Consider the following 288,358-nt stretch of genomic DNA (forward strand, 5'->3'; position numbering starts at 1 on the left):
TTTTGGATTGTGTGGCCCACCTCAGACCAAGTGGTAACACCTACCTTTTTTGACCAGTCCTACCAGACCGGGCCTACAGGAGTACCTTAAAGAGACAGGAGCTGATGTGGAGCATTTGCTATGGATGATGGCAAGAGGCACATCTGTGTGGTGATGAGGAAAATCCTCTATTTTAGAAAATTGAAGCATATGAAATAAAACTATGAGCGAATTGGGCTCTAATTATTTGTCTGTTTTGTGAAGTACTTTTTTTATCATAGCTTTCACAATGTGAAGCTGGCATACTTAGACTGAACCCAACTATTATTAACTTTACTGATTTTATTTGCTCTTTTCTCACTGGCACATATTCAAACATCTGCATCACCTGCAAGCATACGCCTCTGCCAGGGCGACAGTTAGGGCAGCCACATGTACATGTGCTCCTCATTGCTACTTTACTTTGTGCACAAAGGAAATTTTCAAAATCAAACCCTGATGGTTATTTGCTTGTAGCTGATTTCTACAAGAAAGTTCTGGGAGTGACAGCTTCACCCGACAGCTCACACGAAGAGGACAGTTCGCTGCCATTTTTTGACAGCTGTGTTTGTACGATGACTGAAGGGAACCGCACTGTGATGGAATTTCATTCCACAGGCCAGAGCCTCCAACCACACCACTGACAACAGGAGTGTTTCATCAATGAGGTGGAGGACAGAGGGAGGGAGGTCCAGTGCATCAACATCGTATTTCTTATCTTTAGAGCAAAGAAGTGTTCTGAAAAAGCCGTCTTATGTTTCACGGTTGTGTTTACTATAGCATTGTGCTCCGGTATAAGTTGGATGGGTGTGTTTCCTGTTCCATCCTGATTCTGAAACAGGTTTTCTAAAGCGCTGTGGCGCTTTGTGACATGTCGTGTTTTCGGGTTCAGAAAGAATCAGTCCAGCTTTGAGATCTGGTGTCTACGGCTTGATTTCTGGATTTTCATCACGTTTGTTCTTCTCATGAAACGCCGTTCAGCCGATCACCACCACAGACACAGAGGCTGAGCAACTTAAGAAAGAGACGTGCACTCACACACGCAGGGACTTCTAAAAGCTATTACAGACCACACATACTGTATACTGTACATGCGTGCACAGTGGGAGAGAGTGAGCGACAGAGACAGTTCATTAACTCTCCCTGTTTGAACAGGTGCCTGTCTGACATGCATGGATGTAAGTGGGTGTGTATGCAGAGGCTGGGGTGGGGAGCTGTCACTCCTCACTGTAATCTGCAAGAGCATTAAGCCAGCTTCTCTTAAACTCACAAATCCACTTAATGTATTCTGGCTAGAGGATCTTGGTTTGTTTTAACATTTCTCCCCAAAAAGGGCAATGATGCGAGCACGTCAAAAGGATTGTCGGACTTTATTTGAACCTACGGGGAAACCACAGACCAACTTCTGGTTAAAATTCTCACTTCCATTAACAACTGTATCAGTTCATGTTAAACCACTTCTGAGTTATTCAGATGATCATTACAAGAGTCGATGTCATTTTAGCAGAAATGTTTTCAGCGGTGTTTGTTTACATTTGCACAAAATCTGACTGTATTTTATGCAAAGAGGTGGAAGATGATTAAAAGCAGAATCCACCGTGTTTTGCTGCCAATCCAGATCAATTTCATTAAGACTTTCAAAACTAGACGATTAACTTTTGTGGAGTTTATACTGTCCAAGTATCTACTTTTTTATTTATTTTCTCCCCATTTCAGATAAAAATATTAAATCAGTCCAGTTTCTGCGTGGTTCTACATGAAGATAGAAATACAGTATTTTTCTGTTGTCTGCTCCCAAAGTTGCACATTGGCGTCGCCTTCTACTTTGTGTAAATCTTTTTTTTGTATTTGTGTTAGGTTACGTAATGGCATATCTCCTTCTTCTCAGAAACTAATATTAGGTTTAAACATACTTGTCCTTGTTCATCGCCGTCTCTTCTCTTATCTGAGTTTACCCTGTCGTGCATCAGCCGCTGAATTCTAAAGCTTCACTCTTTCAGTTGTTTGTATGCAGGCTGCACACCCACAAGTTCACGTTGCGTTTGCAGCCTCGAGGGTCAAAGTTGAAATCTGCACCTGTGCCCAAGACAAAACAACTGTACTCGGAAAATAAATACCTGCAGACGCACACCAACCTGGTGCGCGTTACTGGCAGTGCAGATGTGCCGAACTGCTGTCATTTAAGCCTATTCTTCGGTTTCAACCCTCAAAAAAAAAAAAAAAACAGCTTTCAATCTAATCAACTCAGCCATTTTACTGTTTTGAAAGGTGAATTTGTAAAAAACGTTCCACTGACGCATCAAAAAAGGCATAAAAGGGCCATTCCCTTCTTTTTTACGAGCAGTGAGCAGAGCCCCGCTGCAGAGTCTTTATTCAACAAGTGCAATTCAGTGTCAGAAACAATCAGACATCTATCAGTAAGAACGACAGCTTCCATTTACGTGCACTCGATGTCGGTTCAGATATACGTCGAGAGATATCGAACCCCGCCGAGTCAAATTCTTTTGGTCACAGTATGGCGACAAACATTGAAACTCACTGAGTCACAAGCTGGAAACACACAGATGATGCCATCTTAAAGCCGTCCTCGTTTACTCTGTCAAATAGGTACATCGTGGGTGGTCACAGCAGAGGGAAAAAAAAAAAAACAAAACCAACATATTTAATGAAAAAAAAAAAAGAAAAAAAAGAAAAAAAAAAAGAAAAAAAAAAGAATTGCATTCATGGTATAACTTTGAAATATAAATTAAAAGATAAACAAGCTTGAATTTTACCGTCGGATTAAATAATGGGTAACGATCTTCAATAGTGCCAAGAGGGGGAAAATAAATTAATGAAATCAATTTCTTTTTGCGGCCAAAAGCTATTCAAAAGGACCCCTACATGCGTCAGAGGTTTGGCCCGTGGAAACACATCCCACCGGATGACGTTTCAAATTATGTTCATCAATTAGTCAACATTAGAAAATGTGACGACTTTATGCCTGCTGGGTTTGACTAAACTTTCTCTGAGGGTATATGGACACCGACATATGTCAGGAAATGCACGTGTGTGAGAAAATTTGATTTTCTTTGGATGCCAAAAGGCTAAAACGCTTTTCGGCTGAAAAGAAATCAGGACCGAATGGTTCTGCGTGTTACGTGGGATAGTGAGTCCATCGTCATTTTCACTTAAAAAGTCTGAGTTGGTGAAATCAAAAATCTGGTCCTAAGACAGCTAAGCTCATAAAGCTGCAAGAGTTGACAGAGTAACACGACTGCCCCCTGCTGGCAAGCTTTCCTCTTCCTCGCACGTGCACCCAGCTTCGACAAACGCAGTGATCACTGAAAAGGCTTTCAAACATCATCTATATTGCCAAACTCTAGAATATTGTGAGAACGTTTTCTCCTGCAAGAAAGAAACGACAGAGCTCAAATCCTACCGACTCGTGAAGTAGGGCAGCAGAGACAGAACTGCTCAAACTGCCTTTGAAGGTGTCTTTCTTATCTGCTGTGTCTGAGAGGGTTGGGGCAACTGAGGCATATTTTAGTCGGATTCTATGTGCGTATTAATTCGCCCCCACGGAGAGGGGCAGAGCAATATTAGCAAAGATTAAACCAACAAGCTATCTACGACTCGGCCTCCGAGTGCTGCATTTTCCTCTTGTCGTGCTGGCGCTTGGTTAGTCCATACTTGAAGAACTCGTAGACCGACCAGCTGATCGCTGTGGAGGGCACCTGGTAGATGATCCTCGCTTGAACTCCCCTGAAGAAGCCCTGCAGGCCGCCCAGCCTATAAACTGTTCGGAAGGCGTGGGACAAGCCTGAGATGTGTCTGTGGGCTCCTTGGCTTTGCCCGGAGGAGCTGAGGGCAGGAGACTCCTGGGTGTTGAGCAGCGTCTTGCAGACATCCAGAGGTGTGGTGGCCGCTGCTGCTACTGCTCCAGCCAAAGCTCCGGACAACATGTGGGAGGAGGGATTGTACTGTCTGTGAGGGTTGAGCAGCTCCTGAAGGTACTCATAGGTCATGAAGTGGAGCGCCTGGAAGGGCACGTTCATGGTGAGCTGCGTGGTGTAGCTGCGGTAGAAAGCCGCAGCGCCCTCTTTCTGGCACACGGCGCGTACACAGTCCAATACGCCGCGGTAGGGGGAGTTATACATCTGCATGCGCTGCTTCACAACTGTGGAGATGAATCGACAGCAGGGAGGGCCAGATGTGTCCAGGGTAGACGGCAGCAAGGTGAGAAACATGGAAAAAGGAAAAATAATTATTGATATGATATCTGAAGCAAACCTTTCCTTTAATGAACATGCAAGCATACAGAGACATCCAGTAAATCATTTTGGTAGCATTTGCTCAGACAGCTGCACTCTGTCAAACAGCTGCACGAGAGGAATCAGTCCAGTGTCCTTCTGCCGACATGTTTGGACAGGTGGACCGCAGACAGCTGGGAAAGTGTGTGCCTGAGACTGCCGGTTTAAAGCCAACATGTGAAGATAGTTCAGCCGAGCCTGCCACCTGCAAGCTACTTCTCTGAAACTCAAAACGCTTGTTTTGAGACATAAAATATCTTTATACCCCCAACTCGTGTGGTGGAAATGTTGTGGAAATGTGTTGCCCTTACCTTCAGCTGGGTTCATGGCTGCATCGTGAAGCAATGTGGCCACGCAACCAGCTGCCCCTGAAACAAACACGTCTCGGCAATTACCACACATGAAGAGGAAAAATAAGGACACGAGAGCAGGCAGTCATGAGGAGGCTTTTCACCGCGCTCACGCCCTAACTCTCAAAAGCTGCATATTTCATCCTCAAAGCATTAGAATAGCAGAGCAGAGCTTATGGATGGTCTACAGGTAACAAAATATCTCTTCTGAGCACTTCCAGAAGGGCCAAAGCTAAGCAAAGAGAGACACCTAGTGGACAAGGCTCCTTTGAGATTCTTAAACCAAACCTCCGACACTCCAGGCAATGAGGCAATGAGCAGATAAGATGGGAGAAAGAGGACTTACCCAGCCTCCCACTACACTGGAACAGAGAGAGGAGAAAGAGCAGGGATAACAAGAAAATAACAGCAAGTTGCACATTTGGAGCAAGGCTTCCCAAACTGCATCTCTGCTGGAATCTCTTTCGATTTCGAAGCTGAGCTCGAGACCCACGAGACACATTTTCTCGCTTACAAGCAAGAGAGAGATGGCGCTTTGCAGTGCACGGCTAAGAAAAGGCTCGATCCCATTTGACGACTTGGCAGGTTTTGGTTCTTTTCTTAACAAATTGGGCTGAGTCAGCAGCTTCACTGAGCTCACACAGAAGGATTTTTGGCATTAGGCTTGAAATTTAACCAAAACTGTGATTTCAGATTATGAAAATAGGCCACATATAATGTGCACATTTATGGTTGATACTATATATATATATATATATATATATATACATACATATATATATATATATATATATATGTATATATGCATGCTTTATGGTACCATTAGCCAAATGACTGTTTGCCCCTGGATGAATGACATCACTCAGAGTCTTTTTGAGTTTCTCATAGCTGGCAAAGTACAACGCATGAGCAGGTCCTGCCCCAATTGCCGTAGCATTCAGGCCTCTCAACGGACGCAAGACTCCCTCTGTGGCAATGATTCGGCGAAGAGCATCCATCACATTCCTGTAGCGGGCCGCAGGGTCGGGCTGGAGACTCTGCATTCGTGTCTGGAAAAGAGAGAACACTGGAATGTAGAGACCAACCATCTTAGCCAGCATCACGATGAAACTACACTTCAAAATATTTGGAATTTATTTGACCCCAGACCAATTAGAATGGGATGCACAATTTTTACCCCCTACGTATGTTTTCCTATGGCAGTGTGGCAATACAAGATGTATACGAGCAGACTGCAGAGTGAATCGGGGTCAAAAGCAGGAAATGAGGTGTTGGACACTGGGTGTGGTTTATGTTGTTGTACATGAATGCTTCAATAGAAGGAAGTATGCAGTTACAAGCTCCAGGGTCACAAGGGGACATAAGCTGACTTCCTTTAATCCTCTTTTCCCCGTGACCCTGAACCTCTCTCTTCCTTTTAAACAGACATACACACACACACACACACACACACACACACACACACACACACACACACACACACACACACACACACACACACACACACACAGGGGTAAATAATAATTGTGTAAACACTATCTGAAAGAAAAGTGAAAAGGACCAGTGTTTCAGTCACCTGTGATTTAATATTAAGAAAGGGTTGTACTGGGATGGAGTGGGTCGGTGAGTCTGTCTGAGGAACTGGCAGCGACATAATCCCTGAATACCAAACTTCCAGTTGGATGGACAAACTCACACCCCACTGTATGAGCATGCACCCCACAGAGACAGCACAAACACAGCCTCGTGTCACGTTTTTATTGCAGCTGCACAACTCGGTGTCTGCACTCCGATGCTCGCTCTTTCACGGTTGCTCGATCCGAGCACATGAAAAAAGGCCATACTAGCTATAGCTCGGCAGTGCTCATCAATAAACCCGCGTCAGCATAACGAGAAAGCAGTGACCTTTGTACTCAATATAAACAGTGCTCTCTGCTTAGTAAAAGCAAACACAGGTTCGTTTTTTTTTCTTTTTCTTACAAGTGACGCACGCTTCTTTACATCCGCAGCCAAAGAACGGGATTACCTAAGGATGTATAACTTAATAAGTGACAGCCTTCTTCAATACTAAGACTACATCGTTTCTTAAGAAAATCTAAACCTTAGGCCCCCTGATAAAAAAGAAAAGCTAGCCACTTTACACAAAGCAAAGCCTACTGTCATGATTACTTTCCACATTACCCATTTCTCTCTATAGGTTGATTCCTCCACTTGTTTAGGCTTGCGTTTATGAACGCTATGAGTCAGTCTGCAGGTTCTTGCTGCACTTGATTTTTATTCATTTCACATTCTTCCTAGAGTTTGCATGTCAGGTTAATTGATGACTCTAAATTGAACCTAAGAGTGAGTACGAGCGTGGATGGTTGTTTGTCTCGTTTTTCTCTCTGTGTCCCTGCGGCGGACCGGCGAACTATCCAGGGTGTACCCAGCCTCTCTCCCAATGACAGCTGGGATGGGCTCCAGCGCCCCCGCGACCCTGAGTTGGATTAAGCGGGTACAGAAAACGGATGGGTGGACATTCTTCCTGTTGCCTACTTTGAAAGATGCTGAGCTGCATCAGCAATGTACCAAACACTGTACAAGAGAGGGCTCTGTCGACATCAGAACTGTTCAGGATTCAGGGCTGCGGTAGAGGCAGATTACAAACAGGAGAGCATTATGAGCAGACAAACAGCTATTGGCCTTACATGAACAGCGGACTATATTTAACTCATTACTGCTTGGCCTCTCTCCATGGTCTCTGCCTATCCAACCACATCTAATGTGTTGCTCCAACAACTTCTGGCCTCTTAGGGCAATGAGACAAGCCTCTTTCCAGAATTAGAGCACCCAAAGAACTCATGACAAGAACGGGTCTTGTGAAGTTGCATGACCCGTGATCAAATGACCTTTGCAAAAAAATTAGGCATAATGTGCGTGTAGCAGATTCTAGTATCATACTGGGAGTTGGGAATGTGGCAACAGGTGGTCCTATGTGGATTTGCAGGAGACCATTTGTCTCAAGATGGAGGTGCTCCTGTGTTTCTGTGGGGTAAAGGTGCAAGTTGTCAGAAACAATTGTAACCCCGTTAACCTTGTCAGTACAGCTATGGTCTCTGAAAACGGCTGTCGAAGTTGAAATCAGGATGTTTCTCTTGTAAATTAATACGAAGGGATTTGGCAAAGTTGCTCCTGGGTTGCTCACTGTTATGACAGGTGCTTTTGTTATTCTTTTTGAAAGTTTGGTTTAATTACATTTTTTTTGTAAATTTCTACGCCTTACGAGAAGTACAGTTGCATACTTTGTTTTGTGAAATGTCTAGCTGTTGTGTCTTCTTTTTAACTGTTTCAATTAGCAAAATGTGTTTACCTGAACATGTTTCTACTTTTGTTTTTACTTTTTGTTTGGAGTTTGGTACCTCAGGGCCACCGTAGCTAACTCACTGGATGCATTTCGTTACACAACATCATATCCGCTGAAGTTTCGACAACAGTTAGAGCAGATTTGATTGTGTCCAAGTTAATGGTTACACACAAAGTGACTCAGTTAGCTCATCTAGCTAGATAACATGTACTAAAACTACCCTGTAGCAACAGTTATACACACACAAGTCCGAACAACATGCTAATTTGTTAGCTAAGGTAGTAAAACGTAACTGAGCCGACTGACCTTGTCCTTACAGCCGTCAGCTCTGCAGCGTGTTTAGGTTAGCCAAAAAGCTAATGAGCTATGCTAACGTGCATGACGGCTACAATAATAACATCCACAGAACACAGCACAGATCAGCTCGTGAAAGCATTCAACATATTTAACAAGTTGTGGTTAAGATGGTTAGCCCGTGAGCTATGCTACCTTAACACAGTCGATCGGGAACATGAGGCAGTGCTCCATGATCCCAGCCACGGCTCCAGCCAACATGTGGGTGCTGGTGGAAGCTCCCTGTGGCAAACCCTCATAGTCTGGTTCAGAGTCCTCTGTTTGTGCATCTTGGGCACCACAGACAAAGTTAACATTCTGCAGTTCTGTTTCCCCTCCGATCCGAGGCGTCAGGCTCCCCACGATACTTTCAGAAACTCCCCAGAATCTGCCCCCCAGCCATCGAACTTCTGCCCCAGCAGAGGCTCCTGCAACCCCGGGATCATTGCCTGTGGTCTCCGCTGTCATCCGACGCCTCCTCACAAATCCATCTGCTTCCATGAGAAACAAGGGAATACGTGAAGTCTTTTGGCTCGCGTTCACGCCTTCTTGTTGGTAATTTCAGGCCTTAAGTTTCACATTCCCCTGGGGTTGCTTCACATCTCTCTCCCTGCAAGACCACTCCGTCCCCGCCTCTTCTCTTCTCATCCGGAGCCCAGCAGGGGAGGCCGTAACGTACAAATACACACCGAGAACCACCCTAGACTGCAATGAGGAAGTAATCTCTCATTGGTTGCATCGTCCAAGTTCTACTCACGGTATTGGATCATAGACATGCCACTCATGACTGTATTCCTTGTCGACTTCAAACCCTGTCACGTGGCACTTGACATGGCGCTAAACATACATGTGAAAGCTATCAAAGGGCCCAAAAGTCACTCTGGGACAGGTCATTTTAAAACAGATTTAAAGCTTACATTCAAGAGCATTAAATAATAAGGAGGAGTTCAATTAAAGCATTTACCAGCAGTGTTAATGCCGAACTGGAATAGATTTGATCAAAGTGTTTGGAACTTACAAAATACCAGCAATTTTAGCCTTAATTTCTACATTAATATACAGTATGCACATTACATCACGTGTACGCCTGCATGTGGATGCATATATGTGCTTTGTGTGCTCACTCTTCCGCCCTTAAGAATATATTTTTTCTACTAGTTCTATGAAATTAGAAAATCCAGAGCGTAACTTGTTGAAACTTGTTGTTGGAAAGTCTCTGTCTCATTCTAACCTCTGGAACAGTGATCACCTCATTTTGACATCATGACTTTTTATGTTTTTTCTTTTTCAACCACCATATTTTGTTTGCTCAGCCCTTGCTTGGATCCGTCCTCGCATTTTTTCTCTGAAAGATACTCCGCCAGATGAGTCAGTCCAAAACATGTTCCAAAAACATTTTTTCTTCGCATCGCGTGATAAGGAAGGAGACGTGAAACTCTGATTGCCGTTTGGATGGCAGTTTCGTTTTCAAACTTTTTGTGTGTCTGTGCATAAGCATAAGGCAGCTTCATTTTATCTGGTAAAATGGGCCAAAAAGAGACTTAACTCACAGAAAATTGTTTTTTTTTATTTTTTTTTACAGAAAAAGTCTCTCAGACAGATGCAATACTCAGGAAACAGCTCAGTTGTTGAGGTGCGTTACAGAAAGAAGTCCACGTCATTCAAAACGGTTATGATATCTATGCAGGAAAGTACTCCATCGCGTGCATTCATGCTCCTCACTGCTCGGCTCGACCTAAAATATAACCAAGTAATTACAAAGTGAAGACGGTACAGATTTTAATTGTACAGTCATTTTGTTTTACTTTTTTGTTGCACCAACTCTAAAAATGAAGAATGAGTAAGTGAGTGTCCAATAACTGAACAGTGCTGTGCTGAAGTCTGGAGCCCCTACTTATTCCTAAAATATTTCTAATACATAGGGCAAACAAAACTTTGTTTTTACAAAAAGAGTCAGTATAATTCTATAAGAGCACCTTTATGTTTCAACACAGCCTTAACCCTCTCAGACAAGCTTTCTTGTCATTTCTTTAAGTAGACTTCAGCAATAGTTCTCCAGGCTTCTTCAGGAACATTTCAAAGCTCTTCTTTGGATGTTGGCTGCCTTTCTGTTCTGTGCTCTGTCAAGATGATCCAACACTGCTTCAATAGGGGCAGTTCTGGGGAGAATTCAACCCTCCATAACACCTGTTGCCACTGATTTCCAGTCAAGTTCTTATGTCATCACCTGTTGTCCTAACTTAAGAATGGCTTCTTGTTTTCTGATTGAGGCCTTAGTCCAATCCAATCCAACTTTATATGTATAGTGCTTTGAAACAACCAGTGGCAGATCTAGGATATTTCTGAGTAAAGGGGCCATTAAGGGGCCACAGTGTTCATAGAGGGGCCAAGTATTTGTCCAACACCCTTGCACACAATTCCCTGTTTTGGTAAGGTACTATACATTTCACCAGTCACACCATGTTCAAACACTTAATTAAACACGTAATTAAGAAAAAAAAACTCCTAACCAATTTTACATGTATTTTTACTGTACATAGACAAAATGCTCTCAAACACACACAGCATGTGAGAAAATCCAGTATTTTATTAAATTTTTTAAAACCTTTTTACTTTTTGACAAATACTGTCAGTTCAAAACATCTCTCTCACAAACATACACAAAGTTGCATGTGGGTTAGTGTTGTGACGTTCGCGAACGAACCGGTTCTTTTGAACGGCTCTTTGATATGAACGAAGGGAGCCGAGTCGCGGCAGCGCGGGAGCCGTTCTATTTCTCGTTCTTTTTTTGCTTTTTTTTTTTTTTTTTTTTTTTTTTTTTTTACTCATGCGTGTTTCACACAGCTCCCAGGGGACATCTAGTTGCGGATTCCCCCCTCATAGGACAACTATGAGTAGGGGGGGGGCGCAGGCAGCTTGCACGTGCCCTTCACATGAGCAGTGAGTGTCTGAGTGAGCACTGACACTTCTGTCGGCGTGGTGTGCTGTACACATATATAAAAAGTAAAAAAGTTAAACATAAAAACCATAAAAATAAAAAGCAAGTAAAAAAACAATAAGTGAGTCAGCCTGCCTGATGTGCAAAGGTTTTTCATTCAACAGTTTTGGGGCAGTGACTGAGAAGGCATGGCCCGTCTAAGTTCTCTCTTTGTTTTAGGGAGGACTAACAATAACTGATCTGCTGACCTGAGACAACATGAAGGAACGTACGGCTGAAGCAAACCAGACAGATACTGCCGGGCAAGGCCATGAAGACATTTAAAAACAAAAAGAAGAATTTTAAAATTAACTTTAAAACTAACTGGAAGCCAGTGAAGTGTTGCCAGAACTGGAGTAATGTGCTCACGTTTTTTTGTACCAGTTAGGAGCCGAGCATTATGAATCATTATGAACAAGCAAGTGATGCTTGACTTAGCCCAGAATAAAGTGCATTGCAATAGTCTAAACGCGTCGTGATAAAAGCATGGATTAAAATCTCAAAGTGATGCAAAGAAAGAAATGATTTAGCTTTAGTAAGTAAGTTGTCTCAGATGAAAAAAGCTGGACTTGACCACTGAGCTAACCTGTGCATCAAATTTGAGATTGCTGTCCAGCCTTACACCGAGGTTTGTTGCAACTGGTGTCAGATGTTGGCCCAAGTCAACAGGTACTTTGGAGCTATCTGCAGACCCAAACAACATAACCTCAGTCCTATTATCATTAAAGTGCAGACAACACATTGACCTCCTTGCCTTAATTTCTGAAATGCACTGGAGTAGTGAATTTGCAGAATATCCATTTTCTTGCTTCAGTGGCATATAAATCTGACTGTCGTCAGCATAAAAATGGAGCCCAGTACCACATTTCTAAAGAATTGATCCAAGGGGAAGTAAGTAGAGGGAGAAGAGAAGAGGCCCAAGAATAGAAGCTTGAGGCACTCCACACGTGAGAGGCGCTGGAGAGGACTCAGCGGTTCCAACACGAAAACTTCTACCTGATTAGTAGGATCTAAACCACTCTAAAGCGAATAACAGTTGGATCAACTGAAGGTCCAAATGACTCTCTCAGGTCCTGTTTAAGGTCTTTGATGTTTTGTTTTTGTCCTATATTCTAAGGGCATTGCTTTCAGTTACAGTCGCACTGCCATATATGGTTTTTCAAGCCCACCACTTCTTCTTTTTGTCTTCAGCTTCTCCAGTTTCCTCATTTTTTGGGGGACAAACTGCCCAACATGTTGAGACATGTCAGGTTTTCAGCTAATAACTTTTTTGAGAATCATCTTGTTTGCTCAAAAATACTATTTCATGCCTTAAAACTGTGTTGCCTTTTGCACTTTTTTATAGGCGCGACTTAATAGATGGGGACACATTATGTATCTTTGGTACAGACTGGTATCAAAGTGCCTGAAGATAAAATTTGAAACTATTTCTCCGCTAAGTTGTCTGTTATGTGTAGACACAGCACTGGTTCATCCCTTGACTTTTGACTTTTTATGCTTGTGTGATTCATGCGTCAGTGTTAAGTGGCTTAACAAACAAACAAAAAAACACATTCCTGTCAGGCAAGAGGACTGAGCTGAAAATTTGTGAAAAAGCATCAAAGAAAAACTTTCATGGACCTTCAGAAAGTCTGGGGAACTATTGCTTAAGACAACTTTAAAATAATACAACTACTGTACTGTATTTCTGCATTTCATTGTGGAAGACAACAGTAACTTCCTCTTTGTTAACTTTCAGGTGTGTAGCTCAACGACAAGTTTTGTTTTTTGCCCAAAATAAAAAAAGAATATTCTCAGGAATGCAGTTTGTCCAGTAAATGTGTATGCAGTGCACATGTATGCGTATTATTAAACAGCGTGAACTTCATGTTTGACCTTGAGAATGTCAGTGTCACAATCAAAGAGCCTAATCTGGATTGGTCAGTGATGGACTGCAGACAACCTAGAATAGGAAAATACATTCCTAAAAATGCTTATTAGATCAGGGATTTTCAGAAAATGTTTTGGTGAAATTGCTGGTTTGACCAAAAGTCAAACATGTATTGATATATTGACATATTGTATATCTTAAACAAAGAATGAATAATTTGATTACTTGTTAGATCAACATGGATTAGAAAGCCTCTTGTTTTCCACATCATGCTCAGCAATATCTCAGTTTCAAGACATTTGGTGTTTTAATTTCTTCATTCTTTTGTCAAAAAAAGCTTCACATGGAAACATCTACTCAACCGTATTACTAATGTTTCAGTTACAACTGCTGTATCCTAACCAGGAAGTGGGGACTATCCATGAGAGATGTCAAAGTAACTTGAGTAAAATTGAAAAATAACTTTTAAACTCACATACATGTATGGAAACTGGGGAGTCAACACCTTGAGATTACCCATACAGGCATAGGGGGAACATACAAATTCAAAACAAAGGCTTCAGGTGACCTGCAAGTCCAAACCCTGAGCCCTCTTCTTGTGATCTGAAGTGTCAGACCTCTTTAGCAGCATGTCACCCCACTACCGTATCACCAGACATGAAATCAGTTGTTGTAATTGTCCCATGGTTAAAAAATGAATGAAAAGTCAATTACTTATTCCTTATTATCCACATGTGCCTGCCTCTTGACTAACATGGCTCTTCGTCATTGTAAAATACTTCATTATATGTTTAAATGATCATTTCACACAACGATGCCTGTTTTAGACTGCTATGAGAAAGCACTTCATGATTCAATAAATATCACCAGTGAACCTCTTTGCCTGGAGGCACTTTTTTTTTGTTGTGAAAATGGGGTAATTGTGTTTCATACAGAGCTGCTACAATATAATTGAATTTTCTTCTTGATTGCCTAGGAGAGCCTTGAAGGGCTGCAGTGTTGAATTTCTGCCGACAAAGGGGAATGAAGTGTTAATTTCTGCTTACAAGAAGAAAATCTCCTGCCCAGATCTCCTGATCTAGTTACAGTTGATTGGCTGTTGCCCGCAGACACTCCTTTAAGGAAAATCAAGCAGACGGGATATCAGGATAATTTCTCTTTCCTGAAACTAATGCTGCCCTAATCTGCCAGGGGAGAGGCATTTTAAGTCTCTCAGGAAATTCTAGATCACCATAACATCCCATTTCATTCCTCCAACCTCGAGCATGTGCAATCCATACAAACCTCAAGAATTATTTTACACTGTCTAAGCAAAACATAGTCAAAAATTTACATTATGTAGACAGGATGAGAAGATAACTAGCTTATGTTTCGCTGTGTTTGGTTGTTTTTGGACCAATTAACATCCTCAATTCCTGAGATCCCAGCAGACAATCTCCTTCTCCAGCTCTCTCTATTCCCCAGACTCCTGCTTATCGGTCCATAGCCTGATCTATGGCCTCTTATCTTATTAATGCACAATAGATGAACCATAAGGCCAACTTGACATCTTCAACAGCAGCACTAGGAGACCATTCTGTGTTAAGAGCCCATCTTAAAGCTCTTAAGGTGAGCCCTCATACCTTGAGATGTCTCGAGCCCTGAACTCAGACAAGCTGAGAAAGGATTGCTTCAAAGTGCTCTTTTTGATTATATCATATTGATTATAACCCTAAAATTTTATTCGTGAGAGGTAAAAATGTTTTAAGAAGTCACATGAAGGTTGTGACCTGCATGTGTAAGGCAACAATTGCATGTGTTGTATAGTTGTGCGAAGGCTGTTACCAATTTCTGAATATTCACCTACACACAGTACATTGAAACAACATAGAATCAATTATTTTTGACTGACTTTATTGGGACACCACTCATGCAAGTTTAAAGTTATTAAGGCATCTGTTGAAAACAAAGAAACAAGCAAACAAAAAAACTGTTGCTCAGGAGCTTGTGACCCACGTCTTAATGGAGCAACTGCACCCCCTTGTGGACAACTGCCAAATGACAGTATCGTTAATCGCTTTTCAGTCATATTTTCTGATGTGAAACGGACTGTGTGAGAGGTATAGTCTAAGTCTATACCTCTATACCGTATAGATAAAACGTCAATCAAACACTGCATTTGTTTTTGTGCGTGTTTATATTTGGGGGGAATAATCTTTATGTAACTATACAGAAATCTGTTGATAATATTTCATGTTTTGTAAAACTTTTGCTGCTGTGCTTCAAAGTGAATAGGTGAATAGGGGAAAAAATTATGTGTTCGTAAAAGGTGTCACATGAATATAAACCCATCCACTAAACTGTTTGACTGTGTGCATGACCATTACAAACATAACTGCCCTCATAATCTAAGAATCTCAGAATTAGTGGATTCATTTAAGGGGTGCAGTTGTTCTCCGAAACCCGGATCTACTTTGCGCGACTTCATGGGGAGAAAGGAGGCGGGGACGATGTGCAGTATTTCCAACTCTAGACATGGCTGCAGCGGTGTGGACTGACCGAGGACGCAGGGCTGTGACTCTTGCGGGGACGGTGACTAGATCCAGATCGAATCACACCGCTTTGAAATCACGTTATGACGCGCTGGTAATCGGTGGAGGTGAGCTCTGCAGACTGTGTTCAAACACATTTACATAAGTGCAAAAAAGAAGAACAAGAAAAAAAGACACAAAGGAGCTGTACTGTACCAGCTCGCGCCACATTTTGCATAAATGGTATAACGTTCCAGCCAAGTTAAAAAAAAAAAAAAAAAAAAATCCGCAGTCTACTTGGTAAAGTGAGCTGACTCTTTCTTAGGCTGTGCGTCTTTAGAATATCCCAGTTCAATCTTAACTTTGCAACTTTGGACTCACTGAACTTGGCTATTTGAAAAAACAGTTTGAAAAACAGCAAAGTTTTTGATCGTATTATTGAAAGTGAACGTGGAATATGAGAAAGTTGTTGATGATTTTTTGGGATTATTCCCAGAATCATTCTCTGGAAACTGATGTTTTTATGTTTTATTGCAGGTCACAATGGGTTGGTGGCAGTGAGTTCATGCATTTGTTTCCCAACACCTACTGTACAATATGTGCACCTATTTAGTTCTACAACAGGGTAAAGGTAATATATATATGTGTGTGTGTGTGTGTGTGTGTGTGTGTGTGTGTGTGTGTGTGTGTGTGTGTGCGTGCGTGCGTGTGCGTGCGCGTGTGTGTGTGTGTGTGTGTTTAGGCTGCCTATCTTCAAAAAGGAGGGGTGAAGACAGCTGTGTTGGAGCGCAGACATGTATTGGGAGGAGCAGCAGTTTCAGAGGAGCTCTTCCCTGGTAGGATTAACTCTGACAACATCTTTTGGAGCAAGGAAGACTTCTCTGTAGATTATAGAGATTTATGTAGTTGTAAGTGCATGGCTGGAAACCATTTAAAGACATAGGTGACAGGTTGTGCCTTGCTTGGGACTGGTGGACTAAGTTTTATTCAGAACTGTAAGCAGTTGTATTCGAGGGGATTGAATGAACGCGTGATCATACGTTGTTTGACATCGGGTTGGGCACATTATATGAGGGGCCTTTGGGTCCTTTCTCAGAAAAAATTGTGAGTATCAGTGACTTTATTGGTAGATTTTTGTGCTCTTTGGTGCAATTTTCTCACCTTTTCACACAGAAATCAGGTATCAGTTTACATATTAGATTGTGATGTATATATCATATTAGAAGGGTATATAATGCACCATGGTGTGTTCTGCTTTGTTATTATTATTTGTTACATTTCTCTCACTTCATACACTGCTAAATAAGTCTGTTGTATGTAGGTTATCATTTCTCCAGGTGCTCTTACTTGCTGAGTTTGTTGCGACCCCACATATACAAAGAACTGGAGCTAAAGGTATGCACAACCATTTCACTCAAAATCATTTCATAAATCTGTTTGCTGACTTTAGTATAGCCTAAAGTGACAGGCCTTGTTTTCAGTTTTTGATTTTTTTTTTCCCAGAAACATGGGCTGAAGGTGTACATGAGAGACCCCCATGCTTTCACCCCCATGCTGGAGGAGGGGGTGGGAGGCGCTCCGCCAAGGTCCCTCACCCTGGGCTCAGATCTGGTCAAGAACCAGAACGAGATCGGTAAATTCTCACAGAAGGATGCTAAGGTGATTTAAGTATTAGGACATGAACCGGAATTTCACGTGTATCCAAGCTTTCATCACATAAGAACCGATGAAGTCATTCACTGTCTCTCCCAAACATAACATCTCTGTCATTCTCTGCCACTAACCGTCCCACATGCCTAAACGCACCCACATCTTCATCCATTCTTTAACATACTCTCAGGCTTATCCAGAATTTATTGCACACCTGGAGAAGCTAGCAGGTGCTATCCACCCTCTACTGGACAATCCGCCTGTAGACATTCCCGGCGTCACAGCTGGATCACTGAGGAAGAGGCTGGCTGCTGCTAAAACACTGATGCCGGTGGTCAAATGCGGTACAGATATGGATGCGCACTTTGAGAATGAACTGTCTGTATGATACTTGAACTGAGCCGTGGTAAATTTTGTTTTGTTGTGAATTTAAAGGTCTGAAACTTGGCAGAAACTTTCCAGACTTTTATGAGATTATAACTTCGCCAATAATGAAGGTTTGTTATAGCAAACATGAAGTTAAACATCTTCTTTTTTTTCCTATTGGTATAGGATGACTAACTTGTGTTCTGTGTCAAAGATTCTTACAAGGTGGTTCGAGTCGGAGCCACTGAAAGCAACAATGGCGACTGATGGTGTGATAGGAGCCATGACCAGCCCTAGTAATCCTGGTAGTGGGTGAGACCCATTTTACACCACCTTTGTGGCAGGCGACACTCACGATAACAAGTGTAATTCTGTAGAATTAAACACAGATCCCTCAGAAACACTGATTCTATTGTCTTGCCTTGAAGGTATGTGTTGCTGCATCATGTGATGGGAGAGCTGGAGAAGGAGAAGGGAGCGTGGGGTTATGTAGAAGGAGGCATGGGAGGTGTGTCTCAGGCCATTGCTAGAGCTGCTCGATCCTACGGTGTAGACATTTTCACCGAGAAGGTAATGAAATTTCACAGATCATTTTGATTTACAAATGATAATTACCTGGAATCATATAAACTATATTACGGCATCTCTACTCTGTCTCGTGTCCTTGGCAGGATGTAGGACAGATCCTTGTTGGTTCAGATGGCGCTGCTCAGGGAGTGGTGCTAAAGGATGGCACAGAGATCCATAGCAACGTTGTTTTATCAAATGCTACCCCCTATGTTACCTTCAAGAACCTCACACCACAGGTAATCCTGAGACTCAGCATCACATTGAAAGCATTGAACCAGACAGTGTATTTTATTTGGGCCTCTGTTGTCGCTGTAGGCTGCTCTACCTCCAGAGTTCATCCGAGCTGTAGATCAGATAGACTACACTTCACCCGTTACCAAGATCAATGGTGAGTCTGTTTAGTTTCTATGATGCAGCCGTCCAGCAAAAGGTCACATGTTTGAGTGCAACCCTTCATTATTTATTTAGGTGTTTGTGCCTTGCACATCCACAGGCACACAAGAAACCAAAAGGAGCCGGCTGATATAAATGTTTCCACCAGGTGTTTGTAAGACTCTTTGCATGAGGCTGCTCACCCTCCAATTTGCTGCAATGCCTCATTTCCACCATGTTTCCTCACACATGTGTGCTCTTATATGAGTCAACCAGAAATCCACTAATTCCTATAGGAATCCCTGTGATCTTCAGTAGATGTGTCAACTCTGCCTTCTGTTTTTTTGCCATCTTGTATTTGCCTCAGGTTCCAATTTCTTTTTGCTTTCTCATTTTCTTTGAATACACAGAAAAGTTTGAACTTTTAATGTGAAATATTCACAGCTCTGTTTCACTCTTCGCTCTTCACAGCCAGCTGAAGGTGTAAAAACAAGTATTAATGTATGTTTTTATAGAAACAATCCTTTTTACTGCAGAACAGAATCGTAAGAGACAAACTGGATTAACATCATTAACAGCAGTCGACAGAATGAAATGAACAACTAAATAAGTATGACAGGAATTGAAGTGTTTGTGGTGAACATTAATTAACAGAGCATATATTTATTCATATACGTTCTTGCGGGGCAGTGAAATAAGAGAGGAAAAACTCGATATAAAAGAACATATGACTTCCCCTGCCTTGACTTCACCTCTCTTCTGTTTGTGTTGGTCGTTTTCTACACCGAGCGGCTTTTGTCTCTTCATTTTGAACACCTGTTTCGATAAACTTGGCTCTCCTCAGTAGATGGTGCCCTCAGCAAACTATGTCGCACACGGGAAAGAGGAGCAATGAAGTCAGTTAAAGTACAACAAAGTGGTGTGTACATAGACGTAGGGACAGAGATTTGCTGACTCATAATCGCATTGTATTATAATGTCTGCTGTTATCTGTGTACAAGTACCTTTAGTCTAACTTGAGGGAACTGGTTGGTGAATTTAAAGACTACCAGCACACTTTAAAAACTCTGAGGATGGGGAGGTTTAAAATGATTGTAGTGAACCAGGAGCTGCAGTGCAGCTGATTTTTAAAGTTTGGGTTGTAAAATTATATAAATCTCTCTATATTACAAAGATGTTGGGAGTTCTTTATTTGCATTTCCTCCTTTCTAATACAGCAGTGTCTGAGTTCTGTGAGGTTTCCTTAGTCATGAAGTTTAGAGTCAAGAAAAGGGATCTGAGCAGTGTTAGTTAAACAAAGCAAGTCTGCTGAGAGTTGCTCTAACTGCAATTCAAGTGTTCAGTATATTGAATGTGTAGCACAATCCAATCCAATACAATCCAGCTCTATTTATAAAGCACTTTACATTACCGCAAGGACCAAAGGGCTGTATACAATACATAAAAACATTATAAATGCCATGAAGCAGACACAAAAACAAAAACATAGAATACTAAAATCCAAAATACTTTAAAACGCATAAAACCAGCCATGCAATAACAAACTAAAATAAAACAAACACAAACTAAAATCAACATATCACGTGGTGTCAAAATCCAAGGCAAAGAGATGAGTTTTAAGAAGTGATTTATAAACAGACAGTGATGAAGCCTATCTGATGTGCAGTGGTAAGTCATTGCGGGAGGGTGTTTAATGGTGCAGCAGCTCAGAGAGGTAGGAAGGGGCAAGGCCACGGAGAGCTTTAAAAACAAATAAAATAACTTTAAAATGAATCCTGGATAGCCAGTGGAGTGAAGCTAAAATGGGGGAAATGTGCTCATAGCACATATTTTCTTCTGACTAAAGGCATTTGTGTCAATGAAAGTGAAAAACAAAGCTGATCCGTGTTGTTTTCTTTGTTGGGACCTTGTTTCCACAGTGGCAGTAGACAAGCTACCAAACTTTCTAGCAGCCCCCACTCCAGATGATAAACCCGGACCCCACCATCAGTGCTCAATCCATCTCAACTGTGAAAGTGTGGACGTACTTGAGACTGCATATAATGAGGCGAGGAATGGGCGTCCCTCAACAAGGTCAAATAAAAATTCCTTTTTTTAACGCATAAAAATTCTTCTAAGTCACCAAAATGACCCTGGTTCCCAACTGACCTGGCGTGCAAGAAGCACAGCTATAGAGGAAAACATTTGTTCTGCAGAAATCTGTTTCAACTATTGTTATGACACAGAATTTCCAGCAGGTTGTTGATAAGATCACCACACATGCTGAACAAGTTGTACTTATGACAGTGAATAGAGCATTTAAGGAGATCACTTATAGTTCATAGTAATATAAAGCATCTTAAAAAGCTTATCCTTATCATTGATATGGTTTAAAACTATGACATTATTTCCCCTCCACCACATATGTTCTAAGAACATTTATGTGAGTCAGCTCTGTCGCCTGATCAGGTGGTCTTGTCCTTTTTGTTTGATATTGTTTTATTACATTTTCCACCGTTCAATCGACGCAACATTTTCTAATCATAATCCTCTAATTTCGTAGACCCATGCTGGAGATGACCATCCCCTCTGTGTTAGATCCCACTCTGGCTCCCCCTGGCTGCCACGTGGTGTCACTGTTTACCCAGTTCACCCCCTACCACATAGAGGGCAGAGAGTGGACCAACCAGGACCGAGAAACCTTTGCAGACACAGGTTAGAGACACAAAAGATGCCATGTATGCTTACAGAGTGAATTACTACTAAATACTACACCAAAGATGGATATTAAACTGATAAATATATGATAGCAGACTTGAATGATACAGTTCTTATTCCAAGAAGTGAATTAGCTATTTGAAAGGAGGCCATCTTTGAATATATATATATATATATATATATATATATATATATATATAGTGATTAACCTGTTTAAGTGAGAAAAGCATGTGTTTGTCTGTCTCTGTAGTATTTGACTGGGTGGAGCAGTATGCCCCGGGATTTAAAAAGTCGGTGGTGGGTAGAGACATCCTGTCACCACCAGACCTGGAGAGGATCTTTGGACTCACTGGCGGGGTACAAACTGTACACTGAACACTGTAGACACTGTAGAGGTGAAAAGCTATTTGAATGTTGACAGACAGCTTATTTGCTTGACACAACCATCTGCTCACAGGATGAGGAAGTAATATGTGTCCTCTGCAGTGTTGAGTCATTCACTTGTGCTCGGAGACTGGCCTGTTATAGAAGCTGTTAATGGTTACATTTTTACCACAACTTATCAGTCAAAGTTCACATCAGCTCTGTGGCATTTAACTGACCTATGCTTTCTATCTCTTAATGAAGCAACCTTAAGCAATTGGCTTAAGCTTTTTCATTAACAAAAGAAAAAAAGAAACATTTTGTTCTTGGTTTTTACAGAATATCTTTCATGGATCAATGTCTCTGGATCAGCTCTACTTAGCACGACCTTTGCCCTGTCTCTCAGACTACCGCTCACCAATTAAAGGCCTCTATTTGTGTGGCAGTGGCTGTCATCCAGGTTTGCATTTCATGCTCAGTTGTGGATTAATCTGCCAATCTTTCAGCTTGTTATATATAGTGTAGGAATAAATATGATGACTTGTGCTGTGATGGTTGGTTTGAAGAGCGCAATTTATGAACCTTGAAATCTTATCTTCACTACTGCTGATAACAAGTGTCTCTTTATCATGACCTGTGAGTTGGGTGAGCGAGTAAACAGTGTGTGATTTTCATGTATCTTTTTAGGTGGTGGTGTGATGGGTTCTCCTGGCTGGAATGCAGCTCTCATCGTCATAGCTGACCTGAAACATCGCTAAGAAATGTGACAGTGTAAACGGTTCATTCAACGAAGCTTCACAATACCTCTCCTGTGTGGATTCAACAGACCTGAGAAATACATTTCGATAAACACTCTATTTGACTAGATTTCTATATATCATGCTATGTAGTGTAACTGTGATTGTAAGGCGGCAACTGGTTGATTTAATAATGCAAGTAAAGTGGGATGAAAGGGATGGAGCAGGCTTTGAGTGTCTTTGTACGCTATCCATGTGAAAAGTTCAGTAATGTGATGCAGTCATCTCACTGAGCCCACAGAAAATTACTGATACCAAACACTAAAGTGATGTTTAAGGCAAACATACTTTATATATAAATTACATTTGTATTAATGATGTGAATAAAAATCTTCTCAAGATCGAAGTTTGTTTGAATAAATTCAAATTATTTCAAGCAAATGTGGTTGATTTATTTGAACATTTAAACAATTATAATTGTATTTTTGGGGGATTTACTCCTGGACTAATGTAACTAAAAATCTAAAGTCATCCTTGAAAGTTTCTGATGCTTTTGGTGTATACTATAATACTGGAATATACTGTATTTCCTTGGCTTCTAGTAATAGGATCTGTCCTTTGACTCAAATAAAAATCTGGTTTCTAGCGCTGCCTCCTCTCCCCTTCATAATATTGCCAAACTAGTCCATACATTTGTCATGTCAAGATTGGACAACTGTAATTCTGTATTTTCGGGCTGTCCCACAAATTCTCTGAAAAGCCCCCAGCTGATCCAAAACGCTGCAGCCAGAACTAGCAGGAAAGTTCATATTTCTCCAGTTTTAGCTCGTCTTCACTTGCTCTCTGTTAAATTTAAGAATAGAAATTCAAATTCTTCATCCCACATATAAAGGTCCTAGTGACCAAGTTCCATCCAATCCTGAAGATCTCATAGTGTTATATTTTCCCAACAGAGCACTTCATTCTCACCCTGCATGTTTATTTTTATTCCTAAAGTTTCTAAAAGTAGAACGGGAGGCCCAGCCTTTAGTTATCAGGCCCCTCTCTTGTGGAAGAAGCTGCCAGTTTGGGTTCAGGAAGCAGACACCCTCTCTACCTTTAAAATTAGGCTTAAAACTTTCCTTTTTGATAAAGCTTATAGTTAAGGGTGGCTCAGGTGACCCTGAAACGTCCCATAGTTTTGCTGCTATACGCCTCGACTGCTGGCGGAACTCCCACAATGCACCTGTCTTTACTCCGCTCTCTTTTTGTTTTTCTCTCCATGTACATGTGACATTATGTTGTCATTAAAGGGGAACTCCGGGGCATTTGAAGCGCATTTCCATTGCTAGAGGTTGTCAAATACTGATAGTAGGACACAGAGAGGTGCAAATCTGCGCTCCCTGTGTGGAGATCGCGCTGTTCGCACACCCTGTCATGCGAGGCTAATACGTGGTGGCTAAGGGGCAAGAGCTAAACCTTCCACGTAAAACAACAACTTGCACACTGCAGAAACGTCACACCACTTTATAAACCATCCGACAATAAAGTCACAAGCCTTACCATCAAAACCATATGCATGGTTCTCACATTACTGGCATGGGGACGTTACAAAACAACTTTATAAACAGCATGTAACTCACCGGTTAGTTGTACACTTGCGCATGTGAAAGCCCAAAAGAGTCGATGGACGATAATCCCATATACAAAACAATTATCTTCTCTAGAAAAACTGCGTTCAAGTATTTAAAACATTACAAAAATACATGCCCAGTAATATTGTTTTAATGTTTTAAATACTTGAACACAGTTTTTCTAGAGAAGATAATTGTTTTGTAAATGGGATTATCGTCCATCGACTCTTTTGGGCTTTCACATGTGCGAGCGTACAACCAGCCGGTGAGTTACATGCTGTTTATAAAGTTGTTTTGTAACGTCCCCATGCCAGTAATGTGAGAACCATGCATTTGGTTTTGATGGTAAGGCTTGTGACTTTATTGTCGGATGGTTTATAAAGTGGTGTGACGTTTCTGCAGTGTGCAAGTTGTTGTTTTACATGGAAGGTTTAGAATTTGCCCCTTAGCCACCACGTATTAGCCTCGCATGACAGGGTGTGCGAACAGCGCGATCTCCACACAGGGAGCGCAGATTTGCACCTCTCTGTGTCCTACTATCAGTATTTGACAACCTCTAGCAATGGAAATGCGCTTCAAATGCCCCGGAGTTCCCCTTTAACTTGTGTTTGCCTTTCTCAGCAGGTATTCTTGACTTAGTGTTATGGCGATTGTTGTCCCCTCCTTCCTGCCCTCTCAACCGCCAGCTGGTTGATGCAGATGGCCGCCCTCTTGAGTCTGGTTCAGGAGATGACATCTGTTGTGATTTGGTGCTATATAAGTAATACTGAATACATAATGACCCTTTAGTTACAATTTTGCATGAGTCCTAAGAGATAATAACAAATCAAACTAAACAAATGAGACAAAAACCACAACATTTTTTTTTGAGTAGCCTATATTAACTACGATTTAAAGGTAAGAATAGGATCATTTGTTTTGAATCAATTGGATGATAATCTGATGTCAGTGTGCACTATTTTATTTAAAGAACAAATCATCCTCAATCTGATCTTTTAAATTTTCCTTCAAAGAGATGCAAATTTTGGACTCTACCAGAAAGACTGTGTACAAAGAGACAGATCTCTATTAGTCATCCAGAAGTGTTCAACCAACAAAGATCACCCCCAAAAAAGGGGGTGTATAATAGACCATTAGTCACAAAGGATCCCAGGGTAGTGTGTGCAAAGTGTAGGGCCCCTATCGCACTGTTACTGTTTAGTAAGTCTACCAGACTCGAAAGACACTGCTCTCCAAAAAACAATATTGTCAATAATAACTTTTTAATTCAAATGAGAGGTTATAGGTTTCGCAAAAGAAAAACACTACATTATAGCAGTGGAAATTTAACTCAACTCTGAAGCACGGGGGTGGCTCCATTGTGCTTTGGGCCTGTTTTCTTGTATTTATTAAGCCAACAAAGCTTTTCATCACCAAAGTAACAACGCATTCTGAATTATAGTGGTGAATTACAAAGAAAACTGTCTGGAAAACAGATTAACAATAAACACACAAGTCACTGAACCAAAATATGGTTAAAGAAGAATAAAGTTATTGTTTTAGAATAGATATAATTAAGTCAATCTATCTACTGTTAGGATTTATGAAAATCAAGTTAGTGGTCTAGGTTTCTTGTCATGTGGAAATGTATAAAACTCCCTTTGGGTTGACAGTTTTAAGCACAACTGAATATCTCTTGGTAACTGCAATTCATTTGATGCCGTTATACTTTATGAATATACAAACATAATTAGAATATCGCGACAGGAAAACAAATAAAAACCTGTATATATTTGTATCAAATAGTAATTAATATGATCACATTTAATATTTATTTACCGGGATATATACACGCCATCCTAGGTTGTTCCTCACGCTAATACGTTAATTGTGTCCTGCACCTTTAAGACGCTCCTCAGGGTGGACCCAGCGTCGTCGTTGACGCTCAGGAAGTGGATTAAACCACCAAAGATTCCCGCAGATTCGATAACGATTGTCCCAATGTTACAAACGTGTTCACGCGGACCCTAAACATTAGTTTATATGTTATTGTGAGATACTTGCGACGATAATGCTGGATGGTTGCACTCATGAAACTCACCAGAGACATATGCAGGCTGCTGGGACTCGGAAGCGGTAAGAAACGACCCTCTTTTCAAAACTTTGTGAACTAAACCACAAGTTTGATCCCGAAAGTGATAACGAGAGGCGTGTGAAAATTAAACTTGGTAAATAGCTAAGGAATACTTTCTGACATGGAAGTGTTGGTGGTAGTGTTCGTCAGTTGTCTTTTTGTCGAGAGGATCAAAGCGGGTTCATGGTCTAACAATAAAAGTTCCCTTCTTTCTAGTTACACCCTTTCTCGCTCTACTTCCAAGTTTGCGCAGTAGGTGTCAAAACCATATAGTTGCACCTTCCTACACAGCATTACATCCATGAGGCGAATTGTGAGAATATTGTCACGCAACAATGCCCTAATGTATGTGACCTAAAGCACAAGGTGTATTGATAAAGGCCAGATTAAATAGAAACAGGCATTTCTCGGTTCGTGTCGGTATGACAACAACGCTTCGAATAGGTGCCAAAAGCTCGACCGTACATGTAGCCGTTTAATTATCAGGTAATTTGTCTATAAATAAGTCACGAACCTATCGTTTGTTCCTCCTTTTTGTTTTCCACTTGTGTTGAACTTCTTGTGCTGTACCCGAATAGTTTACATTGTTAAAAATTAGAACAAAGGCAGTGAATGAATGTTAAAGAATGTGACAAGTTTTTTTTTTTCTTCATAAGATGACGTTTTCTGATTTTGCTCCTCCCCGTTTGTTATTAGGTTCAGATTTGATATTTATCCCAGGTTTTATGTTTTTTTTTTCTTTTCTTTTTTTGGCTTTTGTTTTTAGTTCCTTTTCCTTTTAAGAATCCCCGAGCCTGTTTTATAAAGACTCCACGCACTTTGTTGTTGGAAAATATGCCAACCGGTTATCATTACACTGTTGTGAAAGTACCTGTGTCTCTCATGACTGCAAGATCACGTGAAACCAGTGGCATATGGATTGGTTGTGTTGGTTACATTCTCTTTCTCTTCACTGAGGAGCAGTAAAGAAGAGAGAGCACTAAAGCTGATTTCCTGTCCAACGCACCAGTCCACCATGGTACACTGTTATTTTGCATTCCTGTGGAGACGGCTCACCTTTCAACTCTACACTAATTTAGAACGTTTCCTTGACGAGAAGAGACAAGGGCTCTTTTGTTGCTTTTGTCCACAAATCTTGTATCATTTATGTGCTAAGAGGTCGTTCCATTAAATATTTAACAAAAAGCCTGATTCAGCCAACGTGATCGAGCACCATAGCGGTAGGTGTGCTCTTGGCAATTTGAGAGCCAGGAACAAACGGCTGATATTTCCTTGTACTCCCCACAGTATGCAGGTTTCGGACAGTAGACTCTTTACCTAAATCTGTGAGAGTTATTAGCCAATGATGGATGGCAAAGTTATGTTGGAATGCACAGGGTGGGAGGTTTTCGTTTTCACTTTCTTTATTTTTGTTAGCAGGGTTGGATGTTGATTTCCACTTTACTGTCTGATATGGTGACCCGAGCTCTTAAACCCAGGAGAGAGAATGAGGAAGTCGAAAGGCTTTTTTTTTTCCCCCAGAAGAAATTTCGTAGGAAGTACCTAGAGCCTGTGTTTAAATGTCAAAAACGCAATGAGCTCACCCATCAGTGCTTCACGAGTCACAACATGAGTCACAGACCAAGTATGGATTTGTCGCTCTCTGGAAATTTTTGCTGAACAGATGGAAAGCTGACGCCACATAGATTCCTCCAGGGTTTTTGCTTCTTTTCGTACTTTTTTTGTTTTTCTGCTTCCACTGGCCCAAAATCAGCAGCAGTGTTTTGATTTGATCTGATCTATGTCCAAACAACACACACACACACACACACACACACACACACACACACGTACGTACGTATCCCACATTCAGGGCAGAGGTTGTTTTCTGTGCCATATTTAAGCAGGTTTCTGAGAAACTGCAGCTCCTGCTGCAGCTGCATGTGGTACGTGATGGCTAAATGTCTTTCTCTCATTTAGACCGAAAAAGAAAAAAAACTCGCAGCCCTCTGTGCAGTTATTTTTTTCTTTCTGCCTTGTTGAGCATTTTCTGCAACTTTTTATAAGAAAGAATAACGTCATTCTTCCTCTCTCTACCCAGTGTTATTCAAAATTTCTTGCACTGTTATCAGTTGTCAACATGTTTAAACCCGTATATGTTCATTTTCATCAGAATGTTCTGCACGTTTGTATCGGGTGGAGGTTTTCAAACCAGTTTTGATTATAAAAGTAAATAAACAAAACTTTCCTCGTTTCATAAGGGACGCTTGCTGTGTATGCCTTTTGTTTATATTTGGTGGAAGGTGAACAAAGAAGCAAAAAGATGCATGCCGTTATATCCCATAGTAGTACGTCGTATCTAATTTTATATTTATCGGAACCTAACTTTACCCTCTTTCACTGTTGAAAAGTTATTCTAAGTGCTGGAAAAACTAAGTTCCAGAGCAGAAAAACAACAAGCATTTAGCATCTTTGGACGGGGGCTCTATCATTTATCCTGTTTTAATTTCAAGAACAAGAACGCCCGCCTCATAATGATTAGAAATAAACAATGCATTCCTTGACATTTTTAACACCTAATGAACTCTACTGTTTCCCATAAGGTCCTTCTGTCCAGCAGCAGGACGAGCAGATGGACTGCGGTGCCGCAACCCCTGACCCAAGTCACGATGCCACTTTGTCACAGGTAAACACATGATGTCACCCTGACAGGGCATTACCAGTTATGTAGGGGTAATGTGCAGTGTTGAACCTCTGTGTTCATTTATTTTTATTTTTTAGGATGTATTAAATGGAGAGGAGGATTTGAGTGAGGAAGAGAAGGTCAGACAGAAAGCAGAGCGACGCAGAGCCAAGAGGAAGGTGAGAAGTAAATAAATGTACCCCTTTTATAGATGGAGTTTGTTAATATTTGGTCTATTACTCAGTAGATGCTGGGAAAAGTCATGCCTTTTACTGCATCTGTTTCAGCGTCGCCGAAAACGGAAGAAGCAAGAGCAGATTAAGCAAAATGACTCTGCTGAGCAGGTAATTATATTATTCCTGGAATGCACTCTGTATTTTCCTCTTCCAGTGAAGAGTTAAACGTTTACAAGATCCATGACTGTACACATTAGGACGACGAAGAGGAGGATGGAGGCGCAGAGTCTGAACTGGATGAGAGTGAGTCCGAAGCAGACGTCGTTGCCGAGGAGGCAAAACAAAGTGCACAAAAAGAGGAGAAAAAGGATGCTAAATCAGTGGCTTCACACATGTACGTGTCCACTCCCGTCATGGCTCCTGCAGGAATCAAAGGACCTCAGAAGACCAAAGCCAGGTCCACTGAAGAGGTACTGAAGCTATGTTAGCATACTGTACATCCTGTGTTGCCATGATTTTAGTTATTAGCTTACCGGGCTCAGTGAGTTGACCTGAGTAGTGTTTGCAGCGAAAGCCTGTAGGCCCGAATGGAACGCAATCTAACACCAGTGTTTGGCTTTTTGTGTCCCACAGGAGCCGGAGTGGGACGAGAGCAGTGCCTTCTTTGCTAATGCTGCTAGCCATATCAAACCCAAAGGATCCAGTCGCAAGTCCAAAGAAAACAAGGAGAATGAGGTCAGGAGAGAGGTGAATGAATGCTAATGGATACCGTAAAATCAGCAGGCACAGCAAAGGCTCTTGCTATTGTTTTTCTTTGCTTGTCTTGTGGCAGCAGTGTGTTCAATCTGGCTGTTCCAAAGTCTGATGAGTGGAAAAGTGGACTCTGAACCATGACTGACGTTAATACTGGTGTGTGTGTGTTTGTGTGTGTGTGTGTGTGTGTGTGTGTGTGTACACACATTGTAATCAATATAAAGGTATTAAAAAATGTATTACTTGCAGACAAATGGAACTGACACTATGACAAAGAAAAGTGCATCACTGACAGGTAAGGACTGATTTCTGCTAGGTCTGCCACATTAAACGGAAACTGAAAACAAACAGAAAAACAGAGACAAAGGCCTTAAGAAGATTACTATTTATTTATTTATTTAGTATTTATTCCACATGTCTTTATATAACAAATGTCAGCCTGCAGCACAGCGGCTACTTGAGCCTTTGGGCTCGTGTCTTAGCAGATAATTATTTATCCATTTATTTATGTCCTGCAGAAAAAGGGATAAAGCTGGTGCAAGAGGGGCAGTACACACAGGCAGTCGCTATGTTTACAGAAGCCATCAAATGTGATCCAAAGGATTATAGGTACATTTTCTCTGATTGTTAATTCTAATAGCACATTTTAGACACCTAAACTCAATGCTCTTGCATTTTTTTTTTTTTTTAAATGACGTCCTCTAGGTTCTTTGGGAATCGTTCTTATTGCTACTACTGCTTGGAGCAGTACCCTCAAGCACTGGCAGATGCTGAACGCTCCATTCAGCTGGCTCCAGACTGGCCCAAAGGACACTTCCGCAAAGGCAGTGCTCTCATGGGCATGAAGGTGGGCACAGGCCACTTTGGTCATAAATGGTTAATATTATAAGAAATGTCTATTGAGTAACTTCATGCTTAAGTCTGTGATACACCGTGCCTTTGCTACATTTTTTTTGTGTGTGTGTGTGTGTGTTGTAGCGGTACAGTGAGGCAGAAAAAGCTATGGAGCAGGTGCTGAAACTGGACAGAGACTGTGAGGAAGCCGTCAATGACCTCTTTAATTGCAAAGTGCTGCAGTTAATGGTAAATGCACCTGCAGTCAAAGTGGCAATGTTTTATTTTTTTCTTTTCTGTCAGCATGACAGATGTAATTGAAAATGACCAAAGCTTCCTCTTAGCATCCCATTTTCTCATAAAGTTGAGTTCTAGCTGCTGTTAACATTTTTTTTATTTTTTTTCCATTTCTTTTCATTCTTCCTGCAGGAGCTTGGTTTTGAAGAGATGCAAAGTGTCCTACTACTGGAGAGATTTTCAACAGTGCAGGCTGTTCTGGCATCCTGTTCTGACGCAGCTAGAGGTTCGACTCCGTGTGAATATTTTGTAAATCCGCACAAAACGTTCGCTTTGTGACGTACGCCAATGACATGTAGCCGAATTCCCACATATTTTTGAAACGTCATGCTTCTTTTTTGCAGCTGGGGGCCAAGATATATCAATTATGCAACCAGAGTAGGTTATCATTTGTGTCTCCAGTCGAACCTATGACAAATAGCAAGAATGTTTTAGCCCACACTTCTTTGTTTTTAAATCGTGTATCTCTAACTTCTCTTATCCTCCTTTCAGAAGCCCTTGTCCATCTCTTTGGGTGGGAAATGTGACAACTGAGTTAACAGAGAAACACTTGTGGGATCTTTTTAAAATGTATGACCCTAGTCTGCTACCGTTCTTGATACGAACCTAATTTGAGTTGAAATGATGGAAATATGATATTTACCCGGGGTATGTATTGACTTGTCTGTTGATTGCTTTGCTTCGCAGATACGGTGAAATAGAGAGTATTCGTGTCCTGCATGAAAGATTTTGTGCCTTTGTCAACTTCAAGAATGCAAACATGGCAGCCCATGCCATGGAGAAACTAAATGTAAGTACTTTTTTTTTTTTTTTTCTATTCTCTCCCAGTCTTTTGCCTGTTTGTAAAGAAACCGTCATTAAATCTGCCAACATGTTTGCTTTTACAGGGTTATTGCATTGAGAACACACGTTTAGTGGTGCGCTATCCCGACCGTCGCACTCAGAGAGCCTTTCCGATTCCACTTAAGACCTTTCTCCCTCTCACACAGCAAGCAGGGGTGGCTGCCGGGTAAGAAGCTCTTCGAAACTTTATTCACTGAAATGGCACAATACGTCTACAGATCGAATGTGTTTTTTTTAAATTTATTTATTTATTTTTATTGCTCATTTTATGTAAAAATGCTTTAATGTGCCCGATCTGGACGTGATGCTGGCCTGTGATTTATCTCTAAATTGGTCTCATTTCTCCCTGCTCAGTCCTCGAAGACGTGGCCCAGTGAACGGAGACGAGTGTTACTTCTGGAGAACCACTGGCTGCCATTTTGGGGACAAATGTCGCTATAAACACATTCCTGATCAGAAAGGCAAAGACAGGAAACCCTGGCAGCCTTGAACACGGTTCAAGTTCTGCCCTCAGTGGTGCGCAGGAAACTGAGATGCACCATATGTGCCAATGGAGCTGGTACTTACTGGATCAGGATCTCTGGGCTAAAAATATTTACTGTGGCGGAATGGACCAGAATAGTCAAAGGATCAGAGCCAGAAGTTTGGCTCTTGAGTGGGGAATAGTCACACGTGAGCCAAAAAGGACTGAGAGCATGAAGGTTGTTATTTCAACCTTCAAGACCAGACTGAATGATTTTTGCTTGATAGTACATGGGAACAACAAGCCTTCATATTTGCAGCCCTGCATAGCACACGGTGACCCATTTCCTCTTTAAAGGACATTAACATCGCGAGCCAGCAACATGTGCTGGAAGTGAAATTGTTTGGGCCTCATTAGTAAGTCTTCTGTTATCATGCCAGGGACCTTCCTTCTTCCATCAAAAGAACAGTGTTCGTTCTTCCCCACTTTTAAATTTTTTATTTTTTTTTGCAAGTATACGTACCGGTAATTGATCTACCAGTTTGTGAACTGGATTTTAACATTTAAGATATACTTGTTGCCCACAGCTGCTCTCATCTCACATCAGTTTGCAGTTCACACTAGAGCTCCATTTTTACTTGTTCCTGTGCCAGTATCAGCATCAGACCAAAGATTTACCAACAGAAGTACTTGACATTTCATTACCTCCCCTATGCATTTTAGCCAATAAGCTAAAGAGACCCAGATGGATGCCTTAAAACTGTGCTGTGTAGACTTTAGAATGATTTTATGTGGGTAATTGGACTGAAGGATGAAGAAGTTGTGTATTAATTCACGGGTTTGGTGCATATTTCACTTTATTTCCCAATTGGCTGCCCTTGTGTTGTAAGCTTGAATACACTCATTACATGTCCGATGTCTTCGTGGTCATTTTAGGGTGTTTTTGAAGTAACGGCAACACCTGACAAGCTTGTATATCATAAAGGCTGCAGCGCTCAGTATTTGAGTCTGCGTCTGAGAGGTATTGTTTTAACATTCTGGCAGTTTTGCCACTACGGTTTTGGGGTTTTGTTTGTCTGGATCGCAAGAGATGGGAAATGTGTCAGATCTGCAGGCGTCTTAATTTTACTTTGTGGATTCTAGAAAAGTTAGTTGCCGGGCTGTTCTGTCTCTGCAGTTCAAATGAAGAGTCTCCATTGGTTATTTTCTCACCATTAGAATATTCAGCACGCTTTCTTGGTACATTTTCTTTCTAAATCTGAAAGTTGTTTGTCTATGCAAAATAGAAATAGCAGACCTACTAGCATCCTCCGGAACTGGCTTGAATAGTCATTTGCACACGCATTAACAGCTACACTGTTTCGAATAAGTGACTTGTTTTTTTTTTTGTTTGTTTTTTTTGAGTTTTCAAAAGCAGTGTTTATGACCTTATGGCCTCCATTTCAGTATTCCGGTGAGCTAAAGAATCTGATGGCTCTGCATTGAAAATGGCTTCTTTCTTTCATGAGTTTGGACACTAGACAGTGTATTTCAAGCCCACTGGTGCGTTTTTCTATCATCCGCTAGACAATACTACATCTGAAGTCCACACTACCTTCACTAGTAAACAATGCACTAAACAGTGAGACTATTTATTTAGTTATTTATACATGTTTTTATTTTAACAACATACTATACAAAATTCAACTATCGACTTTCTTTATGGCATAACTTTAGATATGTATTTATCTTATCTTTATCTGTGTCTTTACAAGTTAAACAGCCATTTGGTGCAAACACTGTCACATGCTGCACTTCTGCTTTTTTTGTTTTGTCTTGTGGCTAAAACTTATGAAAAAGGAATTGGAAACCAAACTCAAAGACTGCACTTGTTCGTTTAACCTATTTGCTCATTTCTTATCGGACAGATGCTGTTAAACTGCTCGCTCAGTACATACAATTTTGTAAACTTATGGCATGTTTGATTCCGGCAAAGCATGTTTATAATTTCAATATATAAATATTTCAGATTGGACTTTTAATGTATGCTGCTTGTTGTTGATTTTTTTTTTTTTTTAATACAATTTTTTTTTTCAGTCTCTCTACCCATGTTGCAGACCATTTCAGTAAAATATATTTCAAATTCTTATATACCCATTTATTACTAGAGCACTGCAATCCTGATAAACAACCTCCCGAATATTTTGTATTATCATCACTGTGCCTCAAATGAGAGCTTTTTATATTTAATAAACGTACTTTCACCACCTGTTTCTGAGTGCCTTTGTGAGTAATGGTGCAAATTGCCGCATTTAAGATGAATTGTATGGCAGTGATGTGTCGTTCTGCCCTCCACAAGGTGGCAGAGTTGTACTTGAGAGGTCTGCACTGAAATCTCTTTAACCTCACCTTCTCTAAACTGGCTTTGCTCATCCATTTTTCATTTTTAATCACCAGGAACCAAGATGTTTCTTTATTTGCTTCTGATGTTCAAAACCATGATATAGTTCATCAAAGCAGGCCAGGCAGTTGTGGGCGGAGCGTGGTAACCCTCTCCTCACTTGTAGGAGACACTTGTGTGGCCAAACTGAAGCATGCATTGGGCAATCTGTAACCACCCAGACCAAAGGGAGATGGAAGCAGCTCTTAGAATGTGTGGGAAAAGCAACCAATAAGCCACAATTGACATTTTAAAAAGAGGAATGAGGAAAGAGTATGGGTACTCTTTGCATGTGTGAGACTGTTACATGCTGCCAAATTAAAGGGAAACTTTGCATATTACAGGATTTTAGTTTCATTTACTTCCCTACACCTCATCCAATGTAGTGCCAAGCTAAAGCCAGTATAAAATGTTTGACATTTTATATGTCCAGCAGGGGGCAGCTTCTATTTCTGCAAAAAGCAGTCTAATTATCTAATTGCATAGAGACCCATGAGAAAATTACCCTTCGTCCTCCCCGATTTAGTAACTCAGTTTGCAATAACTCTGGTTTCAAATTTTCTTTCATATAAACAACATACATAATTTTGAAAATTACGGTCCAATTTAGCCTTAGAAAAATGATAGAGCCAAGTGTGCAATAAAATAAGACCAAAGGCTGTAGAGGAAAATGGATCAAGATGATCTAAAATCAAGATGGTGTCATTACCTCGATCTGCTCCTTCTGATCAGTGTGCTGCTGCTCCTTCTTAAAATAACTCCATGATTAAATAGAATAGTAGGGGTTCATCTTTGCTGACTTCATGCTTTGATCTGACAGCAATTCAGCTGTTACAGTTGAAGTGTACTTATTGCAATCTAAAAATATATCTGGTGCACCTTAATGTCTTGTAGTCTCAAACTACTTTAGGATCACATAAAACTACTCTTCAGTTAATACTGAAAATACAATGAGTCAGATCATATTCATTTTTAATGCAAATCAGGAACATGTCTTTAATATAAAAGCAGCATCTCTTCAGTATAAGGGTCTTAGTCACCAAACTCAGTTCTCTGCATGCTGTTACGTACGAGTCAGTCGCCACAGAAGACAACGAATCCTACTCTGTCCTATCACTTAAATTTATGTTACCGCTCCAATGAGATGATGCATGCACAATCCACAAACAAAATTGTTCATGTACACCTATACATTTTGTTGCATCATTTTAGTTAATGTCTCCTTCTTGAACTTCAGTCAATACGTGCAATCTGCACCTGTGCAAGAAGATGTGGCTCGTCTGGGCAGAAGGAGACATTTGTACGCACGTTAAATGAACAAGAAGGCGCGTGGGTTTAAAAAATGTCAACCAAACTTCCTAATGAAAGACATTACTTTGAAAGTCGTGCAAGATGTCACAACAAAGATAAAGATTATGTCTTCATATGCCCAAATACTAGTTTTTTGTTATGCAACATACGCATTTTGCTGTGATACTGTGGCTGATTGTCTAGCTTTTAATGCATGTAAAAGGCTTGTGAACACTCAGCTCGGCTTTCCTTCTCTCTTTTTATCTTCTTTTTTTTTATACAAAATCAATAGGAAATACATTTACATAACACATGAAATACCTTGTTTCCACATGTGTTGGATTGCATGATGTGGCTCAATTGGAATTCTTTTAATTCTTGTGGTGATGCCTGTAATTTCCGTCAGATGTGTGAAACTCAATCTTCCATTTTGTTTTCTTCTCAAGAAAATGTGACTAGCCTGACAGTAAAACTGATACTAAGGCTACGTTCACACTGCAGGTCTTGATGCTCAGCTCCGATTGTTTTGCTGATTTTATTGCGTGGTTGTTCACATTGTAATTCAAATGCGAGCGCCATCCGACTCCAGTGTGAACAGTCTACGGCCCTGAAGTGAGAGAAAACGTGACGTTGCACACAGCACGCTATGTTTTTACACAAATATGGATGCTACACATGTCAGCGTGTGTGTATAAATTCTGAAGTTATTGGGCAATCTGAGCCGACAAAATTATGACCGAGTGATAAGGGAAGAAGAAGTTTGAGAACAAAGAGAGCACAAATTTCAATGATGTGTGATGGTGTCTGCCATGCTTGTTCCTTTGATCTTGCCGTGTCCCGACTCCCCCAGTGCAGAACAATGACATTTGTCTCGCTTCAATTACGTAAAAATCAGATGAAATGCGATGTGACCGTTCAGACTGAGGTTGCTTTGACAAATATCAGATATGTATCTAATTTAGGACCACATGGGAAAGTGGCCTGGCTCTCATTTTTTCAAATCAGATTTGTACTGTTCACACTGTTGTAAAAAATAACAGATATGGGTCACAAATGAGCAAAAAAGTCGGATTTGTACCACTTTTGCCTGCAGTGTGAACATAGCCTTAGTCGTATTCAGCGAGCATTGGTATTGAAATGATGGGAATCTGTGTAATGTACACAGTGTACGCAGAGCGGTTCATCCACATTATAACAGCTTTCACAAAAATTACTACAAGGTAGACTAGATCTCTTTTAACTAACCCTTTCTCTTGCATTATAAGTGTCATTCTGTGGTAGTAATTCAATGTACATAAAGCTCAACGGGGGAAACTACCAAGCTAAAACTAGCATTTCCCATTAGTACGGTAAAGATTTTATTCATCTGAAAAGTATTTTCTCATATGGAACACCAGGAGGCATAGCCTGTATTTTAGATGGCATTATGGACTAAATTTGTGTAAACATGAGGAGTAAAGGGCTTATTTTGCAAGTCAAGTAAAAACTGAGCAGTTGGATTTATTTCTTCCATTTTTGTCCAGTCAGAGTAAACTAGGCCTTTAGGGAGAGAGGCTTAAAGAGACAGGAGCAAAAGCAGAGCATTTTTGACATAAGGGGCATGACTGCCTCGTACAATGTCAGAAAATTAACATAGTGTGTGTGTGTGTGTGTGTGTGTGTGTGTGTGTGTGTGTGTGTGTGTGTGTGTGTGTGTGTGTGTGTGTGTGTTTTTAACAATGGAAGTAGCCTCCCACAAAAAATTCTGGTCATTTAAATGAGCATAATATGGACTTTTTAATAATTTTAGTTTAAAACATGAAATTTGACAAATTCTTTCATACTAGATGTTCAAATCATATGGAGATGTTTTTTTTTTCAATTTAAGCTATTACGTAATGGTATCCCTTTAAAATTCAGTTCATATACACTCACTGATGTTTGAATACATCTAAATTCTTAGCTTTAACCCCATCTAAGTTTTCACTCTGACGGCCAAATTCCATCCCTCCTTAAGATCATGGCAATTATGGGCTTTGAAGCTAAATTAAATATTGACAGCCTCTATGTAGCTGTTCCTCTCTGAGCTCTCTTCTGCATCGTATGAACCTACATACTCCTGTAGGCTGTTAAAAGCAAAAGCATTACGAAAGCCTGGTAGGACGGTGGTGGGGGTGAGTAAGAGGAGGTGCTGTCATTTGAAAAGGCCCTTGTTTATTGTTGGAGAGCATGTATTTATTTCATGCCTCCACAGATTGTGGGTAAGGGCAGAGCCGGCTCGGCCTGCGTAATTAGAGAGGTGGAGAGTGAGAGCGCTCTGCCGCAGAGACCTGCTCTGCTCAGATAGTCGTATGAGCTCTCCTAGAGCCCTGAAACACTTTCACTACTCCACACCCCCAGTGAACTATACGGGGAAAAAAACGGCACACAGGCAGAAAAACCTGTCTCGTCAAGTGTAATTTGTGTCGTATCGAAGAATGCATTAAATTATAATGTAAAGATGTCCCACACATTGCTGATTCCTGTTTCCTTTTGCATATTTTCTTTTTACGTCTCCTCTTCCCTGTTGGCCTTGGAGATCCCTCTGATCTGGCTCCGCTAATAGGGGGTCTGCTCTTCCTGTTCGGGTTTACCACTCAGGGAGGGACCACCATCTTGCCACCCAGTCGCACCATCACCGAGACAAACAAACATCGACCCCAAACCATTCCAGCTTCAAAGAAAATGCACACAAGAATACACACATACATTTCCGAATGTTTGAGTCCTTTTCACCCTGTCGGAAATCTACATACAGCTAAGTGTTTTTAATGGTTGTGGCTGATGTTTAGATTCCCCCCCTCCACTGTCACGAGGGTCATTTTTCACGTCTATGAATAAATCCTGCTGCCCACTGAGGTTTGCTTGAAAACTGAATTTCAGTTTATCAACAAAACACCCTGAGGACAAACATTTCCATGTAACTAAATTTGCCCCAAATCCTCTAAAAATGACCCAAAAAGTAAATAAACACATTTCAAACACGTAAAGAGGTTTTAGAAGACATCTGGAAGAGACCGTGGTCAGGTGAGAACCCTTACAGATCTTACACTGGTGAGTTACATCTTTATACTCTATACGCCACGATGATAGGTTACACTATAGTAACATACTCCTGGGCAGGGGTGGTAATGCATATTCTCATCAGTCACGTTCACCATGGCTACAATGAGGCCAGGCCTATTTTAGAGTTGGTGGTTTGCGGGCATCTCAACAAGGAAATATCTACCCTGTGGTATAGGGAGCTTCTTTAAGACACTTGGAACTTGATGTTTGAAACTATTCTGGAACCAGAGTCCTTCCTGTTGGTTACATTTACACACGTTTACCCTAAAGTTGTGTAATGCTCTCAGTATACAGTTATGTAAAACATCTTCAACCTATCAGAGAAGAGAGGTGTCTCTCACATGGCTTCCATGTGAAACGAACATTGTTATAAAGAGAATAGATTTCAGGATATATTAAATCCATTTCTGCTTATGTGTTGAAGTTCTCCTGATCCTGATCAATAAGTCTTATGTACGAATAATTTCTGAGATGTCTGATTTATTAATCTGGAAGGAACAACTTGAAGCAATGATTGAAAAAAGAAGATGTAGCATCCACAGTTGTGGAAAATGAAAATGACTAGAGGAAACCACCTCTTTAGATTCTTTAAATCTTCAGACAGCAGCTGAGCTATATGCAGACAGTATGTTTTATTTCTAATAAACCAGCTACATAGTTGAGTATTTCAAGTCAGTCAACACGTGAAAAGAGGAAATCTCGAGTAAGAGGAGGGAGGCAGGGAGGGTTACATGGAGAAGGAGGGAAGAGGGGAGGATTGAGTGAGGAGAGCATTAAGTAGACACACTCCTTCACACAGTCAGTCTCCCCTTGCCACTGACATTTACCACTTCAATATTTGCTGCTTGCCAGGTGAGTGAACTTTCACCTTACCCTCTCTCTTTTTGAAGGGAACACAATCTTATTTTTGATTTGCTTTAAAACCTATTCTACTGTAGTTTTTGGGCACACCAGAGTGCAAGTGTAACAGGTGCTTTTGAGAACTGAACGTATGTACTCTTTTTAGCAGGAGAAGGTGTTTTTCACAAGAATTTAGAAATAATACAATAAAATCTGCTGATCCTGTTTTATGTTCAATCATACAGCACTTTACCACTATACCAGGTCATACAATCCTCTGTATGATGCACTGAGGTTTACTCAGCAGAATCTGCTTGCTTGTTGGTGGGTTCTTTTGTAATTTTATCATCAAAGAACGCAAAACATATTTTGGGCATTTTGGGCACTGTGTTGTCTTGTGGACCTGCTGTGTGTTATTGTGTTAAGTATCTCTCCACCACTATGTTTAGCTGAAACACTTGTTCAGCCCAAACACATCAGTTAAAGCCTGTCTCATATTTTTTGTCTGGTTAGTTTGCACTAGGGGGATGTTTATTCACGTGAACTGCCCCACAAAAGTATGCTGATGCATCTTTAATTATATGCCTACGTTTGACAGGAGAGAAAAGTGTTCATTTGATATGTTTATTGCAACAGTGACTAAAATCAAGTGTGGAGGGGGAGATATCAACTCATGCCCTATCTCAGATTGTCGGCTGATAAATTACTGTGGTAACTGTCTCAGGGCATATTTAATCTCATGATAACATGAGAGTAACCCAGGTGTTGTACTAGACGAAACTATTTTGCCCAGAGGATGTCACCGTTGGTCTGTTTTATAACAAGGCCATCCTCTCTCTGGCTGTTTGACCTGTGCTGGATTGAACTTAAGTAAATGACATGCGGGGGAAATTGACGGCTATTCTTTTCGTACAGCGAAAGCCTGATTCTGAAAATCTTTAAATGACAAGCCAGTAAAATACATACAATGTACAATTGAATTAATATGTGTGTACATATGCACATGAGTCATGCAGTGTATCACCTTTTTTTTTTGCAGAATTCTCTCTCTGACGATGATCCGCATCCTCTGCTTGAGCCTCCACCTTCTTCTGGTGCTGTCCCTCTGCTGCCACGCGCGTGCGGAACCTCGACTGACCACGTCGTCTCAGCGCAGAGCGGCTCGCGCACCGACCGCCAAGGTGCGTTTGGCTGGCAACTTTGCTGGGCGGCTGGAGAACGAAGGGCGCGTGGAGGTGCTGCACAATAACACCTGGGGGACCGTCTGCGACGATGAAGTGGACATAAAACTGGGCAATGTCGTGTGCCGAGAGCTGGGTTTCCGTAGGGCAGTGACGTGGGCTCACAGCGCAAAATATGGAGAAGGAGCGGGTGAGAGCACTTTAGCCGCTTCGATGGCCTGAAATGTGACTTTAAAAATGTCGAATGTTCTACAGTTTTGTGAACCAAAGTCAAACTGATCATTTGCAAGTGACAGGAATAAAATTAAAAAAGGTCCAATAGGCCTTGACGTATTTCACGTGCCAGCTAACTGGATTAGATGCACACTTCATGATGTTAATTTACTGTATTAATTACTCATGTGCTTTCCCCCACATGTTGTGAGGAGACCCTTTATAAAGTGCAGTTAGCAGTTACAGACAGTCATATTAGACCAGTTCATCTCAGACTGTGTAGACCCACATCTCACATATAGCTTCATGAAAAGATGCCAGTTGAGATATCCAAAATAACTAGCACCAGAAAGTGACAAAGATAACTTGTTGTGGGATTGCAGCCTACTTCTCCTTATGGCCTAGCAGAGCTAATATATAGGCAGAAAATGAGCATTTGTTTAAGAATAATGACGGCATTTGCTTGCCAGAGTTGTGTAACGCTTTCTGTGGTTTATGGACATTCTTTACTGCTGCTTTTAAATCTAAATGAAAGAGAAGGTTCAACAGATTCAGAGAGCAGGATCTATAGTGCCCTGTCACCTTGTAAAATACTGTGTATCCACTGCTTAACACACCGCTAAGGTGCAACCCTAAATCAGTCTACCCGTAAAAGTCAAGTGTTAGGTGTTTAGGAACTGATTTGAGCTGTTTTGTAGATGCATAGCCTAGTCTGTCTATTGCACAACCAGTTAAAATCCTAATGAACGACATTATGAATTTATTCTTTCACAAGGCCCAATATGGATGGATAATGTACACTGCGACGGCTCAGAGAAGTCCTTGAAGGACTGCAAACACAACGGTTGGGGGGTGAATGACTGTAAACACTCTGAAGACTTAGGGATTGTGTGCACCACTGAGCGAAGTTCGGATCAGTCACCCAGCAGAGGCTACACGACTGCCGGCAGGCCCTATGGCAGAACTGCTCCACAGTGGGGAGGCATGGTGGCAACCCAGAGGCATCCAGGATATGGATATTATGGAAACGGACATTCATATGAGATTCCAAGGTTTCAAAGACACCATAACTACCAGGTACAGCAGTTTTCATCTGTTAAATATCTGTATTGTTCTCAGAAAGATTTATAAACATAGATGTGCTTTGTCTTTTCTGCTAGGGTCACAGTAAGGTGCAAATCGAGGAGGTCCGCCTTCGTCCCATTCTCATGGCTTCCAAGAAGAAGAGCCTTATCACGGAGGGTGCAGTGGAAGTGAAGCATGCTGGGAGATGGCGGCAAGTTTGTGACCTGGGTTGGAGTCTCAATAGCAGCCGTGTTGTGTGCGGGATGCTCGGCTTTCCAGAGGCTACTCAGCACAATGTTAAAACATATAAGTGAGTATGACTCTTTCTCAGAAGCAATACGGAGAGCAACATAATTCACTGTTATGAATTCAAGTTATCATATTACAAAACACAGGGGTGTGGACTGTGGTTCAAAAGAGCACCATGCAGAGCAATTCAGCCCATTGTTATACGAATAAACACTCATCCAAAGAATGAAAACACTTCAGCAGCATCTTGTTTGGAGCCATATTGAGTGAAAGTGAAGCGCTTGCATTGGGCTTATCTTCCTCCCCAGCCACTTCTCCCCTGAGTCCCCCTTGACACCCCTCTTTCCTCAGCTTTAGTATGATGATAAAGGGATCCCTGTCCCCTCTCCATTGCCCTTTCCCTGCACCTTTCTCGTGGCAAATCACCTCTGCACACCTCATTGCCTCTCGCTTACTTCCCTACCTCTCCTCTCCTTCTGATGCCATCTTCAGCCTGATGCTCTCAGACAAAGAGCAGCACTTAAACTCTTAGATTCCCATGCCAAGGTGTGATATCACTGCTGATTGTAGTTTAACTGTCCCATCGATACCCCGTGTGAGACCGAGGTTGCTATTTGAGAACAGAATAAAGGTGCTGTGTGGAGTGACTTGTCTTATTGGCAAGCAAACGTCCTGATTCTCAACTCAAGCCATGTCTTTCTTTACTGTCACAACCAAACCCAAAAACGGGCTTCAGTTGTGTGTGTGTGTGTGTGTGCAACATCCTTTTATTCTTTTTTTTTCTAATAATATTGTTAATACTTTAGGTTTAGTGCATTTACCTTTAATTGACAAAAGTTTTGTAACAAATTGTAAAAAAAAATTAAATTCTTGAAATAATTTATAGGATTAATAATAAAAACATATCCCTGGTTTCATACTTTTGACATATTTTAATACAAAGAGGTAACAAACAAATTTTGGTCACAACTTAATCTGCATCTGTTTTGTTTATTTCAAGCGCTGCATGCTTTTTCTTGGACTCAAGTAGTTTTACACGATTCCCTTTATTCTAAAATTTGTCCTCCAGCTAAAAAAATGCAATTTAAGTTACTTTTAAAGCACCCTCACCCACAAGCCCATTTTTTTCTGAGGGTAAGAGTGATTGTTATAGCCTATTTGTTGCTGTGGTGTCCTCATAGTAGATCACAATATGTGAAAGTAAAAAAAAAACTGGCACACTGTATTCATAGCCCATATCGTGGTATTTATAATAATCTGGCTTTTGGCTCATCAGGACTACTTTTCAAATGCTTAAAAAGAACAGAAAAAGCTATTGTAACATAATTCACAGTATGTATATGATACACTGGAATTTCATTCACAGAGGTGTCCTTTATATTATTCTAATTATCTTAGAAACAGCCTTTTTGCTCACCTATTTAATGCTAAGCTAAGGCAGTGGGACAGTAGTTAAACTTACGGATACAAGAGTTAAAGGTTTAAAAGGATTCTAAATGTGTTCAAGCTACCACTGTTCTAGTGAGACGTGTGCTTTAACGGATTGTATTTAGGTGTCTCCTTTGCCCCTTTGGCACAGATGGACATTTCCTCCTTGCTTGCTGAAAAAAAAAACCCATTATCAGTGGTTTTGGGGAACATCATGCTTTAAAACCACAGGAGGACCACACATTAGCAGAGGATTACTCCATTGCTATTATAAGAATGAGTAGTGTCTGACCATGAGTGGAAGGGGAACCCAGTTGGACCTTGTTCCTGGAAAGCTGCCGGCCATAGGTGATTCACAGTTTAGCTATTCCCTCCCTCTCCTGGCCAGGATTATTCTGACACCACTGGTGACAGACCACAACATCTGCTCTGCAATGTAGGTACTAGATTCCTCATGCTACCGAAAAGGCTGCAACTGTTATGGGGAAATATATTCATTTTATAGTCTTTTCTAACTTTTTATTGACTTCACAATCTGCTCCCAGTGGACCACATTCAGTCACTGAAAAGGATTTCTGCCTTGCCCTTGACCTGAGTTGTCTGCATCAAACTTATGTGTTATTAGGAACACTGCAAAGCTATAACAAGCTCCTGCCGTTAGAGGAGAGGAATCATGTCGCGTCACATCTTTAGTAATAAAAGACCCTCAAAATGGGTAGCCACTAAACAGCCCAGCCTGACTCAGTTCATGGCTTGAACAGGATCATTTATTATTACAGTTCCCTGCATTGCAGGTGTGAGGATTTTTGTGTATCTGCTCGATTTTCTCTTGCATTATCGATTCGACCGCACAAATGCAAAGAACTGAAAATGAGACGTCCAAGTATTAGTTGAGGGAGGAACTGGATGAGCGAATTTGTATGGCTTCAACGTTTTAACAGAGATTTGGCTGCTCACCAAGAAGATTGATATGACAAAAGAGAACAGAGTTGCTGGAGCTTGAAGGGCTTGGATTGAAGCCTGCAGGAATCTGAGCACCGGCTGTTTTAAGATGTAGATTTCAAATCGTCCTTTTAGGTCAAGAAAGTAGCTTCAATAGTTGTTCTTTTTCAGCTCTTTTAGTCTTTTACTAAACCACAAAATGCATAGAGTGCTCTTTATTTGGATATACAGAGAAAAGTTGGGTGAATTTATGTCAGTATGTGTCTGCAAATTATACAGCTTCAGCATGGAAGTGGCCATGACTTGTACATCTGGGTCTGCTTTCCCTGAGTATGACCTGTTGTTTTGCTGAGGCCTAAGGCCCTACATTTGTCTAAACTATGATGATGTGTTTGCTTACAAAACTGTAACAGTATACAGTATGTATCTTCACAGATGCATATTTTCTCCATTGTTTCAAAGAGCACAAATGCCACAGTCTCTGCAGCGTTATGAAGGAATAACTGGTTTGCGTAACATCCTTCTTTAATAGCCAGGAAAACTTAGAATAGTATGTAACCAAACGTAGCCAGTGACATTCCCCCTCTTTCTCCCCCTTGCACAAGTCTCTCGGTCCATTCTTAGAAATCCTGAACCCTGCCATCTCTCTCAGCTCCATGTGTCTCTTGGATGAAACTCTGAAGATGCTGTAATTACAAGTTGGTCAGGACCAAAGCTTTCCAGGCTTTCAGCTGAGGGTGAAAAAACACCCCCAATTATAGCTGTGTGTGTGAGAGAGAGAGTGAAAAAAACAGAGCTGGCAAAGACAGTGGAAGAGAGTAGCAAGAGAACGAGGCGATGTAGAGGAAGAACGAGAGCAGCAGTCAGACATGCCAGATTTTTGCTTGCTCGTGTGAAATATGGTCAATTACAGCTGCAGTTTGCAGCGCTGTCCGCTGTGTCAGCGGCTGTCTGTCTTCCTCTGTCACTATAGTGATTTGGGTACTTAACTGGCATTTTGTGTAATTACGTTTCAGCTCAAATGTTCTTATGATGAGGGTATCATTTTTAGGCATTTCTGTGACATTTTGTGTGACCAAATGTGGTTTTCCTGTCTGGTGTCTGTGTGATCCTCCGCAGTGACCTTCTCTCTAATTTATTTTCTCATCTTTTAATTTCTGTATGCATGCCAGTGGCTACCTCTTTGGCCTGGAACAAGCTGTGGTAGCTGGCTTTTCCAAGCTCAGTTGAAGCATAGGGAATTTTATCAGTTCACTCTGGCCTTCGTGGAAAACTTTCAGCCATTGTTTCACCAGTAAGAACCTTTTCATGGACAAATCGCTGAATTTTAAAAATGTTGTCTCCTGAAAATATTTCAGTCTCTATGAAGTGAAATATGTTTAATCTTGGCCTTCCTTTTAGCTTTGATTTTCCAAGAATTCGGCAGACAGTAGATCTATCTATCTATCTATCTATCTATCTATCTATCTATCTATCTATCTATCATTTATTGTGAAAAAACATATACACAGTAGCTTTGATTTCAAGACAAAGTTGAAAGCATTTTTGTTTAAAGAAGAATGGACAAAGAGTAGAGCTCAGAGGGTGAACACTGTGGTGCTGATGTAACCTAAACAGTGGTGTGATGCTTGTCTTTTAACAGTCTGGTGGGAGCACCTATCATTAGCTTCTGTTCTGTTAGTTTCACAACAAGTGGTGAAGATACTGTTTGGTTATACAAGGCAGATGAATGCTATGGAGGTGAAAATCAAACTAATCCCTGGGTCGTCTCCTCAATGCATCAGCGTATAACTTGGTAAGGAATGCTCCTCTGCAACTCAAACCACCTGTTACGGCTCCATGCACTCCATGTGGAATTTGTCATCACAGATAACTGTGATCAGATGTTAATTATTTAATGTTATACATTTCACAATTTATGTTTTATTACTCTTGAATGAAGTTCACCATGACTGTAATTTTGTCAAATGAAAGACCCAAAGGCATCATTTACGGGCTGCGTAGTAGTCCCGCTGCTTTCTGAAGAGGGAAAAATGGTTTGCTGATTTGCCTGCGGTGAGGTCACAAACAAGTCACAGACATGTTTGCCTCGTGAGAAAATGTGTCTTTGCATGCTTCTTGCTGTCTACCCAATGCTACTACAAAGCCACATGGTAGACACATTTGAAAGATTTTACAAGTGTAACTCAAGTCCCAGTGAAGTATTAAAATCTACACAGTGAGCCAGTTGTAATCTACAGCAGGCCTCAGTGCATACAGCTTTATATAGAGCTGTGTGCATTATTGAGAATGTTTCCGACACGCTTTTTTCCCCCATTAAATCATGTTTGATATAGTTTTAAAAGGTATCTACTAGGCCGCTTGAGCAGCTGAAATTCCATTTGCAGATGTTCATAATTTAACCCCAGGATTTGCCTTCTCAAAGCTCAATTTATTCTTCAAATGGACCAGGAAAATTATCAACTTATTTTAAGCTTTTATTCCAAAATAGCATCCAAAAAATTGCTAAGCACCTGGATTTTCTAAATGATTGCCGAAAGAAGTGCATACTGTTTTTTTAAAAAAAAGCTGAATACTTTTTGAAGAACGATGTTTTTAGCTAAAGAGCAGTAAGGTACTCGTTGCTTAGAGACTGCTTACAGCATCAGGAAACAAGTTATTATGTGATCTGGAAAGAGTACACTCAGCAGTCCATGACTTCACCCAACCATTAACATAATATTATGTCCCTGACAATGAGTCCCTTGATTCCAACATCCTCAGTTTGTTTTTAAGGTTTGTGCTTTACCTTTACAGGAATGTCTGGAGTTTCATGTCAGGAATACAAATATTGACCTATCTTTGCTATGATACAAAATCATAGATGTGTTTGTTTCTTTAAAGGGGAATGCCACTGAAATCAGCATTTCATTAATGTTTATGCTTCTTACTCCTGTGAATTCAAGTTATATATTACAGGTGTATATATATATATGTATATATATATATATATATATATATATGTGCTTATGTTACAATCCAAATCCAAATAAGCTATTTTCACTGTTAAGATTGGAGTTTTAAACTGTGCCGATCTCTTAATTATTTGATGAATTTGTCTTGCATAATGAACAATAGTTGTTTGCATGCCACCATATATAAAGGTTGGCAGATAATGATGCTTTAAGCTGTCAGCCTGCTTGTTGTGTGTATATCTGTGAATCTTTATGGTGTAATTGCTGTTATTGTTGGTGTTGGAACACGCCCTTTGCAGTGGTCTGAGGATGTCCTGGTATGGCTATTATGGCATGTCGTCTGTGCTGCCTTTTGTGTGTGCGAAGAGAACAGAGGGTTTTCTTCTCCACCGCCTTCCCAAGTCAGCCAGCTTCCTTGGTGCATAAATCGCTGTTTGGTTCCAGCTTAGTGCCAGAGTCCTTGTTTGTATATCGTGCTCGGTCAAACGCTGCTTTCCCAGAAATGTTCTGTTTCACTGAAGTTGCATGTCATGAATTTTTATATTTGGACTACATGTGGCTTTGGAGGTTAACAGTATCGTTAAAATAACTTGTTGTCCTGTTTTTTTTTTGTGTTCTAAGTCTTTTCATAGTTCTTACATTCTGGAGTTGCATGCATACTTGTATATACATATATACACATCTGTGGTAGTTTTATCAGGCAGTTCATTTTGATACAGTTACCGACAACATTCCTGGTGAACGCCTCTTTACGTGGGTGAATGCCAGAAGTACTTTTGTCTTATTTGCTAAGGAAAATGCTCTAGTTAGTTACTTTAAACATAAATATTGTATTCTGTAAACTACACAGATTCGAGATGGATATACTGTACATACTGCTGAACCTCTGAGGAAAGAATTATTCCTGAAAGGTCTGCAGAGGTAGTCATAAAATGGGAAATTCCTAATTAAATAAGACATATTATGCTTTCTGGGTTTGTCCCTTTCCCTTTTCTCTCTGTGTGTTCTATGGCTTTTTTATGCGTGTGAGCGTTCTGCAAAATGATTTTCTCCAACTCAGAGAGCAACTTTCTTCATCTCACAGCAATCAGCATCAGCATGTAAAATGTTTGTATAAAGCCAGGATATTGGCCAGTCTGGCACGCCTTAAACAATGAATGAATGGCTGTTTTCCACTCAGCCTTTTTTTGACTGACCCGAGCAGACTGACCCTTTTAGGAGGACTGGGCTTAAAGAAACAGAAACTAAAACTGAACATTTTAGACAGAAATTGAAAAGAGCCACTGCAGCAATATACAAGATGAGAAAAATCATTTCAAGCATGTACACATTTTAGACTCCCAAAATGAAAATAGGAAAGTGAATAGACATAATTTAGTATGGGCTAAATATATTGTGTATATATATATATATATGTATGTATATATATATCCTTGCCCTAAATATATCTACAGCTTAATCCTCACCAAAAATCTGGAGCAGTTTGACCTATTTTTTGGTACCCCAGTAAGATTACTTTTCTTGTTCTAAACAAATTGATGTGTATGACTTTGTTTGACTGCTTGCTGTGGAACACATCTTTATATGATCAGGTTATATTTGAAACAAGGAAAATGGCATACAAAATATGATAATCTAGTACAGAATGTCTGATAAAATGTGTTGTTTTGTTCTTTTACAGGAAAATATGGGACACCAAGGTTGCAGATCCCTCAACAAGGTATTGAAAAAGACTATTATATGGCTATTATATGGTATAACACTGTGAGGTACTTTAAGCTCTAATGAATTAATTAAGATTTAATATTTCTTTGCATATGTTAGCATGACAGTCATTCAGATGTGATTAAACCAAGCCTGTGCAGTCTTGATGAAACAGATCAGCCTCATTAATTTATGTTTAATAAGCAGTGAATAAGCATGTTTTTTCTGAACTTTGCAAACAATTGTTACAAATGATGTAAAAACGTGAAAGTTGATGAGAAATCAAAACGATTTCAGATCAACTTGACTTTAAGCATATTACCAAGGATTGCTTTCTCTTCTTTCCAGATTGAGTATCATGGCAAAAAAGAAGGGATTCTGGGTAGAGAAAGTGAACTGCCTGGGCACCGAGAACAGCCTGTCAGAGTGCCTCGCTCAGCTGTCAATCCCCCGCAGTCCCAGCCCTTGTAAGAATGGGAGACATGCAGTGGTCAAATGTGTGCCAGGGCCTCAGTTTTCTCGCATCTCCTCAGGAAGGCCCCAGGCTCCTTATCCAGTTGTGGTAAGGTTCAGGGAGTTGTGTCCACAATAGCACAATCAAGCAGTGCGTGTGTATGCGTGAAAACTGAAAATTTCATTATCTTGTATAATGACGGTACAGACTCTTGATTCTTGATTCTTGACTCTTGATATTATCTTTGCTGCCCTGTACAGCCTGTGCGTCTTAAGGCAGGCCCCAGACTGGGCGAGGGTCGAGTGGAGGTGCTTCGAGACGGAAAATGGGGAACCATCGTAGATCACATGTGGGACAGAACTGCAGCCAGTGTTGTGTGCAGAGAGCTGGGCTTTGGTGCTGCTCAGGATGCCCTGCAAGGAGCCTATATGGGTCAAGGTGAGAGAGAGAAAGAATTGTTGTTGCTCAAAGCAAAGCATCTCATCCAACTGTGTAAAACTCCACATTTAATCAAGTTGTTTTCAGTCTGCAATGTGGTTGTTTGAAAGTGTTTATCATATGTCATGGTATTCCAGAGAAGACAGGGAGACTTTTGCTTATCTTTTGCTTATCGCACACCTGCACCCGTCTACCCTGACTGATTAGATAATGTTTGGTTTTGTGTGTTTGTCTCTCTGTCTTTGTATGTTACCTTGTGAGCTGCAAATGTGTTGACGGCAGAATCTCCAGCTGTGATTATGTGATCTCTGTGCCAGTGCTGCCAGCTGCCCAAACACCAAACACATCTGCACACACACTCAATGCACTCACAAAATTAAATACTGTAAGACATGGTGGTTTACTTTGGCAACTAAAGCCAGAGACATAGTCGTGCAATATCAAGTGAACTCTTCTTTTTCCCCTTCAGTTTCATATGTCCAGATTTGGTGTCACACACAGTTTCAGGCAGTATCCAGCTGTGCCAGTGGTCTCCACACCCTTGTGAGATGTGAGAGAGAAAGGCTTCCCCATGTCTCAGGCTAGGGTGTAGTCTCAAAAATGCTGAGGGAGATGAAGTGTCGGATGATGATCTGCTGGTTTAGCTGTTCAGTTGATCAAAGCAATCATATTTTTGTATGTGTAGGATTAGAAAATGACTATTACTTTTTAATCTTTTAAATTTGGCTCACTGTATATGGTATCAGTTGTGCAGAATAACAGAATTTAAATCAAATTAAGCTTTTTCTAAGGGGGACATTTAACTATTTAATCATAACCCTTATCGTCTGGCTTTGATCAGCACTTGCTAAGGGTTTAAGTGTTTCATTTGTCACAAGGGACTAAACATCTTTAAGTTTTCTCCCGAGAAAAGGTTTTCCCTGATCTAACCACAAAGCTACATCTGTGTATGTGCTACGGTCCAACCCGCATGTGCATGTTTACTTGTGTTGTGTGTAATTAAAATCAGCCTCAGACTTTTAAACATTAAGATGTGGTTCTGGAGCCTTAATTTGGTTTGACGTATGACAGTTTTACTCTCTCTTTTACGTTGTATTACTGCTGCTGTGCATGTGGACATGTGGACATGTACAGATTTCCGCAGATTCTTTGCAGGTTCCATGGCTGAAATTGGCAAGTAATTTCATGTGGCTGCATCTGTAGGTCTTTGGTCTGGTTTTCCCAATCAGTCAGCACAGTACCCTGCACAGTTGAGTTGAGCTACAGTTACAGTTTGACATGGCCATTTAAAACCCAGATAATGTTGGCCACCATGTTTGTCCCAGTATAAATGCATGAGAGGAGAATTGATTTACTGATGGCGTAACGCTGTGGAATATGTGAAAAAACATTCAAGACATTCTGCTGCTTCTAAATTTCTCTATAGGAGATCATTGCACATGTAAGTATAACTGAAGCCACTGCAGAGACGCTACCTTTAGGTTTCTGGAATGGTGGTTTTATGAGATGACACTGCTATAATTAAATCAGGATTTTATTAGAGCAGAGCGACAGTCTGGAAATGCTGTAGTTGACAGCGAGGTAACACATTGTCTTACTGATATGCTTTTTAGTCACAATTTCTGGTGCATTTAGCAGTCTGACAAAAGCAACAGAAAAATATGTGAAGCTTTACTGGAAATGCAGCTGTATAAGTATACACTTAAGCTTTACTTTTACTTTTTGTTTTTACAAAAAGATGCAAAAAGATGAAACTTGGGAGCATGTACGAAGCGCCAAGACCCATTTGAGTGTAGTTAAGTGTACTGTAGACAAGCAGGAGTGATTTGATCCCCAGACTCTTTTTCTGGGGTTATTCTTCGACTTTTGAGAGGGTTGATTTTGCACAGTTTAGATTGGTTTTGTTTAGACTAACACAATCAGTTTTTTTCTAGTGTCATACAAGCATGCTTAATGATTCACAGCCCGTTTTATGGCTTTACCACAACTAGTGCAGGAATACCTACACTTCTATTACCAGAGCTATATGTACAAGATGAAACCAGTGGGGCTCTGTAGTGATTTGTCAGCATTTGTTTTTGAGTAAATGTGCAAAATAATGCAAGGAACCTACTAAATTTAATCATTTTGATACTACACCCACTGAGCATTCCATAGACAACTAGCTTAGAATTGGCTACAGTTTGGTCTAAAAGAGGAAGTTTTGTAGACAGATAGTTTAAACTCAGGACCTTCTGCTTTCTGACACCTCTATTAGTTATTCAAGTTACATACATCTATATTTCAGTATTGGGAATTAAAGCTGTGACATCACTGATTCTGGCAGTCAGAATTATGTGTTAATTATCTGTCAGATTTTTACAGTATCCGTTTGTAGCAGCTTTAAACTGTATGAAGCCTTTCCATTAAATCCGTGTTACCATCTTAAGACAGCACAAAAGTCATGTTGATAAATCTGATGCATCACAGTCCAATCAAAGCACAGTGCAATTGCTCAGCTGTCAGCAGTGTTTAGCTCAATTGAATAATATCCACAAGGCACCAAGCTGCAACATAATTAGCCCATAAACTTCAACACATATCAGACTATTTGGTTTGCATCATGCTTCCCTCTGATTAGCCCAGCTATAGCGAAGGGATGAAACCAGAGACGTGACTGACTCAGACTGTTTTTATTTACCACCGCACTCTCCCATCAATTTTGATCTAATTTGCAGTTTTCCTTTCTGCACATACTGAACAATATAATGGCCAAAATTGTGGGTGCGCATGGAGACACCAATACAGTCTATGTGTCTATAAACTCAGTTGTAGCACACACCACATTGCTGTCCCTTCTAGTCTTTGTCTTACATTTACTCTGCTGTTGCAGGTTGATTAGATGTCAAACTTCTCTCACAGCTTGCTGTCTACAACATGCACACAGATTTAGAAGCTTAGATAACTGTTGCACTTCACTCAGACAAAGATATGACAATGATTAAATAAAGATCATTCAAAATCTGATCTTCCCACACTCCCTCCCCTAAAGTTACTATACTACATTTATATTATGGCTCATTACACCTTTTATATAAGTTTTGACAATCTCACAACGTTCACTGTTGGACTTTTTGGTGAGATGATTTGGAAGGCACTGCTGGGATAGGCTCCAGCCCCCCCGCGACCCGACCGACGGATTAAAAATATATTGTACGGTATAGAAAATGGATGGATGGATGGAAGGCTGGAAGGCTGACGTTAGGGAGATGAAAAAAAAAGAGAGAAAATGAGTAAAAATATTTGTCTCAATTTGGACTCCATCTGCCAACTCTCCAACTCCCATCATCATTACATTTATCATCACCATCAATGAGTTAAATTACAGGGACAATGTTTCTATTTCCTTTTTGACCAAAATTGTTATTTTACTGTGTAATTTTGCCCATGAAGTACATACACATTGGGTACTATGTATACATATAGTAAGAGACTAAAGTACACTTATGCCCGTGTGTGTTTGTGCTCATGTATAGCTTGTGTGGTCGGTTTCCTGGAATTTACTTTGAGGTAAGGTTTAAATAGACTAAGTCACAGTTCACTTTGAGGACCTATTTTTTTTAGTTTGTTCTGTTAAGTTAAACATTGGGAGATTTTATCTAGTTTGTGGCCATTACTGTGCAGATAGAGGCGGAAGTGGTAAAAATCGGGCAGATACCTACACATGATGACCAGTATGGAAGCAGGCCTACAATCTACTAAAACCAACACAGACAGTTTTGGTTAGGCTGCAATCTGGTGACCCGAGTATCTTGCTTTACGCCCTCTTTTCTTGGTTTTTCTTTTTCCCAGTTTTTGTGGTTTTGGTTGTGTTTATTTCAACATTGCCTTATGTTCAAGTTTGTTGTTTGCAACTTTTGTTTTAAGAAAACACTAAAGTCATAATTTGCTCTGTGTTTTCATATCCTACTGTCATTATGGCACCAGCTGTTTGCTCTTGCAAAATCTCAAACTTTTTTACATCACCCTCCGTGTTGTTTAGAGCTTATCTGGGTTTAAACAATAAATGTGTATTTTATTTTGCTGACACAGATTTGGCCTTGTTTGCACACTCAGGGTGGCGGACAATGTTGTTTTTGTTGAGCCCAAAGCAACAGAATGGGTGTAATGAGGTGTAACAGATGCCCTAAGTAGATGCTTTTGCTGCAGCTTTTAAGCTGGTAGGAGTGTTTCATCACGACAGATAGTAATTTTTCTTGTTGGGTTGATGTGAAAGTAAAGAAATTCACATGATTCACTTGAAAGAAAACATAGAGTCTTACTTCTTTGTGTGTGCTTCTTTGCAGGATAAAATCTTCTAATGCCATTTTCGCCACATTGGGTGGCCCCAGGCAGTCAAAGAAATATGACTCCTTTAGTTATATCTGCACTTCTAGTTTTCCCTGCTTTACTTTTGTCATTCGTCTTCTTCCCTCTTCAGGTACAGGACCTATCCATATGAACAATGTGCAGTGCAGGGGGTCAGAGCGCTCCATCTTGGACTGCTTCTTCCAGGAAGTCCAACCGTGGACCTTCAAACACTCCCAAGATGCCTCAGTACGCTGCCACGTTCCCAAGACGGGCATAGAGAAGATGGTATAAACACAACAAATCTTTTGCAATTCCTATCATACCTCTGACTGATAATGCACGTCTCATTTAATCACTTTAATTTGATGGATGTTCAGGTGCGGCTCGCTGGTGGTAGAGTCCCATCAGAAGGCCGTGTTGAGGTGTTGATGGAGGTTGGTGGTCGTAAGCGCTGGGGCTCTGTTTGTAGTGAGAACTGGAGCATTAACGAGGCCATGGTGGTGTGCAGACAGCTCGGCATGGGCTTTGCTGCCAATGCTCATCAGGTAAAAACTTCTCTAACCAATAGATATTAACTGCATGTCATTTTTACCTCTAACAGTAGACTCGCCACCTTTTATCAAAATCCTGAAAATAACACATTTTCACTCCTACTTGTGAACCAATTAGTGTCATTTGGAAAATGACAAACTAATTTGGCCTGAGGCATCATTTCTCCAGGAGTTGTCAAAATCCCATCAGCATTGTCTTGAGTTATTGATGAGCATATTAAATGAATCCTTGGAGTCAAATCCATAGTCACAGCCCCTGTATTCACTGAAGTAAACAATGAGCTGTGGCTCTGCTCATTGATAGAAAACCTGACAAGCTTACCATGTCCACTCCCCACACCTTTTCTTTAACAGGAGACGTGGTACTGGACTGGTAACCCAAATGCAAGTGATGTGATTCTCACTGGAACTCACTGCGTGGGCACAGAGTTTTCAATTCAACAATGTCGTCGCAACAACCATGTCCACTGTCCTCGTGGAGGCGGAACTAAAGCAGCCGGAGTTAGCTGTTCAGACAGTAAGTTAGCAATCTTCACGTAGCTTCTTATTTTCTCATCTCACGTAATAACTCTTAACATAAAATAATCTCACATCGGACACCTCTTAGCGGCCCCAGACCTTGTTCTGGATGCCAAGCTGGTCCAAGAGTCGGCCTACCTGGAGGACCGACCTCTCCATCTTCTGACCTGTGCCAATGAGGAGAACTGTCTGTCGTCATCTGCTGCCAAGATGAATTGGCCGTATGGCCATCGACGCCTGCTGCGCTTCTCCTCTCGCATCATGAACATGGGTCGGTCTGATTTCAGACCCAAAGCATCAAAAGAAAGCTGGACATGGCACCAGTGCCACAGGTAGGACATCCCGAAGGGAGGTAGAGGGAAATGATAACATAGCTTAGGTATGTAGTTTGTTGTAATGGGAATTATTGTTAAATACTTAGTCTATGTGGGCTGTTATTGTTAAACTTGTAGTTATTATTATTATTAGTGGGCAGGGTCTGCAGGCTGTGCTGTAGAGTATATTGAATGCAGCTGAACTTTCAGAGGCAGTCAAAAGCATTTTGACAAGCACCTTTTTCTCTTACAAAATAGCTTGTATGTGGAATAATGACATAGCTTCCTCCATGTTGAGTAATTTAAGTTACGTTGAACTCTAGAGGCTCAATGAGACAGGTAGCATGCGAAATGGACGTTAGATATAAGAGACTGTTTGTTACTGGTAAGTCTGAAATAGTGTTGTCACATCTCCAGAGTCATTAGCGTGTCTGTGGAAATGACGGTTGAACCAGTCAAAGCCACTCCAGGTCGGGTGTCATCCAAGGGACAGGGTAGACCACGCACAGTCAAGTCTGCTTCAGTTTATTACAGCATATCAGACCTAAGGATGGGAGTTTCAAAGCCTTCCATTCACTTAAAATCAGTAAACAGCCCAAGCAAGCTGGTGCTAAAACAAGCCTCTGTAAGAGGTGTTATGGTGACACCCATGCTCATATTCGAGCAATGAGGTCATTAGGGTATGAGCCATAGGGAGCCAGTGTTCAGTGAGACTAAATGCACATACTCAGCAGACACACACTCTCACCTGGACTTTCCCTTCTGACGTCCCAGGCACTACCACAGCATCGAGGTGTTCACACATTACGACCTGCTGACTCTGAATGGCACAAGAGTTGCAGAGGGACACAAGGCCAGCTTCTGTCTCGAGGACACGTACTGCCCCGATGGTAATGTTCAACACTGTCCCTGAGTCCCTATAATATACTCTTTATACTTAATCAGTTGTGACAAGAAATTAACATTAATGATTCAGCCGCAGCTATTCAGAGTTTTACTTTGTGGCTAAATTAATAGATCGCTGCAGTTGTTGTTTGTTCACTCTCCATTTACTTGTTATGTCATGGCTGAAATATCTTTTATGATAAAAAAAAGACAGCATTCACAGAGCCTGTAGCCTAATGCAATTCAGAAAGCTAAAGGTCCTTAAAAATAACTGGGGGTGTCAAGCATGAAATGAACTTTGATATTGTGATTGATAAAGATGTTGGCATGTGTGTGCATGTGTATTAGGACTCCAGAAGCGGTTCTCCTGCTACAACATGGGTGATCAGGGCATCTCTGTGGGCTGCTGGGACACCTATCGCCATGATATTGACTGCCAGTGGGTTGATGTGACAGATGTACGGCCTGGTGACTACATCTTCCAGGTCAGAAGTCAATTTTTAATTCACCCTGCTCCCTTTTTTTGTTATCACACATTTCATGGTATGTTTCTTATATACCAGCAGTCTGAAATTGGAGAAGGGAATGTTGTCACACCTGAGTTTGTTACATTCTAGTGCAGACATTGGAAAACCAGGGGGGTATTAGTCAAGATACATATATACATTTTGCCATTGATATCATTACCAGTTGATTACACAGCATGGTGTGAGTGGAAACACTGTAGCTTGATGATTTACGAAAATACAAATAGTCAGAGGTGCTAATAAACAGTTGATTTATGCAGCTTTACCACTGTTAATAGGCAGAGCAGCCATCTTCGATTGTGGTTGAGGAGGTTTCCGCAAAGTAATATGTCTGGTTGGGGTGTTTAGTTGAAATCTCCCTATGGGTATTTATGCTGTGAGAAACACAATTGTATCCCACTGTATTTTAAAATATGCTGGAATGACAGATAAGGTGAATTTGAACTGGAACTACTGTATTTGGACTTCTCAGTTCACATAGAAACACCACAAGCACAAAATATATATGACTTCTTGGCCAAGTGCAGTAAATTTCTGCTGACTAGTCAAGAAATAATCTGGCAAATAACCCTTCATAACCATTATAGTTTATTATGGTTTTTTTTTATGGATTAAACTAGTAACTGAAATCTGATATGCTAATAAATTAGCTTTACATGTGCTCTTAGATGGATTATTCAGACACAGCCATGCGTGCCGTTCATCTAACAGACTGCTTGTTGCAACAAATAATGAACAGAAGCTATAAAAGTATAAAAAAATTAACCTTGAATCTAACTTGCAGCAAAACTCACGCAAACTCCCCCAAGTTTTTATTGTTCCTTAAAGACCAGAGATTTGGCTAAGAGAAAGAGGTTCACATGGTCGAGGTGGACCTCCTCATTGCTGGTTGGGGTTTCTATTTCTATTCTAGTAAAACCTGCTAACCTTCTTCATCACAGTCATCACCTCAGCCATTCATATGTCTGTCATTTCTTTGTCGAGTCCAGTCATTGTGGCTTGCAGACTAAAACACATCAAAGACTCCATCCCCAAGTATCCTCTATTTTCACGTCAGACCCTTGGTCCCACCGTGGTATGTGGCAGACTTCAGATCTTAGCATGCTGCCAATTACCTCCAAGCTGTGGGAGACTGGCTACAGTGCAACCCACTGTTTGATGATTACTGCTGTTTGAGAGGTCACACCGAATCTTTGTAATTAACACTTTTCTGCTCTCCACTGAAAACCAGTGTTTTTAATTTGCTCATGCGTCGCACACATATTTAAAGGCATGTGAAAACTGGATGTATTTTAAGAATGTCGAGTGGGGTGCAGTTATAAAGTTTTACTTTGCTGGAGCACAGTTTAGAGGTGCAGGAAGAGGTGAATGATAGACAAGAGTTTAGAGCTAGAAATTTAAAGAACTGTAACAGGTGAAAAGAAAAGCTGGAAGCAAAAAAAGAACAAGCAAAGCAGTGACAAAGTTATTCATCAAAGCTGCAGAACTGAAATAACACCTTCTCTTCTTCTCTCCATCATGTTTCTTCCTTTATCAAGTTAAGCGCAGATAATGCCTGACTTTCTGATCCAGGGCTTTACAGAAAGGCTCAGCAAGCCTGCCCTTGAACCACCCAGTGCTAATAAAACACACCAATTTACCCAAATTAACGATTGCCACCCCTCAGCCAAACAGCACCTTGTCCCCCCTTCCATTAGGAACGGCTAATTTGCCACCAAGGAATTTCTCCTGCCCTATTTTTGGTTTTACAAACACTTCATCACTGAGCGATGCGTTCCGCTGCCGAGCCAGCCCTCAGCAAAAGCCTCACACACTCTGGTCCAACACTGTAATTTACACAGAAAAATTAAGAGACAGTTTTTTTGTGCATTCATTCTATTTTTTAAAAGATTTTTCCTTTTTTTAGTTTGCATGTCTTCTTTCTCCCAGAAGTTGTTTGTAACCTGTACTTAAAGTGGGTGTAGCAGTTTGCAGAGCAACTATTAGAGTAAATGGCTTCTCAGTATTATCACTTGGCTAGATTAAGAGAATGGTTGTATCAGCAGTTACAGAGCTGCTCTGCTAATGACACACTATTAGTACATGTATGGCAACACTAGAATTAAGACTGATCTCAGACATATAAACATATTTATGCATAACCACTCTGTAGCAACAGACTCTTATTTAAGGTATTTTTGCAACCTAACATTGGTGTGAGGAGCATTTCTCCCCTGCAAAACCCTGAACCTTCACTTTAGCTAAATTCTGTGAGCCCTTCCCTGTAAAGTTGCAGAAGCCCATTATTAGCCGGTTACCATGTTTTGTTGGGGCAGAAGTGTCTGTTGTTTTTGCACTTTGTATAAACATTTTTTTTACGAGTTTCCCTTAAAGATCTAGCAGTGGGTTTCCAAGTGAACATCATTCCAGCATCAAGTCGATGAGATTGAAGTCCAATGAGAAAGTGCTGCACAGTGCATTTATCTTAACAAATAGAAAGTCTGTATGGAAAAGCCATGCAGTCATCTTTTAATAGACGAGAAGCAGATTGACTATAAAAACAATTCCAGCCACGAGGGCTGTTTAATAACAGCCGCTCTCACACTTTTACATGCAACTGCTGTTTATGTAAAATGGCTTTGCCCGTGAGTAGAGAGGAGTCTTATTCATTGTTTACCCATGAACTTGGTCAGCTGGAGATACGGTGTTAGATGAAGGTGAAAACAGCAATGAAAGAGGACATGCATGATTGTGTTATCTTGCAGGTGGAAATCAACCCCTCGATGGACACTGCCGAGTCTGACTTTATGAACAATGTCATGAGATGCCGGTGCAAATATGATGGCCAAAGAGCTTACATGTATGGTTGTCATGCAGGTGAGAGCAGAAACATACATCGTTTGTCTAAAACCCTCTTCGATTTTTCCCTTATGCCTCACTTTAATGTCCATTCCTCTTTCTCATTCTACAGGTGACGCCTACAGTGCAGAGATTGAAGACCTGTTTGAGCACCAGAGGCAAATCACCAACAACTTTGTGTAGCCCATCCCAGAGTCCAGTGTGAAGACCCTCCAGTGGGGCACAGAGACTATTCAGGGAGGGCTGAGGTCGATTTGGGACCTTTGGACCCAAAATAGCCGAAACATGTCAAATGGTTTCTGCTCCTCTCCTTGGCAGATGTGGACAAAATACTCATGAGCACATTGTGTCACAGCAGCAACAATCTCAGAGACTTTATTTTCAACTCAAACAGTCACTGACAACAAGAGGGGAACACCTGCCGCTTGGTTCAACATGTTCTAATGCTCTAGTTAAAGAAAAAATGTATGGATAAATATTTAAACTCTTCTGATTTATGTGAATGTGGATTACTAGAAACTGAAAACACACACACGAACGACACTAAGGTCACTGTAACGAATATGTCACAATTGCGACAGGGAAGCTGATAGTGCTGGAAAGCCTCATTCCAGCCCTGGAAGATAAGAAAAATTTTGAGATTGTTCAAATTTTGTCACACGAGGAAGAATTCATGCACATTTCGCAGAAATCACCACGAGTGGTTCCCAATTCTATTTTTCACCTCCATTATTGACTCATGTCTAATCGTTATGCTTCTACAATTGGTGCTCTTTAAAAATACTGTATTTTGTGTAATTAACCTCACAAAGTGTCAGGTGAACGGTGGTGTACAGGATATTTTGGGTAGTTTTTTTTGACAGTTAATCTGTTTCTTTATTATTGCTTTGGTTTAACAAAATCATCATTCTCTTAAAAAAGTAGTTGTGCTTCATATGTAGAATAAATAGAGGTCAGTTTATTGTTATGGAAGAAAGCACTTTATATTTTAAACATCAGTATTCAGCTTTTAGGCCCCCCGACACCCCCCCCCCCATTCTTTTTCAGTTAGCTGCCAAATTGACAATCCAGGGCGTCTATCCGAAATTACTTTATTGTGTTTGCGATTTGTTGTTACTTTTCATTGTAAATGCTCTATTTATGCTGTACTGTATAACTTTATTTATTCACTGAATTCACACTTAAGCAGCATGCTCAGTAATAGATCATCTAACTTTTTGATTGAAAATGAATATTCTTTAGTTTTTCTGGCATAATTAACCTGGAAGGAAAATACTTCCTGCAGTAGTTACAGGACTTAGAACAGTTCTTTCAAGCAGATGAATAATTGTTGATTTATTTTATTCTAATCATTAAAACAATTGGAGCTGTACAGTTCTCTTCCAGCCTCTCTGATGGGAGGGGAAAGTGGTCTGACAAAACCACAGTATTGTGGTAGACAGGCAGGCTGGGTTTTGAGAGCATATAAAAAGCCTTTTAATTACGTCTGTTTGGTTAAACTTAAGGTTACGGTTAGGAGTGAGGCTCAAGTATGTGCTTTATAAAGAAACACCGTGGAATTGTTGCTTGCGCAATCACGGAAAGGGCAAGAATTTGAATTCGCTTCGTTACACAAATGACGAGGGAGATTCATATTTTCTGAAAGATTTGATGATGGAGACGGTAATTGGAAGAAAGAATGAGAAAAAGGATGAAGTCTGGTCAAGGAGTTGTGCAGATGTACAGTTTTTACTACAAAACGGCCTCTTTGCAGGCAGCCATATGAAGACCACATAATGGCATTTTCCGCTCCCCAACGAAAACAACATGTTTGTCTGGGAGAAAAACTCCTCTATTCACACTTCCAACACAGTAAACAGTGGGCTTATTTTTACTAAAGCAAGCCCTTCTCAAATGTACTGTACATTTCCACACAATGCTGAATAGGTATGTTTTAGCACAGGAGATGATGATACAACTCCGATTTATTTACAGCATGGAACATGTGTTAATGATGTCACTTTGCCCCTTTTATGTATTTGATTTCTTGTTTTAGTAGCTGAACCTGTCGATGTTTTTTTTTCATAAGGACAGGACTCATCACTCATAAAGACAGCTATAGACTTAAGTGATTTCTCTCTGGTAGATTGTCTCAATCCTCCCAAGGGTTTTGATGATTTTAAATCCACATAGAAGGTTTGGAAGTTTTCTAGTCTTTTTCTTTTATGAATAACTTTTTCTAATCACGCACCTACCCCAAACACAGTCAGCCTCATAACTAAAAATCGGTAGAGCTAATGTCAGACAGACCTGAAAGTCTGAATTTAAATGTTGCTGATGTGCTTTTCTGCTGTTTTGTGCTTGTTGATTTTGACATCATGGTCTGTTCTGTTTGTTATTTAAGATTATTTGCTTTTCCATAGCTTAAGAGGGTTCATATTCATCATATTACTGTATTAGTACCCATACTATGAGCATAGTACTGGGATTATGTTATTTAATGGCCAGTTTTTTTAAAAACTTTTGTCTTCAAAGCTGACAGTGTGATCTAATGGCGCTTATCTACAGTCATATTCATTTTCACAAAAAGCTGTGCTCTCAGGGACTTTGACCTCATCTGAATAGTTAAACAAATATACATTTCATATGATGTGATTTAGTTATCTTTTAGCTGTGATGACACCAAAAGTGGAGCTGTTTCATCAGCACTTACACAAACTAATTGTGCCCACATGTTTTTTTTTTTTTTTTTCTTTTGCTGGTAATAATTTAAGGAATGGTGGTGATAAGCTGTGTTACATTTTTGCCCTAAGGGAGTTTCAGATAACTGGATACACACTGGCTGAGTCAGAGTCGAATCACAATACATTCATTCATCATTACTGTGAATCAATAAAATTTAATCTCATACTAAACTGCCCTTCCTGCCTCTTTCTTGTTGTTAATACATAACACAGTACAAAAACTGATGAAAAGCAGTGCAGGACCTGCTAGCTGTTCTCTGTCAAAAAAAAAAGACAACAAATACACTGTTATATACTGTTATATCATGTCGAAGAAACACTTTAGAACATCGAAGTACCAGAAGAACCCTGTTGAGCAAAATGATTCACTTCAACTGTTTTAAGATTGTGTCTGACTGGTTTATGTTGAATTGTTCTGCTACTCACTATTATACATGTGAGTTGTTTCAAAGAAACTGACTGGACCAAAGAGGTTACTAAGACATCTTGTGCGCTCATGCTTTAGATGCTTAAAAGCATTTTGAACTTGTCTGTCCAAAGACAAGCCTTTCATGCTGTTTGCTGTGCTGTGTATAAACCCTTTGCAAATACAGCTTTTCCTGGGAACCGAGAATTTGCTTCACTTCTCCAGTAACACAAATACATAACAGTGTCCAAGATTTAATGACTGAACTCAAGCATATCAGGTCTGGTACAACTGGGTGGAGTAATCAGCTATGTCTGGAAAGAAAATTTACTCTCAACAAAAGTCTGATTTGATCACAGCTGACAAATCCACCCAGAAAGAAAACAGCAGAGCTGTGAAGTGGTCACTTGCTGGGATGAAACAGCTGCCAGGCAAACAGGAAAGAAACACTTGAAAGCAGAGCACCTGGGTTCATCGTGTGTACTCACATGCATTCACGATCCTTTCATGAACTTTCAGCACAGTATATCCATTAACATGGGTTTATTATGGGTGCCCAGATTTTATCCCTGGTCCAGAGACATGCATATTATAGGTTAAATGGAGATTTCTCTATTAAACGGATATAAATTTGAAATTGCATGGTTGCTTTACTATGTATTAGACCTGTGGGGCTAATAGGGGGACAACCTGTCAAGGGTACCCTGCTACTTGTACTATGCCAGCAAGGATAGGCTCTAGCAACCCTTAACAGAATTTAGAAAAATGGATGGATGGATATTCCATCAAAAATGCAGATTAATCCACTTGCTGCCCAGAAGCATGTCTCTACCTTTGAAAAGATCTTAATGATCTTATCATGCTGCCAGACACCAGTGTCTAGAGTTTGCTTTAAGGGAATCTGATTGTATCTGTCAGAACTTGATAATATCTCCAGGAAGGCTAGTTCTTGTGTAGTTCAACTGTGGACACACCTCTGAAATTAAACCGGGGCAAACTCAATCACCGTCGAGATGAATCATAACAGAAAGAAAGAAATCTCAGGAAAGAAAGGGATGAGGAAATGTGAGCACACTCCATTCATAAACGCTTGGCCACACAGTTGTCATTTTCTCTCCTTATGGGCCCACTTCCTGTGTGCAGCGTGTGTTTTTATTCAGGAGGCCCGCTGCCACCCCACCCTGCCCCAAAGTGGACCACAGACAGCTCCACAATGGAGAGACTGTGTGTGCTGTCTGAAAGACAGACCTGTCCATACAAGCTATAAGGTACCCTCCCCCACCCCAACAGGCACACACACAAACAACCTGACGGCCTAACAAGTTTTGCTCTCATCTTGTTTGGAGGCAGTGTTCCATGGTTTATTTAGAAGCCAGACACAAGGAGGGATTTTGGTGATCAAACTTCAGATTACTGAGGAGGAATTTCTCCACTGAAAGGCACATGGCAGCTTTTTGCGTCATGACTTGTTTTTTGATCAAATGTGGCGAGATGAGTCGCTGCTGTGTAATCCAAGAACCTGATGGGAATGATAAATAGAGTTTTTTTTCTGGTCATCACTGATTTGGCTGTTTAAACTGCTGTGCATGTGTATGCCTCCTTCATGGATCATGACTGGACAACCTGACACACAGGCCCAAGCTCATCACCTGAAACTGTTGATATTAACCAGTAAGTAGAAGCCTCCCTGAATAATGGATGCAGTTGCATGATTGTCTATTTCTTTTGATGCAAAAACATATTTTGCAATACACTCAATTTACATGTCGGTGCCATTAAGGAAATAAATGAATAAGCAGTGATATATAACTTACAGAAGCAGCGAATGCTGGCAAATATCTTTTATTACTTAATGTGCAAATAAAAATTCATCTAATTCCCCTTGTGCTTTTTGTGTTGTTTGAACATTGTGTGTAAATGAAATTGTCTTTATGTGTGTGCATGTTCCTGCACACGTACATAACCCTTGCTCCTCCATACCCCAATCCTCTCCTCGTCCCTTAGAGATTTACTGCAAAACAGCCGTGTGAGAGAGTACACACTCTCTGCCCAGTCTCTGTACTGCACCCTGACAATTACTGCTATATATACCACTCCAAATAAGAGCCATGAACCGGCGTGATTATAGGGTGGAGCAGGAGCAAAGAGGGAGAGGGGGGAAACGAAAAAGTGAGGCGAGGCGAGAGCAAAGGGGAGGCAGAAAGTCAGAGAAAAGAAAGGCAGCCGGCATCACAATTGGAAGTGATTGAAGTCTTATGTTAATTGTACTGTGCGTTTTCATAAATCACAGTGCATTTCACAAGCAATGTTTTAGCACGATTCGCTTTTTTTTAAAAAAATAGGGAAATGGGGAAGATCAGATTAAAGAGATGAGAAGCTGAATGAATGGCATGTTCTGCCCTTTTCCATGTGGAAAGACTCAAGATTACGACTATGCCTGCATGCCTCTCCTCAGTAAATTACACAGCACCGCTTTAAATCCAAGGAGAGTGTATGGAACTTTGGAAGTGGCTACAATATTGCTTGGTAAAGAAGTGCTGCCCTCTTCTGGATAACCAAATAAATCAAATTTAACTGAGAATGTAACATTGGAAATAAAAAAAAGTGTAAAGAGGAGTCTTTTTTAATTCAGTTAATTACCATTTAAATCATAATAACTGAGGTTATTCCTTTTTTGCGTAAATCATCAACAGTTGGAGCCAGGGATGAGTGAACTAAGGTCACAGAGCAAGAAGAGGCAGATTTCCCAAGGCTTTTTTATGAAAACACACTTTTAAGGAGAGAAGCTTTCACTGACTGTGAAGTATCCATATATCCTCTCTATCCATAACTTCCCACTGATGTCCAATGTCAAGCCTGTCGCTTCAGTTGAGTGACAGCCTGCTGTCAGCCACAGGGCTGCCCAGACAGATCACATCAGCCAGGCTGTGTGGTGACGTCATACTGCTTAAATAGAGGTATCTAAAGAAGGACTGATAGCCCAGGAACTCATGTCATAGTAAAAGATGTGATGTACCAATTTACTGGATATAATAGTTTCTGGTTGTTGGCAAAATTAGGCCCCTGCTATTGAGCCATTTGCTAAATAAATCAGTACCTTATGGGGTCATGAGACTGGGGAAAAGTGGTGAACTGGGTGGTGTTAAGGGGAGAGATGGCTGTTCTTTTCAATCCCCCATCCATGTGTAGAAACCAGTCCTATTTGGGGGAAAAAAAACAGCAGGATCACATCACCCATGGACCAGTTTGCATTGTACAGAAATCCTCGCTCTGCCTCACTCCAGCGGCTCGTATAATTGGAAGCATCTTGGCATGAAGATAGAGTCACAGTGGCATATCAAGGTGCGCATACTCCAAGGGCATGCAGATAAGGAAAGGCTGCTTCTCCTCACGGGTCGTGTCCATGATAGGGTCAATGGCCCTCCCTAAAAAGACAGCAGGCTGGGTGTTACCTCACATACAAATAACTATAGTTAATCATTGGTGTGGATCATAGTACTACAATTCACTCCTAGTGATCCTAATCCCAACAAAAACTGATTTGTTATCAAGTCTTCTTTGGCATATTGTTTAACAGCAAATATTCTCCAGAATTCAGATTAAAGGAACCAAGTAATAAGATATATACAGTGAATACATACAACATCCCTGAAAAACTTCTCGTGACAAATAATCTGCTTTGTGACTGTACTTTTGTTTGGTACAATACCAAAAACCAAAAAGACCCTCCTTTCAGGTTCAGGTTCAGGCTTGTAAAACAAGATGACTGTTTAAGTTTGTAAACCCTAAAATTAGATTAAATTTTTATGATATCAGCAACGTCATTGATTCTCAGCCACAGCAAAAGTCATGTTTTCATCTCAGAAACTTTCCAACGGAACCAAGAACCTCCAGGTTCTTTACTTGCATTTCAGCCTGTTCTCAAAGACATATGCAAAATAATCATAACCTCTCAAGGTATGGCTAAAAGGTTGAGAATGATGTTTTCAAAAAGCAAATCTGACAACGAGTGTGTGACGTGACAGCAGGAATGTCAATGGTACATCAGTCTGGTTTATAAGACCTATGTCATCACACTGTTTGGTAATCACAGCTACATAAGAGGCCGGCAACATGGTGCACACGACTGTAAGAACAAAACATCAACTGTGTTCTAGTTGTCCACATGTTCACTTCCTCACTCACGATAGTGCTCGCTCCAGACAGGGATAGGGGCATACAGATGCTGATGCATTTCAGACGCTACCTGAAAGCAGCGGAGCTTCAGAATAAAGCGTTGGATATTTACATGCTGTGTAAACCAACAGCAGCAGGACAAGCCAAATCTGAGGTGTTAGACAGCACAAGTATGTAATCAAGAAATAATAAGTTCAGAGCAAAACTATTTTTCAGAGCTACAGTGGCACCATTTATTTATTTTTTTTTTTAGCTTGCAAGGAAATATTTCAAAGGTGAGCCACAATATAACATAAATCTAAAAGGTTTACCATTTAGTCTAAACAACTTAAGTTTGAGATATGGTGTACCAATAGTTTCTCAAATCTTACAGCTCAGGCAGAGAGAGAGACAAGCTACCTCAGGGTTAAGACATGTACCTACTGTACTCAGGTATTCTAAACAGGTAAGAAAATCACATTAATGTGCTGAATATGTTAGCATTAGCTTGCATCACTGGCTCCATAGCTTCTGGCTCCAGGCTGCAACTGATGATGGTCTGTTTTCGCTGGTGTAGTAAATAGCTTCTGTACACTACCTTGCATGAACTACGTGACGAGTTTAATGTGCATGATGTAGTAGATGAAAATCCGAATCTGCTGAAATCTTTGACAGCACAACAAAATGGTCGGCTCACTCTATAGCAGCCTCTGTAGTAAATGAGCCTCCAACACAGGCACTGACTCTGTTCTACATAGTTAGCACATGATGTTTTACAGCATTTGTTCCCAGACTTTATTTTAGACATGAACTCATATCATTATATTCTTCTCCACTACTTCCCCTAACTGATTGACATGATTTGCTCCAGACGCTCTTAAACCTATTTCATGCTTTTACCTCCCCTGCCCTGCCAAGCGGACAACCTGGAGTTAGTATGGCCACTACTTTGCTTAGCAAATACTTTTGTAACATTTGATAAAACTACAGAACAAAGTAGCAATAAGTACAAAAAACATGTTAGTTAATATTTGCAGGTACTAATTCAACTATTCAATACTACAACATTTCACTTTGTCAGCATATTTCAATGAAGAGACAAAAATGAATGAATTTGTGTACTTATGAAGTTATACTTCTCGCTAATCACTTGTGATTAATATCAATACACATCTGTATAGACAGTTCCACGGTGAAGGTGATGGAACTATAGGTGTCCATTACATTGTGTACATTAAGGTACAGAAGGACTAGCTTCATAAAGACTTTTAAATTTATATTGCTAATGTTAGCTAAATTGAATTCTGTGCACGCACATTCCACAGAGAGCAACAATATTCTCCTTCAATGTGTTGATTACCAGGTTCACGAGTGAGGACAACACTGCTCTTGTGAAAAAGTTGGAGATACAAGTACTTCATTCACATTACAGCAAATCTGTATTATTTTCTATCCTAGACTATTTTTGTCTTATTACATTTGTGAATTCTCTGGATGAGGCTCAAGGTTTTCCTGAATCTAACAAAACGGTTTGCTGCACAAACTAAACTGACAGTGTCAGAACATTATGTGGTACGTCAGCATAAAGCTTTGTTTAGATGTTTGTGGTCACGTCACATATTTCTGTGAAACCATGCTGGTTCATCTGGCTGTCCCTCCCAAAGTTCTCTACTTTGATGATACAAATTCCCTAAGGTTCAGAATTTTCTGGGTGGGGCTCGCACTGCGTAACATTGCTCATTGATTAGGTACAATGGAATTTTCAGCAACATGTTATTATCATTTTTTAAAAACTTGCAAAAGTTAGTGCCTACAAAGCAGACTTTATGACTGAACACTATGCAAAATAATGATAGTATGATGATGCAGTTTTGAAATGGCCATCATAAAAATGGTCAGTTTCCTTTCTCGTGCCTATTGGCTCTGTACTACAAACCATCCTCCAGTGGCTCACTGCTCACTGTCCTGCAACAGTATCCACTCCGCTCCCTGCCTCTCCAGAGGGAGGAGAGGAGCAAGACTTCTCCACCTCTGTACACATAAAACGGTGTGCCAAGCCGCATTAACCCTGCATCCTCGTCGTCTTCCTGACTTGAGACATTTTATGAGCAGAAACTGTCAGACTCCAACAACAAGAACAGGCATGTTTTACACACTGCTGCATCGCTGGCACCACTGTTTACTAGACAACATCATCATATAAATACATGTGTACTACGAAAGGTCACATTTCAGTCTTCAGTCAATCACATCTCATTGTATTGGTATATGTCAAATCTAGCCTGAAACCTGTGACTGTGCTGGGGTTGTTTAAAATGAAGCAGAGCTGTGGTAAGTAATACATAAAGTCTGCCATGTGTAAACACCTACGGGAGGGAGAGGACCTGCTGTGGCCTCTCCTGCTGGCCTAAAACAGCTCTCTTGACTCTCTTAAAGTTTCTGCCCACACAAATTCTTGCCACACAGGCCCCTGCGGTCTCTGAAATAAGCATTTATGCTCACTGGGGGGGAAATGGCTCAACATCGTGACGGGAATGTGTGCATAGTTCTACAAATATCTTTCAAGAGGTGTAAAATAATGTGCAAGTGTCTTATTTTAAATCAAACAGCCATTGGCATGTTGGTTAATAGTTCTGCCAGAACAAATAAATTTCATGCTCCCAAGTTTGCAATTTAAACGTTTGCTCAGTGAAGTTTTGCTTCTCAGGGTGTCCTCGAGCTAAAGATGCATTGAACATAATTGCAGCATCAAAGCTGACATGTGCTGCATGGCATTCTCCCCGCTACTCTGTTTATTTTTCGTCTGCTTCTATAATATTCTGTCAAATGAAGCTGTTAACAACAAGCAAAATGTGTTGCTTTTCAGTGTATATTCACTGCTTCCTAAATGAACTTACATTTATTTGAGCTACAGCCTCAGTACAGTGTGTGCAAAAACTCATAATCATACTGTTGCTTTGGCTTCTTATGATTTTTTTTTTGCAGCAACTTAATTCCGCTCCACTAATCCTAATAATCATATATATTACAGTAGCTTTGGTAATTACCACAGAGCACAGGCCACTATCCTTTAATGGGTGCTTAAACAAACAGTTTTCAGATAACTTTGGGAAGAAAAAATAATTGATGGCCTCTGAGGAGAGATCAATCGGGTGACGGTGTAGGGTGGAGTTCAGTAATTAATACAGAATGCGGGACGAGACTGAACCTGGCTCTCTCTTTGTTTTCAGTTCTACTTTCGTTTCATCCCTTCACCCCCACTCCCGACTCCCCACCCCCCTCCGTGCCTTTGCCACATTATTTATCTGCGCTGTCATACCATTGTTGTGATTATGGATGTCATGCAGTCGTAAACCGCTCCACGATCAATAGGCCTGAAATTAAACCAAAAAATGAATTTCCGCAGCGTTGGCCACATGCACTCCTGAGCAGGAATTACCTTGCAGGAGAATGCCTGATTACCCCACTGAGGAGATGGCGACAGAAGCACAGGAGGAGGGATAGTTTGCTGACTGAAGCTGGCAGCATCGGCACTCAATGCAAAGCCACTTTAAGCGGCTTTGTTGAAGAACACAAGGCATATATGTTGAATATTGTGTGTCCACACCCTCAAATACCAATTAACATAATAATACCAAAAATGTTGATAATTAGAAACTGACAAACTGAGATAATGTAGTCCGTTTACCAGGATCAGTTTATTTCCAACAATGATGAGGTGAAACATTGTCCATGATATGTATTAACAGGTCCTTTGGGGGAGTGAGTAGAAATGAAGGTTTCAGTCACAGGACAAGGTCTCCAGTAGTAGTGAACAACAACAAAACTTCAAAAAAAGGTTTAAAAAAAAGATGCTACGTTGCGGAAAAGCTCATGTGGTCCATATTAAGAGGTGTGTAGAATAAAGAACTTGTTTGTTTATTGTTATGCGAATGACTGTCAGTGCTCTGTATTTTAAAAGTAAGCACTTATAAAACTACCATCGTTCTTGTGCTGATCACCTTCTGCTTGTTTTCTCAGCAAATTAGATATAGCTGTAGAAATATTAAAGGATGTCAAAAATATCCTCGTCTGTCGCTTCCTCAGACTAGCCTGCCCTTTAGCATTGTCCACCGGACATGAACGCATTCTTTTTTTCCCCTCACTTGTTTCTCTTGCTCCTCATTTAAAATCGATTTGCTATTAATGCCGGGGCATCACAGAGGGAGGGTGACAGGGGCTGAGATGGCTCCAGCCATATGACAGGCTTCTTCATCTCCAAACAGGAAGTTTGGTTTACATCAGCCATAGGGCGGTAACTGTCATCAGAGACCTGTGGGTTAATGGGTTGGATTTATGCCCTCAACTCCTCCTCTGTTTGGAACAAGTTGGAAGAAGGTGAGGTCACTGCTCGGAGATCTTTTTAACATTTCCCTCAATGTGCTATGATTAAAGTTAGGAGTCTGGGGCTAATAAGAAAGCAGATAAGATGATTAATTTGAATTTAAACATATTTAGTTTACAGCTTTATTTTGTTAATGTAACATGGATAAGTAAGAGAGAAATTTCTTTCCTTTCCCCTCATGTGACATGTCAAAACCAATATACGTCATGACTCTTGTGAAGAGCTTGATGCTGGGCAATAACCACCGTTTGGTTTTCAAATCAATTTGACAAATCCTCTGAGAATTGTAATACTGTCTCAGAGCTACTGATGGCCTGCCATTATGCATTAACAGAAAAGACATGACTCAAGACTGACGTCTGACCATGGGGCTTCAGGGTTTGCAAAGAAACATCATGTTCCGTCACTCATGGCACGATGCAAAGATGCCAATAAAAGTAGTTTTTTTTTGCACACACAAAGGACAGCGATACCTGGAAGCAAACTGTAGTATTGCTCGGCACAGATGCAGAACTATGCTAACCTTTAACTCCGACCCAGCTGCATGCAAAAGTGATCAAAACATCATGTGACTTCATGACCTGGTTTCACAGTTAAACTCAGGAAAGTGAAAAGTTCTTTGTGTATGAGTTGAAATGATCATTTGCACCACTGCCACCTTAACAATATGTCTGTGACTGATATTCTGTATGTATCCTTAGTGTTTTATGATGTTTCAGATATTTTCCTGCCATCTGATTTTTTATTCTGCTGCTTTACTTCCTGCTCCTTCCTCCACACTCAATCTCTCTCGCATCCTTGTGAGCATCACAGTGACTACACTCATTCTCAACTATTTATTTACTTTATTTCCTAAGATCAGCTATAAAGAACAAACACTATTAAGCCAGCCAATCAATAAGGGAACATCAGCTCTTTTATCCCCCCCTTGCAAAATAGATTTATATCTTCTGCCTGAGCAAGATAAATCATATATTCATACATTAAATTAAAAATGTGATTGATAGCCAAGAAGAGAGTGTGTTTAAAAGCTCATGATCTTAAGAAACAAACATTAGTTGGAGAATGCAGCATGTGAAGCAGGCTTTTAGAGTGCAATTCTTTTCAGAAAAGAGGATATCCACGTTTAGGAGGGGGAAAAAAGATATTTTCAACAGGAAATACAAGCAGTAAGAATGGCTAAACTCAGGATCCAGGAGACATTTGTCTTGATTTTAAAGAAGCTGGTTAACCCCAATATCCATGATGTACATGCCATTCTGTGAGGGGAACTCAGGGTGGAGAAACATGTTCATTCACAAAGTGACATTTAATGGGATATATACAGATTGTGTCTTCCCTCACAGAGCCCAGTGGTTATGGGAGCATTCCGGAGAAGAGCTGCAAAGAAATACGGCAGCATCCATCAGAGGCTGAGCCAAAGAGGAAAAGGTGCAGGAACATATAGGGAACGAGGGCTCGGGGTTGGGGGGCTGCCAAGGACATTTAAGAGAGCTGTCAGGGGAGGCTGATCTATGAAGGTCCCTGGCAAAACCTATATCCCAGCCTATGTGTATGAGAATAGGTGCACGTGTGCGTGTATGTGTGTGTAAAAGGGAGCAGGGGAGAGACAAAAGTGCAGTGGCACCAATGAATGAAGCAACACAGGCGCTCGCGCTCTAGAGGTTTAAGTTAAGCATGATTGTGAAACTCAAAGATCAGAGCTGCGGTCTGTCCACACAGAAGATCAAATGTTTTCATTTTGAGCACGAGATGAAACAGAAAATGTGAAAAGAAGAAGAATAAAAAACATTGGGGGTTGAGGGACAAACTGCTCAACCACACAAAAAAATGTGTTTACTTGAAAAAAGATATTTGATAAAAAGTTATAATAGATAAACCATTCAGATGTGGAATGCACAAACATTCTTGAACCGTACCACAATGCGTCCAACAATAACGTTGCTTCAAACGGATGCGAGGCTTAGAGATGAAAGCAGCCCAGATTTTAAACAAGTTTTATTACCAGAAAGCCCTATTTATGTGTGTGTACTTGCATGAATCTTGTTGTGGGGGCATAAATCTATTTACACAGTAACCATGCTGGGACTTGCCTTGCCATAACATGAATCATTAATTCCTGGGATGAAGACTCAGGTTAGATTGGGTTTATGTGTTGGTCCTGTGGTGCACAGCAACATCAGACAAAACAAAGCTACATTTCACAAGACTCATCATTTGAGTAAAATACAGCTACAAAACCAAGAACACAACAATAAAAAGGCAAAAGCATTTTATAGAAGACATAAAAAAAACCAGAAAACAATGATGAATCATTATGACATATAACCTCAAAACCGAGGAGCAACATGTTTGGTTTGTGACAGGAGAGAAACCAGAATTCCCTGGTGGGAGGTCGATGGCACGAGTGGTATTTTAAGGGTTTGTAGGGACATTATAATGCCATGATACAGTGAAAATTATGTAGAGAAATATGTCATGTGAAACTCCTCTGTTGTAATATTTCTTAATGATTAGATTGTTGTCCTGGACTTGGACTTTTTGTGACTTTTCCTGTGTTCTGTGTTGTTGCCCTTGAGGGCTTTTTCATTTTATTTTCTATTTATTTGGTGTCTTCTGCTTTCTTCTGTTGTTTTCTGTTTTGTGTCTTTTCAATTGTCGTTGTGTTTTACCTCCCAGAGCTAACACAACACATCTTGTTCCAACAAATCTGTTCCATGTAATGGCTTCATGCTTCATGCATTGATATATCACATTTAACTGGAAACCCATTTTAGTAAAAACTGGAGATGTAGAATTCAAAACTCGTGCATTAATTAGTTAAAGCAGGTCAGATGATATGAGGTAGATAGGTGCATTGTGGGATGTGTAGGATTCTGTGTTCTGTGTAATGTTTGAGGATCCTTTGAAATGATTATCTGGAAAAGATCAAACAAATTTTGTTTTTCAACGAACCAACCACTTGAGCTCCTCATTGTGAAGAATAAAGAATAATTTGAACACTATTTATATATTGATTTAATAACAATATACTCGGAATGTTGCAGCTTCTCTGAATTTTTTCCTGGAAAGCGAATTTGAAACTAAGCGATAACGCTGATGAGGTCCAGCAGCTGCAGCAGTGGGGCTCTGCAGGTACAGCCAGCAGGCCTGTTAACCAGAGGAGTAAATGCTTGGCAAACCCTGCCAGGAGGGACATGACATTGGGACCATTACTAAAGCTTAATGATATGAGAGAAGTGTTCTCCTATCCTCTGCAGAGGGGATTCATCATGATGCTGTTGCACTATACATCTTTCAAAAGCCCTTAAAGAGGAGAGGAAAGGGGACATTTCTTCATGCCGTAGTAAAAGCCCCTCCTTTCCCTATTCTTCCCTCGAGCTTTCGAACATCCTCATCCCCACTTAAAAAAAAACTCTATTTCAAGATCATTGTGTCTAAGGAAGTGAGGCAAGTTGGAGGAAACAGTCGCCAAGCACAACGTTGTGTTTGAGGTTTTTCCCAGTGTGCCCCAGGGAAGGAAATACAATTGACTTTGCTGCTCAAAGTCACACTAAACACTGCCGCTGGCTTCAGAGTGCGGATAGGTGTCTGTTTGTCCCCCCGTAAATAAAACACAGGTCTCCAGTGTGAGAGACTGTAGATCAGGGAGCAAACAGCTGAAAATATCATGCGCAGAAGAACACTGAGCCTGAAAGATTTTCTCTTTTTCCTGTGGGTCTTTAACTTCATTTAATCACCTGAGGCCAATACGCACAGACCACAACATGGAAAAGCTTAACGTCTCAGTCCTCATAATGCATTGTTGGAGTGGCAGCCACCAGCCTGCAAGTTTACACCAACAGATCACGGATAATAACAGTGTAGACAGAAGTGCACCGCTTTATGACTTCAGCACTTTTAGTTTGAAGTCTTCCAGCACCAGTGAGTTTAAATTATGGTGGGAGACGTCCTTGGGATGTGAACATCTCATTTCACCAGGCTGTACGCACCCCCCCCCCCCCCCCACCAACACACACACACACACATAGAGACACACTCACAACTCATTTCATTGGGGGTCTCTGGGAGGCTGGACTCAGTAGAGCATGACATAAGAATTATACATCTGGCAGCTGTAAACCTGCAAACTCTCACACACTCTCACGCTTATGACTGCTTTGAGAGAGCACACTTTTGGCCATCACGCTAAGAGCGAATTAGTTATCTTTCTTTGAGGATAGTTGCTGTTGATATTTCTAATATGAAATATGCAAATGGGTGCTAATGGGCTATTCGTGTCATTAATCATATGGCAGAAACAGCTTTCTATTTAGATTACATAAAAGAGGCCATTTGAGCACTCACTGTTTCATTCGTCTGTGTGCATTTAGTTACTTTAATTGTATTTCTTTCTTCCCATTTAGACCGTGACAGCAAAAAGAACATACAAGACAGATCTAAATGTCTTCCATTCACGTACTGATAATAATCAATATATACATTTTTGGTGTTCAGATCATATTCTCATGCTTTGCTGACAAAATACACGGTTGGGGGGGCCAGAATTTTATGGAGCATGATGCACGGAAGCTGGAGAAGCTACTCAGCTGTTACTGATGATATAAAGGTAACCAAATATTTTCGTGCCAGTTTGCAGATCTTTTCACAGGAATGACTTTGGCTTGGAGTGATACAGCAAAGCTCAGATTCATTGAACTTAATCTATTCTCTTGATAAAACAAAAAGTAGGTTCAATAGATCGTGTGATGCTCAAGTTAGTGAACGTTGAATCAGTCAGTTTGTAGCTACATAACAAAGTAGAGTAAAGGCGGCAACATATCCTGGGATGCTGAGAGCTTTTTCATCCATGCGCAGATGGAGCCGGAGTCAGAGCATCCATGGGACCGGGTGTGAGCTCAGCATCCTCATCCCAGCTGCTCCCCACTCACACGATGATGAACACCTGTGGACACGCCCACCCACTGCCTCCCAGCTCCGTGATTGGCTGTGTGTTTAGATATTCACCAAGCTGTCCGGTGATTGGCGCGAATCTCATTCCAATGATTTCATAAAGCAAACCTTTTGGAAGTTGTGGAAAGGGAATAAGTGTGTGGGGGGGAAACCCTTGAGATAACGGCGGTACCATCGACACAATTAGCCGACTGTATCTCCCGCTTTCCTCTTGCCGTCAGTCGCTGCAGGATTTGTAGGAGTTTTCGAGCGTCTCTGCGTCTGTGAGTACCTGAGTTTGGCTGCTGCTGGGTGTCTTCTTCCCCTGCTCAGGAGAAACGTAGCGCTCCGCCGGGATCTGCTGCAGAAAGAGCCGAAAGAAAGTTGGTGGCGATTTGAAGGCAACTTTTTCAGCCTTTTCTTTTCAGTTGCCTCAGCGCAAAAAAAAAAAAAAAAATCCCGATTAAGATGCTCGAGAAGCTCCCTTCCTTAGAGTAAAAGTGTTTAATCATCACCTGCAGTTACAGTAACTGCCACGGATGAAGGGCTGCTTCTCATAAAGTGGATTACCATTAAAATTGCTGATGAGCAGAGAGTAATGAAGGAAGGATTCGGAGTAATTATTGCAGCCGTTAAATCTGTTGTAAAATGATTTTTATCGTCGCTGCACTTTTTTTTCCTGGTCATATTTTCCTTTTTCGTGCATTAATTTGGAGCTATGGGTACTGTACTCAGATAGATAGATAGATAGATAGATAGATAGATAGATAGATAGATAGATAGGAAATAATCTCACTCAAAACTTTAGAAAGTTTTGCTTATGGAAAAACTGATGTTTTAAACTCCTGCTATGATAAATGATTGGTGAAGCACTGAGCTATTGCTGAAAGGTTGCCCTTAATTATCCTTGTGCCCAATTATAATTAATCAACAAAGTAGAGCTTAACCTTAATGCCAGGTGTTTTGTGCTGAAATCTAAGAGGAATTGGACCGTTAGAGCACTTTGTGTGTGTGCGTGCGTGTGTGTGTGTGTGTGTGTGTGTGCGTGTGTGTTCTGCAGTGAGGGTGTCCTTCTCAGAGGGAAGAGCTTCTGGAAGTGCATGTCTGAAAGTGAAGAGATGTTGCTGGCTCTTTGTCGCAGTGTTATCAGGATCAGAGCTGGGCAAGAACGCTCCAGAAAGCACATGCTGATGTTGCACGCTGTGGTAATGGCCTCTTACTGCCCCCATAAATAACCAAATTGAAAGCATTTCTCTGCTTCACACAACTTTTTTTTTTCCAGGGCCATTTCATGGTCTTTGACTGGTTCACAATTCTTCTCATCGTTATTGTCGATCTTGCAGATGTTACCTTGAGAGAGCATAAAATGTTTTGTGAATGCATACTTGCACAGTACAACTTTACTTGAGTGGGATGCTTTGGTCTTTATACTGCATTGAATGTTGAGAGAAGTGACTGCATGTCCTTGACTGGATGATGAATTACCTCATGGCTTTATCCCACCAAAAAGTCCCTATTTTTTCCAATGACTCTTTTGTCTTTGTTTTTTTACGGCTCTCTTTTCTGAATTAGTGGAGATCCCTCCCATTTTTTTCCAGCTCCAGCTGTGTCCCTCACATGTATGGACACTGAAGTCCATACATTTACTTGTGCTAAATTCTCCAGCAATTGTCTGTTTTGCAGTGCATTTTCAGAGTTTGCAGAGTTTTTTTTATATATACTTTTTTTTTTTTTTTTACCTTTCAGGTTTTTCTTTTCTTTTCTTCCTCTCCCTTTCTGATTTATACCTCACTCTTCCTATTTATGGAGTATATATGCAAATCTTTAAAACTGCTTTCTGTTGTCTCGAACTGGCTGGCTCATTTGTCATCACGTCCTGCTCTAATGGGGAGAAACTGTTGTTAATTAACCCTTCTTGCAAACAGCTGCAGCCTTTATTGCTACCAGCTCTCCATTGAGCCTTATCGCTGGCGCTGCCTGCCTGGAAAGCTAGCGTCTGCCCCCGCCGTATTTCTGCAGGTGTCAGCCAAGGTGCTTCTTCTCACTGCAGACGTGCATTTGAGAACCTAAACAGCTCGTAGGTTTTTATCTTAAATTGAATTGTTGGAGGAGACGTTAAAGAGCCATATATCACCTGGACACTGGGAGCTGAAAAAGACAATCTGCAGGAGTGTGGAAGCAGAGATGGCAGAGCGTCTCATAGGCATCACAGATGGAATGACTAAGGCAGTGTTCATAAATCCACAGGCAGAGAAAATCAAGTTGTCAGCTTGTAAACTACATTTAGTGTGTGTGTGTGTGTGTGTGTGTGTGTGTGTGCGTGTGTGCGTGAGTGTGTGTGTGTAAAATTTTTATTTTAGCCTTAAGAAGGTGACCCTTTGCTCTTCTTCCTCGGCCACATTTCACTTCTTTACTTTCTTCAAACTGAGCATCAGAAACTCCACCTCTGCCTGCCTGCACTTCACAAGTCAAATTGTATCACTTATTTTATGTTCTTTTAGTCCACTAAATAGGCTTTTACACATTACAAAGCCCTTTGTCCCACTGTGTGAAAAAAAAGTATATAGTTGGTCACTGTCTCAGAGGAGAGAGCACCGAGGGTCTGTTGTATCAGGTCATATTGGTTTCCACTTTGCTCACCATAATGCCCTGCTCCATGTATGGATTTTCTGTTCTATAATTCCTCATCCTGTCTATATTAGATGGGTTGTTCAGATCTAGTGCTGCAGAATGCTGCTGATAGCAGTAGTGTACAGTCATATTTTTGTCTGAGTATAGCAGAAAACTCTCCCAATGGTATTTTCCCTGCAGTGGATTTGTAGAATTAGCAACCACGGCGTGTGTGTTGCAGTTATAGTTGCAGTTTATATTTGATTGTCATTCTCAGGACATGGTGCAGTTCATTGTGTGCTTTTCTGCTTTTTAGTGTAAGCAATTACAGCCTGTATTTTCTTAAAATGCTATTCAAGTGAGTAACAAACTAACGATACAACAAAAAACAAAATTTAGCAGATGCTAAAAGAACAAAATCCATATAAAAAAAAAAACATCATTCTGTCTTAGTTTCATGTTGCAAACAGTGTGTTTTGTTCATCAGGTGAGAATGTTGTGGCTGCTTTTGTTCCTGCCCGTCTGCTCCTCGGCTCAGCGATCAGAGCCCATGTTCTCAGCTATAACCAAGACCGTCCTTCCTCCGGACTACGAAAACAACCCCACTCAGCTCAACTATGGCGTGGCTGTTACTGATGTGGACGGGGACAGTGACCTGGAGATATTTGTAGCTGGGTGAGAAAAGCGTAGAACACCTAATGTCGCTCACAGTTAACGTAACGTTGATGTTAGCACGGTGTCATAGCTGATTTATTTTTTAATGCACAGAGCAATTTGAGTATTCTTTAACTCTTAAGAGTGACTTAAAAATGTTATACAGTTATAAGTTAAACATTAACGACAAAGGTAAAAAGCTGAGAGACAGCAAGGTGCCCTGAGGCTCACCCAACTGAGGAAAATGGATGTGATTGAAAAGAACATCATTGATGGGAACAGTTTTGCAAGCCTGCTTCTATCCAATGAAGCAGCAATGAGTGTCTTAATGTTTAACAGAATATAGATGAGCCAAAATGAGCGTGCTTACTAAATGTCATTAAGCCAAAACATCCTATTCAGCAGGTATCCCTGGCAGGAACTCATCCCAAAGCCTCATAGAGAAAGTAATTTCATCTGCCATTACAGGAACCTTCGCATGAATTGCTTCTATATAGTTTATATTACACTTGTGTTGCTGACCTTCAGTAGTCATAGTATGATTAACTTAACTTCCAAAGTTTTTTTCTTTCATCTTTAGTTTATACAAACATCTATAGCAATTAAAAGATGTTTGGAAGTTAAATAAATATTTACGTATAATTCAATCTAGTTCCAGGTTAAATTCAGCAAAATGTAAAAACTTTGCTTCATAAAAATCGTATGAATCATCAAGTTAAGCAAGTATAGATACCCCAACGAATTCTGTTCTGCATGAAATATTTCAGTTGGATTTATTTTTTGTTTTTACCTCCCCTGCTTTATATTCCAGAGGATATTAAGGATTTAACATTCTAATCAAAATCTGCCAGTTAGTACTTTTTACCTGACCAGATAAGACAAAGATGATTTAACTACGCTCACACACAACTGATGTAAAAAATGAAGAGTTAACAACAACTTTGTTACAACCAGAGAATCAACACATTTAAATTTTTTAACTTAATGATGATGATGATAAACGAGAGATTAAACTACTCCACCGCAACATCACTTCAGATTTTGATAAGCCGACATGACAGAAACATGACAGAAACTACCAAAAACTAGTGGTGATAACATAGACTTAATGGTTGTTACATAACCAAAGAAAATCTGTGTTCATCTGCTCCCTAAAATGAAAGATTCATTTTTGCACATTTTGTTTACATTAAAATAAAAACGCCCACCTCCTGTTATTCAGCTGACATGGTCGATGTGCATCTGCAGCAGAAACCATGCAGCTGCTGTAGATACAGAACTGCACACATTTATTGTCAAACTCCTGTGACAAAAGTGAAAAGTTTGACGATTACAAATTCTTTTTAACTGGTGTTATCTCTGCGTGGGGTCACTGTAACAGTCTCAAGCTGCAACCCTGATGCAGAGATGAGGAGGGAGCCACAGACAGAGCTTTGCTAGTTTCTCATTTTTAGGCATTCGTAATGATGTTGCCAGATCACCTCAGTGGATTGCTAAAATCGTTAAAACGACACATCAGCATCTGCCTGAAATGGTCTGTGACATGAAAAGGCGATAATCGTGATTGTAAAATAGGATGAGGTTGAGATGCAATATTACAAATATGTAGTGTTTCATGTGTAGTTTGAAGAGGTTTTATTTTGACCATTTTATGTGTTCATTTGAAACACTTTATATGTCTACATCTGTCAGTGGACCAGAATGCACAATAGCATAATAATTCCACCTCAGGAGAGACTTGCTGATCTCTGCAGTGACATGGAAAAAGAAATATGCTGGAGTGTCATCATGGGCAGAACTGGGGGCAATATGCTCACACTGTAAAAACACAGTTCTGAAAAGTTAGACATACAATGCTCAAAAATTATTTGATGTGTCACAATAATAAGTTCCAAAGTGATGTGTATGGAATATAGCAAATAAAGAAATGAATGAAAGAATGAAATTTAAAAAGCATGTATTTTGGCAGAAGGCTAATGTGCTCAGCATGTAGGTTTCATGCATTCATTTGCCTGCAAGTGAGTAAAAAAAAAAAAAAAATCAGAGAAGCACTTTCTCCAAACAGAACAGAGCAACTCTGCCCAAGCTCATTGAGACCTGTATGTGTAAAACTGGTGGAAGATTTAAGATTTGAGCTAATTACGGAGGGGCTTTAATTTAATTAGTTCAAAGATTAAAGCAGCTTTGTGGAATGTTTAGGCAGCATGATCAGTTACACCTCATGAACTGTTGAATATATGTAACGTTTTGCTATTTCGCCCTGTTGACAGCTACAACGGCCCAAACCTGGTGCTAAAGTACGACAAGCAGAAGAAAAGGCTTGTCAACATCGCTGTTGACGACCAAAGTTCCCCATACTATGCCCTGAGAGACCGTCAAGGCAACGCCATCGGAGTGACAGCATGTGACATAGATGGGGACGGACGGGAGGAGATTTATGTACTCAACACCAATAACGCCTTCTCTGGTACAGTACAAGCGGATGCAAATACATACAGTTTATACACACTTACACACAAGATTTTCTCATCCAGAAGAAAAAAAAAAAAGCTGGAGAAAATGTAAGCAGCCACATTTTCTTATCTCATCTGAGTCTTCATCAGATAACAGATAAGCTTTACGCTGCTATTAATCATACAGAGAGTTCCGGAGCACACACCGCCACCTCTGTCATTTCTTATTAAAACTCCTGCTTCACATATCAGCCACAGCAGCCTGCTTTTTTTTTTGTTTCCAGCGGTTCTTATGTTGTATAATGCCTCTTTACTCCACACAGTCTTTGTGAACTGTATCTCCCTGCATCAAGGTCGGGCAACATATTCTGACAAGCTGTTCAAGTTTCGCAATGGGCGCTTTGAGGATCTGCTGAACGATGATATTAACGAGCACCGAGATGTAGCCAACCCGATGGCTGGGCGCTCAGTGGCCTGTGTGGACAGAAAGGTATTGCACGCACACACGCCGAAGGGAGTACAGTATGTAGATCTGCCCCACACACATCAAATCCCACTGGAGTCTTCTGCGTACATGCACGGGTGCTTCTGTTTGTTTACCAGTGATAACTCATGCCCTGCCGACGCCACCCCTCTCAGCATGTGCTATGACAGTTCATTTGGGGAAATGGTGTGGCATTTTCTCTCTTCTGTCCATCGCACCAGTGTAATTACAGAAGCAAAGGCTCGTTTGTTTTACAGAACATCGTAGAGGGAGGGGAGTGATGACTGCACACTACTTCTTCTGCCCGGAGCATCTTCCTTCTTTCTCTTAGTCCCTTTGTTTTCTCTCCTTTTGCCCTCCTTCTGACTGAGACACTCTTTCTTTGTCTCTTATCTCACACACACGCGCAATTCTCACATCTAATCAGGGGACGGGATAAAGACGGTAATAGTGGGAAGAGGACAGCAGAGATTACAATAGAATTTTTAACCACAGTCCCATCTCACTGAGCACTGATAGGATGTGCAGGTGCCAAACAGATTGGAAAGATATCTGCTTTTAATGGTGTAATTCTTTTAGAAGAAGCCAAAGCCACACTGTGCGCTCGTGCATGCTAGTTCAAGCAGATCGACTGCTCATATTGCTTAATATGTTTTATTGGAACATATCTGGAACAACAGCAGAAGGTTACATTGGCCATTGCCAAAGCAATCTGTATCGTCAGCTGTGTCGCCAATGTGTTGAATCTCTTTTACTCATAAATAAAGTGTTATCTTTAGACAAAAGAGGTGCGTTTTTCATCCAACCATTCTGTCTCTCCCAGTCTCCTTGAAAGTGACATCCTATTATTATTCTTGTACAAACTGATGAGGGTGACGTATTGAGGGGTCTCACATCGAACTAATGGATCGGTTCACTTTGAAGGGGCTGGCAGAAGGGAATAAATGGATTTTTGAAACTGAAATATGTTCCAATAAAACAGGACAAAAAAAGGTTAATATACATTTTCTGACAACAAAAGAAAGGCATTAGAGATGGTAGCTTTTTCAGGCTCCTCTGTGATGGCTTTAAAGATTGACGGTGAGGTACATGCAGCTTTTGCACAAACATGCACTTTGCAGGAATGCGTCTCGCACTATTCATGCTGCCAATTCCAGTGACAGAAATTAGCCTTGGGTGAAGACTTATTGAAAAATCGTTGACTTTTAAGTTTGTTAAGTAACAGCCAGTGGCCTTCAGGTCTCCTATTGTAGTTCATTTTCTTAGTGTGTGTGCGTGTATGTGTGTGAAACCTCATTTATGTGACATTTACATCAACTGGACTTTTTACCTTCCTTGTTTTGTAAAAAATATCGTGAGCTCAATGCAGCTGGGAAATGGTTTGTTTTTGTGTGGTTTTGTATATGTGCATGTGTTTGTATTGATGGGAAAATATTTGGCCTGGTGGGAAAGCTCATTGGAATCAAGTGTGTAGTCTATTAGTGTGGTTCCGTCTGTGGGTTTGTGTCTGCAGGGACTCTAGCTGATAATGGAGTGTGAAATTAATCTCCAAAGGGAGGCAGAGCGAGGGAGACAGGCTGAGAAAAAGGGGTAAAGGGTAAGAAACAGTGTAAGCTGAGATAAAGGGGGACGGAAGAGGTTTGATCAGGAAAAGGTGTATTGTATTGACAAAGATGAAGAATGAGGAAACATTTTTCAAGAAAAAGTATGTTTTTTTTTTTACATATGACTAATTTGATCCTGTTTTGGTCTCATAAATACTAACGTTTTAGCAAATTATTTGCCATTTCTTTTTTTTTATCTAAAGTTGGTGTCAATAATAATAACAAGGAGACATCATGAAAACAACCCACTTATGCACTGCTCTTCTTCTCTTAAAATAGCTTTGCAGCAATGTCCAGCTTATTGATTAGCTGTGCAATGGATCTTATTTCTGTTTAATTTGATCTCTGTTTTTGAAGAAAATCTCACAAAACTCTCTTCACACTAACTGCTCGATACCAAATGCTTGACAATGACAGCAGATACTACATAGAGCTGCAAAGGAATGATTATGGAATGATTATAAGTGCACCAATTTGTAGGTGTGATACTTCAATGTTGTGTTCACGGCTGGCTCCAAAATGGCGAAAAACAAATAGAGAGATAAAGAACAGTAAACAGTTTCAAAATTATGTAAATGCATTAACCCTGATTTTGCATTATGACCAGCAGGGGGAGACTCTGTGTTTCTCTTGTTTTTCTAAACATTGTCCTGATTACTTGAGGTTCTCAATCACCAGTTATGCGTGTTTCAAAGAGCAGGATATTTATTCTATGAATTATAGTTCCATTCAGAGTAGAATATGCGCATGGCTACACTGCGATTGCTCGATGTACTTGGAAGTTACTGTGTTTCTCATCGAGATCCATTCATTCCGTTCATCGTTCATCAAGAGATTGAGATTTCAAAGCTTGAGTCCACAAACCAGCGAATGACATTGTTGCTATGTCGATCTATTTCATGCAGTTTATACAAAATACTCTGTAGATTTATGTACTCAGCACCTTTTTTATTGCTAGTCTTTGAGTTGAGTTGTCTGAAAAAAAGATGGTGTTTACTTGTGTAAAAACGCTTTTTTTTGTGTGTTTTATGAGCACAAGTAATTAGATTTTTATTACTTCTGAGGTTCAGGGGCTGCAGCAGGGATCTCAAAAACATGTGAAGGATATAAAAAAAGTTTATATGATTATAGAGCATACGATTAAATGGAAACTACATTTGTTTCTGTTCAGGGTACAGGCCGTTATGCTATCTACATCGCTAGCTACGCCAGTGGAAATGTGGGTCCTCATGCTCTCATTGAAATGGACGAGGCAGCGAGTGACCTCTCACAGGGCGTCGTTGCCCTCTCCAACGTGGCGGAGGAAGCCGGAGTCAACAAGTTAATTGGTGGGTATGAAGAACTTATGGTGGCTGTGTGAAGTAGATCAAGGTGCCACAGCACGACCGGACCCTCAGTGAGATTTATACTGACATCAGCAGAGGTGCTTGTACCTGTTGTCCCCATAGAGTTTGAATTATAGGACTTTAGTATGCAGAGGAGGCTTGTCAAGGAGTATGAGGAAGCTGGAAAAGTTCCAGGTAAGAAGAAATGATCAAGGGACAGGAAAAAAGAGGACTTGTGGGCTCTTTTGGCTTTGTCAGCTGTTAATCTCAAAGTCACAGGGCACCTCCCTGGAAAGGGTTTTACAGACATACATCAGACCATATCAACTGCTCAAAGATGGCATCTATCACAGCTTTACATAGTTTTCCTCAACACTTTCATATGCAGCTATATGAGAAAATCTCATCAATTTTCATCATTATCAACAAGAAAGGCTGTACATCCTGTGGGAGTTGAACATTTTTAATCGAGAATGCAAGTTGATGGCACTATTTTACATTATTATTTATTATAAATCCAGTAAAATCAGTGGTTAGAGATCAGCAGCTTTAGTTAACAAAGTTTTGCTGAGAGGTAAAATGCACACTATATTGCCGTCATGGCTCTGCGTGTCCTATATGTATATTTTGTTAGCAAAATTAATGAAGACCAAGATGTCACATGAAAAAAAAATCCATCTTTTTGACTATCTTCTGAATGAATAAATGTACAAGTATGAATAAAGTGTCTCTCATCACAGGCTTTATCTGATTCTCATTTTGATTTGCTGCAGTATTTAAAGGTTTTACACAATCTATTGACTTAATATTTTTGATATTTTTTTGTCTACTAACCCTAATCCTAACCCTTCTGATTTTGAGTGCTTTATGTTGTTTCAACAGACAATACAATATTGATATATATATATCTACACACATATATATCCAAACTGACTTTTGAAAGAAAGAAAAAATCTGTGACATTTTAACCACTGAAAAGTCCTTTATACAAATGATCCAGTAAGTTTGGAAAATGGGAGATGACTTTATGTTTGAGAGCAGCAGAATGAATCTTCATCTTCTTTGGTCTTTTTACATGAAGGACATCATCTGATCCACGAGGGAGCTGGCTCAGAATTACTGTGAATAATGTACGGTAGATGGCTTTGTCGTCAAACTGCCGTTAATCGGGGCAGAGGGACAGCCAGGGAAGTTGTATATCTGATGGTTACATATCTCTTGAGAGACATTAGTGGTTTATGGCTGCAGGGGGCGAGTGATATTTGTCTGGCCTGATGGAGCAGCCCAGTAAATCAGGACCAAGTCCTGGCTCACAGCACTGACTCCACATACACGAAGGGCAATCAAAGCTCTTTCAACTACATAATTAAACTCTGCTGGTCTGAGATGAAACACTTTAGTGAGATACTTCACTTTATAGAAAGTCATTGGAAAATCCTGTGGTGATATTGAGAGTGTACTGAGCAGCCACAGAGATCTTTTCAAAAGGAGAAATTTACTGTTAGGTTTTGGTTGATGCAAAACATTCTCAAGATGTAGTGCACCGCTGTGCTTGTGTATTTGTTTGTGCTTGTGCTTACACAGAAGGTGTATTTACCTGTGTTTGTGTGTATGTTGCGCATCAGAGTCAGTGTTTGTGTGTATGTTGCACATCAGAGTCAGTGTTTGTGTCAGCAGAAAGACTCTCCATGCTCAGAGCAAATGGCTCGGAAAGACAGTAATGATCTCTTGCCATTCACCTCTGTTATGGAGCTGATTTCTCTTCCTCTGCTCCCCACATCGTTTCACTTATCGCGCTTCCTTTTTTTTACTTGACTCTCCCTCTGTTTGGCTGCCTAATTTTATCTTACTGCCTCGCCTTGTTTCACCGTGCAGGGGGGAGAGGCGTTGTGGTGGGGCCCATTGTCAGTCAAACTCTGTCAGATGTCTTTTGCGACAATGAGTACGGATCCAACTTCCTGTTCAGGAATAATGGAGATGGAACCTTTACTGATGTGGCACAGCAGGCTGGTAAGAGCACGGGTAGTTTAATAGAGCAGAACCTTGTAGTTCATTCTTGACATATCATATGAATCTGGTGTAGAAACAATACACAAGAAAGGCTTTTTTTTGTATAACAGAGCAAATCAGCCTATGATTTTAGGTGTTGAGGACCCCATGCAGCATGGAAGAGGGCTGGCTCTGGCAGACTTTAACCGTGATGGAAAGACAGACATTGTCTATGGGAACTGGAATGGACCCCACCGCCTGTACATCCAGCTGAATAACCGCAAACAGAAATTCAAGGTTAGTCCCCGACATATTTTATCAACACAACATGCATGAAAATCCAAACACCCTTTTTTCCCCTCTGTCAGTATTGGCTCAGTTTGCATGTTGGTTTAGACCTGATTCAAATGTACATATTTGAAAGCTCTGGTTGCACAGACAGTCAAAACACAATGACTAGGGACTTACAGTTGTACATATACAGTAATGTAAACATTGTGTGGGCATCCACATAAAAACATTTGAAAACAACTTTAGTTGGAAGTTGGAGACTGATAATCTCAATTGATTAATATGTAGGAAAGGGAAACAAAGATCAGATTTGAAAAAAAAAACAACTATATATACATTTACAAGTAGGGTCAGTTTTCAGTTTCACACAGAACAACATAGTTATTACATCAGTAGGCGGACAGCAGCTAAGCTACGGAAAGTTTAGCAAAAAAGGAAATGTGGATTTAAAATGTAGTTTTGAAACTGAAAAGGTCTTTGACGTGTCTTTGAATGTGCATAAGCATTCTTTTAGTCAGATTTATGAAGCTTTGCATACGTATGGTTCTCTTTCATAGATCTTGATCATTGAAAAACTATACCCACGTGCACAAACCTCACTTCCACTTCCTTACTCCCCATTTGCACATGAATACATTATTTGTGCTCACGCCTGCGGCCTGTCTGTGTGGAGTTTGCATGTTCTCCCTCTGTATGCGTGGATTTTCTCCAGCTTCCTCCCACCGTCCAAAAAACATGCATCTTAGGTTAATTGGTGCCTCTAAATTGTCCCGAGGAGTGTGTGTGTGGTTGTTTGTCTCTACAGGCACGCCGCTCAGGCCGGGAGATTGGACCGAAAAACAAAAAGTTTTCAGTGCAATCTGTTGGTTTTCTTAGCTAGGAAATTGTTTTTGAATTGGCTCTATATGAACGAATTGGATTATTTTATGAATTATGATTATTATTAATTAATTGAATTCCAATTGGCTTGAATTGGACTTACTATATAAGTGCCTTGAGATGACATTTGTTGTTTTTGGCGCTATATAAATAAAAATGAATTGAATTGAATAGGTTCCAGCCCCCCCCCAAACCTAAATTGGATTAATCGTGTATAGAAAATATATGCATGGACATTATTTGCCTCACAGCTAAACAGGCATGACAGTAAAGAAGAAGCACATTTTTATCAAATTTAAAACTGAGATGCTCGCAGGGTTGGGGAGTAACGGATTACATGTAACGGCGTTACGGTAAAAGGATACAAAATAAAAGTAACTGTAATCCGTTACAGTACAAGCAAAAACGATGTACTCAGATTACAGTTACATTCAGTGAGAATGGGGGTTACTTAACAGGATTACAATTTGTGCGAGGTTGCAGTGACAGAAGTACAGAGCGGCAGGGTCGGACTGGGGAAAAAAAATCGGCCCTGGCAATTTTCCCCGGGACCAGCCCCCCCTCAGTATTAATTAGTATCTCCAATCTAATTAAATAAAAATAAAAAAACGAGCACAGACCGCTCATACAGTCAATGGCATGTACCCATAGAAAAAATACACACTCACACACACATCACACAACCTGACTATCGGCTAACAACCATGATCAGTAACCTACACAAACCCAGACACATAATGGCTCGGCGGCCAGCAATCGGATAAACCAATGAAGTGAATCAATCCTGTGAAAGAATGAAAACAAGTGAATGAAACCTGCACTCACCCATTATGAAGTTAACTCTGCCAGCCCCATACTCTTGCCCCTGCTCAGCCAACTCCTTGACGTCGGGTATGGTTGCTAACGTTACGGCGGCTAGCATTAGCAACGAGGCTGCTAGGCTTGCTAAATCGGTAAGCATTAGGCTACTGAAGAAAGCTAGTCTTTTTAGCTACGTTATATTATCATCTTTCTTCTCGGCTATAAGTTAACCTTTGTTTACGGCCACTGGCCATAACCTGACGCGCTAGCTGTCAAATCACCGGAAGTTTTCACCGGAAGTACTGGCGCACACACACAAGCAAGGGTGTGCAAAGAAAAATAAAATGTGATGTAAAAGTCTTACTTTGCTGATTTATTACTAAAGTAGAGCACTTCATTGTCATTGCACATGTATTAATGAAATGCAGTTTGGCATCTTATCAAGTGTAACGCGTGCAGATGTATAGCATGCAGTATTTAGAGATAAAATGCAGTTATTTACAGCTAGTGTAAGGAAAGATGGTTAATAGATATGTGCAGAATAGATCAATTACCTAGAGAAATGCATGTATGTGCAGAGAATGTATAATGTAGTTATGGCAGTACAATGAAAAGAAAAATATCATGGTATAAATAAATGTGATAAATACAGATGGAATCATACAGATAATATACAGATTATCCTATACCATAAATAGGTAAAAGTAATCCAAAAGTAATCCAAAAGTAATTAGTTACATTACTTTTTTTTAAGTAATCCAAAAAGTTACACTACAATTACATTTTAAACAAGGTAACTTGTAACTGTAACGGATTACATTTTTAAAGTAACTTCCCCAACACTGCTCGTCAGTGAAGCAAAGACTAAGGAAATCAGTTTAATGTGATGATTAAGTTCTGTAATCACTCACAGAAGAAAAACTGCTGAATTAATAAAGTAACAAGCGATCAGCTCTCTAAGTTCAGAGCAAAGGCCTTACAGAAGTAAAAAGAAATCGTCGGATCATAAACCAGGGGCCAAAATGCGCATCACCTCGGGGCTACAGTGGAGGACCAACAGCTCCTGTTTGATCTGCACTGCATGAGCGCACAGCCTGTACAGTATATATTCTGTAAGATAATCAGCAGGGAGACATGGATGCACAGATGGTATGTTTGCTGTTTTCTTAAAGAATCCTGCGTGAGACTACGAGACAGTCTGCTCCCAGAGAATAAGTTTTTCATCTTTAAAGGCTTATTAAAGAGGTTTTCCAATATCATTACATATGAAGCATGGTTGTAGACAGTTATCACAAGCACAATTTGTCACAAGGTCGATGATATGGAGGACCCAACTGTGGGAACAGCAATCGAGAGGGAATAGTTGTATAACAAATCATTTCATTGAAAGAAAACAAATGAGTAAATCTGGCAAAGCTTCTCACACTATAAGGAGACTATATACTGTGGGGAGACTGATTAGTGAATGAGTACAGCTGAGGGTAATGAACACAGGTTAAGGCAGTGAAGCTGACAGGAGAGAAACTGAGGGAGCTGTGGGTGAAAATGTAAAACAAGAATTAAACTGAACTGAGGCAAGACCAGATTAACTGATCAAAGTAGAAACTAACAATTACAAAACACGACTGTAACTAAAGGATACTGAAGAAAGCTGATAACAAATCAATAACCGAGAACAAGACCAGAGAACCACCAAAGAGAAACTATGAACAAAAAGACATATCAAGACGACAGCAAAAACCCTAATAAAAACGGATGACTAAATAACTGACAAGAACTACACAGAAAAGCATGAACAAACCAAGATAAAAAATTTCACATACCATGACAGCTACTATAAATAAGTGTATACTGTGTAAAAATCCCTTTCATACTGAGCAATCTCAGTGAAATGATTTGTTTCCACCTCGTATTGGGTTACATTGATGTAAAACTGAGTGTATGCATGGCCTGGAGAATATGAGAGGTGCGCACATCTTCATGTGCATTCTTTTGCATATTTTTTCTTTGTAAATATTATTTTGTATGGAGGAAAAGGCATACAGGTTGTGAGGAAAAATGTGTTCAGTGATTTTCCCAAATCACAAACATCCTATCATCTTTTGAGCTATCACATGCAGAATATTCTACTTGCTTATCATCTGTCAGACATATATCTGTTCCATAAATATGTATTATACGGAATGTTTATGATGTCAGCCAAGTTGGCCAATTACTTGCCAGGTAAATACATTTTGAAATGAATTTGAATTACCAGAAAGAAGAAGGAGCATGTATATGAGGCTTGGTTAGATCTCGCTTGGCTGTGTCACAGAGTCAAAAATGACACAGCTGATCGAAATGGGACAATATTTTAGTGCAAGCTGCCATTTCAAAGAATGGTGTGATGCACTCATATTCACAACATTGGGCCCTAAAACACCCTGTAACTTCTTCAGGCCTTCCCAAATACACTTTTCTCTGATCAATCAGTGAGGTTGAGTTCAACCAGTCATCAAATTGTCATCAACTGGTTCCAGTGAACCAACACTTGCAAGAATGATTTTCTTTAGATGAAAGAATAAAAGTAGAGTTCCTCTCACCAGAATCACCACGGCTGATAAAGTTCTGATAAAGAGTTCTTTTCAGTAGGATTCTGGACAATTAACCACAAAAATCAGATATGAAAGGGGACTTTTCCATTGATAAAACGCACGTGCTGATGAAAATCTCTTTCCACACAACAATACTCAAATCACTTGTTGTGTTTCTTGGTCGGGCACTTTTTCTTCCTTTTTGTTGTTTTTTGGTTGTTTCTTTTAAACTAGGAACCCTCTTACTGTAAGGTGACAGTTCAGCACTGTCACCTTACAGTAAGAGGCACCACACCACCACCGTGGAGCCCTAAAACAATGCAATACACATAAAGTTACTTTATACATACAAGAACGGATCCCTGTCAGGGCAATATTGTACAATAATGACTTTTTCAGGATTTAGTAAGATGAGGCAGACAAGTAAGATTACATAAAGATCTCACTGACATGGTGGAAAAACATTGTAAGATTTTGATTGATATTGCTCACAAGACAACACAATTTTTTTGGTGACACTGACAGAATGGCAGGTTTTAGAAGTATGATTGAAATGTTTCTGGTAGACTACCACTGTGTAATGTAGTTGTGATGTTTCATGAGATACTTTATGTCTGCTTCAAAAAATGAGTCAAATGCGTTTAAATCTGACTTTCTACGGGTAAGTAATATAAAACACTGAATTATGCATTAACATTTCAAATGATTCCACATTTTCCGATATTCACACACTCCCTGATGTAAAAGAAATCATCAGTCGTAGTCAAATGGAAGATACTCAGATCTGACTTCATTTTGAAGGTTACACGTTTCACTGGAAATCACACGTGCATTTTATTTCGTTTACTCTTGGGTGAAAAATAGTTGCAATGAAAACTGCTCACAGGCGGAATATCGAGAGTTACCAGCATTCATTGATCATATGCAATCTAAGTGTTTAATGATTCACCCCATCAAATAATCTATTATGGCTGCTGAAGTGGAAGTTTCAGAGAGAGAATGTTGGTCTCTATTCTTCCAAAAATCAATGTCTAATGAGCAAGCTGCACAAAAACAACAAATCTCATCTATTACCTATGTGAATCACAATGTTATCAGTCCTAACAGTTGGCTAATGAGTTAGCACCACTCACCGCTGGCCCCACTTTGGGTTTAAGTGGTATTTAAAGACGCATGGGTGGTGATTTACTCAATCAATAATTCTACGGTCCACCCCTGTGAGACAGCCAGAAATGTGCATCTGTTTGTGTTTTACCTTTACGAGCCGCAGAGAGCGAGATGGCCCGTGCTGTGTGTAAATCTGCAGAGGTTTCATGCTCAGTGATCTACCTGTCACCTCCTAAACCCACATCCTTTACCGAAGACATAAACGTCACAGGAGGCATCTTTATAGGGGTCAAGTAAAGGGTTAATGTGTGACGCTTAGCCCGGAGACAGTTCCATCAGAGTGACACACACACACGCGCGCGCTTACTACTACACACACTCGCTGAAGACAAATTGAATTAGCGGGCCAATTTATTTTTTTTCTTTCTTTCTTTTTTTTTAAAACCAAATTTGTTAAATCACAAGCCCAGAACACCGTTTCACGTGCACAAGCTGACACTTCCAATAGCCATGTTGACCTTTGGCACACATAATGAAGCTGTTGTATCGGTTCAGTAAACCGCCAATTAAATTGGGCTGAACCAGCAGCTTGCCTTGTGGTGGAAAGTGCCGACCTGTTTATGCTTTAATTAAAATCTATTGGGGAGGTTCTCCTTGAAGTAGGTTTAACACACACATGAGTGCAACATCCCCACCCATCCACAGTTTTTTTTTATTATGGATTTTAAATTAGAAAAGCTAGGGACACTTACTCAATTTTAGGTGCAAAAAATATTTAGAATTTTCACAATTTGTTTTTTGGTATGTAATTTGATTGACATAAGAAATAAAAAAAATCCTTATATAGTTATAAAATGGACTGAAGTTGATCCATAGTTAGATTCTTTGCATGAATAAAATTTTAGACTAAATGCTGATCTTAGTTTCCAGGCTCAGTCCAGTTTTGTTGAGTCTTTTTTCTTTCAGTGCATGCACTTAGGGGTAATATATAGTAAATGCAGAGCAATCCCTGTCTTCCTCCCTCATGGCTTCAGATGGCCATCCCCTCTCCTTCACCTGAGAATGAGAAGGTCACTGTGGGCGGCTCCCCACCCCTGCAGCTTTATGAGCCTTATAATTAAAACAGGGAGTAAATACTGGGGGAAGTGAAGAGCTGCTCTATAACTCTTTCCTGACTTATCACTGTGTCACTGAAGCGGGGAGATATCTGTTACTTTCTCATGCAAAAAAAACTCCTCTGCTCTTTAGACTTTTTTTTTTGGGGGGGGGGGCTTGTGTCTACTTTTCTCATGCCAGAGGATGTAAAAAGGCTCGTTGTTCTTATCTTTGGGGTTTAGATTAAACTATTAGCCAGGGTCATCGGACTCAAGGACTGGACACTGATTATTGATGGACATGTTTGCTGTAGAGACTGAACTTATGCCCCCCAGGTTATTTAGCAGCCTCTCAAGCCAGATGATAACAGCAGGTTCTAGGAAACTGCATTTTGAAGAATTCTCATGTGCTTTCATAAGCCTAGAGAATAACTAAAAGGATACTTATGGTGGTCATGCGACTGCAGTTTTGATAATAGATTATCGGAAACCTAAAGAAAGACAATAACACCAAAATGCATTTTAAAACTGCATTCAGTGAACCCGAATTAACAAAAAAAAAAATATATATATCTACCGTTATTTAATGAAAAAACGAGCAGTTGAGTTGTTACGTATTTGCCCTGAAGATGTACAAATCTATTATAAGCATTGTGGATTAATACAGGTCGAGGTGAGATCGGAATCAGGCTATAACTTCTAAATTTCCCCAATAATATAAGTATGAGTGTATTTTTGTTTTACTTATGTATGTATTTGTCATGTATTATTTCTAAGGACATAGCCTCCCAGAAGTTTTCCATGCCATCTCCGGTCCGAACCGTCATCGCTGCAGACTTTGACAATGACAACGAGCTGGAAGTCTTCTTCAATAACATCGCCTACAGAGGCCCCTCCGCCAACAGGCTCTTTAGGTACTGACAGAAAAAAATATGATACACACACACACTTACAAGTGCATATGCAGATGGCAGTAAGTTTTAACAGCGGTTTGATGATGAGGTTAATGGACTACTCTTGAATCTTGATTTAATATTCTAAAAGTGAGCTCGGAAGCTGAGGAGAATTTAAAACTCCCAGCCAAGGATACTTATCTAGTCTGGCATCCCGCCTCCTCCTCCTGCTCCACACATGAATGAATCTTTCATTAAGACAGTTTTAGGTCTCTTTTTTGGCTCGTGGTTAACTTTCCTCTCTTGATAATATTAATGAACTCAGCCTCCAAAATGTAACCTGCGATACATATCAGTTTATTTTTAGTGGAGGATCCATCCTGTCTGAATAAACATCTGATTTGGCATATTTGTGCCAACAGGATTTAGATTTGCATAAATGTTGAGTTTCAATAATCAGTTTACGTGCCGGAGATTTCCTGGATCAGAATATTCTGGCACACCATCTGTCTGCTCCGACCCGGGTCACTGCTTCACAACCTGCTATTGTCTACTATGAAGACGAATCAGCTAATTATTCCTCTCTCTGACACTGAAAGAAAAAGTTAAAAAAACGAAAAAAAAAAAAAACCTGCTTAAACTGTTGTGCCCAAGCTAATTAATTCATTACAACTAATCAATTATTAGCTGAGCTTAGGGTGTTAACAGACAGTAATAGCACATTAAGTGCAGTAAGATTCCTCTTTTCATCTTATGGAAAGCTGGATGTGAAGATATACATAAAGTACATGATAACAGGTAATGCAGATGATTTATTCCAGTGTTTTTCTGCAGATGTCAGTTTAAAGTTAAGTCATACATACACAGAGGACAAGTCCAGTCAAATAAGAACACAAAATAATAGTCTGACAGGTGTTGAAAATCCTTTAAAAAGGTTAGATTTTAATGTCACAATTTTAAAGTATGAAAAGTGCTTGGAGCTGGTTAAAATTTCAATTGTAAATTGAGTTGGTGGCTGGCTTTTAAACTTCTACTTTGTTGTAACTTGCCTCCTTCTCATGATTTTGTCTTTTAAAGCCCATGTAGATGATATCAAAAACTAAAAAAAAATGTATATTATTTTAATCTAATGCATTAATAAGTGTAAGTAATTTAGCTTCAATTAATATTGTATTAATGGCAGATGTTAGGCTTTGGGGATCATCCGTTCATCAGATCATCTGGTTGCCTTTTTACTATCCTTCAAGAGTAATTTGCCTTTTGTTCGTATTTGTTCAGTTATGGTTATAGACTTTAATGCCACCTCCCCTGCTCTCATATTTTTGGTTTAGTTCATTTGCCACAAAAAAGACAGAACACAAAACAAAGTTATGAATGAAGTTGAATGAAAGCAGTGTAATAGTCATCAATAACAAATTTTCTATAGATATAAAAGTTATTTTTGGCCAAAATAAATATTTAGTGAAAATCTGATTTTATTGTAGCTCTAAGCACACTACCATCTGATTTAAGTGAAATTCTACTTTTCAATATTTATTATGTACATATAGTATGTTTACCAAAAGACTGGTATGACTTCAAATGATTGGATATTCCATCTTCTGAGGTAGTAATTGTATGGTGATGGAAAAAGAGTGAAAATGCTTCTTCAGCGCTTGATACCGAATGAAGAAAATGTTTAGAATTAAAAGGAAATTGAGAGTTTAAAAAAAAAATATCAGCAATGGTTTGTTTCTCGACATTTGTCAACTATTTTAAGTCTCTTGTTGTTTTTTCTTAGTTTCGGATTTATAAGCTGCGTGAGTTTTCTTTATTAATAGAATTTGAAACAAACTAAAAGAAGAATTGAATGTAAAAGTTACAATATAGACACATATATATAGAAAATATTTGAATTGCAAGACTGTTTACATCTTTTATACATCAAATCTTGATTCTTAGTAAAACTAGTACTGTATTTGCCAAAAGAATATAGTTAAAAAAATGTTTTTTTTTTTAAACAGGTAAAAGTTTACATAAAGTCCCTCAAAACTACACATTAAGCACAATACTTGAGTAAATCAGCTTAAGTATATGGTAAACTTTTGTTATTGTAGGTGCTGAGGTGTTTGGCAGAGATTTTCTGAGATATTTTTGTGCCGTTGTCGCGATAGGGTGAGCAGGAGAGAACACGGGGACCCCCAGATAGAAGAGTTAAATGTTGGGGAGGCTGCAGAGCCTGAGGGGCGAGGAACTGGTAAGCATGGCAAAACATTAACAATTCACAACATGCACTCAACAAGCACTTTCTTTGATCCACCAATGAAATTTTATGGAATCCAACACAGCTTTGCCATGAATAACACTTTCATGAAACTTTGACATGACTGTCAAAACGGTGAGAATACTGCTTTATGTTTTCATTGATGGGGTCGTAGTGGGTGGTGGTGTACTAAAGTGGTACATTACACCACCAACTCCTGCTATGATCTCTTCAATAAACACAAAGTGTATCTCATATCTGCTGTTACTGCATCAAACCATTAGATGGCATCAGAGCTCTACGTAGGATTTGAGTTTCCTCTTAAGCTTCCGTTCCACATTATTGGTGCCATAACAATTGCATAATATCCGTATTTCCCAACATGAGGATGGTGAATGTTGTGAAGGGTGTTTCCTTGAGTGATTAGCCACATCATGTAATGGGTCTTCAGGAGCCGCTGTGACAGATTTTGATGGTGACGGGCGTCTGGAACTGCTGGTGTCTCATGGTGAAAGTGCAGCTCAGCCACTCTCTGTGTACAAGGTCAACCAGGTGAGTGTGTATGTTCCAAATAACACTTGACACTCAGTAGGTTGAGTCCTCTTTAGCCAACTTTTCTTCATTCTACCTCTGTGTTAGGGCCTTACTAACTCGTGGCTGCGAGTGATACCTCGGACCAAGTTTGGTGCTTTTGCCAGAGGAGCTAAAGTGGTGGTGTACACAAAGAAGAGCGGCCCACACACACGGATTATCGATGGTGGCTCAGGGTACCTGTGTGAGATGGAGCCTGTCGCCCACTTTGGACTCGGTAAGACCAAATGCAAAGAGCCATACAAATATGCAGAGATCAAACTTCTCAGCTAACCACACCTGATCCTCTACAGTGTTTCCACTAAAAAGTGTTGAATTCTATTTGTGAATAATGGGTGTGTTGTTTTTCGAAGTATTATGTGCTCATTTAAATTAATCCAAAAATGAAATTAAAGGAAGCTTTCATGAAAATTAAGTTTTCGACTTGTGTTTACTGAAGAATAGGGAGGTAATAAAACAGACAGAATTAGGTTGAATACTTTAAGCACTGCAGAGAGGAGCAGTGAGAACGAAAAGGAGAGCATGTGGAAATCATCGCTTGATTACTTTCAGCCTGATTAGGCACCCATAGGAGCAAAAACTGTCTGGGGTAGGGAGCTGTGTAGACAAAGCCAGCAGAGGGGGACAGGTGCTGCAGCTGGAAGCCAGCCTGGATTGTGAGCAACAAGCTCCCTGTCTCCATTCGCCTCCCCGGGGACAATCAGCTGGTGGTTGTCCAAGCCTGGTAGGCCACCCACTGCTGCTTGCTGGCCCTGCTCACTTGGAGACCATCCAATCACACATCAGACGCACTAACAGTGTAGGAAGTTACACGGTTGTAGCTTCACAAAAGACGTCCAGACTTTAGAACAGTGATGGACATTTGAGATAGACTCACCACCACTAAATGAGAGGGTCATGTGGGTGCAGAACAGGTGAAATCATCTTTGGCTCCCGGGCAGCACACCTGTCTGGCAGGGTAACTGAAGATCTGTTTACATTAGAAATGCCACTTTAATTAAGGGCCACAGAGGGCCTCAGGAGACGAGCTTTCTCTGTGCCTGATTAAAGCAGTTAATGGAGGGAAGAGAGTGCCACTGTGTCTGCACAGAATGTGAGTCAGTGAAAAAGATAAAGGTGGAAGATTCATGACTACCAACTGTATGCATTGTTATGTATGACCCCACATTAATCATTCATTTGTGTGTCCTTCTATCCTGAATGATCCCCACCTGAACAGGTAAAGATGTGGCCACAAATGTTGAAGTGTACTGGCCAGATGGCCACTCAATAGCCCGACCTTTGGACCCTTCAGAGATCAACTCTGTGTTGGAGATTCATTATCCAAGAGATGAGGATGAAGTCACTCCCACTGTTGAAATAGAGGTACGGAAACAGTTGTCAAATTTATCTTTGACCCACAAAAAGATAGTTGTATTCTGTAGAATTGGCTTAGTCCTAGCAACAACAACACAGCGCTGGTGTGTTTGTTAACATAATTTGCATTTGCATCTGTAGTTCCTCAACAGAACAGGTGCAAGAACCAAACCAGTTCTCTGTTGTGCGAAAGGCAGCAGCAGGATCCGAAATAATTTGAGTAGTCAGTGTCTTAACTGCAGAAGACAATGGTCAGTGTGCTCTCAGTTTGTGGAAAATCAAGTTTACTTATGGATCCACGATCCGTTGCAACAGGTCCAGGTTGCAACACTGCGATGTAACAAAGATAACTTTACACAGACTCAGTTCAACTAACAGTCTTAAGTCAAAGCGATTACACTAATTTTCACTGGGATTGTTTTATGAGATGGTAAAGATTCTTGCTTCATACTGACTGTGTCTTACAGTGTGGTCACGGCTTTGCTCTGAATGAAAATGGCCGTTGCACAGGTAAGCTGAAACATTTCCCTCACCTCTTGCACGCTGTCTCCTTGTTTAAAACTCCTCAAGTGTCTTTGCCTTTCCCACCTCCCCCTCCTTCAGATAAAGATGAGTGTACCCAGTTCCCCTCTGTGTGCCCCTCTGACCGCCCTGTGTGCACCAACACCTATGGCAGCTATAAGTGCCGCACCAAGAAGAGATGCAACCAGGGCTTTGAGCCCAATGACGATGGGTCAGCCTGTGTGGGTGAGTAGTCCAGACAGACTTAGCTGGATTACCAAGCTCAGGAGAACAAAGGAAGCACTGCCAGAGAATGAGATGTGTTAAGCTGCCTTAATTACAGTGGTTTTGAGTAAAGGCTTAGATGTGCTAGCATTCCTCTGACTGTGTCCCCTCTCTGCACCCACTGTCTTGCATGACTGACTCCCCCGTGTGAACAAAGTTGTCTTTTAGCCATGCTAACTAACATTTTACCACTCTCTCCTCCTCCATCTCTGCAGCCCAGGTGGCTTACTTTGGGGGCACGCGGTCTTCTGGGGAACGTAATGCTTTCCACAGTCTTTCTTTCTCTATGCTACTCCTCATCTCTACCCAACTGCAGACAGGACTGCTGTAGCTGTCACTGCTTTCTTCCTTTCTTCACTGTTGAACGAGGATGTACAGAAACTCTCAGCGCAAACTTTTCACAAAAAAATATCCCCTCCCTCCCTCCTCTATGGATCTCTGCTGTCTTTTTCCATCAATTATTTACAGCTATGCCCCTTCGTCACTGCTGCTGTCACCTCTTGGCTCCCGGCCCCCGCCGGACTAATAAGAAACAAACAGGGAGCATGCTTGCTGGGAGCCACAGGAATCAGAAGTAGCTGTATCACTTGCGGAGCCCTCATGTCATCACCTGGCACTTTATCTTAGCAGGACCTGAATTGAGGCCAAGTCAATAAGTAGAGCTCCAGCTCAACCACTGCACATACAGGAACAGATCCACTGTCTCCACAGAACAAATTCATTAGAGACACGCTGAGGTCCCATCTGTCTCTGCACCATGCTACTATGCTGATCCTCAAATCACTCTCATTCTTATTATGGGTTTATTGGGATGCTGAGGAGAACCAAGCAGAAGGTTTTGTGCGTGTATTAATGCCTTTTTGTGGGTGTGGTGTGTGTGCATGCGTGCGCTGGGTCCAAAGAGACAGTCAGGTAGAGGAGCATACGGCAGACCATCTGTCTACGATGGGTGCTATGTATGAATAATACAATAGCACAGAAAAGAAGGTAGACATATGGGTATGTGTGAATAAGCACACAGAGATGTTTTTGTTTATCATGTGTATTGTAGCCAGAGAGTGTACTTGATGCGAACACCCAAAAAAGTGATGAGCTGGTGTCAAGAACATGAAGACAAACGGTAAGAGAAAAGCACCAAAAACAAATCCATCAATAGGTTTGACGTGGGCCTGGTATCATTTTGTACACACTAGAATCAAATGATTGGCTCAGTATGTGATAATAAGCTGCCATTCTAGATTAAAATGGACAAATTTAGTTTTTAAGCTCATTTAAATGAATAAATTTCAATAAATTTTTACTGAAAACTTAAAAAGCAGAGGGTGGTGATGTTCCATATTTTTTAAAAGAGCACAATCACTTACGCACCACTCTCTTTATCTTGTCCCAACCTCTCGACCCACATCAAAAAATTCATTAGGTGATAAAAGAGTAAATTGTGTTTATACTAGAAACTAATGTGAGCTGCAGACTTTACGCTTTAAGCCATATATGTGTGATTGAGACTAATTTGAATATACTGTGAGTCGGCACGTGTCACTGAGAAAATGTGTTTAGATCATTGGTGTGTTTCTAATTATGGAATTGCACAGAAGATCTGTTAGTACCTGCAATAGGATCAATTAATTTGTCATGTTGGTGTTTCTAATGGCTTAAAGGGGTATATTATTAAGGTTTCTCAAGTTACAACCTTTGCAAAAACTCTTACATAATACATCCCTGTTATTTTCTTTGGGGCTGCGTTGGTCTGAAAAATGTGTCATTCAGTGAGCTCATCAGATGCACAGGGTATTGTTATGGTCACAGTACAAGCTTTACATCATGCTGCAGTTGTTGTACCTCAGAAGAAGGATAACCAATTTGTTTTGCTCTTTTCTTCTAACATTTTCATCTGGAGAATTCAAGAATTAAGCTAATAATGCTCTACCAGTACTAATTTGTTTTCTAGTCACAAGTATTCAATTCTGTGTTCCACTTTTTTATAGAAGCAGCATCAAATGGCACATACCAGCGCAGCACCAGAAGCCTCCACTGCCAAAGCAAACTCGCAAACGTTGGTGAATTGTTAACCATGTGAGCAACCGATCTTAATGTTAGCATCTAAAACAAAATACAGAAATGGTCCGACAGGGTGGCCCAGGGTTTATCAAGCCCATATGTGACAGAGAATTTACGATGTGATCTGGACTCAGATTTGAAGTTTCTTCAGTGTTATTTGCTGTGCAGTGCTTTAACAACTTGGGCCAGATCAACACATGACTCATGACAAGATTCTGCCTAAATGAAAGATCAGTACCAACTGGCTGAACTGCAGACGAGGGAAATGTAAGTATTTGAGAATAAAATTGCCAGCCAAGTATTCTTCTGTTCTTTTTTTATGCTCTCTACACACACACATATAGTCTAATTGCCATGATTCTTGCAATTTAGGGGGAAGTTAAGAATTGATTTATTTTGGCATAAACGATGGCCAGAGAGTAAAATATGTGGACAAGGACTTAACAGACAGCTTGTTGCTCTCATGTTACTCTGCAGGGGCGCATCAATTTACATGTCAGCATTTGCAACAGAACAAAAAGTATGCAACATGTCTTAATACAGCATTACACAGAGATAATTGTTATTGCAGGGGACAAGGGTTCACATCAAGTGCTGGCCCGTACAGTTCTCAGGAGGAGGGATTCTGAGTTTGTGTGTGTGTGTGAGAGAGAGTCTTGAATTCATCCATATTCACTCTACAGAGCCCATACATATTTGTTTCAAACCCTCTTGTATTACACTAAAGATACAACATGCAATCAACTGAGCCCACAAATTAGCTTGATTCAAACTACTAATGCTACCTGAAAATATTGAACATTTCAGCTGAGACCGAACCAGTTTCTCGCTGAGAATTTCTTTTCCCCTGAAAACAGAGGCATCACACCGTGAAAAATCAATAGGTGTAAGATGATGGACGTGTTAATGCAATTAAAATGACTCACCACGGGACTGTGATGAATCCTAGATGATGGCGTTGTTTTGCTCACTGTGTATGCCAAAGGCGTGGATGGTTTCAGAAGATTTAGCGAGATTATGTTCACTGAAGTTGAATATTTTAATACCTTTTCACAGCAATCTGCTCAAGAGAGTGAACTGGGGTTGCTGTTAAGATATTACTCCATACTGAGGACAAATGGGAGGTTTCTTGCAGTGTGAAACACTCCTCAACAAGGAATACAACGTAAGCTGACAGTTTGCATGATACAAAAGTGTTTATCAAAACTGCACGTCTTGGAAGGTCATACGGGTGTTTTAAATCTCTTTCTCACATTTTCCCTCTCAACAATCCTAATTGTGTGCAGTGCTGTTATTTATTGACATGCTTATGTGATTCTACTTTATTTTTCTGAAAAAAAGTGTTTAAAGTTTTGCACAGTAACATTTCAGCTTGTTGAGGAGTTTAAACAGGTGTGGGACACTACTGACAATGATTGGGTTGTATTTGCAACTCTTAACTTGGTGCACATTCAATATTCAACTTAACATACAATGTACAGTATTTACTGTGTCTATTCCACAGTGATGGGTTAGTTTGCTTTACCACTTCATTCACATCTGGAAGCACACATTTTTGGGTCAGAGTTGAAGGGTATGAGGATAGAGAGGTATTAGACACTGATTCTTAATCAGTGTAATGTACCTGAATGTTGTCATTGAATATTGTCCAATGACCTGTAGGAAGGATGCTATGTGTGTGTTGGTGTGTCCGGCATAGTCAGTACCATTACATTGTTTGCGTTCTAGAGGTTACAGCTGTGTGTGTTTCACCGCTGAAATGGATTGTGAACCACAAAGTCCCTGTGCACAATAAAACCTGGAACACAATGTTCGATGTGTGAGCTTCAGAGGAGTCCATTGGGTGTTCCTGTGGATAGCCTGATTGTGGGCTGGCCTGTTCTCCAAGTGGAAAGAGAATACAAAAGCCTTATTTTTCTGCCTCAGACCTCCAATTAGAAAATGTCCCCCAAGAAGTGATTGCACAATGTGCACACACAATGCAGCTTTCAAAAAAAAAAAATGATAGAGGATTAGATATGGAAGGGAATGTCAAGAAAGCTAGTATTGTGTGGAAATTACTGAGAAGAAACCATAAATATAGGTGTGTTCTCTGCAGTGGTCATTTCCTCTTTGCTGCTGTCAGCTGCAGCTGCAGCTGCATCCTTGCTTTTTAAAAGCCTGAGCACTTTGAGTAATTTGATTTAAATTTAACGATTTAAATTTGCCTGAAACCCAATTCTTAAAAGGTTTGGAGTTTGGAAACTGTGAGAAAAGTAAATAAAAAGAGTAAGCAAATCTCATCATCCAATAATTAATTCACAATAGAAGTGATGAAATATATGTAGATGGTGATATTTTACAAACTTAATGAAGTTGATGGAAGCAACACGTCTAAAAAAAAAAGTTGTCCCAAGGGCCACAAAAGTCTGTTGTTTGGTGATTGTTCCCTCGCAATGCCCCAAAGTTGTTGACCTGCTTCCTGTACTCAGCCTCTTGTTCATCACTGATATACCCAAAAAGTGAAGTCATCTGGAGTACTTCTGGAGATGACATAACTCTCGAGTTGTACTTGAAGTCATCAGACATGCAGAGTGAAGACAAATGGTGATAGTGCAGTCCTCTGTGGTGCTCCTGCACTGCTAACCACCTTCTCAGACACACAACCCTTCGGTGTCACAAACTGTGGTCTGTTTGTGAGGTAGTCAATAATCAAAATCAAAAGTCATCATGGCAGGTGTGCGCTTAAAAAAAATCACCTATGTGAGCAGAACACCACTGAATTAGCATACATCATATGGATAATTTTGTTTCTTTTGCAAGGTGGAGCCAGTCTCAGTCTCCTTGATGAACATACAGTAGACTGTTGTTTGACATACAATTCAAGTTCCAGATCATTTAAACCCTTTGGATAGTCAGCGATAAAGAAGCGAATGATGGGCTTACCGAAGAGGGCTATCCACCTCCCTTCTACCGCCTCTGCACGTTGTCCTTTCTCCAGTGAGCAGCACATGTATGCATGTCTCTGCCATGCGGTGCATGTCAAATAAACTTCCATATTTACCTCCACTAAATAAACCATGTTCTTTTGAAAAAAGAAAAAAAATCTCAGAAAGAGAGGAATATGTCCAGAATCAACATTGCTTTGTTTTATCTGAGATGGAACTTACATTTCACTTGTGGTTTTGGCTGAGTTTGTTTCAAACTAAGATTCTGCTGCTCCTGTGCAACACGGAGTGAATTTCCAAAGTTGTTTATTTGACCTTTAAGTACAACATTAAGTAAATGTGTTTAAATTACATTCCACTACTGTACTTAGTCAAGGGAATTTGTTGTAGCTACACTCCCTTTTGAATAAGAAATAAAGCGTTTAAACCTGTGAAAGCCAATGGCAGTCATCTAATAACATTTATAGTGAAGTGTATTTTGGCCTGTATGACATTTTCATTCTCTGAAACTGTGTAGTTAAATCTGACCTAAACCAAAGTCGAAACGAATTACATTTATCCCAGCTAATATAAATGAAACAATTTAATCTATTTCCAGTTGAAGTTCCGCCATGTTGTGCAGGCTGCGGCTGAAGATACTTAAAGGGATAGTTCGCCTCTTTTGACATGAAGCTGTATGACATCCCATATTAGCAATATCATTTATGAACATTGACTTACCCCCTGCTGCGTCCTGTGAGCCGAGTTCCAGCCTCGTTTTGGCGCTGACGAAGGTAGTCCGGCTAGTTGGCTGGGGCTAAAAAAATAAAGCGTCTTTCTTCTCAAAACAATATGCGTTCAAAAGAGTAATACATTTGCATCACAAAATCGTTGTGCAGGAAAAAGTCAGACCTCACATCGCTTGGCGCTATTTTTGCCTCCCTTGATATCAAAGCGTCCAATGTAAACTGTGCAGACCGAAGAGCAGACCGAGCACTCCCCTGCTTCCGAGCAGCAAACACCGTAACAGGTGCGGCTATCGCTAGGTGGCTGGACGCATTGATATCAAGGGAGGCAAAAATAGCGCCAAGCGATGTGAGGTCTGACTTTTTCCTGCACAACGATTTTGTGATGCAAATGTATTACTCTTTTGAACGCATATTGTTTTGAGAAGCAAGACGCTTTATTTGTTTAGCCCCAGCCAACTAGCCGGACTACCTTCATCAGCGCCAAAACGAGGCTGGAACTCGGCTCACAGGACGCAGCGGGGAGTAAGTCAAGGTTCATAAATGATATTGCTAATATGGGATGTCATACAGCTTCATGTCAAAAGAGGCGAACTATCCCTTTAAGAACAAACTAAAGAATACAAAAACAAAGATGAAATACCCCAAAAGTGTAATTTTATGGACTTAAGTTAAATAGTAGGATTATGAGTAAGTACAAATTATTTTTAGCTGTTAGTTTATTTTCTACCTAAAGTGTACTTGAATGCAAGTCTACATGATACATAACGCCTGGAAGGCTCCATACTCCTGTACTGGTGTTGGGTAGAGATCGGACACTGTCTCACCGCTGTAGAATCTCATCCTTGGCTTACTTAAAAACTTTTAGGACAATAACACCATTTATTCTCATTTGGCAATGCATTAGTTTCGAGAAGAACACATAACAACCTCCATCTCACAATTAACCAGCGTGATCTGCAGTGACATTTTAGCTGGAACCATGCATTTCCATCCTGATGCTCAACAGTGTTTTTATGTAGCATTTTGAACTGAATTTGGGAAATGTCCAGCAGGGAACACAACACAAGAGAACTGTCAGTCACACTGAGGTTAAATAAGCTGAACCAATGTTCATGCCAAAGCCAACAGGCGGGGCAGTGGCATAGAGAAGAAAAGAAAAGTCCAGTCAAAAGATTTTCCAAAACCAGACAAAGTCCAGTAAATCAAGTGGAGCTGAAGTGCAGAGACAAATCCTGCCTCTCCCTTATGGTTTACCTTTGACCATGCATCAAAGAGAACCCAAACACTGTGGATTTCATGACAGAATTTCAAAACAAAATTTCTAAATCTGATAAAACATTCATACATGCTCAAACAATATGCCAAATTGTCCTGTGTGGCTGGGCCTCTGTGTACAGAGTGACTGTTCTGAAGGCAGCAGTGGCGCTGGAGCTCCCCCTATGTTGCATCACATTACATCATAACTCACCGTGATGTTGGGGTAGATGTAGATAAATGCTTTGGAGACAGAGATTTTAAGGTTCACGATACACAAAGGGTTTCTCTCACTGAATGTACATTGTCATGCCAGTGTTTGTTTTGGGAAATGAAACAGAGGAGCATTTGTGTGTGAATTCAGTCTTAGATGTGTGCCATGAGCAGCATAGAGGAGTGAATGTCCTCCTCTAACGTCACCGCAGGAATTACAATTCTCTGACTGCAGGAGCTTCTCCTGAGAGGCAGCATTAATGCAAGCACACAATTGTAAAGTTGTTTGTTTGCCAGGTAATGCTGCCAGCTAAAATATTTCTGGAAGACAGAGGCAACAGCAGGATACAGATTTTCTGTCAAATTTAAGAATAAACATTTGAACCAATCAATGTAAGAAAGCGACTTTTTTCCACCCGTGACTCAGAAAACAAACAGGGGAAAAAGGTTAAACAGACTTCCTCTCTGTTGATTGTTAAGGGAACAAGCAACGAAAGAGCAGGAAGTCTGTGGAAGAAGCAGAATGAAAAGTAACAGTGTTATGCAGCCAAAGAACAACACATTTTCAAAATTGGAAACTCTAAACAATTTTTTGCAACTTTCCACTAAAAAGGTAAGGGGAGGATTGCCGTACAGGGAGAGAAAAGGTCTATGCGGAAGGGGAGAGTAGCTTGTTACCATGAGATTGACCTTTTCCCACAGGTGTTTCATCAACCCTCTGCCGTCTTTGAGAAAATATCAGCTCACCCTCACTGCTCCTCCTCTGTCTCCACTTTTGTGATCTTACCTACCCATGAGGCTCAGTATCTGCCAGTGTTATCACTATGTTTTCCTCTTATGAGGAGGCTATGATGGATCCAAGGTAAACTTCTTGGAAGCATATGCACATCCATACAAAATGCACTTTGGACTGTCACTCCTGCAAATACCTTTCAGTTAAAACAAGCTGGTCGAAATGTAGTATGAACGTTTGTAAACTCTCTCCAGTATGTCTTGAGGGAGCCTCACAAGCCCAGTGCATATCTCTGTTTTCTCAGATGAACGATGATCGGCAGTGGAGTTGTCAGTTGTCTGGCTGAAAATGGCACTGTTACCATAGTCTTATTACGATACATTTCTGACAGAGTCAAATTCAGGATAATCATCCTGCAGTGCGTCTGCTACTGTGAGCTACGTCTAATCAGTCAATAAGAGCATAGAATTAAGAGATGCTTTGATCAACACGATTTTGGCGCTGTTGTGTGAAAACCAAAACAAATCTTAACAGTTAAGAGGGAAGCCAAATGACCTAAACATAACGTGTGGACTTCAAACCAAGGAACTAATCTGGATCAATTGTGGCAGAGGAGGCCTCGTCTTTATGATGTATGTTCCAGTAGAGCAGTGGTTCCCAAACTGTGGTACGCGTACCCCTAGTGGTACGCGGAGGTACTGCAGGGGGTACGCGGCGCACAGAGTTATTTTTTTAATTTTATTTATTAAGGCGTCACACTTTTATGGAGGACTGTTTATGAAGGAGACTCCAGTTTTGTGATAAATGTTACATGAGTTAGGCCTGTTAGTGTATTCTTAAAAAGAGAGAGAAATGAGTTATGTTCATGTATTCTTAAAAAAAAAGAGAAATGTTACTTGTTTAAGTTAGATAACAAAGGAAGATTATTTTGATTTAGTATTTATGCTATTTTGGTTAATTATTTATATTTCAAGAAAGTGTTTTTTATTCTTATGTTGAATTCAACTGAGGTTAAAAAAAGAGAGAGAAAGCCTGAGAATTTTATGTTCAAGTTAAGGATATTAAATAAAATGATTTTCATGTAATAACCACTGTGTTGCTCTACTTTTGGAGAATCATCGCATGCGTTGTATGTGTGAGGGGGTACTCGTGGTGTGACAAGAAGGCTCAGGGGGTACTCAGGCCAAAAAAGTTTGGGAACCACTGCAGTAGAGAACATGAGCGTCTAGAAAGATGTAGCATCGAAGGAAATGGAGAAGAAAACGACCACTTCTAGCAAACCTGTGAACATAATAGTAATACATACTGCATTAAACAGGGCAACTCAGTTTGTCAGCTCATTACACTTTACATTAGTGTCACACTTGGAATATACGGTATGTTGCTTCTCACAGTGACAGCAGACATTTCTGCAGTTTTCAACTTCAGCACATCAAACAATGTGCACGATTTCAAAGTGGCCAGACAAGATTCATTGTTACAACTCAACATCCAAGCAAAGGCATACATTGTCACAACCTCCTCTGCTGTTCCTGAAACTACAGTGTCTATCATGACCAAAAATGTTGTTTTTTTCAGAACACATCATGTAAAATTTTAACCTGGTTCTCACGCAGATGGATGTTTCTCATCCATCTGGAATTTTGTCGGTTGCCTAGCTGTTCTCTGCTGTGAGTAGGCGGGGGTTGTATTCAAAAACCTCTCGAACCTGATTGGAGAATTCAATGTGTGTGTCACGTACTACTTCGACCAATCATATCGAAAGCGGACGTGACGCGTTGGAGCGCGACCAGTCTCTCGGTCTGTGGTGGAAAATAAACAAAACACAACAGCAGCGAGCAAAGCAGGAGCTAGCAGCAGCTAATCTGTTGACACCCCGCCCCACGATTGTGATTGGATCTAGGCATAGAGACGGGCCCGTTTATGGGGTAACCAAAGACTTCGGGCTCAACAAGGCGCGCCCAGACCCTCGTGCGAGCTCACGAAGTGTAACGAAGATGCACGAAGCACGAAGGGTCTGCGTGAGAGCCAGGCTAGTAAAATTTGCCTTTGACCTTTGGATAACTAACATCAGCAATTTTTTATTTAATCTTAATAGAAATTTGTGTAAAATTTTGTTAGAATTGACTTAGATAATAAATTGACCACAGAAAATACTTTATCACAAAAAAGGGAAAAACAAAGGTTTTTGTGAGAAAACAGCACCAAATCGTGAGCCCAGACTGTGAGTGAACGTTTGGATCAGATGTCGTCAAGTTCCCTGCAGGTGTTCCTGAGATACTGCATTTAAGAGAATGGACGGACAGAAAGACAGCCCATAAATATGATGCTTACACTATGACTGTCACCAGGGTCAAAAAGTATAAATAATGTGTCTACAAATTGTTGTGAGGGAGGGAGTTTTGTGTGCTGCAACATGATGTTCGCCATCTTCTTAAGAAGCTGTTAAAAAGCTGCCTGTACGCGACCAGCCCAACACCACGAGCAGACAAAACATATGAACACAGAAGCACGTAGCAGCAAAGAGACAAACAAACATCTCAGTAATCGGTGGAGACCAAAACTGGGCCTGACATTTAAATTTCCCAGATGGCCAGAAAATAACTACCGGTGTTGTTGCTGTGTGGCTAAACAAGTTTGTATTGCACCAGAGTCAAGTTGTGTTTATAGCGGCTGCCCCATGTGACCAAACACATGACTTGCTTCACAGTCTCAGTAAGATTTGAGCTTTCCAATCTGAGCAAAGTTCTAAACAAAATTTCAGCAAAGTTCAAGACAGCTAAGATACACAGACTCAGGGTTAACTTTGCAATGCAGCTGATGTGGAGATCCAACCCTTGGCTGACACAACTAGGCGTCATTGCGGAGCTTCCCTCTGTTCATATCCTGATAAATGCATGTGAAAGACAGATGAGAGAGTGGAGACACAGCTTGCATTAAACTAAACAACAACAAGGGTCCAGTTACATAAAAGTCTGTTTAGTTTCATATAATAAAAACTAAAGAGAAAGAAAAAATCGGAAAGAGAAACAGTCATGTTATTTTGGTGAAATGATTTTGTTTCATGTTTAATGCTGTTGTTTAAAAAAAAATATATAGATATTTCCACATCATCATATTTCTGTTGCCCTTAAAATGTGTGTTTGCGATGCAATTTTTAGTGTGTGCGCACAACATTCATACAGACTGAATATCGTACAATGTAGTGTACTATATTTTTTTAATCCTAATCAGCTTTGAAAAAAGTACACAAATTCATTCAAATTAATATGTTAAATAACCAAATGCAAACACATCACTAGCATCAAAATATAAATTCCTTTTTCTCAGCAGTACAACTGGGATTTCATTTCTTGTCATCTGGTACTCGTTTTGTTTACACACACACGCATCATGCAGCATAAAACATCAATGCACTTTGAGTCTCCCTGAGGTGTAACAGCTCAGGGCTCAAAGCATCTCGTAGAGGCCGGTACCAAGACTCTACACATCATTGTCTATATTTTTAGGAAGACATCATATTGCGCTGTTACATAACCACGTGTCACAGCATATCAAACAGACAGCATCAGGTAATGCAGACTGATGACGATGTGTCTGACACGTTGCACTCTCAGTACAGGATAAATACATGGTATGTAATAATTTACATTGAGACATGGACTATACATCAATGTTTGGCACAGGCTTCTTTTGTCAGCCTCTCTTTTAAAGTCACATTTTGGCTAAAAGGTTATTTCAATAAAAGAGTCAATATGATTAAAAGCTGAACTAGCTCTGTGATATCTCAGTTGAACATCATATTACAATCTTCATTCACTTTTCTGGCTTCATTCTGAATGAACATGCTACATAAAGCATAATATTGAACATTGCATTTTTTCCACTTTAGTTTAGATTGTTAACTTGAACGTGTTCAAAACATAGTGATTGGTTATGACTAAGTTAGACAACAAAATTACAACAATTCATCCTTAAAGGGAACGTGAACGCCTCAAACAAAATCTGAAAATTCACCCAAAAAGCTTATGAAACATGTCAGGTAAAACTAAAAAATTTAAGTTCCCTAAAAACCAACAAACCAACATTTCCATCACGATAGCTACTGGCATGGGTAATCATGAATCTATACATTCAGATTCTTTTGATTTTGGCACAATTTAGACTTTTCCCTGAGCATCATCATCATCCCATCTGGTTACTGCCAGCAGTAAGTACATCATAATCATTGACATTAATATCATAAGCTACATTATGAACACTGGTTAAACAAAACATTGCTCAGCAGTTGAACAAACAGCATGGTTTAGTACTTGCAATTTCACTTGATGTCCAAAGATAAAAGAGGATATGAAAACGTGAAACACACTGAAATGCACCTTCTTTTGATTTGAAGGTTTTACATATCTGGTCATAATAAAAGAAAAATAATCTGGTCCTTACCAGGTCTTGAAATTAGAAAAATTTTACTTTAGATCTAGGAGAGGTTATAAGGCCATTTGCAAACAATCTGGAATCCATAGCACCGCGTTAGGTGAAAAGCAAACACAACAAATCAGCGGAATCAGTGGAATCAGGCAGCTGTGCTAAACGAACACCAGCAAACCTTCATGAACTAAAGCAACAATGTAAATTAAATACTTCACATTAGTTCTGCTAAAGATGGCTCTTGGAGCTGCTGAATCATGGGATGCACCTAATTTTCCCATACAGTACTGTTGCATTTTGGCTCATTTTTTGTGAAATAAATAATGCTGCACTGTAATATGTAATATTGTTGTTCATCTGAGGTTGTTTTTACCTCATTTTAAGACCTGGTAAGGACGAGTTAATTTTCTTTCATTTCATTCATTTCTTTTCATTCTTAATATGTCCTGATGCACAAAACTTCAGAATTGAAGGTCATACTTTCTTTTTCACATCACTGTATTCAGAAACTAATAGCTTTATGATGTTTTAAAATGGAATACCTTTATGTAAATTCCACTTCTAATGTTCTCACACTTAGTGTATACACAATAAACAAGCACATTAATTAAATTTCCTCTCCTGTACAGGTCATTTACACTCCTTTTCTTATTCTTTAAACATTGTCCAATGAGCTCTTTAATTTGCTTTTTGGCAGTGTTGAGTCATTTTTTTAATTGTTCAGTCCATCAGCCCCAGGCTGGATATCTATTCCACTGGGATGAAACATGAAGGCATCAAAAAAAGCACAGGAGGCTGGACAAAAGCACAGCTGAACTCAAATGTTGCGGTAAAATGTCTGTGTGGTTTAAACTCAGCCATTCAGGTGGTAAATGCTGATATCAAACTGGCGAGAGAGCAGTTTGATTTTTTTTTAACTGACAATCTAACTGAGGGGTCTGCTCATAGCTGACTCTGGCAAAGAGAAGGCAAATGGCTACACTCCTGGAACTACGATGGTATGTTATGAAGTGAGTATACAAAAAAACAAAAGGGGAAAATGGTAAAAGAATTAAGAGTATGGAAACTGTGTCAAAGAAATGAGATATACAGACACTGACACAGGGTTGAAGTTTCTTAATAAGTACTCCTTTTTTTCTGTGCAAGTGTTTTGTTGCTGTCTGTTGATACTGAATTTGATGCTATATAGTGAACATATTTGATCTTATCTGCCTCTGCACACACGTGGTCAAACACATACATTAGTAGTCAAGCTGTACTGTCTTGTAAGTGCTTTGGACCTTGTTGTAGATGGATATTAGGTTTTAAGTACAGTAGCTAGAATTGGTTGACATGTTTGTTTGAAAATTCAGTCTTTTGAGTAATTTTCCTCTTTCAGAAGTTGCGAACTTTGTCAGTCTGGCCCTAGAGAGAGCTAATCTGTGTGCACATTGTACATGCCCAATGCAATGCAGATGTCTATGTTTTGCTGTTTTTATTATGTATTTCTATAGTCAAATTTAGCTCGCATCAGCATGACAACTATAAAGACAGGCTTTAAAGGGTTTATGCCAGATTTAACTCTGATCGGGCTGATTCTTCTGCTTTATCATCAATAATACCCACACAGTTTTGAGCTTCAGTGACAACAACCCATTCTCTTCAAGCTTTCTCAGAAGCCTGTTCAGGGCACTGATCTTTGACATTTTAAAGATCCGAAACACTTTCATTGCACTCAAAGCTGGGATATGCACAGCTGATACATGAGCTCACCTCCAGGGGAACCCAGCACACCTTGCCTGGGTTTGCTTGTGTTCCCAATGAGCTGTGACCACAAAGAATATTTTCAAGTTAAGATTTCAACTCCAAAAGGAATCAATTTGTGTGCTGGGATGTGACCACTAGCTAGAGGTGTGTGTGTGTCAGTGCATATTCATGTGTGCACATGTTGCCATCCTTATATGTCTGTATGAATGTTTGGGTACAGCTGTGTGTGCGTGTGTGTGTGTGTGTGTGTGTGTGTGTGTGTAGCATGTGACCTACAGCTGTGATGTGGATCACTTGTATTCACTGCAGTGAATAAGGAGGATAAATAACTGAAGGTGTTCTCTGTTAGCTGTTTGATATTGAAGCCAAATATATGTGAAAAGAGCATAGTCCCACAGTAGGCCCAATTTGCCGGCATTCAAAGCGGACCTCAACCACTTGATACATATGCAGTAATTCAACAAGAACAGAGAACATTGTGTCTCCCAGGAGGTGGGTCTTTTTCCTCCATTCATATGTTAGAGCTGCTGCAGAGACCTCAGAGTACACTGCCAATAAATCAGCAGATAAACAAAAAGACAGTGACCCCTAAAAACTGTCAAACATTGACAGTCAGTCTAATCAAGGGTAAGCCTGATGAATCAGCTACGACTCATAGATGGTGTGAGTCATGCAAACAGACATGGAAGAATGAGAGAAAAGTTCAACTGAAAAAAATGTAAGAATGAAAATTATTGGTTTGGTTTGGATAACTTTTAGAGAGTGATGGGTATTTCCTCACAAACATTCTGGGTGCTGCCATGATTCTCATGCCTATGTGTGGGTTCAGTTGCACTTGTGTTTCCTTTGTTAAGTATCCAGTGTGTTTATATAAGCCAGCTCCTCTTCTCAAGATGCTAAGTTGAAGGCCCCAGCAGGAAGAGTGTGAATGCTGTGGATAAACCTCCTTGCCTTTTTCACTCCACTTGTTCTAGAACCTGGTGCTCTCATGTTTCAGCATGCGGATGTTGGTAAGTGTCCCGCTGCCCCTGTGGTGGTACCCGTAAGCCTGATGCTGCCCCTCCAGTCATCGAGCACTGCTGCACGATGTCATGCTGCTGCTGGGACTGGAGCTGACCGAGCCTCTGTCCTCAAACACGCTGATCTCCAGCTGAGGACACAGTGTCAAGGATTGTTGAGATAAAAAAAAATGGTATTTGAGTGTTGAGAAAGTGCAGCGGGATCTTACAGCAATACACTTCAATATTCCCCAAGAACAGCAGTGGATTTTGTCATATCAAAACCCTCTGCACACTAATAGTGGTGAATAAAAGTTTGCATACCCCTATTTTCTCCATTTGTGTGGACATACAACCTAAAACAACACTAGATTGTCACAGAAAACCACTTAAACATATGTAGCAAAAATATTGTACTTGGTCATTTCAATAGAGGAAAATGGCAATTTATCACAATCAAATCTATTCTAAAGTATGTGAACTTAAAGTATTGGGAGTGACGCCCTTGTGCAGCTATAAACACAATCAAACCTTCTCAGAAACTGTTGCTCAGTCCTGCAGAACACTTTATGGTACCCACCCAGCCATCCATTTTCTATACCCGCCTAATCCAATTTAGGGGCGCAGGGGGGCCTGGAGCCTATCCCAGCTGTCATTGGGCGAGAGGCAGGGTACACCCTGGACAGGTCGCCAGTCCATCACAGGGCCACACAGAGACAAACGACACATCCAAAAAATGCAGGCTCACACTCACTCCTAGGGACAATTTAGAGACGACAATTAACCCAGAGTAACGGCAGAGAACACGTGCAAACTCCACACAGAAAAGCCCCAGCGAACATGGAACCCTCTTGTTGTAATACAACGATGCTAACCACCACACCACCGTGCAGGACTGACTCTAATTTCCAGAGGTTCACATACTTTTACCATTCAAATATATGTAACATCAAATTATTTTCCTATATGAATAACTGGGTTTTCTATCTAAAACACAAAATCGAGGCACCATTGTGCATATGTGAACCCAGACAAATAATTTGAGACGATGTGAAGTAATTTTTCTTGTCCTGTTAAAGATCAGTCACAGATGAGGCAATATAATTGAAAATGAACCATAGTTAACTGTGTTTGTCTCTGTTTCCCTGTCACTGGAAAGTGTTCACTCTGTTACATTGTGGTTGGTGTTGTTACGGTAACTCAATATAATCATATATTGATTTTGGATGAGGCTGCCAGGATAAAATCAAGGCTATTTGCAATGCTGTCCTAGAACCCCACAGGATGTGCCTATTCAGAGATTAAGAAAATGTCTTGGACAGGCAATGGCGCAAGTCATATAGTCAGCTAGTCTCAGCTGGACCTTACGTATATCTCTAAACCAGCCTGATTGGTTTTAATGTGAAGGGCAATAAAACTGGTTTCATTTTACTCCAAATGGTCCTCAGTAATAAAAGTATTATGTATATTATTATATACAATCACAGCACATGCCATTCGAGAGAATTCCCCAATTAGCTTTCACAAAAAGAGATCATAGCACATGTAAGTGCATTGACTGTGTTTGTTTTAAGTTGGCCCTTTGACTTGAAGCCTGCTCTGTGAGACAGTTTGGGCTGGGCCTGTGTGATGGTCTGTTGGACATATTTTCTCTTTTCTTCTGCCTGTATCGCGATTGCACAGAAAGAGACACATTGTCGACCACTTGAAAAAGAAGTGCAGCACAATATGTTCCATGAGCTACACAATGAAAAAAAATATATAAAACATCTTTTCTTGGAATGATTACAGACCTTAAGGGGGTTGAGGATATTGAATAAACATCACAAGTGCATATACCTTTTAAGGCTCTTGTTATACTGTTATACTGAACAGCAACTATAAAACAACAAGAGTTTGAATACATTGTTCAAAAGGAAAAAAGATAAACTTCTTTTTGGTTTATCGAATTCAAATGGATGTATTGGTTCCAGTGATTCTAACCAGTCTGGCCACTTCCCACTGTCCTGCCTGAGCCTTCATCCACTACCCATTTGTTTCACTCTTTAATAGCAGATGAGCGAAGGATACAACCCGCATTCCTCTATCTACGGGGTCTGTGAGCAGCAGACCTCTAGGAGCATAAATCTTCTCATTCTGCTCCTGGATGTACCCCGATATCTTCTTCAGCACCTGAAATAAAACATGGGTAAAAATCTTTAAGAGAAGGATAGACAAATGTCTAAATTGAATCCAGTTTTAATCAGAACCTTTGGATGTACAATTAAAATATAAGCAGAACACACCGTATAGGAGCGAAGATTTGCACATTTCAGATGGGGGGTTTAGTAATGGCATATTACTTTTTGAAATGTATTTTTCACATGTTATAAGATGTGTTTTACGTAATAGCAGATAAAAACTTTGGATGGAACACGACTTAAACATACTCCTAATTTTTCTGAAATGGAAAATATGGAAGAAATCAGTTTGCAGTCTGTGTAGTCAGAGTAAGCATATGATGTCAACTCCAGTGTCATTGACTTTTTTCCCCTAAGGAATTATATTCCAAAATCAAAGTAATTCTATTATGCTCTAAGTACAGCAATTAGTTTTTATACAAACCTCCAAGCTACTCATGTCAAGCAAGGCTGTATGAATTAAATAGCTGAACTGATGAGCATGAGCTTTTCCCTTTTTTTTAAGTTTTGCATTTGGAAGCTTTAGCCCCAAATTCAAAAGATGGCTCTGTCAAGCTAAATGTCATGCCTTGGTTAAATTTCAGGGCAAATTGGAAACAGTCTAAAATGTGAAGTGGACACTTTATTTACATTTCATTGGCAGTGGATCCATTTGCTGGATTTGCAAATGAGAGTAGCTTCAGCTTTGCGAAAACCACAGAGCTGCAGTAGAGTGAATCTGTGCAGTTCAGACCATGCCTTTACACACAATCTCAAACGATCCTGTCTGTATACATTCTCCAAAGCATTACGACTTCACGCATAATTTGTCGGAGAGACTAGAATAGTGGCTGCAAACCCTGAGCCTGATGCAGTGTAGACTGGTGGCGAGTCATGCTAAATGGACAGTTATAAACTAAAATGGCATCATTAGAGCAGTTTATTCAACCACAGATATGCCTCGGTGGGCACCAACAATGCTGATATGCCATGCTTCTACCAAACTCTCTCTAATCATATCAGTCAGATATACCACACACCACTGGGCCTCATGTATACTGAGAGGCTTATTTATGATGCAGAGAAAATAGAGCACATCCTTACAAATGAAACTTTTATCTGCAAATGTATTGAGAGGTACATCAAGCTTTCCACATATGGTGGGAGACTAAACAACACAATGGCTTGCAAACTATTTAAATTCTATTTCAAAGGCTGACATTGAACAATTTAATTAAAAAAGGTTTCCATTGTTTTGTATTATTTGAAAGGAACAAAAAAGAGACAGAGACAGGAATAAGGTATTTAATGCTGAAAAAACTGGTGGAACATCTTACTACTATTTTGGCAACAGATCAGTAACATGACTTGCATCCAAGAGAGGCTGAGTCTTCCAACAGTATGTCAATATGAAATTACAAAAATAATTTGATATATATTAAATACATAATATCATAAAAGTCCCAGCAGTTATTAATCCTCCAAAGATGAATCTGTGTTCCTCAAAGTTAATTTACATTAAAAATGTGTGCCACAACAAATAAACCTTTCAAGGCCTTAAATGGCTGGAGGTATGACTGCACATGTTCTTCTACTAATTAAACCCTGCTTGCATCTCCACCTGTTGGGCAATGCTGACAATGATCTGCCCTGTTTCCTCGACCTCACCTCCGCTTCTAATGCTGGAAGAATTTAGTTGTACTCGTTTAAACCAGAAAGCAATTCTCCTTTCTGAGAGCTAACTGCTGGCTCCCGCAGTGAGCGAGCTTCCAGCCAGCTCCCGGCCATCCTGAGCTCCAGCTCGCTCGGCCAAGTCCTCGAGCTTGTGTCTACTTTCTTTTCCACCTAGGTTGTGCTACCATGCAAAACCCGGCCAGCAAGTAGTCAGTATTGGTTCCTTCAATCTTTTATGTAGAACTGGCTGTCTGACCACATTTTTCTGAGGCAGTCTGTGGTTCTTTGTAGAAGAAATCCTCTGTCAAAGCTGGCTGATTTACTCTTGCAGTCTTGCAAATACGTCTTGCATCTCTCAGAAAATTAGAACAAAGAAATGTCCAAATTGTTAGAGGAGCACACATCAAGCAAAAATGGAAAACTATTATACTATGCAAAACTATAAATACTATGTAGATCAAAAACACAAATTGTAACCAAACCAGTAAAAATCTAGAATTATCGTGAGCTGTATTTGTAGGAGACACATTTGTGTGTGTTCCTCAACTCACATGAACTCATAGAACATGCCACATTCACCTTCTCTTTTGTAACTTTTCTAGAGGTCACTGGTTGCATTCATCCTCAAGAGATTAAAATGACAGAGACTACACAACACACTGTGCAGTGCTCTTCAGGGATGCCGGGGGCCTGTTACAGCTGCAGGCTCAGCTGCTAATATGGTGACCCTTGCTGGTGCAGAATGAAAAAAAGAAGAATTCTATCTCCCACTAAGAGAAAAGTAAAAGAATTCTTCAATGATAAGCCTGAATAGTAGTGAGGTATTTTATTTTTCACTGACACACGGCTGATCTGACTGTTATCAAAAGCCAGTTGTTTGCTTCCCTGCAGTTTTGTAAATCGGTCTAAATTTGGTGAAATAACACTTAACAATAACAATATCTAAATTCGAATTATGCCATCATAACCACATATTTCTTTAGACAGAATAAGTAGTGTCTCAAACGTTACACAGAGGTGACAGAGAGAAACCCTGACAAATCAGTTTACTGTGGTTTAGGGAAAAGGCCAATCCTTTCACTCTTCAGTGTGACAAGTATCCAAGCTTTTTGTCAGCCATGTCTGTTCAGCTGCTCTTGGAAAAGCGATGCAAACATGATCCTCTGCTTATATTGCCCATTTTAAGGGAAGATATTGATATATGAAGACATTTGTGTGTGTAAACATGTGTCAGAGCAGAACTCAAACAGATCACAGCCACATTCTTGTCAACAATGCACAGGGGAAAAAAAGAAAGGGAGATGAAGGATACAAACTATGAATGATGGAGGTTTCATAAATGCCTGTGCTTACATGCACGTGTTCTGACACGCTAGGAGCAATCAGTGCCTTTGATGGGGCATCGAGCATGTTCGGTTCTCCAATGAATCTGCTCACTGATCTGACATCCACTACTGTGTGGCACCCACAGCTTCAACTTGGGTGGGTATGTTTCATCGTCGTCAGTCATAGCATCATTCATAAAGCTAAACAAGTCAATAAACAACTCTCCTGTGAACCTGATAGCATCTGAGCATCTCAATGAGCCGGCACCAGCTGACAGGGAGATGAAAGGTGCCTTGGATCAGGCTATCTTTGCATGACTTCAACGCAGCAATACCTCCTTTTTTGTTTCTTGGTCAAGCTCGGAGTACCTCTGAACTGCTTTGATAAAGAAATGTTTGCAAAATGCGACAAGACGAAGCAGATGAATGTTGTGGGTGACAGAGATCAGAGCACGAGGCATGCTGAAACTTTACGCCACTCCAGTTGCATCTAAAACATCAGCAGGTTCACAGAAAATCACAAGGGGATTAATCAAGCTCACTGTGTCAGCGTGTGTGATTGTGTTATACGTGTGTGTTCTTGTTCCATTCCAGCGACTAAGAGGCAGCAACATTAGTGGTGCACAGATTTAACCACCTGCCCTTTCTCAAGATGGACATCTTGGTTACGCTGAGCTTAACCACGTTACGGCTGGTGTGCCATGCCTTGCCCACTGGCACACAGAAATGTAGTGGACGGGAAGCAGAGCCAGAGCGAATCAGATCATATCTCCCGGTTCTTGGCTCTGCTTTCGTCTGTCAGTGAGTGTAAAGAACTGTGCATGAGAACACACAGCTGGATGCTTCTTTGTGTGAAGCTTCCATGAAAATTGAAAACTGGCAGAAAATTAGTCCTGTGGATGAGCTGTAGAGTTTAACATTTAGAGAAAAGTGAGCAATTCGATTACACACAAATATCAAATCGTCATACAGACACCATCCAGTGTTAGATATCGTAGTTATCATGACAAGCACAGTGGCTATGTGGGAAAGCACCGCCACCCCACAGTTAGATGGTTGTTGGTCAGAGCTTGCTGCCCACGAAAAAGCTTTCTGCAGGGAGTTTGTCCTGAACAATCACTTAAAGGTTCATTAAGTTTACCCAGCAGAAAACAATGGGTCACTGATACTTTTATGAAAAAAAAATCGGATACTGAACTACAAGCTCTAGAGTAAGCTCAGTGTGTTGTAGAGTTACGACAGCCACTCAACATTTTGCACTCATTCACTTTGTTTTTGAAGAGTTGATGATAAAATTGATATATTTAGGCTTTTAATATCTGTAGACTGGGTACGGGATTGGACACCGTGATTCGTGTTAAAAATCAAGAAAACACAGCAAGTCTGGCTTTGTCCAGCAAAACATTGCATTGTAACAAGATAACCAATATTTGTCACCTGTAAGTGGCTTTAACGTTGTGGCTCATCAGTGTACACATATTACAGAGTAGAAAGTCATCTTGATATCCATATCTCTAGTCATCAAGAGGTATTTAGCCATTTTGTGTGCTAATATTGAGGTGTGCACAGATTTATTTACCTTCTCATAGCGTGTTTCCATGCAGAGGAAGATGATATAAGCTGTTGCACAAGCAAGACATCCTTCCAGGTACGACTGACCTCCAATTTTTTCAGCCTCTACGTAGTAAGAGTTGAGGGTCTTCACTGTCTGCTCAAGCAGAGCTCTCTCAATCTAATTAAAAACACAACAAACTTTCAGGTTGGGATGGGAAGCATGCGTAGAGCACGAGGCCTGCACAAGCGAACTGCTGGCATAACTGCAGGAGCAATCTGTTCAGTTATAAAACAAGCTGCCAAACATATCTGCTGCACTCTGCTCACCCTTACACACCCTGTTTTTCCTCAAGCAATTTACAGGCACGCTTAACTTTTGGAAGACAGAAAAACATCAGGTTAGGTTGGCAAATTACTTGATGATCTACAGGAGTTCACAGTATTTGCAACAAACTGAAGCAGATTTAAAAGATGGTTCCCAAAATTCCCTTTACTTCGACTGCCACCTCTTCTCTCTGTGCTAATCCTTCTTTCTAATTCTCTTTGTGTTGACCATGCGCTTCTGTTGCAAATTGCTGGAACAATCTACCTCTGTTATACCTCTTACAGGTGCTAATGTGGCTGGATATAAAGAACAAATCTAGACCATGAAAAGAAGCAGATTATTTAAATTATTTGAGTGAAATTGTGTGGAAAAACCTTAGTAACTCACGTTGAAAGGATCATATAGGTTTCTTTTTTTAAATTCATAGCCTTACAACCAACCCATAATAGTGTCCCATAAAGTACTGTCCCTGTAAGAGACACGGGCGAAATAGGACTCATATTAGCAAATCCATATCAGAGAAGATGTTATTCCCAAGTTTTTTTTTTTCAGAAGGTGAAGGAAGGAAGGCTTTCATGCATTCATGACACATGTTCAGGACCATCATTTTAAGGCTTTTTCACATCTTAGTTACATTCAGATAATAACACAGTCCTTTACTAAAATACTTTGCCATGTCATCCCTTAGTTAGGATTAGAAAAAGTTCAAGGTCTGGCTAAAACTAAAAACTAAAACTTTTTATGTGTGTATTGACACATTATATGTCACAACACATTAAGATGAATATTTGCCCCTTCCATTAAGTTCACTTATTTAACGGTAGACATTAAATTGAAAGTTGAATTAATGTGACCCAGGCCTTCATTGATGTCATACTTACAAATATCCTACAATACAAGTGTGTTCATAGTACATAGAAGCCTGTAATAATCTGTGTTGTGTAATTTGGGATACTTCGTTATGGCAATGGCTTTGCGTTGTGTGAATAGCAAAATGTATTCCTCAGTTTATTGTTTTTCAGAGGAGGACCTAAGCTAAATCTCAAGAGCTTTTTTTTGCTGGCCAACTTGTAAATTCAAGAGTAAAATTATGAATTTTAGACTAAGTGTGACAAATAAGCAACACAAAAAGTATTTTTAATCTTTAAAAAACATTTTCTAACAAATTTAACCATATTGCCTTCTTCTCAATAAATGCTATCAGCCTTTCATCGATTGAGTGTGTCTTTTTTTGTAATGTGTTCACAATCCTTTCACCTCTCAATAATTCAATTGTTGTGAGTGTTGCATTATTCAGAAGGAATTTTCAAATATTTGGCTTTTAAGCTTAAGCTTAATCTCACCCAAGGCCTATTTTATGAGAGGTAATAAAGCTTATATGGTTTGGAGTTGAAGAATCTAAACAGCAATAATGAGAAATAATTGCCTGCTCTTCATAAGTTGGAGCATGTGAGAGTCATTTCAGGTTAGTGTGGTTAACAAATATGTAGATAGGAGTTTGTATTTATACTCACCCTGTTTTCGAGCTCTGAAGGGAATTTGGTTTGGAACCGACACACGGTTCCCTCGCTGTAGTCTCTTTGTATAAACACCTTTGTTACCAGTGATGCACTGTTCCGCATCTCCTGGAGGTTATGGAACTAAAGGGGGAAACAACAGGGAGAAAACACATGTTAGTTAGATACATGACCAGCAAGTATCTCTTTGCTCTGTTTGCCAATTTTACAAAGAATCCATCCCACTAACTGTTTCTGAATTTTTTTCATTTTGGCCACAAGCTTTGCTAATAAAATCTAAGCCTGTCTCTCTCTGAGAACATTATATCTTAAAGTCCACTTGTAAACAGAGGATCTTAGTCGAAGGGCAAATACTAAATCTACTAGAAAGAGCTATTTTATATTTCCTGGCAGATGGGGCTTGCATTTTTCCCTGATAACACAGAGGCAACATAGGGCTACACTGTGAGGAGTATGTTTGAGGTCTTACTACATCAACATCAGAGCAGACTTACACTAGTTAGCACTCTTGCTGCATTCCTTTAGCATCAATAGACCCAGTTGCAGTAATAACATTCTGAAAGAGTCCTCTTTATAGCACTTTGGTGGTGTGTGGTGTGTTTTACACCCAAACAGCCAGTGTAAACCTGTCCCCTGCTGATCTAAATTACTTTCCTCAAGAGGATGGTAATTAGAGATACAGTACAAGTGTAGAGAGAGGAGTTAAAAGGAAAAAAACAAGTGAGAAGTATGGTGTTATACTCATCTTAGAGACTTAAAAACCTTTATAAAAACACCATATTCCACAAGAATGTTCAGCATTTGTGAAAATATAAACTATACACTTTTATTCAGTGTGTTTCATTTCCAGCATTTGGCCAGCGACAGCAGTGTTGTTATTGTAAAAAGGTAGAGCCAGAGAGTCCATGTAAGCAGACACAGCACAGAGCCAGCCTTTCATCTCTATATAGAGTGGAGTACATCACTCACAACCAAGAATAGCATCCAAGCTATTTTCATCCACTAACAGCCACAATCATCTTACAGCCAGAGCTTTTAATATCCCTCGTTTCGCTTTTTTTGCCTCTCCAACACAGCTTCTATTTTTGTTGCCATCTTGATGATCAAGTCATTCTATTAATAGACACTATCATCAGCACACAGTTGAGCATAATTTATTCAAGTTAGAATCAACTGCCCTAGAGTCAGCCTCATTAAGATTGCACAGGCTCTTTGTTTGCAGATGCGAGAATGTGTGCAGGTGAATGTGGAAGTATTTACTGTACATATAAGCAACAAAATGTACATTTTTTGTTCAAGCACATAACTAAGGAAAAAAAAAAACTCTTGTAACAAAGCAAGCATTTACTTTTGAATCCATATCACATATACAACATACAACCTTGTATATGTGACCTGTTGAGTAGATTCAATGGTGAAAGATGTAAATAAAGATCTATTACGGAAAAAGAAAGTGGTGAAAAGAGAAGCAGACAGAAGGAAAGAAGAAAGGTGCTGTAAAGAAAATTGGATTCAAATCACTGAAAGTAAGATAAGAGAACATAAGGACAGAGATTGGTTATGAATGAGAAAATAAAATAAAGCATGATATACAGAAAGGAAGAGTGGAAAGTTGGAAGATGAAATATAAAACTAAAAAGGGGATGATGGAGAGGACGGGAGGAAAGAAAGCAACAGTAAGAGATTGCAGATAAATAGAATACATAGATAATATTCGGCAGAATAAAAGAGAACAGTCATCAACAGAACAACCACACTGTGAAGAAAATAATCATGTTTACACACCAGATTTAGATGCCTCATTGTTGAGTTAAGAATACTTTATAAATGAAAAAGAATGTGGAACAGTGTTTAAAGCTGCGACACGAGCATCTTGGCCTCCCTTCTCTGATACCCTTTCCTCAGCAAACATGGATTGGACCACATCCATTTTCATGCTAAACTTCAATTTTGATCTCAACAACATATCTGTGAATTTTCATGATTGCGCCTTGCACGGCTGGAACATTTTAACATAATACTTTTAACGGCGGCACAAACTGTTTGAATAAATGTGGTAAGAAACACTGAACGACAGCTAAGGGGGAGTCAAGCTTCTCTTCCATAGATTTTCTCTATCATCTGATCTCAAGATATGTTACTCACCAATCACCTGACTTTAATGAACTAATAACATTTATTCTCGGAAAGGTTCTTCCTTCGACAAACTTCTTTTTTTCATTTTGCCTTCAAAAATTCCTCTCTAAAAATGCTGCTCGCGAATGGTCTTGCAGGCCAGCGTTCTGCATCATTTCACGTCATGTTCCGTTTCAGAGGTTGTCAGATCATGTGTCATAGCAGCAACAACTTAAGAATTTGGATATAAATCGGCTGTCACTGATCATGTCCAGCGGCACAACGGGTCCAGAAGGTTGGATTGATGACCAAGAATTTGATCTTGTTTATTTTTGCTGTAAACTGCTGAATGCAGACACATCAACATTAAATCAATCCCGTCTAAGAAAAATGAATTCTATCACACATGCACATGTTGGATTCTCATACTGATCTTGACTGATTTTGACGAAGAACTTTGCTGTACTTCATCATAATCAAATATTACTTTTTTGCAAATCAACATTATTGAACAGTCTTCAGATCACCGCTCTCTGGCTATAATCTGAATGACAAAGAAACACTCGGCTGTTCTGTGCAAGCTAGTGACTTTATAAAGATTTCAGTAGTTTTGGGATGCCTATAACTGGTCTGAGTCCATTTAAGCCTTGAATCTAAATGTTTTCTGTTGCAAGACAGGGTATTTCTCCTGTATGGGATCAGGGTTCAAATCTGGTTTATTCCTGTATCTAAATATAGTAAACGTCAAACAACGTGTCATACTGATCAAACAGAACTCCATTAAACAGCTTTGTGTTGAGCTGCACTGTCTGACTTATGCTTCCACCCACGCTACCTATCACTTTTAGCTAACATTTGTTTTGACACTGATTATCCACAGACAACCAAAGTGAAAGTAAGTTGCAGAAGGAAGACTAATGGCCAAGTAAATGGCTCCAGAAAACATACTAGATCAAGTGAACAAAAAGATAAAGACAAAGACGATAAAGACATAAATCTATTTCTAAATGTAGGGGATGATAAATACACATATTATATCATTTATTATTATTATTATTTGTTGCCAGTTTGTATGACAAATGATTCACTACATAAAAACTACATAGTGTTAACATGTTCTCTTTGTCATCTCTTCATTCCTTTACCCCAGTAACATCCATCTTTATTTCCTTCAGTTGGGGTCTGCGTTAGTCTCATTGCTATGTTTCCTAGTTAAAATCACTCCAACTCAGGGAACCTTTAGTGACAACGTGGGTGAGTGCAGACAGTGGGCAGAAATCGCAAATGGTACACGCAGACGATTAAAGCGTGTACAGTAAATGCATTCACATTTCATTTTTCCTTAGCTTTTCTTCAAAGCTTTCACAATATACCTTGTCCTCTGCCAAAGAGAGGAGAATTTTCTCTGCTGGACTGGTTTAGCCAGGGTTCTTAAAGTCAGTGGTCTTTAGACAAAGTTTACAAATTCTTGGTGGAATATCACGGTGGAGCCAGCGCTGGGAGGGAGAAATCTTTTTATGGAAAAGGTGGAACACTGTTTCAGTGGGGAGCTCAGCCTCTGCCAATCTCTCTTTGGCACATTCTCCCCAACAGTGTAATTCTCAAATACGAGCCAGCCTGCAGACTGAGAGGAATATCTGGCAGTAGTGGACTTACTGGATGAAGAGGCTGTCAATGCAAACAGTCCGCAGAGAGAGCTGATTGCTATTTATTCACTTCATTCCATCATTTGCTGACTTGGCATACAATAAATGTCATAGAATGAGTAAAAGCATGAGTAGGAAGCAGTGCTTATCTCAGACCCAATCACTGATGGGTGCAAACTGCAGCAGCCTGATCACATTAAATTACGCCATGGATAATTGATGGGCCTTGGACTTAAAATCTGTCCTGGGCCCGTGTTTGTGAGCATGCATGTGTATGAGTGTGTGAGTAATTGAAAGGGCTTGGACAGGGATACTGGCAGACCACCAGAGGATAGGGCCGATCTGCTGCCGTTGGAAATGTATCCTTACTTATATATCTCTGGATGAACCCCTCGAGATGGGCCACCTAATTTTTGAGGTAGTCCAGACAAGCAGAAATTAAACAATGAAAAAAATGGAAACAGGATAATACAAAGAGTAACACTGAAACACACAAACTGAATTACACAAACACACAGAAAACAGAAAAAGACATTTGATGTTGACATGCGACGAATACTTAAGGGTAAGGGTAACTAAAGCCAATCCGATGGAGCATATCACATTAAAGCTATGTTACTGACCTCCATGGATACAAATGGGACATTAGCTAACAATAGCTCTTACTATTGTAAGTAACTTTTTATTGTGTAGTTTTTAGTGTAAGTAATTTGTCATGCATTTGAGTAACAGATTCACTCACTCATAAACTGGATGCTCCCTGATATATGTAGAACACACTCATACGTTTGCATGCAAGCACATTAGTTCATTCACGTGTGTGATGTGCAAACCCTTCAAACCAAGACTATCCTCCTCTGGTGAGGTCATCATTATGATAAGTAAAGCAGGGATGTCTTTAGCATTATGGTGACATTGTCAAGGACACAGAAGAGGGAAAGATGTGCTGCCTGGGAGCTACCAGGCATTACTGAAGCTAAAAATATATCAGCTACTGCCATTGCTTCTGTTTGAGTCAACTAGTTGTTCTTAGTGACACAAACACTATACTGTGCTGCCAATCCTGTTAAAATACGTTGATTAAAAACATGAAGGAAATATGGGAATACATTTCAACAAGCTTACAAGTATTTCAACAAGACCGGTCAAAATGTAAAGATAACGCATTGTCCAGCTTATCTAAAAGTATGACAGAGGGAAAGACTGTCCCTGTCCATGGTGCTGACTGCTCCATCGCCATCATCACCATCATCATCATTGTGCCTTCAGCTCTGAGCCTACTGTAAGCTCTTCTTGGGGGACACTGGTCTCAGTGTGTGTAATGATGACGAAAGAGGGAGAAAAATGTAATTTTTTAATTTTTTAAATTTTTAATACTGTATGTGCTGCAGATCAAACTGCAAATAAAGTGGGTATAAGCTTTCAAAACGGACAATTCTCTTGAATTAGGTTTACCTCAATTCACTCTCCTGACTTCAATTCCATCTGGATACTCCAGATTGAGTCGGCTGATCAATTAAATTAAGTCAACGTCCCCTTAAAGAGCGATAAGCCACAAACAAGCAACACATTCAGTATCCAAGACTGTATTCTCAACCTGCATTTGCTGGAGAGATCCGATGGGGAGATGTGGGATCACTCCTGGAATACTAAAAAGAAGGCAGCAAATTCCTTACCTCTGTCGCCATACTGCAGTGAGCGGGTGCGGGATGTGTCCCGTGCTGAAAACGATAACCGTTTGCTCGGGTTGCGTGGGACAACTCGACCACAGATGCTGGCAGGGGAGGACTGGGCGCACGAGCTGGCGCGCACGTGCGAGAGCTAGTGCGTGACAGCGGGACCGCGGGATGCGGTTGCCGGTGGTTATGCTACTTCCATATGAATTTCTATTACTGCGCAAACCGACAATAATTTCCTCTCAGTCCTCGCTGTAACACTTTTTAGGCGCAGAACGGTGATTTTTCAAGAATCAACGATTTATTTTTTATCCGAGAATCTTTTCTATTTTAGTCTCTTGACTATTTAATTGTTATTCAATAATGCAACACAGGTGCAATGGTCTCTATCCATTTCTATTTGCGACTTCTTGAGACACAAAATAATTCACTGAAAAAAGGCAAGAAGAATACCAGAAAGATCAAACCCTGCATCTGTCAGTGCTTGAAGCTACTGTTCACACACACACACACACACACACACACACACACACACACACACACACACACACACACACATACACAATATTATTGATAAGAAGAAGAATCATACAGGCATGGAAACATGTTTGCACTGTATCTAGAATGTTAAACTTCCTTAGTAAACTTTATATGTCTTAGATTAGGTGTTCTTTACTGATTCCCAGAAAGAGTAAAATGAGTAACTTGAATTTGTGGGACTACACAAAGTTAGTGTCCGATTAAATATTAGTGTGAATTTATTTGAAGTTTAAATATCATTTAAAGATGAATCACGTGTTGCTGCCAGTGTGGATCTTGTTTTTCCAAATGGAAGCTTATATTCAAACAGTCACAAAAAAAACAATCAATGCACGTCATGGAAACTGTTGAACTTTTGATACCCTAAAAAAAGTTTTATGTAAAATATTAAATATTAAATCTGAATAAAAGAATCTTCAAGCACCTTAAAAAATCAAATATGCCATTTAAAAAAGAAATAGGCATTTCAGATTTGGTACAAGTGAATAGAATGTCCTTGGAGGGACAAATTGAACCTGTCTGATTTACATCTTGTCTGTTCCTGATGCGTTGTCATCATGCTGTGATCTTAAGTGCTCTTAAAGATCTTCAGAAAACAGGTTGTGAGAGTGATCTCCAAGAAGATCTTAAAATCATTCGAAAAAAGTCATTCAACATGAGGAAAATTGTGTGATGACGCACAAAGAAGTCTCTCAGAACTATAACTAGAAAAAATCTTACTCGCATGAGTGAAGAAAAAGCTTTATTTGTCTTAAAGGAACTCTGAACTAAAGCAATTGTTCGGAAATTAACACAGGAAAATACACTCTGAATTGACAAAGTTGAATCCGTTTGGTCACAATAACTGCAGGTATGTTTGGTTAGGATTAAAAAAAGCTTTTAATTAGAACTTCTTTCCAAACATTAAGGAAGGTGGTGGAAATGGTTTGGAGCTGCTTCGTGGCTTCGGGGACAAGGCAGCTTAATGTCACTGATTCAACAGAATTTTGCTTGTGAGGTCACTGTGCTAGACAGTTTAAGTCATGAAAGGAAGTGGACCTTCCAGCAACAAAATGATCCTCAGCACAGTGAGAAATCCACAAGGAATTGGGTTATGTCTGTGAGTTTTGGTCATGTTTTTAGTTCCCGGTTAGTTTTAGTTTTGCCATTTAGGTTTCTCTTGCTCTGCCATCACCTTCACTCGCGGCACCTGTGTTTTTCCCCTAGCTGCACTCACTCACCAATAACTCCCTGAGTATTTAGTTTCCAGGCTCTCATGCATCAGCGCCAGATCCTCACCGTCACCTGTCACGGTTGTTCATGTCATGTTAGGTCAAGTTTTTCAAAGTCAGGTCTGTCCATGTTTTTTGATAGTTTTCATAGTTTAGTTTTTGTATTTCAGCTCAGCCGCGCCTTTTGTTGAATTTTTGGAATAAATCAAGTTTTGTTTTGGAAATATCTGCATCCGTGTCCTACCTTCTCCACACCATGACACGCACCAGATGTGACAGTAGGGGGATCTGAACCTTCAAACATCTTTCAGCTGAAGGGATAGGGAATTGTGAATGAGAATACAAACTGTACATCAGAATTTATCTCTGCTAAAGGAGAACCTATTTAGAGGCTAGCTTGCAAGGTGCATATCCTTTCCAAAGGAGAAATATTATCGATGATTAAATGATTGAAATCAGATTTTCCTTGTGCTGTGGTTCAAGTATACCACCACTATTTCCAGACATTATTTCAAAGTTTCATTGTGCTTAATAAAAATACTTTAAGCATTTCCATAATATGTACTTGCTTTTTTTACATGACTATATAGGCAATGCTGCAATAGGTGTTTACCGCAGCCATCCTTTAAAAGCAGGTTGGTTCCAGTGCAAAGTGGTCATGCTCCAGTGACTCCTGTGACCTATAAGTCTAATGCAGCAAAAATGTTTCATTCAATATTCATCGGAGCCCGTTTGCATCTACTATACTACTTTTTTCCCCTTTTAAGAAGAGAAGAGTAAAGTCTTCCAGATAACAAAGAGAAAGATTACATAACAATTCAGAAATATTACTCAATTTGAAGCCAAATGAGGGCTCAGGTTTCTGTGCCTAAGAACACAAAACTGTTTCTGATAAAATGAAAATAACTTGAATTGAATCATTGAAATCATCATCAAGTTGATGCTATCTTTGGCTCCTTGACATCATGTCTTGATGTGCTACACACATTCTCTATGACTACAATGCTCATTGCCGGAAGTTAGTTTAGATCAACCTGCCGGGCAAGGCACTCAAATCACAAACATACATAATCATATTCACACTACTGCATCCAACTATATTGAATAGAAACAGAATCCAGAAACAAAAGGAGCATAACGCAGAAATGATTTAATTTGCCAAGATTCTGCTGCTTGCTCCAGGTTGCTTGAAAAGATGCAAATCATGTTTTTGAATGCATGCGTTATTTTTAGTCATACATATGGTACGGTACATACTTCTCACATCATAAAGCTAAGCTGGAGCAAACACCTTTACAGCTGATACAACTCTCATCAAGTATCACTTCACTGTGTGCAGGATGTGTAGAAAGTCACTACAAGGGGACTGCAGCAGGAGGTAATGGCCACTGGAGAGATGTTTAACAGTCAGATGACATTGCTTTTACTACAGTAGTACGGAAACTATAAATCCCCCTAACAGATGTTTGAATGTGTTGAGATTTCATTCCAGAACCACCCATGCAACGTCCTGACTTTCTTGCAGAACAACATCTTCGGTCGGTGAGATAAAAAAAAAAAAAAAGCATCACAAACACCACAAAATGTTAAATATGCACAAGAATGTTTGGATCTACCACAAGAATATTAGGTTTTGAGCACAAAATCTATTTGGCTGGGTTGAGTAGATAGAATATCATGGTTCACTGCTGTGGTTAGAATAGTAAGAGCTTGGTTAAGGTTTGGCAAACATACCTAAAGAGGACATACTCAGTTTCAGTTATATATTTTCATTCAAGGACTCCAGCCGAGCTTACAATGTTTCACTGTTAAAAAGACAAGTATGATAATATACAAAACTGGATTTACCATTTCTCGCAGTGCATATTTTGAGCTTCAGTTTGAACCTTCTTAATATGTTTAAATTTGAATGTGCTCAGGCGTTCACGGGGGAAATACGCTCTACTACACTTAGCAAGTGAGGGCACCTCAGGTGTTAATGAGTTAAAATACAACTTGTGAGCAGCTGGTTCTGTTTATGTTGGACTTGAATAATAAAATGTCCCAGTTTAGCTAGTTTTCATCCCGACATTAGCATTTTGATATGCTGGCAGTGGTCTCAAAGTAGTTGAAGCAGACAGGAATGCAGGTTTCATATTTAAAGTTATCAAAGCTGTGTTTTTCTTTAGTGGATTGTGATTGTCCGTCCAATAATACTGCACAATCCATGACATAATAAGTGTTGAATTAGAAGACTCATATCACCATCTCCAAAGCCATGCTTCTACCATGGCTGAGAAGGAAGTATTTTGTACAGCAGCCCTGACGAACCAGCAGTATTGCTTTAATGGTCTTTATTTATCTGTCATCGAAAAGCAGGTAATGTAAATATTGTCATCGCTGCAGTCCATTTTAATCAAAATTACGATAATTACCTTAAAATATCCAAAAAGTAAAATGGAAAAGGAAAAGGTTTTCAAAATGAACTTGTGAAAAGTGTTGAAAATCCTCCTCATGTATGAGTTTTGGGGAATGATATGAAGACATGTTGCACAATTTCATGAAAAAGCAGCAGCTGCATTGGCAAGCTAGAATTTATTTGTGTGTTTATATAGGTTTACTAGCCTGACAGAATGTACGATGTGTCACATGTTCATTGAGTTGAGAAAGGTTTTGGGTCTCATTTTGGAGATGATCTCCGGTGGACGTAGGCAGGATGAGGAAAATTGCTGTGTTGTTACATTTAAGCCTCCATCGCGGCTTGAACATAAACATTCCTTTTCATATTGAGAAACTTGTGAAAGAAGTTTCCTTCATATTACATCTCATCCTGGTCTTTCAGTGTGTCTGAATCTGCACTTCAGCAGAAAAATAATAACTTTGCCGCAGCCTTAAATTATCATAATGACCCGTAGCACTGTACAGAGACACACACACATCACACACATATTGCCTTTTTAACATTTCATATTTCATGAAATATTTATTTCAGACAAACAGTCGTGGTTTCTGCTTCAGTCCAAAACTGACATTTCCTATTTGAAGCCTGCGCTGTGAAATGTTGAAGACGGTGATACTGATCCTGCAATAAAAAGAGAAAAAAAACTAACCATTGCTGCAGTTCCTTTGTTCTCCTGCTCTACCGTGTCCTTAAACTTGTAGTGCTGAGGTTGCATTAAACTTTTCCACAAAGTCGCTTGGTTATTGTGGTTGTAAATTGTCAGGATAATCAAATCATCACCTGTGCTGTTAGGGAGTGTTTGCCTGACCGGCGATGCTGTCTCATAAAACATGACATGAGTATGGACAAAATAAATATGAATATGAACGTGATAATGATGTCCACTACTTGATTTGTTTTTCAGTGCAATAAACAAATTACTGATTAATGTTGCAATCATTTTTTTTTTACATTCAAAGCTTATAAAGATTACATCCCAAAGCAGACCCAGTGTGTCTGTAAATGTCCTCCCTAGGTTTCTCATTAGAAATTTAGACATGAATGCAAAGAATGTGAGTGCTGTCTCCACACTAAAACAAATATGTTTGGGGTCTTCATTAGTGGCTTTTTTTTTTCAGTGTTTGTGTGTGTGTGTGTGTGTGTGGGTGGGTGACTGTGCCGTCCTGGAATGTTGACCTGTCCCCCTTCTTGGCAGTCAAATTCGAGCTGAAAACTTCGAGAGCAGATTGTATTTCCTGGGAGGTTCACATTCCTAAAGCAGGCAGTCAAAACGATCCTCTGCTGCCCAGAACACTGGAGCACATTTGTTTATGCATGTCCTTGTCTTACCAACAGTGTCTACGTTTGGATCACATGCTACCTGTACAAGTGAGAATGAAATTTGTGTTCATGCATCCAATGTTTTCTATCTCCAAGACATCTGGGTTTATTGCCACAGCAAACACCCTTCCACTATTCACTTAACCACAAGTTGAGAATCTCTCTCACACACACAAATACGCAGATTTTGTTTTCGGAACACTGTGAAAGAGATCCTGTTCTCTTTCAGCATGACGGGAAATGAGAAGTTTTAAACCCCAAAAAATTAATTAAACTGGAATCTTTCAAATCAAACAAACATTTCCTTAAATGCTACCAAACAATTTGTAAACCAAAAACAAACTACATAAAACTCAACCAATCATCTTTTTAAGTGAGTCTGTCTTTGGTTCTGTCTGCCACGCATCCTCTATTATTCCTAAATATGGAGTGAACTATGTGGTGTCTTGTCCAAGTGGCTTTTCAACAGTTGATCTGATCCTGCAGGAATGTTGATCTGTCTCGCTGGAAACCTAATCTGAGTTGAATACTTTTCATTTTAGAGCCATCGGATGTTCTCATATCTGATATCAGTGCTGGCTGGTTGAATGCTGCATACCAGCTGGGATATTGGTTCAAAATTCATAAGACACATCGTCAAAGCATCATTTAGATTCTAGATGCATGCATTATTACGAGAGTAAAACTATGACAAGGAACAATTTTCGAAACTGATTGATCTGCAAAGAAGAGCTGAATAAAGGTGCTTATAAAATGAACAAAAAAGATAAGTCTAAGTTAATAATTGGTGATAATTGGAGGAAATGGAGAGGGGTGCAGGACACCTGCAGAGGGGAGGAAGGCTTGTGTCTTAGGTAGACAGATGAACCACAGAAGGCAATGTCATACTCCCTTTTGTGTGCTGCTTGGCCAAAACATAATCAAAAGAAATAAATACCTTCCCCTCAGTAAACTGTGTGATAATTTTCTTCCTGAGTAACAGAAATGAATAGAGCAAAATGGCACACTTAGGCATGTCCAAAACAATTTAAGCTGAACCATATATATGTCTAAAATAAGATAGTTGTTATGAAAGAATGATACGCTGGGGGCAAAAAATAAATAGAAAATTAAAAAGAAACATCCGTCTCTTATAATTTTCAGATCAAGGGAGACACATCAGTAGGATTTAGTTCCTTTAAGCTATCAGAGGCTGGGGTTGCAAAGGAAGCAAGACGGGGGAGGAGATAAAAACAGAAATATAAAAAGGCAGAGAGGATGAGATTTGTGTGCATGTAATCCCTTGTGAGCAACAATATAGTTAATTTAGCGGTGAAGAAGATAATAACAAGCAACGCATGAATTTCCCTTGCTTGTTCAAGGTGGTTTGGTGCTCCAGGAGGGACCGATATTATGCACAGTTATAAATAAAGCAGAATATGAGCAGAAATGACTCTGATTTAAATATGTTTGGAATGAATTGGCTTCACTAATAAGCAGTATGAATTATTACAGTTATGCGTGTTGTTCATTGCACTGCGAGACGTGTTTTATAAGCTTGTCATTCCAATTTTAATGGGAAATGACAAGCAATGGTTATGACTCTAATCTTGTTACCGTACTCTTGCATTCTCATTTAAAATGTGCTTCAGAGGCTTTTAGCTGTCTTACAGAACACTAATATTCTAACTGTATGCTGCGTTGTGACAAATGTGGCCTCTCAGCGTGGCCACTGCCAGGGGGAAGGGGGTGAGAGAAATGAGGTGAGCCAAGAGATTCCTGCCTCGATGGCTCATACTCGCTGCACTTCCATATAAAGACACACTGAGCCGTGCTCAAAGGGACACACAGAGGACAGTTGTCCCTCCCTGCTGAAACACACAGTCACAATGTTAACATGCATGCCTTGGCAGATTGTTGTGCGGTGCCTGTGTTGGTCCTGCTTTAACCAAGAGCTTTATGAAGAAATTACAGTTTAGATAATCCTGAAATCCACACGACTCTGTTTTCTCACTTTAGTTGCAGAAGTTGATCGATTTGCATTTTCTTTCCACTGACTGTGTTCAGAAAACAGCTTGACATGCCTTTCGGCTTCCGCAGGTATACGATGGACACAAATGGAAAGGAGAGAAATGCATCTCAGTCTGCTGGGACACTGACATACATAGCTTCCAACTGAGCTAGTGGAACTCTTATATGTATAAGTCCGGTTTGTTGCCCTGGTTTCCCTCACCTTCGTGCCTGCTACCGTGTCTCGTAAAAGTCCCAAAATAAAGCTCATTAATGAGGTGTGAGGGGATTTTTCCTCAATATCGCAGAGGAAAATATATCAATGAATAATAAATGAGTTGACTTTTCAGAGGAACATTCCCTCTGGTGTTGTTCTGAGACTTTTACACTTAAATGCTTTTGTCTCTCTTTCTATTATGTTCTACTATTTTCAGAATTGTTTGATTTGAGCTACAAGCACAAATAAACCAAATGCTGTTTTTGCCTGTGTTATTTTGTGAAAAGAAATATCAGCTTTCCTCGGGGACAATTGTCAAAACTGCCAAGCTTGATTAGAGAAACAACCAAAAGTCACCAACGGCCATATTAATGGCTGAAATGCAATGGTATGATTTCGTGTTTGGTTGAGGAATTTCTTACTGCGCAAGTGCTTATAGAAGCTGCAGCTAAACTTGATGTTTTGCTTTCTGGTTGGATAATATTGAGTAAATGTGCCTCTTATTTTTTCACTTTTAAGTTTTTCACTTTAAAGAGGCTGTAGCATCTAAACTGGTCAGTTAAAATGTATTTTTGTTGCCTTCATTGAGGGTGAGACCATTTTCTTATTGATGATTTCTTTCATTGGATTCTCTAAGCTTCAGGCATTTTTTCACCATTTTAGGTTTGCATGATTGACTCCTGTTTCTTCCTCAAACTCACTGTGAAATACCACATTTCACATCACTTCCGTCTCTGGCACCACAAGAGTTTGTCCTGAGCCTTTCCCGTGACCAACAAACACGATTTCCAAGTTCAACCGTTCAAAACAGGCTTTGAATTTATTTAGACTTTTCCAGTGAAATGATGTAAGCAGTTTGGTATAAATTTCAAGGAAGATCATTTTAATTTTATTTCATGTCTGTTTTTGTTTTGTATATATTTCTAGTAGACATCTCTAAAATACTTTTCCTAAAGTATGTGTAGGTTATCCTGACCAGAAGCCATCATGTTGCCAGCCTGTTACAACAGCTTTTGTCATTCTGTGTCTTTAATCGGATCTTCTTGAGAGTTTCCGCTGAGCATCTTCTATTTCATGAAAACACCGATTTAAAATACTTTTTGGATTGGATACTTTTTTGCCAAAGGGTTTTCCACTGGTAATTCTAGTACTTTTAACATCTGTTATGATGAGTAACCATGCTAACTGGATGGTTGTTTACATTCAGGAATAGCTGATTGAGCTTTCCAAAACCCATAATGCCTGGAATAAGACCCCAACTTGAAGAAGAAAGATTGTGTATGTCGGTCAGGGGGCAAAAATGTTGAACTGTTGGTAATCTTTTTGATTTTTGGTTTCTGATTTTTTATTTTTGCATATTTATTTTTCCAAAATCATACAAACTGCATCAATATAATTTCCTTTGGGACAAAAAAACGGAATAGATTGATGAATGATGTTCAAGATGCCCAAGACAGGGCATTTTGTTACATTTGAAATGCCTAGCCTTTTCTTCTTTACTTGATCTTTACTTTTTTTTATGATAAGTTGAAATATTTAAAACTGAGGTTTTATGAAAGCTGCAGCTGCGATTTTGTTCCCAATGCTAATTAACCCAAATTTTGCTTTGCAGTATTGCTAAGGATGAGACAGAGAGTGTAAATCAGTGTGCACACGATGAAAGATGGAAGTCCCACCAATATGAATGAGAAGTGGTCCTGGTAGGAAGCAGATTACTCAGCAGTTGTTTTCTGCAGCAAGAATGAAGAGATGTACTCACACAAAGCTCAACAGATAAAAATGAACTCTTTGAAAATAGGACAGCTATAAGGATGCAATCACTGAACAATGTGCAAGTGTCTATTACTGTTAATAAATACAAATTGCATAAAGTGAGCTAGAGGAGCCTCACATGAGGTAAGTATAAAGAAGCACAATTCAAAGTTGGAAATGCACTTCCTCTGGTACCCTGCAGGGCACCCACCAATTCTGAGGTCAAAACAATGAATGGTTGTCAAGGAGCGAAACACACACGCATGCACGCACACACACACACACACACACACACACACACACACACACACACATATTTTTAAAAGAGTTTCCCATGTCTGCTCATCCCTGAGTAAATTTCAGGGTGAGCAGAGGACACCAAAAATGAAATAGAGTTTTCACTCAGTTGATGACAGTCATGGCTGTTGCGCATTTTATGTACATAAGCCTTTGTCCAGATATGGTGCACTGAAAATATTGGCAGCACACAGCGCACTGTGAAACACCAGATTCAAAAGGTTGACTTGTTAAATATACAGAATTTATGGGCTTTCAAGGCTTTTCATAGTCAGGACCTGTCAGTGATACTGACAACAATGAGCATGAAAGCTGTTGGACTGAGCCATGATGGAGTGTTCTGTAACACAGCAGTGTGTAATGATACCACTACCAACAGCCATTCCAGTGAGACAAGAAAAATGAGCCTGTCATGAGAAAAAAAAGACGTGAAAAAAATCCCCCCTCGAAGTTTTGATGTGAAGTTTGGCTGTAGATGTGCTTTTCACAGCCAAGTCTCTTCACAGATTAAAATGCACTTATTCCAGCAACATCCAGCAAAGCAACTGGCCAGTTATCCAGCTGCTGTTTGTTTAGAGGAAAGACTGAGAACTGAGAACAGATCTGTGCTGATCTGTTGTTGAGGAGCTGTGGCATGCAACAAGAAACAGCAAGTGTGCAACTGGTATTCCAAACAAACTTTCTTTAAATTTAATATGAAATGAGTCTGATAATTGCAAATGATAAGATTCCAGAGAAAGGACAAATGCTAGTCTTCTAAATGTAGACAGACACCATCACCATTGTCCCCCTTACCACGTGCAAATGACTGTAATCACAAATTAAAGTGTCGTTTCAGGCTGTATGCCAAGTGTGCCTTATAGCCCACAGTGAGAGCAGAATTTCAGGCTGTTGGGAGGCTTATTTCGTGCTGTGGCTGAAGTACGGTATTGACTGATAGAGTCTACAAAGGAAGGTAAGATGAAGGCAGCCCGTTTCCTGCCTTCAGATGGCTGAGCAGATGGTACAGTCACGAGGGCCGATACTACGATGCCGCCTTTCATCCAACTCTCCATCGGCTTACATGGCTTCCACAACACTGAGCAGTAGCACTGCTTCAACACAATCAAAAGATTTTTCTGATCAAAAATTCCCTTAAAATACACACAGTAAAAAACCATACGCAATATGTGATAACATTTGCTTCTTAAAGCATAAGGCGTGATACTTATATGGCAGTTTTAGGTTGTAAGGGCATCTTAGACTTCGGCAGGGGCGATTTTAGGATCTGGTCTTTAGGGGTGCCCTGCCCCCAGTGCTCACAGAGGCACATTATTTCTCACTAATTGAGGCGAACTAGTACATTTATACTTTTTGGAGCCGTATTAGTTTTGCTTTGAGTAGTGTTTTCCCCTACAACATTCAATTTTGACCTCTTCATTTCAAAAGACTGTGGCTTGACAGGGATAACAGAGAGCCTGAGACAAATATTGAAGATAACTCAACATTTATTTTGGGAGTAAAGAGTTAAAACAAAAACAAATGCTAGAAAATAAATAAAATGGTCACTAAAATAATGCATCCTTGAGCAAAAAAAAAAGTGTTTTGGCATAATATAATATTTTAAAAATGTGCTGAGCCAGGGGATGCCGAGCTATCTCACGGTGGTGCCTTGGCACCACTAAAAATACCCTAGCCTCGCCCCTGGACTTCGGGTCTTCTAAGTCGGAAAGGTTAGCCAGGGGCCAAATATCAATCGTGTCTATTGCCCCCTCTAGTGGACAAACAAAGATAGGCAAAGTAATTAAAAAGGGACAAAAGGATACGCACCCCACCCTGAAACCCTGAATTGGATTAAGTAGGTATAGAAAATGGATGGATGGATATTTCCAATCAAAGAAATTAAAGAGACAAGCAATGAAAGCAGAAAGGATAACATTATTGTATCATCTGGGGGAAACGGCTGTAAGACCTTAATATAACCTATACAATTATTTGTTACATAATTTTGATCATCTGAATGGTCTATTTCAGTGCCACATCTTTAACATTTTTCCTGAAACATGTATTTTAAACAAATAAGCAAAGCTGAATTTCTTAAATAAAGGCAGAGCATGTCAGCTAAGGACACTGAACACTTTGTTTGATGAGGCAACACATTTATGTTTTCAAACTTATTCTGAAATGAGCCCAAGTTTGTACTCAAGTATTCTGATTTTTCTTTTTTTTTTTGCACTCCTGCATGGAGAGGCACCACTCTGCCTCAAGGAGACTCTTTGGAAGAAGGGTTTGGAGAAATAATGAAGACTCAACCATATCTAATCAATGACAACGGACCAAAAAAAAAAAAAAAAAACAGAAAGCATGAACAAGAGATGACAAGCACAATAACAACAACAGCAACTGCTGTCAGCTTGTATGCTTTTAAAAATGAAATAATGAACTCCAGCAGATGGGAGATGAATGCCAGGCCTCATTACACACACACAAGGGTGAGCACAAATGAATGAGTAAGTGCACACAGACACAATAATGCACAAATGAACACCCGCATAGACAACCACACAGAACGGAAGCCTGCCCACTCCTTCCCAGAACTGCTGGCTACTTTATTCAAAAGATTTATCAGAGAAGCTGACGTCTGTGCATGAGTGTGCTTTTTATGTGTGTACAAGCAACAAATACACCCAAGCAGACAGACATGGGTGTTCACATTTTCAGCAATTTCAGTCGTTTGTAATTCTAGAAAAACATCATAGAAACAATAATAACTCCTAAGTATGCTCACCCTGGTTTCATGAACATCAGCTTTCATTGAGCACAATCATAAATAAATTGAAAAGAACAAAGATAATGGGTTCAGCATGCAGCGGGCTCAATTTCTCCCCGATTCTTCCATTTCCTCTCCTGTCTCCCCATCTTTCTCTCTGAGCACAATTTAGATAGATTTTCCTCTTCCCTTGTTTCTTTTCATGTGCTGTATCTCCCTCTCTATCTCCCCAGTCATCTTGCTGTCTTTGCCAGCCAGTCTTCAGCTGCTTTGAAGTGCTTTGTGCTTTCCACACTCAGACAGCCTTCCTGTCCTGTGCTGAGCTCTGGCCCCAGCCTGACAGGGAAGCCAAACGAAGATATGCTGCTAATTACAGCTGAGTGTGTATTTTGTGTGTTCAGCTTCACATGTTAATGGACATCAATCCTATAGCTTTACCACATCAAATTACATCTTGTTTGTCTTCTTTTGTTACCCCCTACTGCTTCTCATCATTCTAAGTGTTGTATGTTTATATTTTTTTTTTTTCATTAGGATCCACAAACGTGTCGGTCTTGCTGCCATCTAATAACCAAGCTGTACAGGGGGCCGGAGATCTGATATGGGAACTTTTTGGCTTAGGTACCTTTCATCAACCAAAACAGTATGAGTGAGTGCAGATTATTTTTGGAGTGCACCTGGGTCTTTGACTCAGGAAATTACACCTTTTCTTGTTTGCTCACTTAAAGGAACTGGAGCACAATCTACCAAACTGTGATGGAGACAAACTAATGGACTTGTCATCTGTTATCATATATCTGACATTTATTAAGGAGTAAAGGGGATGAAAAAGATGGGTGACCACAGTGGGAGTCTGGTTAGAGTGGAAATGAAGGGAACTCGAGTATAGTGAGAGACATATTTGAGCTATAGTATTTTGGCAGCATTAGTGCCCACATGTTAGCATTTTATGAATATAAATAGAGGGCTAATGCATAGAAACTGTGGAATGGTTTGACTGTGGGAGCCAATTCAGAGTCCATTTGATCTGGAAGCACACAAAGACTTTAACAAATTTGTCTTAGATGTTGCAGAAAATGAAAAAGGTCTGTTGACTGGTTCTGTTAATGTACAGGGGTTTGAATGCTGCCAGGACTCATCTTTAGAATTCAAAGAATGAGTTTTTATGGATGTTAATACTTAGTTTCCAGCAGTGATTATCAATCAAATTGATAAAGTTTCATAGAGACAGTCCTTTGAATCAAGTGTGTTTATATAGGTGCAAGACAGGCAAAAGAGGATAGTTGAATATATCTTTTTGGTGTGTTTCCACTCATTTAAATCTTAATCGAGCAGTTCTGTTTCTGGGACAGGGAAAAGTGGTTACTCTATGTAGGTATAATATACTGTCTCCAAAGGAAACAATCGGTGCTGTGAAGAAAGCCATGCATGCAGGGTGACGTCAGTTGCATACAAGAAAGCAGGATGAACTAAAGCTGTCAAGTGGCACAAAGTGTAACCAGACTCCAAAAATAATCAGAACAGTGTCCCAGGAAATGAACACAAGAGACAATCCAACCAGGACGGGGTCAGGGACATGGATGAGGAGAAACATAAAGACAGGTCTTCATACACAGAGGAGTAAAAAAAAGGACCAGTCAGCAGCTACATTGGTCTTCAATAATTGGACAGAGGAGGACAGTGGTCTTGTGACTAGGAGCCTGTCCTCAAATCAGCTGTAACAAGAGGGACAATTGTCCTGTCACCAAGAGAGAAAGAGAGTAAAGGATAGGATTCAAAAGACGTTGCATATTATAGCTCTTCCTTGTTGTAAATTAAACTGAAATCATTCTCCATGTGGAATGGGTTTAGATTGATTACACTACACACCGAGCCAAGCCTGTTAATCTAAAATGAGATGACAAAGTACGGACTTTTGTCTGTTTGGCATGTTTAAGAGTTTGTTTCTTCTGTAGAAAGAACTGTAGCTGCTTGGGTTGTTGTCACCTTAAGTGACAAAAGTGTTGAACCATCTCCTCATTTCTTTATAATTCCAAGAAGCCAAGAGGTGACTCAAAATATTTACATGGTACTGTAGCTCAGAAAACTGTCTGATCTGGACTTCTGGAAACTGCAGTTCCAGGTCTTCATCTACACATTCTGTATACACATACACATTAGTGTGGTAGCTTTTATGACATTAGGCTCAGGGACAGAACATCAACATACAGTGTGCGTCATTTAGGTCAACTCAGAATCAACCTAAATACAGCACAAGCACACAAACACATTCTCCTGTATGTTAAAATACAAACTTCCTTGTAAGGCTAAACTATCTTTATAATTTCTAAGGTAGTCATTCATTGTGTTCACCTTTTATAGAATTCACCTATAACTTAGAGCAGAGAAATGGAAAATATTAGTGTGCCACATTGGATTAGTATCTACAGAATCTGTGTGTAGTCTACAAAGAATTAAATCAAACCATGACAGAGGGAAATGTGAGTCACAGGAAACAGTGCGGTATGTCATAATAATGGCAAAAATTCCCAAACTTTTTTATTCAAATCGCACTAACTGTTGTGTTTTTCTTTCTATGCTGGAAGACTGTCCTGTTTAAAGTTTAAGGCATTCTAATAGCTTCACATCAAGCCAAGTCAAGCAACACACTTGGTTGAAGTCATAGTTTTCACTTGTCTTTTGATACTTGTGTGTTATTTTGGCAGTGTGCTTTGAATCATTATCATGCTGTATTTCTTCTCCTCTACCGAGCTTTTTGAGACTGTGACTCATTGTGTCAGCCTGTTCTTTTATTCATTCTAAAGCATTCATGGTGCTACGTTTAGATGTCATGTCCTCAACACCTCTGTACTCAATGCCGCCCCGTATCATGACACTCCTACCCCCATACTTCATTTTCTGGGCTAAGAATCGACTTTGATAATATTGTCAAGTTTATTCCTTTTAGGCCGAATAATGTTTCCATGTTTCATCCAGAGAATGTGCTCCAAATGTCCATCAGGCTTCCTTTCCTGTTCTTTGGCAAAGTTTAATTTTGCAGTTGTGTGCCAAAGTGTCAGTGAGGATTTTCTTCTCATATGTCATCCAAACATTTTTTTCATTGCTGCAGAGTCCTTCACACAGAATGAGCTCTCACATAAATCCTGACCTGCTTTGACAACCAATGGGACAAGTCTGAAGCACTTGCCCAACTGCATTCACAACTGTATTGTGCAAGAAATGTACTGTCAAACACTGTCAATAATTTTGGGAGGGGAGCTACTCAAACTCTGACTAGTGGTACTGTAGCTCCTTCTATAGCTCCTGCTTAATGCCTCAGCTGTATTTCTACTGGTCTCCGGTTGGTCACTGATCCCCCAGTATCCTTTTTCTCTTTGTGATGACTCACAATCACATATTTCAACTTACAGCACAAACTGTGGTAGAAAAACAAAATGGTACAAAAATGGTACAAAATGGAGAAAGCTCAAGTGCTCGTAGGCCCTATAATCAGGCTCTCCGTGACATTAGACTAATCTGAAATCAGTTCTCAGTTTTAATCCAATGATCAGTCACGTCACCTTTGTTGCAAGAAATTTTATGTTCATGTTCATGTTCCTATTCTGTATTTTGAATAAAATCTTTAATTTTTTGCAATTGTTAATATGAAGATATTCTTCAGTTGTGAGCTTTGAAATGCTCTGATAATGTTTTTTTTTTTGTACACAGTATTTGAATGAGGCCGGGTGCCTGGTCACTGGGTTTCTCTTTCATACCTGAAACAGCTATTTGGCTTGTAAAACAGGCCTTTATGCATCGCTGAATTCACGCAAGGCTCATCTGAGCAGAGCAATAATGTTTCAAATTCTCCTTGTTACACATTTTTGCACCTGCATAATTGGTTGGGTTGGTGTAGATTACCTTGAATGGGACTTCAGTGAGCAGAACAGCAGGCACTGCCCTGGAACCGGCCCAGCACATGCCTGTCTAATGGCAGTGATATGTGAGTGGGACACAGCGCACTCTGCACACTGCACCTCATTGATGAAGAAGGTGGTGGTTTTCCTCTGACCAGGCATGGAATAGCCAGGTGGTCTGCCCTTGACATTTTTCATCTGTGCAAATTGGTATGTGTGGGGTAATGTGCATGAGAGACATAGAGACACAGTGAGTAAGTGAGAGAAAAAGGAGAGAATTATGCTTTTCTTATTCCAAAGTTTTGCGTTGTCCAAAACTAGCATAGGTGTATGGTAACCAGACTGGAGGAGGACAAATGAAGTGGTTTGGAACAGTAGTCTTGCTGCCAATGCGAAACTGCCGTTCTTCCATTAACACAGTAAGGCAGCATGTCTGCCCACTGGATTGGTGAAAAGCCCCATTGTACTTCACAATTAACTAGTTTGTTCGTACTTTCATTTATCTGGGCAGAATTTGTTCGGGACACATGGTCTTATGCAATATGTCACATCCTTTTAGTTAGGCACAGCTCACTTGTGCCTTCCATTCGTCTGCTGCTGCTGTCTACTGACAGCTTCAATTATGTGCCTCACCCAGACACAGCTTAGATATACAGCAGTTGCTATGAAAGAAAATCAGTAATGGTATAAAAATCAGTCTGGACAGCCCGTTTTTATTCTTAATGGTTTAGAATTTAGGAACATTGCAACGAAGCTGGTGATATTATTTATAACAAATATATGAATTGTTGAATAAAACAGATCATTACGGATCAGAAAACTAATGATCATGAGATTCATGGTCATGACGGCAGGTAATGTTGCCCTAAGTCGTTCATTGGGTGTCTCTTTTTTCAGGTGGAAGTTCACAAAACTATAAGCTGCAAATGATAAATGTCAGGTGGGTTTTTTGAATAATGAGTGCTAGTAGAAAGTACAGTGCTGGCGATTATAAGAGCAGCACTGTTTCAAATCAGATGTTTGTCTGCTAATTCAAGTGACAATTTGTTACTATTTCATTGCAACTCCATTTTCAGTTCATATCAACTTTCATCACCTCCTTTATCATTTCATTTTTGTTTCTCACACCCTTGAGGTCACTTTTTTGAGATGATAAATGGCAGTTTTATGTTATGAATGCTAAAGGATGATGGTAAGACAGGGGGACATAATAAAAAAGACGTACATGAATTATATAATTTGATAAAGATTTTTTTTTAAACTTCTCATTAATCTTTAGTGCTCTCAGTGCAAAGCTATTTTCACCATGTCCATTTTCAGCTTTTTATCTTTGTTATTTTCACCACTTATAAACCTCAGTATCTCTCAGCAAATACTCAAGCACCATTATGAGAGTACAGATTATCAAATAAATCAGGCATCAGCCTAAAATTACATTTGTTGAATATGCTGAATGTACAATCTCTAGTGGTCTTAAGAGCAACTGCATGGATATTGTAAAAATGAGGTGCATGAGGATGAGGGTCACGTCGTAAAAAGAGCGTGTTTAAGACCTAACCATGATTATTTTCAAACCCTAACTAATCATGATGAGTGGTGAAGTGAGGACACAAATGCAGACACAGAAGAAGACAAGAGATTATATAAGAACTAAAACTCGATTTATTTTGAAACAATAACATAAAGTGTGGACAACACCAACAATCAAATGACTGAAGAATCCTGACTAAGTCAGTGATCATGAAGCTAGAGATGACAAAACAAAAGGTGATAATAGCATCTGGCAATAACTGAGAAAACATGCAACTTAAATACTGTGAGCCGATTAGTGAGAAAGAGCAGCTGAGGATGATAGACAGGTGACAGGTGTGACTGTGGAGCTAATGATCGAAACAGAACAGAACTGAGGCAAGATTAGACTAATCTGGCTCAAAGTAAAAAACCATGAGAGCAACTATAAACAGCTAAAGACTAGACTAAAGAAACCCAAATAAACAAACTACGCTTGAATAAAACGCCAAATAAGAGAAACAGCGCAACCAAGAAGTAATCTATGAACAAAAGACAAATTGAGACGAAAGAAATACAGACACAAAAAATCCAAATGACGACCAATGACAAAGTGACAGAAAAGAAAACTTTATCGAAACGAAACACAGAAAAACCAAGACATGAAAAACAAGACAAAGTCCACATCTCCAAAATTTTTTTTAAAAATGTCATTCTTATTTGCAGGCAACAAATCAACTTTCATTCACTTATTTCACTTTCACTTTATTAACATATATATATATATATATATATATATATATATATATATAAACTTTGTAAGTTGTAGGACAAGATCATGGGCTGACTTAAAGAAAAACTTTTAATAACTCTGCAAGGTCAATAAAAAAGTAGTCTGATATGTGACAAGTTGGGGGGGACACTAGGCTGTTATGGTTAAAAAACGTTGATGATATTAAAAAAGTTTATTAAAAATGTAAAACACGAATACTTTTTCTGGCAGCTGGGCTGTAATATTGTGGGCTTATCTAACTCTTGGAAATTTCTGTTTTCCCTGTCTGAAAGAAAAGCAGATGGATGCAATTTGTTGGAAACGTTGTCATTTAGCGGTGCTTCCTTTCATTTTGTTGTACTGGAATAACACTGAGATGTGCTACAGTGTCCATAAAACTGATCCCTGGAAATAATTCAGAGCTTTTATTATGATGGCACCATTTAAAAGTCCTTTCATAGTTTAAAGAGTTTTGATTTTGTGTCAGAATTGTTTAAGTTGATCAATTTGGAAGGCTGTAAAATCTAGCTGTGTGAGGGCTGCTCAGCAAAAGACTTAAAATTTCAATAACAAACTCCCCATAAAACAGTGTAAGGAAAGTAGAAACATGTGGTTATGCAATGTCAGAGGCCTGGGTAATGTATCAAACAAACCCCAATATGTTTTTCACAGACTTCCACAACTGTGAGTGCAAGTTTAAGTGACGCTGATGTTTTATTTGAGCCAATGTTGTTGAACCACATGAAACACATTTCAACAAGCGCCTTTGTGACAAATTTAGTTGGTGTCTATCAATTGTTCCAGCTCATTTAACAAAGACACCATCCTAAACTTTACTGTTGTGGTACAGCAGGCTCTAAGGGCAAAACAAAAAAAATCTCAGGATAGCCAGCAGATCTATTTTTAGAAAACTCTGATAAAGTGTTTCAGAGGGTCCTTGAGTGAGAGAACATCTTAGAGTTTTGAAGAATAGACTGCCGAAGGCCAACATACTGTAAATGCCAGGACCTCGTCTCCCATTAGCCAAAAATGTTATCATGCAATCTTTGACTGAGATATGGAAAAATCCTTCCCTGTTTGTTGAAACGTCCACCTCTCTATTACTCAACAGAGGGGATGTATGAGCCTTAACTGATGACCCCAACCATTACAGAGATGAGTGGAGAGGGCACATGTACACACACATACACAAAACGATGAAGAGATAGAGTGAAGAGGAAAAATGAGTTTTGACTTTCCTTGCTGACATTCTTGTGATTTCATGTTGAAAGACAAGCAGATGGATTGCTAAACACACACATACACACAACAGCAAACAGATCAAGTGAGGGGAAAGTGTCTGACAATGAAGCCTACACCTCATAAATCACCGCAGATGTTGCAGTAACTTTCTAAACATACAGCTCCCACTCGGGTTCACATTACAAACAGCAACACTTGGAATGACACCAGACAGTAAGAGCTGTGTTCAACTTCTCAGCTGTACAGTAGCTCACATACAGGGCATGAGTATATAATGGTGGGAGCTGAAGAGGAACCTGGTCAGCTTCGAAACATTCAACATCCTTTCTCTACATAAATAAGCAATTTTAAAAGCCCCACGTTTATTTATCTTACGCAGACAATTATAGGAATGTGGCTGGGATCGCTACAGTTTGACCCTGTGGTTTCTTTGAGAAAGTTAACTCCCCCTGAAAGAAACTCCATTACAGTAGAGTCGAGTTTCAGTGCCTGGAACCTGCTAAGTTTCTGATGAATCTTCAAAACCAATCAAATCCATACTTTGAACTGATCCAATCAAGTTTCCCTAAAAATATACAGATCAAGTTGTAACTTTGTACAGCTTCTAATGAAGTTGGTTGTTTTCTTCTCTGAGTAAAGTCAACCAAAATGTCAGTGCGTGTGCTCTGTCAGGAGGTCTGGTGAAAAACACATTTTCTCGAGGGGATGCACTCCTGAGGACATTGTTCTTTTTACCTCTTTACCTTCTCCCCTGCTCTCCTCTCCTATTTCATCCCTTGTTATTTATATCTGACAGCACAGTTAAATGGTGCATGTGAACAAAATCAAGATGTTAGGATGAAACATGTGCGGATGGAACTGAGCTGACTGATGAGACTGCAGCTGACGCTTACATTCCGCAGTTGCAGAAAACACATATTTTCCATGTAGAAATGCAAACTGGATATGCAACCATGCTCATGCTTACACACATGTAACAATTGTGTGAATTCTAGCACAGCGGTAGCAAGTTTTTTCACAAATTGCTGACGACAGCCATCATCTCTGACTCTGCCACAGTACCAGCCTGTTGTAGGTATGCTGCTGCTTGTGTTTATATGTTCATATATATGTGTAGCACAATATGCAGAGGAAGTCTCCTGTCATTCATAGGTTTTTACTGGAAGCCGACACCCAGACTAAAAAAAACCCTCAGCCCTCAGTTTGAGCAACCCTTTCTTCTCCCGTCTCTTTACATTGGGTTCCATGACGGTGAGATGGTCAAAGCCCCTTTACAAAGAGTCCGACACGGGGAAGCTGAAGCCAGTTCTTAAGGGTTCAAGTTGACAGTTAAGGGAGGTGTGAGTGTGTATTTGCCTGTCTGTATGTTTGTGTGGCTGGCAGACGAAGGGAGGGGAAATTGCCTGATTGTCTTTTTGACTGTGTGACTGAATGTTCCTCCTGACTCTACTGTCAGCGCTGACATCTAAAAGGACAGGCTGTAAGCAGTAAGACAGGCATATGATGGAGACAGGGAAGACAGAAAAAAGAAGTGCAAACATCAAGCAAAAAGATGAATGCATTTGAAAAGAAGAAAATCGATGTGATTGGGAATTTTTGTGCGGCAAAAGACAGTCAAAGACGGGAGACAGCAAAAACACCACTGCCCAGTGTGACTGGCATCTACAGGTTTAGCACTATGTGGCTGAGTGGTGCTAAAACCTTCCAACATAATTTCATCACATTTCAGCGACTATGTGCAAAAGTTCCTCTACGACAAAGTCGTTCCTGACTCACGGCTAAGCAAACAAACTGAGGCAGAAATCAGTTATAGCGCATAAAATTTCCTGGTGGCACTCAAACTGCCACGTTTGTGCAAATTTGTGACATTTATGGAGAAATAAAGCGCTCTGCTAATGTATGTTGCTTTATTATGTGTCTGCCGGTCTGGATATTCATCTTTGCGGTCGGTGGACTGACACTGCTGACATTGTGCGTAAAGGTTTTTACACATACAAAGCGTCATGAATGAATGATGGAAAAGTGCATATAACCACTTGATGAATCTTACACGTCATTCACTTTCATGTAAAATGTGTTGCAACAATACAAGCGTTTTACGAAATTCAACAAAAATAATTGCACAATATAATCGAGTGAGCCAGAAAAGATAGGCTGGCACTGAGAGCAAAAGGAAATACAAAAAGGCTACATTTTTGGCTACATGGTCATATTAGTCTGACATGAAGACATTAACATCAAGTGTCTTAGCTTAGTTCAGGAGTTCAAACTTTATCAGAGCCGATTTGGGTCCTTCTTCAGGATGTCGGTAGATAAGACTAATCAATTGTTCATGGATTCCCTGATAATTTCAGTTTACAAATCTTTAGCTGACAATTTAAAAATATAGGATATTTTTTTTGTTTTGAGTGTTTGGTTTGAGTGATCAGAGTAATTTTCAGTCACCTAAAAGGGAGAGTATGAGCTCCTTTATTATGTTGCCTCTTGGTCCTCTAATAAAGTAAAAAGTTAAAATGATGCTTTGAGATCTTGAAATCTGATCAGACAATTGTGGAATTACCCGGCAGACCAATTTGCAGTTCTAATCTTAATGTGTTTGCGTGTGTGAAACACAGGGAGAGAGATAAAGAAAGAAGAAAAACCATTTGTGGCAGACATGGTTTTGTGTGTTTCGCGCATGTTTGTGTGTTCTGCAAGCTAATCTCAATTGTGTGTGTGTGTGTGTGTGTGTGTGGGGGGGGGGGGGGGGGGGGTGTGTGCGTGTGTGTGTGTGAGTGTGGTGAGGAGGTGGGGGTTTACTGAAAACTTTACTGCAAGGATAAAACCTTTGCACAGTTTCTTCCTAAACGCATGCATTTACTTGTAACTCATTAATTTAGTGTAGCAGCATCAACTTTAAGGTCGATTTTCTGCTCTTCGCAATGAATGAGTTACATTTTTTAATGTTAAGGTAATCATTTGCAAAGGAGTCACGCTGCACTATATCGACAAACATTTCAGTTGACTGTTAGCATTTTATTTACTCAACCTACAAGAAAAATGAAAGCTGCAGATTACTGAGCTTTAATGTTGGTTATTAAAATACATTTTCTGTACGTTTCTCTTGTTTGTGTGGAAGTTCAGTGAGAGAAGGACATGTAGCATGCTGGTGTGTCTGTTGTCTTTTACATCATCCCCTCCAACTTCTTGTGTGGTGTGGAATTCAAACTGCTTGAAGGGTATATCTGGGCGGCTGGCCACCTCACCCACTCTCAAGTCTTTCCTCTTTACAATCACCCTGACACACACACACACACACACACACACACACACACACATACACAACCACTATCTCCACAAGCACACACACTCACTCATACAATTGCTGAGACACTCTTTTCAAACCATGCTAAACCTTTAGACACAACAATACAGGCTGGACCTAATCTTATAACCTCCATCCAATCAGAGGCCTGGAAACTTAAGAGTGGAATTGATTGGCCGGTGGCCACAGGGGCCAGTTAGGGGAAGGAGAACAAGAGAAGACAACCATTGTTGATTGATTACCATGAAAGACACTTTTGTTACTGACTTGAAGGCAGGACACTGTGCTTGTATCAAGAGGAAACACTGGCAGTCTTAAAATAGGTCACTGCTGCTCTAACGTACAAGACACTTCAAGATAGTTACATGCACTGATAAAACACCTCGTCATGAAAGAGTAAGGTCCACAGATTATTAGCCATGAGAAATATTGATTACCCACAGTGCAAAGGTTAGCAGAGCAGGAGTGTGTGTGAAGGAAACAACCCTTTGGAGAATGAAGGTGGGAGCAACGTGACGGCAGAGAAAATGTGAGAATATTTAGTCAAAAGCTTTGGCTATAAAATTATCAAAACCAAAACAATGCTTTACATCCCCTCATCTCTGCTTAAAGCCGTGATGTCAGCATGTCTGGGGTGACTTCAGCTGACCACCATCTCATCTTTCCTCGTTGTAGGTTATGAACGAGGAACGAACTGCTATGAACTATGAACTGCTCTGAGAGAAGACTGTGTTGTGCTTGTTTGCTCTGCTGGCAGCATTTTGATTCCCAGAAAAATCAGTCTGCAGTGTCACATTCTAATTCAACGAGGATATGAATTGTAGCTCGAGAAGATAAGGTGGAAACACTCTCAGCCCCTTTGTTGAATGATTAGATGGTGCCGTAATCTTACTCACAATCCCCTGGCTCTGGATGTAAGTGAAAGTGTGGTACATTATAAAACTATATAGATGCTTAGATATTGTGGACTTTTATTGATGTGGGTGGTTTCCTAATATTAAGCCAGTTTTTTTTTTTGTATCTATTTGATTTCCTCTTATTGAATTAGACTTTATGGGCTGTCAGCTGTTTCTGGAATGTTATCTTCTACGCTACAGGCAAAGAACAATATAGTCCCTGCTTCTCATCCAAGTACACCACCAGCTGCAGAACACACATGCGTCCGCTTTCTTACTCTCTTTGTTTGTTCTGCCACCTACGGATAATAATAATAATAATAATGATCCAAAGTTATGTCTGTTTACTTCGTTTAAGTGTCAGCAGTCTCAGCTGCAAGAGGAGGCATCCTGTGTCTTGACAATCTTGGTAAATCCTGATAAAATGTCTGACTACACAAACAGCCACTTTACGATCATTTGTATGAGCCTGCATTTACAGTCCATTCACATGAGGAAAAGCATTAATGCGTGGCGCAGATCAAATGCAAGATGCAAGAACACCCTGCGTGTGAGCCACCGATCCCACATCCTGTTCACAATGCTTCAGCCTTTTGGATCTGAATGCGACCCCTCCAGTGAATTTGCTCCAAAGATGAAGGCCTTCACTGTGTCAGTGGCACTGATAGAAAGAGACAGAGGGGCAGCGTGCCTCTATTCACAGCCAACACACACATTAACATATCTCCCATAGTGCCAGCACACCACCTAGCCACCTGTAGCTGCACAACAAGCACTCTGTAATCTCACCTCTCCCACACAGTACCCCCCTCATTCATCTATTCCACTGAGTGTTTTGCATTTACAGTTGTGAATGAGTGTGTGTTTGAGCCTGCAGAGAGCTGCTGCCAGACTGTTTCAAGCTAATGAAGTGAGCAGGCTTAAATGCCAAGCAGACACCCTTTGTTATGTGTAGAGTGAGCCTCTTGGAATGGAAGCGGGGCAGAATCTGTCACGGCATCTCCAGTGTGTGTATCTAACCAAAGAGTCTTGTGCATTTTTGATCAATGAACATAAAAGTACAGCTGGAGAAACTTGCCAAATGTTTCTCTCAAACTCTCTTCTGTTAAGTTGTTCTAGAGGAGGGGTTTTGTTGAGAATAAGGGGCAGAGGGAGTGTCCTGAGGGCCAGAAGGAGCCTCCCTCCAGGGTTGGGATTGGCTGATGCTGTTGTGAGTGAGTCCAGGGGAGGCCAGTAGGAAGATGAATGGTCTAGGAGCCTGTCAGGGGGGCAGGCAGCTGAGGAAAGCAGCTACCACTGCCTCTTAAAAACCTAGGTATTCGTCTTTACAGCTACAGACTGATAGAGAGCAGGGGAAGTTTGGAGACAGTTCTAAAAGAGAGCGAGGGCAGCAGAGTAAGAAATTGTGAAAGGGCAAGTTAGAAAAATAAGAGGTCCTTCTGGTGTGCTCACCCGTCCCTGATTGCTGCCTCCCCACTCCACACCTGAGGCACACCAATACATACACAGGGAGGTGTTTCAGGGAGGCTTTAGTGGGCTGACTCTCCAAGGAAGAAGGGAATTAAACACTTTTGTTTTCAATTTGCTGCGTCCATACTCAGAAGAAAAAAAGGGATTACAGCTTGCACGCCTGCCCCACTTGTTCCTCTCATCTTGTTGCACTTTATCTTCACTGAGTTACTTTGGAGACTTTGGAAACAACCTTCTTTAATTGTTCGTCTGAACTCAGAAAGGCATGGCGCATGGACAAAAGAGCCCCAGGTGGGCATTAACCCAGGGCTCCTTCAGCTTGGCACTGAGCCTGTCGCTCTTCTCCCTCCTCCTCCTTACTGTTGTGGATGCAGATGAGTACGACTACTACAGTTGGCAGTCAGACAACTTCCACAATGGCCGCTTCTACACCAAGCAACCCCAGTGTGTGGACATACCAGCTGACCTGCGCCTGTGCCACAATGTGGGCTACAAGAAGATGAGACTGCCCAACCTCCTGGACCACGAGACCATGCCAGAAGTCAAGCAGCAGGCAGGCAGCTGGGTGCCCCTCCTGGCCAAAAGGTGCCATGCTGACACACAGGTCTTCCTGTGCTCACTGTTTGCCCCTGTGTGTCTGGACAGGCCTATATATCCCTGCCGTTCACTGTGTGAGGCTGTCAGGGACAGCTGTGCTCCAGTCATGGAAACCTATGGCTTCCCCTGGCCAGAGATGCTGACCTGCGACAAGTTCCCAATCGATAACGACCTCTGCATCCCCATGCAGTTCACTGAGGACCATGAGACTCAGCCACCAGGTAGGACAGCAATGTGCACACTCTCACAAGAAAGCATCTACACAAGTGAACTGTCCATAAAAACTTTCATCTGTGTGTCTCCTGTAGAAGGTACTGGTCAAAGTTTTGATTCAACAGCATGCTACATATTAACATGAACACTTAGCACAAGCTGTAATTTCACTGTCTGCTTTGAATTGAAAATTCTACACAAAATGACAAGCTCAGCAGCCATGTTAAAATCAGTTTACTTTTACAACAAGCACTACTTTTTCTTAGAACTTCTCTGCTCAAAAAGTGGCTCATAGCTGAAAGTACTGAATGTTCTGTCCCAAACATGTTTTTATAAATGAAAGCAAAAATCTTAAACGCATGGGTTAAAACAAATTAAAAATACGATTTAGTATTACTGCTATACTTTTCTATCTGACGTGCAAAAACACACATCAACAATATTACAAAACCTGATGAAAGTTCAAGATCCCAGAATCAGATTCTGCAAGTGACTCCAAACTGTGAGGATGTGACTCATAGCGTTACCCTGCACTGCGGTAATGACACGAAAGTGTAAGTGAGAGTAAGTGAACAATTCAGGAAAGCTCATTTGCCTCAGGGAGGGACAGAGACAGGAGACTGAGAGACTCCAGTGGCCAGATCGCTCACTGAGTTAAGATAAATGGGCTGTGAAGATATATGCACCCAAACTAAAAAAGAAGAAAAAGGGTAACACACACTTGCATGCATGCACACCTTTATCACTTCTATCAGACGTCCATCTACAGCTAATCAATCAGTCTAGTAAGTGAGTCAAAGGAGTATGTTTAATGTCAGAGGGAGCCATTCGGAAGCTGGTCTGCAGAATGTTACTAAGTGAACATATATACAACAGAACTAATGCATATTTTTCCTCTCAATGAGAAGGAGGACAGACAAATGGGCCAATAGTGTACTCTGATAAAGTGAGTGGGAACTTATTAGACATTAAAAAGGTGTCTTTGTGAAGGAAACTCCTCAAAAAAGCAGTCAGTCCTGAGAGGGACTCGATGAGAGCCTTTAGACAGAGGACTGGGACACAGTGGGGACTGTTCCAGTCTGCTCGGCTTTTGTTGAATCTGGCAGCCGGCGGGCCAATTAACAAGAAGGCCAATTACTGAGCTCCGATAATTAGGAGACATGACAGAACAAGAGAACCAGACAGAGAATGGGAATCTCTAAAGTCTGATTGTTCCTAAGAGATCAGAATGGGAAGGAGTGAAAGGAGAGGGAAGCTGGAGATTGCCGAGAGGCAGACAGTGCATGAAAGTGGAGAAAAGCTGCTTCCAGCAGCAAAAGAAGTGTCCGCCTCTCTGCTTTCTTAAAGGGTTTGGAGAAAACGAGTCATTCTTCACATATCTCTAATACCCGCCTTTAACTGTTTATTGTCCTTTCTCACCTACTTTGCATGTTCCTGCTCCGCTTATTAATGTTCTGTTTGATTAATAATGCTCTTACCTTTACGTGAGCCATTCTTTCATAGAACATTACTGGTTTCCGACAGCACAAAAGTGAAAAATAATTAAGCCAAAAACATTTTAGTTCAGCCGCTCTGTGACACATCTTTGCCTTTTATGAATATTCATAGCATACTGACATCTAAATGTCTCCCTCAGAATATTTTAATAGGTGTGGAAAGGTTATTGGAGGATTCCCAGCTGAATTGGTGCACTTTTTCCATGAGAGAAAATGTATGTTTTGTTTTTCTAGGACTGGTATCAACTATGTGATATTTTGGCTTTACAGAGTCATAGTTCGTTACCTTACATCCTTTCTATGAAGGAGGCAGCTTAAATGTCATCTGCCATCTTCTCGAACAGACAGCTGTTTGTTGATCCAATCTAATCAAATAAAGATCAGAGGCAGATGGATTATGGAAAGTGCTGCAAAATCAGTGCAACTACTACGAGGGACATTTTTTCTCTCTGAAACAGAAGGAAACTGTTCTAAATATTTTAGGTAGTGATAAAACAAAATATACAATCGGTATAATTTAGTTTCTAAATAATCAGATGATTATAAATCATGTTAGAGCAAAAATGGAATGATGATGGTTGAGTTGAGAACAACTATATTTGAGTGTGGGTTTTTGTGACGATGTTTGAAGCATACGAGTGAACCCGTATCACTTCTAGCCCAAAGGCACAGTCACTGACATTTTGTCAAGGCCCAGTGATTCTCAGATGTGCCGTTGAGGCCATCCTGAGGACAAGTTTTTGGCTCCAAAACAGCCACACACACCACACACACACACAAAAGATGGCCAGCAATAATAAGAAAGGAATTTCACTTAACAACCCTTAGAAGTGAGTTTCCTGGGAATCCTCAGTGTCATTGGAGGACACCGATGATTCTCTATATGCAGGATCATGGAGTAATCCAACTGAATCTCTGGGAGTTGGGTCAGTCACAGGAATCAAGATATGCGCTACCTGCTGCTCTCCCCGTCCGCGAGGCCCAGATGCTATCTGAGCTATTCTGCAATTACATGATATAGCACGGTTCGAGGGCTCCTGTGGAAACTAACAGTACAGAGTTAGATTCACTTTCCACCTCTCTGCCACAGCCCAAAGTGAGGAGGAACTCACACACCACCTGAGCTCAGTTTGTGTGTGGGGACACTTTTTGGCAATGTGTTAGTGCGTGCGCATCTGATAGCCCATGTGTGTACGTGTGTGTCGGAAGCCAATGGGTGTGATTATGTGAAACAGAAGTCTGTACATTATTACAAGAGAAGACAAGTAGACTGCTGACAAAAGATGGCCCAGGCGTCCCGGGAGCAGAAAAGCCCAGCTGAGTTCATCTGTCAGGCAAAGAACACCTAATGCTGCACCATCAACTCCGCCTTCGTGATGTTTACTTTTTGCGACTCTTCGCATTAATAAGTCAATAGGTATGACAAAGACGGATAAGGTCTGCACTATCTATAACTAAAGTTGCATGTTGGCTTGGAGGGTATTCTTTAAGATAAGATGTCAGTTAGTCAAAATAAATTAAATTTCATGGTATGCCTGTCCTCGCTGCTCTCTCTGTGATAGTTTAAGTTACAAGCATGTTAAAGCAGACAGACAAGACTGTCAGGTCTTCAGCAGCACAATGGGTGCTACTCATGGCCCAGGCTAATGAAAAGGAAAATGTGATCCAATGCTCTGTGCATGGAAGACTGCCGAGGCCTTTTAAGAACGTATTTTCTCTTCTGTATAGGATTCCTACAGATGCAAGGAGCATGCTTTGTTTTAGGGGCCTCGGGGGGGCTGCCTTTGGGCCATGTTTAAGGCCTCCTCTGTCTGTCTGCATGCCACATTTAAACAGATGTGAGGCCCTCAGACATAAATCACACGCTGCATTTCGTCTCCGGCACAGTACCGTTTTATGTCATAAGTGTTCCTGCTCATAACTTAAAGGGCCCAAATGAGGCATGAGATAGTGACCCGGGCATACTTTAAATGGAAGGTTCCTCCTATAAAAGTCACTGTTACGCTGCAAGCGATGAGGTGCATGACCATACTGTTGGTTGGGCTGCCCTTTGTGTGCAGCTGTGTGTGTGTGACAGAAAGTAAACAAAAGCATGCGACTTAATGTACCTACATTTCTAAATTAACTGGATTTTAATGTTTAAGAGAATGTTGCACACACAAAAATACAACTTACAATGTTTGTATTTTCAACTGCTATTTAAAGTAATTACGTGACTTTGTGATGTCCATAATTTATGTTTTCGTTTATACAAACTTAAGTTCTTGCAGGAAAGTAATTTCCCAGAGCACCAGTTATTGCCATCAAAATGACAATGATAATAGCATCAGTGTGCTCTGTGGTCACGGAAGACAAAATGGAACATTTAACTGTAGCTTTTTATTCCAAAATTAGTTTACAAGTGACCTTTCACATTTTTGTACTTAACATCAAAAGCGAGCGCAAATAAGTTCAGTATGTTTTTGTTGGAAATTTCTTTGGAGATATGACAGGCAAAAGGCACAGCAGGAATCAGAGGCTGAAATGGAGAAAGTGATATTAACCTCAGAGCTATGACTAAGTGAAGTTGTGCAGTTGAATTCTTGGAATCTTGCCGTTCACCATTTCCACTCTGGCTTGCTGTTTGAATATTAACAACAGGGCTCTCCAACAGACCACCTCCTGATTCATACTGCTCCCATCGTCCTTTTCCTCTCATCCTTAATTATCCACTCCCAAACTCCTCATCCTCCACATAAATAGTTCTGTGAGACAATATTTGTCCGAATCAATGGGAACATTACAGTCTCCATAATTAAGTTCATAGACAAGCATGCAAATGCCAAAACCAGCACACAAGGAGTAGTCAAGTCCAAAGTCAACCATGGCAAGAACATAATTTTCACAATTATGGAATGTAAAAAATTCTGTAGCTGCTTTGAGAAGCTGCTAAGAAATACATTAAGATATTTGAAATCTAAGATATTTCTCAAGATATTTGATGGGTATAAAATTAGTCCAGGAAAAAAAAAAATCTAAGTCACACAGCATTGATTGCCATCAGAACATGACAGTGATTCCTCCGACAGAGACTGGTGATGCGGGCAGTCGCTGCCTAAGTGATTTCTCACCGGGATCAAAACCGTGATTTTAGGTCCAAGCGCAACTAAGTTTCATGGAGGCACTGCTTTCTCCTGACACATGCTCTGGCGTCCACACAGCTGGGACTCCTGCCAACATACCACCCCTGTGAAACTAGAATGAATTACTGTGGAGATTGAATAAGATGTGACAGCTTCAAGGGAATCACTCAAAACAGACAAATATAGAGAAGTTTAGTCGTCTCTTGATCTGTGTGAGTGTGTGTTTCCTTGCTCCTGTCCCAATCTGCATGTCAGCACCAGACAATTAGAAGCCTGACCCTGCAGGCCTCACAGGCCTCCTGTCTGTGAAAGCATGGGAACCCTCGCAGGAGAAAAACTGGCAGTTACTCCACAAGAACATGGTTCAGCTACCTCCGACATGCACATATGCACACATTCATACATACGCTCAGTGATGGTTAAGGGGCTCACCTCCCCGTGACCCAAGCAGTGAGGCATGCTAAACTTTGACCCCTCTCATTATCTGTCCAGACACTGAGGTCTGGACTGGGGTGATAACCTCTGAACCCTGACTTTTAACCCAGGGGCTGAACTGTGCAAGGACTGTTCCGTGTGCGTTTGTAAGTGGAGGAAAGGAGAGAGAACAGGGAGCTCTTGAAGGAGAACATATTTTAGATTTTGTGGTGAGTGAATGACAGAAAAATGTAGCACCCATGTAAGCAGTCATCCAAAAAAAAAAAAGCCCACTAACTCAGCAAAAGGTCGGCACTATTTCCCTTCAGACAAGTTGTCTCAATTCAGTCTTGTCTGCCTTGTCTGTGCATACTGCATAAGTGTTGAGAGGAAGATGTCGAGAACACATCCTTCTCCTGCTGACCCTTTCTAATATTATATCTTGTGCTCTCACTTGGCTCAAGGCTTTACTTTTGGGATAAGAGGACTGATATGAGATGTGTAGTGCTGCAACCAAATTCTTTGGGGATATGTGGAGTCCGTTTCGTAATAGTTATAATACATATGTGGTTGCGAAAATGATCGGAGTGAGAGTTTGTGATAAATCCTTTGAAAGCATCTTTGTAAGTGGCCAGGGTTCTACAATTATACGACAAAAGGACAAAATATCATTGTAAAATGATGAATCGCATTTCCAAAATTATTTTGCCAGTATACCGGGCATAAGGAATCCAATGCAGTGTGTGTTGATTCATTTTGCTGGTGATTGTAAATTTAAAAGTGTAAAAACAAGCAAGTTCTTGCTATATATAAATAAAAAAGATCCACATAAGGCCTGTACTTCTTCTCCATCACAATGTGTCTCAACCGTGTGGGTACACAATAACAACCCAAAAGCTCCATATCAAAGTAAGTGAGGCTAAACATGCTCTCAAGCAAAGCATGCATGACCATAAATTTTGAGTTACAAATAAACAGAACTTGTTGCTTCGGTTTACCCTTGCTGTTTCACAATGTGTGGTTACTGTGTGGCCTAAGCACTGGCCTTGTCTGTGTACTGAATCACTTTTCGCCATGTTCAGCAGCCCCCTCCAGTTTACCTTTCTGCACAGCCAAGACCACGCCTGCGCCACCAAAATATACAAGGAGCAGAATAAAAACATTTTCTCCGGTGTAATTGCAGGGCAAACATCAGTCAGCCTGCTGGGCTGAGTATCAGCAAAATTGCGTCTGACAAGGCGAGCTGGTGGGGGCTGCAAATTTGTGACCAAAAAGTGCCTCAAGGTTTAACAATTTCATACCAACACAGCTTTGGCTTTGCTGAGTGTACTTGATTAACAATGACCTCAACTCAGCTGTTAGATATGAGCTAATCTGGCCTTAATGCATCCAAATAATGTGATTCTGTGCAGACGATGACAAATTATTTTCCTGTCCTTTCAGTGTCAAAGGTGTGCCCGCCATGTGACAACGAGCTGAAAGCAGACAACATCATGGAGCATTTCTGTGCCAGTGACTTTGGTAAGTACAGAGAAGGAAAATACAGGCACATACAAAAGGACTCCCAGTTCCAGTTTAAAGTCTTGAAAGAGCATATTAACATGCCGAGTCATGTCATGTTGTAATATATGTTCATTTTTGTTTTAGTGTGTCATCACACACCACAACCATTTGTCATTTCATTCTTTAGAATGACATACAAAAAGTGAAAAGTGCATGAAAATGACTCGTAGCATGTGTCTGAAGTGTCTCATTTACTTGCCATGCAATGAGATCACGTAGTCAGCTAAACTCCCACAAGGAAGTTTGAAACTGCTGAACAAGTTAACAGTAATGTGCAAGTCCCACTGTGTGAATTTCGTTTTATAGATCTGTATTGCATGTCAATAATTAACTAAAGGATATTAAAAATTTAAAAAACATTCCAACAGAAGTGTGATAATGAAGCAGAAGCACGTGTCTGCAAGAATATTTTAAAAAATGTTGAGAGGCTTAAAACTGCAAATCTGATTACACTCTGAGGTACAAATTCATATTTTATTGCCAAACAAATTCCTTGCTTCATACTTGATCTTCCTCCTCTTCAGTCACCCCTCATACGATTGACTGCATTTGCAGGAATCAACAGATAGAACACACATTCACATTGCACCACAGCCTCTCCTACTATAACCCTTCTCTTTCTCATGAACTGATGAATTAATTTAATGGCCTCTTGTCCCGGATGCTCTTTCAACACTATTTTTTAAACCATCTACTTTGCAGCATTCCTGTTTCAACACAGTAATGACCTGCACATGAAGCCAGAACATAATTATTCCATTATTTCTGCTCATCGAGGCTTTTGGCGCATCAAACTCCACAGCAGATTAATTCCTGCTCTCATGGATGATTGCCCTGGTGTTCTTACTTAGATACCTCTCTCTGTTTTCTCTGGTCATAAGATTCTGGGCACGAAATTAGAAATGTCAACAACAAAAAAATCTCTATGAGACTTGAATTTAGAGGAGACCATGTTTGGTATGACAGTGTATAACAATTAACCACACCTGCAAAATTAATTTAATGACCCATTAAAGATAATACACCCACCACATCCAGGAACAACAAAATACATCTTTGTGCACTTTCCTCACACCCTGAGCTGTAGCCAAAATACAGACTCATCCCATAGAATTAATCACGACTTTACCATATCAGATATTTATTTTTCTGCTTAATTGAAGGATTACACATCTCGATCTTTTAACATGACGGTGTTTCAGAGAACAGAAAGCAAAAGGCACATTCCTCTGGAACATTAAAATGAAGCATGATCCTGTTTAGCCAGCCATATAGACATATTTTATTGGCAAAGAATGTTAGCGACCGACATGAGGAGAAGATGAGAAGGTAAGATAACTCTGACATATGGACTCTGAGATCAAGGCAAAAATCCCTCTCTTATGTTGTTCCATTGAGCCAAAGCTGATTTCAGCTTGATCTCACATGCTATGAATGCTGCCACCTATTCATCTTTGGTTCTCCCTGTTCCCCCTCAGGATATTTTTTGGTTTTGTTATTGTCTGCATTTGCCGTCTGATCTTTAACCGTTCTTTGCTGTACCATCCAGCAGAATGGTGCACATGACAAAAAAAACAAAAACAGGGTGGGATGCAATTCTGGCAGCACATGTACACCTGGCTGGTGGAGGAGGTTGCTTGCTTTAGCTTAAAGAAAACCTGTTTCTTCTCAAAATGACAGCACACTTCTCTCTGCTCACATTAAGGAGAGTGAGTTTGTATAAAGACTTGGGCACAGCTTGTCACAAAGATGCTGGCCAGGCTGCACATAGACTAAACATGACTGAATATGGGTGAGCATTCAAAGTGAAAAAAGGAGGGAAAAGGTGGTGATATTATCTTTCGTACCCTTACTGAACACATGCACACACATCATTTCAGTCATTCACACATATTCTCACATCTGCATGGAGGCATGCAAATGCAGCACATCAACATTCACTGTAAAGGACCTGGATGTGAATCAGGATGTGATCGAGGAGCAACTCAGCATGCACATTCCTTTTTGAGCACTTGCTATCACTTTACATGTACGGTATACCTATCAGAGCATACTGAGGGGTGTTTATGCAAGTGAAATGGCAGTTTTCCAACAGTCTTGGGTACATAGCAATGCCTAATACCAGCCCTGTGCCTTCACCCAAACCCATGATTAATCTCACCTGTCAAAATCTTCCCCCAAAGAATTCCCCTCTCAAATGCTTGCCGGTTCAATTTAATCTTTTGCAATTGAAAATATGAACTTGTAAACACAAGAGTCAGTTGTAGATATAAGTCAGTGCATCATTGGGCATTGCTATTACCTAACTCCACATGTAATGAAAACTGTACACAGAGGTTCTCCGTTCTGCATATCTGCCTGAAAAAACACAACTCCTGTCCAAAGGAGAGACACAGCTTACATCAGACTACAGTCCCAATTCGAGAGAATGATTTGAGCAAATTATGTAAACAATGTGACAGCAAGTGAGGACAGATGATAGTGATTCCACGTAGTAACATTAATCATTTTATAATCAGTGTTTTAGAATTGTGTTTTGAAGTTCTGTCTAAGAAATTAGAGCCAGAAACTTGACCTTAATTTCCCTGCTAGACTTGAGGCAACAGTTATCTTTAATTCAAATAAACCTACTAGAAAAACCAGGTAAGACCCATACAATCTCTTCTGCCGTATAATTTAACAGGCAGCATTTTGTAAGTTGAAAGACTTGTGTCTTGGCTCACAACCAGATCAAGGAAGTGACATCGACGCAGCTTTAGCAGCAGAGAAGCTATTAGGCTTGTGTTGATAATAATAAACTCCTGGACTATTTACAAACTTCCAAATGCATCGTTTTGTGAGTACAGACCATATTTGTACTACTGTAGAAGTTTGGTGTCATGGCATGTGATTTTAGTGTGGTAATTTTGGAGATACTGCCAGGGTCCGTTAGCGCTTGTACTAAGCTATTCGGGATAACTCAGTAACTCGGCTGATGTTCGGCCAAGATCGGAAAAACTTCGGGTGGGCTACTTGGCTGGATGTCACGGTTCAAACGACCCTAGGGTGAATCTACTCCGAACCATCACTTTAACTAGTGGATAACTAGTGGATAACTAGACTAAGTAGTGGATAAAGGAAGTGATTCGTGACAGCTGCCTGCATTGAGCCTAGCGGGCAGCGAAGTGAACGCACAACCGGAAGTAGTCTTTTTTTTTTCCCCTGACAAAGTCTACGCTTTTGTGAAATTTTATAGAATATATAGAGAACAAAAAAAAACGTTATTAACCGGTTTTGTGGATTTCAGAATAACGTTTCTGTTCCGGAACAGTTGAAGACCATTTCGTTTTCGTTTTCGTTTTCGTTTTCGTTCCTCGTAAAATTCCGTTCGTTTTCGTTTTTCGTTTTCGTTCCTTGAACCGGTTCGGAGCCCTGTTAGTTACCCAGGTAACCAAGAAAAATGGAGGAGAAACCTGTCGCAGATGGGAGTAGGTTGCCTTCTAAAACATAATTAACATTGTGAAGCCCAAAGCTGTGATCTTTTCCTACACCAAAACTAATCATTTGGCTGTTTAAGCCTAAACAAAAAAATACTGAAACAAAATAATGTAATGAGGTCATTCCTCAAACACACAAATCACCTTTAGCCGCAAATTATTGAAAACACTACATTTACACTCAAAATACTCGGTCGTTTGTGTCTTAGGACATTTGGCGAAAAGAAAATGTCCACCTTTTGGTTTAGGGTTTTTTTTCTCAAGTAAAAGGCTCGCAAACAAATAGACAGAATGCAGTTTATGTAGAGTGCAGAGAAGACTAATTGATAAAACCTGGGAGATTTGTAAAATTGCTGCGTCACTGGTTTAGCAAAGAGCAACAGACAAAAATGGGATATTTTCTCAAAGTAACAGGGAACAGAGGAATCGCATTAACAGCACCTTGGTCTGAATATTTGTGTTACGCAGAATGAAAATCTAACTGAGTTTGAATATCTCTCTTTCTTCTCCTTCAGCCCTCAAGATGAAAATTAAGGAGGTGAAAAAGGAGAAAGGTGACCGGAAGCTGATTGCAGCACAAAAGAAGAAAAAGGTTTTGAAGCAGGGTGTGCTCAGGAAGAAGGACTTAAAGAAACTGACCCTGTACATCAAGAATGGCGCCAACTGTCCATGCTCCCAGCTGGACAACTTGGGCTCCAACTTTCTCATCATGGGCCGCAAAGTGGACCAGCAGCTGCTGCTCATGTCCATTCACAAGTGGGACAAGAAGAGCAAAGAGCTCAAGTTTGCCATCAAGTACATGAAATCTCATCAGTGTCCCACCTACCACACGGTCTTCCAGTGACGTGGCTCACTGCAGTGTAGCAGAATCCACGATTGTTCTCACATTGCACCCTGTTTCACACAAATCTAACTGTTTCAATAACTCATCCCTCACCCGAAGATCCCAACGAAATCTGTTACCAGTCCTTTATAATCTATAGTCCAGCAGGGCTTTGCATGGTGCTCAAGCTTTTATATTTTCAGCTAAAACATGAATCGGGTAGTTAGGGGGTGTCATTCTGATGGGCTTAGCTGCTTCACATAGAGCTTATAATCAGGATGAAGTTGTTTTTATCTCTAAAACAAAAACCCAAATTTTGATGAACCCTCTGAAATTGAATGCAATCTTCTTTGATATGTCTGCTCTACTCTTCTGATATATTCGAATCAATCACTTTGGATCATACGCTTACAGCAACCTTATCAATCAGACAGTAGCTTTGGTTAATGGAAGGAGGTGGCGAATTGCTCAATAGTGTAATGATTGTAGACAGACTGAATGAAAATGGAAGGGGGAGGAAAGGTTTGTTTTCATGTAAAAACGGCGAATAAATGATATTGATAATGTACATGTGAGCCAGTGCACATGCTGGAACTGAGCTCTCAGGAAAAACATCAAAGCAGAGAAATGTAGATTATCCACTTAACTGTATGTTTTAATAATGTAAAAAGCGGATCATTCAGACGAATACTAGAGGTTAGAAAACTGCTTTTTCTTCTTTTTTTTAATCCATTCTGGGAGAGAAGGGCAATGGAATGAGACAGACTGACAGACTGGATGATGCTTCCATTGACTTTGTACAGCACCATTTTTCATGGCCTGCAAGAGGGAGATTTGAATTCTTTTTGACTTTTGAATAGGAGGAAGAAAGATACGAAGGCAGAGAAGACATCTTCCTGAAAACATGTGGAGCATAAAAGAGAAATACAGAAAGAGACTCTGGACAGAACCAACATTGTTGGATTGATAAGTCTCTGGTACCTGCTATTGTTCACTATCAGTCTTCAAATATTTCTTTTTATACTTTAATCTTTCAATTTTCTTCAGTTAAACTCCTATGGTATGAAAGCAGAAATCATACATACAGACATAGCACCTGAATACACTGTTGCTATAGCAATGAAAGATGAAAATTTAACTTTGACAATATTGTCTAACCTATTCAACTGTAAGTAGATCTGTTACTTAAATAGTTTGTTTTTCAGAAAAGTGAATGAATAAAATATATTTGAAATTTTTATAAAGAAAGTGTTTGTGAAATGCCTGATTCTTTGTCATTAAGGTTAAACCAACAAGTTTAACCTTAACGAGTTTGGATAAAAAATGTTTGATCGAAAGAACCACTGAGAGTTAAGAATAGAAATTTCATCATCATTTGATTCCACTGGAAAGGCCCTTAAAATTCTAAGAATACAACAACACGTGATATATTACAAGGTGTCATTATTTATTTTGAAAAACTAATCTAAAATGGGGCTGCGTGGAGTTGTGGCCGTTAGCACTGTCGCCTCACAGCTAGATGGTTCCTGGATTAAATGTCAGCATGTTGTTCCCCAGTGCATATGTTGCCTCCCTCCCAGTACTCAAACACGCATGCTATATTTATTGTTGATTCTAAATTGACCTCAGGAATGTGTGGGATTTTGCATGGTTGTTTGTCTCATGTCTCTGTGTTGGCCCCATGATGGACTGACAACCTGTCTAGAACGTATCCTGTCTTTCGTCTGGTGGAGTGCTGGGATGGGTTCCAGGCCCAGAATTGGATAAAGCCGGGGGTGGAAAATGAATGATAATCCACAACGCAGAAGGAGTGTGTGGAAAAACTATCAAAAACTATATCAAGACATTAAACATATTGAAGTGCCCCTACTTTTAGGTAAATATAATCTCAGATTAACAACGGCACATGATATATTTCAATGTATAATTTCTTATTTAACAAAAAAACGTTCACCCTTACTGTTTCCATAGTAAGTAAATAAGAGAGTAAGTAACTGCCAGGTGCTGCTTATCAAATGCACTCTATTGACGTCTGATTAACTGGATGTATTTCTTCAGATGGGCGAAGATAAACACTATCCTTATTCATTGCTGCTTATTCGTGTTCTATTTAACAAACCAACAGTCCAAACCTGTGAATATGAAACTAAATGAAAAGCACAACTTTACATAAAACTCTGTTTATTTGTCTTCTACTGGCCCTTAACGCGTCCACTCTTGCTGGTGCAAAAGTTCTGAAAGCAAACCGCAAACCTGCTAAGACTAACAGAATAATATTTTTTTCACTTTTTTGGGGGGAATTAGATCCTTCTCATATACTGCACATCCATACATGTTCCAGCCCAAAAACTATCTCAAATATGTGAGTGGAAAACATAAAAACATCAGCGGCACTAGATTACAGCAGGACATCTAAGTTTGATAAATACTACGCTCATTCCCTGCTTAATGCATGAACTAACGGTGTATTACGTTTTCCAATCCCATGCCATATGTGAACATTTTTCTTTGTATGCCTGTGTTACTTTACTTTGCTTGGAACAGAATAGCTTAAAGCTGTCCATGACGAGCTGATACTAACTCAACACAAGAGTAGAAAATAGAAAAGCTGGGAACCGGCATTCTGAACTGTCTAAAGCCTAAGCTTTTGGCTCACAGGGATAACTTCTAAATAATGTCCTATTTGAAACCTTGGTCACCTCTAACATGAACATGCTCTATCATTAAAGTAATGACAGAAAAGAAGGAAAAGCATAATCGGTCTCCTTAAAAAACGAAAAATAGGTGATGCAGATAGACAGCAGGCTGCAATTTAGCTGACCAACTTTATAAAGAAACGTTTCTAGCTTAATCCCTCCAGACCCACACACAAAATAAAATAAATTTAGAAAAAAGATTTCCTGGAATTTTACAACTTTTGGAGCCCATTTGAAGCGTGAATGCCAGAAGAGCTGTGATCTATTTCCAAGTGATTGCAGAGATAGTGCAGAGTCCCCAGACTGTGGAATGACAGTAACAGGAGGGGACAAGTCTAATGGCCTTAAATGTGTTGCCAGGACAGCTTAATTGGAAACCTTCAGTCGGTGATCAAAAACAACAAACACTGACATAGAAATTGTAATGCCACTGAGGTGTCTTGACTTGAGTTTTGACCCCATATTAAGAAGCTAATCTGCAGACATGTAGTAGATACAATATGCCGTAAAAGAAAATGATGAGCAGCTTTCATTATGAAAGATGTGAGAAGTCAAAGGAGAGAAAGCCAAAAGAGACTGAAGGTGAAAAGGCAGACGGGGAGAAACTTGGCTCAGCCCCCAAGAATCCCATCAGCACCTCCTCAAAGGTCACTTGTGTAGTTAATAAGGGCCTGATGAAGGACCGGCAACACAAATGAAAAAGCATACATACACTCAAAAGCACTTCAAGCACACGTCGTTTCACTTCTCACTCGACCTCATTTTAAACAAACATCAGCTCTGTCAAATGTAAAGTGCATGTAGTATAAAGCTGACTAGTTACAAAGAAAAAGAATGAAATGAAAAATAATAAAAAAGGACCCCCATCTCACACACACACACACACACACGCACACACACGCGCACACACACAGTGTAGAATAAAGGATACATTGTCTGATTTTATTGCAGTGTGCTGATAAGCAGCACCTTTTTCACAGTTGAATAGTGGCTGTCTGTCACCTGTATGTGCACACACACGCATACACACCTTTCACACAGTGCTCACTCACACACTGGACTACACTGCACATTCCAGGAGTTGTAATTTGCTTTTTCATTTGAAATACTTTCCCTCACCCAGCCATGTGTTCCTTTTAGGCTGGCGATTTTCCACGTTTTTCTTAAGTCTCTTCAGACAAAACCCAGAGAGACGAGCGTGATCTGCTTCAAACCGCTTTTCTTAATGTTTGAAAAAAATATTTTGCTTGTGCGATAAAGTTCTTTTGGGAAATGAGCTAATAAAGGGTGAATGTATGTATTGTAAATCAGACTCATGGTGTAGTTATGGTACAAATACCAGTGGCTGTAATATGCTGATCATTTCCAGTCATCTCCGAACTCTTTATCATTCTAATCTGATTTGATTTCGATGAAAGTCATGGACAATGAAAGAGCAAGTATGGTCTGATCGAATATTCAGTATTAGATTTTTGATGGAACTCAGGATGACAGAAGAAAACTAAATATAACTCTGTGATCGTGGAAACCTGACAAAAAAAGTTCAACATTTAATGCTGATCTGTTGCAGTGTTGTGCAATAAATTAAATTACTTTAAAAAAGAAAAAGGCTGAAAATGCTAAAAATATATATACAAAGACAAGTCACATCTAACTTCCATTGATTTTTAAATTTCCTTTCACTAAAACATTCATGCAGAAAACACGCTCATGCACATGAGCACACACACACACACACACACACACACACACACACACACGTGTTCATACCCGATAATAAGATTTGACCAGACTGCCTCAACAGAAAGAGACCATTATATAACATTTTGGAGAGTCAGAAGAATTCTATTAGTTACAGCATGCCTCTCTCTTCCCAACACAGGGTACCATTAAAATAGCATTAGACAGTAAGCCAACATCCTTCTGGTCTGAACCGCAAGACCACCTGTCTACAGGCAGGCAGGAGTTGTACTTTTCTTTAGAGGAAGAGACCAGTCGAGGAGAGAAACAGCAGCACATGGGCAGGACTGCTGTGGCTCTGAGGCTTGGCCTGCCTTCATGAGTAAAATGCAATAAAGATGTTGCATGTTGTTTGTTGTGTGCGTGAGTTTTCAGTGTTTGTGTGTGTCTATACATGTGTTTCCTGACTCCCTTTAAAGGGCCTAAAGCACTGAATTGTTTTCTCCTTATTATAAAGTCTACATGTGGTACATACATCCACAATGAAAGGGCTCATTTCCACAGAACTGATCTTATTTACATGCAAACTTACTGAAGCTAAAACACAAGTTTCAGTCAGCTATGTGCTTTTTACACTTGTGATGAATGTGAACGATTAATCAGGATTGTTTATTTTCCAAACCCCTGTGGTGTGCAAGAACAAGACTGAACTGCGGCATGTAGGATATGAAGTCACTGCTCTTAAGTGGACAGGAAGAATATTCAATGTACAGTATGTCAAATGCTCTCTCTTTTAATGGATAACCTTAAGCTTTGGTTATACATTTGCTGTGGCATTATTTCAATGAGCTCATTCAACATCACAACATTCATTAATTTTTCACTGGGATCTTGTGTTGATGATGGGAGAGTCAGACCACTGTATTAAGTCTTGTCCAGCACAAAAATACTAAAAGAAAAAGTTCCAAATATACAATAAGGGTTCAATACATTCTTGTTTAAATTTGAACCAGAGATATCTCCTATTACACCTCATATTAAATTGGTTTGCTTCTTTCTTGAGTTAGATTCAGCAGATGAAAATTTTCCCTCGTCTCCTGATACTTATGGAAATGCACCTGAAGCCGCCGGGTGTACCGGCTGAAAAACAAATCATTCAGTGGTTGCACAAATCACAGGCCCAGATAAACGCTACAAGAGCAGACTGAAGTTGTAAAATTACTGCAGCATCTCTCTTCTTGCCATTAAAATTTTAAAGGAAAGTCAGCTGTTATTACTGTAAGATCATAGCCTGGCTGACGCGTCCACATCTCGACTAGGTGTGCATTTTCTCGTATTTGAGGCGTGGTTTACGAATGCCTAGAGCCGTTTATTGGGCGCTACAAATGTCTATCAAATGGCGTCTGGTTCTTCCCATGCTGCTTTGCGCACGATTCATAGCCAATTGTATCACTTATACCAGATGACGTATGTAGAGCGACAGAAATTCGACGAGGAAGAAGGCAATGAAATCTTTCAACGCCAAACGTTGCTCTTTTCTAAAAGTAAACTTGCGTTCTAAGCTACTTAAAACACTTTCTAAGGCTGCATTGAACGGTAACGTTGTGTCCGCTGCCATGTTGGATTAACACTCTACAAGCTTCGGTGTCGCGCATAGACGGCGTCATCGTCTTGCTGCCCCCCCCCCCCCCCCCCCCCCCCCCCCCCCCGTTCTGTGATTGGTTCCCTAACTCAGGCAAAAATAAGGGCGGTGGTTTCCAGGCTGACTTTGCAGTGTGAATGAAATCGCGCGCAAAGCAGCATGGGAATTCCCAGGCTAGTAAGATCAGGCATCATAAGGCCAAATGGCTTTTTCATTGGACAGTTACACTGAGGACACATTTAATTTGATTTTGAATTTTACATTACTCGGAGAGGTGCAGCAAAATTGCTCAGATCATATCAACCGTATTTGAGCAACTTCACTGTTGTTCTTGCTGTATTTGTAATTATTTTTGGACATGGCAAAGATATGACATTTTACTCCTCTTAGTTCTACTCCAACACCAATTCAGCAACACGGTGACATCATGACAGTGACACTCAAAGCCTGTTAGCCAACCTGATGTACAAAGAACAAAAACATGCATCATATTATCAACCTGTAGAAAAGAGTGCAGGGCACAGGGGGGCTGAGGAAAGAAAGAGGCAGGAGAAAGGGCTGGATAAAATAAACAACCACGCTGTTCTCAGGGGACTTTGGTGTTCGGAAACAATCACATTGGCCTCAGTGTTTCCTCTGCAGTGGAAAATGGATAAATTAATAGGTGAAGTAGAAGGCCTCCCGTGGGCAGGGTCCTGAAGCCATCTGTGAAGACCATCAGTGTGTCCCAAACCTGCTGTTTCCCCACTGAACCAACAAGTCAGTCTGGAGATTTACAGCCACATGGAAAGCACGCACACACACACACACACCAACACCCCGACTCACAAAAACATCAAAGAAGATTTATTCTTCGGTGCAGCCAAACACACATCTATTTGTATTTATACAGAGCAGTGCCAGGATGCGATAGTTAAAAAAACAAACAGTGGCACAAACCAGTAAGCAGAAACTAAAGTTCGTACTCCTCATCCATCCACGTGTGTGCACCAACACTCAGCTGGTGAGGAGATTTACACCCGTTTGGAAAGACAAGCATCAGCCAATAAATAAATCTGTTTCCCTGGAGACCTGTTGACCTCCCTCCCTCTCTTTTATTTTCACACACACAACAGCGGAGGTCAAGGGCAGGCAGGGATGAGAGGAAGGTCAGAGGGAGGTGAAAGTGTGTTGGTGTGTTTGTGCGAGGGGACTGATAAAACCACGCAGAGTCAAAGCCCGCCACAGTGGCCGGAGGATAGCAGCCTCCTTGTTTTAGCAACGAGGTCACGAACTCTGACCCCTTTCAGACCCAGAGAGATGAGGCGGTCCGGTCAGGTGGGACTGAGGCCACTAATTGACATAATCTCCCATCTCCTATTTGTCAGTCGCTTTTCAAATGGACCATAATCAGTGTGTCTGGGAGGGAGTGCTTGGGTGGCATTCTGTTAAGCGAAAGTGGTCCCTACACCATTGTTAGCTCTGCCATCAAGTGCTCTCCTTTTCCTGCTTTTGGCCAAAAGAACCAAGTGGGTTTGGAAGATGAACAGAGACATTGTCTCATTTGTCTCTCACTCCACTGCATTTCATTTAGGATATTTCAAGTCTCTGTCCATGACTGAATCCTTGGGCTCTTACACCTGTGCCTTTGAACCATTAATGGATCCGTCGATTGTTTGAAGAAGACATAGAGACCTGTTATTACAGGTAATACTGTGAATGACTCAAACACAGATTTGTGTGTCTGTTGGTTTGAAAATATCAAATGTACTAATTCTACATGCAAAACACAATGAACTTTTGAAAACAAAAGCTTTTTGTTTACTTGATGATTTAAAGCAATACTATGAAACATTTCTACCTTAAAATAACAGCTTGAAAAAAATTGTGTGGCCAGAATGAGTTTTAATATTACGATTGGACTGTCTCCTATGCCATTCGGGGGTCTGAGTTGGAAAAACTGCGCTATGTAACTTTGCTGGACCGGCCCGGGAGCTGAGCGGAAGTACTTCGACTTGCTTTCTGGCACACCTACCGCAAAAACAAATAGACCCCTCTCACGCGCCCAGGTACATTTGATTACTCTTACCTTCTCGGTCGACATAGCTTGCACCTTCCGACTCCTCGCCGGTTCGTCAACAAACGTGAAACGTGAAAGCGAAAGGGTGTTGTATTTACGACAGTGTAACCGTACATTACCTCCAAGCCTGTAGGGGGAGCTCCATAGTGGGCTTTTTGAGAAGTTACATAGCATTACTTTAATTAATCTGTTCAGGTCAGAATGTGACCTTGAAGTGCCTTTAGGTGACATTTGTTGGGATTTGGCGCAATATAAATAAACTGAATTGAATTGAATAGTGTTGCAGTCCAAAACTTATTAAAATGGAAAGGTGTTCTGGGCAAGCCTTTTCTAAGAAAAAATAAATGAGCGTTAGCCTGGGTAACAAAAATGTATTTGATAAGCTAGAAAATTTAAAGTCTCAATTGGATTTTTAAGAATATGAAGTTGTTGATTCATTCATTCAAGTTTGTTTTCTATGAAGGATGCCATGCACCGCGTGTGTCAGTTTACACCTTAATCAACCTTGCTGAGCGCTATTTAAGCAGTCTTAGCCATTCTTAAGCATGCTTTTGCCTTCTTTATTCTTTCACTTCTTGGCACCTTTTTAGCTTCAAAGCAGATCTCTCGTTCTTTTCATCTTTTTCTTTGCTCCTCATTGCACCGATGACAAGCCTTAAAGTTCAAGCTTTACTCACACATGATAACGACTGCTGTTCTTTCATTATCAGACCCCTTCTTTGAGTCTCCAAAGCCAAGCTTGGCACATTTAGATTACAACCACAGGACTGAGGGCTCTTCTCACAGGCAGATTCATCTACAGTCTTAATGAGAAACCTTGCAACATCACTTGAAACATAATATGGTCGATTGGCATAAAAGCAATGCAAGGGCTTTGGTATTTTAAGTTGTCAAAATAAGCTAAATAAGACAGCCCCATATCTTTAGTGCTGACGCTGCGTGTTTACAAAGTTCATCACACAGTCCTACAAACATTGTTCAATAAATGTCAGAAAGACCAAGACGTTTTACAGAGAATATTTCCAATAAACCATACAACTATAAATCTTCACACAACTCTACTATGACCAAGATTCTCAAATAATCCCCACTGCTATTCGTCCTTGGTGTGAATACAGGGCTGCATTGCTTTTATTATCCGACTCCTTTCCACAAGCACATTGCTTGCCCAGACTAAGGTCTTTATTTTCTCCCGTCTGCCTAAAACAATTACCCCACCAAATGCAGCCCTTGTGAGCCAGCTTTAAAGCAATCGCTCTTTAGGGTTAGAAGTGTTTATGGACAATAATGATCCAACATTTCAAAAGATCAGCACATGTTTGGCATAGCAAAGTACTTGGTTAGGCTGAGAAAACGTGCCTCAGTGAAAAATATTTCATCAGAGAAATTGTGTTGTTTTGTAGTGAGGGATATTACGGTTTTGTGGCGTGAGTAACCAAAACATCCACTGTCTGGCCGCAGAGGTATCTTAGACATCCAACGAAAAACAGGTGTTGGCCACAAATAAAGATGTCGGATGTTCCTTCAGGTAACATAAAGGTGGGTGGGTTGTATCAATGTAACATCCTCAGTTCACTTCAGATTACTTTGGTCAAGACAAGCACAAGATCATTTCATTTCATTATCGTCCTGATTATCCTTCCATCACACCGAGTTTTACTCTGTGGTGATGTTAAAAGAACCTCTTCTACATCCGTCTCTCTTTTTGTTTCACCTTAACTCCTAACTGTTTACATTTGCTTCACGCCTGCATCTCTGTCACAGAGAGCAGAGCATCCTGGGGACATTTAACAGAGACAGAGGAAACAGGAACACTTTTTTTTTTCATGACTTGTCACTAAAACTACGTGAGGGTCTCAGTTTCAAACATGTAAAGTCTCGCATTTACACTATTTGTTTGAGAAGGATGCAGTTGCAGTGTTAGGATACAGGATAAAATGGAGAATGAAATAAGAATTAAAGAATTAAACAAATAGAAGGCTGAGGATATAAAATACAGACATGATGTCTTGGTTTGTGGTCTTCATGCACATTCACAATTATAGACATTAAATAGCATAGAAGTGTCAGCATCATTTCCCAAAATAACTTAGTTATCCACACCTCGCTGGGGAATTATTTCTGTATAAACTACTGACATCCACCTCACATGTGGCAAAAATAAATAAAGCTAATACAGCGGAACAGAATTCTAGCATGTCCACATGTCTCGTGTAGATGAAGAAAAGTGCAGCTGAAAGCACTTTTGACATCTTGATGAAGTCATTGTTTTCTAGATTTCATAAAAGGCTTGAATTACTTGCAAAAGCGTTAAACTCAGCCTGTGGTGAAAGAGAAGCCTTGTACTATCTGACGGGATGAAGAAAAACTTCTCAAGAGGTCCTACAACATGCTGCAATCTGCCACAATAACTAATGGAAGTCATCTTGCAGTACTTCCACAAACACCATGTTCATGGGTTACTGGTATCATGCAACAATGTCTGGCCATTTCAAGAGGATTTAATTCTATTTTATTTGTATAGAGCCATATAATAACATCGGGTATCTCAGAGGACTTAACAAAGGAATGCTGATCATTTATTTTTATGGAAATAAAGTGAGCTACTCCCTTTGAGAGAGCACTTGTTGACAGGCACAAGGAAAAATGACCACATTGTTCATCTCATTTCTCCTGCTGTTGAAGTTTGTTTTGTTTTAATTTTCTCTCATATTAAGTCTGTAATGCTAATATAGCAGTTGGCATTCTTTATATCATGGCAAAGGGAGTTCAAAAACATTAACTTGACATCTTGGAGATATTGAAACACTGAATAGTGCAGGTGCAAATGGCACTTGTGAAATCAGCTATAAGCAGTGCAGAAGGGTGAGATTCCCAAAAGCAAACTGCTGTTTGTAGTGGCCATTTCAAACTTGTTGAATTAGGAGAAAAGATCATATTTCTCCAATTTTTGGCTTCTCTTCATTCGCTTCTTGTTAAATCCAGAATAGAGTTCCAAATTTTTCTCCACTCTTATAAAATTCCAAATGACACAGTTTGATATTTCCCCAACAGAGCACTTTGCTCTCAGGCTACAGGTTTACTTCTGGTTTCATCAGCCCCCAAAAGAAGAAAGGGAGGCAGAGCCTTTAATTATCAGACCTCTTTCTTGTGGAACCAGATGCCAGTATGGCCTTGTGAAGCAGAGACTGTCTCTACCCTTGACATCAGGCTCAAAACTATTCTTTTTGATCAAACCTTTAGTTAAAGCAATACAATGTAACTTCTCAAAAAGCCCATTATGGAGCTCCCCCTACAGGCTTGGAGGTACTGTACGGTTACACTGTCGTAAATACAACACCCTTTCACTTTCACGTTTCACGTTTGTTGATGAACCGGCGAGGAGTCAGAAGGTGCAAGTTATGTCGACCGAGAAGGTAAGAGTAATCAAATGTACCTGTGAGCGTGAGAGGGGTCTATTTGTTTTTGCGGTAGGTGTGCCAGAAAGCAAGTCGAAGTACTTCCGCTCAGCTCCCGGGCCAGTCCAGCAAAGTTACATAGCACAGTTATTCCAACTCAGACCCCCGAACGGCATAGGAGACAGGCCAATCGTAATATTAAAACTCATTCTAGCCGCACAATTTTTTTCAAGCTGTTATTTTAAGGTAGAAATGTTACATAGTATTGCTTTAAGCATGGCTCAGGTGACCCTGCAACATCCCATGCAGCTAAAGGCCTAGACTGCTGGGAAACCTATGATGCAGCTTTGATTCTTTACTCTGCTTAAGAAAAGATTCAATTAACTTCCCTGTATAAATGCTGCCATCACAGGAGTGTAAGTTAGCTTGACTAAGAGGTCTGATACAATTTGAAACAATCAGCCTGGCTTTTGGACTTTGAACAGTCTGGATGGTTCTGTTAGTCTTTGTTTCAGACTACAGAGTCTATTTATTCCAACAAACATGTATTTATTAAAAAAAAAAAAAACAGAAAGCATGGCAGAACAAGAAGACCATACGAAACTAGACTAAGAGAACGAAAACTTAAGCGCAGACAAACTGGGACACATACGAGCACAAGGGAAAACCAAGAGGCAGTAACAGCATGGATCTGACAATGACTGAGGAACTTCAAGGAGACTATATACTATGGGGAGAGTGATTAGTGAATGAGTACAGCTGAAGATAATGAACACAGGGGAAGGCAGTGGAGCTGACAGGCCATGGGTGAGAACTGAACCGAAGACAGGACTAACTCATCAAAGTAAAAGCTAGCTATGACAAAGCATGAGTGTCACTTAAAACCAGCAACCAAAGGATACTAGTCACTGAAGAAACCTAAAAACAAATAAAGAACTAAGAACAAGATCAGAGAACCACCAAGGAGAAACTATGAAGGAAAAGACAAATCAAGACCAGAGAAAAACAGCCAAAATCCCAATAAAAACTAGATGGAAAAACATGACCCAAGCCAAAGTCCACAAAAAAAATCCAGAACCAATGACAATATTGTGAATGTAAATCTGTGTTGTAGTGCATGAGAAAAATAATCCCTTGCTCATGTGGTTACAGCAGCTATTGATAAATGACTTTTTTGATGCAATGACTTCTGAGGGATCAGTGATCATTTGTGCCATTGCTCTTTATTTACTGAAATGACTCCAGATTCTGTGAATAATTTATTATGCATTGTAGAGAGAGAAATATGCAAATAACTTCCAATTTTTCTCTGAGGAACACGATTGATTTTCTCATACATTTGTTGTCCAACTGTACATCCTGTGTCCAGCTCTGCTAATCAAATAATAATAATAATAATAATAATAATAATAATAATATTTTATTTATAAAGCACTTCACATCAATTTAATGACCTCAGAGTGCTACATTTTAAAACTACCAAAAAAACAGTAAAATGATATGAAGATAATAATAATAAATAAATATTATTAAAGTCTTCTATTGACATCACTGATTTGAAATCACATCATCATTCATTCTAATGTCATTACTAGCCCTAAACAGCCCCTGTCCCAAGTTCTTTTTTTTTTTTTTTTTGGTCTTGCAAATCTAAAATGCAAACATGGATGTATCTAAACAAATTAAATGACGTTGAAGTTACAAAAATGAAATATCTGGGGTTCTTACAGTCACAATAACATTAAGGCCACAGTAAATGTGAGTTTCTGTATCTTTTTTTCCCATTTAATTAGCTTTTTCCGTACCGTGCCAACTTTCTCCGATTTGGGGTTGTATACGAGATATTATTACACAGTGAGTTGTATTCTGGGTAAGAGAAACAGACTGGCTCTCATGTGGACCACTAAGGTTATTTGTGTTTTTCTAAGGGTCGTAATAGGTGTTATTAGCCAAAGGGATCATGAGATCAAGATGATCAAAGGGGCCTCTTTTAAAATCCGTTCAACAAACAATATAATCCTTGCACATTATATATATATGTACTGTATGCAACTTCTGAATGACCTTTAGAATGCTCTGCTACAAATCCTCATGTATAGGGTTTTATACTGGTCCTTCGAATGAAAAGTCATGAGAAATGCACAAAGCCAGCGTAAGTGTAATGAATTAGCGTTTCATATCTAAAGCAGAAAAAAACACTTATGTTCATGGCCTGCATGCTGCCTCCTTTGGACCTGTCTCAAGTGACAGTAGCACAAGCACATAGATAATCTGCATATATGCTTATATAATAAGCATTCCATATAGGGCAGTCACACTTTCAAGCTCAGGGCCTGGGAATTTGAGGATCCTTTTGCAGTAATTCAGCTGTGCCTAGGACTGCACTCATCTGGACAGAGATTTCCAATGTTGTACCTGTGATCTGTTTGAGCTCCGATTACTACTGGCACCACTGTTGCCTTGACTTTCCACATCTTTCAACTTTCTGTTTAAGCTCTTGGTAATACTCAAACTTCTTCTCGATTTTGATGTCGCTTGGGATTGCTACATTCATGTTTTGTCACTAATGATGGTGGAGACGAAGAAGGAGGACCCAGGTGCAGACTCTGACTGAGAGCCAGGTGGCAAAAATGGAACAAAGATAAAGACGTGGCAAAGCGGGAAATACAAAAAACTAAAAACATGCGGAAACGAAATCAAACCGCCGACAAAAATAGACGCAAGGATCTAGAAAGGACACGAGGGGGATAACAGTTAGGATCTGACAAGGAGTGAAGGAATCCGGGAGTTTAAATACAGAGGAGGGTGATTGGTGAATGAGTGCAGCTGACGATAAATGAACGCAGGTGAAGGGAGTGGAGCTGATAACTGTTCTGGAGAGTAACTGAGGAAACAAGTGAGGAAGTGACAGAACCCTAACAAGAAACCGAATGGAAAAAAAAAAAAACACCAAAAGACATCTAAACAACATGGATCATGACACATTTCTAATTTAAGTTTGTCAACCACCACAATGTCCGGATGGTTAGCCAACATCAGCTTATCAGTCTGGACCTTTGGAGGTCTTTCCCACTTTGACTCTGGGACTTCCAGCCCACAGATGTTCCTGTACACCATTCCCGCAACTTGATGGGAGGCCTCCTTGCACCTGGGCTCCTGTCTGGTGTGGTGGACACCAGTTTCTATCCCTCTTGTGCTGGGGACCTCTTCTTCTTCTGCCATGATTAATGCCTCCCTGCTGTTTTTCTGACCAGCCTAAACTACTAAAGTATATGCGAAGAGGACAGAATGGTCATTCTATTGAAAGTAAAAATAAAAAAGGAAGATTGCAATCACATCAGAATTAATTAATAAAATGTATTAATAAAGATTAATAAGATAAATGGTTCAGGATATTTTTGTTAAGTTTATTTACTGTTAACATATAACATAGACCTAAGCACTGACTGAGAACTGGGAAGCACCTGATGAAAAACTGTCATGGTACTGTGATCTGGTTTTCTATACCTCAACCAAGCCGTTCCTCTCTCTGTGTAAGAAATGTTTGGTTATTCATGAAAAATGCATTATGTTTGTTTGATAGCTATATGTCATGCATGCAAATATGTGCAGCCATCTTCCTATGGGTACATTCAGATTGACGCTGTATGCTGTTGGTGCAAAAATGGGAAAGATTAAACCAGATGTTCATAATTACAACATGAGCAATAACACATGACACACCTTATGGATAAAAATATCCCATGTCAAATTTAAATGTGGTAACCTAAAAAATATCCAACCTTGTAGAATAGTCTATGCAGGTTTATTCACACAATAATTCACGGTGCATTCATTATTAATCCATACTTCCATCTATGAAAGTTAGCTAGGTAAACTACAAATGAAGTACTTGCATTTTCTTTTAGATAGTGGTTCAGTTCCTTGATTTTGTTTTGATATGTAGGCCCATATTAATGTCTCCTTCCTTATCTGTTTGGTTTGTTCTACTCTTCATTCCAACAGAAAAAAAGGAAATAAGCAATTTGCAAAATTACGGAAGCGTATTGCTGCCACTCTACGAAAAAACAACCTTTTCACATTATAACGTGAAAAGATCTTTTCTTGAAAAATGCGATAATTTCACGTGATAACGTGATAAATATATTGTTAAAACGTGAAAAAAGATATTCTTATAATAATAAACATTTCACGCCTCTTTTTTTTCGTAGAGTGGCAGCAATACGCTTCCGTACAAAATAAAAAAAAGAAAACAGAAAAGAAAACCAAAGCACACAGCTTTTATTTTCTAAATTGGAGAATCAGCTCTGTTTTTTAGTGAAGAAATTAGAAATAAAAGCACAGTAAGTCAGTTTTTTCTTCTGCTGGAATGGGTTGATCCATAGCAACTCTTTGTGATCATCTTTCTGAGGGAGTTCAGGCCTGTGCAGAGTAGCAGCGGTGACAGAGCATCAATGTGGGTGAGTGATGTTGAACCTCTCGGTAGTTTTGACCTTCAGCCATTTGAAAGAGATTCCCTGGGTCCTTCGTCACACTCTACACAACCTCTGTCTCTGTCTGTCAGCACCAGCTTATAAAGAGTGAAGGAGCCATCACAGGCCGACAGCGCACACAATCGTACACTCATTTACAGTCGCAGACAGTAATAGCTTACAGACAGGAGCAGTTAGCTCCGCAGTTACAGAGTGGATAGTTGAGGGTAGTTTACAGATGAATGGCACCATTTTTCAAGTAACACACTTGCTAATACACTATGACTGGCAGAAACAAATGTAACATTCCTGAGCTATGAATGAGTACTTCAAGGAAAAGGGGATTGTGCTGATGTGCTCTTTGTGCAGAATAAACACTGCCACCCCACCACCTCACTCCTCTTGTCCTGTATTGTGCTTTTTCCCTGGAAGCACATGCCTCTGCTATTAAACATTCATTAACTAGCCTCCTCAATCTACATTCATGAATGGAAGGGGCATTCATCACTCTGTCCACTCTGACCAGGAAGTCTCTGTATACTCACCAACCCAAGCCTTGGATGAACTGTCCTTGTTGGATATGTCCCTCTTTGCCTGGAAGGCATGGCGTCAGGATTTGATCATCACTTATACTCACCACCCAAATATTCTTGTGCTGAGACCTGATTCTTAGAAATGCTATGAAAAGCTTAATCCAAGTGTTTTTTCTTAGTCTAAAATGTAAGTAATGGGTTTAAATCATTCCTCATTGCTGAACTGCTTTGTACTTGAAATGATGGAAAAATATTCAAAAGAATATTTTTCAGTTGAAAAACAATTGGTTGACTGACAGAAAATCCAACCACAACAGAAAACTAATTCTCTGGCCTTCGCACACTGTTTTCCTGGCTCTTATTGCCTCAAGTTTGGATGACTGATCAATCAAACCAAACCATTTTGAGTCGTTATCTTGCTCTCTGTAGCATACTCGAAAAGATGTATTATAAATTATTCCTAAATTGTAAATGTGTATGTTGACAGTATGACTGCTGTCCTGTGAGAGCCTGTGCTAGTGTGTATCTTAAGGTCAAAGTCTGAAGGAGCTGGACTCTTTGGTATAGCTCTGTCCCAACAGGTCTCACCTTCTCTTCCTCTCGCTGTCTTTTAACCTGCTGTAGACCTACTGCTGGCAGCTCTGTTGATGTAGAGTCAGCAAATCAATAGCTTCTTTTACCAAATTCATAACACAAAGCTCAAACTGTGCTGCACTAGCTCATCTACATGCATACAGATATGCACAGGGGTTACATGCCATTGCCTGCAATTAACCTTACAGTCACACCTGAAAAGCACAAGATTGTGAGCAATATGTGTGTGTGTTCATCTATGTTTACAAGGTGCTAACATGACACAGTCGCTTACTTCACAGCCAACAGCTTGGCGGATGCCTGATTTAATTTTTCAAAGTCTTAGAATAGACTTTTACAGGCTTATCCACTGCCAAAACAAACACCAACACATTTTTGCATCAACAACAAGGGCTCTCAGAGTCAGAGAGTCAGTTAGATCAGACAGAGATGGCGCCTCAGCAGAGAGCAGCTTGAGCTAACTGAAATAATCCTTGATTCTCAAACACGAAATGTGAATGTAGTTTGATTCACTATAAATCTCTTTAATCACTTTGCTCTCCTAAATACAACAAGACTGAAAAGACCTACAGCCAGCCAGACAGCAGAACCTACAGAACTCCCAAAAAACAATTAAGCATTTAAATCTCAAAATCAGTGGGCAGCACATGTAACTGCTCAGGTTTTTTTGTAGCTAAGATGGATGTTTGAGAGCTCCCGAGCAGATAAGACTATCTGAAAATTCATACTGTACTTCCGCCTTTACTAAAATGCAAGAGGAGAATGGATGTACCAATAAAAAGACGGTACTGATTGTTGCTGGCCTAAAGAACACAAAGTCGGTCATGCCTTTGTCAAAGTTACAACAGAGTAGCATAATGTGGATATTCATCAAGAGACAAGGGCAGAATGGTTACAATAATTCATCCTGTCATTCCAGAGAACGATGGACTTATTGGAAAACTGTCAAAAAGCAATGGCTTTGGAGAAGATCTCCCATCAGAAAGGGGCAGTAGTGTTTGTGGACGTGCCTGTGAGACTGTGTGTTACGACTGCTCATGGTCAATGATAAATAGCAATCAATTAGGGTGTGTGCTGGGATTTCAAGATAATGGTTCTTTCTCTTAGACAAGGTTAAAATCCCAAGACAAACATGACACAGGTGTCTTAGAGCTTCATAAAATGATCCAATTTCTAATAAATAAACAGCTCAAAGATGAAGAGCCTCTCGCTCCCTGAGATTTCTGGCTGAAATCTCATCAATGATGACCATGTAGTAAGGGATTAAGCCCTAACCTTGAATAACAGCCTGTGGTGTCTCACGTGTGTGTATGGGCACGTGTGTGAGAGTAACAGCAGGGCCTCTCAGAGCACTAATGACAGCTGATGATAGGCTGAGAAGAACAGCTCTTTGACTGATGAAAGCTGCTTCGTTCCTGAGACAGAAGAAGGGGTCAGAGTATAGAAGGGCGGAGCACAGCACGCATAAGATAACACTAATGACACAGATTTTTCAGCTTTTAACACTCACTTGGCCAAGATACAAAAATTCAATTTTGTTCCCAATTTTTTCCAATTCAACTCTTCATCATGACAGATAAGTGCTCTGATATTAGAACAAATCCAGCCATATTAGGTGAGATTTAAGTGTTATTTTTTTTTAAATTATGCTGTCATGTATCTGTTTGAAGCAATGAGAACTGAGGTAACTAAATGATAATGATCAGCAGTGTTTTTGCCAGTGAGCTCTTATTGACCATTTTAACTGTTGAAGTTACACCGGGTGCACAACCAAACGTTTTTTCTTCTAGATTTAGAGAACAGTTTTTTTCTCAGCCTAACAATATAGTAAAGATAGCACAAGGACATTATGAAAATCAGTACTTTGGGAAAAACGTCTCCACTCTAGGTATTGAAGATACTATAGGCGTTTTAGGTCCGCCAGAACTTGTGGAAAAAAATAGATAAATAAACAAATGAGATGCATTAATTTTTCTTCTTTTTTTTTGGTTTATAATGACTTGGCTTTTTTTAGCATGATCAATTGTTAAGATTATAAATTATGGTATTCAGTAATGTGAAACAACAAGAGTGTTATATAGGCTATTTGCCTAATTTTGGTACTGTAAATTCTTAATAGCGTATTTTCAGGAGGCGGTTTTAATATCCCTACTCTCTGATTGAACTAATATTGTAAACTCTAAACCATCTCGAAATGTAGGCACTTACTGGAGAATAAGATTGGGTTCAACCTGTTGTGAGGGCTCAAGATGGGTTCAGTAAAAAAGCAAAATATTTGTTCTGCTTTGTCTTTTAGGTGCATAGTTTTTGTAGTTTAGCTTGTAGAAACATTTACTTTAGGGCCCAGATTAGTTGGATCTATAACGACAAACCAGAAAATACTGAAACTCTCGAAGCATTCTGCAGGAAATTTGAAACAAGGCTGTTACCAATGATAGCTGACTTGATCAACAAAGAACTTCAAAGACAAGCCTAGTCTCTACTGTATAGCCTCAGGCGGACTACTCAGAAACCTGGAGACAGCACTGAGGTGGTGCTATACATTCAAGAGATAACATCATACATCAAACAAACTCTGAAAATACTGCTGTGCTCTTTGGCTGCAGCAGAAAGTGATCTGGCTTTAGCCCACACAAGGCTTCACATGGAAAACACACATGTGGAATGATTCAACACAAACAATTTGGTGCGTGTCCTTAGTTGTGGACGCTGACCCTGCATATTGGTTTAAGGGTGCATAGCAAAGAAAGATTTGACAGTTGATCCTCTTTACATTCGAGGGTCAAATGTGCACCTGGTTCCTGCTCTGTGGATAATATGTGTGCCATTCAAAACATCCCTGTCTTGATATGTATTTATCCACTCATTCTCGGGCTGAATAGTTTGAAGATGTGTTAAACGGCAGTAGTAGATGAGGGTGAGAACTATGGTGGCCATCCTTTTACTGAATTACACCCAATAAGATGTGGGTGTGATGTTATAAAAACAGAAACCGCCGCAGTGTGTGGTAGACAGGAGACGAGAAACGTGCACATGATAACTTGTAGATAGAAGAGACGCAGAGCTGACTGGAGACGCATAGCTGTAACCTCCAACTGCACTTACTTCTCTTTAAACTCATTACCTAGTAAAATACAGACCAGCTATTACTGTGCATGCAGAGAGCAATGTGTACAGTAGGTGTCAGCATACAGATGCTCTGTTGATACAGTATACACAGACAGCAGACCCATCCTGTATGTATTACAGTGGACATGGCACCAGGGAGCCCACACACCACACACAGAGCCTTCATCCTTCAAGTTGAGTGCAAAAGAAGACCCTGTGGTGAAATGCTGTAATTGTTGCTTAACTGTCCTGAACAAACACAAACAATTCGGTCATATCCTGCACAGTTAAACAAAAACAAAGGAAGAAGGGGAACTAAAACAGACAATCAAGATGAAATATCTGACACTGCCATCGTAATCACAGCGTTCTTGTCAGAAATACACTAGAGCAGAGGTCTTCAACAGGGGTCCGCGGCCCCAAGGGGGTCCGTGGAGGTACTGCAGGGGGGTCGCGAAATCTTTGGTTGATAAGACGATTTTTAACTTTTTTAAATTTTTTTTTCAAACTGTTTTTTCTCAAAAATTGTGTGCAAACGTGTGTCATCCACAGATGTTTTGAGGATTCATTGTCCCATCTACATGCATGTTTAAAGTTAAAATCTGTGGATTATTTGAATAGCTCAGTGTTGTATGCAAGATGTTTGTTTATAAATGGCAGTGGCATGGCCACCCTGTACCTTGCACATGTTTAAAATAAAAACATGAATAAATTAACCTGTGTATTATTTGAATAGCTTAGTATTGAATGTACAATAACAGAGTAGCTATGTTTATACACGGTACTAGGCCCCGTTAAATATAAAACACAATTGTATGCCATATAAATAGTAGGGGGGGTCCCTGGCCTGAAAAACGTTGAAGACCCCTGCACTAGAGTATTTCCAGCCACTTATAATAGCCTACCTTATAAAATAAGATATGACGCAACTGTAGTCGATGACATTTCTGATTGGTGACAGGAATATTAGTACATTTATGAAAAAAGCAATTGACTGAAGTAGCAACCGAGTCATGAGAGTGGGGGGGAAAAAAGTGTGGAGAGGTGAGGAGGAACAAGAGAGGGGGCAAAAGACCAAACAGGAGAAATGGGCAGGAGAAGGGCAACGTCTGAGTGTAGGAGACCTAGGAATGTTAATCCTCTTTGTATGTCTCCCAGCAATGATTAAACTTTTCTAATATCAGGCATGACAAGTAAAAACGGGTCAGAATTGGGTCAGCTGTGGAAGAGGAGGAAAAAACATTACCAAAGCCGGTGGTTATGATCACAGCAGTAAAGTTTTAGAATCACACGATGCAAAGCCACAAATAAGCCGGGGTCACTGCCCACAGGCATTCGTGTGCAGCTTCAGATCCAGAGCCTGTTGTTAGTTACCATTACCACAGGCTCTTAGCTACTCTGCGCTGGCTGTGCTGTGAGAATGTTAATGTGAATATTTGTATTATGAAACCAAGCTACACTGTGCTGTAATGTGTTGGTCTAGTGATCAATTCAGAAAAACAGTCAACACAACATGACAATGAAATATACCATGCTCGCTGCTACTGTGTGAAAATGGCCTGAGAAGCTTGCAGGCTGAGTGGAAGAGTCACAGAGAACCACTTAGCGGCTACGCTAGGCTAACCAGAGGTGAGAGGTCAGCTCCAAACTGTGTGTTCTTAACCCCTGCGCTTCCTGGAAAACTGTGCTCTCTGGAGGAGGATGAAGAGATGACGGGCGCACATTTTCCACAGTCAGGGAATCCCTGAAGCTCTGGAGACTGGACATACTGGACTCTTTTTTTCTTCCTTCTTTTCCCCTCTCAGTCTCTCTTTCTCCTCCTCTCACCACTTTCAACGAGCTGCATCATTACCAGCAGATTTAAAGGCTGGGGAGACGAAGAGCAGCACGGGGAAAGTGAGGGGCGCTGGCAGGGTTAAGGGGGGCATGTATGTGCCTGTTACGTGCTGGTGTCAGCGGGGAGACAGATCGAAGAAGTATTTCCTTGCCTGTCAGAGGAAAGGCCCTCTCACAGGAGGGCTTAGACATCATAAATCCTCTATGATTCTTTCCATGCCCCTCTCTCTAGGTCTTTTCTCCCTCTGAGCCCAAATTCTAGTCGTGGTGTCGAAAACGATCTGATTCATAATTTCCCCTGAGTGGCTCTGTGAATTAGCCCTTCACACAGCTTAGCAGGCCTCACTTTCACACGGTCGCTATTCATCAGTGTCTGTGGTAACACAATCTAAACCTGCATTAACCTCCCTCCATAACTGTCCAGAACATATTGCAATCACACTGGACAAAGTCCACAGATACCTCATTAGGCTCTAACAGTGCCATTTATCTCAGTGATTCATGTATTACCATGTTTAGTATTATATACAAGTGCTATTTCATGAGAACTTTATTGTGAAATACCATAGACACCCACTTGGACTCTTTCACACGCTCTCACTTGGCTCTATATATATTCTTCCATCTAAAGTAGAGTAGCCCTAATCATTAACATTCTTACATTGACTGGCAGTTTTATCACTCCAGCCACACAGAGCGACCGCTCCCTTTGAAGTTGAGTTGTAGTCGGCAATGGATGAGCAAGAATTGTTAAATCTGGTTGTTTGACAGAGACAGACACCGTGTATCTGCTGAGTATGTGACAGATGGATTGACACCATCACCTCTGGACCAGTTCACTCATCAGGCCATCCACGTTCCTCAGATTCTTTTTAGGACAGGCAAAACCCACTGCACCAAGCCCTCCTTCAACAGATATAACATACAAATGCTGTTCACACCAGACACTCTCTCTCTCTCTAAAGGCAAAATAAAATATAAAAGTACCACTTTATCTTAATGCTTATTTATACTGCACATGACTGCCCTCTGTTGGTGAATTCTAAAGTTTGAATTATTACATCTATTTACTGTAATGGGTGCAACTCCTTTAATCCAACGAGACAACGAGAGGTTAGAGGAAAAACGGGGGTAAATGTAGCTGCAAACTTTTCATGATGCATGTGCAGTGGTGATGTGTCATGAGGGAAGATGTCTGACACTGCAAGGCCATTTAACAGTAAGCTCTAACAGGAAACAACCAACACAGTGGACAGGGACAGCTACTCCTCTGACTGTAAGAACCAGGTCAGCTAATGCCAAACACACAGCAGGTCATACTAATGTTGGCATCCAAGTGATTCATCTTTTCACTTTTTCTATCTTGTCAGAATGCTGGTGCTCAAGTCCTCACTAAAACCAGAAAAGTGGACCATTTCCCTGCAGTTCTGATCTCCACACTGGCTTTCTGTCCATCAGATTTTATTTTAAAAAGCCACTGTTGGTTTATAAGCTTTAAATGGTTTGGGGCCAGTACATCTTAGATCCTCTGGCCCATTATGAACTTTCACTACATCTCAGGTTATCAGGAATAGGTTTACTTACTGTCAGAGCAAAAAAAAAAAAAAAAAAACGAGACATAAAGTGGCCATAAGAAGACGAATGAAGATGCGAATACTCTACAAGATGTTAATTGATGACACACACAAAAAAACATAAATTGTGTCTGCATGGCTAGTTCTTGGTTTGTCGTTTTAAAAAATGTCCATGTTGTCTAATCTTCTGCAGCACTGTTCGTGGGTAAATTTGGGGAGGATGTAGGGTTAAATTTGATCATATCTATATATCGTACACCACAGGCATTGCAGGTTTATTTGAAAAGCAAGGTGCTATGAAAAAGGCCTGGTCAGCTGATTGCTATCTTACAGTCCTCTGGTCTCCCCCTTAAACCCCTCATTTGTCTTCCTCCCCTCTTCGGTGCCTGCAGAAGCACAGAGGGTCCCATGTGTTCGCTCATCTGTCCCCTGACACACATTTCCTAAACAAGCACTCTCCAAAACACTGCTGGTTGCCATGGCAATGGTACTGGCTTTAGTAAATAATATAGAGGGGAAAAGAGACAAGAGGAGTGTTAAAAGTTAAAAGAGCAACAGTGGGTATGTGTTTTATTCGAGTCTATGACAAATGGTCAGTTAGCTGTTAGTGGGTGTCAGTGTTCAGCAGATGTTCACTGTCAGCTGCTGAAACTGAACCACATGTGCTCATTATTCTAATTGCATATTTCCTCATGTTTGCTTACAGTGCTCTATTTGTAGACATGAAGTAAACCACATCTACTGTCTGACTCGAGTTTAGTCTAACGCACACATGCAAACACACAGGTAAAGCATGTTTAGTCTGGTTCAACATTTTTCCTTTAATTTTCTCTAAATGTCACAACACTGTAACTGCCCATGTTGCCTTGCAAACGCAACCAGCAAACAAAAGCTAATTATTCAATAAATTGGTCTAAACTAATCAACACAAGCACACATATTCATTTTCATTGTGAGACATCATATCACGGGAGCATTTGTTGTAGAGGCTGAAATAGCACATCGGAGTGTGAACATAGACACATCCATGTACTCTGAACAACCTGTGTTTGTCGAATCCCTCAAACAGAACACGGGACTGTTCCATCACTATAGTTAGAACTTGTAAGAAACAACACCCCAAAGGTCTGTGCAGTGATAAAACATTAGGTTAGACGCCTGCATTCTCTATTCCACTCATGCATACACTCACAGCACCACTGAGGAAAATGCCAATTACACACTCATGAAAGGCACTGATAGAGAAATGTGCTACCCACAAGTTTGCAGTTTCCCTTTTTTGAACATACTTTAAACATACTACCTGTCCACCCTTTTGCAGCTGTTTAACCCCTCCCATTCCCGCTTCACAAGACAACAGTAAATCTCTTTAAAAATCTTTACGCATCTGTGCTTAAGCTGACATCGCCCTTTATGTTCATATGCACACGCCACTGTGTTAGTATTCCTGTGTGCCTGTCTGTATGTATGGTCAAGTGTTTGTGTAGTATCCACAGTACATGAGTATACTGTATGAGCACTTAAGCCACCTTATCACACTTTTCTCATTCCAGATACTCAACACCGTAGATGAAAATAAAATGAAAAAAATCAGGTCTTTTAAGGATTTAGTTGATTTGTGATGAAGTCACATAAAAGCCTTCAGCTACATTCTAAGAGTTCACCTAAAATAATCACTGATACGATTTTTCTTGCTTTTCAAACTTTCCGTTTTAGGTGTCTTAATCTCGTCACACTTCTTAAGCCAGCTGCGTTTGAATATACATGAATATCTTTTAATCCAAGAATGTCAGCTTAATCAAAGAAAAAGGGAAAACGATAGGTTATTTACAGCTTCTGCGGTTCATTCAGCTGCCAGGACATTTTTTTCCATGCTGGAGATACGAATACAACAAAGAAAAGTCTCAAAATAAAGTTAACTAATTCCTTGGTTACCACTAGGTACCCTGAAAACAATCCATAAAACACACCTCAGTGCACTTTACAGACACATAAAGCATGGTTGGAATACCCACTGGGCCAATTCACTTGCATGGCAGAACTACCCATTGCATCATCAAAAAGCAATGACACCCCAGCCTTTCCAAATCATACATATTTATGTTTGATATACAACTCTGCACCTCACCTCTCTTCTGGCCTAACAGTGGCCCCTGGGCAAGCTCTGGCCAAGTTCACTTTGCTCTCCAGAGTTCAGAGAACCACATCTGGAGCTAACCAAGCTCTCTAGGCCTGAGGTGAGCCTGAGTGTAGCTCATCGTGGACAACACATGCCGCTAAAGCACCTGTATAACAGAGCCCAGAGCCTACAGATAAAGTACAGAGTGATCCGTCATTCTGCACCATACATGCTCTTGCCAGATTGGTAACAATTCAATCATCCATCTGCAGCCAATAAATTAATCACATGTAAAAACATATTTCAGCCTTTCCTGTCCTTGTCTGCTAATTTTGAAAGTGTTACTGTTTTTTAGACAGGCGAATGGCACGGTCGCCTTTCTTAAGTATAAAAACATTAGTTTGTCTATGTGTGGTCATGATACGTTGGGGTGAAAACTGTAGGTTTGCATGCATGTGTCCTGGGATCTTCTTGGCTATAAGTGTTTATGATTATTCTTCAAGCTTACATGAGCGATTGCAACATGGGTAAGGCCTGTGTCAGTCTCAGCACCTCATAAATCTCACCCCCACCCTGTCCCTAGCTGATGACACACATCTTTGTCCAACAGTACATCTTGATCCAAAAAACGCTTCCTTGTTCCAACTGCCACGTCAGTAAGGAGCACATTTTCATTAGTGTAGAACACACACAAGGCTGCATATGGACGTGCAATATGCCCAGTCATATGTGCACATAAGTCCACAATACAAGGAATCAGCACACAATCGGCTCCTCCTTCAGTAGGCCCAGAGTTAGATGAACCTCCAAGAAGACAGACAAATGAGACGTCTGCCAGGTTACATAAAACATTGAAAGCATGGGCAGATGTGAAGCAACGGGGCTCCCAGCAGCAGCCAAAGAGAGAGTGCTCTTGTGTTGGTGTGGTCGGCAGTCTGCTGCATGATGAATCTCCATGTGCGATTAAACAAACTGCTTGTTATCAGCAGCTGTGATGGATATACAGCGCAGTACAGCATACCTTAAATCCACACTCACTTGAGAGACATTACTGTAGCAGAAGACATACAAGAAAATCGCATTGCTGATCTCTGCATCAACTGACATTTTCCCCAGGAACTGCATTTCCACCTGAGAGGCATAAATCACAGACAGCGGGCCAGTTGAGCGAGGGCCAAACACACATCCAAGTGAACCACTTTGGCACAGCTGTCAATCACATCTTGGCAAAACAAACCAGAACTGGAGAAGAAAAAATGTGGGATATGATGGAGATTGAATTAAGGGAATAACAGCTTCACACTCACACAAAAGGGCACATACACACAGTGAGGTAAGTGAAGGCCTCACAGGTAATTCTGTTTGATGACTTTTACAAGCCATCACTTCAATTTCTCTAAGACTGTCTGTTTAAGCATTTGCAGTGTACTGTTAAATTTTAAGTGTGGTCAGTTCCAAGCAGTCCATTTGGATAATTTACAAGAGCAAAGTCAGACACGTGCACGAGATATTCCAAAGTGCAGAGTTGAGCCCTTCTCAGAAGTGATATTGTCACATTATACGTTATGTACATTATTTTTTTAAGTATTTTTTTTTTTTTGGGCTTTTTATGCCTTTTAATGAGAGGACAGTTGGAGAGAGACAGGAAGCAGGGGGCAGAGAGAGGGGAAAGACACGCAGCACAGGGCCGCTCGGTGCGGGAGTTGATCCGGGGCCAGCTGCAGCGAGGACTATAGCCTCTGTACATGGGGCGGCTGCCCAACCCACCACACCACCGACCGGCCCGATGTACATTATTTTTGATGGAAAAAGAAAGAGTGCTTCTATCCAGGGCTCATTTCATTTTTCGATTTTCCCTGAGTTCAATAGGTCAAGGCAATATGAAACATAATGTGAAAAAGAAAGTTCAGATAAACAGTCAAATTTGTCATTGGCGTGCAAAAGAACTGCAGGGCAAAGCAGAGCATAGTATCTATCAACATCAGAGCACACAGATCAATGTGAAGCCAATAGTGGAAATACATTAGAGTCTTAATCAGAGTCAAACTAGGCAAAGGACAAATAGATAAATCTAAATTTAATTCAATCAATGTGCTTTTGCCTTTTTTACATCTGAAATGTGCTATTAGTGATCAAAAAAATCATCTGAAGCAGCTGTGTATTGCTGAAAAAAATGCTCAATGCACATTCAACTGTTTATGTCTAACCATTTCAGAGAACAGCACATTTGTCCCCTTAGTTACTTGGATCAAAATGTGGCCAACTATCGGAGTTTAGTCAAAAACACGTTTTATTCCCTTAACAGTTACTCAGATCTACACCAGATGTGAAAGGAAGCACCATGTGGATGCAGTTTACTGACACCATTTTGAGACTTTAAACTGGTTGTGATGTCGAGATGAATCTAGCAACAAAGGCATAAAGAGGACACAGCTTTATTCTGCAAAGCTGTGTGTAGAAGAGTAGTTCTGCATCTATTTGCACTGCATTCTCTTGATGCACAAACATCGCACACTGAAGCAGTGTCTGTCTGTTTGCTGCTGTTGTTGGTTGAGACTGTAAGTATTGCAGGGGATGGCTTTGTAACAGGAATGTATTGATTTTTGCACTGTATTGTTTAAAAGTCAATAATTTAGACTGATTTAGATGACACAATTTCCATTCAAACACCAACAAACACACTCAAAGAATGTTAATGTGCACACTGTCCAGGGAGCCTGTTGAGCTTAGATGTAAACCCATCATCTACTGGAGCTGCCAAAAATGGAATGTTGAGTAAAGGCCAAAGCCATAATAAATATGTAGAATCTAATTTACATAAATGTATACACACAAGGACCCCCGCTGTCACCCACAGGGATGTACACGGACCCTTTGAATGTTTTTACTCTGTTCAAACCACAAGACCATAAGTTCAGTCTTGTTAGCTGGAAAGCTAAGTCTCTTTTGTTTTGAAGAAAGAGAATAATGGCTTGTTGGACTGGGTTACCCCACTTTACTTTCATGCCGGTGGTTATTACGGATTTCTGGGGATTTAGAATAAAGCCATTTACGGATCATGTCATTGTTCCACGCAGCATGGACACACAGGGAATGGAAATTCTCAGAGCTTAGGTGTCACTTGTTCACATTTTTCGGAAATGATGACGGAGAGATTAACGTGTAAAGTCAAAATCATCTGAAGGTTTGCCTGTCCCATGCAAAGTTTTACTGTGTGTGCACATGCAGTGAGAACCTTAATCTGAGGCTCAAGGGGGAATTTATTGTGTCAATGCAGAATTCCTGTTCAAATACAGAGAGCTATAGAGAAGACCTGCCCAAGCAAAGGGAGAAATACAGAGTGGTAGAGTGGGATTCGATGAGGTATAAAGTGGGTTTTAAGGGATTAAGATGACCCAACCTCTCCAGTAAAAGCCAGAGAGAATCTTAATCATGAGTCACACATGCTGTTGGCCAGGGAGCCCTATATGGCAGAAGATATTGGCAACATGCAGCAGAAGTATGTTCGGCAACCAGCATGGCAAAGAAGACATACCACAATGCACACAGAAAGTAAATACATGTAAGTTGTGTAAAATAATTAAGATCCTCTGGGTACACACACTCAGGCTGATGTATGGCACATCACAAGTGTTTAAATTCCAGGGAGACAGCTGTAATGAGCACCAAGTAATTGGATGCAATTATAGCCAACCAAGTAGAAAAGATGGAGTAAATTCAACTCAAAGGGATTTCTGTAAAGAAAACTCAGTTCCAGTGTGTAAACTCAATTTACCATAAATTTAATTCATGTTGGTTTAAATGGAAGCACTCAGTCATAAAACATGACTGAAGTTTTGATGTGACTCTCCTCTTCGTGCTCGACTGTTCATCTTTCCTTTGACGATAATGAGAAAATTAGCAGTGCTCTGCTGCCATCTTGTGCCTGCTCCCTGATCCTACAATAGATGAGACAGTCTACTGAAAAAAAATTGATAAAAAATAAGCAGTGTTTTCATCGACTCTATACTGTGCTACATGCTCTACCATGATGATAATGACAAGGTAAAGCAGTTCAAATAACTGTAAAACTTCAATGTGCCACAATAGACCCCATTCATGAAATATATAACTATAACTTGGGCATTTACATACTAGATTAACACAAAATGCCACCGGATCTCAGTCTGTAAGTCAGGACCCCTCAAAGGAACCCTCATGAGACAAAATTAAGGGTTGATAAGATGATTAACACAATCACAGACAGGAAATGAAAAAAACATTCTCCAAAACATGATAAAGTCATGAAATCTGAGGCTTTTCTTTTACACAAACATTTTGACACAAAAGTCCTCAAAGTGAAACAGTCATTTGAATAATTCTGAGGAGAGCAAAGATCAAGGGGAAAAAATGGACTTTCAGAGCTCTGAATCTGAATTTTATGAAATAGAATTGTTTAAAATTGCTAAGCTCTTCTTTTTTCTTTAATTTTAGGTGTGTGTTGCTAGACCCAAGACGAGAGCTTTTCAAGTCGACAGCATTCTTGAAGGAAGACACAAGCTGGAACAGTGGAAACCATGAGTGTGATGTAAATGCTTTGTGTTATTTTTTCCTCTAGATGGCCACAGCTACAAGCAGCAGACCAAAAGATCCAAGGAGGAAGGGATGTTGTTTGCTGCACAGCAGGATTCCTCAAAAATGTGCAGAAGTCAAGACTGGTCATCTGTTTTCAAACGCAGCATCTTATCGAATAAATGCAGTACCTTTTACAGCATTTCAGTGTTATAAACTGTGGACTTGTGCATGCTATTTTGAGAATAGATTTAAGAAATATATTTTTGAAAGACCAAAATACAGTTGCAGCCAGTGGTTGCTGTCCAAGATGTGACATATTGATATCTGTTAAAGCTAACAAATAGAACTGTGGTTCAAAGCAGTTTTAAAGCACAACAAATAAATGACAGAATCCAACGTGTGTTCTGCCGACGCTGTCTGGGTAAAAATACAGCTCCAGACATCCGATGACAAGGATCATGTTTGTACAGTGGGGCTGGCGTAGATATGTCTGTCACCTCACTATAAACTGTCTTCACACGATAGCCGAGCTCACACAAACTCTGTCATCAGTTTCCTTGTTCCCTATGATGAGCGACAATTAAATGTTATTATTATGTTATATTATGAAATGGAGCAAAAGTGGGGTGTACGAAAAGCTGGTTCTAGATGAAATTGGTCCACAATAAAAAATATGTTGCCTTCTTTGCAATAAAAATAAGAGTAGAGCTTTGCTTTTAGGTTGCTTTAACAAGTTGTGGATGATAAAGGAATTTGGCACGAGTCACAGAGATTAATTTGCATTGGTATTGATGCTGTAGATATTAATTATGCCACTGTTCTCCCTGTTCCTTCCTCATCTGGTGTTTGGGGTGTTGACAGGACACGTGTTGACATATTAAATTTGATTTACCTCCATCTGTGCACCCTTGGTGTCAGCTCTGTTCTATATATGGCTGTCTGTAAGTGATCTGAGCTGTAATGGTAAGAGCTGCTGATGCTTCTGAAATTAAATCTCGCTGGATTTTCTCTCACCTGTTACCAATAAAGACTTTATTGGCGAGAAGATCAGATCCATATTTGTCAGCATCCCTATGGTTCTACGTGCGCTTAACTCTTGACATACAAATGTGCTGTACTCTTTCAGGCACTCGCGTGGCTGTTTCTCTGACCTCTGGTGGTAAAACAGGCATATTGGTTTTGTAAATACTTTGGAGGCCATCATTGTTGGAGCTGGTCTTACTTCCTTTTGCATCTATGATGGGCAGACAACCCCGCTTGGGCTTGTTACCAACTAAAAGAGCCAGCAGGCTGCCCCCAGACCTTGGAGTTGTATCAAGCAGACGAGTCCAGTATCCTAGCAGCCAAAACCCAGCAGATGCACCATGCTGAAGACAACATCACAGAATCAGGAGACTTTCATTTAAAATGCCCTCCTCGCAAACATATGCGCATTCATATTCACATCTAAATTCACACTGCCAGCAATGGAGTTAACAAATGAGTGGAGCTAACATCTGGTGAATCGAGTTTAAACATTCGCTTTCTCTTTGTCCTTGTTCTATCCATTTCAATATGACTTTGTAAAACAAAGTTTTACTTGCATTGACAAACCATCAGGGTTGATATTTATCATGAACATTCAATTTTTATATATATATTTCATATATTTCATGCTTGTTTTGAGAGTTCAGCACTGCTGTTGCCATATATTGTGCTGTAGCAATAATTAAACGTACGCTGAGGACTTTACAAGTTTGCAATTGTAAGTCTGTAAGAGCTGTACTGCTCCCCTTCTAGTTGAGTTTGACATTGAGACCGTAGAAAATGTGTTTTCTATGGCCTACTAGTTTATTGAAACTATTTTTTTTTTTGGTAATCACAGCAATTCTACAGGATGACAAATCAGGACAAAATAACATGATAAAAAAACTAATAAAATACAGCCATAACGCTACAACTGAATATTTTAGTACCGATTAAAGTCAGCTCACAGAACACATCAGTTACATATTAGCCTTTAAACTGAATAATTTATCTTTGTGTCTATCTCTCAATTCCCATTCACCTTAGAAAGACAATAAACAACAACATTAGCACAACTGATCAGTATAGTGAGGACATTTTCAAGGCTAAGTCAATGTTTCAGTGTTCACGTTTGCAGACCAATTGGGACCTTGCAGATGGGCAGGCGGTTTCAAGTCATGCCAAACATGTCGGTCTGTAATGATGCCACACTCAACACACAGCCAATGAGAAAGAAAATGGCAACTTTATAACAACAAGGACAACAAGTTTACTTTAAAATATGACAATAAGGAATCTCATCACAGCCCCTTCTCAAATCAGAATCAGTAAGTGAGTGGAATTTTTTTTCCCCTCGTTACTAACATGAGAGAGCTTTGTAATCTAAGACAGGAAGTTGGAAAATGTCCCAGCTGCGGTGACATATTCACTTGGGCAAATAATAATATTTACATCACACACATTCCTGCATCTGCAGACATAGAAAGTACAAGTTTGTCCTTACCTGGTAATGTGCAGTGCAAACATTGGGAAATGCGTAGAATGCATACAGATGTAAAACACATTTTGGTGCTGTCGGGTTTTCATTTGTACACAACCTTTTTTAAGCCTGTTTTTTTCTGCTGAGCGCCTCTCTGGATTAGTTTGGATGGGTTGCAAATGCTAAAGCTCGGAGAGGGAAAAATCAATCCTGCAGTTTATTACTCGACCCCAGTATCGTCTCTCCCTTCCTTTGTTCACTCTCCATCACTTTCAAACAAACTCATGGAAAACAATTTCACTTTTTTAGAGCAAAGCATCTAACGGTAAAATAAACAATAAATTCCCATCATGCACCAAAAATCATTAGGTGATCCGTTAGAAAATCATTCAAAGGCAAATGTGCATGTCACACTCAGATAACTGACTTTACTGTCTAGTCGAAAAAAAAAATAACTCACACACACACACACACCGACACATATGGGCACATCCTGCCCTCTTTCTCCAGACCAGTGCTGGCACTAAACGTCCTCAGGCCCGCCTTGGCTGGTGGTTTGATAAATTGGCCCTTTCATCATGTCAATGTGAATTGTGTCAGCAGGCTCGTGTGCATTTCTGAGAGTACATGCTTGTGTGTATGTGTGTGCGAGTCTGCTTGGGTACATTGTCTGAGCTGTGAAGTGTTTGGCTTCCTCACTGAGGGCTGCTGTCACAGCCTCTGAAAGCATGTAATAAGCGCCCATTCTCCCTGAATGAATACACATTCATACACAAGCGAGAAAATGTGGCATTCCTAAAAGACTCAGAATAATCTAAGAGAAAAATGATAAGAAAAGGGGCATGGCAATGCTCCTCCTTTTAGCTAAATTCTAAATTAGGTGCATGTGATTTGGGAACGGTTTTTGCAAGCCCCAGCGAATTAATGCCATTTCTGATAGATCAGTTGTGGTTAATGCTGGCTGTGTAAAACATTCTGCCATCAAACATCAGGCTTATGTGATTTGGTCTGTGATTTATGGCTTTCTCAGGTTGTCTGGGTTTGATTGGGATTGAAAGAAAGAGACTTGATTATTTAAATCCCACTTTGAAATGATATACAGTCATTTGCAGCAATTATGAGACAATCATATCAAGAGTCTGCCAATTTCAACATAAGCTGATCTGTGTTTAGAAATTAGGTGACACGACATGAATCATCCCCAGCTTGTAAATTATCTTTTGGCAAATCTTTACCTTGGTTACAGCTCATAAGTGAACATAGTAATAGATGATAATGGCCAATGAGCCACCTAATAGAAGACTTGTCACAATCATTACATAATGGCTTTATTGCAAATAATAGCTGACATACCATTCTGCATACTTGGTGGAATATGTTTATTCCCTTGTAACAGCTGGAGGACACAAACAGAGCAGTAACAAACACGTCACCGCTTCTGTGGAAACTTCCCTGCCCCTTCAGACTCTTAAACCTCTGTAACTTCTAAAACTCAACCAACAGAATTTTGATAAGGGTCCATTGACATTAACATCATGGATTTAGTTGCAAAGCAAAATACAACGGACAAAATATTTGTTTGAAGGCAAATAAAAGAAAAACACGAGTCAAATAACAGGCCTTGGATTTGCAGTCAAAAGATGGAGTTAAAAGATTTTAATACCACAAAAACACTGACACACAGACCAAATGTCCAGTGAAGTGTGCCTAACATTCATGACTGTTTCTGTTACCGATTAATTTCTCTTAAAACCCATTATAAATTGAAAATATCAATTGTTAAATATGTTAAAAATCAGTAGAGAATGGCCACCAAAAATTTCCTGTGTTCAGGTATCTTAAAATGTGTGTTTCTGCCACTAATCCTAACCTAACACCATGCTTCATAAGACCTGTTGCCACTGTTTTTTTAGTCCAGTTCTTGTGTCATTTAGCATTCCGCAGCCTTTTCTCCATGTTCCCTTAATTAAGAATTCATTCTTAACAGCCACCCTTCCGCAGACCATTCCTGGCGAGGCTTCGGTGAGAAGTAGATGGATCAAATGAAAGGTCAGATGCATCTCACTATGCCAGATTTTTTTAGGATTTCTCCCTGCTTCCGAAGGACATCACTCTTAGATACTGTTCATCTGTTGTTTTTCAGGCCTGTCCCTTCTTCTTTTGCTCTCCAATTGTCCAGTTTCCATAATTTTCCAAAGGCCACACTGCACACCGTGCTGACATATGCTAAGTTTATAGCAAAAGCTCTTTGGGAATCACCGATTCAACAGAGGAAATCAGAGTAAAGCATGTGACAGGCAGCTAGAGACAAAGTGCATAAAAATCCATTCAAAATTAGATATCGGTTCAGTTTTTAGTCCTGTGTAGACCCACCCAACACAGGCTCATCCCTTGGGTTAGAAGACTTTGCATATGCTTAAATGACTCAGAGGTCAGTGTTCAGTGGCTAAAACAAAAACATTTTCCTCTGAAGATGAACAGGTATGAGTACTGCTCTGAAAATAAGGGGGGAAAGCAAACAATGACCAAAGAAAAACTTGGAAAAAACATCAGAAAGCTTGAAGAGCTATTGCACAAGACCACTTAAGAGAAAGTTTAAAAGAAAGTCTGGTTCCTTAGAAGCAAAGTGGCCTAATAATTTTGCACATGAGCTACTTTCCAATACATTTAGGTAAACATTTGAACAGTAAATAAATATGTAACAGATGCGTGGATATGAAAAGTACAGTACAATTAAAAAGTGCAACTGGGCGCAAACAGGTGATTGTGGCAAATCAGAGGAGCATTAACAATGAACTTAGAGTAAACAGAGCATCATTATAAGAATATCATAGGAAATGTGGAGCAATTTGGACTTGGCAGCTTGTCTGCCTCTGTCCATTTTACGTAAGATGTTATTCATGTGGGTGTGGAGACCCACTCACTCGACCAGTGCTCCCACTCACTCACTGAACAAATCGAGCATTCAGTGAACATTATCGCACACGGCGTGTACGCTGAGAGCGCTCTCAGTCCTTCATTCATCCCGGTGAAAGCTGCTCACTCACACATCCCCATCCTCGCCTCCTTCACACTAGGATATCTTACTCCGCCTTTGACTTTCTTTTCCCTCCGCTGTGCCTTTTGGTTCGGGGTTAAGTGGATGATATCAACAGAGCTCTTTCTCCGGTTTACCTCCGTGATACAACGGAGCTGAGAAGTCGCAAGAGGACACGCGCATCACGACAGAGAGCAGCTCGAGGGAGTTTTTTTTTTTTTTTTTTTTTTCTCGCAGGGGACATCGCAGATTTAAGAGAGAAATAAGATAGGTATCTGCACAGAGCTGCACCGAGTATTGTGGAGTTCTGGCGGATTTTACTGAACAGGTGCGTTAGAGGATTGAAGACGGGCACTTGGCGGATGGTTGTCGGTTTCGAGGAGTCACTGCCTCTGCGCAAGGTGAGTGATGGACTCCGAACAGATGGGAAACACCGACAGTGGAGTTTGTCCAAGAGATGAAATACTGACCGGTATTGACCTTGTGTTTTGTTTTTTGTTTTTTTAACTTCTATCCAGAGCATGTCCAGATAAATACTTGGATTGCGAGCTCAGATAAAAAGCAACCCCTATGAACTTTGTTGTTTTCTTTTTTTCTTTTCTTTAAATTGTCTTAAGCTATCAACTATGAATAGTTTAATCAATGCGTAAGGCCTCAGACAGCATTATCAGTTAATCTGTTTTCTCCATTTGTCGCTCGTGTGGTCGACAGCTGCAATGTCCATCACAGGAGTCATGTCCTCAGAAAACCTATCGATGATTGATTTAGAGTGACGGAAACGGAAAATCAGTTATGGCCCCCTCTGCAAGGTGTGACTCAAGAAATTAGGTGGCATTTCACAAAGATAAACAGTTGACAAACATTGTATTTATTTTTTTAACTTTCAAATGTTCTAAACATTCCAACTCTAGTTCACTTTTTAATGAATTCATAGAGAGATATAATCTTGCTTTAGTTTAAATTAGATGCAGGGATTTTCTTCCTTTCACAACATTGCAAACCACAGCTCTGCCCCACCTTCATTAAGGACTTTTTTTGTTGTTAAAAATGAAGTGATGGGACATGTCAAATATGAAATGGATTCATTCTGATACTGCATCCAGTTTTAATGATGGTTTTTTCCAACCCACCCATACCCCTTTAATTGCTGGTGTCTGTCACCCTGGGAGCAATGACCAGTTAACCTCTTGTAGGTGTCTGTGGGAGGGAGATACTAGCCTCTGGTATTTTCAGAGCACTCCCCTGCCTGCCAACTGACCTACAGACACATTGCAATAAAGTGTCATGTATTCCCACAATTGAATTTATGAATGTCATCCCTTGCAGCCATCATTTTATTTCTAAGACAGGGACATTTTCTTTTCTTCCCAGCTTGCTCTCAGTGCACCTGAGTTGCACCGGGTCTGCTTTTCCTCAGCAGCCCAGAGCCTTCTTGCTCTGTTTACATGCGGTTATTGATCACAAGTCAGCATAAGTGATCATCAGTCCTTGTGCTGTGATCAATCCCGCCCATGCTGACTTTAACTGTACCTCCGGTCACTGCAGCAGGCGGGCCAGCAGGCTACAAGAGAACTGAAAGACTACCTGTACTGTACATCCAGAGAAACATCCAGATCCCAAGACACAACGGCTCTAAACTTAAGATTAAAAAGAGCAGATGTAGATATTAACAGTTAACTGACATATATTACATAGGAAAAAAACTCATGTTGGAAGCTTTAAAAATGCATTATTTAGTATTTTTGTCAAGTGCATGTCTACAGAGTGTTAAATCAACATTTTTTTTGCCCTTCTGCGAATTCATTTAATTGTACATAGCCTCATTCTCCCAGAGGGTAGTAAGGAAAACTGATATTGATATTTATGCCAGCTTTCAATATCCAGTCTCAGACTGTATACAGATATGGAATGTTTTTGATAACTGGCGAATTCATAATTTGTGATATGTGGCTCTACCCATCTCTTAGTCATCTAAAACTACATCGTGCTCCTTCACTCTGTCTCTGTGTCCCTAAGGCGGAGTCTGATTAAATGACTGGCATAATTTACCAAGTCCCTGAGGAACTAACTGAGAAGTGTTGTTCTTGAAAAGTATCCAACTTCCCTCAACACATGAAAATAAACTGTACCAAGCTGCAAAAGAAAGACACAAACATTGAGTCTGGGCACAATTACTCGAGATGTGATTCTCTTGAAAAGTTGTAGCAGCTCTCTGTAATGGGACAGGGATTGATTGAGCATGTGTATGGGTTAATCTTCACGGATATGTGATTGTTTCTTTAAGATTGATAGAGCGGTGTGAGTAGGTGTAGGTCTTTGTGAGTATGTTCTCCTTGAGGAGCGCTCCATAGCAACAGGCAGCATATTATCTTCAAATATCTTTTTTTTTTCCCAGACACCTTGGGCTGTGACCTTTCTGCTGACAGTGCACTGTCTTTGCATGGGTCCATCTGCATCTGTGTATGTGTGTCTGTGTGCGTTATACACATCAGTCTGTGAGCCATTTGACCTTTCATAGTGTATGTTCATTAATAGCTGCTTAAAAAATAATGGATATCAATCTCTATTGTTTAATGACACTTAATAGAAGCAGGTTTTTTTTCCCCCTCTAAAATATAGAGGATATCACAGTTGTGCAATAGTTGTAAATAATGACACGGATTTGGTATGCTTCGAACAAGTGTCAGTTTATGAATTTTTACACTATTTCAATTGTCAGGAGGAACAAGAGAGACACAATATCTTTACACAGCTGTGTTAAGTTAATGTCAGAGTTAGACTAATAACTGGTTGCAGATTTCATATCCGGGCATCTTAGACAAAGCGTTTTTGAAATCAATTTTTTTTTCTCCATCATCCTGTTCAGCAACTGGCCTGCTGCCAGATGGGAGTAAATAAAGGAAGGAGCGAGGGTTATTGTGGAGACATTAGTGAATTAAGAAGAAATTACATGCTTATCAGATGTAGTGTATTTTATTTCTGCTGACTTGGCCAAACTAAGTTGATTTCTTTATCGAACGTCATAGACACTCTCAAAAACTCACTGACATCATAAGAATAGATGCAATTTGCAGAGGCATAGACAGACACTTTATACGGGCTATTTATATAGGCTACACACAGCAAGATCGTGCCCTTTATAGTTGATGCCTGTGTGTGCGTACGAGTGTTTGTGTGATGTAAACTCGCAAATATCAATAGCATATTCCTGAGTGTTGAAGAGTGATTGTCTTTTCTTTTTTTTTCATACACACCACGAACACATTGCAGCATATTTACACAGGGACATGCTATCTTCGGAAATAAACGGTAGTGTGTGCATGTGGAGACCCTGCATCACAGATTCTTGACTATGTGTGTAAAAGCTGTTACCTTCTCTTTTTTTTTTACCGTCCCTTAAAGAGAAGATAAGCAAACACTGTCTTCTCATCTTCAGTTGGGATCATTGCCATACTTATATTCAAGAAACATGTTATATTCTGCGAATGAAGGGGCAAAGGGAGCAGAGTTGGTGTGGCTGAATCAGGCAGTAGCTGCGGGTGAGGTCTTTGGGTAGGTGGCTTGTGCTGTTTGCTATTATTTTTTATGCCCATTCATTTATCATGTGGTTTTTACGATGCGTTTTGTTTTTTTCTTCTCATTTTATCACATTTATTCTTCAAGAAAGTTCTAGTATTTCAATTCCAAATATTTTTATGCCTTTTCTTGAATGGAAAATTCGACTATGTGTTTGTTTTAAAACACCGGCCGTACCACTCCACCCACGGACTACATACTTGGGACACTTTGCTGTATACAAAGCTGATATGTGTATGTGGGTGCTTTGATTGTTGTCATTCAGTTGTTACACAGCATTTCAACATACAATCACAGCATCTGGTACAATCAATACTAACAATCATAAAACAAAAACATTACAAACATGAAGCAACCATGCAATGATGCAATCTTTTTGCAAGTGCCAGGGCCGGACTTGTCAGCTGATAATACAGGAAAATTATGTTTTGAAGTGATATTTTATTATCTTGTGTTTTCATGGAAGCAGTGATGTTTTCCTTGACTTAATCATGTAGGGGCAAAACAGTGACCAGGGGCGTTGCCTCGACATTGGGCTTTATTGAGTGAGGGTTTAATTCTAGACTTTAACTTCTTGTTAATTTTGTACCTTGAATTGGTTGTACAGTAAAGTCCGTCTATATCAGAATATAAAACCACCGTGACAACATTTCCTAAAATAATAGAGTGCGTCAGTTAGCTTAGGATGTGACTGTGCGATGAGCTCAGGCAGAGCCAGGGCCAACATTAACATCGCTGTCATCCCTGAGCTGCTACTTTCCTACACACTTCAGTTGGTGTGCCTTGTTAGCAGGTCGCAATCGGTGTTGTGTCACAAACTGTATTTAGCATGTCTCTCTTGTGTTTCATGTGTAGGCTAGTCTTCTCTGCTACGTCCACACTGCTGTTGTTGTGTCAACTACATGCACCCTGCCGCCTTGCACGAGGCGCAATTCCTCACAGAACACGACAAGACAGCCTAGAGCTCACTGAAGCTTGTATTTTATTTGACTTTATAGATTAGTCTAATATAACTGTCTTCTGTCGCTCTTACTATTAGATCCCCTGATACCTCACTGCTGGCAGGTTAACTCCTGTGTGAGATTATACCGAGGCACCTGTGTTCCTCTATGTAGTTTTTGTGTAACCGATTGAATGAAAAAAACAGCAAATACTTGGTTGGAACTTTTGTACGTTTTCTTGTGAGACTAAGGTGCCAAGTAACACTTTAGGGCTGAACATGGCACTGCATATACTCTAGGTTGGTGTTTTGTAAACACATCTGGGGTCAGTCAAATAAATATATAAAACAATCTGAGCTGCGAGCTGCTCTTGGTTGTGTTGGTGCAATTGTTGGTTATTTCAGCTTTGCTCTGATTAAAGGCAGAAGTCAAAGTAAATTAGTATCTATTTTGTGACAGAGTGAAACAAAGTGCTGAGATTTTAGTACAGCTGTTAACTGTGCTTATGATTCTTTGTTATGAGATTAGCTGTTGTTCAAGGTAACATCCATGGTAACATTCACGATGGATCAACGCATAGCGTCATCTCCAGAGCCTATGTTGTTAGCTTACTAGAGTACTGCATTTGTCCATCTGCGTTAAAAAAACTGCGCCGTCTGAAGGGCCTGTTAAGGTATAAAATGGTCCTGTGAGTGATTCTGACTGATTGGGAGAACATTTTAGAATGTCACATTTTGGAGGAGATCAAAATCAAGCATTTATTCCAAACAGTTCTGGAACCCAGCATACCTAAATGACAGAGAGGCATTGGGTTTAATAGTTATTATATAGTACATAATAACTATATATACTAATAGAACCTTATTATTTCAACTTATTACTCCCCTTTTCCTGTCCTGCAGGAAAGGGATTAAATAAATATACATAGACCAGTGTCCTTTGTCCAGCTCAGCAGAAAGCTTGCTTTGAATGAAAATTAAGCTGCAGATCATTGTTCACCTTTCAACGTTTGGGGAAGAGATCTTCCTTGTGTTTTTGAGTTATTGATCTGAAATTCAGTCAATATCTTGTAGGAGGAAAAAGGCACTTCTTGTTAGGCTGACTGATCGTTGCATTCAAAAAAATGTATTAGTCTAAATTATTAACTAGGATGCTAATTCCTGTGGCTCAACTCTGCAACATGTTTTAAGGCTTTGTTGCTTTAACATTGTCATAAAATCTGTGCAGTATAAAAAGGGTTTATTCTAAGGCTTCAATACTTAAATAAGAAAATACTGCTCTCACAGACATGAGTGACTCACCCCATAGAAAAGAGGTATTGAAGAGTATCATACATCCATGAACAGCAACTAATATTTAATCTGACACTTAAACCGACGCTTAAAATATACACAGAATAAGACACACATAAAACATAGAGGCCTCGTAAATGACAGTTGATCCAACAATAATATTTGTGCACATGCCCTCCGAGGAACATCACTGACTTTCAGCTGCCTTGTACTGTAACTATTTATACACTTGCCTTATGGTCAAACTACCAGACTTAATTTGGTGTTGGGTGTTTGCGTGGGGGGGTGTAATTAATTTGAATTACACCATGTGATTTGTGTTTGCTGAACCTTTTGTGGAGGAGAACAAGCACCTTATTTTACTGATTGGTAAGTGAGTAAATGCCAAATTAGTAATTAGCTGTTTCCATTCATCTTAGTTCTGTATTGAGATCAAAGAGTGAGGAAGGATTGAGAGACATGAAAGAGGAAGCCTTTGTGGCTTGTGTCACTTCAGTCGTTCCTCTCATTGCATCAATAAGCCTGATTTTTTTTTAACGCTTTTTTGATTCATTCGTTATCTTTCTCGCAGGTTCAGTCTCAAATTAGCTGCTGGGATGAGGTACATGTTGCCATGGGGAAAACCTGTCTATCAGTTCTGCTATCATCTAATAGTCGGCTAGGAACAGTACTTTTCAACAAAGTATATTATTGTGAAGCTATGATTTTTTGTTTGGGTTCAGGGGAATACATTAGTGATCAAAACTGACAGAAGCTGGGATCACAGCCCCTACTGTGAGAATATTAGTCTAACAATGGGAGCTCGGATTCCAGTCTTACTCACTTCCTACCACTTGAGGCTTTATGTTTACTATATAGGCAAGGAAAGGCATCTTTATCTATATAGCGCATTTCATACCACAGGCAACTCAATGTGCTTATAGCTGTGTTAAATCCTGTATACTGAAACAGCAATGCACAGTGAGCTCTATACAGATGTATATAAAGTATGTACTATCAAAAGCAAGATAAACATATCTTTTTTTTTTATCATATCATATCAGCATCTAATTTTTCTAAAAATGGACGTGTAATAATTTTAACGTTTTCTTTTTTTTCTACTTTATCAACAGATTTATTTAGTTGTTGTTTCGTCACAGGACACTTTTGAATCACTGCAGTATTTTGGTTGATGTGAGTTTTAAGAGCAAAAGCTAAGAAAAACATGACCTGGCAAGTCACTCAAAGCAGGAGCACAACATCTGGCCAAAGTTTGCCTTGCATAAAAACACTGCAATTAGTTTCTAATGGGACATATAGACTCCGACAGTTTTGTTGCCATCCAGCATTACATTCCCCATATGTTACAGTAATACAACAGCCCCCATTAAAACTTTAGGCTGCCTTTTGTCTCCCACCATTAACTCAGTTTGCCTAGGAGTCTGTTACTGATGGACAAACTGAGGCGGAGATATGCTCAGTTAAACTGAGAGAACCCAACTTTGCCTGGGATAATGATCTCCTTTCACCCTCTAATAAGTCCATATTATGGCCTAGAGCGGAAGATCTTTTATTAATACCATTAACAACTAATGGTCCACAAAGAGAGATTTTCAGAGATAAAACTACCAAAGTACCCTCATGAATACTGCAGTGTCATAAATATAGAGGGTATGAAATATAAATAAATGAGATGGATAGAGGTGATAGGTGATGGTTTGTTTTACAAACTGCTTTGGCCTTACTGCCAATTAACTTTTAAAACAAGACACGAGCAGTGCTTAAGTGCTACTGAAGCGTTTTCTTCTTAATTCAATCCACCATTCAGTGTCTCTGCCCTTAGAACCTTTTTTTTTTCTGTCAGCAGCACGAAGAAGCTAAAAGCAGCCACACAAAGTGTCTTCATTAGGCTTAAAATCAAAGGATAAAAACTATTTTCATAAGTGTTTTCTTTGCCAAGGAGAAAGCCAAGATGGAAGTATGCTAAAATTGCTGCTTCTTTGTCTTTTTGTCAGTCAGCAATATTGCACAAAAACCACCACACTAAAAACAATGAAAATAAAAACTCATTCAATTTTGAACCATTTATACAGATAGTTTTCCTAAAAAATGTGACAAGGGATATTGGCTGTGGCACATGTTGTTGATTTCTATGTATGAGTTTATTGATAGTTTTGGATTAGAGATGAAACAATGAATAGTCAACCAGTGAATTGATACTATTGTGTCAATTGATACTACTAGAAAATGTTTTAATTAAGTCCAGCACAGAAGATGCTGCAGTGCCAGGATGTTCTGCTGGAAATGTGTCCGAGTCTGTGCAGACTGAGGCATTTGAAAGAATATTTTAGTAGTCTGTCTCTTCTAGAAGATGGGATGGGAACACCTCTGGGTATCTCACTGTCAAACTCATTTATTCACTGACAGGCACTTAATGTTCTTTTAAACTGTAGAAAATCTGTAAAGAACCAAGACGAAATCTATCAAGTGCCAATGTCAGGGTGTGACTTTGCTATTCCACCACAATTTCCCCAATGAACAAAAGCAGTGTTTTTTTTTATCATCATTATCATTGGGTTTTTTTTTGCTTCATAAACCCTCTCATAGTATTTCATCTCAGTGCACTCCACAAGACCACATGTTAAAGTGTCCTTAGGCCAGATATTTGCCCTCATACATGCCTCACTTTGAAAGTTGGAATAGAGAATACCACCTACTAGTTAATTCAATAAATGTAATGTAGAATGTATATGTAATCAATTAAGCTGTCAGAAAATAAGACAAAAATAAAAATAAAACTGTTAAACACATTAGACATGCCCCATTTATACAAGGGCTTTTAAAGTTTACATGATAATACAGTAGTTTTTCAATGTTGTTAAATAATGTCAGTGAAAAGGAATATAGATTCCTGATCCACACTCCATGCTCGACGTGTATAACGTTGTTTGTAAATTTCCATACAAGTACAGAAGAGGTTACTCTGTTTATGAGTTGGTGATTTTGCTGGAGTTATTACTGGAGTATGCCAAGCCTTCTGTATCACTTGTTAGACAAGGACACATTTAACAGCAGCAGTGTTACCTTTAAGCTGGATAGTACTCAGCCAAAAATAGTTGACGCTTCAACCTCTGGTAAAGGTAATGGTTCAAAGAGCAAGAGAAAGGTTGTGTTCAAGAAGGAAAAAGTAAAGTAAAAGACAGCACCTGAAAGGCAAAACGGTCAATCTGAGAAAGAAACCTTATTTATCAAATGTTTTACAACACTTTCAAGCTCTACCAAAACCGGGCAGCTAAACAACTAAGGAGCTGGATTGTGTGTGAAACTCCCTGCTCTGCTGGGACAGCGGGGATAGGTTTGTGGCACAGGTTTAGTTTGACAGAGAGCAGAGTTGAGGAAACTGACAGGAATTTGAACTGATGCATTTTTCAGTGGTGACACTTTTGCTGTGATTGTCTGATGTTTATGTCACGATCTGAGTTTTTGTGTTTGACTTTGTTTTTAGTTTCTTGCTTTACTTTTGCATTTTATGCCCTGCTTCCTGTTTTATTTTGTAGTGTTGTCCTCCATGTGTTTGCTTCTGTAATTATTTCCTGTGTTACACCTGGTTTCTCTTGCTGTTCATAATTTCTTCAGTATACATTCTCCTGTTTTTCCTTTGTTCCTTTGCCAGTTACTTGCATTGTTGTAATCCTGCCCCTCCTTGAGCCTCCTGTATTTTCTGTCAGTCGTTTCTTTGTTTTGTTTTTGTACCTTCATGGTTTTGCTTGTCCTGCTCCAGCAGCGCTTTAGTTTAGTTTTAATAAGTCTTGCCTCTGCAGTCGTGAGAAGAAGATACAGCAAACCCAGCTAAATAAGTGGAAACTAGGAATCTATGAGCAAATGGCTGCATCTCTGAAGAAAAATATACAACCACACACTTCTTGTGGGTCGGTAAGATTGTATGACTGTTTTTCAGGTATATTTTGCTTAGCTTAACTGTTGAAGTTACCCTAACTTGTCCCATAACATTTCCACTCATCCATGGCTCCTGACCTTAAAAGGGTGATCTCTAGTTTTAAACAAGGGATCATCCCATTAGTGTTTAACTCAGGTCTGGTTCGTAGGACTCTCTGTTTGAACTTTTCAAAACAAACATAAACCCAGTCTCTTTCTTTTAGTTGCTTTCATTCACTACATCTCTTAAAGATAACCATCTCTTTGGCAAGAGAGAGTGCAAATATATGTCAAGTATGATTATATAGATATTTCTGTCAGAACCACTCTCGTCAAAACGAGACGAGAACAGAGATGAATTTCAGAAACTTATTCTGAATGCATACAATTTATGTTTGGCGGTATGGCTCTGTTCGGAGGAAGTTCCCGACTTTTCCATGAGCTCCATGGAAGCCAAGACAGGGAACAGCAGCATCCTCAGGTGGAGTGCCTTCCATTTGCTGTAAAGGCAACAAACCCCCTAGAACAGAGCAAGCAACAATGAACAACATTATGACATTGTTTGGCAATGAGAAGTCGGTGGAGCAGGGGAGGTGGTGGGTGCAAGCAGAGAGCAAAAAAAAGCAGTGACAGCAAACCAAGTTTAAATGAAGTGCCCCAAATGCTAGCATCCAATTGCGAGCATCAGTTGATTACCCATTGAGCGCAGCTGGCCATAAGGGTTGGGTCGGCGTCAGCCAATAGGCAAAGGGCGCGTTGACTACGTGGTCTGCCAGAACTAACGCGATGCTCCATATATATCAGCATATGAACCTTGAGGAAATGAGTGTGTCTGACTTCAAGTTGCATTCCAATTATTTCAGCTGTAAACTGCATAATACAGAAGTCAAACTACTCTTCTCTCCAAAGAGTAGATAAGTCTAGCCTATACCCTTCTACATAAATAATCCTTGCACTAAAGGCCACTGGGAGCGAAAGGAGATAGAAGAGCTAGGAAAGGAAGGTAGAGAGATAAAAAACACTGTATAATATCAAGATGCTACAATTTTATGAGAGGAGAAATGAAGATTAGAATTCTAAAATTAGAAAACAGTGAGCAAAAGGAGTCATAACACCACAGACAAGACAGAATAGAGAGTATGTCTGACCTTGCAATTAAGTGTGTAATTTTCTTTACCTCACTTTGTGAGTTAAATGTACCCTTTTGGTCTAAATGAGCACTGCGTAGAGAGCAGCCATTAAGGCCCACTGCATGTTCACGTCACTTGTTTTGGATCTTTAGCTCCTGGTTTTAGATTCTGCAGCACGACTTGTGTTCTCACATGCGAGTTGTAGGTTGTGTATGTGTTCACTTTGCAGTATTTAGCAAGAATAGTACAAAAGCAAGCTCCCGCAGAGCAAACGGAATGAGGATTTGGATTCAGGCTCTGGCTTCAGCCCCCTTTGAAGACCTTGCTCCCACAGTCTCACACCTCTGATTGCAACTGTACAAAGGGGAGGGTTGTGAATCTTGGGGCGAGTGTGTTGGTGGAGGCAGATGGGTGGAGTCGTTGTTCACGATGAGTACATTACTAGAGTGAGACAGGAAGTAAAATGCACAGTGGACCATCAAAGTGACATGGCAGAGTGCTTTTTCGACGTGGGATTACATATTTCTAACCCTGCAACCCTATAGCTTATTATTCTCACAAGTGACTCTATGAGGCAGGTCACTGGCTCACAGACTGACGTCAACAGTTCATTGTTTCTATGCATAATTTGACAGTGACATACAAAACAGCAACATCATCAAAAAGTGGAAGAAGGGAACAGACAGACCAGATCACAGGAGCCACCCTCCTGATCGGGCAGGAATGAAAACAAGAGAGGAACTTAAATAATGCTCTCTCTATTATTACCCATCATGCATTATGTCATACACACAAGTTCATCTTCAGTCCACTTAACCAAAAAAGAAATGACGATACATCTGTAATAGGATTAGTGTCGCTGAAGTTTCCCACCGGTTTTAATTATCCCACTGTCAATACGATCAGCCCATCTTTTAGTACCATCTTGTTGCATGTAATATTACAACATAATTGATTTTCTAAGCCCAGGTGACAGAAAACAGCCAATATGGTGGAATTTATAAGAAAAAAACAAAAAGCCTCTTGCAGTTCAGTACCAGCTATTTAATTAATAGTGGGCCAGAGGGTGAGATTTTAGGGAGAGATCGGAGTTCACATCTATGTTAAATACTTGATGTTATCTTAAAAGAGAATCCCCTGAAGTTTCCTTCCATCTTCAGATGCTTTGGGCTTTCATTAGCTTGCTGAAACTCAACAGTTTTTTTGCAGCCCCATGCCTCGCTGAGGTTTTTTTTTTTTTCATTTCTATTAGATGTTTCTGCATAACTGACATCTCTGTCCTCGTTTTAACGGATGTTTTAAACATTTTTAGGATACTAACCTGTCCTGCACATTTTCAGACAATCTCTGAGCCCTTTTGTGTCTTCCCATCCACCCACCAGATGTCCTTAGTTTGTGTCTGCTGCACCCACCTCCACCAGGTTGATACGTCCTTCTTCAGGAAAGACTTAGTAACTCAATGACAACAAAGAATATTGGACATGTCACAAAAAAAAGATATATTCCAAAAGTCTTTTTTATAATGAAATGGAACATCCTTTTGATGGTTTGTTTATACCTGTGTAAATTATGTGTGAAATTTTGAATACATATTTTGCAGCAGGTATTTTTACAAAGATCAGATAACCGATTTTTTCTAGATTTAAAAATAAATAAATAAATAAATAAATAAAAAATCAATTCTTTGATGTAACAATCTCTAACTAAATAGCTTGACTTCTACAAAAAATGTGAAAGGACCCACTACTTATAGGAGGCTTATTAAGAAAATGTCTTTGATGGGCATCTCCTTGACAATAGCTTCCACTTGCACATACATACACTGCCATTACACAGCCCCATCATTAATGATCACATTGTTTCCAACTACTTCTGGATGCTTGTAAGTGAAAAGGAGAAGCAAATTATGCTGTCAAGACATAGGACATAAGACAAAGGAGCACTGACGTTAGACCGTTTGTTTTTACTAAACAAAGCTCATACGATAGAACACTTGCTTATTTATGGCTTATGTTTGGAAACTGATGCTAACCGTGCAATAACTTGGATTCTCTTATATGTATACTGTATATCAACATAAAAACTCATGTAATAAGAAAATTTAGTGCACCCATTACACACTCTTCAGCTCCACCCGTTTGTTCCATCTTCCTTCCTTATTTTAGTCATGATCTTCCACGATGTATCTCTCCTTCGTTTCGCTTTGTTGGACATGCCATCCCATTAATCTCACCAACAGATTGCCTCTATTAATTAGCCCACATCTCCCATCTTGCATGTAATAATCAGAGGTAATAAAGATATTAAGAAGATATGGATAGTTCTGCAGCCACGCTCACTTTTAATTAGCCCAAAGATTAAAAGAGACTCGCTCCTGCCGGCAGTTCAGGGTCTTATCTCGCCACAAAATTCTGGCAGGCTGTAAATTCAATGTGTCAGTTTTCAAAATATATCTATTCCATCATGCCTCATAGGACACTTCATATAGTGGAGGTAATAATGACTAGGCCCCAGGATAAAACATGTTTTCAGCTTGTAAACTGTGGTATTTCAGATTGAAAACAAAGCCTCACTGGCTTGTATAATTTCAAGTGCACATGTAAAGGTGATCGCAAAGTGTGTTGCCTAGATCAAAAGCATTTCTCTTTTTTATTCTTTTTGGGCTTTAATGCCAGGACAGTTGGAGAGAGACAGGAAGCAAGGGGCAGAGAGAAGGGGAAGACATGCAGCAAAGGGCCGCTCGGTGCGGGACTCAAACCGGGGCCCGCTGCAGTGAGGACCGTAGCCTCTGTACATGGGGCAGCTGCTGCTTAACCCACTACGCCACCGACCGCCTGTTCTCTTTTTTATTCTAACGCATACATGTGTCACTGTGGGTTCAATGCGATAATGATGGAAGTGTCTATGCAGCATGTCTGAAGTTAATTGAAAGGTCCAGGGTGTACTAAGCAGCCAAGATGAGCAGACGGGGGTAATTACCAGTGCTGTAAGGTCTGTGTGTGACGTGCATGAAAGAATAGAGTAAATGCATTGGCTAAATGTAATTACATACTAAACCCGAGACAAAGGAAAAAACAATTCTTGTCACTGCTTTTTTCTGCTGACACAAATAACTTTTTGTCTGATTCTGATCTTATCTCTGGTGCTGCGATTTTGGAGATATCCCGCCGTTCAAAAGGCCCCATTCTTTCCAAGTTCCAGGAGCTGACCATTCATGTACCTTGGGCTACGAAACACTGTGCACTTGTAATCCTTCCGTACTGTTGTGTCCTTGTCGAATGGACCTCATCCTGTTTAATGGTTGATGTTACTGAACCATTCCCTGAAGACCAGTTACTCACTCAAACTCAGTCAGAGCTGTGCCTACAGGGATACACATAATGATGAGAATTGGAAATTGGACACAACACCCCAGAGTACATCATTAAACTTTTTTCTACAGTCCCAACTATGTGAGAAAAAGAAAAACACTTCTGCCAGGATTTTAAGAAGTCAGAGCCGCAGCTCTCTGTGGGTTGCTCAGGTCTCTATTGTTTTATTGGTAAAGTATTCACCGTACTGACGAGGTTCTTTTGGACACTTTAGACACTTCCTCACCAGGGAAAGTTACTACAAACCTTTGAAAACAGCAACATAATAACAACAATTTGTACTTTCTTAAGTACAGACAGCAAACTTCGGTAAATACACAGATAAGTACTCACACAACTAATAAAAGGTGCTCCATTATTCATTAGATGAACTTTTATAAAGCCAATAATATAAAGACAAATGATGAGTTGGTGCTCATACGTTTCTTTAGAAATTAAACAAAGATGTTTTAAGACTCACTAAGAGAACACTTCCTCATTAGTACCCAGTCTTCTTTACTTTCTTCATGAGCATCTGAGTAAAGAAACAATCTCTTCTTTGTCATTTCTGAAGTTACCATAATTTATTTACTTTATATATAATACTCATGAGTTGCAAATTTATGATGAAAATAGAAATGTTATTTGTATAAACCCGCACGAACAAAACAAATGAATCACCCCACTCTGGGTCACTTGGACGTTAATTGGATGCTGAGGTATATGCTCAGAACAGATATGACTTTATTTTGTCCAATTTTCTTGTTCAATTGCATCTAAATCAGATCAGTGGCTTGTGAAAAATAAAAAGCATGATTGTAGCTATAATCGGTTGGTGGTAAGTTGGTGGTATACTGTGGTGATTCAGTGGTATCCATAGCTCTTGTATGTATATATGCTGGTGAACAGAAATGAATAAAATAAATAAATGTCTATTTACCTTCAATGAAAATATGAATGATATTGATTATGAATTAATATTATTTGAATTATTAATAATCAAATCAATCATTTATAGAGCCATGTAAGTGTCAGACACTCCCTGTAAATGACCACACACGACCTGGCAAAGATGAATATTTGTACAATTTAAAGGCTGATTTTACGCTTCGGATTAATTTTCATGGATACACAATGGAAACGCTATAACATCAGGATAGTGGGCGTCAGATAAGGTATTTCATTGCTTGCAAAGTTGCACTTCATAATTAGATTCAGGTTGTGACCGTCTAACTAGAGCTTAACCACATGCAAACATTTCATGAATAGACTTTTTTTTTGTTTAACTTCAAATTTGCTAAATAAAAATGCTTTGATTAGAGCACTCTGTTCTCTCTATGATTTGGCAAACAAGAAAACTCAGAACAAAAACAGAGTTCACTCTCTGTGGCTGACAATATTTTGCTTGAGCTTGAATTAAAGAGTTTACATTTCTTACATTTCTAAAAGCTTAAATAATGTTAGAAAGCTTGTGAACCTACTATACCACTACTGTACAATTTCATTTATTGTATTTCATTTTTTTTTTTCATTTATTTTACTAAGTACTAATTTTATTGCAGGACTGATGTAAATGCAACCGTAAATATGAGCACTGAGTAAATGTAGTGTTTTTATAAGCCCCCGGTGGAGCAGTGTGTAGTTAAGATTACAACTACCTTGACCCTCTATAAGAATAACATGCTTGTAACACTTAGCTGGGGTTTCTAAGACTGGAGCCAAAGTCAGCCATGAGAGGATGTTCTGACAGACAGGATCAACATATTTTGGGCTCAACTGTCATCATGAATCTGTCATTTTGAAGAGGAATTATTTCTAAGTTGAGAGATTTGCATGCTCCTACACTTCTCTCACACACTGTAAGCTTCACTGACATTTTATTGCCTTCTGCATGTTAATCGTATTCATATTTGCATCTGTTTGGGCGTGTGTGTGTGTTTGTGTAGTCTCAGATGAAGATGAAGTCTGCGGGCATCGTGGACGGAGGCTTGTTCACAGAGAGCTATTGTAACATCTGCAATGCCCAGCTCATCTCCGAGTCCCAGCGCACCGCTCACTATGAGGTGAGTCCGTCTCTGCTCAGTTTTGGAGGCATTTTCTCAGGTTGCAATCAAATATACACGATTGAACTGAGCAACACACAGAGGTTCTTATGCAAAAAAATGTTGCTAGGATTACTGCTTTCTGTGGCACATTCCTGCACTGCACTGTACACTTTGCAACGGCCTTATTTGTACCAATTTGTGCTTGTGCTGTTCAAAACATTGCTCATCCATTATACATAAACTTAATGCAGCATGGTAATGCTAGTTACTTGCATACAAACAAACTGCAGACACTCACTCTGTTTTAATGTAGTCTACCTTTTCAGCAGACTCTCTAAGAGTAAAATAATGGATGGCCATTAAATAATCAGCCCTTGAATTATTTAACTAGAATCTATATTTAAGTGTATGTGTGTGTACGACCACACATGTATGTGTGCTTGCTTGGGTGTACTGTTTTGAGGTCGTCCTTGATTACAAGACACAACTGGGATTAACAAGCAGACTAATGAGGACAAGGCCCTTATCTGGAGAGACTTAAGTAAGGACAACAACAGCGTGTATGTCTCTACACACACGTGCACCTACCACTTTCACTTGATAGTTATCATCTATTACTGTCCCTCATACTACAAGTGTGCTAAAAACACAGGCTCGAGTAGAGCAGACAGTAGCTATTTGGGTCACTGGATGTCATCAGTGTTACCTATCGCAAAAAATCTCTGTGGAGGTCAGCAGATCAGAAAGACAGGGCAGGAAATCATATAAAGGCAGGAAACTTAGGCATTCTAGATTCTGTTAGAATAACAGGTAAATCCACATGTGTACATTTCACTCACAAATGTCTAATTAAACGTGTTGTTTCAAACTACAGGCGACCGTTTGTTTATTTGACACGATCACATGTTATTTTGGTAAAATACCAATAAAATTACCTGTTATCTTGATTTGTTCATTTGTTTTTAAGTAAACAAAAAAAAACATTTTAATTTTCTAATGTATTTCATCTTTAGGAAAATACGTTTCTTCTATGAACATTCTTTTAAAAGATTTATTCAGAACCGTTTCAATTCCTGCCATTATCACACCGTCTTTAGCCCTCTGGTGGGCTGCTGTTGGTCAGTACAAACTTTAATGGGTTTCGGACACAATCTTCAGTTGTGTGTCTTGGTTCGTACAGCTGGTCAGCCTCTGGTGAGACAGGTCAATCATGGCTTGATCAGACCAGGTTGTCTGTCTCATACCCATTCCAATTAGCAACTAATCCTGTGCACCTCACTCCAGTGAGACCTCCCAGCCTCAGTCCTCTGCTGCAACACTGGAGCACCAGTCTTCTCTGTTCTTTGTGCCACTTCTGCTCTATCCTCCCAGAGGACTGTCAGTTCAACAATGTAGACACTCTGTCAAGCACAAGACAGAAAGACCAAGACTGGCCTTGGGCTGGTAATGGCAATATTCCTTATAAGAATAAGCCATCAGCATACGGCCTTCTGTTCAAGAGACCTTTGTCAGGACATGAGGAGTAAATTTAGTTTTTTGCTCTTTCCCATTTGAAAGCTGTTGGGCAATTGGGGGCATGACATCAGTATTCATCTTATCCTCCTCTTCAGCCAGCAGACACTTCTGCAATTAACTTTATTGGCCGGTGTCTACCTTGTGTTGGTCTGGTGTTACACTGAATCATTAAATGCTTTTGCGTCGCAGAAGTTGAACAGAGAGAACAGATCTGATTCTCTCTGAAGGAAAGCTTCAAATTTGACAGAAAAGGTAGAACATCCTGTGTTGAAATTTATCTTCTCTTTATTGACTTCATAAGTCCTTCCATGTAAGCCTAATTTTGTCAGTGTTCTCCCGGTTTTTCCACTTGCCCTTTTAATTGGGTGTGAACTGGCTTTTGTATACGTGTCTGCTTCATCATGCAACAGTTGCCCTGTTGCATACTGTGAGAATCTTGTCCAGTATACACTGGCATATTTGTGTTTCTCCATCTGGCTAGAGATTCACCAAAAGCCATGTTGTTGAGGCACCTGTGTAACCCCAGCCACTTCTTTAACTGCAGGCTAATTGTTTTACCTGACTTGGTAACGTGAGTTGGGACAAATTAATCAATGATTCATGGTCATGGAATTTATGACATTTTGATATATTTAACACAACCTAAACTTTTTTTTATTTTTTATTTCTCTTTGATCTGAAATATCCATTTCAACTTAACTTGTGTAACATGAGTTTTAGCTTGAATGATTGCACGTAAACCCCAGGGAGGGGGTGTTCTCTGCTTGTTGAATGCCAACAAGACCGATTAGCAGAAGCCATACCGTCTGTTCTTTTAAGTACAGATATAAATTAAGTAACCTTTACTGCCACAATAATGACACATCAGTGTCAGGCTCACCTTAAATTTGCTTGACAGTTCGATGGAAACATAACTTTATCTTCACATGGTTTCCCATACAAGGTCAATACTTGGGTGGGCCACCCAGCTGTATTCACAGCTACCCAAATATATTTAGCCAACCTCTCCTATTTTTAGCTTTTACAACCAAACAGCAAAATTTTCTCTTGCAGAGTTGAATGCAGTGCTTCATTTCAGCTTTCGCTCGCCCCTCTCTCTCTCGCAAACAGGGGTTACATCGGCCCGTACCCTCATAATAAACGTGTCAATATACTATTTTGCACAGCCAGAGTGCTCGTTGCATTATGCTGACACCAAACGGACTCAGTGACTTTTAGAGATCAGTCATTTTTTCAGTAAAACACCTACCAAAAATAACCTTCTAGCAAGCTTTACTTATTTTCTGTAGAAGACTTTCTTTCCCTTACGCTGCTCCTCTTCGCTTCAGTTTTAGAGAGGGAAGACCTCTTATAGGTGTGTTATTGTTTTGACCACGGTAATGCTTCAGATGAAGCAGCAGTTACTTTAAAGTAAAAGTTGCGACTGACCGCTCAAATACAATCTGTTCAGTGAGTTGGAGAACGAATAAGGAAAGCGACAGCTAACAAGGATGTGGATGTGAATGAGAGAGAAAAAAAAATCACACAATTCAGTCTGTAGCTTCTTTTGTAATGTAAATGTTATTTACAAAAAGTATACCCCTGCCCCAACTGCAGTATAACCCAAGTATAATTTGATTCTGTGGGAAGCGATGCTTCATTAGTATGAAAAGAAAACCATTGCCGCTTAATGTATTGAAAACATGTTTCAATTCTGTTTTTGTTTTTTCAGACCAATATGGTTTTAACTCTGAGACAGAATGTGCAGGAAGACCACTGGACTTGTTGTCCTTTATTACAATCTTAATGGTCTGTGTTGAATGGACTTCATTCAAAAGAACAAATTGTTCAAAAGAAAAATTTTATTTAAATTTAAAAAATTCCTTTATGATGTTTCAGTGCGCAGGGCAAATTAATTTCTTTTATATTAGACACAGAGACAGCAGGCTTAAGGAAATGTTTTACAATGAGCAAATAAAACCGTAAATAAAAGGTGGGAAGCCTCAAAACTCCACTGTTTTCCCTAAACATATCTCTGTTGGCCAGATCACTACTCTGAATGCAGTCTGTCTTGTGTTCTGTAGGTATACACAAACACAAGGTGGCAGATATTTTTAAAAAGTTGTCCGCTGCCCTGTCTGTCTCCCCCAACTTGATTCAACACTTGGTAAAAACAGAGAAAGAAGGGACAGAGTGGGGCATGCACTGTCCATTAAAAGAGGGTGAGCACTGAGGGTTGTTGCAGGGTAGCCATGGTGACGCAAGGTCCTGCTTTTAGCCCATATCCCAGGGGCATCGAACACATGACCATTTATACACCTTTAAACACAAGCATACACTTAGACACACAAAAACACACACATACCCTCTGACAAGATGCATTAACAGTCGTCTGACAAGTGAGGAGGCATGTGAGGTTGGGGAGAAATTCTTCTCCTGGGGGTAAAGATCCAATATAAGCATTGGAGCAGCAAGCACAGTGTCTTGTCAGAGTTTCCCATTTGCTTACTTTGTGTGCTGTTCAGCCATGATAACCATTTACACTTAAAAGTTTTAATTCATGCAACATCATTTGTATTTCATCCTGTCAGTCTATCAATAGAGCTCTGCTTTTTTCTTTTTCTCAGATGATTGTCATTATCACAATCTTCACTTGAATCCTTGCACACCTTTGCCATACAACTGTGTTTTTTTTTTACCTACACTTGTGGTATCAAAGGTACAATCAAGCTAGATGTGTCAGCACTTGACTTGAATTTATAGATAACTATAGATTGTTGATAGTAAGCGAGTGTGAAGGCCAGAGCATGCCAATAAAATGGTATGTTTGAAACATAGCAGTGTGTCTAATCACATCTGCATTTACTCATCTCTCTGCTGCGGTGTGTTCAGTTATTTTCATTGTTCTGCTTTAAAGTGACACTTAACAGCTTCAGGAACAGCTCACACTTCTTTCATGTAAACACTTGTGTGCATTCCTCATTATTATACCTCATGGTTTTGAGAGTCTAAAGCCATGTTACACAGGCAAAGCACACTCAGGAGGAAGGGAATGCCAAATAGGTAGAAAGCAAGAAAAAAAACAAATAATTGTACGCTTACATAACTTACACTTCAATCAGCAGTTTATTATTTATGAACACAATAAAATTCAACCTTTCATTTCATGTTAAAAATGTCTTCTCCGGATTTTTTTAATGTATTAATTACAACTATTACTTTATCCTATTAGACTTTCTGTCTATATTTAAAGAACCAAGCTATCAATGTGTCAGTTTGATTATAATTGCTGCCACTTAAATTATTTACTTACTGCTATTAGCACTTTGAAGTCTCATCGTTTGCACATGAGGCAAATAATTCTAACTCCCCTCCATCGCCACTTCCCCTACTCGGCATCTTAATCAGGCTTCCAGAAAGCTTAGGCCAGCCAGAGCCATTACTCACCTAACCGGGAGAAAAATGTCTGCTAGCATCATCAGCTTAAACAGAGATAAAAGCATGGAGGAAGTTGCCAAGGTGGAATGGCAGTCATTGATTTTTTTTCCCACTTGGCTCGCTTGGTAAAACAAAACTCACTTTGCCAACTGGCTGACTTTCCTTCTGGTCTCTCTCTCTCTCTCTCTCTCTCTCTCTCTCTCTCTCTCTCTCTCTCTCTCTCTCTCTCTCTATCTCTCACAGAGTAAGAAACATGCCAACAAGGTACGGCTGTTCTACATGCTTCACCCTGAAGATGGAGGGCCACCTTCCAAAAGACTAAGGCCAGATAACCCAGTATGCTCATACTCAATCCATGTGTGTCTGCATGTGCCTGTGTTAATAGAATACGTCAATAACATTTTTGCATATCCTAGGATTTCATCTGTGATCTTAATGAGTTGAGGATGTACAGTATATATGTTTCACAGTTTACCGAGAAGATATGTTTAAGCTGTAGCCTTATACTTTGCAAATCTTGCCTCTGCCTTGACCGAAGTAGGAAAGTGTTAATGGGAATACTTGTTAGGTCTGTAGTTGTGCTCTCAAGAGAGATTATGCCTTAGCTGTGTGTCTGGAAAGATTTAGTGGAAGCAGATGCCGCCAAGTCGCTCTGTATCTGACTATTGCAGGCCATAGCTAAGGAGGTCACTGCTTTACAAATGTTTGTGTGTTTGTCTGAGTGCACTTGCCATAGAAATGCTATTGTGTTTGGGGCCATTTCTAGGTTCTGCAGCTTTAGAAAACGCTGAGGTTGCAGTTGCATCTGCAGTCAATTGTTTGACTTGAAACATGAGGCAAAACAGGTATTCTGCTGCTGCTGCTGATGATGATATGTGTGTATATTTGAGAGTGAATTTCTAGTAGTATATTGTGTACTGTAGAGGGAGATTTACTATTGTACATTGTGAGCCCCATTTATCTGGCTTATCCCACTTGGCATAAAATACAAATACACACAGAGAATACATGAAGCGCACACTTTGGGGACACAGCTGGTGAAAAAACAAAGCTTATCAAACTAACCGAGGGGGAAAAGTGGTGGACGGTCTCCAAAAACAGTGCAATAGCCAGGAGCTTGGACCACAGTGCAAAGCTGGTCACCTTGAGCGGGTGATGGATCGTTCTCCATGGACAGGAAATTCAAAGTGCAGATTTCAGAAGTAACTTTCACATAAAAGCCACAGGATCCCTGGTATCCTTCTGGGTCCTGCATAGCCCGCAATTGCTTTTAGTATGATCATTCTCACACAATTTCCCACATCCATGTGTATCCAAAGAATCTCTACTTTACTAAATTATATATTCATTAGAAGGATCAAAAGTAGCATCCACTCAGTGATTTACGGATTTAACAGTATGAAACTTTATGGTTATCATATTGACTTTAGTAGTTTATCGACAATATTGGGGACAATTTATTTATTTTTCCATTATTCTATTATTCAATTAACAGTACATTTATCATTATAATGTATTAGTCGCATCAGTGATCTTCTAAAAGAATTCCTGATCCAAACAGAAAATGTAATCGTCACATAGTGTAAAACTGTCTCTAAGAAAAACGCTTAAAGGTGAAGTGAGAGGAAAGCAACATGTACATTTTAGGCTGTCTCTCCGGTTTTTTTTCCACAAATTTTCTACTGATGAAAAGTGGCAACTTCTGCTTACTTCCTCACCTTCACATACCTGGAGAATCGCTGTGTGAAGTGGGCGTGAAGGTCAGCCTCAGACAGCCACTGAAATCTGCCAAGGGAACGGGGGTTTCCGATGCTGCTCAATCAGCCGAGAAACAGCTCCGGTAAAGCAAAGTTGCAACTTGTGCCTTTCAAAAAGAATTGAATGCAACATTTCTATCAAGGCAAACTGAACAATTTTGGACAGCAACCACTAAAAAAAGCAAACATGAAATGGACAAATTGGGAAAATTTTGCACTTAGACTTGAAATGCGGAACACTTCTTGGATTCTTCCACAAGCTGCTCAATATTTCCTAATATAAGCACAACGCTGCAGTCTACACTCATAATATAACGTGTCATGGGCTTATGGGTTCACAGATACACTCACATATATTGTAGAATAACATACACCTGCGTCTCCATCTGTGCATAAGACATGACTCAGCCCATCTTGGCCTTCATCTCATACGAGACACTGAATGCACATAAACAAGTCATGTGCACACACTCAGACAAACGCTCCCCCCTCATCTGCCATACTGTAACAGAGCATGAGCACCACAGCTTGCACTTTGTCCGCAGCCTTTCACACAGAGAGATGATATTGATTATCAGACAGTGCTGGAAAACTGATGTCAGAGATGAAATCCACACCATACAGTTTGGAATGAACTCTTTTCTTTCATCTTTTTTTCAGTGTTTTTGCCCCCTCAGTTTCATACTGATTGACACGGCGCAGTCCAGTGGGAACTGCAGAAAAGGTTTTTCGCGGAGTGAATGAAATGCCAGAGTAAAATGCCATGCCTTGAGGTTTTTGTGTTTGTGTGTAGGTGAAGGCATTTGTCACAGAACAAACAGAAAAAGTAGGTCATAGAGGTGCTCCCCGGTGAAAGAGGAGGAGACTCGATCAGCTTTTCCCTCTGCTCAGTCTGTGAAGTTTTCTGCCTGCACAAAGGGCAACTAATGAAACAATGTTTTTCTTAACCTTTTATTTTCCTTTTGTAATATATCTGCACTGTCGTTCCTTCCAGTTCACACTTTCAGAGCTTCTTTTAACGCCAAATGAGAGCGTCTGTTTCGCGGTACAGCTCCATGTGTATATTTAGCAATGTTTCCCACAGCACCTCAGCACAGAACAGTGAGAGAAGCAAGGAGGAGCAGAGAAAAAGCTAAACAGAAGGAGAGGAAGATAAACACAGCTAATTAGGAGTCTATTGTTAGGTTTATGAGCAGGATGGAGTCACAAAAACACTAAATATTCAGCGATACAGACGTCACTGTCAGGCAGTGGGTGAGCAGGCATACGTGCAAGATGGGCACACAAAAACAAATACACACAACAATTAGGTTGCATGCTCATGAGTCTCAACAGATGTGTGAGGTGCGACAGGTAGTGACAGCGAGAAAAAACAGAGCAAGAGAGAAGACAGAAATTGAAGAAAATGAAGAAACGGAAAGGTGGATGACTTCGGTGGAGACGTTGATGGGGGAAAACAATGAGTCAGAGAGGGTGTTTATTGTTTAAAGTGGTTCAGTCGATTGGCAGCTGTAATAAGCCGGCAGTTACTCATATGTCAGTCACCCACACTTTCCCCACACTGTCACTATATCCCTGATGTAATATCTGACATTGTTTCAAGAAGATGCTTCTCTGTGTTTCAGTACTATTTCTGTGGACTGCTTCACTTACTTTTCAACATGTTTTGCGAGGTCAGACCCCTGTGGGCCACTAAAGAGATCATCTCAGGCTCTTTGTTTTTCAAAACAAAAAAAACAAAAAAACACACACACAGACACACTGACAGTGTGATGGGACATGAGCCCACTGATGCTGGTTTTCCTCGTCTAAATTTTTGGTAGAACAACATTTAGATGGTCTCGCTCAGGCAGGTATGAAGCAGACAATGTAGGCAAGGGAGGAAGTAGGATGAATAGAGAAGGAGGTGAGATGAGCGGGTGGAAAGATGAAAGAACAGGAGATAAGACAGACTAAAGACCCTTCTTTCTATGGGTAAGAAAGGAGAGTAAAAAGAAGAGGAGAACAGAGAAATACAACTTGTCCTCACAGGCAGTTCAGCATGTCTCCTGTGGTAGTTACGAATAGAGATCATTGTTTGGCTGCATGAGGCACTGCTTCATGTGGTAATAAGAAATTCATACCAACTGAGAAAGAAACTCAGTTACTAATGGTGATGGAGGGGGAGGTGTGCTGGGACGGTTCATAGCAAGTCTTTAACATGATCACAGTGAGGCCAGACACAGGGGAGGAGAGAAGGCGAGGCGGGAGAAGGCAAGGTGGGGAGGGGGTGGCGAGGGCCTGCCAATACAGATAAATATTTCATCCCACAACACACAGAGTCACTGAGACTGGTACCCAGAGGGAGAGGGAGGATGCAAGGAGGGAAGGGGAAAGAGAAAAATGCTAAGAGCGAAGGCAAGGCGGAAAGACAAAAAGCAAGAGAGGAAGAGAGGGCAGAGTTGAGAGACAAAGCCAAGCCTGGAAGGTAAAGGTGTCCTTAAGTCTCACATCCACTGTCCATGATGCTAACCAGGGTTGACATAAGACACACACATGCACACTTTTTCTGATACACACAGCATGCACCCACTCGCATAGATACAGAGTTTCAAACAGTTTTTTTTTGTTATTATTGTAGTCTGTTGTTGCAAATAAGTTCTCTTGTGAAACTGGATTTGTCACCTAAATTAAGACAGCCAAAGGAAGACAGGAAGGAAAGAAGGAAGAGATAAATGTGAATGCGTTGTATAAGAATAAAAGAGCAACTTGAACTGTGCTTTAACTGCTTTTAAGATATTCTTCAATGTGTCGTACAGACACAATACTACAGTGAGTATTTTAACACTATGCTTACCGCACTGGACACATAAAGTTGAGCACGTAGGGGAAAATGGCAACAGCAAGATACATCTGGCATCTTTCATGTTGAACAAAGTGGGGAAACATGTGACACAGGAACATGGGACCTGATGCAGTTATTAACAGTCGTTTACTATGCCCATACAAGTAAAGACTCCATTATGGAAATGTTACAACAGTGTTTGTGTTTGGGGTCAATTAAAGCTCCTGGTGAGAAAATCAGAATCGGTAGCTCAGAGATTCTAAAAGTTAGAATCATCAATCACATTTTAGTCAATGCATCACTAGCACAAGAGGTCTGTCTTATCTCACTTCTACAAAAAAACCTAACATGAGCCAAAGGAAACCTAAACCAAAGGAAGGTTTAGCTCCACAGTAGGCTGACAGCGTACAAGTCTCTAAAATATTATTGTATTCCACAGAACAATTGGATCTCCTTTAACTGGAACTCCAAGGAGCTCAGAAGACACATACTAAGAGGGTCTATGTGTCTATGCTACATGTGGATTGCTAGTCTTTGATATAATTTACAGTGCAATACATGTTTTTATCATGTAGGAGTTCATCTGAGGTTTTTATAATCACACACGTGACATGCTGTCTTTGTTTTTCTCTGAAGTTCATTCTGTTGACATTTTGTGACTGTTAGTGGCAAGGTTTACAGGCAAGTGTCAAACTTTGATCAATCACCAGCACCAATTTTATGTTATTTTTTAAAAGAAATGACTGGATTGGGTGTAATTTTCCTGACATGCAGCCCACAGCACATTTTCACTTGTATTTGCTCTGATAAAGAAACAAAGAGAAAAAGCTGAAAAGATGATGGAATGTAGCTATAACTGTGTACATGTACATGTTGTGGGCACATAAATCAGTTTTACACAATGGCGGTGTGTGGACCCATTTTTCCTTTGTGGACAAAAAATGAGTCAGTGTAAATCAGAACATTTAGAAATGGCAAGCTGAATCGAGGCGAGGGTTAAAAAATATGATTAGGGAAGTAATAATTAGGGTTATAATTATATAAAAAAACTTTAAGATGAATTTAAATCTGATGTATCTAATAAAGAAATAGAAACATGAATATGTATTTATGTTGGTGTAAATCAGGCAGTTGGTATTTTTGTTTCTTCATTGAAATCCTCATCATTAGTAATGAACCAGCAGCGGTGAAAAGGCCAAGCTACAATCTCAGCCCAGAGAGACAGATGAATATTTGATCTTCTCTCTCTTCGCCTTTTGTGTGTACATGTATCTGTTCTTGTGTGAAGGAGAAAAAGCCCACTAAGTTCACCGCAAAGTGTACATTTAGCTATTTCCCATCCCTGCTGCCTCTTTCCACTTTTTTCACTTTTACCTCTTTTCACCTCCACCATTCTCTTTTCCTTCTCACCTCCCTTACCCTCTGCTCCCTGGTCATTTTTTTTTCTTTTGCCATCTCTCTCTCTGTCTCTCCTGTAGGACTGTGCAGAAACAGAAGTGGACAGGAACAAGTGCTGTACCTTGTGTAATATGTTCTTCACATCCGCAATTGTGGCCCAGTCCCACTACCAGGGCAAAACCCACGCCAAGAGAGTCCGCCTGGTGCTGGGGGAGCCGCCCAGCCTACCCACAGCCATGTCCAGTCCTACAAACACAGGTATCGCACAGCGTCTGTCTGTCATTGCAATTTAAGTCAGCAACAATATGAAATACTTTCCTTTGTGGAGGTATCTTTAAAGTTTCCATATGAGGAAATCTTTTCCACTGTTTTCAAATTCATCTTAAGATAACATTTATTAAATTCAATTCACTCGCATATTCAGACACCTCACTTGGTATTGACATAAAGTACTTTCGGCAGCAGTGGCAGCCATAAGTTTTCTTTGAACAATCCCACAGGCTTGGTTCACCTTTCCTTTTAAAAAATCTCCAATTCTCTTTGGCAGAATCACTCAAGCTCCACTGCACTGAACAACCTTTTTTCAGGTCTCTCCAGAGATACTCTGCTGCGCTTAAGTCCAGACATCAGGACTTTCACAAAGGTCTATTGAAAACACTCCTGTGTTTTTCTTGGCTGTATGCTTTGGGTCTCTATGGAAATGGAAACCTTCACCCCCAGAAAAGTTCTTTTCTCTGGACTTTTTTCCAGCATCTGTCCATCTCTCTATCCCAATTATTCTACCGCCCCCTGTCACAGAAAAAAATGTCCTCAGAACAATGATGCCATCACCATGTTGGACTGTAAGAATAGTATTATTGAGGTGATAATCACTACCTGGTTTACTTGACTCAATGTTGGTAAATTTTGCTCAAATAGTTGATTTTCATTTCAGGTCAGAGCATTTTGCCTCTCATTGTCATTCAGGTACCTTTTGGCAAACTCCCAGTTGCCCAGATATATAGACAAAGAGGTTTGTGCTTTCTTAAATATGTCAATTTTTTTTTTTTTTTAAATTAGGCATTGTAGAGAAATTTATGTAGACTAACAAAAAGACATTTAGTCTAATCTTTTCTTAAGATGAGACTGATTTCCACAAATTTAAATATGTTCATGATGTGTAAAACTTTTCCATCAGTGCTGCACTTTTTTTTATAATGACACCAGAGGTATGAAGCAGCTAAAGATGTTCAGGTGCTGATAAAGTGCCAGTACAGTTTGGGGAAAAAAAGAAAACCTTATTGTTTTAGCAAGTTAGCCATCATCTGTCTCACTCAGGTTACACTTGCAAGCAGCCCATCAATCTATTGACCTTAAACTGGTACTTTCATGATTAGTCCTTTCAACCCTTGCGAACTGGTAACTTCATTGGAGTTCAAAGCCAGAGTCTGTCATCAAGCTAATCAGTTTTTTGTCAAAACACAACTTCTGTCCACGTACTGTAAAGACGAGTAATTCATATATCCACATTTTACGATGTGTATCACTAAACTGAGATCTATTTTTAGTTCAAAGCGCATGGATTCGGAGCAATTTAGGCATGGTTCAGTAGAAACTTCCAACTCATTGGCCAGAAGTCAAAGAGGCAAAAGTCCAAAAGTGAAGCACATTGACACTATTTTATTTTCACAAGAATTAATCTCTTTACCAAATAAAATAATCCACCTTTTGATTTTCAGTCATATGTGGATTGGAAATTCATATTGACAGAGCTATGAACACACAGTTGCTACAAATTGGAGTGTTATAATCAAGCCCTTGAGTGAGTTTTACTCAAACTTTGCCCTACTTTGGAAAACTGTCTCTTTTATACTCCCACTGCTGTGGAGTTCTCGTGGTTTTATGACAGTGGGACCTGGAGGAAAAAAAAAAAACGAGAAGAGACGCAAGTAGAAAGAGAGTGACCTGGGAGAGAAGAGGAGGATTTCAGGAAAGATTAAAGTCAAAGCTACCCTTTGTGAGCACTCTGAGACGAGCGCTCCACAGAAGATGTGCAGCAAAGTTGACAGGCTTGGGCCCACATGGGCACAGAAACATACACATGCACACACCAATCGTCAGAAACACACATAAGCCCGGTGACTGATACATTCACTTGCATGTCAGGACACATGGACAGTAACATATGCTATGAGAGAATCGAAACTAAAGGCCTTTTATATTGGAGAAAACCTTGAGAGGTGTAAAGCAGATTCTTTACTTAAGATTCATCCCCTATGCACGTCCTGTTTTAACACAAACTTTAAACCAGCATCACACCCTCCCCCAGACACACATACACTCACATGCACACTCGTGGTGCCCCACTCCATGAAAAACACTTACTTCTGCTCCAGCGTACAGAGATCACAGTCAGGAGAAGAGAAATGGTGGGAAAACAAGGGATGGAGAGAAGAAATACATTAAAGGATCTCTCCCTGTTGCTGCTCAGCACTCACTGAGCTGTCAGAGCTGAGGAGCTTCAGTCATGCACAAGCACACACAAACGCACACAAATGCCAACCAGAGATTTGACGACCGCTTTGTCTTTGAGGTTAATAGCAAAACAAAAAAAAGGGAAAAAGGAAGAAAAAAAAAGTTCAATAAAAGAGAAGTTGGAGTGGTATGACGATGAAAAGCAAAGGGAATGTGAGTGGGTGTGGTTGGTGTGATGAGCAGAGACACAGCCATAGATACAGTAACTATGTGAACAGAGCTTGAAGACACATCAAGGTATGAGCAGCCAATGAGCTCGCGGGGTTGGAGTTAGGTCAACATACAGAAAGGCACACAAAGCTAGCACACCTCACCCCACCCCACTCATTATCATAGGTCAACAGTTCCTGCACCTTCTACATTTTTCATCAGTGAGCTGATGGTTGTTGCAAAATAAGTGATTTTACTAATTATGGCTCGAAAGCACGTGTGAGTGGGTCTTTGTTTGTGATATAAAATGTCTAAACATGAGGCATTGCGTCTGTGTAGTTCCAGTCGGTAAGAATCACTGACACATAGTGGATGGTAAATCGGCACATTTGGACATGCCATCTGGCATCATAAGCTTTCTCACACAATCTGGCTGTGGACCTAACCCCCTCCCAGGATGATTTTTTAGGTACACGTACTGTACCTTACAAATGCAGGCAGCCTGTTCTGGGACTTCATTCATGCACGCACACACAAATTTTCTCAAGCACAGATTACGCATACAGTCCACCACCCAAACATAGCACAGACGCAGTCTTCACTGCAAGAGCCACATCTAACGTCCTGTGGTCATGTCAGTGCCCGTAAGCTATTAATGGGCAATCGCCATGGTAACCAGTGACATGTCATGAGTAGCGGGTCACCTGGAAGTCTGCCATTTCCTTATTTTATTTCCCTCAGTGAAGAGAGAAGACGAGGGGAGGTTGAAAAAAGAACATGAACTGGGAAGGTTCAGAAGTATAGTAGATGTGAGCAGAAAGCCAGCACTCGCAGACTGGACCCTGGAGTGCAGATGGCCTCTTTCCAATTCTCATGTTATTTCCACAGATATGGCCCATAATGATCCATTTGCCTGCACTCTTGATGAGTAGAATATAAAAACCAGAAATCTTACTGTGAATGTACAGAATGAGTGTGCAGGCATGTAGCTGAGACCTCATCTGTGTGAGTATAAGTTTGAGATTCTGTCTGAATCTGAATGCATTCCATTTTTCTGTCAAGGTAATTTGATGAAAATATTTTCATTTCATGTCATTTTTTGCACTACAACCTCCATTTGCATGCGAATTAATGTTAATATCCTCCCTCACTCCCCCCTCCTCTCTTCTGACTTTGTTTCCTCCTTCTGCAATCTTTACCACCTCATTCCTCATTTCTAACTCCTTCTTGTTCCCTTCCTCCCCCAGATTCCTCACCTTCCACCCCACTGCCCACAGACCTTGCAGCGTGCCCCCCTCCTCCCCCTGCCCTTCCCTGGCCCACAGCAGTGGTCAGTGGAAATGGTGGTAGAGAGGCTGGGAAATATTGCTGCCTGTGCGGAGCCTGGTTCAACAACCCGTTGATGGCCCAGCAGCACTACGAGGGGAAGAAACACCGCAGGAACGCAGCCAGGACACGTCTTCTGGAGCAGCTAGCAGGAAGTCTGGATGCCACGGAGAGCACAGGTCAGCCTCTTGAGACCGAGCCCAACAAAGTGACAAATGAAGGGCAGCAAGGGTGTTATGACTTTGTCGGAGGAAAGATGATAAGTGGGTGATTAAATGCAAGAACCCGGGCAGTGTGGGTGGTTAAATGTTCATACTGTAAGTCCTTGCATATGGTGTACATTTCACAGATCTCATACTAATGTAAGTCACACCAGTTATTCACAGATAAATATAGCATCAGCGGCCAGTTATTGTAAAAATACCATCTTCCCAACATTTGGATATGCATCACGACCTGTTTTAAAGTATCCCTGAATCGTATTTTTTTTTTCATCACATCAGTTTAAATCGACCCTCTCTTTGCACAACTATTTTTGTATTTGTAAAGAAAGAATGTCCCAGAGATGTCTTCCTTACCCTTCTATATTAACCCTTAAATTGAGAATTGTGAAGATTTGCTGTTCTGCATGAGGATTGTGAGGGTTGAGTTACAGTCTGAGCTTGGTGGGGGTCTCTAAAGTAACCAAGATTGGTGATGGAGATAGAATACATAAATAAATGATAGCCTAACGTGAGAGAGAGACTTCACAGGTCACATAGCAACCCACTTTTTTTTTACTCAACTGTGTTGCTATGAAATGCACGCAACCAAATTGATACATATACAGACAACGAAATGTTCATGGTTCTGAAAATATAACAGAAGAAAATCAATGTTTTGTACCATTGTCATTCATTTGTTTTTTTCTCTATATTTCCATACAGTTACCCTGTATAAGGCTTGAACAGAGAGGGTAAAAAATACCAAACATTACAAGGCAAGGCAATTTTTTTTATAGAGCACAATTCGTACACAAGGTAATTCAAAGTGCTTTAGCTACATAAAATCACAAGAAGGCAATAAAATCATTATAAAATAAATAATAAATAAATAAAAAATAAAAATAAAAATAAAAATAAAAATAAAAATAAATAAATAGTAAATAATAGATAAATAATAAATAAGTAAATAAATAATAAATAATGATAAATAAATACAAAAACATTACAAATAATAATTACAGCATGCTATGAAAAATGAAAGTCATCTTTACATGCAGACAAATTAAAGCAAGTTGTCTATTTCCACCGAGCTGAAAAAAATCAGTTGTAGTTGTGTAAAGATGTTTTAGTTTGAAGGGAATTTTATTTGTGAGGTGTTTTTTCCATCGCAACAATAATACTGAAACTATTCACTCATGCACACAGTGGTAGGAACTTTCCTATCGAACATTTCAAAAATTGCAGTTCGACATCAGTAATATTTGTTTCCATGCCTGCCAATTTCTTTCAAAGCTCTGTTGAAGGTCAGTAGGCCAAACCATTTTGTTTGTTAACAATGCCAAAACAGATTGAGGACATTGAAATTAGTCAGCCCTGTAGCTTTCTGTGTGTGTGTGCGTGCGTGCGTGTGTGTGCGTGCGTGTTCTTTGGAGTTTGCAGTTTTAATGTTTAATGCTTTTTGAAAAAGTGAAACTTGCCAACCTTGTGAACCCATATGGCACCCACAACCTTTTTCCCAGCAGCATAGTTGCTACTCTCTGCTCCGACTTCTTAATATGATATAAAGATGGCATTGGCTTTCACACATTCAAGCTCTTAACAGGCACAGTTTGTACAATATTCTAGTGCACCTCATGCTGGTGAGGGGCACCCGTTCTGTGATTCACGGTAGGTTACATGGTGCATTGACCTATAGGAAAATATATATTTCTTTGTTTACTTACCTCATTATATTGAAGTAAAAACTGCCAATTACAATGAAAAATCTTTTATTTGTGTTTTTTTTTTTTTTTTCTCAAATGCCTGCTGGTGATTTTTTAACAACATCCACCATTTCATGAGATTTCAGGTCACTCAAAGAAGGTCATAATATTCAATCAAATGGAAAATGATCACACAGACTTCTTGAGTTTAAGTGTAACTAAGACACTTTCATCTACCAACTGCTATATGAAGTCAGTCGGCTGTATCTACTGTATGTTATTGCTACGTGAAACCTCAGTAAAGTCAGAGAAATTTTACTCGAATGACAACCTCTGAATATGTTGTCAGATGCATGTTAAAAAGCCTGCAGTATGTCTCAAACTTTGGAGCAATCACGACAAAAAAGTTTTAACTGAGATGCATTAGTGTAAATTCAATTGTCAGAATTTCTGGCTCTTGATGCAAAGCATAGACACTAGAGACCAAACCTCTTTGACCCTTTGTAACTATATGTAAATATAACATTAAGTCACTGAAGCACTCTTTGAACAATGTTTAGTGGGAAAGCAATCTTAAGTGATCATCCGTTAACCCAAGCAGATACTTTGTCCATTTGTTATGAGCCATGAATCTCAAAGCCAAACTTCAACACATCTTATTAATTCTGTTTGCCACAGTCTTAACTTTCCATGTCGGTTGTCAGAGGTCCCAGCCTGCTCATTTTACAGCACAGCTTTCACACTTGTTAGTGCGAGCATTGCAATGTGTAAAAAAAGTCATGGGACCTCTGCTGGCATGTCTAATCGTTCTCAACTTTTAATACACTTCACAGTGGAGAAGGATCAGGCAGCTACATAACACCACATACATATGCATGTTGAGAGTTGAAGCATGAGTCCCACATATATAGATACTTGGAATGGTCAAATTGGGAGAAATTATTCTATTTCTGTTCATTGGTAAAACATAGATCAAATAAGTTATCAAGGCGAGTCCTGAGGTTTTATTCCTACATCTTTCTCGCCCCCTTTATTTATTGCTGTTTCCCACACAAACACTTCAGAGCACAAATGTGGCAGTAAGATGTAAGATAGAGTCACACGCTCACAAACACACTTTTGCCAGAGGGGTCCGCTAATGAAATAATGAATAGTATTTGGCACGGGCACTGCTTTTTCTTGCTTTTTCTGGATCCTACAGTATGTGATTTCATCTAACATCATCCTGCAGCAGCACACATATACAAGTAGCACTCGTAGCACACATCACAAAGGCTCTGCCGAGCACATGCAAATCCTCTGAGAGCCGCAGCCGTGGCGTTCACTGTGTGCTCCAGGTGCCGTGACACAAACCATCATCTCAAGAAGCCAATCATATTAAAAGCATGAGTCATGTTGCCGCCTACAGAAAACTCTTAAAGCTCGGAGGCCTTAAGTGGTGTCATGTTAGATATTGTCCTCCATCCAAACACTGTGACCCAGATCCCAGAACCTTGGCACTTTTTTTTACCATTTTATTTTGGGGTGATTTTGACAGAAACTGTTGAAGTATATGCAAATATGAATAGTGAGGAAACTTTTATAAAGAAAATTCCTTTTCAAATCATCCTGCATTTTGGTGAAGGGCGATGCTTCATTCCAAAATCTTCTACATCTTCCCCTCTAGGACATCAAACTGGTCTAAGATTTGATTTGTGAAGATTTTATGAGTTTTTTCCAATGCCTTTAGTCTAAAACATTGTTCATCACAGTGTGGCTCCTTTGACAGTACTCACTGTTTTTTTTTAGTTCAGACACATTTCAACTGGTGAAAGATTTTCACATCTGATTGGCTTTTATCACCTCTTCAGGTGCGAAGTCACAGGTGCGCTGAGTGTAATCTCAGAGGGAGGGTCGAAGGTGACGTGGCTGCTGAGCTGACACAAATACGAGGGGGAGAAATGTGGAATTCAATCTCAGCCAAGCACAAATTCATCTCTGTCCTTTTGTCCTCATTTTCCCTTTGTGGAACTGTCTTCTTTTTACACTCTGTTTATCTCTTCCCCTATCCCTTCCTGCAGCTGTACTCTGTCTTGTCACCTTGCTGCTTGTTGCTGTGTTTGTTTTGTGTGTAAATGTGTGTGCACCAATAGGGGCTCCGATCGCTGTCGTCATGTCTCATCTGTCATTCTCATTAGTTCTCCACAAGGTATAGGTGACAAATTTACACACAGTTTCCCTCCTTTCTTTAAACTGTGGCAATAGAGTCTGCCTGCTGTATTTTCTACTTGTGACCTATTGATGACACTGACCTTTACTTGTACTTGCATTATTCTGTCTTCTACCCCCTAAACTCGACCAATACATATGAATTTCCTGTGACATTTATATGGACACCATTTCTTACCCTTGGATTTTTCTGGTGCAATTTCACACACAAGGCACAAGGGAGAATGTTGTGATTTTCTATGGCGAGGTGCCAGATAAAACCCCTTGGAGATGGATTAAGTAGGAGGACGACAGAGTTACAGTGGAGGTGGCTACTGGCGAGAGATGGAGCCCAACTGACTCGGCTTTGCCTTTACATAAATCACAACAGGGGTAGAAACCTCTCAAGACAGGCTCGGCGCTTTGTCTGCTCCCCGAAGACTCAGTGGAGAATTAGAAGCAGTGAGATAAGCGTCTAGGATGGGAGTGTGTGTTTCTGCTCGTGTGTGTGTGGGTTTGTGTGTGAGTACTCAAGAGAGAAAGTGAGGTACTAAAGCAGAGAGAAAATTGTGTGGAATAGATGACTGTGCCTGAGCTGTGGGACAGAGATGACCCTCTATCCCACGAGAGAGCACTCACTGTAACACAGTCGCAGATGAAACTTACATGCAGTACATGCACATGTGCAATTTGAGGTTGGTTGTCAAAACGTTCCTAAAAATGTCCAAAACAAAATGTCTTAACTACTGGCTCAAACAATCATTTGTAATGCGAAAGGATGACTCGTAAAGACCCAAGAGAGCAATATCACACATTGAAACATTTAAGCATTTTCTTCCTGTTGTTTTAGTTGCTTTGTTCTCGCTGCTCTCATCATTGTTGCTTCTAGCAGTGGAAGGCAGCTGTTTACACCAAAAATAATGCGAGACACCAACTACTTGTCCAGAAGCACATTAGATGTAAAATGTAAACAGCTCCCTGGTGAAAGTATTGGAGCTTTTAGGAGCCTAGGTGTTAGATATTTCCTTCAGGAGTTTGTGGAGAACATTACAGAGCTAAAAAAAAACAAGAAACATTAACCTTAAATGAAATGATCAGTAATGTGGCTATAACTGCATCTAACTGTTGCATTGTTTTCCCACAATATGTTGTTTATAACTTGTTAAAATCTGCTCATGTGGCAATTAAGAACATTATATTAGTATTAAAAACAATTATCAAGCAGTTTGGCATATTTTGGCTTGAAAAGTCTATATTTCCTAAATTACAGCCTTGTAAATATTTACTGAAATAATCTGGTATCAAGGATATTAAACTATCATAATCATAAGAGGACGTATAAGAAAAGTTCTTGAGAGCATGTATTTCGCCTCAAGTCATGACCAACTGAAAAGCTTTGACAAGCTCTGACAAAAGCTGCCAAAGTATGAAACATGAAATGTTACCGGAAGACTTAGCTGAGGACTTTCTTTTGTGACTGTAGTGACCACTTTTCATTGCACTATTTTACCATCTTGGGCTAGTTTAGCGCCGGACACTGAATTGTGCCTTGAAAAGGGGTCAGTTCCAGCTCTCTGTGGCCTGACCTCAGACAAAGGGAAATGGAAGTATTTGAGAAATAATTCAGCAATTTTTTTAATCAAATTTTTTGGCTTTTTAGCACTAGCTTAAATTAACAGCGTAGGTAATGAAGTTGATGTACAGAAACCTCTGGGAGTTATTACTCTTATTGTCTGAAATATTAATATTATTGCTATGGCATTACTTTGTTAACTGAATAGTTTCTTGTTGAACACTTACGTTCTGACAACTTGTAGCTTTGTGGATAAGGTGTGTTATGAAGCCCTTGTCCCTGGAGCAATAAGAGGTGGAGTGAGTAGCTGCTCACCCCCCAAATGCTTTGATGGTGCACATGAGACTTGTTTTGCAGTCTGAATACAAAGGTGCCATTTATACTAATCTGTTTGTATATCGTTTCTATCGCGGATGCACTGTCCATTTACATTAAAATACTGGAATACGACTTCATAGGTGGAAAGATTCATAGACGCCGGAGCCCACGTAAGCATTCGCATACGATGCTGATTTTAGCAGTTGTAAACGGTGAGAAACGCGGATCCGCAGTGCTGAGCTCTAGCTACTCGGCTTTTATGATGAGAACCCAGCCACTGCAGCAACGCAAGCCATACATGGAGCGCCGCTTTTGGGTTAGACCGGGAAGAAGCAGCGCATGGTGGGACAATTTCGTGGACCAAGTTGTTGTCGCCGAAGAATGGCGCGAGAACTTTCGAATGTCCAGAGTAGCCCTGATAAATCTGTTAGTATAAAGCAGTTGCGCATGCTCCAGATGCAAGGGTGATCATGTGATGTGATGGCTGATTAGTCATGTGACTAGCGAATCAGCCGATCGCCGTTTCAGCAACTTTGTGTGTAAATGTAAATAGTTTGCAAGACGCCGACACGAAGAAATGGTGAAATGAATTAATGTAAACAGAGCCAAAAACAGGACATTATGTTTTTATTGGTAATTCAGTTGTTTGGCTGTATTATAACATAACCATACACTTGAGCACAGAGTGCTGCAGAAAATCGTGAAAATCCACTTTTCATATTGAATAAAAATTTCTTTAGGTCTTAGTGAAATGTCTGTGAAATACTTTGGTCCAAATACCTCAGGGATGAAGTGTCATAGCACATTTCTTAACCATCTCTTCACAGACCTGTTCAGAGCAGTCGATGTGAGCAGTCGATGTGAGCCATTTCAGTCCAATCCAGCCCTGTCTTCCACAGGATGTGCCTCTTTTCAGATTAGTTTTATAGCTTTGTGCTACCATGCATACTTAAATGGAAATGAATTACTGACCAAGCTTGTTATAACGTATGAGAGAGCACATAATAACTAGCCTGAGTGCTCAAACTAGCATATACAGCAAAGCAAGCTCACACTACCACACACATTTCTCAAATACCTACATTCCTTTTGTAAGCAGTTTAGCCATGGACAGTTGGCACCGATCCCTCTTTCAAGCACAGTTTCATTCCGAGTCACATTTTGAAATGGCTTAAGTTCAGTAGCGGCTCGTGGTCTGGAAAATAGGCGGGGCAGATGATCTGCGTTATCAAAATGCAAGCTTTTATGGAGCATACGCAATAGGCCAATAGTCTATGCAACCATACGCGGGAGCGGGGGGGGGTGCGCACTCGCATAAAAGTCTGCCATACAACAAACACAAAAGCCACGTGAAAATGAGCGAAGAGAAAGTTTGTGAAAGGAATTAATACTGCCTACGTTTCAATTAGAGGGAAACTTGTCGCAAAGCATTGCATGGCTAATTTCACAATTCAGATGCGCCCTGCTGGACTTGTGTTTTTTTGCCTTTTCCGAAAAATGCTTCATGTCACACACACCGACAGTGCTCCAACCTAAGCTAGCAGACAAGTAACCTACTGTACATGTACGAAGCTGTCAACACATTGTTCACTGTCTCAACATTGCTTTGCTCATCAAGCTAAGATATTTCATTAAATCACTCCCAGTTTCCCATTTAGCAAAGACTTCGTTCACAATCACTTAAACTTTGTAAGATAGCAACTATAAAGTAAAGTCTTTACCTACCACAAACGTGAATCCGGATTAAACAGCCAATATCCTTCATCAAATCCGACATAGTTATCCGTTTTATCCAACAAGTTTGTAGGGGAATTTGGCGGCACTGAAGTTCCCACTGGCTAGATGGGCGGAGTAATATTTCTTAAACCCTTTGAGTCCTTTCCATGTCCAGGGCAGATCATACACCTGCCCCAATAGCATCTATACAGGCGCGCTAAATGTTTCATGATATTATGCTACGTAGGGGCCTACAGTGATTCTGATTGGTAGAATGTGCTCGAGAGTTCGGCGGAGCCGGGCTTAGCTGAGGGCAGACCAGGCATCTGCCCTGGCCAATGGCCATAGATCTAACGTTAAGCAGCCACACTGGAGGTAGGCTATATTTCAGCGGAAAAAAAAACAGATTCCACTCGCAAAGTCTGTCACAAGCCACAATATGGTGTAATACGATTCCCACTATGATTGAAGTTGAAATAAATATTTTATCTATAATTTATAATTATCTATATTTTATCTATAAAAGAAAGGTTGGGGTGTGGAAGGCGGGGCTCTGCCCATCCTGCCCAAATACAGCGGCCGCGGCTGCTTAAGTTTGTAAAACAGTGAGATGAAAAGTGGTTGGTACACACTAGCTAAATGTTGCTAACCGCTGGAGCATTGCCTTAAATAAAGTATCTGCTTGGCTCTTAAATTCTCTGAGCTGGGGCTCAATGTAACAATTGGTCCAACACTGTACAGTTGACAGCAGAGCAGTTTACCATCTAAGCTTTCTTCAAGGTTCTACCTCTATTATGTGTTACACCTGAGCCAGCTATAAATCTGAACATCACACTGAATGACATATTTTCAGACCTAAGCAGCCCAGTGGCAGAGCTGTGTTTTGTTGGAGGTTTGGAGCCTGTCATCAGTCAGATATCCAAATATATGATTTCAAACACAGAAAAGGGGATTAATTTCATATTATGACATTTTAAAACTTTTAGTTGGCTACAAGAAGACAGAGAATACAAGAAAAATAAATAATCTGGAGTGAAAACCAGCTAAATGTTTAAGATCTGGTTATTTTATCATGAAGCAATTATTTATGAAGCTAGTTTCCTCATTGGCAAGGTCTAAAGTAAATCTCATTCTCTTTTTATTTTTTCATATCAGAGAATAATAAACTGAAATATTGCTAACTGGATCAGTATTAAACTGGAAACAAAATCTGAAGGGACCTAGTACACCAGACGTGAACAGATTCAGGAAACCATTGGCAATACCCCCGGCCTCGTGTGGTTCTTATTCTTTTTGTTTGAAACAGATGGTCTTTCCAATTGTTGTCCAATTGGCTGCAAAATTAATTAGACTCTATGACTAAGTTTCCTGGTAAAATTCCACTTGGATTCAGTCTCACTCATATCCAATGCTCAACCCTTCTCTGCTATGATATGTGTGATAAAGTCCTGAGAGACTCACTGTCAAGCCTTTGCAGACTGTTGGTTTTGATCACATCTCAATGGGTTTTTTTTAATTCAGTTTTAGTCCTGCAGAGCGTATGGTACACTCATAGTGTACCAAAGGATCTGGGGTAGCAACTAAACTAAAACTAAAAGTCTCTAAATAAGATGAAATATGAAATTAGAGAACATCTGTCATACAATTATCCAGTTGACATTTACTACAGTTGGGCTTAAGACTAATTTCCTCCCTCTGTGTCTTGAAAATCTGGTTTAGTGCTATTTAATTGACTCCACACCAGATTTCAGAATTGTCAGTGCAAACTGGTACCTGAAATCCCTCTGAGACTCCCACATAAAAGGAACTGCAGCGAGAGCTTGGCAGAGCATCCGAACAGAGCAAGCCACAAATATCATGGCCTAAATTAGGGCATTAATGTTGTGGGAGCTGAGTCAAAAACTTTCATTTAAAACATATCAGACACTGAAACTGCAGGGGCACGTGAAATCCCTCAGCAACAATGCCATTGAAATGAATATATTTTTCTCAATTTTGTAAGCACAAAATTTATCTCAAAAGTATTACAGCGTTTCTGAACTGGCAGTGCCAGCAACGCCAGAAGGCTCTGTACATTAAACGATGGCAACAAACAGTTCCACACCCACTGCCTTAGCTCATCTCACCCCCTCTTTTCTCTCTTTCTGGCTTACCGTCTCATGTAATTAACGAGGATTAAAACATCCTCACAAATACTGCTCAGACTGACACAAAATACACATTCACAAGTCTGAGCTACGTGCTGTTACTAGCGCTGCATGCACAGATTTCATGTATGTTTAATTAACACGGATTAGGGCGCAGTGTGGTCTTATGTCATAACTTGTGCCATGACAAAAAACACACAGCGCTACTCGGACAGGCGGAGGGGAAGTGAGATCAATCAGGCTAAAATCAGGGAGGCTGGCTCTGTGTGTGCTCACAAACACATGCACACTTAATCATAAATACAAGAGCAGACCTCTTTGTGTAATCCTTGAAACAGTATAGAATTACCAGAAGAGAAAGGCATAATAAGAATAAGAGAGACTTATCATTCATTTCTTCTCTAAATTATCCCATTTTAATTAATTATCTCTTTCAATTGCCATCTCTTTATGAATAGAGAACAGTAGTAATGACATTTTGGCAGAAGATGTAAAATGTTTTTTTTTTTTCCTTTCTCTCTTTCATGTACACAAACATACTTAGCGGTTAGCTCCTAATAAATGCAAAATATCAACATTTAAGCCAAGACTGTGCTTACTCCAGGCTGCTAATTCAGTCGTGTCTTTCTTACAAATGACTGCTTGTCCTTAATAGCCCCTGAAACAGACAGAGCGAATCTTGAGGCAACATGGGGCAAATATGCCACATTATGCAACTCTAGCCCCTTCTAAATGACCTCCCAGAACTCCCAACTGTATAACAACCTCATCTCCAAATTTAGTTCTTCACCAATTACCGCCACAGAAGGTCAAAAGGTGAGGACTTACACAGGCCACTCATATATCTCAAGGACAGTAATGACAGCAGTGAAAAGGGCACCCGCACATAAGTGAGCACATCTAATTTCACTTGCAACACATGCCAAGTATTAGACACAAATCCTAAAAAAATTACAAAAAAAAAAAAAACACAAAAGGGCCAACGGGAGGGGGGGGGCACGGAAAGAAAAAGCTTCAAGAAACATTTCATACAAACTCGAAGCGTCACGGCTGTTCATCTCTGATCTGAGTATAGTCCTACATAAATGACTCTGCCGGGTGCAAAAAAGGTTAGAAAACAAAAATAGCACCTAATTATATCTCTGACCAAGACTACACAGACCGTCTCCATATAGACACATAGAGCATTTCCTCCACCTCCTCATGAACAAAAAACATTTTGAAATTCTTTGCTGCCGCACTTACACTTCATTATCCATCTCCTGTTCTTTATGTCTCTATAAACATTTTATTTTTTCTTAGGAAATGTTCTCTTTTCACTCGTTCCGCTTCATCCTCATCTTCCGACCTCCAAATCTCTCTTTGCTCGAGTCTGTCAGTATCACCAGATTCCTCAGTCTATTTCAGGCTGTTCATCACGACCACCTGCAAACCCTCTAATTAGTTAACATCTGTGTCTGAGCCGCACCATCTAAAGCATGTATTCACTACATTACAAATGTGCACACATGCACAGCCATTCGTAGCGGCAGACTTGCACACAACCAACTGCACTGTTCTTTTCATATTCTTAGCCTCCCAATTCTTCTGAACCCTGGTTAAGTTCAGGATTCAAAAAGGCACACACGCAACCTCCCTGCACCCACACCGACACTTTCAGCACTAAAAAGACAAAGGGACTGAACTAAATTTCTAAAACTGAAACTGGTTTTCCACTAATGATTAGAAAAATCAAATCTCTTTCTCGATGCACTCAAATTAGGAAAATTATCCTGCACTGCGGAGTGTAAAAATAACTTCCTTAGTGTTAATTCAGGTTTTTATTGTTGCTGATGTCATTGCAACCTGCTTGTGATCCAGATTATAAAGATGATAGCTACAGCTTTTAGGGATTTTTACGAACCCTACGTGCTGTAAGTGACTCATACTAACATTTGTGGCTGTTTGTTGCTCTACAGGGCTGCGCAGCACTTACTCATGCAGTGTCTGCAGTGTGATTCTCAACTCTATTGAGCAGTACCATGCACACCTCCAGGGCTCCAAGCACCAGAACAAGTGAGTACAACAACGTTAAGAAGTACACATGAGCTGTAAATCAAATACTTTCTTTCAGTTAGTGTAAAATATGAGAACGGGAATGCTGCAAACGTCCCTCTGTGGGTCTCTTATTGCTTTTAGATGCACTTTATCCTTGATTTTTGTCCTTTTTTAGCACCGGGATATGCACTAATTTGGCTGTATTGTACTTAGGGCATTTATACAATGGCATATACAGATCTATTGTATCTATTCTACTCTTCTTTAAGCATGTTTCACATGAGCAACACCATGAATCTCTGAAGACATTAATTATAGTTTGATAGGATGTTCAGTGTACATATTACATAGTAAACCAGATTGTGGTTCGTGCCAAAAGGAAATAATAGGTTTTTATATCATATAGCCCATCTTTTTACTCTTTTTTTTTTTTCTCCATCTGCCTTTTTGTGCATCCTCATCCTCAGTCCTTTCATCGACTTCTCTTCTCACATCTTAGCCCCTCCCACCACAGACACGAGCAGAAGAAGAAAGAGACACAAACGGAGAGGAGTCCAGGTGACAGGCATTCTTGTTACAGAGCCGTCACTTTAAACAGACGTCAGTTAGATATGAGTTAAACATTGTTATGTTACAGCCCACTTCTGTTTTTCATTACTGGCAACATCTATTATTTCAAATTCATTTTATAATGTGGAATTTATGTGCCTCAACCCTTTATATGTCATGGATGCTGGAAACACTGCTACGTGCTGCAAAGTCTACAACTGAGCATAATTACTTAGAACTCCTCAGCAGGCTTCAACTTTCCTTTAGGTGCAATCTAGGAATTGAGACGTACTTTGATATATTTTGCTGAGATCGATGTGAATGAGCCCGTTGAGCTTAAAATCTCAATAACAACGGTAACATGCTACATATACAGTGATATAAATCCACCAGCAGCAAGAGAGTGTGACATGGAGCGGTTACATTTCATGCATTTACCATGATATAGCTGTCAGCGTGGTTACAGGCAGCGTGGTCGCGTGTGTTGTTGTGCCTGTTTGTGTGTCTCCATTCAAAGCAATGCAATAGAATCAAAAGAGTTATAAATGGAGTCTTTGGCAAATAAAAGGGTGCTTGAGGATATGGCATTGTTGTGGTAGCTTTCACTTTTAATGTTTTCTTTTAATCCTTTCTCTTTTTTAGTCTTTAACCACCCTGGAGCATAACTTGTCTGGGCTGTATATGCCAAACTTCTACCAAAACGTTAACTCTAAAAGTGGTGGGTGCAGTGAGAAAAACAAGGATGAGAGAAGCAAAGAGTGAAGGTGGAGGAAGCAAAAGACAGGAAGCAAATACAGTAACAAAAAGTCATTATCAAGTTGAAAATATAATCTCACTGCTTATCATTAGTGGTCGCCATAAAGAAGAGTATTTGTATTTATTATAGAAAATGTCATGCAGGCTTTGTTATCTACATCTAGAGCGCACCAAAGTGTGTGATATGTGATTATCTTGTGCAGACTGCAAATGATTCCTTGAAGAAAGGTTTACCTCAAAATCCAGCAGACATTGTATTTTTTCTCTTTCTCAGGGTTCTAGCTTTCCATTCAGTGAGCTTCAGTGTGATCTGTTGAGGTGCAGAGATACTGCAGCAGCTCATCTTAGTGCAAAAGTAAGAAATCAGATTGAACTGAAAGGTTCCCTAATGTGTGAAGCAGAAGCTATTCAGATGCAATGAGGTTTCCTTCTTTTTTTTTCTTTTTTGGAAATGATTCCCGAAGAAATATATTCCTCTGCTTTATCTTAACACTGTTGTTTCTTTGGAAGTTTGGAAGAACACCAAGGGTTTCTGCTCTTCATTTGACCTTTGACTATTGAATTGGAGATTTTTTTTATTTTTAGCCCATATCGTCAACAATAGCAATGCATAACAAAATAGAATTGATCTACCTCAAACTATATAAAAGATCTATGTAAGCAGATGGAGAAAATTGAGAAAAATATCCCTTTTAGTTTTTTATTAAAGTTCAGCAAACTCTTTTATACTTGTAATTATCAGAACGGTGATTATCAGCTTTCTATATGATTGGCATCAGCCATTAGCAAAATGTATTGAGCAGCAACTAATCTGTTAGCAAGTGGTGTTATGCAGTTTAATCAATGGTAGCTATATGCCAACAATGTGCTGTGCTGTTTTCACGGGTTGGAAGGCTTCTTTGTCAAATTTGGTGCAGCTGCTGCTTTAATATACTTGAAAATTGGCATTGTTGACAAGGAAGAAAATGTGTTTCTTATTGTGTTTTTGGGTAAAACTAAAGGTCACACAGGTGGCTGTAAATGTAGGTGTTGACCAAGCAGCCCCAAATGTACCTCCAAACTCCCTTTAACCAGGTAGCTATACGACTGAATAGAGCAAATTTGGAGCTGTATAAATTATTTGTCACAGAGACATCAAATCATGGAAAAAATGCTGGCTTATAACTCACTTTAAGTGTCACTAAGCGAAAGAGAGTCCAGACACAGTGAAAGAGTCATGTTCATGTGAGAAAATGAGAGAGTAAGCAAGACTGATAAACAGCATGCGCCACAGACACCAAGAGACAGATGGAACGAGAGATGCAGAAAAACAGAAAAACACATCATGTTTGAGAAAAAAAGCGTTCAGAGATAGCAAAAGGCTGAGATAGATTTTATAAAGGGAGACACACTGACTTGAAGAAATGCATTATTATGTCTTGGCAACAAAAAAATGCAACTATTAAGAAAAAGAAAGTATAAGAAAATTGCAGTAAGGAGCAAGTCAGCTAAAGTGAACTGACAAGTGGAGCCAGAGATGTAAAGCAGGTCTGGAGTGGACAATGAGGTGAACCCAGCATTGCTGACAACTGCAGAGCTTAAGGATGGAGAGGGGGGATTCACAGACCATTGACACATGAAAGACTGAGAGAGAGGTGCAAGGAAGATTTACAGGGAAGTACTGATATCTCACTGCAAAGAAGGACTGGAAGTCATTCATTGTCTTTATCAGACAGGCCTACGGGAAGTGGCATGATATAGATGATGTTTGATAGAAATGAGTGCAAAGCTTGGCTTGTTTTTCTATGGCTCTCTTATTGATCAGAGCAATAAAAGTCACATGGATGTCAAGAAAAGGCATTTTGGGAACATCTTCACAATGTGGCATTTGACTGAGGCACTGCTGTGGATAATGATGCATTTCACATTTAGTATTATATGTTTAGATGTAGTTTGAAAAGCAAAGTCATTGTTTTATTTTAGCAATTATCTGTAAAAGAATACAGTCATGTCAAACGAATTATATTTGGAAATGAAAGTTCTTCATTTTTGACAGTAAAGTGCTATGAGAAAACTCTTAAAGCACAAAAACTGTGACTCTTCCCAGAATTGCTGCTAACATCCATGAGCATGAACACTGGTACAGGAAATAAGTCTGTCCAGCTCTATTGCACTGTTGTATCGATCCACTGGGAAACAGAGAACAAGACCAAAGGTTCCATCTCATCAACCTCACTTCCTCTGTCTTCACCCAGTCATTCGGGTCAAACACAATACTTGTCCATGAATGTGAGTTTGAAACCACCTTAGGCTACGTCTCAGTCTTTCACATCTCCTACCAGTTCTTACATCAGCATGCATCAGATTTTAGCTTCTGCAGCACGGTGCTATATTAGGCCATGATAGAATGATAGGAAGCAACTCAGGTGTCATTTGCAAAGTGCAAAGTGTCATTTTTCCACATAAGAGCACACTCGTATGCACAGACACACAGAGCACAAATGTGTGACAAGACAACGTCTAAATCACTGCTAGTTTAGGCACCCATGACTGACAGGGTGTGTGTATGTGCTGTGTGCTCGTGTGTGTGCTTCAGGGTTTGTTTGGTTGGCCAGCACATGGCCTGAGTACAGTTTTTTCTTTTTAACTTAGTCTACTTCTTTTAAGAACAAGCTGTCAAGTGGAACGTGTTTAACACTTCGTGTTAAAATGTGGAAAGAGACTATTGAGATGTTTCCATTCACATCTCTGGGTTGTTTACTTGGTGGACGAGACTTTGGCAAGGTCATGCAAAATGTTGTACCCTAAGTTTGAGTGAATGTGTGTATGTGTGAGTCGTATGTGTGCTGTTTCACACTCAGGATGAGCTCTGGCTTTTGTAAGGAGCTTTCCGGATGAGACGAAAACACAGCTGACAGCAGCGGAGGATTAACTCTCACCGAAGAGACATCTAAGTAAAGTGTGTGAGCACCTCTGCCTATTTCTAAGGGTTTGTGTGTGTTGTTTGTGTGTGTGTTTGTGATGTTTGGCATTAGGAATGTCTCACCATAAAACAACAACAGATTTCTCTATTCTTTATACAGCTGGATGTATCTATCTACAAACCTCCCTATCTGTACCGAGCATCTGTTTCATCGGCAGCTGCAGGTCATTTGAAACGCTGCACCATATAGTCGGTCCAGACTGGCTGCTGTAATTGGACCTGTACAGGATGACAGCAGCAGAGATATAACAAGATAAACCAGCAGAACACGTTCACAGTTTACTGTATGTTGTCATTAAGCCAATGCACTCAGCTGGCCAGCCAACAAGGACTCAAGTGGGCAGCGTACAGAACTGAACCAGATGAGCACTAAATCCCAATGTAAGTCTCTGAAACATGCTCTCTTAAAAACTTATAGCTAAGTTGCAGAAAGTGAAAATTAAAGGAGGTACTTAAATCTGTCAGCCAACAAGAGCTGAACTGTAAAAATTTAGAACGTTTTCTGACAAGAGCATGCTGTTTATCGCAGCAAATCAAAGCCTGCACTCGAAGAGCAGGTGATTTGAGATCTACTTATATGTGAGCAAAGTAACAGTGGTGAATGAGGAGTTGGTTAATTATGATCTTTGTACAATTCCAATACGTCAGTGGATGCAGTCATTACATCATGGACACTTTGAGTTGAAGTTTCTTCAGTTCCTAAATATTTCTCATGGAAGTGAGCAACAATACAAGAAACCAACCGCTTGATATGTTGTGATATTAATTACACTAGTTTTTATTCTCAGCTCACACCTGAATATGTAACATGCATTAAAATAGGAATTCTTCTAAAATGGTTAAAAGTGCTCCTTACTGGGTCTCTCATTTCTTATTGTGGCTTTTTATCTGTTAAGTTTTATTAAATAGATCCTTTTGTCTGTTTCAGCAGTGTTCCTGTTATTGAAATCAGTGGTTATTACAGAAAAGTGTTTACAAAGCTCACAGTGAACATACAGATTATTTTCCAGGATATGATTTCATGCAACCACTGTCAGTAAATTTACACTGGCTGCAAAGTTTTTGTTCATGTAGTTGTAGATCAAAGAAAATTGTCACTTTGCAGTTGTACACCTCCATCACTCTGTGATGCTGTATTACACACGTCTCTCTTTGTTTGTAAGTTATGGCATCACTGAAGTCTGTTTGGGCAGATCCCTACTCTGTGATGTCAAAGCATTCACTTTTGACCTTTTGGATATAAAAAATCATCATTTCATTCGTTGTCCGAGTCATCACAAGAATAGGAGGAATGTAGGCTAGAGTGAGCTTGACGTTTAGCTCCCATTTACTGAGCCAGGGGAATTATAATTTGCTAATTGCCATAAAATTTGCTAATTAGCATCTCATTAACAGCATACCGTAAACTTCTCCGATAAGAGCACCCAGCTCTACTGGTGAGACCTAAAACCGTAAGGATTTATTGACATACGTAGGTGCAACCAGCTCATTTCATTAATTACTAATGCAGCGGTGGTGCAAATTAGCTTGGATTTGCAGACACAAAGACTTTTTGTTTCATGTTCCAACACAGCCCAAATGAGCACGAAAGCTGAAGTTTGTAAGAAGCGCACTTTGGTTCAGAATTTTTTTTCAAATTGTTAATTGGGTCTTTCTTCAAATTATATCCTCCATGAGTGTGAAAAGACTTCACACTTTCTTTTTTTAACTGCATTGGAAATTGTTATTGCCTCTTCAGGATCAGACGGCACACATAAGTGAGGACGAGTTGTTAAAGCCATTCTTGTAACCAAACAGTAATAATAAAGAAAACTTTTAGGACACATCCAACAGTCAGCTGTGCCCACAGCCCACTGTCTTTGCTCAGATTTCATAAACAGCTATTATTCCAAAGGATTAAGCCATGTGAATATAAACCTGTCAATGCGACACTGCATCCTCACCATTGGTTAACATTAAATTCTTCTGTATTGGGTGACAACGTCAATGAAAATACTTATAGTATCCTAGCAACAGTCAATGAGGCGCATCCAATAAAACAAAACAATCATATAATCTTCAATAAAACTAAGAATAAGTTGAAAAAACTTGGTGCAGCTGGATATTGAATCCAAAGTCCTCCGAGGTAAATAGAGAAAGCATACTTTTCATTCTGATGACGTCTTCTGGCTTTGCAAGCACACTTACATGAATGAAGAATCTATTCCTTCAGGTCCTCTCTCCTCCCACTGGTGTTGTGCGACATCTACTGCATGCGACCTCAATGCAGCATCTACTATAGCCATGTTAAGTGCAAAATTCAAGATGTGCTTCTTTTAAGCTTTTTACTGTAAATTGTGGCACAATTATTAGTGCATTGGGCAAAGCTCAGCAATTCATCCAGCAAGATGTGCTTAAATAATGTCCTCCCCAAATGTTGCACTTTGAAAGAAAAATTGAAAAATTCCAATAAATACATATGCAAGAGGACCTGGGTTAAAAATCAGACACTAACTTATCACTGCATCTTGATTTTGAATACCAACAGTGACTAATTTAGGCCAAAAGAGGTTTTGCAACAGTTGAGTTGTCAGTTCTTTGCTTCAGTAAAACAGCAGAATAGTCAGAACTGTCAGCTTGATTATAAACTATGTCTGACTGGGGACACTACCGGTGCTTTAACTACCTGTATTATATCACTGATGTTTACTTCGTCCACTAGAATTGCATCACTTTTGCTTCCTGGGTGCTTTTGGGTCATATCGATCCTACAACAGGCGTGCCTTAAATATTTATATGTGTATGATGACGATGCCGATGTCAACACACATCTCAGGGGTATGACGGTGAGGTCTCGGACAGCCCATTTCGGTTCCTCACCCAGAAATATATTTCCCATCACAACACATATACACACAATACATAAAAGAAAAAATAGAGTTCACACACAGTACTTAAACTGACGTACATTTGAGAGAGAGAAGCTAACAGAAAGAGATGCGTGTGAGACAACACAACTTATTGTAAAGTAGCTCTGAATGCAAATGTTGATCAACCGACCTGGTAAGAGGCCACACTTGCTGGGTGCATATGTGTGTCATGGCTTGGATGTGTAAGTGCGCATGTGCATGCCCTGTCTGCCTAAGGCAAGGTGAAAGGCATGTTCTGGACTGCTGCGGGTTAGGTCTCCTCTAACGTGCCTCTTTTGTCACTCTTGAACAAAAATACACATTGGGCTTAAGCCTCAGGCTTTGCACATCGCCCCCAAAGGCACCTGTCTTCCCTCACACCTTCTTAACAAAAATCACACATACAGATATACACACAGACACCCTCTATTGGCTATAGATGTGATGCAGACGTGTGACGTCATGGATGGGAGTAATGACTCACATCTTCGTTCCCTCTGCTGCTGCCATTTCTCAACTGTGTTGACCTGCACATGAATAAATATAGATTATGACAACCTGTTTAAGATAATGTAAGACTTAAATTTATGGATTATTAGATTAACATTGGCTTTGGTTATATAGGTAAGATAATTAAAAGACTCATGATGGCTTTGTATTTAGAGCAGGGGTCTCCAACCTTTTTCCCTCTGAGAGCTACTTTAACAAAATAAAAATGGCCGAGAGCTACTTGTGTTTTGTAACATTTATTATCATCGCTCATTTTGAACAAACAAACTCAATAAGCCTTCTTTTCCTGAACATTTACAATATGTTACTGTCCACATCTCACATTCTGTATTAAAACATCACAAAAATTGCATTCACAATAAAAACCATTTAGTTCAGTTCAATATTGAGCAGTGAAGGTGTGTGTGTGTGAATGTGTTCAGAAGTTCAGCCTTTTTAGCTAGTGAGATGACTGACACTGCAAGGAGTCAACAAGAGAGGTGTATGCTGGAGTGTATCCACTTAAGTTCACTCTTATGGAGTCATTTAAATGTTCATCAGTCAGTCTCGTTCTGAGCTTTGATTTCAGGACATTCATGTCAGAAAAAGCTGACTCATCGAGGTATGTAGACCCAAACAAAGCAGACATTTTCAGAGCTGCTTGGTGAAGATTTTCATAATTATCTGGCTCTACCAAAAGCTCCAGAAATGCTGTGAATGCTGCTGAGACTTTAACTGCACATTGTTTTGAAGGTTTATAACCTTCATTTCCATTTCCACAGGATCGACACAGAAAAGTTCAGCCATCTGTCCTGAAATCTCACTTATGTCCACATTCATGAAAGGGTTGGCCATAAATGTCACACAGGGCTCAAGTTTCTCAAAGTCACTGAATCTGTCAGCAAACTCCTGTCCAAGCCTTGATAAGAGGTCACAATACTTGGACACATTTAAAACGCTGGCTGCACCTGTGTGACTGTCCAGCATCTTTGAGATAGAGGGGAAGTGCTGAAATCTTCTGCTTTTCACTTGCTGAATGTACAATGACAGTTTTGCACTGAACGCCTTGACAGCACTGATCATGTTGTCGCCATCGTAAACTCCTTCTCACTAGCCGAGCAAGCCAGACCTGTACAGCTTTTATTGACGCTGGATAGCAGTGTGGGCGGGATAAACGGTTGTTTGTCAAGTTGCCTCTGCACTCAACGCCACGCAATAGGATGGCGAAACAACCAATCAGAGCGTCGTCCCACCAACAGAGCAAGCTGGTAAATTAAACTTTTACCGTACCCGGTGAGCAAAACTCAGAAAAGAAAAACTTAAGTGCAGTTATATGTTCGTCTCGCAAAGAAAAATTTATATTTAAATCTTCTAGAGTCGCTACCAAAGCCAACTCGAAAGACTGTTCGCCAGGCACAGCCATTGTTTACCTCTCTCTGGAACTTTTTTTTTTTTTTTTTTTTTTTTTTTTTAAACTTCCTTTTATTTAAGAAAAAAACATGTTTTACAATACACATTAAACATTTCGATATTAAACGCCAGGGGACAAAATAGGTCATAATAAAATATTCAGGTGTTCACAGATATCAACAGTCTTAATCGTTTTCTGGTTGTTTGAGTATTTAATGGAGGTCATGTACTGCCTGAGCTCACCGAGAAAGGCCAGAATATAAGGTTTTCTTTTCATGAATTTGCATTTATGGATATGAAATTTTGCCATTAAAATAATGAGGTTGATAATAAAAGTTATGTTGGCTTTTTCTTTGGTTTTGTTAATGTCGTGGAGCCCAAACAATACACTCCTCCAAGATAAAATAAACTCATTATCAATGTTGTTATTGATGAAGTTACAAATATCACTCCACAGTCTTTGACCTCTCTCTGGAACTTTTTTTTTTTTTTTTTTTTTTTTTTTTTTTTCAAACTTTATTTAAAAGTTCCAATCACAATCAGAACATTGACTGTGGACAATACAAAACAGTCAGGCATCAAGGATTTAAATAAACAAATACAGTATGAGACATAAAGTGGATAAGGTGCATAAGTCATTACATAGGTAACCTAAATATAATAAAATAAATGAAATTAAATAAAAGGAAGAAAGAAAATGGCAGGACATATTATATTTCTCCAAATATTCCTTCAATTATGTTAACAGTGTGTATACATTTTTTATTATCAATTCTTTTAATACATTCGAGGTAGTTCTTGAAATCAATTTCAAAAACAGGAAAGAAAGGTCGACCTTTAGAAAATTTGGTTTTATGTATGTGGAATTTTGCAATTAGAATAATCAGATTAATTAAGTGTTGCATTTTCCTATCTTTATTATTATAGTATAACAGTATATCTTTGGCATTCAAATTAATTGGTATGTTGGAATGTGATGTGATGTAAGCTTCGATTTTTTTCCAAAAAATCTGGGAAAAATTACATTCAAAGAAAAGGTGCCTAATCGTTTCCACTTCGGCATTACAAAATACACAATTGGCATCAATATTGACAAATTTTGACACAAATTTGTTAGTGGGGTAGATGTTATGTATAATTTTATATTGAACTTCTTTGATTTTATTGGAGATAACAAATTTATGTGGAAGGAGCCATGTTGTTTTCCAATTAATGTCAGAGAAAGAGGAAGACCATACAAATTTTCCTCGAGGTGTAATTTTCCTTTTCCTGAAAAAATGATTCCTTATATGTTTATTGTTACAATGGTGACTCATAATGTTTATACCATTAATAAAGAGGGTAAAGTCAACTTTCTCTGCCTCTTGCCTTTCAAAATGACCTTTTATCAATTGGAGAATGCCACTGGGAATAGCTTTTATCACTGTTTGAAATTCTTTATAGGTAACAGGGAAGATTTTAGATCTAAGAAATTCTTCATAACTAAAAATTTCACCTACATCATTTTGTAAATCCTTAAGATATATTATTCCTTTTTCAATCCAATGTTTCAGAAATAGTGATTTATTTTTCCTAGTTATGAACTCATTGTTCCATATAATAGTTTTATGTGGAGAGAAGTTATGGACAAAGCATAGTTTTGCTGCTGAAATGGCTTGTTGGTGAAATTTAGATAATTTTAGGGGTAATTTTGAAACATTATAATCACAATTTAGGAGAAAAGGTAACCCTCCAACTTTCCCAAAAATATTCTGAGGTATAAAATACCAAAGAGATTCTGGCTTTTTCAAATATTCTTTTATCCATTTTGTCTTAAAGGTATAGTTCACATCCATATAGTCTAACAGCTCCATACCACCATCTCCTCTTGGGGCTGCCAAGATCTCTTTTTTTAAACGATGGCATTTGTTTTTCCAGACAAAACTTATTAGGGTATTATTTATTTCTTTACAAAGGGATTGTTGAACAAAAAGAGAGAGAGTAGGATATACAAATCTAGAGATACCGTCTGCTTTACTCAGAAGAACTCTACCTAATAGGGACAGATCTCTTTGGAGCCACATATTGAAAATATTTTTAGTTTTTTGTATTTTAGGTTTGAAGTTTTTTGTTTGACGTTCAATTATATTTTTAGAAATATAAATTCCAAGATACTTAATATTTTCTTTAATTGGTATTTTACATATAAGAGTTTCATTTGTGTTGTAGAGACATAGTATTTCACATTTTTTTAAATTAAGTTTTAAACCTGAAGCAACAGAAAAGGTGTCTATTATCTTAAGTGCTGTCTCTATTTGTTGTTTATTTTCCAAAAATAAGACTGTATCGTCCGCTAATTGAGTTATCCTAATCTCTCTCTCAAAAATCTTTAACCCTCGAAAGACATTGCTCTGTCTAATTTGTATTGAAAGCAATTCAACGACTATAAGAAAGAGAAATGGGGAGCAAGGACATCCTTGACGGACTGACCTAGACACTGAAAATCTTTTTGTGGTATTTGGGAATAACATGACACAGCTACTAATATCTTTATAGAGCATTCTAATATAGGATACAAAATGTTCACCAAAACCAAAGGTTTGAAGAGATTTAAATAAAAATTGATGCTCTACACTATCGAATGCCTTGTAGAAGTCTAAAAATAAAATTAAAGCGTCTGAATCAACATATTCAGAGTAATCTATTAAGTCAAGGATAAACCTAATGTTGCAACTTATGTGGCGATTATTCATAAAGCCAGTTTGAGTTTCATGTATGATTTCACTTAAACCTTTTCTTAAACGCCTGGCGAAAATTAGTGAGAGTATTTTATAGTCAACATTAAGCAATGTTATTGGTCTCCAGTTATCCAATAGAAGGTGGTCTTTGTCTGGTTTGGGAAGCAAAGTTATTATGCCTTGTTTCATGGTTGTGGTCATTTCTTCATTATTTGTACATTCTTTCAGCATTTCAAAAAGAGGTCTTTCAATTATTTCCCAAAAGCACTGGTAAAATTCGACAGGAAGACCGTCCATTCTTGGAGATTTACCTTTTTTCATTTTGTTTACAGCTTCAAGGATTTCAACTTTAGAGATAGGTTTTTCGCAATCCAATTTAAAATTATCTGATATTTTGGGAGTAAATTCTTTAACATTATTAATAAATTCTTCACCTTTTATTGAATTATAATTAGAGCTGTATAGGTCAGAATAAAATTGAAAAGCGTGATTTGCTAAATCAGTTGGGTTGGAGGTTACAGAGTTATCTATTTTTAGAGATGTGATATTATTTCTCTTGTAGTTCCTTTTTTCTAGGGCGAAAAAGTAGCTTGTATTCTTCTCACCTTCCTCTAACCATTTAGCCCTGGAGCGTACAAAGGCTCCCTTGGTCATATTAATATATAAACTATCTAAATCATCTTTCAATTTTATCAGTTTAATTTCTTCCTCTGGAGTAGGGGAACTTTTGTTTATTAGGATATTTAGTTCTTTCATGATTTCAGATTCTTTAAGATTGCTGCGTTTTTTCATTTCTTTACTGTGTCTAATAGCTGATTCTCTGATTTTAAATTTAAAAAATTCCCATTTTTGTATATTACTAAGTTCTTTTTCATTGAAAATATTCCCAGCAATTGCTTTGACTGAGTTACAGAAAGCTTCATCTTTCAGTAAATTACAATTTAATTTCCAATAACCACGCAGTGTTGCTTTTTGTTTTAGAGGATTAGTAAAGGAAATGACTATCATTTTGTGATCTGAAAAGGGGGCATAACTATGTGATATTTCGGAAACATATTGCATAGTGTAAGAAGATATTAACCACATGTCTATTCGAGATTGTAAAGAACCACTAGCATTACTCCATGTATACTCTTTTTGGTAAGGGTGGATATATCGCCAGGCGTCTATAACATTAAGTTGCTCACCTAAGTGTGATATCACTTTAAATCTTGAATTGGAAGATATTCTTGCTGGTACTCTGTCCATTAAGTCATCAGCTGCATCATTTAGGTCACCGCCAATTATTAAGTGGGCCTCTTTATATTTCTCTTTGAGCTTCAAAAGTTTTGCTGTCAGTTGGACAATCATATTTTTTGCTAGAGCATTGTAATTATAACCATAAATGTTATTCACCACCAGAATCACATTGTTTACTCTAAGCACTAAAATAATCCATCTACCTTCTTCAGATAAGTGAGATTCTATAACATCCCCTTTAAATTTATTAAACAGAATAGCTACTCCTGCTGAGTTGTTAGAACCATGACTTAAATAAATCTGGTCTCCCCATTGACTTCTCCAGAATTTACGATCATCTTCACAGGAGTGTGTCTCTTGTAGAAAAAGTAAATCGGCGTTAGACCTTCTGCAAAACAAAAAAATTGCCTTTCTTTTGGTAATATTGCGTATACCATTGACATTAAGAGAAAGTACTTTAAGGTTGATGAAATTGTTGGTCGCCATAAATAAAAAAAATAAAAATAGCTGGATGCCGACTAACTTGAACAATCAAAAAGAAAACAACAACAAGAAAAGAGCTTTTTATAAAAACTCTCTACCTTTGGAAAAAGTTAGAAAAACTCTGAACATTATGAGTATCAGGCATATAAAATGTGCTGTTTTGAGGCCATAACATTACTTGTAATGAGCTTTCTTAATATTCTTTTTTTTTTACTTTTAATAAGCATCATGGTTTTCAGAGCTGGCTTTTCACGCAGTGAATTTTACCCCATCGATGAAGACGATCGGCCCTTGCCATCTGGTTTTCTTTCCATCCTTACGTGCCTGTTCGACTAAAGGCCACAGTTTGTTTCTGCAGTCTTTCTCGAAGCGGGTCAGGTCTTCGGCCATACGGAGGTTCATCTTCTTCAGGATGTCAGCGTTGCGTGATTCTCTCCAAATCTTAATCCTGAAGGTCCGCATGTTGAACTGGATGATGACTGGACGCGGTTTGTTATCATCCCTCGGGCGTCCCACTCTGTGTACCGTGTCAACCAGGAACCCCATCTTACTTTTTTCATCCGGTGCAATCTGGCTCAATATTTTGAGGACTTCATGCCTCACATCTTCGTTTTCTTTTTCTGGGAGGTTGATGAGGCGCAGATTCCATCTTCTGCTGTATCTTTCTCCTTCTTCGGTTTTTTCTTTCAGTTCGTCCACTCTTTTATCCAGCGTTATCACTTTATCCTCCGTTTCTTTAGCTTGAAAATTAAGCCCTTTCATTACTTCTTTTGCCTCTTTAATGTCCGCAGTGTTTTGTTTCATTTGCTGCTCAAAGACGGAAAAACCCCGCTTTAACTCACGTATGGCTTGGAGGATGTCGGAGTTAGAAACCGTGTCCTTCTCCTTGTTTTCTCCACACAGTTTCTTCGGGTTTGGACTTTTGCTGGGAGTCTCGGGAAGAGGAGAACACAAGCCGTAGAAACTCTCCTCTGGCTCCATGTCCATCACCAGATTTCCTTTTGTGACTTCTTTTTTTTTTGCGTCTCTCTTTGTCATTTCGGCTCACTGGTGCAATGTTGGTGTTAGCTTCGTAGGCTAGCTTGTAGCTTAGTTGACGCACGTGTCAGGAGAGTTAATGTCCGTAGGTCGTCACTCGTCAGAATCTTCAACCTATTATCAAAACTCTTCTATCCTTGTTTGGTTGGTGTTTAGCCGTTTAACAAGCCGTTCAAACCGTTGGCCTCGTCAAATTATCATCAGATACTCGTTAATGCTGCAGAACTTCGCACTTACACGTCTGCTGCAGTCGCCATCTTGCACGACCCCCCCTCTCTCTGGAACTACACACTGAAACGTAGCACCTCTGTCGTCACTAGGTAGCCCGGCCTCCGACCCCGCTCCTCACGATTTGATTGGCCTGATTAAGTTTCGATTTTCAGCCTCGCAAAACGACCACAAGTGACTAGACTGCGCCCGGGACCAAATTGAATTTGCGGTCGCTGGTCAGTGACCAGTCGCTGGCCAGTGGTGATGTGAGAATCAAGATTTGCCGAGAGACCAATTAAGTTTTCAAATTAATGTATGATTCATTGGCCCTTTGGCGAGCTACTTGGAAAGGGGCGGCGAGCTACTGGTAGCTCGCGAGCGACGTGTTGGAGACCCCTGATTTAGAGTATAAGAGAAAACTTCTCACTTGGTGTCCAACACTGTTGTTTAGGTGGTAATGCATCATGTGTAGAATTGATGTAAGGTAACCTACCTAAAACAGCTCCTGTCTGTGCATATTACAGTGTGATAAATATGACCTTCTTTTTTTTTTTAACCAAAGACTAAATATATTACTGGAAATGTTCATCATGATGAAGATCAGTAGAGGTGGCAACGTGATCCATCGATTCATCCATTTATTATCCTCCGTTTATCTGAGGTCGGGTCACGCAGGCAATGGGTCCAGGAGGGAAATCTGCACGTCCTTCTCCCCAGCTACAGGCAAGGCTCCCAGGGGATCCCGAGGCACTCCCAGGCCAGATGGGATATATAATCCCTCAAGCGTAATCTTGGTCTGCCCCCCGGGTCTCCTCCCAAGGACCTGTTTCCCATTAGTTTAAGCTGACAAAAGTATGAAATGGAACAGAAAAGATGTAGTGAGAGCTATCTTTGGGAAGCTATCTTTGTTCATCTGTTTTCTAAGAAGGGTGTGAAGACTCACTTTACTTCCTGCTTGTTGCCTTTCAATTGGAAACTAGGATCAAAAGCAACACCATGGCATGATTAAAACGGTAACTCTCAAGCTGGCCCATTTCTTGTCATCAAACTAGACTGTATTGTGTATATAGTAGTAGCGGGCACTGTAGCTCAACAAATTTTGTTTTACGAAAGGGTACTAAGAAGGTATGAAGGCCAATAAATCTTGTTAGTCTGGGTTTTAAAATGCACACAGATCATTGGGTAAAAATGTCCTTGGGGTCCTGCTCAGATGTGTTGCTTGCACATTACTTCTTCCTGGAAAAACCTAGAATGTCAGTGCTAAAGAGCTTAACGCAATACTTAAAAATAATAGTCCACAAACCAGTGGTTAACATCTAGATGGCTACCGTCTTTTATGGGGGGAAAAAAGTGTTCAAACTTTGTTTTTTTCTTTTTTTTTCTTTTTTAGGAAAAAAGCTGTCAAAGATTGTTAGAAGAGAGGCTTGAGGCTTCTTCTTATTTGACACTTGATTAGTGTGGGCAGTGCAAGAGCAGTCCCACACGTATATACAGCCTTCCCCAAAATCACGTATGTTGAAATGCCTCATTAATTCTGCTCTATGATTCACATTTATAACAAACCATAACTGTCTGTACGCAACGTTGCTGCAACAACAAAAAAAAACAGGGACTAATATGGGTCAAATCATGAATAAATGAATCATATCACACTTGACAAAGGATTCACAAGGGTGTTTGCTCTGGTGACTCTCTCTCAACCCAGACAGCTGAGTTGTCGCCAGACTCTGTTTACAATGCTAATATTAAATAACATTACAATAAAAAAGGCTGTTATTAACCTTTTCAAACCTCTACTCGATCATAGACACGCCTGCCTGTGTATTTGGAGTCGCACGTTTGCACGGACAGACTTATGTATGTCTTTTGCTTCCTCACACATGGGCACACACAAACACCCAGAGCACGCTAAGGTGACCTTTACATCCTAGCAAACACCTCCCATGGCTATAGAACCACATGCACTCTCGCTATGCCCTCTGTCACACATTTTCATCCTCATATATCTTCCATCCAACACATGTGACCCTGGAACAGATTATTGGATTAGTCTATTAACAGCCCTTTCGCTCAAAGACCATGACCTTTTTTCTACTCCATCCTCTGCTTAATTTTTTATATTCCTGCTGTTTTCCTCGGCTCTGACAGTCATCCTGGTGTTTCACTATTTCTATACCTGGCACCAGCTTTTATCATAATAAATCAAGGTACTTGCACAGTTTTGTGAAGCGTTATAATAAATAGATTTTACTTTAAATACTGCTTTTGTTGCAGAGAATACCATATAATAATGAACAGAATACACCTTTTGCAAAATCACATGAATGTGATGAAACTTTGACACATTCGTTGAGAGGTGATGCCATATTCAAAATATTGTATGTCCTTAATTGAAATAATCAGAAAATGCTTTGGAGAGACAGTCCTGAAAACAGGAGCCCCAAACTAGAAACAATGCTACAAAAATTAACAAAAAACTTTGATATGCAAAACCTGCAATCACCAAAACAAAAGGGAGCTGTGTGCATGAATAGGGTTAATGAGCCATGTATCTTCATATCTGCATCATGTTTCCGAATGAAAAAGTAACACCAGAGAAACTGGAGAATCTGATAGTGAGTCAGCACAAAATGGAAGAAGCTACGCAGAGATCAGTGACTGAACAACAATCTATCAAAACACAGATGCGGCAGCAATCAGGTAGTATAGAACAAGATTTAGAACCAGTAATTAGATCTGCAGTGGCCCAGTGAAGTGTTTCAGGTGTCCAAGTCCTAACAAAGGGTTTATCTTGCCTTTCAATGCAGAATTGCAAGATAACATTTTCCAAAAGAACATTAAGGAGAATGCCTATCTAAAATAAGGTGCACATTATTTTGTCAAATGCTTTTTTAAGTTACTTTAATTCAGCTCAGATCGGGGTCCTGTATGTTTGCTGTGAGCCTGGCTAAAATTAACACAGCAAATGCATTGTCCCAACAGAGGCATGGAGGTGGGAGTATAATGATATTGAGACGCTTCAGTGCGAGTGATATCGGTTTAATGACATTTGCAGTATGGGCTGTGAATACCTGTGGATATTCAAAAATATTGAAAGTCAAGACAAGCTCAGGTGTGATGATAATCCCAAAGCAAAAATCTAATATCACACATGAGTGAAAACTGGAATCTAATGGAGCACTTTTGGGGTATTTTAAAGGGTAACACCAGTCCTACATCAGAGTGCAGCTACAAAAGATTTTCTCCTTTGTGCTGAAGAGGAATTCATTTGTCATCAAAAACCTCCTAACTTGTGAAAAAATAAAAGTAACAAAAGGTGGACTAACTTTTGCTGCATAGAGTTGCTCCTTTGGGACCTGAATTTTAATATAGTAAATGTGAACTGCTACTTGATACAACACCTCACCGTTAAACTACCAAATATTTCACCTTTAAAGAGATGACACAATTTTAAAATGTCTAAAGCAATCTGAATTGAATTTACTTGGCAGTCAATCATATTTCCGTAGTGACAGACCAGCGAGGTCTATGAGTTTGCAAATCTGCGAGTTGAAACGCATGCAGAGGTAAATTTAAAGGCAACACAATTCGTCTGATGACATCTGCTTTTAAAAGTTACAAAGAAACTATGGTCAATTTAGCTGATGGTAAAAAAAATATTCAGCAACATGAGCAATTTCATCAGACTCTGTCAAAAAGGTTTTAAGAAGAATAAATGGAAATTAAATATATCAATTTTTTTATGTTGCATGTTTGTTGCCCTTTACTTGACAAAGATTTGATACCTTCAACTCAAAAAGGAAGAGGGAAAATCTGTAAATTAAATATAGGTATTTAATCCACCGCCAGTAGGTATTATGTCTTACATGTTTAAGGTCTGCAGAATATTCTAATCATTTGGATGTAACTAAAGAGAAAAATCTTATTTTTTTCTTTCTGTCCCACACGGTTTTCATTCTGCCTCTCTCTCATCTTGTTGCCCTCCCAACCCTCACTGCTCACTGCTACCTGTCCCCTCCAAGAGAACAATACAAGCTACCAGAGTATCTGCCCCCCGACACACACTCACTCTTCTAAGAGTCCAACTCACTTGATGAGTCCTGACAGAGCAGACAGGGTGTGGAGGCCACTGTTTTAACAGCCATTACCAGGATAGGTGCTGACAGCTAGGTTGCCTGGGCATCCTCCTCTCACTCTGTTGCAGCATTTGCACACTGTGTTTGTGTGTGTTTGTGTGCAAGGAAGGGTGGAGTGTGGGGTGCAACGCTCCAATTAGGGCACAGTGAAGGGTGGCATTTTACCAAAGACTGTGATGAAAATTGTGGAATTTGCACAGCCGTGCAGGGAGGAAAGCATCCTCTTTTCAATTTGTGCGTCTGTTGTCATTTGTCGCTCTCATCTCGTAAAGGCATACAGGGCCAAGCTCACATTTCAGAACTACATCATGAAAGTAAGAAGAGCATCTAAAACTGAGAAGATAAGCAATTGCACAAAAAAGACTTCTGAGATAAAGAGCATTAGAGTTGGGATTTCTATTGTGATATACAGGCATTTGAATAAGCATTACTGAATTCTTATTCAATAGTGTCGTCTGACTGATAATTCCCAAAGATCTGCTGCAGGATCTCACAAGATTTTAGTCCTTTCAAAGATCCTGAAAGCCAAAAATAGGCTTACTGTGTATTGTATGATCTTTTATCCAACTTATCTCTTTGTTTTTAATAAGATGTGGCTTCATTGCCTCTGAAGTTGCTTTGTTTCATAGTGATAAAGCTACAGAATGCAGCCGCAGCGCCTGTCATCATGAAAAACAATCAGCGGCTCCAGATAAAAGCCAAATCCACAGAAAATACTGCACCTTAAACATGAGGGGCTTCTGCTTCAATCTATCTTCTTTGTTTTAATTTGGGGAAGAGCGAGATAGCAGGCATAATAGACGGCTATAATTATGAGAGGATTGTGAAACAGGACTATTGGTTAATGCTTCACATGTAGTTGTGCTGTACTTTTGTAGTTCTTTTTAGTACAGCGGGTATTGAAAAATAACAGCAATTCAAGGTTACTCTGAATATCCCTGCACATTCGTCTTCACCATTGGGAGCTTTGTTTAGTGTGCTATCTATTCTGTACTAAAAATAGCAGGTGACATGGAGTTACAGGTAAATGTGATTACCTCCCATGGACCAGGCATGGCAGGAAGTGAATATCTTTCTTCCCAGTGGGCCTGATGTTCCCTGTGAGAAAAGAGCCATGTCTTGTCAGATCTGCAGAGACAGAACAAGACTAACTAATTCTTTCTTCTGTTTTGCTTTCAGCCTAAAGCAACACCAGCAGTAAGTCACCGAGACAGACCACTCTGGAAAGAAGAAGAGACAAAGACAGAGATTACTGGGATAAACAACTTCAGAAAAAAGGACTTACTTCAGAGAGTAGTGCAAAATAATAACTAGTGTGTTAGTGCGTTTGTGTGTGGGTATGTGTGTGTGTGTGTATGGGTGTCACTGGCATCTATGCACACATATAAAGTATGTGTGTGGGTAGCTGAATGTGTTGATTTCTAACTTTGAGATTTATGCAGCACCTTGTGTTTGAAGAGTTCGACACCTACAACCATCAAAAAACCTGCGGCTGAGTATCGCCATGTAACTCCTGTGTGAACCACAATCCTAAAATTGAACTGATGTCATTGCCCAGAGTGGTAATAATCATTACAATGATCGTCATAGAACAGAAGTAATAATTACTCTGTACCTAGCAGTCCCCCAAGTGCTCTGGCGGTGATCCCAGTCTGGATACAGTCTTTGGTTTCTTCATGCTTCTAATATGCACTGATGAGGATGATGGTGGCATACACATGGCTCGCTTTCAGACCACTTGAGACCCTACTCAGGCCCAGACTTTCAAATCCAAGGACAAGAAAACTCCCGATGACCTCAGCCATTACTGACTGCATGATTTTCCATAACTTCAAACAAAGGGTATTTTTGCTTTGAATCTAGTGTTGTCTGTCAGTGTGGTTGATTGTTCTCTTTTCAAACGATATGTCATTTTGTAACCCATCTTCATATTTCCCGCATAATCCAAACTTGGAGATAAAAGAGAAAAAAAGCAACAAAGAGACTTTCAGACTTCTGCTCTGAAGGGGTTCTGTCTAATTCTGTGACTCATCTACTGTTGAAAACATTCCCACACAACTAAATACTGATGTCAGATGCAGTCTGGAGATGACAGAAACTCTCTGAGAAGGGCGACATGTAGATAATATTTATTTTTCTGTTGCTGTGACCAGAGAAAGAAAAGAAAAACTTCTCTCCCGATCCATGTAGCAGCCAATGTACGATACAACTGGGATGTAATTCAATGCATGCAAACATTGCATTCTCTGGCCTTTTTGAAGCCTAATTATTATGCGCTTCAGCAGTGGCGCTGCTTTCTACTGATAGCTTCGTAATGCATTACAGCACATGCTTGTAACTGAACAAAGAAGTCACCTTTTGAGCTGGCTTATTATCACCATCTTATTCATCGAAAAAGGGAAAACATTTTGATACGTAGACATCAGATCTGCCGCTGCAGTGTAACAACCTCATACGTAGTGTCTTCAAAGTGTTTGGAAAGTGAGTTTCAACCAAGGTTTGTAGCACCATGGTATAAATAAAAAGATTTGCTCTGTTTTTCTGTGCTGGCACTGAGAGCCCTGAATGGCATTATTCTGTAAGCTACAGGAAAGGACTGAAAAACACACAGTTCTGAGCTCTCCTCTGTTAATTACTATTGGCTCCACACTTTTTTTCCCCATTTTTTAATGCTGTAAACATAAATATGTTCTGATTTCTGCTCAGTTCATTTCACGGTGAGGTGACGAAACTACATCCGACTTGATTAGAAACTATTTTTTTTAGCAGACATACGGATGAGCAATGTTTTTTATGCAATCAAGATGTGGGTTGAAATTAAATAGTTTAACAAAGCAAAAAATGTTCCGTGTAAGTAAACAGCAGCTGCAGGTGATGTTTGTGTTTTAAGAAGAACAAGAGTTTTGTATTCATAGTGTTTATCTGCACTGAGCCACGAATGACGAAGTTTCTTATGAATATTACTTAGAATTGCAAATAAGCTGACAGTGGAATGAGAATAAGTTGTCCATTTTTAGACGGATAAACTTAATTGAAAATAAATTCATCCTCAACCAGAAAATGAATAACAATGGACCAAAATTCACCGCATGGACGACAGTGGACGGTATTCACTCGTATTCACTGAAAAGAATTTTGATGACAGCTTTTTTCCAGAAGAAAACTACGATCACCACGAAAACGGTTCCCTCTGAGAATGAGTTGAAATGTAAGAGGAGACACAAAAATGCCTACACAGCAATGCAGGAAAACAAACTGTTTGATTTTTTATTTTTTTTTATGCCATAACAAAACCGCAAAAACAAGATATCATTTGGCATTTTTGATGTGCATCATGACTGTTTGGAAGTTCGACTTCATTTCTCTCCTGTAAAAGTCACAATAGAAATTATGTCTCTGTGTTTATATCGCAGCCTGTGCAGAGCATAACTGTGCCATGAGTCACATATTTTAGCAGATGTTACATAATAATATATGACAGAGATGTATCTATGCGTAGAAATTGTGTGATAAGATGCTTCTGGTGGGTGTTTGTATGTGAAGCTCCTTACTGCACTGGCAGTAAGAGACTTTTTGTCAGCTATGTACTGTGAGCACATTTGTAAAAAAAAAAAAAACACCTGATGATGGATACAGTGAAGATGACAACTATATCTATTTTCTCTTGCAAAATCCAGGCTTGTGTTTTTCTTTTTCTGTTTGTCTGCACCGGTATTACTGACATGCAAAGCTTTAAACTTTGTACCTGTATGATTTTTTTTATTATTATTATTATTTCAACTTGTTGAATAATCTCCTTTAACTTGTCTTTTGTGGTGTCCTTACAGTACATGACACATCAACACAAAAGTACTTCAACACATAGAAATCCAATGATTTCCATGATTATTAGTCAGTTGAAATGACCAGATAGGTCGTTCGCTCATACCTCTAAATATGACCCTTAACAGCGTCCTGTCAGCAAAGTAACGTCCCTTCAAGAAGCAGAAGTGAAATACAACTCATGTAAGCATTTCCGCTTCAGAAGCAGCCAGGTTATGAGCAGTGCTTTCATTCATGCGTTTTCAGCCATCGCACATGCTCAAGACCAACATATGGCAACTCTCGGCATTTTCATTTAGTCACTTCTGTCACTTCCTGGCTGAGTCTAGGCAGTAATATCACCTGGTTAGGGTTGAATCAAAAGCAACTGATTAGGATTAGAAAACAATTCCTGGTCAAGGCTAAAATATAGTGTATATACAACACGGCCGTCATCTTAATGGTTGACATTTTTACAGTTCATATATTGTTGCTCTTGTGATTATTAGAGGTTGCAAATTCTTGAAACGTAATCATACTTGACAGGAGGACAATCTCATATCTTTAGTCCTGAATTGAAGTCTGACTCTAATAGCGCAGGCCTTACGGAAAATGCAGACAATGCAAAAAATGACAAAGCATGCAGAAGAGTAGGAGTAGTAGATGTACGTTGTTTAGATCGATATCCATATTGGTATTTCAAGGTTTTACAGAATCTCAGATTGACCAATTATCCTTTCTAATGAATTTTTCTTAAATTCTTACAAGAAAAAAGCACAGTTACTATCATAGCATTATCTATTGATACATTTTTACATCCAATTTTAACAGGTTAATCTAATAAATACCGTACAAATCATTTTACCATGCCATTTAAAAGATGCTTGAAGATTATTATGGAATTTTTGCCCAGGGATGCCAAAGATCACTGCCTAAACAGAACCTCAGAAGGAGACTCTGCCTGTGGGAACCTCGGGAAGTTTGTGTTCCCTTGGTGGCAAAAGCCCCCACAGGTGTGCATGAACTCGGGTTAAAGCCCCCATCAGGTGGATCAAACAAGAACACACACTTCTACGTGTGTCCTGGAGACTTTCACCAAAGTGGCAACTCATCATTAATTTATACCTAAATGTAGGAAACACTTCAAAAGTGAAAAGCTTTGCAGGTGTGATGTGAAAAGTGTCTACTGAAAACAGTCTATGACTGCTGAATGTGACGTGTGCTGCACAAAAAAGAGCAGATAAAAATGTTGGGAAGCTGCTCATACAGCTTCAAACCGCAGCTCTGGACATTTTCATTGTACTAGTTTACTAGCACTCTTTTTTAAATAAATTTGCATCATTTCAAGATGAGAGCAGTTAAGAGTGAGCCGTGAGAAATTTTCCACAGAGGAGAAAAATGTTTATCATCTTTTTTTTGTAATTTCTTTGTTTGGAAACTAAATTTGATATGCGTAAAGAGCAGCAGAGTAATTGCATGAAAAAAGTAGGTGTATGTGAGAGAGGAAAGAAAGCAGCAGGAGGGCAAGGAAATCAGTGCAAACCGGAGGTGTGCACTCTTAATGGCTCATTGTAGTCAACAGGAGATGAGCTGAATAAAACATTAAAGCTGGTATTATGTCATTTCCACTGCACCATCCAACTGCCATGTAGAAGTCAGTGGGTGTGAGGATACAAGACCGCCACCCCACTTAGCCTGCAGTAGGGTATGCTATCCTGACTCATCTATATTCATGACCCTGTCGCTGAAACCTCGTGTTCTGCTGGGATGTGTTCTTGAAAGGTAATCTCTTTACCGCAGGTGCACTTTACAGCTGGGATTCTTGAACCACTTCATTTGAAACATCAGTGGCCTCAGATTTGATGTCTGAATTAGCCTTGCTAATTTCTACATTTGTGATAATCGCAAAACAAATGAGGGAGTCAGTGAGTCACGGTGATGGCAGCCAAAGAACCAGAATATTGGATGCCACAGTTTCCTCTGTTTGACCCTGTACAATTGCATTATTATGTTAAGCATTTGCTGAAAATGTCAAAACAGAGATATGTCTTCAGTTGACATTTTAAAGGACTAATTTGGCGCAGAGTTCATAGAAAGCCAAGTCTCTTATTAAGGATACAGTAAAGTGATGGTTTCATTAGTTTACAGTACAGTCTTTTTATGAGTGTGCAGTATTTGCAAACAATGAGTAACTTAAAACAACTCACAGTTCCTAAATTTAAAAACAAAAATGGCTTCCAGGTTTGTTCATTTTTTCTTTGATGTAACTTCAGTTTCATTTACAAAATCTAAAATAACAATGTTAGATGTACAGAGTGTGCTTTTAATTACTTAAGCCTCTTACAACAATCAAAGAGCAAGGACACACAGTAAGCAGAAAGGGATTTTTATTTTCATCCTGTTGCAAAAATACATCAGCGCAACACTGTAGCCTCTACATTTCAATAGACAGTTCCACAAATCAATGACGGATTTAAAACATTCTCCCTCTTCACACAGTATCTGCATGCTCAATGTCAAACTGTCAGCAGTAGTGATGTGACCCTGCACAACCCAGTAGGAACCAATTTCCACTCCGTCGCTTTGCTCTGTGCAGCAAGCTGTTCATCGTTAGACCCGTCAGAGCTTTCCTGTCAAAAATCATTGTTGTAGTCGCAATATTGACCCTACAGCCTCTGCTGGCATCTGAGACAGGGGTCAGCCTGGTGGGCAACATGAGCAGCCAGATGCATATGCAGCTAGCAGCACTGATTGCATCTGCATCAACACCAAAGTGCTACTGATACTGTGATAATTACTGAGGACAGACGGGATGTTATAATGCTGAAATCTCATATCTGTATAAATTTTCCATCTAGACAAACTCTTCTATTCTTGCAGGGCTGCAGGCTGACCTTTGACTTGCTACATTTCTGTTTTACCTTAATGTTTTTTGGGCCTTTATTTGACAGTAGGTGGAAAGGAAAGTGGGCTGAGCGAGAGGGGGGTGACTACAGCAAAAGGCCTCAGACCGGGACACAACCCTGGGCCGGCTGCATTGAAGACCTTCATCCTCGCGTCTGTTTAACCAGTTGAGCTATACAGCACATCGAGCTGCATCATAACAACTATCCTTTTCAGCTGGACCAGATAAGGAGGTCAAACCTTACAAGCACAGAAAGACTAATAAAGCGGGTAGTTCTGCATAAGCCACAGATAAAAGCTCATTAAACTTTTACTGATTGACAGTTCACAAAAGCTGATGTTGACCCTGCAAATTGGCCTGAAATTGTTTGAACTAATCAAAACACGTTATAGTGTAGATAAAAATATTTTCCATCACTTCACATCTCTAAGCTATGTTACCAACATTAATAAACAAAGCACACATAGGAACTTTCGGGCATTGGTGGGTATGTCCTGACCAGATGTAAGCAGGAAGTAACTTTGGGGCTTTGTTCTGTTGTAACAACTAATAGTTGTCTAATAATCCTTATTATTAATCCTAATCAGGTGGATATTTGTTCATTGTCCCCTAACACCTGCATTACTAAACTATAAAGGAGGAGCATGAGTCATATGAATGTTTCTCAGCTGAGGATTTGTTTAAAGAGATTTAAATGGAAACATGTTACAAGTGTTGGTCAATATTTGCTTAATAAATGTTCAAAGGCAGAGAGCTGTGTTTTACTGAATTGCCTAGTTGTACTGTTAAACTGCTTTTTTAATCACCAGGTCAAAAGTCCCATTTCCATGATTCAGTGGCGTTGAGTTTTTAAGCCAAACTGAGGCTGCGGCTACACGAAAACGTTTTTCACTGTAAACGATACTTTTTCTTATCGTTTCGCTGTCGCGGCCACACGGAGCCGGCGTTCCCACTACCCCAAAACGATAGTTTTTGAAAACGGGTTCCAGAGTGGGAAAGTTTGAAAACGTTTCGTTTCCATTGTTACAGCTAAAACGTTTTTGCGTCAGTCACACGTTGACGCAGTGAGCCAATTTTAACACTTCTCCATTGTCTCACAGCGTGGCGTGACACAGTGGCGTGTGTACTGCATCGTTTCATCGTTTTCATCCGTTTTCGTCTGGACAGCAGCGCGTTTCCGTGTGGTCGCAAGAATTTTCGTACCCGTTTTCAAAAAAAACCTCGTTTCGTTTTCGTGTAGCCGTAGCCTAAAGCTGACCCTACCCCTGACGCAGAATGTTATAAAAAGGTATAAAACAACACATTAGCATAGCCTAACTGTTCAGCCTTTGTCACAGAGATGGGTCTTCCCTGACACTGCATGAAAAGTGGGATTTTCGTCCCAGTAAACGCCCGAAAATCTCCCTAATTTTCGGCAGAATGCCAGAGTTTGCAGAGCTTGGCTTGTCTACTTAAAAGTGCAGATGAACAAAGAGATGAAGAAGGACTTTTTTGTGGAAAGGGAAGCTGAAATGCGGCACATCCACAGATCTGGCAATACTAAAGCTCAGAGAATCGGACCTTTGGTGGACTAAAGTGCCAAGATACCAGTCTTGCACTGCACTATTTTGGCATCGTATTAGCACAAATTAACTTCTTTGCCAAATCACCATCTTCTTCTAACCCTAACTTAATCATTTTGATTTCTAAACATAACCAAACAAGTTATGGAAACAAATTAATGTATACCAGCAATTGCCTTACAGAGGACTTGGTTTTTCAGGAACAGCTCCGACGCGTCATTACATTACGCAAACCTGTAAATGAATGTCAGGTGATTGGGTTGCTGGTGTCCCTTATGTTTTACAGCAAGGGGAGTCATGTAAAGAGTTCCAGTGAGTCATAGATATCTAATTCGTGGCTCGTCCGAAAAAGAAAATCCAAAATTATGACAAGTAAGTACAAAAAAACTGTACGTGTTCACATAAATGTAATATCAAATACGTAGTTTAAATTAATGTCCTTGTTGTAAATTTGTGTCCAATCTGCTTTTGTGACCAACGCCAATCGTTGTGTAATCATTTAATGAAATTAGTAGTAACCCTGATGAATTAACTGCAGTATTTCTCACCTTATGTTCAGTTAAACCAACACGGCTGTACCTCCAGTCAAGCAGAGATATTGTTTTGGCTTGTGTTGTAATCCAAATCTGTCTCTTGCTGTTTTTCAAATATGCAAGCTTTGCCAAGTGCCAAACATCCCGTCAATAAAAGCTTTTTGCTGTTCCTGCTTAACAGCTGCCCAGAGAAGCGTTAATTAAACCTCTGATCTGATGCATTCACTGGTTCAAATAACTGCTCCAGCTCACACCGGAGTGCACCAGTGTTCCAGGTATATGTTTGTGTAAGTGTGAGCAAATGAGATGATTTTTTTTTCTTCTTTCATTTGCATATTTATGTATGTATGTGACAAATTTATGTGAGCGTTTCAGCTGATAGCATATGCTGAGTGCAATCGCCCTTAGAAACCCATTAAAAGATGCCTGCTCCACCTAGAATCTAGTTCTCCATCAGTGAGACTTTTATGACAAAGCACTCTTGTTTCTTTAAAAGAAAAGTCAGGAAATTAAAAAACTTTTATTTAGTTGATATAAAAAAGATTACAATGCGCCAAAAAACATTTGCAATAAAATTTAAACTTTTGCTCTACATTGTTTATGATAAACCCACAGGACTGAGGGTAGAGATGTTACAGGCATACTCCAAAAACCTACAAGCTTCTTCACTAGTATAAGCATAAACTGGGCCAGCAAGCCAACATTTGGACTAATACTGTATACTGCACGTATCTGGTCCATTACTCAGGAGGGGTACAGCCAGTGCGATGAGTCTGTCTGTCAGCTGACGGCTACATCTGATCCCCCCCCCTTGTGACTGCTGTCATCTCGACATCCAGATCCTAGCCTGGAGAGCTCGCCCCACCAGGGATCTAAATCTGTTACCAGCATGCAGACGCACACAAAAACATGCACAGCAGCCAGTCTGCTGCTAAGAAAATGGGGTTGTCAAAGCTAACAGGAAGCTAGTCGGGGGTTTTGTGCTGCTGTCAGGCAACCATCTTCTCATATCCTTTTGTAATAAAGAAGGATCGATAACTACATGTAGAAGCATTTTCATTCTGACAGGTGATTGTTTACTTACACCTGTCAGTCAGAGGAGCAGGTAAACAACACTGAGAAAAGATGACAACAAGGCTGTGCATTAAAATCCACATGACCACACACAGTCAGTATGTCTTTGGTTTAAGCCTATCTTGGAGGGAATTAATATACCTTTCTAAATTATTCATCAAAAATCAATTAGATATCCTCCAAAAGTCAGACAATGGTTCTGCAATGTGTTCTGAATAGAGTTAAAGAAAAAGCTAATAACAGAAAAAAATGTTTTCTGACAGCGAATCTCTGACAAAACTCTCAGTAATGATTCCACAAATGTACAATTAATCTTAAGCTTTAGTTCAGCCAGCAACTACTCCATTTCCCAACTTAATTGCATCTTGAGTGTAAATGGCGTCGATAAACACTACATTCTGGAGTCACTTAAAATTGAGTGTGTATACTGAAAGTACACTTAATTTGTCATTTTCAAGTGTTAATCCAGTAAATCCTTCAGCTTCAGAACAACTTAAGCCACAGTTTGCGCTGTGAAACTGGGACACAACCTAAAAAACTATTTTAGACTTGCCCATATTTACATAGAGTTTGTACACAATGTCCATTCACTGTATCCACTGTAAAAATGGCAAGTGTCCACCTGTTTGAGTGAGGTCCCTTTGCTGCATATTGTGTAATGTCACAGAAATCGTACAAAAAAAATCCTCCTCGAGGAAAAATCCTTTGTTTCAATTAAGAGTTTCAACTAAGCAGAAAATTACCTTACAACCCTGAACACAAATCAAATCAAAGTGGTGTGCAGAAACAGAACAAGGCAGCAGCATTTTTGATGTCTCAGCATTACGTGAGAGAGGAAGAAAGGCGTAGAAAAGGGAGGTTGGTCGTAAAGAAAAAAACTGCTATCAAAATCTTGCAACTTTTTTTTCCCTTTAGTTTCCAAAAGCCTCTGAGTGCAGAACAGCACCGTTGGTAATTCGTAGGACAGTGACACATTTCCTCTTGTTTAGGCTTTTGTCCATAAGCACATGAGATTTGAAATTAAGTAACAACTTTAAGGTAAAGTGCTTACTTCAGCTTTAAAGTAGAAGGGTGTTAACATTTCTCATGGGTCAACAGTAAAAAAAAAAATTGCGTACATCCTTATGCGATAACATTGGGATGATTTCTGTTTCTTTAATATAACAGGAACATTCTGCTGAGCTGTGAAATATTCAGTCCAATCTCTAACATGACCTTGAGACAAGTCAGTGTGTGTTTAACTTAGCAGAAGATGAGAGTGAATTAAAAATCTCGGGAAAAGCCTGAATTAAAGACAGCTGCTGCTCTGGCAGAACTTCTTAGGAAGACAGCAAACTGATCATGTGCACATGCTGATGTACACAGACTTCATCCTTCACTAAAAGGATAACCAAGTGCTGAAGGTTTGATTTTCATCCCCATTTTAGCTTGAGTAGCACAGTCTTTTTAAATTGATGCAAAACATCCTACTCTCTTCATCTGAGGTCAATGAGAACACCCTTAAAACTTAAATTGTGTGCTTCAAATGCTGTAAAACAGAGCCACGACGAACAAATGCCTGAGTGACCCTACCACTGGCACCATCTGTAGTAAGCATCTCAGCCTCATTCAGCACCTGTGGATGGATGACATGAATGCAAACTATCCCTGCTTCCCTTCTCATGTGTGACGAAACTGGTCTGCTGCTCTGAGAGGTTTGCACCTTTGGACTCTATATTAATTAATGGACAAATCCTTTGTGACAACACCCACTAGTTTGGGAAAACAATTTTTCTGAAGTTTTGAGTTCAAACACATCATTTTCCCATCACTTGTCTGCCATCTCCTCTTCTCTCATCCACTGTGCATGTTTGTTTGCTGAAGTGAGGGACTCCTGCCTTCACCGTAGCTGCACCACTTGAACCCTTTGTGTATGCAGTTGCCGCCACACTCACGGACCTGCGACTCCAGAGCCATTTTTTTTCTCTGTAACCATAGAGGCCCCACAGCTACAACCAGGGACCCTCTATCAGTAGAAAGAAAAACTAAAACTAATTCGATGTTCATTCGGCTAAAACTACATTTTTAAATTAAATGTAAACATATTAGTCCAACTGAACTTTGACTGATGTACTTCCCAGTACATGAATTTTTTCTATATTAGAGCCCAATGTTTGAATGAAATCTCTGCCTCTTTTTCGTCTGCAGCTCCTTTTTATGTGGGATAACTTTCCCCTATTTGGTAGGCCTGAATATGCTCCATGTCCCTGTCTCCAGGCATCTAGTCAGAAAATAATGTATACGGACTTCAAGTCTTTGGAATGTATTTTCCTCAGAATCTCTAGCCTGGAAAACCAGCGCCAACTGCTGGACGGCAAAATGTTTTGCCTGCGGTTGGGTCTGGCTTCGAACCACTTTTCATTTTGAAAATACTGGCCTGAATCTGGCAGATGGCAACTAAACCAATCACAACGCAGAGATGTGTTTTGAATCAACGCGGGCGGGGCAGAGGGTCAGAGCGTTGGCCTATAGGCACAGACACGGTTTGAAAGACAACGGGTTGTGCTCATCAACAATGTTCCGTTGTATCCATTCATCGGAGCCAGACTAAATTAGACATCCAATCCATTTAGGCTGGTTTATCAGGCTACAGAATCTCCATATTTGACTATATGCTCCTCTGGTTGGGGACACATACACTCAGTGGCCTTCATCAGTCATGCGCTTGGAGCCTATGGAGCCTATATCTTAGTGATGCTTCTTTTCAAATATTCTCTTAAGTATCAGACACCTCATATGCTCAACAGTTTCCGTAACGGAAGAACCTTATACACAGAAGATGAAAAAGACACTGGAAACAACACACATATATGTGAAATAAGGGAAAAAATTGCAGAAGAACACTCATATACACTTTTACACTGAGCTGAAATGACAACAATGACCTCATATAATATGAGCCTTTGACTTGTATAATTTTGACGTGGGGTTCTCTCTACTTTGTCTGTCTAAATGTGCTATATAGATATAAAAGTGCCATTACCATTGATAACATTAGCACACAGCTAATTAAGGGTAACTAACCCTAACCCTAACATTAAATAAAACGTTTTAGGTTTCTTAAGTTTGTTGCATAAGATTGCCTGAATGTCACTGGTACACTGATGAAGGTGAAACTATCCAACCATGTTGCTGACTTTTGACTTACTCTTGCAAATAAAAAGCCACATGGACATGTTAGCATGACATGCTTCGTATTATTTAAACAAAGCTCCTGGTGAGTAGATGGCAGACACAAAAGTAACTCAAGAGAAAGGCTCCAGTGAACAAGCATTTGCATAATTTACACAGGAATTTTTCTGACAGATTTCACAGTGAGTTTGTCAAGATGTAAGGATGTAAGGGTAATTGTTAAAAAAATTGCATCAAGTTAAGGAGCAGAATCACATTTGCTTGTAAACAGAGATCATTCCATGATCATAAAAATGTACTGTCCATAACAAGGTACATACTTTTATTAAGTTCTTAAAAGTTGCATTTATGAATAATTTAAATTTATATTATAATATCAAATATATTAATTTAATAAAATGGATGAAAGCTCCACAACCTCTAACAATGAACAACCCAATTCCCTATGTTAAGCAGAGAATCTATGAGCCTTGACCTAAATCAGGCACTGTTGTATAAGGGAACCTGATGAGACAGGGTATATAGCTAAACCATTAGTACACTAAAACTCACTTAGTCTTCATTAGAGCAGGGAAAGTGGTAAGTGGCTACACCATAAGTAGACTCCTCTATTATGCGAGTAAATGTAAAAGGCTTGGGAGTTAACTATCTTGAGCTCTTCACGAAGAGAGATATATAATCTTATAAGTCACAAAACAGAGGGCGGCTGTCATCACAATGACTGTGGGATGAATAACACTGTAAAAGTTTGAATAGGCTGCCAGTGTATCTCAGATCCCGAGGGTGGATAGTTCCTTTTGTCCTCAAATCTGCGGCTGTTTTGAAGTCTGTGCGAAGGCAGTTCAGTTCGCTCGTGTGAGTCACAAGTGTCACTTCTTCACAACAGGGCCAAACAATAAGGTTGATTCAGTTGTGCTCCAAAAATAATCCAAGTGAAAACTACATTAATAAGCTAGACTGCCATGAAAAGTCTGCAAAATATTTTCAAAACTTATAAAACAATGATAACTCATGCAAAGAGGCAAACGTGTTACTCATGCACTGGCATTCAAAGTGGCGTCATCAGAAAATGAGCACGCACACTCACTCCATGACAGGTGCCATCTTTCTGAGTAGTAAATTGATGGCACCTTCTAGATTTAGAGAAGACTAAATTTGAACCTCTTAGCTTGCAGGCTTTATGGTGCCTCACTGCACAAAGATGGAACAAATTCCCCCTGACCTTGAACAACAGCTGCAGCAATATCAGAGTTTAACTGAATTACATTTGTGACAGTCTAGAATCTTCCTTAAGACAGTATCGCTGTAATTTTTAATTACATTTGCAGCAACAATCGTGAAACAGCTCATCAAGGACAGCCTTTTTTTGTGATTGCATCTTCTTTCCAGCACATAAACTGCCAACTGAAAACATCTTTTGCTAATCAGGCTATTCGTTTAAAGATATCTGTTTGCCAACAACAGATGCATTCATCTGAAAGCGAAATGAGAGCCTTGTTGCTGTGGCTCTGCAAATGCAGCTCAATCTGAAAATTTGCACTGAACAACTCAGTCATAAACACAGCCCTCAATCAACTTCTCATTCTAAGCTTACTTAAGATTCACATCACACAGTTGTGGAAAATTACCCCATAACTGTATATGTGGCAGGTGACGGAGCAGCACAGAGCAGACATGGAGGCATGTGGAATGGACGGGGGACAGCAGTGCAACTGCTAGTGATTGGACTAGTTACCCTGTGGGTACAAATAGCAGCAGAAAGCGAGAGTGAGATGGAAAAGGAAAGGTTTTTTTCCACATTTCAGTCTCGGCCACACACAGGTTTTCTATTAGATGACAGATGACACGCTTTACACCCTGCACATTGCAGATATCACTCAGCTCTCACCCCCCCTTCCCCTTCTCTCACTCACCTCTCCATCTGGCTATTGCCTCATTCTAATTTTGCTGCCTTCCCAGCACCATCACCCCCCACGTACATCCATATATTGTCTATTTCTCTGTCAGCGTGTCTTCCTTTCCAGCAATGAAGCTCTAGCCAGGTATGTTAATGAAGTTAATCGGATTGTCGCCTGAAGGGAAGCAGCACAACTTCACAAAGTTCTCACTTAATTTTACCTTTAATTCAATCAGAAGTTTCCTTCCCTCCTTCATTCTGTGTCTCTGTGGGTGTCTATGCATTTGGACCCATTTTTTTTTCCTATCAGCAGTTTGGCAGAAATTAGCTATAATCATCTTAGCCATTCTCACTCCTTGTCTGCCGCAAGCAGAATGGTGGGACAAAATTAGCAGCGATTTTTCTTCCTGGTGGAAGATGTGGTTGAGCTGTGACACAAGCTCCCAGTAGTAGCTAAAGTGTTGACAAAGACTACTTTCAACTGTTGTCTGTGTACTGACAAAGACACTTTATTTCATACCAGGATATTCTGAGCAGCTCAAAGCAGTTTAAATTTTAGTTTGAACAGCTCAAAAACACCTTGTCCACGTGTCAGAGGTTTGTCCCGAGGCAGCTCAATGCAGGCATGGCTCACTAAGAGAGGACCCCCTGAGGATCACATGGCCCAGAAAAAAAATCAAATCCAAGCTGCATACCACTGTCTCACCATGGTTCTAACCCTTTGGCCTTTATGGTCAGACGGAGTGCATGTGTGTGTGGATATGACCGAGCAACTTCACTATGTGCCATACATTTCATACACACCAGTGGTTCTCTCCGTGTCTGTTATCCCCTGACAGTGACCTTGCTGCTCTCCACACTGTCTGCTAATTCTGAATGCCACCGCTGTCAGTCAAATAACCTCCTCGCCTCCCCACAGTGTGACTGTAGGGGCTCTTCTAATGAGGTGCATGTCACCATTATGGGACAAAAGGCTGCCTCTGACACTGTCTCACACAAAAATAACCAAACGACATATAAGTGGTGTAAAAAAAAAAAACAATGGTAACTTTACTTTAGCTGTTGAATGAGCTGATAAATAAGATATTTTTTAGAGTTTTCCAAACTCTTATTTTGAGAAACATATTGTTTTTCTGCCAAATAGTCTAAATTAGAAAGGCCTGTATATCTGAGGCAATTCTGATTATGTGTTTGATTATGATATTAATATAGGGGCTAATATTGTCAGGGTGTGGTGTAGGGAGGACACGGATGCGGACTTTACAAAGAAAAGGGTGATTTATTTAACAAAAAACAAAGTGCAAAACAAAAGGCGCGGCAAAGCCGGATTCTAAAAACGTTGCTATTAACAAAACAAAACAAAAGAACATGGCATGGAATAAATACTTAACTTTGACAAAAACGTGGCAATCATGGGAATCGTGGCATGGGTTACAGACTGACATCAGGTAGATAAGGAACCAACAAACAGACAGGGGAGACCGGAAACTAAATAGAGGGCTGGGAGTGATTGGAGAGTGAGTGCAGCTGGAGACAATGGACAGGTGAGGGGAATAAACTAATTACCTGGGTGAGGGAAGTGAAGGGAAAACTAAACATGGACTGAAAACAAACATAACCTAAACATGAAAACCAAAAACGTGAGTCTCTGGGCGTGACAAATATTAATTATATAGACATCTACATTGATGTAAATGCCAAATTACCTCAAGGATCTTTTTTTCTGCAATATGCTCTGTAACATGTAGGACAAAATATGACCTTTGTGATCATAAAACATATATGACAACAACCCCTTCGTCCATATTGTGGATAAAGGTTAAACACTTGCTAATTGTAACAACTGTTCAGGGGTGTGGTGCTATTTGTTAAAGTAGCAAAACGGACATGCGCAGTTACACTAATCAAACAGTTTTGTTCCAAATATATGTTACCACTGTGCTTGTGGTGGCAAAATCACTTGTATCATCAATTTATATAGCCCATACAGTTTCCTACATGCCACATGACGATCAATGTGACTCTTCAATGCTCGGCACATAAAAGATAATACCTTTTGAGAGCCAGTGGGTTAATATCATCTCATAGCCAATACCACATTCTGTGTGTAGTCTTTGCGTGATGACTGGATCTTTTAGCAAAGGGATCCTCCACCACCTTCTGGTCTGGCTAAAAATGAATAAATACATTCATTTCAGAAAATAATAACTAAAAAACAACAACAGCTGAAACATGCATATGATATCAAAATAATATAAAATGCTAATTGTTTCTTGATGACACTGAACAAAGTATTTTGTGCTGTAATGAGTTGAATGGGCTCATGCCACCTGCTTCAATGCAACAACATGTGTCACTGTCTTCTGCTGGATTTCATTTGGTGAGTTGAAGAGATTTATTCATGCATGGAAAATACATGCTGTCTGCATATTATCAATTACACATAAAGTAAATACAGTCATGGTGGTTGAGAAATCTGGTAATGTGAGTATGTATGAATATGCTCATGAGCCATATGGTAGTTACCATATATCGACAGCCAGTGTAGAAACCCCACCACCACCTGTACACAACCTGTTCACTTTTTGACAAAAGGTTGGGTGCCTCTGTTTTTGTACAGATACATTTATGAATATCAGGTGGATTATGCAATGTGACTGTGTCTCTGGGACAAAAAGTGGCGAAGTGACATTATCATGCATTTCAGCAGCACTATGCCGATCCCAGCCAACATGTCGGCACCGTACCCCCATGCTTCCCGGGCGCTGTGATTGGCTGCCCACCGCTCCAGTGTATGGCATCTGTCTACATCTATGATTGTGTGACCCTGTGCATGCGCATGTGTGTGTTCAACAGGTGCCAACCTGGATGGGTTAAAAGAGGAAGAGAAATTTTGTGTATGTTCCTTGTAATGTACATGACAATAAATTTTATCTTAATCTTAATATACGTGTGGGCCCCAGATGGGTCAAAAAGGGGCTGCATGGGCTTGAACTGGGCAAATTGTCTGGAACCCATATGATTTCAGTAACATGGGTCCCATATAGGAATCCCATGCGGGCTGACCATATGGGTCCCATAAGGGAAATGAGTAGGCAAAGTGGTCATGGGGTGGAAGTAGGTAAGTTATGTGGGCCCCATGTGGGTTACCTAACATGGGCTTCCCATGTGGGCCTACTCTATGGGCCCCATAAGGGATATAAGTGGGCACCCAGCAAACATGCCCATATGGGCCAGCTATGTTAAATGTGGGTTTACTTTGGGCAAACCAACAGAAAAGCCCACACTTATCCCACAGAAAACCTTCTGTTAACAAACTGTTGACAAACTGTTACATTGTTTTTCTGTAACAATTATTTTCATTACCAATAAATCTGATCATTTTGTCTATTCATCAGCAAATTATTTGGTCCATAAAATGTTTGACCGAAAACATTCATGAATAAAACGTTGAAATCAGAGAATGTCTCCATTTTTTAAAGTAGATAGAGCCTGACTCAAATTGGTTAGTGATTAATAATTTATTTGATTAATTGTTGCAGCTCTAGGTTGGATGTTTACAATACTCAATTTTCAAAACTCGATTTTTTTTTTTAAGTAACTAAGTAGATTACTTTGTGTAATGCATAAATTAAAAATACAAGCTTTAAAATTTACTCTTACAAGTACTATTATGGAGCCAGATTATTTGAAAAACAAAGTAACCCCAACCTCAGTTGGGGCCCATTTAACACCTAGTGTAATCCTGCTTTAAACCCACATGGGCAGTAGGCTTGGGGCCAACATGGAACCCAGGGACAATCCCATATGGGACCCACTTTGTACCCACATGGGCCCCACATAAAAATGTTGGCTGGGATGCAGCCAAAACTTTTTTCTGCAAATGTGACAACAGTTTGTTTGTTCCAAATCTGGTCAAACTAAGTTATTTATGACATCTTGTTTTGACACCTTGTTGGATGGCTAAATACACTTCTGCCTTTGTAATCCCATTTCCTGGTTCACAGGTCTGATTTCAATAAAAAAAAACATGTTGAAAGTTGATTGGGGTCTTCACCACCTTAATTTCACTGTCAAATCTCACTTTGATAAATGTCCAAAATTTTTACACTTCAGGTTTTGCTTTTCAAGTTTCCCCAGATTAGAAATTGGGTATTATTATTTCTGGCCAGATGTTAATGTAAAATACTTTTCAGGAACGTCGGTAGGTTCCACAACTCCCTGTCAAGACCAACTGCCTTCAATTTAGATGGTATTGATTAGCAACAATTTTTTTTTGCCACTCGGGGGCATGTCTCAAAGGAACAGTGACAGTGTTGCATACCCTCTATAGTTGGTGGTCTTTCATACAGTGGCATTGGCATGTTTCAAACATTATCAAAAAACTAACACGATATTTTTATCCAGCTCTGCGCACACTGCAAGCAAATATTTACGCCATGAAACAATGTTTACCTTGTTTAATTTGGTCTCTATAAGACTCAATTGCTGCTGCAAAAGATGCTGGAGAGGACTTGGCTTGAGTGTGTCCATTTGTCTGCAGCAAGAAACATTGAGACAGAGGTGCCAGTTGTGCGTATTCCAGGCACACAGAAGAACAAGATTTCTGAGAATTTGTGGTCACTGTGGTATTCTCAAACATACACACATGCACACACACTGAGACAGATAATCAGAGAGGATTTACTTCTGCATTGTCAAACCTGGTTCCCATTTTCTTTTCTTTACGTATCTTCCTACACACATGGCTCTACAACATGCTCACACACACACACACACACACACACACACACACACTGCATCCTAAGATGGTCGATCAAACATTTAATTTTCCTCCAGTGCTGACAAAGGCTTCGTACCAGTGAACAGAGACAAGCCGTTTTTATCGACTGGCTTCCAGAGGGCCTTACCAGCTATAATAGCAGCAATAAGTGACTAGCCCAGTCAATAGACTTTCTATTAGTGGACTGCTCCCTCAGCTCAACAGCAACACACAGAGTAAGCTCGAGAGAGAGAGAGAGAGAGAGAGAGAGAGAGAGAAAGAGAGAGAGAGAGAGAGAGAGAGAGAGAGAGAGAGAGAGAGAGAGAGAGAGAGAGAGAGAGAGAGAGAGAGAAAAGGGAGGAGAGACTTGGGAGCTCTTCGAAGGTCAGGAAGTAGTAGCAAATCCCTGCGGGATATGCGTTGTGTGTGAGCAAGTGTGTGCGAGAGAGAATCAGGAGTAAATCGATAAGAGGAATAAATAGGCACTGACACCAGGCTCATATATCAGAGACATAATGCAACTGCCAAATATGTGGACAAGTTCTTGCTCATTACAAGTGCATGTAAAACATACTGATAACATCATTATTGGCACATTAAAGAAAGATAATTGTTACCCACCCTATGAGTCATTTTGATAGCACCGTAACGCCACACTGCCCCGAACTCTCACATGGATACATCTTTCATATAGATATATATAAACATATATAAGATGTATGTATATGTGCGTGTGTTTGCACAGTAGGTGAAAGTGATGGCAAGGCTTCACTGACCTTGGTCCCGCCTGAGGCAAATTTAGACGAATCTAAATGAGCTGCAAGGTACTCGTGCTGCTTCGCTCTAACAGAGGGAGTAATAGGCAAGGCAATCGCTTTCATTCATCTCTGAGCATCTCACCTAAAACCACCTAACATCAAATTAATAGTGCTACACTGCTTAAGGAGACAAAGATTAATCTGACTGCTATGGAGGGAGCAGCGGTGTAGAGATACCAAGAAAAGTGAGGATAGTCTTAATTTCAATTTTCTTTATTTTTTCAAAACAGCCTGTCCATTAAATAATAAACGGTGGTAGAAAAGGTAGCCTAACGTATTGGAGCACTCACAAACCCAAAATTGGCCCTGTAGTATTTCAACAGTCTTCTTGACACCAGGGAGTAATGATCAATATTAGATTAACTCAACCTAACAAGCCCTCTGAAGAGGGAAACTACTTACACCCAATGAGAAGCAGAGAAAGGAAGGTAAGGTCTTTGCCGATATAAAAACTTCTCGCAGTGCACTACTGAATTTGATGCACGTCTAAGGGGATTAACAACTGGGTATACCCTGATTCCTGAAATATAAGTGGTAAACTCTGTATATCTGGATTGTTGAATCACTATTTTCAAAAAGGAGGGAAAATAAGCACAAAAGCAGTTTACGAACTTCTTTAAACATCAAATGACAAGATCTGATTAACATATTTCTGTCTGCTCCCTTTTTTTTAAAAGAACATAATTTTTTTTAATCATGCAGTCAAAAGCAATCAAAAACAAATTCTACATACCTTCCCAACAGAAATTTGAGAAGTATAAGTTATACTGTATAATATTCTTTAATTTCCCTTTTTTTTGTCATTTTATGGCTTCATCCCCAATGTCCACTCATTTCACAACACTTATAATTAACAAAAGCAAACAAAGTATTTGTTGGTTTGTTTAAAAGAGTATTGTTCAAGATGTTTATTTCTTAAATCAAATCCAGGAAATAAAGTCTATTTCCTTATTGATTAATTGAATGATCCATCCATTTTCTGCAGCTGCTTCATCGAAATCAAGGAAGCGGGGGAAATCCAAATCCAATTCTAGCTATCATTGGGCAAGATGCAGCTGAAAACTCCTACGATCAATTAAAATCACAAAATTACCTAACATGCACGTTTTTTGTAAATAGAATAACAAAGGAAGTGACTCATGATCTCGGCTAACAAAAGCTAGGGGGAAAAAAATGGGCAATGGGCCGACCCATTATGAAGCTGCCATCTTTCCAAGGACTCTTTATCTTAAAACGTTCAAAACAAACAATCGACACAAGTCTGACCAACACTTTCAGGCAGCAGCTATAAAATGTCAAGGGAACTGAGGTACGAAGAAGCAGACTGCTGTGTTCCCACTTCAGTGTGCTTCTCTTCTTCTGATGTGTGGGGTTCTGTGTACAAAGCAATGACTTCACACAAATTGACAGAAACCCAGTTGTTTTATTTTTCATACTTCGAAGTTGATCGAAACTGGTGCAAAGATGGATGTACACACATACATAAAGACACTTACTTATCCTTGCAGGAGAATTTGGCTAGGACTTTATAAAACTTGACCAATAGACACTGGAATTGAAATTGCACCTGCTTAAGGACATATAATAGAAAATATAAATGCTTAATTTAAAATTAAGTTATTAAAATGTACAAAGAAGAATTTTTGTTTGAGCACAAATTAAAAAAACCTCCAAAATAAACAGTAAACTTCAGAAGGATACATGCACAAAATAGTTTTATCTAAGAAAATAAATCAATATAGTGTTCACTCTGTTGATGAATATGGAAGCAACACAGTATTTTTGTTCTTGATATAATTACATTACACATCTGTCAGAAGCCATGTGTGTTCATTTAACACATAATCTGAGGGAGCAAAAGCACAGTTGAGTACATGCACAAACTAAACCCAATCAAAATTATAACAGGTGTAGAAAAGATAGATTTTACTTTCACTTGAATTTATTGCAACAGTCACCAAGAGCAAGGATGCTGTGCATGAAGAGCTAAAAAAAATAGCTATGTGTGAGGGACCGAGCCCGTCAAGCATGAGGACACAGAAATAATTTTCAAGAAAAATGGGTTTATTCCCTAAAAAATAACAATCTTCAAACAATAGTTGCAGGGCCCTTAAAAGAGGTCAAATAAAGAAACTAAACTCAAAGCCAAAAATCAAGGTTTTAACATAATATAATCTCAAACTAACGTCTCAAAAACAAACAAAACTGACCTGACACACAACAAACAAAGGGGACTTAAATACTGGCTGATCAGACCATATTGACACACTGAGGAAAAGGGAAGGGAAACATCTACACAAATTCAACTAACAAAAGTAACTAAACACAGTTAGCTTAAGAATCAACTTAAATGACTAATAACTAAACAAAGTTAACAAAATAAGCAAATCACAAAAGCGTCACACTATGCCACAAATAAACTTCAGGCGTTCCGGTTAGTCCAACAAGTAATGTTTTTTTAAGTAATATTTCCTTGTGATAGTATAGATATCTAAATGAGAATAAACAAACAGGAAAGTAATCGATACAGACGGTTGAAGTTGCAGGGGACATTTGAAGGAATTCTATTAACATGTCTCATCCCTCTTAGGTAAAGACTGAGACACAACCTGGGAAAACAAAGACACTTAAAAAATATATATATACTGTGCCATTTGTGCAGTCTAAGGAGCTGAGGTGGTCAAACACTATTTCTATGTCTAATGTCAGTGAAGTAAAATCCAATTTTGAATGTATTTCTTGAAAGGTCCCATGGCATGCCGTGTTTTCTGTCTTATCTGCAGTGTTTAAATTATGCATTATTGCCTTAAACGTCAGCCAAAGCTAAAAAAAAAAAGAGGAACACTCCTTCAGGAAGAAGCTTATTCATAATGAGAGCCGTCCATCATTTCGACATTATAAAATATTTTGAGTTGTGATGGGTGCAAAGCTATTTTAAAGATTCTCAAGTAACTGTACTCATACCATTTCAACTTTGATATATTCTTCCATTTGGT

At 39.9% G+C, this 288,358-nt stretch overlaps 9 protein-coding genes across 10 annotated transcripts; 6 read left to right on the top strand and 3 right to left on the bottom strand.

Annotated features, from left to right (window-relative positions):
- Positions 1 to 2,345: 2,345 nt before the first annotated feature.
- slc25a28 (solute carrier family 25 member 28) lies at positions 2,346 to 9,010 on the bottom strand. The gene is made up of 4 exons (XM_075478265.1): positions 8,493 to 9,010; positions 5,481 to 5,709; positions 4,622 to 4,678; positions 2,346 to 4,177 (listed from the first exon to the last, which is right to left on the bottom strand). Exons 1-4 carry the CDS (start codon positions 8,835 to 8,837, stop codon positions 3,627 to 3,629), a joined length of 1,182 nt encoding a protein of 393 aa, XP_075334380.1. The 5' UTR covers positions 8,838 to 9,010; the 3' UTR covers positions 2,346 to 3,626.
- Positions 9,011 to 15,662: 6,652 nt separating this feature from the next.
- On the top strand, positions 15,663 to 23,093 carry pyroxd2 (pyridine nucleotide-disulphide oxidoreductase domain 2). The gene is made up of 16 exons (XM_075484296.1): positions 15,663 to 15,821; positions 16,231 to 16,250; positions 16,436 to 16,529; positions 17,015 to 17,088; positions 17,197 to 17,352; positions 17,534 to 17,687; positions 17,779 to 17,840; positions 17,924 to 18,021; positions 18,138 to 18,279; positions 18,381 to 18,515; positions 18,595 to 18,667; positions 20,571 to 20,724; positions 21,194 to 21,345; positions 21,599 to 21,705; positions 22,051 to 22,171; positions 22,399 to 23,093. Exons 1-16 carry the CDS (start codon positions 15,698 to 15,700, stop codon positions 22,467 to 22,469), a joined length of 1,737 nt encoding a protein of 578 aa, XP_075340411.1. The 5' UTR covers positions 15,663 to 15,697; the 3' UTR covers positions 22,470 to 23,093.
- A 2,894-nt stretch (positions 23,094 to 25,987) lies between these two features.
- On the top strand, positions 25,988 to 34,452 carry LOC142393272 (uncharacterized). 2 transcript variants are annotated; one of them, XM_075478266.1, is made up of 16 exons: positions 25,988 to 26,176; positions 28,757 to 28,839; positions 28,935 to 29,015; positions 29,124 to 29,180; positions 29,270 to 29,482; positions 29,646 to 29,759; positions 30,015 to 30,060; positions 30,284 to 30,374; positions 30,471 to 30,612; positions 30,744 to 30,848; positions 31,029 to 31,122; positions 31,241 to 31,274; positions 31,389 to 31,466; positions 31,584 to 31,686; positions 31,784 to 31,905; positions 32,094 to 34,452. In XM_075478266.1, the coding sequence occupies exons 1-16, from the start codon at positions 26,119 to 26,121 to the stop codon at positions 32,227 to 32,229; spliced, it is 1,557 nt and encodes a 518-aa protein (XP_075334381.1). In that variant the 5' UTR covers positions 25,988 to 26,118; the 3' UTR covers positions 32,230 to 34,452. The 2 variants fall into 2 exon arrangements, with proteins under 2 accessions (XP_075334381.1, XP_075334382.1); XM_075478267.1 differs by having other exon boundaries at positions 29,646 to 29,747.
- A 5,307-nt stretch (positions 34,453 to 39,759) lies between these two features.
- loxl4 (lysyl oxidase-like 4) lies at positions 39,760 to 63,319 on the top strand. The gene is made up of 15 exons (XM_075478268.1): positions 39,760 to 39,846; positions 40,874 to 41,205; positions 42,004 to 42,305; positions 42,389 to 42,603; positions 49,548 to 49,586; positions 49,919 to 50,132; positions 50,285 to 50,462; positions 54,922 to 55,076; positions 55,169 to 55,336; positions 55,697 to 55,859; positions 55,950 to 56,193; positions 56,950 to 57,065; positions 57,409 to 57,545; positions 60,332 to 60,443; positions 60,538 to 63,319. The coding sequence occupies exons 2-15, from the start codon at positions 40,890 to 40,892 to the stop codon at positions 60,606 to 60,608; spliced, it is 2,430 nt and encodes an 809-aa protein (XP_075334383.1). The 5' UTR covers positions 39,760 to 39,846; positions 40,874 to 40,889; the 3' UTR covers positions 60,609 to 63,319.
- A 16,809-nt stretch (positions 63,320 to 80,128) lies between these two features.
- Positions 80,129 to 101,227, top strand: LOC142399723 (cartilage acidic protein 1-like). The gene is made up of 14 exons (XM_075484297.1): positions 80,129 to 80,310; positions 82,560 to 82,756; positions 83,096 to 83,232; positions 86,002 to 86,158; positions 88,031 to 88,165; positions 88,299 to 88,441; positions 95,667 to 95,803; positions 97,936 to 98,018; positions 98,476 to 98,576; positions 98,664 to 98,832; positions 99,835 to 99,980; positions 100,439 to 100,481; positions 100,575 to 100,718; positions 100,973 to 101,227. Exons 1-14 carry the CDS (start codon positions 80,129 to 80,131, stop codon positions 101,086 to 101,088), a joined length of 1,890 nt encoding a protein of 629 aa, XP_075340412.1. The 3' UTR covers positions 101,089 to 101,227.
- Positions 101,228 to 111,786: 10,559 nt separating this feature from the next.
- Positions 111,787 to 129,913, bottom strand: LOC142399739 (golgin subfamily A member 7B-like). Its single transcript, XM_075484298.1, has 5 exons — positions 129,834 to 129,913; positions 124,394 to 124,519; positions 122,580 to 122,732; positions 117,913 to 118,014; positions 111,787 to 115,994 (listed from the first exon to the last, which is right to left on the bottom strand). The coding sequence occupies exons 1-5, from the start codon at positions 129,843 to 129,845 to the stop codon at positions 115,911 to 115,913; spliced, it is 477 nt and encodes a 158-aa protein (XP_075340413.1). The 5' UTR covers positions 129,846 to 129,913; the 3' UTR covers positions 111,787 to 115,910.
- A 25,316-nt stretch (positions 129,914 to 155,229) lies between these two features.
- On the top strand, positions 155,230 to 168,389 carry sfrp5 (secreted frizzled-related protein 5). Its single transcript, XM_075478269.1, has 3 exons — positions 155,230 to 156,255; positions 162,723 to 162,800; positions 166,834 to 168,389. The coding sequence occupies exons 1-3, from the start codon at positions 155,703 to 155,705 to the stop codon at positions 167,160 to 167,162; spliced, it is 960 nt and encodes a 319-aa protein (XP_075334384.1). The 5' UTR covers positions 155,230 to 155,702; the 3' UTR covers positions 167,163 to 168,389.
- A 34,488-nt stretch (positions 168,390 to 202,877) lies between these two features.
- On the top strand, positions 202,878 to 268,480 carry LOC142399755 (zinc finger matrin-type protein 4). The gene is made up of 7 exons (XM_075484299.1): positions 202,878 to 203,329; positions 219,079 to 219,195; positions 224,353 to 224,445; positions 230,169 to 230,346; positions 234,000 to 234,257; positions 245,884 to 245,980; positions 266,019 to 268,480. Exons 1-7 carry the CDS (start codon positions 203,291 to 203,293, stop codon positions 266,038 to 266,040), a joined length of 804 nt encoding a protein of 267 aa, XP_075340414.1. The 5' UTR covers positions 202,878 to 203,290; the 3' UTR covers positions 266,041 to 268,480.
- Positions 255,566 to 260,746, bottom strand: LOC142393330 (uncharacterized). The gene is made up of 2 exons (XM_075478270.1): positions 259,723 to 260,746; positions 255,566 to 259,360 (listed from the first exon to the last, which is right to left on the bottom strand). The coding sequence occupies exons 1-2, from the start codon at positions 260,491 to 260,493 to the stop codon at positions 259,352 to 259,354; spliced, it is 780 nt and encodes a 259-aa protein (XP_075334385.1). The 5' UTR covers positions 260,494 to 260,746; the 3' UTR covers positions 255,566 to 259,351.
- Positions 268,481 to 288,358: the final 19,878 nt, after the last annotated feature.

The sequence above is a fragment of the Odontesthes bonariensis genome, chromosome 2 (genome assembly GCF_027942865.1).
Source record: "Odontesthes bonariensis isolate fOdoBon6 chromosome 2, fOdoBon6.hap1, whole genome shotgun sequence".
In the NCBI taxonomy this organism is placed as follows: Eukaryota; Metazoa; Chordata; class Actinopteri; order Atheriniformes; family Atherinopsidae; genus Odontesthes; species Odontesthes bonariensis.

What these genes read in the sequence shown, in the direction of transcription:
- LOC142399723 (XM_075484297.1), top strand. Translation starts at nt 80,129, where the DNA reads ATGTTGTGGCTGCTTTTGTTCCTGCCCGTCTGCTCCTCGGCTCAGCGA. An exon ending in TGATGTGGCACAGCAGGCTG is followed by an intron (nt 88,166 to 88,298) that starts GTAAGAGCACGG and finishes CTATGATTTTAG; the next exon opens with GTGTTGAGGACCCCATGCAG. An exon ending in CTGTGTACAAGGTCAACCAG is followed by an intron (nt 98,577 to 98,663) that starts GTGAGTGTGTAT and finishes CCTCTGTGTTAG; the next exon opens with GGCCTTACTAACTCGTGGCT.
- LOC142393330 (XM_075478270.1), bottom strand. Translation starts at nt 260,493, where the DNA reads ATGACAAAGAGAGACGCAAAAAAAAAAGAAGTCACAAAAGGAAATCTG.
- slc25a28 (XM_075478265.1), bottom strand. Translation starts at nt 8,837, where the DNA reads ATGGAAGCAGATGGATTTGTGAGGAGGCGTCGGATGACAGCGGAGACC. An exon ending in AAACAGTCATTTGGCTAATG is followed by an intron (nt 4,679 to 5,480) that starts GTACCATAAAGC and finishes TGTTTGTTTCAG; the next exon opens with GGGCAGCTGGTTGCGTGGCC. An exon ending in AGCCATGAACCCAGCTGAAG is followed by an intron (nt 4,178 to 4,621) that starts GTAAGGGCAACA and finishes TCATCTCCACAG; the next exon opens with TTGTGAAGCAGCGCATGCAG.
- LOC142399739 (XM_075484298.1), bottom strand. An exon ending in CTTCAGAGCTCGAAAACAGG is followed by an intron (nt 122,733 to 124,393) that starts GTGAGTATAAAT and finishes GTTTTTAATTAG; the next exon opens with ATTGAGAGAGCTCTGCTTGA. An exon ending in TGGAAACACGCTATGAGAAG is followed by an intron (nt 118,015 to 122,579) that starts GTAAATAAATCT and finishes GTTTTATTTCAG; the next exon opens with GTGCTGAAGAAGATATCGGG.
- LOC142399755 (XM_075484299.1), top strand. Translation starts at nt 203,291, where the DNA reads ATGGTTGTCGGTTTCGAGGAGTCACTGCCTCTGCGCAAG. An exon ending in AGTCACTGCCTCTGCGCAAG is followed by an intron (nt 203,330 to 219,078) that starts GTGAGTGATGGA and finishes GTGTTTGTGTAG; the next exon opens with TCTCAGATGAAGATGAAGTC. An exon ending in AGCGCACCGCTCACTATGAG is followed by an intron (nt 219,196 to 224,352) that starts GTGAGTCCGTCT and finishes TATCTCTCACAG; the next exon opens with AGTAAGAAACATGCCAACAA.
- pyroxd2 (XM_075484296.1), top strand. Translation starts at nt 15,698, where the DNA reads ATGGCTGCAGCGGTGTGGACTGACCGAGGACGCAGGGCTGTGACTCTT. An exon ending in ACCCGTTACCAAGATCAATG is followed by an intron (nt 18,668 to 20,570) that starts GTGAGTCTGTTT and finishes TTGTTTCCACAG; the next exon opens with TGGCAGTAGACAAGCTACCA. An exon ending in AATGGGCGTCCCTCAACAAG is followed by an intron (nt 20,725 to 21,193) that starts GTCAAATAAAAA and finishes CTAATTTCGTAG; the next exon opens with ACCCATGCTGGAGATGACCA.
- loxl4 (XM_075478268.1), top strand. Translation starts at nt 40,890, where the DNA reads ATGATCCGCATCCTCTGCTTGAGCCTCCACCTTCTTCTGGTGCTGTCC. An exon ending in GTTGCAGATCCCTCAACAAG is followed by an intron (nt 49,587 to 49,918) that starts GTATTGAAAAAG and finishes TCTTCTTTCCAG; the next exon opens with ATTGAGTATCATGGCAAAAA. An exon ending in CATGTATGGTTGTCATGCAG is followed by an intron (nt 60,444 to 60,537) that starts GTGAGAGCAGAA and finishes CTCATTCTACAG; the next exon opens with GTGACGCCTACAGTGCAGAG.
- sfrp5 (XM_075478269.1), top strand. Translation starts at nt 155,703, where the DNA reads ATGGCGCATGGACAAAAGAGCCCCAGGTGGGCATTAACCCAGGGCTCC. An exon ending in CCATGAGACTCAGCCACCAG is followed by an intron (nt 156,256 to 162,722) that starts GTAGGACAGCAA and finishes CTGTCCTTTCAG; the next exon opens with TGTCAAAGGTGTGCCCGCCA. An exon ending in TTTCTGTGCCAGTGACTTTG is followed by an intron (nt 162,801 to 166,833) that starts GTAAGTACAGAG and finishes CTTCTCCTTCAG; the next exon opens with CCCTCAAGATGAAAATTAAG.
- LOC142393272 (XM_075478266.1), top strand. Translation starts at nt 26,119, where the DNA reads ATGGTTGCACTCATGAAACTCACCAGAGACATATGCAGGCTGCTGGGA. An exon ending in GACGCAGAGCCAAGAGGAAG is followed by an intron (nt 29,016 to 29,123) that starts GTGAGAAGTAAA and finishes CATCTGTTTCAG; the next exon opens with CGTCGCCGAAAACGGAAGAA. An exon ending in AAGCCAGGTCCACTGAAGAG is followed by an intron (nt 29,483 to 29,645) that starts GTACTGAAGCTA and finishes TGTGTCCCACAG; the next exon opens with GAGCCGGAGTGGGACGAGAG.